At 38.5% G+C, this 288,358-nt stretch overlaps 3 protein-coding genes and 2 non-coding genes across 7 annotated transcripts; 3 read left to right on the plus strand and 2 right to left on the minus strand.

The window, feature by feature from the left end:
• Positions 1-10,211: 10,211 nt before the first annotated feature.
• ERO1A (endoplasmic reticulum oxidoreductase 1 alpha) lies at positions 10,212-64,737 on the plus strand. Its single transcript, XM_069597603.1, has 15 exons — positions 10,212-10,725; positions 19,256-19,375; positions 20,184-20,267; positions 27,589-27,627; positions 33,095-33,171; positions 33,260-33,333; positions 43,383-43,503; positions 45,611-45,657; positions 53,960-53,986; positions 54,105-54,197; positions 55,025-55,271; positions 55,764-55,833; positions 60,162-60,248; positions 60,332-60,465; positions 61,644-64,737. The coding sequence occupies exons 1-15, from the start codon at positions 10,612-10,614 to the stop codon at positions 61,702-61,704; spliced, it is 1,395 nt and encodes a 464-aa protein (XP_069453704.1). The 5' UTR covers positions 10,212-10,611; the 3' UTR covers positions 61,705-64,737.
• A 3,599-nt stretch (positions 64,738-68,336) lies between these two features.
• GPR137C (G protein-coupled receptor 137C) lies at positions 68,337-124,232 on the minus strand. The gene is made up of 7 exons (XM_069597604.1): positions 123,515-124,232; positions 90,981-91,024; positions 89,232-89,460; positions 71,531-71,680; positions 70,172-70,297; positions 69,885-70,003; positions 68,337-68,984 (listed from the first exon to the last, which is right to left on the minus strand). The coding sequence occupies exons 1-7, from the start codon at positions 123,932-123,934 to the stop codon at positions 68,807-68,809; spliced, it is 1,266 nt and encodes a 421-aa protein (XP_069453705.1). The 5' UTR covers positions 123,935-124,232; the 3' UTR covers positions 68,337-68,806.
• Positions 124,233-124,502: 270 nt separating this feature from the next.
• On the plus strand, positions 124,503-219,254 carry TXNDC16 (thioredoxin domain containing 16). 3 transcript variants are annotated; one of them, XM_069597607.1, is made up of 22 exons: positions 124,545-124,766; positions 130,535-130,652; positions 131,670-131,967; positions 133,142-133,224; positions 139,806-139,879; positions 140,685-140,759; positions 156,613-156,734; positions 164,248-164,338; positions 169,081-169,231; positions 174,659-174,825; positions 175,189-175,249; positions 179,523-179,640; positions 185,398-185,541; positions 186,288-186,347; positions 191,303-191,471; positions 191,859-191,995; positions 200,578-200,662; positions 202,258-202,396; positions 210,520-210,680; positions 213,739-213,929; positions 215,976-216,136; positions 218,416-218,532. In XM_069597607.1, the coding sequence occupies exons 3-21, from the start codon at positions 131,808-131,810 to the stop codon at positions 216,116-216,118; spliced, it is 2,331 nt and encodes a 776-aa protein (XP_069453708.1). In that variant the 5' UTR covers positions 124,545-124,766; positions 130,535-130,652; positions 131,670-131,807; the 3' UTR covers positions 216,119-216,136; positions 218,416-218,532. The 3 variants fall into 3 exon arrangements, with proteins under 3 accessions (XP_069453707.1, XP_069453708.1, XP_069453706.1); XM_069597606.1 differs by lacking the exon at positions 215,976-216,136 and having other exon boundaries at positions 124,503-124,634; positions 218,416-219,254; XM_069597605.1 differs by lacking the exon at positions 215,976-216,136 and having other exon boundaries at positions 218,416-219,254.
• On the plus strand, positions 142,563-142,634 carry TRNAW-CCA (transfer RNA tryptophan (anticodon CCA)). Its single transcript has one exon. It is a non-coding gene; the product is annotated as a tRNA-Trp (tRNA).
• Positions 157,183-157,289, minus strand: LOC138444433 (U6 spliceosomal RNA). The gene has a single exon (XR_011258464.1). It is a non-coding gene; the product is annotated as a U6 spliceosomal RNA (small nuclear RNA).
• Positions 219,255-288,358: the final 69,104 nt, after the last annotated feature.

Consider the following 288,358-nt stretch of genomic DNA (forward strand, 5'->3'; position numbering starts at 1 on the left):
TTGTTTCAACAGAATCAGTCACATTCCCGACTCCATTTGCTGTCATCTCATCCCCCGGCTCTGATGTTTGAATTTAAATAGGTATAGCCTATGTATGCATATAAAGTTCAAATTTAAGTAAATTTAACTACCAAAAATTTTGTTAGGAAATTAAGCTATTAGAAAACATAAAAGATGTCTTTGAATTTACTGGGAAAAAATCTTATGGGCATTGTGTAAATATTCTATTCTGTTTTTTTCCAAATATAACTGGAAATTTCAATTAGACAATAAACAAGGAAGGTGGATTGATCAGGGTTAGTCCCTTCTCCCACTCAGGTACAATTATTCTGGTCAAACTAGTCTATCCATACCAGAATATTTCACCTCTGACATCAAGAAGTAAAGAAGAGAAGAAGAGGCAAAGAAGAAAAAAGTCACCTCAGTTTGATTCAATTCAACAAATATTTATATATACTGGTCTGTTAGTTCAACACACACCAACATTTTAAACTCTTTTGACTCTTGTTCATCCATCTGGCAAAATTCCACTTCAGCCGAACTTCCTATCTATTTTCTCTATGCCTACAACAGAACAGTCCTGTTCCTTTTTTATACACACCTCTAAGACTGTATCCCTGTCCATCAGAAAATGCAACTTAGTTGGTAAGTGTATATTCATAAGTGTGCTCAAATGTTTAAATGCAATTAAATGTGTCTTTTCTCCCAGTAGACTATAAACTTGAAGAGAACAAGAACTATGACTGTTTCTTCTTCATTATTGTATCCTCAGAAGATGGTTTTACACACACACACACACACACACACGTGTATATGGACTGTATATCCTTTGTCTTCCACTATCTCCCAGAGTTTGCTCAGATTGATATCTATTGAGTTGATGATGCTATCTAACCATCTCATCCTCTACCACACCCTTCTCCTTTTGCCTTCAATCTTTCCCAACATCAGGGTCTTTTCCAATGAGTCAGGTCTTCACATCTGGCGGCCAAAGAATTGGAGCCTCAACTTTAGCATAAGTCCTTCCAATGGATATTCAGGGTTGATTTCCTTTAGGATTGGCTGGTTTGATCTCCTTGCAGTCTCAAGAGTCTTTTCTAGCACCACAATTTGAAAGCATCTATACACACACACACATATATATATATACTATTGAATAAATTTGTGAATATTTTAAACACTGTGATAGATATACAGGGATACAAAAAGACTAAGAAATGTCATCAGTTCTCAAGGCACTTAAAATATTGCAGAGCAGAGAAGAAGTGAGGTGAGAAGTTAGGCCATATCTTAGTTACTGAGGAAAGGATCATTATAAGTGATTTCATAATGAACAGTGATGAGATGTATTTAGATCCTCAATAAATCATTTACAGATAGTCTCCTAACCTAATGTAGCATTGATAGGTGTTGTGGTTTTAAAATATGTACACAAATGCTTTGATACTTCCCACTTCAAGAAGTGGAGCCTAATTTCCTTCCCCTGGGTCTAGAATAAAGTGAAAGTGACAGTCCACAGCCATTGAGACGAGGCCATAAAAGGCATTCGGGCTTCCTCCTTACTCTGACTTGAATCACTCCCTCTGGGGGAAGCCATCTGTCACGCTAAGAAGACACATCAGCAGATCTGTGGAGAGACTCACATGGAAAGGAGCAGCCATCAGAGAACTGACACCTTCTGCCAATAGCCATGTGAGTGAGCCGTCTTGGAAGCAGAGCCTCCAGGCCTGGGCAAGCCTTCAGATGACTGAAGCTCTAGGCTTAATTGAAACATCACGAGAGATTAAGTCATGCACCCCAGTTCAGCTGTTCCTGAGCTGCTGACCCAAAAAACTAAAGATAATGTGTTTGTTGTTTAAGCCACCAAGTTTTGTGATCATTTGTTACATGGTGATGGATCACTAACACGATAGAAACTAGTATTTTTCTAGACAGAAATTGGGAAACAGTACCAGATGGGCAAGCAACAGTGCCTAAAAAACTGAAGATAATAAATGCTTGTTGTTTTAAGCCACTAAGTTTTGTGATCTTTTGTTACACGGTGAAGGATAACTAATACAATAAGAACGAATATTTTTCTAGAGAGAAACCGGGAAACCGTACCAGATAGGCAGGTGCAACTACTTTTTCTTGTTACACATCAGCTACAACACTAGAATTTTTAGAAATTTGCCATCTCAAGTATCTACCCTGAAATACTTATCAGAATGCACTTAATTGAATGCCTCTATGGTTGAGCAGTAATATGTTGAGGTAGAACAAGAAGTTGGAATTCCTAGACTTGTGGGAAATACCCTTTTTTGATCAAGGTAATACATAAAAATTTTTTAAGTACTATGAGGCTTAGATTGAAAAAGAGTCCATTGCCCCATTCTATTCTACCTCTGAGATCCATTCTTTAATTCCTTAACATTTGTTGGGGGGGGATTTACAACCACATTTTTAAGTAATATGCTTATGCTGTTATTTCTTGTTAGATCAATTTTAGGATTTATCTTTTGACTTCCTAATAAGATAAAGACTCAGCACCTTTTCATTATTCCAGATTCCCACTTTCCCTACCTCCGCCTCCCATATACAATATACACAAGTTTTGGTTAAATTGCTGTCCAGTATTTATTTTATTGTGAGGCCACCCAAGTCAAACAATATGCTATAGTTACATTAGGTTTATTGTAAAACTGTTTTGAACATCCTGTGATTCAAAGCTGCCTCATTTTAGAAAGTATTTAGTTAGCGGTGTTTTTTTAAAATCACTTTTTCTCTAAATAGTGTTCTTTAGAAAGTCACATTAGGTATCCCTCCTGTCCTGATTTTCCTGGAGAAACCCTGCCCACCCCCCACCCCCCCACCCCCCCCCCCCCGGAGGCCACTGTCCTCTTGCTCTAATCTGGGCTCTGTAGGGATGCTGCGTAACTCTCTTCTAGAACCTTCCTAACCCCTGTCTTGTGTGCTATCTTCTCTTTTCCGATAGTCGGGTCTCCTCATTTTGGGCTTATTCTCTTTTTTAGTTGCATCATATCTTCTCAGTGATTTTATGAGAAAGGAGTAAAAATGTACATTATCCTTCATCTCTAACAATATCTTAATTCTGCTCTGCTACTTAATTAGCAGTTTAACTGGCTATAAAATTCTCAGAATGTTGAAGGCCTTGCTCCGTTGTCCTGAAGCTTCCAGGCTTCTGCAGTGCCTTGCTGAGTCTCAATCTTTTGTCAGAAACTAGGGTTTCTTTTTTCTTTCTGGACTTTTTGTCTCTGTTAGGAGAATTTTCTATCCACTGACTGGGTATTCAGTGTGCCCTGTGAATCTAGATAACCGTTCTTCCATTTTGGTTATTTTACTGAATTACTTCTAAGACTATCTCCTCTGTTTATATGTTCTCCCTTCATGGTACTCTTATTAGTCACACTGTCTCCTTGAATTAATTCTCTATTTTTTCCCCATCTCTTCTTATTTATTTCTACATCTTTGTCTTTCTATTTCACTATCTAGAAGATGTCATCAATATTTCTTCTAGTGTTTCTGTTGAAACTTCTTATTTTAGCTACCGTATATTTAGTTTCCAAGAACTCTTCCTTGTTCCCTGCTTGTTCTTTGTAATGTAATCCCGTTCTTATGACTTTGATGATTCTGGTATAGCTTTTTGATTGTCTTCCTTTCTTCCCTCTCTGTTTCTTCAGAGTTCCTTTTTTCCTATTTATTTTGGTCTATTTTACTCTGGAGGCTTTCCTTAATCTGGCGAGCTTTAATTTTCTGATCATAGAATGAGTGAGGTACTAAAGGTAAAAACAAACAAACAAACAAACAGTAGTGTGAGTGGGGGGGACCAGCTGTTTTGTTGTTTTTGATGCCATTGTTTATTCCTAGAAAATTCTCCAATCCCCTTTTATTTTTCTTGTTTTAGGCTGTTCTGGGTCTTCACTGGGGTACACAAGCTGTTTGTCTCAGCCTGCTAGTTACCCTACTAGGGATCAAACCTGCATCTCACGCTTTGGAAGACAGATTCTTAATCACTGGACCAGCAGGGACTCCAATCACCTTTCAGAATGGAAGAGAAAAAGATCAGGAGTGATGGGGTGAGTGGAAAGAAGTGTATAAGGTCTGCAGTTTTGAAACTGAGCATTACAGGTGGTCTGCTGAAGGTGGGGGAGGAGTTTTAACATTCAGCATGGAGGGATTTCACTTAATCTACACTTCTTCATTTTAGAGTTTCCTCTGTCTTTGGAATCATGCTGAGTCTAGAGTCCCTGGGTTTGTAGCCACCCTTGTTTCTTGACTGGAGAGTCCTAATCTTAAAATGAATTTTAGATAACTTTCTTTTCTTTTTTCTAATGAATCAATTAGTAGTTGAGACTCTTTTGTCATCAGTTTTCCCACATCCACACCTTTTGTTAATTTTCTATTGTCAATTTCAATTCTGCTCTGTCCTCTCCCTGATCCAAAATTACTTCTGCCCAAAATGATCGCTTTGTTTCTAAGTTTATAGTGGTTGTTTGAATTGTAATCATACACTGCCCTGTGACATCTCATGCTGTCATCTTTTCACGTTCGTTAGTTAATTTGTTTGTAAGTTGACTAACTCACTCCGAGGTCATCTTGTGAAGCACAAACATAATGCTGAGTGCTGGGAAAACTGAGGCAAATTCCCTACTTGCCTGTTGAATGTGGAAAACCTATACGTAAGTTATATTTAATTCCACGTGGTAAGCATAATTATACGCTCTTATGAGACCAAAGAAGAGGAATCTATACAGCCACAGAGGAAGGGATGGGGGAATTTCCTGGAGGTAGCAATTGCCTGAGCTGAATCTTAAAGCAGTTGAAAGTGAAAGTGAAAGTTGCTCAGTGGTGTCCGACTGTATAGTCCATGGAATTCTCCAGGACAGAACACCGGAGTGGGTAGCCTTTCCCTTCTCCAGGGACTCTTCCCAACCCAGGGATCAAACCCAGGTCTCCCACATTCCAGGCAGATTCTTTACCAGCTGAGCCACAAGGGAAGCCCCTTAAAGGAGTTAGCCAGGTGTATTAAATTGATGGGTGTGGGACAGCGGAGAAAACATTTCAGGGGTGGAAATAGGGGGAGCAAAGATGTGGCATCTGGAAACAAGGTCTCCGTGCATGCGTGCTAAGTCTCTTCAGTTATGTCTGACTCTTTGCAACCCTGTGGACTGTAACCTGCCAGTCTCCTCTGTCTATTCTCCAGGCAGGAATATTGGAGTGGGTAGCCACTTCCTCCTCTAGGAGATCTTCCCAGCCCAGGGCTCGAACCCAACGCCTCTCAAGTCTCCTGCATTGGCAGGCAGATTCTTTACCACCAGCACCACCTGGGAAGCCCAGCAAGGTCTCTATAGGGATAATAGCAGTTCACTAGCTATAAGGCAGAGAGGTGTTGGAGATGAAGCTGGAGAAATAGTGGGGACCTTAAATGTTGTGCTGCGAATCTTGAATTTAATTCTTCAGAAGCACCAGATCAAGAGCATGCAGATTTAAGAGATGTAATTTACATTTTTGAGAAATCAGGTTAGCTGGGAAGACTGTTTTTTGAGGAGTACAAGCCTAGAAGCTGGGTGATCAGTTAAGGAAATATTGTAATAAATCAGGTGAGCAACAATCAGGGCTGAAACTAGTCCTAGGTCATAAGAATGGTGAGGAGGGAATAAACTGATGACAGAACTGGTGGGATTTGACTCATCAGTAGATCATGGTAGGTGAAAGAGAGGGGGAAACTGAGACTGACTTTCTGATTTCTTGCTGTCTACATATGTATGTGGTAATGTAATCAAATGTGAGAAAACCAGATGGCTGTGTCCCATAGAAGCTTAAGGGAGAGATCTGAACTGGAAAAACAGATTTGGGAATTATTAGCATAAAGGAAATATTTAAAACCATGAGATTGGGCAAGTTTCTCCAAGGTAGAGAATAGATAAAGAAAAGCGCTGAAGAAAGGATAGAATCCTGGGGAAGACTCACATCTTAAAGGAGGGCTCAGGGACAGCCCATGAAGGAGGAAGTTACATAATATCAGACGACTATAAGGAGGATCTGGCGTGTTTGCCACATAGAAAATTGAATCTAAGGAAGAAGGAATCAGCTTTGTCAAAGCAATGAAGATGTTATGATTTCAATGAAAAATGGTGACTGGATTTGGTGATAAGGTCAGGTAAAGAGGAGTAGGAAGGTGGAGTTGGCAACCAGCCCGCACAATGGGCTAAGGTGTGAACAGGAAATTAAGAAGTGAAGCCAGTTACTATATATAGTTTGCTCTCTCAGAAACCCGAGGTAGAGAAGATGATGACAGAACTTAGGTGGCAGCTCGCCCCAACTTGGGCTTCCCTGGTGGCTCAGTGGTAAAGAATCTGCCTGCCAATGTGAGAGATGCAGGTTTGATCCCTCGGTCAGGAAGATCCTCTGAAGAAGGAAATGGCAAGCCACTCCAGTATTCTTGCCTGAGAAGTCCCATGAACAGAGGAGCCTGGCAGGCCACAGTCCATGGGGTCACAAAGAGATGTGACTTAGCGGCTGAGCAAAACAACTCTCCAATTCAGATGATCTCAAGCAGCTCAACAGAAAGTCTACTGATAAGGCGTGTGCACACACATTCAGTAAATATTCACTCGCTACATAAATAGATCTAACCAAATATCAGCACAGACATTTTAGGTTTTTACTTAGCCTTTCTTCCTCTTGTGTGTCATAAGAATCTTTTTCCTTGACCACATTTTTTTTCCTTAATCATTTCCTTCTGTCAGAAATTGTTTTATGTAGCGAGAAGCTTCTCACAAAAATCTCCATGTCCCATTTTGAGAAACTGGCCTCAAGCCATTTCCTGCTTTGGTCATTAAAAAAAATAATAATAGCTGTTATTTGCAGAGTAATCAGAATTCCAACAAGAAATGCTGTGTACATTAAATCTAAGTCCTGTTATTGTTATGATTGCTAGTATTAGAATAACAAGGTAGTAACCTTGTTCATCTCTAAAACATTTGATATTGTTTAGTGAAGTTATAATAGATGAGAGGCTGGACTTTCAGAGAGCCAAGGTTGAACTACGTACCCTGTGGATGCTCCTTAAATAGTTATTTGATGACTAATCAGTTATTTCATGGGCCTTAACATAGACAAGATGATGCCAGAGCAGGCAGAGTTGAAGAAGTGAGCTCACACAAAGGACCAACCCAAAGAATTCTCAGGGAAATGTCAGTAATCTTTGTAATATGTATAAAACATTCAAATATGTAAAAACATTTATACAATCTAAAATCCCTTACAAATGTGAAAAGAATAATTATAATTATCAAGACAATAAAGTAAGATCCAGCAATCTCACTTCTGGCTTTATACCTGGATATCTATACTTCCTTTTGTTTGTTTTTGACACCACACAGCATGTAGGATCTTACTTTCCCAATCAGGAATCGAACCCGTACCCCCTGCATTGGAAGCATAGTGTCTTAACCACTGGGCAAATAGGGGATTCCCGAGATATCTGTACTTCCCCATTCACTCAGCATTATTCACAATTGCCAAAGTACAGAAACAACCTAGTGTCTGCCAATGGATAAATGAATAAAGAAGATGTGGTATACATATACAGCAGACTATTATTTAGCATGAGAAAGGAAATCCTGCCATTTGCTACAACATGCATGGGCCTTGAGAGTTCTGTGTTAAGTGAAATAACTAGACAAAGGCAAGTACCGCATGGCATCACTCATATATAGAATAATAATAGGTCAGACTCATAGAAACAGAGAGTAAAAAAGTGGTTGGCAGGAGCAAGGGGGTGGGGAAAGCAGGAAGAGGTTGGTAAAAGGGTTCATTCTTTTAGCTATAAGATGAATAAAGTCAGGGGATCTACTGTGTAACACAGTAGCCATAGTTGATAACACTCTAATGTATCACTGATATTCTCTGAGAGTTGAACTTAAATGCTCTCACCAAGGGAGGGAAGAAGGATAAATATGTAAGATGATAAATGTGTTAACTCGATGGCGGAAATCCTTTCACAATGTCAAATGTCGCTGTATGTCAAATCACCAAGATATACACTTTAATTATCTTATAATTTTATTTGTCAATTATACTTCAATAAGGCGGGAGGGGGGAGGGGGAGACAATAAAGTAAAAAAGATTATCTTAAATGGTGATTGTTTCTGATATGTTTGCTAGAAATCTGTTCTGGGCAAGAGTTTTAAGTCATGGAATAGAGCCTTTTTCATGGGAATATTGATGTTTTTAAACTCTTCCAAATTTCAGGCTATTACATCACCATGAAATTCAGAGCTGATTAATGTTGAGATTGCTTCTTTCTGCAATTTTAGCCTTTATTCATTTAGTTTCCTCTTTTTCATATGGTGTCTCTCATTTTGATAGCTTAATCTTCAGACATTAATGCTCTGAAAATGAAAGTCGCTCAATTGCGTGTAATTCCTTGCGACCCCATGGACTGTAAACTGCCAGGCTCCTCTGTCCATGGAATTCTCTAGGCAAGAATACTGGAGTGGGTTGCCATTCCCTTCTCCAGAGGATCTTCCTGACCCAGAGATCAAACCAGGGTGTCCTGCATTGCAGGCAGATTCTTTACCAGCTGAGCCACCATGGAAGCCTGTTAATACTCTAGCCATATGAAATATATTCATTTATTTTTACAAATGCATGCAAATATTTTTGGGAGCCACAGGCATAATCCCTGTTTAGGGAGTTAAAAGAGATCACAACTCAGTAATAGAGACATAAAGTAAAGCTGTCATAAAGATGACATACTAACGTCCATGGGGTGTCCATCCATGTGCAGGGACTGGGTTTCATACATCTTTGTATCTCTGATGTCAGGCTCATTCTGGCAGAGTGTAAGTTTATTGAATTGAAATTAATTTAGACATTGGAACCAGGTGAAGAGGAAACCAGGAAGACCCATGATGAGGGATCGAATAAGTTAGGTCTGTCCCTAGAGGGATATGAGAGCCCATACACAGTATAATGAAAAGACAACTTTCCAGGTAAAAAGAGAGTGATTGTATTAACTTGTAGAGGAGAAGGCAATGGCACCCTACTCCAGTACTCTTGCCTGGAAAATCCCACGGACGGAGGAGCCTGGTAGGCTGCAGTCCATGGGGTCGCTAAGAGTCGGACAAGACTGAATGACTTCACTTTCACTTTTCACTTTCATGCATTGGAGAAGGAAATGGCAACCCACTCCAGTGTTCTTGCCTGGAGAATCCCAGGGACCGGGGAGCCTGGTGGGCTGCCGTCTATGGGGTCGCACAGAGTCGGACACGACTGAAGAGACTTACAGCAGCAGCAGCAGCATGTTGTAGATACTAAGATTAGAGCTACTTCAGCCCACTAGGATAACAGATGACTAGTGACTTTTTAATTACATGTTCACTGGCATTGATGTACAGAGCAGAGGGTATTAGTCTCACCTCTACGACACTGATTTTTAATAATGTATATAAATTCTATGCCTATTTTTCTCAGTTAGAAAAATAGGAGTATAAAATCTATTTTAGGTCTACCATATCCTAGAGTTAAGTCAATAAGTGATGACTTTCTAAGAAAAAACAAAAAACGGTTTACAAAAAAAAGATTGACATATTTTAACTTTTAATGCAATGTGTAAGACACTGGAGAGCTTTCCAGTTTCACCTTGAAAAATGTATTCTTTAAGAAACAAACAAACAAACAAAGCTGAGGGACCAGCCCCGGGGCTGGTCTCAGAGGACCTGGCTCTCTCACACCAGCTCCCAGGCCTAGGTCATATCCCCTCACCTCTCTGGGCCTGTTTCCTCCTATAAAATTGAGTGATCTCCCACCTCGGTCCACACTTGACTATGAAATGTGGCTAGTTCGTATAAAATATATGACAGATTTCAAAGTTAAAAATGTGAAGTATATTATGAATCGTTGAATACTGAGTATATTTTGAAATATTTTTCATATATTGGTTCAATCAATTATTAAAATTAATTTCACCTGCTTGTTTTTGCTCTTTTGATGTGACTACTAGAAAATCAACATATACAGCTCTGGTATTGATGATCACAAGTATCCTTTTCAGCTTTATGACTCAGCCAGGGCCACCGTGGACACGTAATTCACGGTTTGATTTCCTCGCATTGAGATAGGGAAGGATTGGCCGGAATGAGGAGGCTGGGGCGGGGCCCTGCCGGGAGAGACAGACCCCCTCCAGCTTTGGCTCGGGCTCTCGGGCTCTCGGAGCTGGGAGGACCCCGACTCCCGCGCGGGGCTGGTGGCGGCAGCCTGGTCGAGTACCCAAGCCCGGGGCGTTCAGGGGACTCGGGGCGGGGGCGGGCGCGGCTCTCCGGGCTAGGCGGAGTCTGGAAGAGGGTTGGTGCGTCAGCCACACGCGCGGGGAGGAAGCGGGCCTCAGGTCCCAGGCGGCCCGCGCGGGCGCCCCGGCACGTCCGCAGGCTGCAACGAGAGGTGGCGGCTTCTGAGAGGAAGGAGAGACGAGGGCGGGCCTGGGAGGCGGCCGGGGGGTGGGGCGCGGCCGGGGGCTGGCCCGCGCGGGCTTCATCTGCGGACGCACGGCCTGCTCCCGAGCGCTGGGGAGTCCGAGGCGCGGCACGACAAGCGGCTGGAGCGGCTATGGGCCGCCGCTGGGGCTTCCTGATCGGCTTCTTGGTCGCCGCGGGGTTGCTGGGCTCGGGCCACGGCGAGCAGCAGCCCCCAGAGACGGCGGCGCAGAGGTGCTTCTGCCAGGTAAGGGGTATGCGCGGCGGGGCTGCGGGTCCCGGGACCCCTGCCTGCGCCTCGCACTGCGTGCCGCGCGCCCGGGCAGGTGGGGCGCTGGAGGTGTGTCTTTTTTTCTCCACCCTTCCGGAAGAAGCCCCCTGTGCTCTTGCTCCCTGGCCGGGGCTCGGTCCTCTGCGGCTCGCCTGGGTTGGTGTGAGCAGGTCCCCCACCCGAAGACCCTGAACCGATGTCAGGGCGCCCTCCCGCGCTTCTGATCAGGCTTGGGGCGAGAGGCATGGGTACACCGCTGTCTGTTTCTACCTAGTTGGTTTGTTATTTTCACAGAATACACACACACACACACAGAGGCACACACACACACACACACACTTTGTTATTTTCACAGAACCTGGGTCTTTCAAACTTCCAGTTTGGCTTGGAACAGCGTGGGATGTGCCTCTGCTGGGTCCCTTCTCCGCCCTTTCTGGTCAGGACAGACTTTTGAAGGGGGCTGCCCTCAGATCTTCCTGTCAGGCAGGAGAATGGCTTCGTGTGGCTTTTCAGTGTCTTAAGCTCAACTGCCTGGTGTCTTTGGGGCCGCGGTCGCCCTGTGTCCTTTCTTTTTCCTGAGTGTAGTGGAACTCTTTAACCGCGGCATCCGTATTGCTGGTCCCAATTGGGAGACCGGTCCTCAGTGTAGAAGTTTGATTACAAGCTTATAATTATTTCCTTCGGTTAGTAAGAAATGTGGATTCCTTGAGCAAAAATATTCAAAGAAACGTACAGGTTTTTGGTATCCACGAGATGTGATATTTTAATGTCATTATTATTAAAAGTCACGTTTTGGTTGATTTCTGTTATAAAAACGACGTTCTATACAACATTGAGGGATGGGTATCCAAATTGTTCTTTTAAGTAGATTTTACTGTTAACTTATTTAGTTCCATTATGGTCAGTAATGGAAGGGATGGGGGTGAGAAGAGGAGGAAGAGGATGGTAACAAATAAACATGAAGAGAAAAATGGAGACAAACATATCGACATGTATGTATCAACCAAATCAGAAGGAGAAATAAAATTTTAAAAATGGAGAAAGAAAAGGGAAGGGGCAAATGATCCATTCAGCAAACACTTATAAACACTATGTAAATTGATCTGAGAATTTGTAATACAGAAATACAGTGGCATAATTCCTGCCCTGAAGAGCTCACAGTTTAGTAAATCATGTTCTTTGGGGCTTGAGGAGAGGCGGGGATCCTCGGTGTTTTTTTTTTTTTTTTTTTTTAGTTAATAAATATTGCTGCTGCTGCTAAGTCGCTTCAGTCACGTCCGACTCTGTGCGACCCCATAGATGGCAGCCCACCAGGCTCCTCTGTCCATGCTGGAAACTAAAAAAGCGAATTTTCACCTAAGCTTTGGCAATAAAAGTTCAGATCTTCTCTGGTTCTATTAGCATCGGCCACAAAGTCCTTTTGATTCTCTTTTGGTTGCCAGTTGTAGCCCTATCTTCCTTCCTGTTGCCTGTCCTTACCACTTCTGCCTTGAGTTACCACACATCACTCCTCACCGCTGCTGCATGGGCGCCTGGCTTGTTGTACATGAGGGTTCTGATTTGAACCAGGGCAGCATGTATTTAGGGCTTCCGTGGTGGTTCAGGGGTGAAAGAATCCTCCTGTAATGCAGGAGGCACAGGTTCTATCCCTGGGTTGGGAAAAGCCCCTGAAGGAGGGCATGGCTACCCACTCTGGTATTCTTACCTGGAGAATCCTGTGGATGAAGGAGCCTGGCAGGTTACAATCATAGGGCTGCAAAGAATCAGACACACTAAAGCAACTTAGCTGCAGCATGTAGTTGTTGGACCTCAGAAAGCCACTGAAGTATGTGCAAAGCTCTACAAATAATTGGACTAAATTCAACAGGTATTTATTGAGGCCTAACGTGAACAGACTCTGAGAGATCAGAAAGTAAATTAGAAACTTACAATTTACAGTTCTTGCCACTCCAGAGTACACAGACTGGTACATATTTGGTGCTTATCAAATATGTGAATGCTACACTAGCTGAAGTATATTCTTAATTAAAAATGGGTCGATAGCTCCCAATGCATTTTTTTTCCCCAGTGAATCTGTAAACTTAGTTATTGCATATGCCTGTTAGTTGACATCACATCCTAGTAAAACCATTTTCACTGTATGTTGTAAGTTCTTTTGAGAATAGTGCTTCAGTTTAGTTGCCCACAGTAAGTGACCAGTTGTCTGAGTTATGAGTCTCCCTTGTACATTGCTCATCCCCCTCCTAACTGCCACTCGTATCATTGTTAAAAAATGTTAAAAAAAATCTTACACAGAAAATTGGCTTTTTTTTAAAACCTTTTGGTACACAAGTCAGTGAAGTCTAACACATGAACAGTTTTGTATAAAAATCCTATAAATAAGGACTCACCCTTCCTTTAAATTAAAATAGTATTGTAGCAGATATGGGCTTGAAGTAAGTGAAGATTTTTCAGAGTTTATTTCTTTTCGACAATTATTTTCTCATTATGCACCATTCGAGAGAATAAATATAACTGAACTTTAGTCCCAATTCACAGAATCCCAGGATGCATTTTAAAGAAGTCATCTCAAGAAGAGATATCGAAGCCAAGTATGGAGGCAGTATGGACACCTTTTTCAGTGAAATTAATTAGAAATGCGTTTGTAAACTTTTATATTCAGAATGTTTTGTCACTCAATATAGTTAGTGCTAATAAACACTCAGGTCCACTTCTTTGAATCCAGTAAATCTCCATCAGCCTAATGAAAGGGGAATAGTTTGGATAATCCAAAATGGCTACATCAGAAGTGGATTATTTCTTGCTTGGAATGCATTGTAGATAGACTCTATGTACATGTAGTTTACCTGTCTGGGTGTCTTGTTCAGGTCAATTTAAAAAAGTTTGTGTTAGTCAGAGTGGCAGGACAATGGAAAAGACAGTAATAATATGTTGGGTGGTGGGTGGAAATAAGCCCAGAATTAAAGCTTAGTCAGAGGGATCTTTGAAACAGGTTATATTGGAGAGATGTCATTGGCTCTGAATGCCACCTGCATTCCAGCATTTTCTGAACGAAGCATGTGGACCAAAGTGTGTTTCATGTTGGTCGCTATGCTTTGGGTCATTTAACAATGATTCTAGTTATAGCAAGACCAAGACTTTAAAGCAGAAACTGCTCTTAGTGTTTTACGTCCTTAGAAAGTTGCCTACTACCCAGGATAGAGTCTTTTTGGTGCGTCTATGCTTTCTTTTGACAGAGTTGTTCCAGTCTGTCAACGAATGAATGCCTCATGTGTGTGTGTGTGTGTATTTGTGTGTATGTTTTAATGGTCACAAAACTCAGTAAAATTAAATGCAACTAAAGTTCTTTGCCACTTTAAAAGCTTTCTTTGAGCACTTTAAAAGCTATTTCATTCAAGTATGAGGAGTATACTCTTACAGTGCTTTGCAAAAAAATAATAGTCTACCGTAGGACTGGAAGTTTTTAGGACACAATAAAACTATTTAGAGAAAAAAAAAACTATTTTGATAGTGTTTTTTATTTTGTCTTTTGTTGCAAAGTAAAGGATCAGTCAGTTCAGTTCAGTTGCTCAGTCGTGTCTGACTCTTTGTGACTCCATGAATCGCATCACGCGAGGCCTCCCTGTCCATCACCAACTCCCAGAGTTCACTCAAACCCATGTCCATCGAGTCGGTGATGCCATCCAGCCATCTCATCCTCTGTCGTCCCCTTCTCCTCCAGCCCCCAAACCCCCCCAGCATCAGAGTCTTTTCCAATGAGTCAACCCTTCCCATGAGGTGGCCAAAGTACTGGAGTTCCAGCTTTAGCATCATTCCTTCCAAAGAAATCCCAGGGCTGATCTCCTTCAGAATGGACTGGTTGGATCTCCTTGTAGTCCAAGGGACTCTCAAGATAAGGATACCTGTATCCAAAAACTTGAGAACAAGCAGACCAGTGTTATTTTCTTTTCCCTTGCCTTTTGTATTTTGGAATTGGGTTCAAACCAATCAGAGTCAATGGGGAAAGTAGTGGAGTTAACTGTTGATTGTCAGTTCTGTGTTCCCTTGGAGCTACAGATGTAAGATTTTTGGAGAATTTTAACTGCACACTTGACTTTAAAAAAAAAAATCTTGTTCATTAAAAAAAGAATGTTGTAGAGTGCTTTGGGGGAATAGTTAAGATCCCTGTTACTGTAAATATTTAAGCAGTGGTAGGGTAATAATAATGATCAACAGTTACTGGGCTTTACACTAGGTCATTTTATCCTGATATGAACTCTTTGAGATGAGAGCTACTATTCTGTTGGGTTCGCCAAAAAGTTCATTCAGGTTTTTCCATAATATCTTATGGAAAAATTCCAACAAACTTTTTGACTACCTCGATATTTTTGTATTCAGATGGGAAATTGAAAGTGTTAGTCACTCAGTCGTGTCCAACTCTTTGCTACCCCATGGACTGTAGTTTGCCAGGCTCCTCTATCCATGGGATTGCCCTGGCAAGAAAATTGGAATGGGCTGCCATTTCCTCCTCCAGTGGACCTTCCTGACCCAGGAATCAAACCCTGGTCTCCTGAGTATCCTGCATTGCAGGTGAACTTTTTACTGCTGAGCCATTAGGTTGAAAAGCATGGGGAATGTCAACAACTAAGAAGTATCAGGGATGAGACTCAACCCTAGGAAGTCTAACTCCAGAGCCTGCCTGCTAACCCTGTTGTTACACACTGCCTCCCCTCGAGGGTGGGAGAAGGGGATTGCTGGGTTGCTTGGAAGAAAGCAATATAAGGCCTTCAAAGACTTCCCTACTCTTAAAGAGACCAGAATTGAATAGCGTTAGGCCTACTTCAGTCCATATATCTACCACCCCTCAGCAAGAGCCGTTCCATTGCTTCCTATTTGTTTGGCCTCCTGCCCCGCCAAGGCTGATTATTACCTGAAGCCCAGAGCAGTGAGCTGCACATTTTGGCATTCATCACTCACTTTGTGTATGTGTTGTGGGAGCAGGTAGGGGAGTGCATTTTTTAAAAAATTCAAATTCCTATGGTAGGGCCACAGTTCTGTTTCACTTTGGGAGATAGTATAGTGGTTACTTATGCCCCCATAGCACATTCTGAAGTACAGCATCAAGCCATCCTTCTTATATATCAGCACCTATCTTTTGGTCTTAGTTTAGGTAATAGGACTTTGCTTCATTTCCAAGGTTCTGCCCTGGGTCCATTAACTGGAATTCTACCTTAGACTTTTCCTGAGACTGTTCTGATAACATACATGGTTCTTTAATTTCTAGAACTGGGTCTAGTATCATACCTGCTAGACTTCCTTCCAGGGATCAGGTTCTGCTGCCTGTTGGCAAGCTTTTCTGAACAGTCAGATGGTTTGGATTTCCGAGTATCTTCCTGCCTCTCCTTGGCTGGACTCTTTCCATCCAGTGAAGCTCCTGTCACCCCTGTTCCACCACCTTAGCTGCCCTTTGAGCTGAATTGTAGTTGGTAATACCTCCCACTTAATATCTAAGGTAAGAGGCAGAAGATATTTAAATCTACTGTTGTCCTGCTTTCTCTTCTCGGTGGCCTCTAGGCTATAAGCCACCTCTGCTTTGGAGGTATCATGTATTTCTTTCTGGTTTGGAGCTTCTTATCACTCTCTTTTACTTAGGATGTCGATCAGCAGAATATTGGACCCAGAGATTTGTTTGTCTTTGCTGCTTGCTTTCACTCCCCTGTGAGCGCCTTTCTGCCCTTTGACCTGGCATGGTCTGGGGCACTCACCTCCATTATAGGTGACAGGAAAGTGCCTAGTTACAGTTAGGCAGCGCGGTGCTGGGCTCCAGTGAATTCGAGTGACAGTGGACAGCTTTCATTCACTTATCCACCAATCCAAACCAAAAATAATCATTGAGCATCTACTGTGTGCTTTCTAGAAGTACAGTGCTCAGTCCCAGGAATACAAAAACGAACAAACACGAATTTGCTCTCAGGGTTCTTAAGTTTAGTGAGAGGGAGTGAAATATAGATACATTCAGTACAGTGAGGTCATTCTTGTGTAGGAGTCTGTGGAGTGTGGTGGGAGCTCTTGGGAGAGACAGTTAACCCAGCTGGGGGTGAGTGGTACCTTAGGGGAGCTTCCCAAAAGAGAGGAGGATAGGTTTTTACCTTAAAAATGAATTCCTCAGGGGGAGAAATGGATTGCCTCAAACCCTTCTTCTTCAGTCTTTTTGTGTTTTTTTCTTTTGTGATTTAATGTGACTCTCTGGCCTATATCCCTTTGGCCTTTGCAGCTTTTGTGCCTATTATTCTTTGTGTAATAATTTGTATCCAACGGGAGAAACAGTAGCTTATTCTATGTTCTTAGAAGTTTTGCCTTGAAAGCACAAAAAGAAAGAGGCATGAAAAATCAAATTATCTATGTTAGAAGGACTTTGGACTTCCTTTGTGGTGGTAAAAAATCTGCCTGCAATGCAGGAGACCCAGGTTCAATCCCTGGGTCCGGAAGAGTCTCTGGAGAAGGGAATGGCAACCCACTCCAGTATTCTTGCCTGGAGAATTCCATGGATAGAGGAGCCTGGGAGTCTACAGTCCATGCAGCCGGAAAGAGTTGGACACGACTGAGCAACTTATACACACACGCACAGAAGCACTTTTGTTTTGTTGGTACCAGGAATTAGGACTCTAAGATTATTGTATACTGAGAAAATTTTTAGCAGGAAACAAGAACACATTTGCATATGAAATGAAAATAGTTATTACAGTGACAAAATATGTAACTCAGATTTCTAGAAACTGAATTCTTTAGTCCAAAACAAATAAGACTAGGCAAGCTGGATAAAAAACAAACAAACAAACAAACAAACAAAACTTATCTCTTGAATATTGCTGTCATCATTCCAAGTATTCTTATTTTTTAGGTGAAAAATTTCCATTTCTGTTTTGTGATGTTCTACAATTAAAAGATGGTGTAGGATTTTACATATTCCAAAAGGAGAACACCTAAATTCAGTATTTCACTGAATTATTCTTTATTTGTTTCCTTACCAATAGATTTTTAAGTTATTATTTTATTGGCAATACATCTCCCAAAAGTATAATCCAGAGTAGTTTATAATGCAGATATTCAGGCCAAAGTCTAAGGATCTCTTTTCTGCAGCATGCTGTATATTAAAAAAAGTTAAAAAGTTACTTAAAATCATAATGTGTTTTTTACTTATTTAAGGCAATGCTTAATTAATTCTGTTAGATGTTGGCCTAATCCCAAATAAATATCTCAGAATTTTACCTTCACAATTGATAACATTATCTGATTATAATATGTTTTCCCACTGCATATGATTATAATATGATTTAATAATTTGATTTCTTAAATACAGTTAAGACATTGGTTTTAAGCATTTGAAGATCAGGATTGGCTTTGTGGTTAATTTGCCATCTCAGTGTTGCTGATGATAAGTAATTTTTAGCATCATTTCAAATCTATAAAGTTTATCAAGGCCAATATTTGAGGGTTGTTATATCGTTAAAACAAATTATTGTTTCACTTATAAATTCAGTATCACTTCTTACATTCACCAACCTTGTCTGTGACTTACACATCCTGTTGGAAACTAAAAGGAAAGACAGACAACTGAATTATAGGAATACTGGGTCTCAAAGAATTCAAAGGTGGTAATGCCTTCAGGTGGAGAAGGCACTGGCTACCCAATCCAGTACTCTTGCCTGGAAACTCCCATGGACAGAGGAGCCTGGTAGGCTGCAGTCCATGGGGTCTCGAAGACTCGGACACAACTGAGCGACTTCACTTTCACTTTTCACTTTCATGCATTGGAGAAGGAAATGGCAACCCACTCCAGTGTTCTTGCCTGGAAAATCCCAGGGACAGGGGAGCCTGGCGGGCTGCTGTCTATGGGGTCATACAGAGTCGGACACGACTGAAGCGACTTAGCAGCAGCACCAATGCCTTCAGGGAAGATGGTAGAAGAGGGAGCAGGCAAACTCTAGGGAATTCAGCTAACATATGTTCTCCATCTTCTATTTCTGCTTCTTTGTGTATCTTGTAGAATCTTTCCTCTCTCTGCCAGCTAGCTGGCTTACGTGTTCCTCAGTTCACGTGATGGAATATGATCTGAGTTTACTTCTTTAGTGACAGGGGACGACATTGCTCCTTCTTAGCCTCAATTCCAGAGTCCTGAAGTGGAGTCAATGACTTGTTTTGGATTAGAAGTCCACCCCTGGTCATTCTGGAGGGTGGGATGGGAATACTGAATGGCTGCAGGGAACCAACCAACTCTTTGGGGGTACGTGTATCATTTTGAGCTCAGTACACCCTCCCTACAAATGATGTCCACTGCATTCCTATAGGTAATAGTAAGAGCAATAGCATTACTCAATTACAGCCATCTCCTAGCTCAGAAAATTATATGGAGGCAAGAGGCTAGGGGCTGGTTGAGTAAAGGGCTCTTTTTATCATAACCATGTGAGGAAAAAACTCTGTTGCGTCTATGATATTTTGATATAATATTCCATTTTCTTTGTAACAGGTTAGTGGTTACTTGGATGATTGTACCTGTGATGTTGAAACCATTGATAAATTTAATAACTACAGGCTTTTCCCAAGACTTCAAAAACTCCTGGAAAGTGACTACTTTAGATATTACAAGGTATTTAAAAATTTGTGGGGTGGTATAGGAATACTTAAAGCTTAAATGGATAATTACATTTTCTTAGGGATCACTGAGCTGCAAAATTGTGTTTATTATTTAAAATTGAGTAAGGCTATATTAGGAAAATACAGTTCATAAGAATGAACCATATGGTTCTGAAATGACCCACTGAATACTTTTAATTTCAAAAGTTGAGTTTTGAACTCTAGTGTTGGAATCTAGCTGGTTAAATTGAAGTCTGAACAGAAGCTATTATATTGTTATCGAAGTCATGAGTTGTTCATAACATTCCAAAACATCAGATTTGCTCCAATTAATTAAAAAAAGAAGTATTTTTAAGAAGCATGACTTTATTCTGACCAGTATTATTTTAACAAGTAACTTGTGATGATTTATCTTGAGTTATCTGTTGAAAGAGTATAGAAAACCTGATCATTGTACTATGCAGTACACTCTGTGTTCACAATTGTCTGTTAGCTATTACTTTCATTGAAAGGCTGTGAGTTGGAAGAAAAAAAAAAACATTGTAAGTTGAGCAGTGATGACATGAACTACTTTGGCTTCCAGTTGCTATCTGTTCACGAACTGTTTAGTAGCCTATTTTTGTCTTTATGACCAAGTCTACCGATTTGCTTAGACCAGCTACATGTTTACACCATCCCTGAAACTTGACAATTGGTAAATGGATGAAGTAGAATAATTGCAACTGATAACACGACCAGGTTATAGTATCATAATTCAACATCTGTCTGTTACAATCTTGAGATTCTTATTTTTATAACTTTTCTCTAATTTTATTTTGCAGGTAAACCTGAAAAGGCCATGTCCTTTCTGGAATGATATCAGCCAGTGTGGAAGAAGGGATTGTGCTGTCAAGCCTTGTCACTCAGTAAGAACAGTCTATACATTTAAGAACTGTCACGTTTTTTGGAATAATTGCTATTTTTGAAAGGGTCCAATATAGCTAAAATAATATTTGAATCCTTAGGTTAAATATCAGTTCAGTTCAGTTCAGTCACTCAGTCGTGTCTGACTCTTTGCGACCCCATGAATTGCAGCACACCAGGCCTCCCTGTCCGTCACCAACTCGCAGAGTTCACTCAGACTTATGTCCATTGAGTCAGTGATGCCATCCAGCCATCTCATCCTTTCTTGTCCCCTTCTCCTCCTGCCCCAGCCCCGCCCAGCATCAGAGTCTTTTCCAATGAGTCAACTCTTCACATGAGGTGGCCAAAGTACTGGAGTTTCAGCTTTAGCATCATTCCTTCCAAAGAAATCCCAGGGCTGATCTCCTTCAAAATAGACTGGTTGGATCTCCTTGCAGTCCAAGGGACTCTCAAGAGTCTTCTCCAACACCACAGTTCAAAAGCATCAATTCTTCGGCGCTCAGCTTTCTTCACAGTCCAACTCTCACATCCATACATGACCACAGGAAAAACCATAGCCTTGACTAGACAGACCTTTGTTGGTAAAGTAATGTCTCTGCTTTTGAATATGCTATCTAGGTTGGTCATAACTTTCCTTCCAAGGAGTAAGCATCTTTTAATTTCATGGCTGCAATCACCATATAACGTTGTTTAAAATCAACATATTAAAACTCTAAGCTTATGACTATAAAGCCTATTTTGTATTATTCTGTCTTCATAATAGTAGAATTTAGATTTTGTGGTTAATATAATCTGTTGATTTATTACTGAGAGTAATAAAAGCTATTGTTCTTTTGGCTTGATATTTTTATGTCTTTTTTACTGGCCGTACTGGGCCTTCGTTGCTGTGCGGGCTTTCTCTAGTTGCAGCGGGTGGAGGCTACTTTCACTGTGGCGCACAGGCCTCTCATTGTGGTGGCTTCTCATTGTGGAGAATAGGCTCTCAGTGCACTAACTTCAGTAGTTGCAGCACGCAGGCTCAGTAGTTGAGACTCGTGGGCTCTAGAGCACAAGCTTAGTAGTTGGAGTGCACAGGTTAGCTGCTCCATGCCATGTGGGATCTGCCCAGACCAAGAATCAAACCCCTGTCTCCTGTGTTAGCAGCTAGCTTCTTAACTAGTGGACTACCAGGGAAGTCCCTTTTGGTTTATTATTTGTTTTTCTTATGTCTAAACTAAAGCTATGTATGTAGTATTAAAAAAGTAAAATTTATAAAGGTACAAATGCAGTCTTTCCCCTTTTCTGAGGATGTATTCATTTTCCTCCTTGGCAGGGATTGGAACAAAACCACTGGCCTTGCTTAGGAGTTCTCAGAGCATTAAAATTTGAAATATTCCACCCTGAAAGCAGAGAATTTTACCCTTTTCAATGAAAGCATTTTTTTTTCCTTTAAAAGTACATATTTTTATTTTACTTTCTTTTATTGAGATAAAATATATATAACATAAAATTTGCCATTTTATTTTAGCCATTTCTAAGTGCACAGTTCATTGGCATTAAATACATTCACACTGTTATACAGCCATCACCACCATCCATCTCTAGAACTTTTTCATCTTTCTAAACTGAAACTTCATGCTCATTAAACAATAAATTCCTATTCCTCCCTCCTTTCAGCCATGGGAAGTCACTATTTTACTTTCCTTTTTTATGGATTTGACTTCTCTGGGTACTTCATGTATAAGGGGAATCTTTATAATATTTGTTCTTTTATGTCTGGTTTGTTTCACTTAGCATATTTTCCAGGTTATCTATATTGGAGCATGTACTAGCTTTTTATCTCTTTTAAATACTGAATAATATTCCACTGTATGTGTGTACTACATTTGGTTTATTCATTCACCTGTTGATTGACTTTTGGGTTATTTTCACCTTCTGGCTCTTGTGAATAATACTGCTATGAACACGGATGTACAAATCATATGTTTGAATCTCTACTTTCAGTTCTTTGAGGTATATACCTAGAAACAGAATTGCTGGATCATTAGTAATTCTTAGTTCAATTTTTTGAGCAACACCACACTATCTTCTGAATTTGGCAATAAGGAGTTTGTGATCTGAGCCACAGTCAGTTCCTGGTTTTGTTTTTGTTGACTGTATAGAGCTTCTCCATTTTTCCCTGCAAAGAATATAATCAATCTGATTTTGGTATTGACCCTCTGGTAATGTCCATGTGTAGAGTATTCTCTCGTGTTGTTGGAAGAGGGTGTTTGCTATGACCAGTGCGTTCTCTTGGCAAAATTCTGTTGGCCTTTGCCCTGCTTTATTTTGTACTCCAAGGCCAAATTTGCCTGTTACTCCAGGTACCCGTTGACTTCCTATTTTTGCATTCCAGTCCCCTAGAATAAAAAGGACATCTTTTTTGGGTGTTCGTTCTAGAAGGCCCTATAGGTCTTCATAGAACTATCAACTTCAGCTTCTTCAGCATTACTGGTTGGGGCAGAGACTTGGATTACTGTGATATTGAATGGTTTGCCTTGAAAACGAACAGAGATTATTCTGTCTCTTTTGAGATTGCATCCAAGTACTGCATTTTGAACTCTTGTTGGCTGAGGGCTACTCCATTTCTTCTAAGGGATTCTTGCCCACAGTAGTAGATATAACAAAGGTCCGTCTAGTCAAAGCTATGGTTTTCCTGGTAGTTACATATGGATGTGTGAGTTGGACTGTAAAGAAAGCTGAGTGCTGAAGAATTGATGCTTTTGAACTGTGGTGTTGGAGAAGACTCTTGAGAGTCCTTTGGACTGCAAGGAGATCCAACCAGTCAATCCTAAAGGAAATCAGTGCTGAATATTCATTAGAAGAACTGATGCTGAAGTTGAAACTCCAATACTTTGGCCACCTGATGCAAAGAACTGACTCATTGGAAAAGACCCTGATGCTGGGAAAGATTGAAGGCGGGAGGAGAAGGGGTCGACAGAGGATGAGATGGTTGGATGGCATCACCGATGTGTTGAACATGAGTATGAGTGCGCTCTGGGAGTTGGTGATGGACAGGGAAGCCTGGTGTGCTTTAGTCCAGGGATGGCAAAGAGTCAGACACAACTGAGTGAACTGAACTGATGCTGTCTTCTACAGTGACTGTACCATTTTACTTTCTCACTTGCGGTGTACAAGGGTTCCAGTTTCTCCACATCTTTCCTAATACAGAGGCTTCCCTGATGGCTCAGATATTAAAGAGTCTGCCTGAAGTGCAGGAGACCCAGGGGGGGTCTCTGGGTCGGGAAGATCTCCTGGAGAAGGAAATGGCAGCCCACTCCAGTATTCTTGCCTGGAAAATCCCATGGACAGAAGATCCTGGCAGGCTATAGTCCATAGGGTCACAAAGAGTCAGACATGACTGAGTGACTTCACTAAAATTGCTAACACTTGCTATTATCTGTGTTTTGTTTGTTTGTTTGTTTGTTTGTTTTTGATAGTGAAAGTAAAGTCACTCAGTCGTGTCCGATTCTTTGCGAACCTGTGGACTGTAGCCCATCAGGCTCCTCTGTCCATGGGATTCTCCAGGCAAGAATACTGGAGTGGGTTGCCATTTCCTTCTCCAGGGGATCTTCCCAACCCAGGGGTCGAACCCAGGTCTCCTGCATTGCAGGCAGACGCTTTAACCTCTGAGCCACCTGGGTGTGAGGTGATAGTGTCATTTTAAGCAGCTTATTTGTATACATGTAAATATTGCTACATATATGTGTCTAGTATGAGGAATAAGGCAAATGTAAAGTGTTATTTATGAGTATTTTATCATTAGCTGAACAAAAAGCAAGTTTTTAGTTATTTTAATCCTCATAGACACAGCATTTTGAAAAGTCAAGGGTTAACTTAGGAAATACCTTATGTTGCTATGATTTAAAACATGAGCATATCATTAAAATGATATCAATTTAAATATTCATTTTATTTCATTAATTCTAGTATTTATATTTAGTAATAGGAAAAGTATTTGTGGAAATTCAAATTTACCAAGGACTTTTTTTATATGGCTTTTTAAAATGCTAAAACTATGGTGGATTCCTGTTAAAGACATTTAATTGCACTTGCACATTAAATGGGCTATTATTAACATTAGTCAGAACAAGCAGTTTGGCAATTATTGCAAATTTGAATCTCATCTTGCAACAGCATTATTTGTAATTATTTTAACACAGTGTAGAACTAAGGGTTGCCACCTTCAGAAGAAGATTGGAGAGGGCAGAACAACCTGAGAGACGCATCGCATAAAGTGATAGCTTATTGATCCCCAGGTTGACAGACTGACAGATGAAATCCATTTCACTGTAAATCCTAGAGAAAACAGCCAAGTTTAGCATTGAAGAAGCTAAAACTTAAGATGTTTATTATCTGACTTGAGCCCACAGAAATGCTAAAATAAAATAATTCAGTGAAAGCTAGCAATTTGTACTGAGAAACTGAGAGAACCTACTTATTGCACCTTCTGTAGAACTGGAGTCAAGTGCCTTTCATGCCAATACCCTCCCCCTCTCTTTCTTTTTCTTGAACTGGGTTCTTGATGGAGAGAAGTCTCTTTTGAAAAAAAGATATTTGGGCTTCCTTGGTGGTGCAGTGGTAAAGAGTCTGCCTGCCAATGCAGGAGATGTAGGTTCTATCCCTGGCGTGGGAAGTTCCCCATGAGAAGGAAATGGCAACCCACTCCAGTATTCTTGCCTGGGAAATCCCATGGACAGAAGAGCCTGGCAGGCTACAGTCCATGGGGTAGCAAAAGAGTCGGATATGACTTAGTGACTAAACAACAACAACAGCAGAAGGTATTTATTCACCCCCAAAATATTCTTATATTTTAGTGTAGCAGAGGAGGGCCATAATTAGACCGAAGACTCAGAAAGGTTATTGGTAGCACTGTGGAGAGTAGGGAGCGGAAGATGAGATGGAGTGGAGACTGGTGAAGGACTAGCGATTAGCAATTGAATGTAATTTTATTCAATCGTGAATATTTTTGAGGGTCTGCCATGTACCTGGACCTGGGCATGTAAGATGAGCACTTGTCATGATGAAGTACTGCAAGAGAAACACTAAGTGATCATTTCAGTACAAATGTGATAAGCCAATAATAGATAGGCTGAAGGTGTACACACAAGGAGTAGAGGAAAAGGTGGGCAGAGGAGAGAGACACCAAGAAGCTCCATTGCAAATGACAACATGGGAATGAGCCTTTTTAATTCCTCTTAGGACAAGCCTGGTCTCAGTTCTAGTAGTTCCTGAGTAGCGCAGTCTATCACAACTAGGTGATTAGAAATAATTTCAAATACTTTGAAATACTTGCTTCAGCCTAAATAATCAGCTGTCCCATCTAGCATTTATATTGTACATTACTGAAATCTTGACATCTCACTACTATATTCTTCATTATGTATCTTAAAAAGACATTACAGGAATTCCCTGGCTGTCCAATGGTTAGGACTCCATACTTTCACTGCTAAGGGTCTGGGTTCAATCCCTGGTTGGGTAACTAACATCCCACAGGCCACATGGTGTGACCAAAAGAAGAAAAAAAAATTGACATTGCATCATGAGTACAGTGTGGTTATCACACGTGCAATACACGTACAAGGTTAAACACAATGAACTCACTACTACAGAAGGTCTGCTGATGTTTTGTTAATACCTTTTGAGCTAAATGAGGAACCAAGACCAGTTTCTTTTTGTCAACACTTTGATTTCTTTTTTCAGTTCATGTATATACTTGGTTCAGGTTATACGTTGGGACACAGTGGAGATAGAAAAATGATAAAAAATTAAAATTCTGTTCTTTATACGGGGCTTCAATGGAGAAGGCAATGGCAACCCATTCCAATATTCTTGCCTAAAGAATTCCATGGACAGACCTTGGGGTCGCAAAGAGTTGGACACGACTGAACAACTAACGCAACACAACAATGGGACTTTAAAATACACATCTTTTGATTTGCACCCTTTTCCAGAGAATATTTGAATGAGGCAGATTGTGTGCCCATGGAGGCTGGACTATCTCTGAGAGTTATTTATTACCTTTACAGTTAATCAGAACAATGTTCTTTCACTTCCATTATTAATTGGCCAATGTGAAAAAGAAAAACAATATTCAGCATTAGTCCGGGAGAAAGAAATGAACACTCTGGTGGTTAAGTCTTTTGGAGATTAATTAGAAAGATGTAGCCAATAAAAATAGTACATATCCTTTGACCTAGCAATTCTACAAAGATTTTTACTTATAATTGGACAGATGTCCAAAGATGACCATAAAGCAGTACCAAATATTGTAAAAATGTCAGTTCTGCTGAAATCAACCTATAAATTTGACCTGGTTTATTATATGAAATAATTAGAAACCATCTAAATATCTGGTCATAGGAAAAGACTATACATTGATCTAGTTCAAAGTCTAGACGAGTACACAATAAAGTGTTCATCTCTGTGTGGGTCTTTCCCTTTGGAATCTATTTCAGGACTGCACTGAATATATTTAGCATTAGAATAGGACCCTACAATTTACAGCACTTTCTCACATACATCATTATCTCTACTCACAGCATCACTTTGAGGACAGGCAGATAGATCCTGTGTTATACAGTGGTCAACACAGAACTAAAAACTAGTACCGTTTTCCTCTGAAAAGAACTAGAGTTCCTTAAAAAATGGTTGATTCCTAGACTGGGACAAGAAATATATGAGCCTGGAGTATATTGTCATAACAGAAACAAAAAGTGCTGTTAAAGATTACTGGGGTAGGGACTTCCCCGTGCTCCAGTGGCTGAGATTTCTTGCTCCCAATGCAGGGGACCCGGGTTTGGTTCCCTGGTTGGGGAACTGGATCCTGCATGTGGCAACTAAGGTTCCTGCATGCTGAAACAAAGATCCAGCGTGCCAGCAACGGACACCCGGCACAGCCAAATAAACAGAAATATTTTTTTAAAAAAAGATTACTGGGGAAACATATAATAGACACCAGGGCAGCTAAAGACACAGGCCACATGAAAAAGACACAGGCCAGCACTTAGTCTCCTAGTGGTCAAATGTGGGACAGTTTGAGCATTAAAAAGAATAATGGCTAAGATTCTGTTTTTATATTTCCATTCTCTAATATGTGTAATCAATCCACAGCATAACTTACTGAATTTTTTGTTTATTTTTAAGAAATAATATGAAGACTGCCTAATTGTTCTCAGTTAAATATTAGCCTGTTAACTTCAGTCATTTGTTCTGTGAATTCTTCTTATAAATCATAGAAGTATAAAATATTTTTTCAGAAGATAGAATAACTGTCATCTAAAAGCATTTTAAAATTTTTTTCAGGATGAAGTTCCTGATGGAATTAAGTCTGCAAGCTACAAGGTTTGTATATATACTTATTAATGTGTCTAGTATTGGGCCAAACTAAAAAAACTCACTTCCTCTACCAACTAATACCTCACTTCTCTGCTCCTCTGTACAGTGATACTCCTTGAAAGTTTTTTGTACTCAGCGGCTCTAATTCTCTTCCCTCCATTTTCTTTACCTTTTTTTTTAAAAAAATTAAAGCTTAAAAGAAAAATAAAAGTAGGGGGAACCCCAAATTGTGTACGCATCACCCAGCTTAAGGCATTACCAGTATATGTGGTCAATCTTGTTTCATCTATCCCTTCCACTCCATTCTCCCAATTATTTTAAAGCCAGTCTGAGATAAATCATTTTGTTTACAAATACTTTGTATGCATCTCTAAGACAGATGATACTTTAAAAACCCCACATAACCAAAGTCAGGGTTCCAGTCTCTCTCGTTGTTTTGTAAATGCCTTAATGTATGTGCATGCGTGGTCAGTCGCTTCAGTCCAACTCTTTGCGACCCTAGGGACTGTAGCCTGCTAGGCTCCCCTGTCCATTGGCTTTTCTGGCATGGTTTGCTGTGCCCTCTTCCAGGGGATCTTCCTGACCCAGGGATCAAACCTGCATATCCTGTGTCTCCTGCATTGCAGGCAGATTCTTTACCCACTGAGACACCTGGAAGCTCTTAACAGTCGATTTCAAATAGGATTCCATGCATTTCACTTGGTATGCGTCGTACCTGTTATATGTCCCAAGCTCCTAAGGTGCTATTTGACTGGTCAGTGAAAAACCTGGGAAATTATAGATTAGGTTTATGAGAAATATGTATGAGAAGCAGAGGATGAGTAGTCCTGCATAGAGAGAGTAGTCCTGTTTTATAGTGGCTTTATCCTTCATTGCATGGTGCAAATCAACCACTTATTACTATTTAGTACTTTTAAAATTTTACAGTGAATCCTTTTGGCTGAAAGAACTAAAAGAGGAAAAAGAAAGTACGTGTTTAATGAAAAATGAAGTACTGAATTTCCACTTCTCACAGCAGTTGATGATGATATGTAACTCACACAAGGGTTATTGTTTACCATCCATAAGAACCATGGAAGTATCGCTGGTCATATGAAAATCAAAACACACAGATCTGCTGACAAAGCCTGAGCATCTGCTTTGTAACTTAGTGGTTGTTTTAAGAAGATTGTGTCTAAGACAGCTTTACATGTGCAGCTGCAGACGATACATTTACATATCATTTTGGGATGTGTGATTTTCCATTTAGACTAAATAACTGTTCTAAATTAAAATTTTCTGATATTTTATTATGAAAATTTTCATACATACAGCCTAGTTGAAGGAATTTTCCTGTCAACACTGGATCATACTAATCATACTAATCACCTAGATTCTACTATTAACATTTTCATAAACTCACTTTACTACATGTCTGTCTATCTGTTCATCCTTCCAGCCATCCATTAAACCATTTTATTTTTTGGATATATTTTGAATAAGTTTTAAGCATCAGTATACATTGCCCTCACTATATGTCATTAACTAAATATATATATAACTAGAAGTATATCATTGAGTAGAGTCTAATATTTGCTTACATGTACATTTAATAAAATTGATATACAATGAAGTGCACACATCTTAAGTGTGCATTTGTTAAATGCATGCACCTTTGTAACTTAGACTTCTGTTTCAATACAGAGCATTGCTGTTACCCTAGAAAGTTGTTTCATACCCCATCCTAGTCAATCCATACTCCTTCCCTAGAGGCAATGACTGTTCTGCACTTTTTCCGTGTTAGATTTAAACTAATTTTGATCATTTTTGATTCTGCATTTTTTTTATTCATATACAAAGAATGAAGTCATAGCTATTAATGTGTTGGCTCTAGTGCAGAGCTTTGCATGTAATTAAATGATGCCATCATCAGCTGTTTCAAATAATCATTTTAATTCCAGAATTTTAAAAAAATGATTTATTTTTGGTTGTACTGGGTCTTTGTTGCTTTGCATGGGCTTCTCTATAGAGCGTGGGCTCAGCAGTTGTGGCATACAGGCTTTAGTTGCTCTGAGGCATGTGGGATCTTCCCAGACGAGAGAGTGAACCTGTGTCCTCTGTATTGGCAGGTAGATTCTTATCCAGTGCACCACCAGGGAAGTCCCAGAAATTGTTTGATTTTTTTTCATTCAGTTGATGCTCAAAGTAAAATTTTCAGAAGTTCATTCTGTTGAAGAAAAGCATTTGTCACTGAATGTTAGTATAAATTCACTTAAAGTTCAAAATTGAAGATGAAGTATTTGTTTTTTGGGGATGATACACCTATTCAATTTTGATGAAACAGTGTCCTGCTTCCCTGGTGGTCCAGTGGCTAAGACTCCATGCTCCCAATGCAGGGGGCCTGGGTTCGATCCCTAGTCAGGGAACTAGATCCCACACCCTGCAACTAAGAGTTTGCAAGCCACAACTAAAGATCCCACACGTTGCAACTAAGACCTGGCACATAATAAAATATTAAGGAGAAAGAAACAATGTCCTGGTAAATCGGGAAATGTCCTTACTAAATCAAGAAATCTTAACTAAATCAGAATTGTAATTGGTTGAGGTACATACATAATTCATAATTATATCCTGACATGCTGTGATATGTTACTACTTAAGATAGAAGTTACTACTTCTATCTATTTGACAATTACTATTGTCAGAATATATATATTTGTCAAAATATATAGGAGATGCTGAAGGACAGGGAAGCCTAGTGTTCTGCAGTCCATGGGGTCACAGAGTTGGACATGACTGAGCAGCTGAACAACAAAATAAGATTTTGTATTTATATATATACTAAGTAATGACTATGAAGTTTTGGGGATGATGCTTATGCTGAATAAAATATTACTTTAGCATGGTAGTGGACTTTCTTTGCTCTCCATCATCAATCCAATTTTATAAATGCTTGAGCCTTTGAAGAACTATTTTGTTAAATAGTCTAAGAATCCTTCATTGGTATTGATCATTTTTAAAGAAATGAGCCCTCTAAATGTTGATTGCATTTTCAAAATCAGTAGAGAATCATTATTCAAAGTATCTACTGATGGACTGCTTAAAGAAAAGAACAAAACAAATTTCAGCTTTTGAAGCTTTAGCAAGTTGTACTTATTATAACAAAACTTGTAACAAAGACCTGGCTATTCACTGATATGAAAAGTAGGAAAGAACTTTAGATATTAAGTGAAGAAAGCTTAAATGGTATATTAGATTAAATTCTGAAATTTTACAATTGTGTTTTGGAGACTCTCCCCTTGTGGGAAGAGTCTCCTCTTAATGAACTCTTGCTTTTAACTGGATAAATTTATATTCTGAGCTATGAGGGAATCCCAAATTATGACCTGAAATGGATTTAAATTAAGAACACTTACAATTTCATTTCTATTTGCAAAACATTTAATTAAAAAATGAAGATAATTTATTTAATGATTTTTGTCTTATTTATTAAAGAGATGTCTTATTTATTTTGTCTTATTTATTAAAGAGAGGTACTTAGAGGCAAAGAATAGAACTGTGAAAATATGTGGGCTAAAATATTTTCATATATTTACCTGTAGAAGTAATATTTTTCTCAGTTAAAGTGAAAGTGGCTCAGTTGTGTCCAACTCTTTGCAACCCCATGAACTGTAGCCTGCCAGACTCCTCTGTCCATGGAGATTTTCCAGGCAAGAATACTGGAGTGGGTTGCCATTTCCTTCTCCAGAGGATCTTCTCAGCTTAAGGATGGAACCTGGGTCTCCTGCATTGCAAGCAGACTCCTCACCACCTGAGCCAGGAGGGAAGTCTTCTCAATTAAAAACTGTATCTTTAGAGAAGAGTCAGTTGAAAGTAGGGATGATTTCAAATTAACCTTAAAATTAACTTTGAAGAAGATTGTGGGCAATTTTGTAAAACATTGAAAATAATAAGCATTTTAGAAAAATTATTTTTCTTCAGAAAAAATGCCACTGACATAGTTTTGAGACAGATGTGACTTACAAAGCTAACTAAGTTATTAAATAAGAGCTAGGAATAGTTATTATCTTTAACTTACATTTTAATATTCAGATAATCACAATAATAAACAACTTTTGCTTAAATATAGATCGGTACATTAAAATACATAAGTGTGTGTTATCTTTTGAACAAATTTTGTTTACTTTTTGATAAGTATTTTTAACTTTTTTATTTTGAAATAATTTTTAACTTATTGAAAAGTTGCAAGATTAATATAAAGACATTTTATACACTTTTTATAAACATTCACTAATTTTTAATATTTTGCCTCAACTGTCTTAGCATGCTTAAATACATAGAGTTTTAAAAACCATGTAAGAGTTATACATCATACGCCTTTACCCATTTATACTTAATTATGTATGTGTGAGCACATGCTCAGTTGTGTCGGACTGTTTGCAACACCAAGTACTGCAGCCCTCCAGACTCCTCTGTCCGTGGTATTGCCTGGGCAAGAATACTGGAGTGGGTTGCCATTTCCTTCTCCAGGGGATCTTCCCAACCCAGGGATCGAACCCTGCGTTGCAGGCAAATGCTTTACCACTGAGCCCCCAGAGAAGTCCTAATTATGTATAAAAAATAATTTTCGTTTTGGTAGTAGTTTTTGAGTTGAATTGTCTTTAGGTCGACCAATGTGATGAAACAAATCGTTTCAAATAGTTATGTCATTTCAGTTATTTCAGTGTTCACTTTTATCCTCAAAAGAGTCCTTGTCTGGACACTCATTTGTGCGATCATCCTTACAATGAGGACATAATAGGCACTCAGTTTATATTTGTTGAGTGATTGAATCTGTGGTCTCCTGCTTCCAGTGTCATCTTTTAGCTGTATGGTAGTGATGCCTGGTGTGTTGTGAAGTCTCATGATCCATACTTACTTCCCTTGTACACAGCAAGCAGAATTCATATTGTGGCTTTGACTTTGCAAATAAATACAATTGTTACACAATGTATTTTAAGCACCTAAAGATATTGGAGTACTTTTTATAAGACTTGGTAGCCTCCAGGGCATTTTTAGAATCATAGTATTTAGAGTTGAAATAGATCGTAGACACACATGATCTAGCCCAAACACTGATTTTATGAAAAAGAAAACTGATGCTCACAATTCGGTCATTAGAAGAGTGGAACACTGCCCCATGACTCCTTAACTGATTTCTTTAACCTCAGAGATTTTCTTAGTGGACATTTTGATAGTTTTTGGACTATAAATTATTCTTTATTTTGTAAACATAATAGTAAATTGTGCTCTCCAACAAAACAAAGAGCAAAGCCTTTTACTTATATTTTAGCTTCAGGAGGAATGTGAGGCTTATTATTTTTTTTTTCTTGTAAAGTTTTGAAACCAAGGGGATGATGCTAGTTCTAAAAGAACCTCAAATTCCTTTGACAGTCTTCTTAAAAGTTTTAAAAATACAATTAATTGGATTCTATTTCTTTCCCTTTTGTTGTAGTATTCCGAAGAAGCCAATAGTCTCATTGAAGAATGTGAGCAAGCTGAACGACTTGGGGCTGTGGATGAATCTCTGAGGTTTGGTGTTTTATTTGCAGTAGTATTTTATGCTTTTTCAGGTGAAATGTTAACTTAAAAAGAGTAACTCCATTTTCTTTGTTTAAAGTGAGGAAACGCAGAAGGCTGTTCTTCAGTGGACCAAGCATGATGATTCCTCAGACAACTTCTGTGAAGTTGATGGTATAACATTTTTTATACTATGCATGTTAAGATTGTACCTAAAGAAAAATATTCTTTTGAAATAATTTAAAGAAAAAAAATCCTCAGTTTCTAATCCTCAGTTTCTTTTTGAGGGAGTTCCTCAAAAAGCTAAACACAGAATTACCATGTGACGTAACAGTCAACTCCTCAGCATTTACCCCCAAAGATTGAGAACAGTAAAGCAGATACTTGTACAACGTGTTCACAGCAGCCTTAATCAGAACAGCCAAAAGGTGGAAACAACCCAAGTATCCATCAGCAGATGACTATATAAACACAGTGTAGTATACCCATACAATGGAATGCTGCTGCTGCAGCTAAGTCACTTCAGTCATGTCCGACTCTGGCAACCCCACAGAGGGCAGCCCACCAGACTTCCCCGTCCCTGGGATTCTCCAGGCAAGAACACTGGAGTGGGGTGCCATTGCCTTCTCTACAGTGGAATGAGATTTAGCCATAAAAAGAAAGGAAGTTCTGATTCATGCTGCAATATGGATAACACTGAACACATTAGGCTAAATGAAATAAGCAAGGTGCAAAAGGCAAGTGTCCTATGACCCCACTCACATGATGTATCTAGAATAGGCAGACGGATACAGGCAGGAAGTGGTCTTAAGTTACCAGGAGTTAGGAGGAAGGAGAGTGGGAGTTACTGCTTAATGGTTGCAGTCTCTGAAATCATAGGAAAGTTTGGAGACAGTGATGATGGTTGCACAACATTGTGAATATAATTAATGCCACTGAATTGTAGTCTTAAACATGGTTAAAATGGCAAATTTCATGTTGCGTATATTTTACCACAATAAAACAATTTAAAAAGAAAACCCAGTTTCTGGAGAAAAAAAATCACCTCCTGAGTTTGCAGTTCTATTCGACTTTTGTAATATATACAGGTACTTTGTGTAACCTGCTTTGTTATACTGACCTTGGATTGTTAAATATTTTCCTTAATGATGATTTGTGTTGTTTTTTGGAAAGAAAATAATGAACCATGAGTTATGTCTGTGACATTTAAATAAAACCAAGCCAGAGCTTTGGTACGATTAAAATCTAGGAGTCCTAGAATGCATTAGAACCGTTTGGTTTATGGATTTTTAAATTAGATTTGTAGATTCTCCCAGTCTTCCATTGTTTTTTTTTAGTATCTTCTTTTTCGTAAGTTTACTTGTTAGCATTTTAATTGGCTAAACAAAATTAAATTGAGTTTTTGTATCCTTCTTTGCTTCTTTTGGAACAGACTAATGATTTTTTTAAAAAAAATCAGTGAAAAGAATGATATAGATCATTTTAATTATAAGCAAAAGATGAATCTGAAACACTCCCCTCCCCAAAAAAGGGGGAAAAAAAAGGGAAAGTACTCATATTTAATCTGTGGCTTTATTTTGGGGAAAAAAAGTACATAAACTTTACTTAATAAAAACCATGACCATATCTTAGCAGATACATATCTGTAATCCATTGTTTCTAATTCCCAAATCTGAAACTTTGAAAAATGACTATTTTCTCCTTAAATTTAGTGCAGATTCACTCAGTATGAATATTCATGTTTTTTTTACTACAGAAATATTTATGTGTTTGTTTAAAGGTTGCTGCCCCAATCTCTGCTGGAATAATATTCAACATATGTTACGTGTACTATATTACTCTTCTAAAATCTGAAAAGTTCTGAATTTCAAATCACATTTGGGCCCAGGGGTGTTGGGTAAAGAACTGTGGACTTATACCTAGTGTTAGGCCAATAAGGAAAGGATGATAAAATGCTCTCCCACCCCACTCCAGTACTCTTGCCTGGAAGGTCCCATGGATGGAGGAGCCTGGTGGGCTTCAGTCCATGGGGTAGCTAGGAGTCGGACACGACTGAGAGACTTCACTTTCACTTTTCATTTTCATGCACTGGAGAAGGAAATGGCAACCCACACCAGTGTTCTTGCCTGGAGAATCCCAGGGACGGGGGAGCCTGGTGGGCTGCCGTCTATAGGGTCGCACAGAGTCGGACACGACTGAAGCGACTTAGCAGCAGCAGCAGCAACCCTAATTTTGCCATCTTTTCTGCAAGGATTCTTTGGCCTAACCATTGCTATGTGAGATAAAATTCACTTTGTAACATGGCAACTTATATTTTTATTAGGCCTGCAGTATTAAAGAAAGAACGGGAATACCTTTACCAAAGTGTCCTTTTAAAGCTACATGCTTACTTTTGTGTCATAAATCAGTAATTCACTCCATATATGATGGAGTTCTGTTATCTTGGCTGAATAACTTGTCCACATATTTTTGTTTCTTCTCTTACAGAAGGATGAATAGTTTTTTCAAAAAGGACAGCTTTATAAGAAATAAATAATGTATGTAATGGTAGGTAGAGGATAGGTATTTTGTAAATCTTTTTTTTTCATATATTATTTTTATTTTTCTTATAACAAGTCTATAAGGTAAGCATTTGTCTTACTTAGGACTTTTTTTGTTTGTTTGTTTATAGCCTTTCAGTATTTTATGTTTAAAAAATTAATTTATTTTAATTGGAGACTAATTACTTTACAATATTGTACTGGTTTTTGCCATACATTGACATGAATCAGCCATGGGTGTACATGTGTTCCCCATCCCGAATCCCCCTCCAACCTCCCTCCCCGTCCCATCCCTCAGGGTCATCCCAATGCACCAGCCTGAGCACCCTGTCTCATGCATTGAACCTGGACTGGCAATCTGTTTCACATATGATAATATACATGTTTCAATGCTAATCTCTCAAATCATCCCACCCTTACCTTCTCCCACAGAGTCCAAAAGACTGTTCTATACATCTGTGTCTCTTTTGCTGTCTTGCATATAGGGTCATTGTTACCATCTTTCTAAATTCCATATATATGCGTTAGTATACTTGTATTGGTGTTTTTCTTTCTGACTTACTTCACTCTGTATAATAGGCTCCAGTTTCATCCACCTCATTAGTACTGATTCAAATGCATTCTTTTTAATGGCTGAGTAATATTCCATTGTGTATATGTACCACAGCTTTTTTATCCATTCTTCTGCTGATGGACATCTAGGTTGCTTCCATGTCCTGGCTATTCTAAGTTCAGTTCAGTTCAGTTCAGTCGCTCAGTCGTGTCCGACTCTTTGCGACCCCATGAATCGCAGCACGCCAGGACTCCCTGTCCATCACCATCTCCCGGTGTTCACTTAGACTCACGTCCATCGAGTCCGTGATGCCATCCAGCCATCTCATCCTCTGTCGTCCCCTTCTCCTCCTGCCCCCAATCCCTCCCAGTTGACTCTTTTCCAATGAGTCAACTCTTCACATGAGGTGGCCAAAGTACCGGAGCTTCAGCTTTAGCATCATTCCTTCCAAAGAAATCCCAGGGTTGATCTCCTTCAGAATGGACTGGTTGGATCTCCTTGCAGTCCAAGGGACTCTCAAGAGTCTTCTCCAACACCACAGTTCAAAAGCATCAATTCTTCGGTGCTCAGCCTTCTTCACAGTCCAACTCTCACATCCATACATGACCACAGGAAAAACTATAGCCTTGACTAGACGGACCTTAGTCGGCAAAGTAATGTCTCTGCTTTTTTTTTTTTTTTTTTTTTGAGCATATTAAGTATACTTTTATTTTTTATTTTTTTTTTTTAATTTTAAAATCTTTAATTCTTACATGCATTCCCAAACATGAACCCCCCTCCCACCTCCCTCCCCATAACATCTTTCTGGGTCATCCCCATGCACCAGCCCCAAGCATGCTGCATCCTGCGTCAGACATAGACTGGCGATTCAATTCACATGATAGTATACATGTTAGAATGTCATTCTCCCAAATCATCCCACCCTCTCCCTCTCCCTCTGAGTCCAAAAGTCCATTATACACATCTGTGTCTCTTTCCCTGTCTTGCATACAGGGTCGTCATTGCCATCTTCCTAAATTCCATATATATGTGTTAGTATACTGTATTGGTGTTTGTCTTTCTGGCTTACTTCACTCTGTATAATCGGCTCCAGTTTCATCCATCTCATCAGAACTGATTCAAATGAATTCTTTTTAACGGCTGAGTAATACTCCATTGTGTATATGTACCACAGCTTTCTTATCCATTCATCTGCTGATGGACATCTAGGTTGTTTCACAGAACTAGAACAAATAATTTCAAGATTTGTCTCTGCTTTTGAATATACTATCTAGGTTGGTCATAACTTTTCTTCCAAGGAGTAAGCATCTTTTAATTTCATGGCTGCAGTCACCATCTGCAGTGATTTTGGAGCCCAAAAAAATAAAGTCTGACACTGTTTCTACTGTTTCGCCATCTATTTCCCATGAAGTGATGGGACCAGATGCCATGATCTTTGTTTTCTGAATGTTGAGCTTTAGGCCAACTTTTTCACTCTCCTCTTTCACTTTCATCAAGAGGCTTTTTAGCTTTTCTTCACTTTCTGCCATAAGGGTGGTGTCATCTGCGTATCTGAGGTTATTGATATTTCTCCCGGCAATCTTGATTCCAGCTTATGTTTCTTCCAGTCCAGCATTTCTCATGATGTACTCTGCATTGAAGTTAAATAAGCAGGGTGACAATATACAGCCTTGACATACTCCTTTTCCTATTTGGAACCAGTCTGTTGTCCCATGTCCAGTTCTAACTGTTGCTTCCTAACCTGCATACAGACTTCTCAATAGGCAGGTTAGGTGGTCTGGTATTCCCATCTCTTTCAGAATTTTCCACAGTTTATTGTGATCCACACAGTCAAAGGCTTTGGCATAGTCAGTAAAGCAGAAATAGATGTTTTTCTGGAACTCTGTTACTTTTTCCATGATCCAGTTGATGTTGGCAATTTGATCTCTGGTTCCTCTGCCTTTTCTAAAAGCAGCTTGAACATCAGGGAGTTCACGGTTCACGTATTGCTGAAGCCTGGCTTGGAGAATTTTGAGCGTTACTTTACTAGCATGTGAGATGAGTGCAATTGTGCGGTAGTTTGAGCATTCTTTTGCATTGCCTTTCTTTGGAATTGGAATGAAAACTGACCCGTAAACAGTGCTGTGATGAACATTGGGATACACATGTCTCTTTTAACTCTGGTTTCCTCAGTGTATATGCCCAGCAGTGGGATTGCTGAATTGTATGGCAGTTCTATTTCCAGTCTTTTAAGGGAATTGCCACACTGTTCTCCATAGTGGCTGTACTAGTTTGCTTTCCCACCAACAGTGTAAGAGGATTCCTTTTCCTCAGCACCCTCTCCCGCATTTATTGTTTGTAGACTTTCTGATAGCAGCCATTCTGAGTGGCATGAGATGGTACCTCATTATGGTTTTGACTTGCATTTCTCTGATAGTGAGTGATGTTGAGCATCTTTTCATGTGTTTGGTAGCCATCTGTATGTCTTCTTTGGAGAAATGTCTGTTTAATTCTTTGGCCCATTTTTTGATTGGGTCACTTATTTTTCTGGAATTGAGCTGTAGGAGCTGCTTGTATATTTTTGAGATTAATTCTTTGTCAGTTGCTTTGTTTGCTGTTATTTTCCCCCATTCTGAAGGCTGTCTTTCCACCTTGCTTATAGTTTTCTTCATTGGGCCAAAGCTTTTAAGTTTAATTAGGTCCCATTTGTTTATTTTTGCCTCTATTTCCATTACTCTGGGAGGTGGGTCATAGATGATCCTGCTGTGATTTATGTCAGAGAATGTTTTGCCTATGTTTTCCTCTAGGAGTTTTATAATTTCTGGTCTTACATTTAGATCTTTAATCCATTTTGAGTTTATTTTTGTGTATGGTGTTAGAAAGTGATCTAGTTTCATTCTTTTACAAGTGGTTGACCAATTTTCCCAGCACCACTTGTTAAAGAGATTGTCTTTTCTCCATTGTATATTCTTTCCTCCTTTGTCAAAGATAAGGTGTCCATAGGTGCATGGATTTATCTCTGGGCTTTCTATTTTGTTCCATCAATCTATATTTCTGTTTGTGCCAGTACCATACTGTCTTGATAGTACTGTCTTTGTAGTATAGTCTGAAGTCATGCAGGTTGATTTCTCCAGTTCCATTCTTCTTTCTGAAGATTGCTTTGGCTAATTTGAGTTTTTTTGTGTGTTTCCATACAAATTGTGAAATTATTTGTTCTAGTTCTCTGAAAAATACCGTTGGTAGCTTGATAGATTTCATTGAATCTATAGATTGCTTTGGGGAGTATACTCATTTTCACTATATTGGTTGATTCTTGATTCATGAATCAAGGTTGATTCTTGATTCTTCCAATTCATGAACATGGTATATTTCTCCACCTATTTGTGTCATCTTTAATTTCTTTCATTAGTGTTTTATATTTTTCTATATATAGGTCTTTTGTTTCTTTAGGTAGATTTATTCCTCAGTATTTTATTCTTTTCATTGCAATGGTGAATGGAATTGTTTCCTTAGTTTCTCTTTCTTGTTTTTCATTGTTAATGTATAGGAATGCAAGGGATTTCTGGGTGTTAATTTTATATCCTGAAACTTTACTATATTCATTGATTAGCTCTACTAATTTTCTGGTGGAATCTTTAGGGTTTTCTATGTAGAGGATCATGTCATCTGCAAACAGTGAGAGTTTTACTTCTTTTCCAGTCTGGATTCCTTTTATTTCTTTTTCTGCTCTGATTGCTATGGCTAGAACTTCCAAAACTATGTTGAATAGTAGTGGTGAGAGTGGGCACCCTTGTCTTGTTCTTGACTCTAGGGGAAATGCTTTCAGTTTTTCACCATTGAGGATAATGTTTGCTATGGGTTCCTCATATATGGCTTTTATTATGTTGAGGTATGTTCCTTCTATTCCTGCTTTCTGGAGGGTTTCTTTTTTTAATCATAAATGGATATTGAATTTTGTCAAAGGCCTTCTCTGCATCTATTGAGATAACCATATGGTTTTTATCTTTCAATTTGTTGACGTGGTGTATCACATTGATTGATCTGCAGATATTAAAGAAACCTTGCATCCCTGGGATGAAGCCCACTTGGTCATGATGTATAATCTTTTAATATGTTGTTGAATTCTGTTTGCTAGAATTTTGTTAAGGATTTTTGCATCTATGTTCGTCAGTGATATTAGCCTGTAGTTTCCTTTTTTTGTGGCATCTTTGTCTGGTTTTGGTATTAGGGTGATGGTGGCCTCATAGAATGAGTTTGGAAGTTTACCTTCCTCTGCAATTTTCTGGAAGAGTTTGAGTAGGATAGCTGTTAGTTCTTCTCTAAATTTTTGGTAGAATTCAGCTGTGAAGCCGTCTGGTCCTGGGCTTTTGTTTGCTGGAATATTTCTGATTATGGTTTAGATTTCCGTGCTTGTGATGGGTCTGTTAAGATTTTCTATTTCTTCCTGGTTCAGTTTTGGAAAGTTGTACTTTTCTAAGAATTTGTCCATTTCTTCCAAGTTGTCCATTTTATTGGCATGTAATTGCTGATAGTAGTCTCTTATGATCCTTTGTATTTCTGTGGCTGTTGTGATTTCTCCATTTTCATTTCTATTTTGTTGATTTGATTCTTCTCCCTTTTTTTCTTGATGAGTCTGGCTAATGGTTTGTCTATTTTATTTATCTTCTCAAAGAACCAGCTTTTAGCTTTGTTGATTTTTGCTGTGGTCTTTTTTGTTTCTTTTTCATGTATTTCTGCCCTAATTTTTATGATTTCTTTCCTTCTACTAACCCTGGGGTTCTTAATGTCTTCTTTTTCTAGTTGCTTTAGGTGTTGTTAGGTTATTTTATTTTTCTCTTGTTTCTTGAGGTAAGCTTGTATTACTATGAACCTTCCCCTTAGCACTGCTTTTACTGAGTCCCATAGGTTTTGGGTTGTTGTGTTTTCATTTGTTTCTTTGCATATTTTGATTTCTTTTTTTATTTCTTCTGTGATTTGTTGCTTATTCAGAAGTGTGTTGTTTAGCCTCCATGTGTTTATATTTTTAATAGTTTTTTTCCTGTAGTTGACATCTAATCTTAATTAGAAATTTGAGCTTTTGTCATCTGGAAAAATATGGTTATATTAACTTTTTAAAATGAAGTTGGAGAGAGATGAAGTTATGTCATAAGTAAAATTATGAGTCAGCTAATGTTTATCTGTAATGAAGCAGAATATTAAAAATTTAATCATTCCTTGGTGGTTTGTTTTCTGTCTTAAAATACTAAATGCTGAGTATTATTTATATATTTTGAAAGTCAGTGTTATTTTTTATAAATTTATTATAATTTGCTATACTGAAGTAATCTCTATAGTACTATTAATAATTGAGATGAACAGAGTTATCTGTTCCTAAACTAGGTGATTCCATGCAGATTTGTTTTTAAAGTTTTTATTTTTATTTCTAGTTATTTTAATTGCTACTTTTACCTTGAACTCTCAGTTATTTCTAGGTGCTATCACTGTGCTGTTTCCAGAAGCAAATTTCCTTCTAATTTATGACTCTAATGAACTGTGAATTGGGTTAAAAATAACCAAGCTTAGTTTATCTTAATTTTTTAAATGAGAAGTAGACACTGTAGAGAGCTTGATGGACTGTCACCTTTCAGCTCAGATTTTTGTTGTCCACTTTGGTTGCTTTGAGGCCATTTTCACTCGCTTCCTCATTCTTTTTTAGTTCATGCTGTTAAAACTTTATAGATAAATTAGGTTATTACTGTATTGTTAACTAATTCCGTAAGGCAACTGGGACTGCTGCTGCTGCTGCTAAGTCACTTCAGTCATGTCCGACTCCGTGCGACCCCATAGATAGCAGCCTACCAGGCTCCCCCATCCCTGGGATTCTCCAGGCAAGAACAATGGAGGGGGTTGCACTAGGGGTCATATATTTTTTTGTTTCATTTTAAAGTTTTAATATATTATACAAATTTATAGAACATATGAGAAACCAATATCCCACCAATTTTGGTGTGGTTTTCATATATATCTATAATTATCTTTTCTATAGTGCTTATCTTTTCATTTTAGTAGGTTGCCTTTGTACTTAATAGTTCTCTTGATTGTAAAGTGGTCTATTATATATCATAATACCAGTGGAAATGGAAATGGAAGTGTTAGTTGTTCAGTTGTGTCCAACTGTTTGTGACCCCATGGACTATAGCCCACCAGGCTCCTCTGTCTATGTAATTCTCCAGGCAAGAATACTGGAGTGGGTTGCCATTTCCTTCTCCAGAGGATCTTCTAATACCACTAGTTAGTATTTATTTTACTCTTATTATTGTTCTAAGCACTCTGCATCTTTAAACTTCTTTAAGTCTCACAGTAACACTATGAGTATTATCCCCATTTTACAAATGAGGACACCGAGGCATAGAGAATTTACATGACTTGCTCAGGGTTTCAAAGTCAATAAGTAGTAGGTTGTTTGTTGTTCTGCCACTCAGTTGTGTCCAGCTCTTTGTGATCCCATGGACTACATCATGCCAAACTTCCCTGTCCCTGGCTCCTAGAGTTTGCCCAAACTCATATCCATTGGGTCGATGATGCCATCCAGTCATCTCATCCAGGTACTCTGGCTCCAGAGCCTGTGCTCTGCTCTGTTGGACATTTAGGATGCTTCTAATTTTCCCTTTTATAAATAATACTGGTACAAATATCTTGTTTATAATGTTTTGCTTATTTAGGATTATGCCTTTGGGACAGCTTTGTAGTGGTCATGTAAAAAGGAAGTATTTGGTAACAAACTGTGTGGCACCAATATGTCTTCATTTACCTCAGTTACTTATGAACTGCTTGTGGTTAATGTGATGGGAAATGTACATATATTCTTTGCCTGGATAGCTTACCTGAATCGAATTATTATGTTCCTTCAATTCTGTAATTCACATATTCCTTTTTTTTTTTAACCTTTTTAAAACCAGGATGCTTTTGCCACTGGTGTGTAATTTAATGTGGATGTTTTTGTTCCTTCTTCTTTTCCCTTGTATTTTTCTCCTTAAAAGGTGTTTTTAAGTCCCAAATGCATTGTTAACATTTGTAGTGCCTTAGAATCAATGGGATACAGTGTGTCATACTAGCTTTTTAAGGTAACTGAAAAAAAAAGAAAGATTATTATAAAACATTTTATTTTACAGATATACAGTCTCCTGATGCTGAGTATGTCGATTTGCTCCTTAATCCCGAGCGCTACACGGGTTACAAGGGACCAGATGCTTGGAAGATATGGAATGTCATCTATGAAGAAAACTGTTTTAAGTATGTGTCATTTTCCTTTCAAAATTCCTGAAAGATGTGCTCATTTCTCTTTATAAGCAAACAGAATCATAATGACTTAAAATTACAAATCAAATTCACTTTATTAAAGGATGTATTTGGACATAGTAACATATTCATTCATTAATCCAGTTTCCCTCTAGGGAAACATGTAGACATGCATGTCAACAAATACTTCTTTCTTTTTTAAAAGACTTAGGATAGTATTGGACGTTTTGGGGAGTGTTGTAGGCATTTCTCAAATGTTCCTTAAGTGGGTTATAGAATCTCAGGTGAGCTAACCTAGAGCCAGAGAGATGATATAGTTAGTGCAGGGAATAAATTAGGGTATATAGCTGCATTTTCTTTTCGGTGCTCTATACTCTTCTCTTTTTGTTGCTGTGGTTATTTTATCTGCTTTCAAATTAAAGTTAAGTTCTTTTCAGAGAAAAATATTACTTATTATAAACAAGTAATATTTGAGCACTCGTGTTGTGCCAGTTGTTGTGTTAAATATGTTATAAACATTTCCTCCTTAGTCCTTGTAACAACTCTGTGTTGTAGTCATCACTGTTTACAGATGGAGAAACTCACACTTGGAAAGGTCCAGTGATTTGTCTAGTGTCAAAGACATAGTAAGTGGAAGAACCCTCTTTGTCCTCCTACTGACTACAATGGAAGCTGTCACTCTGAACAGTGGGGGACTAAGACGTGCTTCAAGTTTACCCACTTGTAAGCCTCTAGGCTGTAAACAGGGTACTTACTGGGTTTTGGAAGGGATGTGTGTGTGCACATGGGTGTGCTGCTATCTCAGAGGTGGGGATAATTCTGGGAAGATTTCTGGAGTTCCCAAGTGTGGCAAAAATACTTTTTACTTTTCGTGTCAAATATAAGCATTTGAGATCAGCAGTTTCTTTTTTTAACTTGCAGAATTTCTGCAATTTAGAAAGTAGAGAGTTTTCATTATTTACTCATTTCTGCCATGTGTTTCGTTTAAATTCTCTTGACTCTTATTAGGAATGTTTGATTTATAGAATTTATTGACTTACTTTAGAGGTTTTTTTCCTAATTTTTTATATAAATGAAAATAGAGCCCAACTAAAGCATTTGTTAGGGTTTGTATTAGTTATTAGTTAGTTATTGTTCCCTAATTGATTTATATCATTGTCTGCATAATATTTCTAAAATATAAACAATGTAGGGGGCATTAAAATTGAGTATGTTAAAATATAGCTTACGTGTTCTGTTCTCAAAGTGTCTCAAGTTGTGCAATTGTAAAATAAATAAAGTACATTAAAATGATCCCTATACTCTATTAGTGATACTAGATTTAATTTGGGATTTAAAAACATCTTAGTGACATTACTCTCTTTTTTCTTATTAAATACTTATTTTAAACTTATTAAAAACCATCTTGATTGAAATTATAACAAACTTGATGGCCACAGAGCAAATTGATAGACTTAAAACTATCAAAGTGGAAAATAATCTAACCACAACTGTTTTTATCCCTTTTTATTTTAGTGCTTGTGTTGAGTATTTGCCTTTTTTTCCTGCTTGTCTTTGAAACGAGTATATTTTATGACATACACATGTATATAACAAATATAAAAATGTGTTAGTAACTAAGAGAAGAGCTTGACTGGTGTTTTTTATCTTGCTTTGTTTGAAGAAATGATTATGAAATGACTTTTTGGCTGCTACAGTGGGAAGAGATCAGAAACTTTATCACTAAAATGGATAACCATCCTCCCTTATAGCAGTTAGAAAAAATAAATATTTTATAAAATCAGTAAAGCCGCTTGATTTTAGATATAGTTATTAACCAATACAGGAGACATAAGAGATGCAGTTCAATCCCTGGGTTGGGAAGATGCCCTGGATGGAGGAGGACATGGCACCCCACTGCAGTATTCTTGCCTGGAGAATCCCATGGGCAGAGGAGCCTGGCCATGGGGTTGCAAAGATTCAGACACGACTGAAGTGACTAAGCATGCATGCATGCACATAATTATTAAAAAACTTTCTGAGGGAATTTCACGTTTACTTAACTAATTATAGCATGATGGATAACATATTTATACTTTATACTTTAATTTTTTGTTTCTAGGCCACAGACAATTAAAAGACCTTTAAATCCTTTGGCTTCTGGTCAAGGTGAGTTATTTATTTGCACTGTTATTTATCAGCTAGTCAACTTTGGTTAGAAGGAAGGAGGAGGCAAGATAAGGATTGGCAAGAGCATTTGAGATCATATATTCCTGTTTTCATAAAAGTTATGCCTCATTCTTGCAGAGAAATTGGTGTTGAAAATATTTACACTTTAGTAAGGAATATTTTCATAATGAATTTACACTATCATAGGATGAAGTTTAAATCATACATTTTTAATATATTTTTGCAGAATGTGTGTGTTCAGGCTTTCAGTTGTTTTTACTTATCTTTCAGTTCAATGAATATCCAAAAAAACTTCTGCGTTACATTTTCCTAAAACTTGAAATTATATTGTTTATCTGGGGAGTCTGATTTCAAATTCAGTTGACTTTATATCTCATTAACATTTTTCATTTTCTGCTTGTATTCAGGGTCTGGCTTAAATGCTTCCTTGCCCACTCCATCAATTTCTCTGATCTCCCCTAACTGGCAGTAATCTCTCTCCTCATAAAATGATCTTATGTATTATTTTGTTCCTCTTTCAGCTCTTTCCACTTGCTAGCATTATTTTGCTACTATTTATGTGTCTATTGGCTTCCCAGGTGGTTCAGTGGTAAAGAATCCACCTGCCCAGCAGGAGACTCAGGTTCAGTCCCTGGGTCGAAAGATGCCCTGGAGAAGGAAATGGCTACCCACTCCAGTATTCTTGCCTGGGAAATCCAATGGACAGAGGAGCCTGGTGGGCTATAGTCCATGGGGTCGCACAGAGTCAGGCATGACTGAGTGACTAAACCACCACCACCACCACCATGTAACTATTGATTTCCCCTAGTACTTTGGACATATGAGTAGCATTTCTTGGTTTCATCCCTTAGTAAAGAGCCTGAAACATAATAGATGGTATAGTTAAATGATCAATGAAAATCGCCCTCCTCATTTAATGGTCTTGTCTACAGTAGTGAAAATCACTTGTTCCTTCAACAAATGATTATCCACTATTTACTATGTGTTAGGCACTGGATAGGTGCAGAGGGGATGTAAAATTGAAAGTCACAAACCTTGCCCAGTCTATAACAGGCAGAACAGTTTGTTGAATAAACCATTTTAAGTGTATGATTTCAGGCTTTTTCCCTAGGAAATACATATCCATGTTTTCTGAAGATATGCTTACTGATGAATTCTTTGATGTACTTTTAGAAAATGTGGAATAGTTTTCATTTTTTAAATTTATTTGAAAAACTGCTGATCTTATAAAGTCAACAAACAGAAATTTACTTCTGGAAAGCAGTGAGATTGCATCATTCCATAAAGGCTGGCAGACTAGTCATTCTAAGGTTAGAATGAAAGAATGTCTTTAAACACAGCTTTTGATTTATATGAAGTCACATATGGTACTCAGTGGAAACTGTTCATTTAATATCAGATGAGATGCAAATTCCTAGGCAAGAGATGATCTTCACTCTTATGTGAAGTCAGTCACATTATGATCTGATAAGTTAATTAACCACCTTTGCTTATTTTAAAGATAAATGGGAACAATGTCAGTCTTTATCATCAGGGAACTGGTTAAATGAGTTATGGTATTTTTATATAGTGGAATATAGCCATTCTAAATGTTGCTGAAAATTTTGTATTCATTTATATCAGTGGTGATCAATAGCACATTTAGGCGAAGAAGCAGGTATTAGACAGTATGTATTAATATATTTTTTATAAAAACATAATTAGTATAATATCTCACTATCCTGTGCACAAAGAAAAAAAGACACTTACCAAAATGTAAATGGTATTTATCTTTGGGCACAGGGCGTTATGAATGATATTTTTCATTTTGTCTTTGTCTTATCTTTATAACATATATTTGCAATGAGCATCTGGTACTTTAATAAATGATGGCATTAAATAAAAGTGGCAAAATGAAGACAGTTTTTCAGTACTCAATAAGCAGCTGCATACAAACTGCTGGATTGTGCATATTTGGATCTTACACATAGTCTTTAAAAATATTGCTGAATAAGGTAAATTTTTATAATGAAGTTCTGGGAGTTTTGAAGCAAAAACACAGATCCTTAGCAGATACTGTCTTATAGCTGTAGGATAAATAAATAGGTAAAAAGGCTCTGCCAGCCAAATAACTGTGAGTCCCTGAGATATTTAAGAGTACTCTTAGATGATAGATTACATTTCTCTTTCCTGTCAGCCCACATTAAATCTTGAACAAGCTGAAACTACTCTTTATCCAGGCTCTTGGAAATGAGGCCATTTAGTTAAATTAGGCATAATTCCTTTTATGACCAGAAAGAGTTGCATTCACAAGCATATCACTCTCAGATGCTATCTATGTGGGTGACCTGATGGACTAAAAGTAATGGAAGTATAGCATTTTAAAAGAGGCATCTGGAAGGAGTTTTCAGTAATAGAACTTTTTTTTTTTCTTTTTTCAGGTAAAAGTGAAGGTAAGTAAAATTTCTTTATCATACATGACAGATATGAATTTGCTTATATTCAGAAGTTTGTGGGCAAACTTGTTTTTTCTTCCCACACGTGAGACTTGAGAAGTTACTTTTTATTTGTTTATCTAAGATGCTGACAGGAACAGCATAGGTTAAGGAAAAATGACTCTTTGTGCCTGGCATCAGACAGTAGAGACAGGCTGCCTCAGACTCTGATAATTCACTCATACATTTTATGTGTGTGAAAGTGAGGCATTTCCCGGCCTCTGTCAAGGAAAATTTCTTCTTTATTGACTGAATCTGGGATGCGCTGGGTCACCCATAGGAAGGTTCTAGGCATGATCACTGAGGAAAACAATAGAATGGGGAAGACCAGAGATCTCTTCAAGAAAATTAGAGATACCAAGGGAACATTTCATGCAAAGATGGGCTCAATAAATGACAGAAATGGTATGGACCTAACAGAAGCATAAGATATTAAGAAGTGGCAAGAATACACAAAAGAACTATACAAAAAAGATCTTCATGACCCAGATAATCACGATGGTGTGATCACTCACCTAGAGCCAGACATCCTGGAATGTGAAGTCAAGTGGGCCTTAGGAAACATCACTACGAACAAAGCTAGTGGAGGTGATAGAATTCCAATTGAGCTATTTCAAATCCTAAAAGATGATGCTGTGAAAGTACGGCATGCAATATGCCAGCAAATTTGGAAAACTCAGCAGTGGCCACAGGACTGGAAAAGGTCAGTTTTCATTCCAATCCCAAAGAAAGGCAATGCCAAAGAATGCTCAAACTGCCACACAGCTGTACTCATCTCACACACTAGTAAAATAATGCTCAAAATTCTCCAAGCCAGGCTTCAGCAATACGTGAACCATGAGCTTCCAGGTGTTCAAGTTGGATTTAGAAAAGGCAGAGGAACCAGAGATCAAATTGCCAACATCTGCTGGATCATCAAAAAAGCAAGAGAGTTCCAGAAAAACATCTATTTCTGCTTTATTGACTATGCCAAAGCCTTTGACTGTGTGGATCTCAATAAATTGTGGAAAATTCTGAAAGAGATGGGAATATCAGACCACGTGACCTGCCTCTTGAGAAATCTGTATGCAGGTCAGGAAGCAACAGTTAAAACTGGGCATGGGACAACAGACTGGTTCCAAATAGGAAAAGGAGTCCATCAAGGCTGTATATTGTCACCCTGCTTATTTAACTTATATGCAGAGTACATCATGAGAAACACTGGGCTGGAAGAAACACAAGCTAGAATCAAGATTGCTGGGAGAAATATCCATAACCTCAGATACGCAGATGACACCACCCTTATGGCAGGAAGTGAAGAAGAACTAAAGGGCCTCTTGATGAAAGTGAAAGAGGAGAGTGAAAAAGTTGGCCTGAAGCTCAACATTCAGAAAACAAAGATCATGGCATCTGGTCCCATCACTTCATGGGAAATAGATGGGGAAACAGTGGAAACAGTGGCTGACTTTGTATTTTTGGCCTCCAAAATCACTGCAGATGGTGACTGTAGCCATGAAATTAAAAGACGTTTACTGCTTGGAAGGAAAGTTATGACCAACCTAGACAGCATATTAAAAAGCAGAGACATTACTTTGCCAACAGAAGTCCATCTAGTCAAGGCTATGGTTTTTCCTGTGGTTATGTATGGATGTAAGAATTGGACTATAAAGAAAGCTGAGTGCTGAAGAATTGATGCTTTTGAACTGTGGTGTTGGAGAAGACTCTTGAGAGTCCCTTGGACTGCAAGGAGATCCAACCAGTCCATGCTAAAGGAGAACAGTCCTGAGTGTTCATTGGAAGAACTGATGTTGAAGCTGAAACTCCAATACTTCGGCCACCTGATGCGAAGAGCTGACTCATTTGAAAAGACCCCGATGCTGGGAAAGACTGAAGGCAGGAGGAGAAGTGGACGACAGGATGAGATGGTTGCCTGATATCACCAACTCAATGGACATGAGTTTGGGTAAACTCCGGGAGTTGGTGATGGACAGGGAGGCCTGGTGTGCTGCAGTCCATGGGGTCACAAAGAGTTGGATATGACTGAGCGACTGAATGGAACTGAAGAGGCATGATCAGAGCATTGATCTACTGGCTTCCAAGCCTGTGCTGATTCTTGGGTGTAGATATCATTGCCAGCTCTTTAAGTTATTGTAATGCCCCAAATTTTAACATATTTTAGGTTTACTGTGTCTTTTTGAGAATATTTTTGCTTTATGAATAAGATTGGAATGATTTTTGTTATTCTTAAGGCCATGTGTTTAGCAATATGAGAAGACTCAGCAGTATGTAGCTTTACTCTCGCTAGATGAAATTATTAAAATGTAAAGGATCACTTTTCTCTCACTCTAAATTCACTTCTCTTTTTTAAAATTTATTTATTTATTTATTTTTGGCTGTGCTGGATCTTTGTGCCATGCAGGGTTTTCTCAAGTTGCAGGAAGCAGGGCCTACTCTCTCATTGTGGTGCATGGGCTCATTGCCGTGGCTTCTCTTGTTGCACTTGGGCTCAGTAGTTGTGGCTCCTGAGCTCTAGGACGTGGGCTCAGTAGTTTGGCGTTGCTCTGTGGCATATGGGATCTTTCCCTACCAGGGATCCAACCCATGCCTCCTGCATTGGCGGGTGGGTTCTTTACCATTGAGCCAGGGAAGCCCACCATATTCTCTGTCTTCTGAGCATTATTTTTACGGGTTGCTTTAGATAACAGAATCCGAAAGTCTTGTAACTTTGTTCTTTTATTATTATACTTTATTTTATAGTAATGGTAGCAGCTAAATAAAATACTAAATCATAACTAGACTATTTGGAAGAGAAATTCTTTAGTAGTATGATTATTTTTGCAAAGGTGTCTCATATTTTGTTACTGTTAGTGGTGATCCTATAATTTTCAGTTATGAATAACTTTATTCCACCTTGGGTGTTCCCAGTTCTATGCTATATTCTGGCTACATTAAAAGAAGCTATTTTACCAGTGTGGAGAGCCCTTCCTCCTGGGCCATGGGGCGTGGCCAGAAAGGCGGCCACCCCCTCACCCATCATGCACCACACATTCGTGGGGAACCTGGTGCTGAACCATTGGCAGATGACTTGCTTCTGGGTCAGGGTTTTGTATGTAGCAGAGCAGCTCCCTCACTGCTGTGTACTGAAAAGTCAGCCCTCAACACAAGGGTTTATGAAAAAAATTTAATAAATTTTAAAAGGGAAAAAAGAAGCTATTTCAGTTTTTTTTAATACCATTTCAAGATCTTAACCTGTCTCATTATCAAAGTAAAGATGGTTAACCTGTAGAGGCTATCTTAGAGAAAACATCGTATTTATGAGTGTAATTTTAAGTGTTCATTCTGGTAAAATATGAAAGCTGACATATTAGGCGATTATCTAATTGGATCATATTCACAGACAATCTACTTTAGGACTATAAAACTAAATGAAAATTTCTTTGGAAGACTAGGTCCTAACTTAAAAAAAATAATAAACCCCAAACATAGAGGTTCCCAATAAGGAAACAAATTACTTGTAATCCCACAACCCCAAAATAATTGACATTAATAATGGCTAAGAAGACATGCCAGTACTTTTCAAAATAATTTGCAAATATGAGTTTATTTAATCCTTCCAACAATCCTAGGACATTTTGTTAGGATTTTTATTTCCATTTTTATAGACAGAAAATGAATCCCAGAAAGGTTCAGCAAATCAGCTAAAACCATGTGATTTGTAAGTAGCAGCGTTTGGGATTAAAATCAGGCAGTTTGATTTCAGGGTCTATGCTTTTAACTACTTCATACTGCTTCTCTGCTAACATTTTGATAATTATCAATATTTTCATGTTTATACTAATATGTTTGTAATATATACATTATGATTTTATATATTATTATTACCATGTCAGCTTGCTTCCTCAGCCTGTGTCCTCATCAGCTTAGGCTGCTCTAACAAAATACCATAAACTAGGCGGCTAAAATAAAAGACATTTATTTTCTCAGAGTTCTGGAGGCTGGGAAGTCCATGATCAAGGTGCCAGCAGATTTGGTTCTTGGGGAGGGCCCTCTTCCAGGCTTACAGATAGCTGTAAAGATACTGATTCCATCATGGTGACCCCATCCCCATGACCTCATCTTAGCCTAGTTATCTCCCAAAGACCCACTTCCAAATACAGTCATATGGTGGAGGGAGGAAGGGGGAGTTTAGGGCTTCTACATATGAATTTTAGTGGGGGGACACAAACATTCATCCGAAACAACTTAGATTTCTAGAAATGGATTTACTGGATCAAAGGATAAGGACATTTTAGGCTCTTGATACATACGACCAGATTCTTTTTGTCATTGAAAGGGTGTGCTAATAATTGACACCCCCTCCAGTCATTGTGCCACCTAGTTTTACCTGACTCTTGTCTAAATTAAGTATCATATTTTTTCTTTACTCTTTAAAGTTCTGTCTTTACAGTTTTAATTTGCATTTTAATTAATTTTTTTATCGAGGTATACTTGATGTCTAATATTATATGTTTCAGGTGTACAACATAGTGAGTCAGAATTTTTAAAGGTTGTATTATAGTTATAGTTATTTTAAAATATTTGCTTTGTTTCCTATGGTGTACAAGATATGCTTAATTTGCATTTTTATTATTGATGTGACAGAACCATTTTTATCTGTTATTACCATTTGTGTTTTTCCTTTATGGATTCTCTGTTCATATTATTCACCCTTTTTAATGGGCGCTTTAGCATTTTTATTTGGTGTATGAACTTTTTATACACTTAAGATATTATCCTTTGTTGCGTTTGCAACATACTTTTTACTCTGTTTGCATTTTGCTTATGTTTATAAAGTTTTCTGACACAAATGTTTTAATTTTTTATGTAATCTGTAAATATATAAATGTATGTTTATTCTTTGTCATTTCTTCCATTACTTTTATGCTTGTTTGGTTCATTATTAATATTACTATAAACAACTTTGGTGAAAAGGGCCATATAGTACAATGTTTGTCATCTCTAGTGGATATAGACATAGAATGTTCACATAGGTGTAATATTTCTTATGCCTTTTTACATATTATTTCAAACAAACATTTTCATGCATTGTCTGTGTTCCACACGCTTGTCATTTTAAGTTTTGTATTATTCAGTCATGTTAACTGATACATAGTATTCTGTCATGTTAGCTCAGGCCTTGTGCATTTTAGTTATTTCAGGTTTTAAAAATTATGTAGAACATAATCATCTTTCAACGTATTATCCCCCCACCTCCATTTTGAGTTATTTCTTTAGAGCACAATTCTAAGAGCAATTATCAGGTCTAAGTATATGAACAGTGATTGCTGTAGGTCACAGAATATAAGTGATATTTGGTTTTTGTAACATTTCCTTAAATTGTTCTTTTGAAATATTGCATGGCATAAAATACTATCAGCCATAGACTGATAATATACTTCTAATAATACTATTTTATAGTTTTGATTTCTCTCATTTTAAAAAGTGTGTAATGTGTTCTTAATTTTTATAACATGAATTGTTATTAAGGCTAAGTATTTTTCTATGTATAGATGTACTATTTAATTTGTGTGTTTTGACCTCACATAAAACACTTTATCCAGAAAGTTATAAGGCTAGGGCCACCTAAGGCAATGCTAAGCCTTCTGAAGATTGAGCAACTGAGCGGTGCTTAAAGTGAATCCATACCAGGAACCTTTCTCCTTTGCAAACAAGACTGGGACCTTTAAATTGCTGTTTGGCACAAATTTGCTATAATATTTTAAAACTTTTGAAAAACATATATTTTGGCATTTTTATAATCTTGTGACTTATTTTTCTTTTAATTTCAGAGAATACTTTTTACAGTTGGCTAGAAGGTAATTGGACACTTTTAAACAAATTTAATTCTTTTTCATTTTAAAATACACATGAAATTAATTTTATATCTTACAAGTTTCACATATGAAATTTCTATTTCCAAATTACCTTTTGTAGGTCTCTGCGTAGAGAAAAGAGCATTCTACAGACTTATATCTGGCCTCCATGCAAGCATTAATGTGCATTTGAGTGCACGGTATCTTCTACAAGGTATATAATAGTCACTTTTATTCACTTTACCGCACTTAATTTTGGGTATTCTTAAAATGTTCTTGGTATTTCCTGGATGGGAAAAGATTGGCCCTGTTGAATATTAGGCAGGAAAAATTTATTCCCAAGTGGCAGTAATCAGGAATGTGGGAACTGTGGACATTATCAGGAAAAGTTCAGCCTATTCTTAGCAGTCTTCACTTTCTTTTAAGAAGCTGCTCAAAATCATACACATCACTTTGGAAATTTTCTTTTGTTTTGTTGTGGGAATTGAAATAGCTCCCAAGAGCAAAGTTGTTTTCATTAGGTACTACTATATCTGAATCCTTCTGTTTGGATGTCAGCTTCAGGCCTGCAGTTTAATGGGTAAAAGCTTTTTTTTTTTTGCTGTTGAAAAATGAGACCATGTTGGATTTTCATCAGTAACATGTTTATTCTAGAATTAAAGTATCTCTTACTTCTTAGAAACAAAATCATATTAACTTGAATTAGGACTTCAAACTCATTAGTAATTTCAGATAGTCATCTTTGACTTCTGTATCTTGGTTTTATGAATATATTTATATTCAGAAATTTGATTGGATTAGCCCTGGTTTCTCAGTAAAGCAATTGAGTTTATTTTCCTTTTAAGTATGGGTTCTAGAAGATAAAATATTAATATGAAACTGTTAAAGGCTCAATTATGTAAAGCAGTTTTCATGGTTGTATTGATTATATGTTTTAAAATATAAAATAAAATTAGCTTCTGTAGCATAAATAACCTAATATAAGTACAATGAAACTTAATTTTAAAATTCACTTTTTAATATTTATTTCTTTCTTCTCAGATACGTGGTTGGAAAAAAAATGGGGACACAACATTACAGAATTTCAACAGCGATTTGATGGAATATTAACTGAAGGAGAAGGTCCACGAAGACTTAAGAACTTGTATTTTCTCTACTTAATAGAATTAAGGGCTTTATCTAAAGTGGTTCCATTCTTTGAGCGCCCAGATTTTCAACTCTTCACTGGAAATAAAGATCAGGATGCAGAAAACAAAATGTTACTTCTGGAAATACTTCATGAAATCAAGTAAATTGTGTATTACAACTCATACAACCTATATATTAATAAGAAGAGTGACAAGTGATATCCAAAATTAAATTAAGTAATCAACTTAAAGGAAAATTATCTAAAAAATAATTAAAAGCTAATTTTGCTCATAGGTCTTTTAAAATTGAGTTTTGGTTTTATTTTCATTTGACTTATGTACTAAGAGGTGCATATTTTTAGTTTTAAGAACCATTCTTTTGGTATTTGATACTTTCATTATTTTTATATTTAGTTGAACAGGTTGGGTTTGGACCCTAATTCTACTATGTTATACAGTTAGCTTGTATATTTGAGGATAATAATTTGTTGGGGGCATCAGAATTTTGATTTTTACTATCTGTTCTACTCTGTTGTACTTGTATTATCACTGACCAGCAAAATGTTGTATTAGCAGGACTTTTAATATTTTATAATGCATGAAAATGATTATTTCTTTTGTTTTATTCAGAGAATATGTTTTATTTAATGCAGGTCATTTCCTTTGCATTTTGATGAGAATTCATTTTTTGCTGGGAATAAAAAAGAAGCAAACAAACTAAAGGTAATAATTTTATACTTTAATTTTTAAATGTAAACTCACATGCAGATATGACTATAAGGCCATGTTTTTATTTTTAACAGTAAATCCGAATATACTTCTTGAAATTATAAGAAAAAATCAGAGTCATAATCTTTCTTTTCCTCAAGAAAAAGAGGAAGTCCAAAAGCAGATCCAACTTAAGATTTAGTTTGTGTTGTTTTCAACATAACGGAAATGTGTGTGTGAATGTACTCTTTACAGAAGGGTTTCATTTCACACTGATTCTCTTGTGTAGCAAATAGAGCTTATGAATGAAAGGAAAGGGATCTAGAGCTGGAGAAGCAGAAACTGCCTTCTGCTGGAGAGAATTCTGAAAATAGTTTTGGCTAAATTATGCAATGCTCTTTAGGGGGAGAGGGCATAGTGTTGCTTTGTCATTCATATCATTCCCTGGGAACTAAAGGCATTTAGGGCTTCTTAGGTGGCATAGTGGTAAAGAATCTGCCTGACAGTTCAGGAGACACGGGTTCGATTCCTGGGTTGGGAAGATCCCCTGGAGAAGGAAATGGCGACCCACTCCAGTATTCTTGCCTGGAAAATTCCATGGACAGAGGAGCCTGGTGGGCTACCGTCCATGGAGTCACAACAAGTCAGACTTAAGTGAGTGACTGCACACACAAAGGCATTTAGGTACGTCAGCATGCAGTCTTGGAAAGAACAGAAGACCTGAGATCGCACAGGATGGGTCTGGTCTTTGTCTTGCCTCTTAATGGAGATATGACTCCAGGCAAGACCATCTTTGTATCTATTTACCTCAAAATACAACAAATAAGAAATTTCACTGAAAAAATTTTTTAAACACTCATTGTGTGTAGAGTGTGATTTTTGTCATTAAAGGGAGAGATGGCTTCCATCCTCAAGGGATTTCTAAGTCTTTTTGAAGACTTAGAAGGGCTTCCCCTGTGGCTCAGCTGGTAAAAAATCTGCCTGCAATGTGGGAGACCTGGGTTCGATCCGTGGGTTGGGAAGATCCCCTGGAGAAGGGAAAGGCTACCCACTCCAGTGTTCTGGCCTGGAGTATTCCATGGACTGGGGTCACAAAGAGTTGGACATGACTGAGCAACTTTCACTTTCACTTTGAAGACTTAAGTAAAATTATATTATTGTTCTCAATTATAAAGGTATAGGTAAGTAAAGCAGGTGGTCCTCAGTAGAAGTGGGCTTGATCTGGTTTCATCAGAATATTTATGACAGTATCCCTTTGTTTCTAATTTTTTGTTTCTTTCGATATTGAAAGAACCTTATTTTTCATAGCTTGCAAACAAAATACTTTTTGCACTCTTGCTTTCTTTGCTGTTAGATAATAGTTATTTTTGACTGCCCATCTACCTCCTACTTAAAGCATTCTTGCTAGAAATACATACCTCAGTGCTTATATAACCTCCCAAACAACTTCCAGGGACTTAGAAGTGAGGGGGAAGATGCTGTGATGACTTTTTTCCCCCTACTATTTTTGATATCTGTCTTATTTTTAGTACACTTGCGGGTTTATGGAGAGAATGTTTTGACATCTACTTGTTTTATATTGTGCAGATTAGAAATATTTCTCACATTGTTTTAATTTTATCGAAACTCCGAAATACTCAGCTTTGATATCCTATGAAATTTAACACATAATTTTTCTGAGTCCTTTTACAAGAAGAGAATAAAACACCAAGGAAACTTGTTGATATTGGTATTCACTTTTTTTGAAATTGTAGTTTATAGTGAACATCACGGATTTGAACAGTCACATAAGCTTATTTTAATATCTCTTCTTGTCTCCTTTATACTCTATCAGTGTATGGTTATAAGTAGAGGACTTGTATGAAAGAGAAGTGTTCAGTGTTCACTTCAACACAGAATAGGATCTCACTTGAAGGCTTATAAAACATCTGAGAATTGGGTGAGAATTGTGTTTTAGCCAATTGGTTTCTTTGAATATAGATCACAGTGTTTAACCACAGAATGTTTGATCATTCTCCTCACTGACTGTAATTTTTAGTATTGATCTTAAAACTATGTGTATGAAGAAGGAGAATTTGTAAGTGACTTAGGGTCTGTTTATTTTAAGGATAATGCATTTTTCTAATCTGAGTTAATTTTAGAATATACTCAGGTTATTGGACATTGATTGTTATTTGTGGAAGTCATAACGATTTTCTCTTTGTTCTGGTCTAGTAAATTTCTAGCTTATTAATTTGGTTCCTTTATATTACATTCATTTAAACATATGTGCTTGGTTTTAATTTTACAATGTTAGTTTGACTCTTGTTAGGCAACCACATTTATTCTCCATATATGTCATACAAAGACTCAAGAGCTGCCACATTCAAGTATTTGAATTAGTGAACATAGATTCAGATACTGAGTTTAGACACTGTACAAAAGCATTATCATTGTTTAGAGGCTTCCAAGCTTTAAAAGTATAAGTCTAAGTCAAGAGCTTTCATGCCTTTCCACATGATAATAGTGTTTTATTAGTGAAAATATAACTGCCAAAATCCACCATGCATTTATTGACACTTGTAAAGTAAAAGCTGTGTTTTATTGACCATAACATTTATATCCATTTGAAAATTTATAGTGTGTACATGTGAGCTATTTGTTCTGTCTATGTACAAATACTTGTCTACTCAGGGATTTTATAGACTTTTACATCAACTATAAATCCTCCAGAGGTCAGCACCTCATAGGATGGGAACATCAACTGCAGAGTAATTTTAGCGCTGTTTCTGTTATTCTTGTTAAAAGTGTGAGTTTTCTTTAATTTGAGGTTGAAATACAAGTTTAAAGGAAACCTCAAATCACCAAAAATCTACTTAGAGTAATATTGCTGGGTAAATATTTTTTAAAAGTAAGTTGAAAATTAGAATTACTTCTTACTTATTCTAAAGGGTATAGAAACACATGATATAGAATATTGCTAACATATGGTAACATTTAATATTAATAATTTGGGTTTTGTAGTAAGTTAATAAGATATAAGACCTGGGACCTTATTATAAATCTTCTACATGGTACAGCTGTTGACTGTTTCAAAGTCTCAGGCTGAATGATGCATCTGGGGAAAGACTTGTCTCCAGAGTGAACTGAGGTCTGCTTTGAATAGTCGGTTCCAGTCTTTGCTGATTTATTCCCATTTTTAGATCTTTGCTTATGTTCTCTTCTGATTGAGCTCAGTGTGTAGTTTAGCACAATAAAAACAAGCAAACAAAATATTATACACTTACCAAATTATAGGCCATTTGATATAATGAATGTTTCATCTGAAATGTATGTCAGATTTCCTGCTGCGAGTACTGTAAGCCTGGGATTCCACTATAAATTCAGGACAAGGGAGTCATTGGAGAATTAATTAGTACTTTCCACTGGTGTGAAAGAAGGATATGTTCTTGGCTTCCTTTCTTTCCTCCTTACCCCTGAAAGACATACTGCTTTTGGATGAGTTTAATGAGTTTCTCTCTGAAACTTGGTGGAGGGTACATGGATTTCACCATATTCTGTAGAGTTTTGTATGATAATAAAGTATGTATGCTAATAATAAATGGTAAAAGATCTGGTTGTTTTTCCTAATACCAGAGAGAAGGGCTTTCATTTAACTATTATGAAACCAAAGGTTTTTACTTGTTGCTCCTTCCATTATTTATTCCTTTCTCCCTTCCTTTTTTTCTTTTTTGGTAAATGATGTCATACAACTTCTGCCCCCTCTCCTGATATTGACATGTGGTTAATAATCACATACAATAGAACATCTCATTTACTTTCTGTATATTTACAGATAGTCTAGTTTTGGAGGCAGACAGTCCTGGGGTTTAGATTTGCTATTTACTAGATATGGGAATTTGGGCAAGTTACCTAGCTGCTCTGGACCTTATGTTTTTAATTCATTAGGTGTAGATTGTAATAATACCTTGGGCTTCCCTGGTGGCTTAGCTGTTAAAGAATCTGCCTGCAATGTGAGAGACCTGGGTTCGATCCCTGGGTTGGAAGGATCCCCTGGAGAAGGGAAAGGCTACCCATTCCAGTATTCTGGCCTGGAGAATTCCATGCACTGTATAGTCAATGGAGTTGCAAAGAGTGGGACACAACTGAGTGACTTTCATTTTTGCATTTGTGGTGAAGGTGAAATACAATTACATATGTAAAGATTCTGGTGTGCAGGAGGTGTTCCGTGTACACTGATTTCAGTTTTCTTCCCTTTGGTGCTCTCCAGCGTTTTGCACACAGTGAGGCACATAGAAGGCACTCAGAGATACTTAGTATTTGACCATATACTACATCTTAATAGCATTTTAAATTATTTTTAGGAGGATTTTCGACTGCATTTTAGAAATATTTCAAGAATCATGGATTGTGTTGGTTGTCTGAAGTGTCGACTGTGGGGAAAGCTTCAGGTAAGCATATCAAGCTCAATCCTGTTTTCTTTCTTTGCACAAGGAATTTTCTGATTTTTCTTTTTTTCTTATTTCTATTATAGACTCAGGGTTTGGGCACTGCTCTGAAGATCTTGTTTTCTGAGAAGCTGATTGCAAATATGCCAGAAAGTGGACCCAGTTATGAATTCCATCTAACCAGACAAGAAATAGTATCATTATTTAATGCATTTGGAAGGTTAGTTTGCACCAAAATTTTTTTTGCAAGCCAAGTAAGTCTAATGTAACACATATACTATCAGGTAAAACTGGGTAAGAAATATCCTGTTTAGTGAAATTATCTCCCTACAGAATTCTGTGATCTTATGAAATACTTTAACTTTGTAGATACATGCAATCATTATATCACCTCTTGACTCTTGTAATCATTATTAATTCACTGAGTGCTTCAGTATTCATCTTACGGAATTTGTAAACTTTTTCTAATCTATGTGCTATCCGAATGTTTTTTTGAAGGTCCTAGAAAAAATCATGTTGTGTAATGTAGGTGTACATCTAAAATTTGTGAATTTGCCATTGTGTAAAAAGGCTAATCATGCTTTTAAAAATAATTTTCATCAAAATGATTAGAAAATAAGCTTAACATTAGGAACTTACATTATAAAATTTAAGCACAGATGCATTTCCTCCTGGCCTATCAAATCTAAAGAATGCAGAGATTTATATTTAAAAAGACTAACATATTTTTAAGGGCTATATTTCTTCACTTAAAAAATTGATTTAATAAATTATTCTTTAGTACACAGAAGCTTGACAGTTATATTTGAGTATTTTGCTACTTTTTTTCATGGTGGAGAACAGAGCTAAAGTATACTTAAAATAACAAACTTTTTATAAGTTAGTGAAAACAATTTGGTCACATGTTTACTGTTCTCACTCTTTGTAGTCCAAAAGCTTTGATTCTTTGTATATTTAATAAATATGGTAAATTGATTAAGTGTTCATATACTTATGCATATTTTAAATACATATTTTAATGCTATGTACTTTATAAAGTATATACCTATACTTTATATCTAGGTATAAAGTATATACTTATATACTGTAAATAATAAGCATATGAATATACTTATGAATACTTAAAAATCTAATATGCACTCTATAATTTTGTACTTAGAAACTTTAATACTTAGTTGTGACTAATTAAAAATAACTGATTTCTGGGGAATGTTATCTTAGTTTTAATATGTCAAATTAAGAACAAAAATGCATCAAAATAGATTAAATGTTTTATGCACCTTTATGTTTGCTGAAATAAATTAACATTTTTTTCTGTGTTCTGAAAATGCAAAGTGAATAACTTGTAGAGAAAAGTTATCTAAAATAGTTTCTGAGTGAAATTTATTTTGTTTACAGAATTTCAACAAGTGTGAAAGAATTAGAAAACTTCAGGAACTTGTTACAAAATATTCATTAAAGAAAGCAAGTTGAAAAGTGCCTGTTTCTGGACAGTGGAGGCCAAAGAGTGGAATTTCATTCAAAGGCATAAATAGCAATGACAGTCTTAAGTCAAATGTTTTATATAAAGCTGCTTTTGTAAAAGGGAATTATGTTGTTTTAAATAACAATTTTTTAAATTGTGTTAAATCTATGTGTAATATTATTGTGAGTAAAAGTAAACCTTTGATAATGTGGTACATCTTTAATGTTTAATATTAAGTAAAATCATCAGGATTATCAAATTCACATATGGTAAATCTAAGTAAATGATGTTTTAAGTCTCTCAAACTAGAATTTTGTGTAAGAAGACATAATATAAATTAAACTATGGCCAATGTGAAAAGTGTTTATAAGAGAATGTTATGTTCCATTATTAACAGCCTAAATTACTACCAGCCTAAATGTTCAACATTTAGGGTGAACAGATTTATCAAATAAAAATACAGAATGCCTAGTTAAATTTGAATTTCAGATAAACAACAGTTTTTTAATATAAGTATGTTGCATGTAATATGGGACAAACTTATACCAAAAACTTATTCCTCCTTTAAAATTCAGATTTACCTGGGAGTCCTGTGTTTTATTTGGCAACCCTACAATACACTGGTATGAAACAAATCACTTTTAGAGTTATTTTCCTATTTTGATTGGCTTATTTTGGTGTGTAGAAAGATACAATGATAATTCAAGGGTGTAAGGGATTTCTAAACAGTGTGAAAAGTTGAATAGATTTATATATTTATTCTCATAGTACTTTCCCTGATTCTGAATAAAAATTTGGGGAAACTTTTTATTTTTATATAATTTCAAATTTATAGAAATGTTTCCAGGATAGGATCAATACAAAGAATTCTTTTACCAGATTCCTTAATTGTTCATCTTTGCTTTCTCGCTCATGCTATCTCTGTATATATACATGCATATACTATTTTTTTCTCTTGAAGAGTCAGTTATAGGCATCATGTCCTTTGAACCATGTGTAATATGAATAATGTTTCAATGACTTTTTTTTCAGGAAAAATATCTGCAACTATATACTACTATAAGCCTCAGAATAAGGAATCATTTTGAGTTCCAATCTAAAATTCTTTTTTTGAATTTTGTTACCCTTTTAATGCTGTATAGTCATAGGCATAAAATTTTGGGGTTTTGCACGTGATATTCATTTCTTTCTTTTCCCCATAACTAAACTATAATTTTTAGAAGTCTTCATTAAGGGAAGATCTTCAATGATAAAAATATTTGAAGGGGTTTAGGAATTTATAGCACACAGTAATTGTAGGAAAAAAGGAAGTGTATACCTCAAAGTTATGGGCTCTTTCTGTATGTCTTAGCAGGTATATCAGGTTGAGATGTAACATTATTAATAAAGCAGGGTTTATTTATATAATGGCTTAGAAATGCTACTTAACACTACTGTATACTTTTTCTTCTTTATGTCCCTATGGCCTGATACAGTGTCAAGCACATAGTAGGTGTCCAACAAATATTTTTTGAGTGAATGTATGAAAATGTATTCAATATATTTAAATTAATTATCACAGAACTAAGTTCAATAATATATGTTCTATTTCTTTTCCCCCCTAATTTGAATAGGGCAGGAAAAGAAAGATATTAGCCTACTATGAAGTCAGTATTCTTAGAGACTCAAAAGACTATGAAGTGAGCACCAAATATAGGAGTGCAAGGACATGTGTGGTACTCTGAAAATTTGGTAGATGGGTTTAAATGGTTATTTTGCCTGTGTAACTAACTCTCATCTTATGCCCCTACTTTCTCTCTTTTTTTAACAGCTAAACTTTTTGAAAGAATATTCCTGTCTTCACTTTGTCCCCCTCCACTTGCTCCTTTAACTGAAATTTGGCTTTTTTTTCTTAGTAGCTAACAATCTTGTCTTTTGAAGTCTAAATCCCAATTCTAAATCTATGGTTTGGTTCACAAGCCGTTTCTTTTTTTCCTGCATTTGACACTGTTGACAGCCCCTTCTTTAAATATCTGTTTTCCACTAGGTTTCTTGTATTTCCCTCACTCTGAGTACCTCTTTTCATGTATTCTTTAAGTTATTCCTTAGGCTTTTACTCCTGCTGTCTTCAGCACCACTTCTCACTCTTGAGTCCTTCCAGTTCAGTGATCTCTTAAATCCTTATCTTTAGCCCAGACTTCTCAGACCATCTTCCTTCTACGCATCTTCACTTGGTTGTCCCACAGACACCTGTGTGCATCTTAAAAAGTTCATCTGCCCCAAACCTACTCTTATGCCTATGCTCCTTCCTTTGGTTAATTTTAGAACCGTCATCATCTAAATTCTCTCGGCTAACCCTTCCACTCCCCTGTCCAGACAGTGTCTAATCTCTTTGGATTTTATTTCCATATCTCTGATATATCACTGTCTTTGCATTTTCATTGCTCTTCCCCAAAGTACAAACCTTTTCCTTGCACCCAACCTGTCTCCTCTCTTTTGCTTCACAATGTTACCAAAGTGGGCTTTCTAGAAGCACTCTCACAATGTTACTCCCTGCTTAACACACAGTGAATTCATGAACCTTTAGGAGGAAACCAGACCTCTTTCCTTGGTGAACCAAGTACTCTGATAGGGGTCTTTCTGTTTCCCCCAACCTCATGTTCTGCTAAAACAGACTTACAGTTCTTCAGATGCAGCATCGTCAGGCCTCCACACCTTGGTGCCTGCTCTTCTCTATCAAGTGCTCTAGCCATCCTTCCCCACCTGGGAAATTTCTATGTATCCTTGCAGGTCCAGCTTAGCAATCACTTCTGTGAATTCGCCCTTGCTCCATCCAAGGAGGATCATCTAAGTTCTTCTTTTGTGTCACCACTGTAATTACAACCTACCTCTACTGTGTCACTTATTGTACTGTATTGTTTTTTTTTTTAAGTCTCCTTTACTAGAATGTGAGCTCCTTAGGAGCAGGAAAAGGAACTTTATCCATGTTTGCATCTCCACAGCGTAGTTTTTGGCATATGAACACTTAATAAATGTTTGTTGAATAAACTGCTTTTAAAATGACAACTTTATTATTGCTAGTGATCATATCTTCACTCCACATATTCTTCACAGTAAGTCAGTAGGCGCCCAAGGATTTCTGGACTTTAGGTGATCAATAAAGCTTCTGAAACTATATTAGAAATTTGGTGTGGTTTTGGCAAGTTATGAAAAGGGCCTATTATGGAAAAAATGGTAAGAACTCTTTTTTCAGGGGAAAACATTACTGAAGAATTTATTGAATAATCAAAGAAAAGCTGCCCAGGAATATGAGCTAGATAAATTTCTACCTGTTTAAGAATCTAAGGAGAAGGAGAGAGGTGTTGTAAATTCTTTCACACAAGGATTTTTCTTAGCTTAATGTTTCAATAAACATGTAATATCTAATATAGGCTTCCCAGGTGGTACTTCCCAGGTGGCGCTAGTGGTAAAGAACCCACTTGCCAATGCAGGTAGACATAAGAGACGCAGGTTCGATCCCTGGCTCAGGAAGATCCCCTAGAGGAGGGCATAGCAACCTACTCCAGTATTCTTGCCTGGAGAATCCCATGGACAGAGGAGACTGGCAGGCTGTAGTCCATAGGGTCGCAGAGTCAGACATAACTGAAGCAACTTACCACGTATGCACATACTATCTAATAACTGGTATTTTAAAGTATGGCATTTCATATCAAATTAGTGTGTAATACTAATTAGTGTACAGCTAATGTACATAGTTATCTCAACGTTCAGTACATACAGTTATCCATGTATACAATAGTTCGACTTTAGATTTTTCACCTTGACAACAGTGCAAAAGCGGAACACATTTGATAGAAACTGTACTTCCACTTTTGAATTTTGGTCTCTTCCCCCCAGGCTAGTGATATGCAGTGCAGACCTCTCTCATGATCTGGGGCAGTGGCAGCACCACAGCACCCGCTCAGCCACGCAGTCACAAGGGTAAACAACGCATACACAACCATTCTGTACTGAAAACATCCATTTTGTTTTTCACTTTCAGTACAGTATTCAATAAATTCTACATGATATTCAACACTCTGTTACAAAACAGGTTTTGTGTTAGATGGTTTTGCCCAACTGTAGTTTAATACAAGTGTTTTGAGCAGGAAATGGCAACCCACTCCAATTTTCTTGCCTGGATAATCCCATGGACAGAGGAGCCTGGTGGGCTACAGCCCACCTGGTCACAAAGAGCCAGACACGACTGAGTGACTTCACTTGCACTTTCAGTCTAAGCTGTAATGTTCTAGGCCAGCTGTATTCGATGCATTTTTGCTTAGGACAAGCCGAGGAATATCTGTAATGACAATCTCACTGAAAGTAAACTGTCATTTGGAACTCTAGGTATTCTTTTCTTTCCTATGGTAGGCGTCTTATCCTTACATGACAGAAACTCAATGGGTGTAGTCTGTTAAAAGAGATTAAGAAAACCAGACCTCCAAATAAAAGCACAAACACTTTTATTTTTAACAGTAGTGTTTTGTTACAATTTAGTGAAACAAATAAATACATTCATTGGCCACAGCTATACTTTTATAACCAGTTTGACACTGATTTTATAGCTGAGAAACACTGTTAAACAATAAAAAAGGCAGCTATGCTTTAAAAAAGCCACTTTAGCTATAAATTACATCTTTCATAAAACTACTACCAGCTATAATGAGTGGCAAGAGTTTCAAAATTAATGACCATCCAAATGAAACAATAAAAACAAGTACTGCTAATCACTGTAGAATTACACACTTAAGCAATGAAATTCTTTTCTAGTTAGTGAACCAAAAAGAAGGTTTGAAATTGTCATCATGTGCTTCAGTGCAGGATGAACAGGGGATCGATAGCCCTTTGATTTGATAAACAAATCCTTCTTTCAAGACCAGACTTAAAGTGCTCTTAGTGCTTTGAAATTTTTAAGCAAAAAATGGGCCAGAAGTTTATCTTTCTTTGTCTTTGGTGATTTATTGTGGGAGATGTCTTTAAGGAGACAAATGCAAGAATTTAGGTTCCCTGGTCAGGGATAAGAAATTTACAAATCTCAGATTTGGAAAAATCAGCTAATGCAACTGAAAAAACCAGGTTATTTTATCTGAAATATTTTTCAAAAGTAATCCTCACTTATCTGGTCAAATAGGAGCATTATGTAGGGAAGTCTGGGGAAGCTTTCCTAGAAAAAATGTATCACTTTGAACCCCAAGGATTAACAAAGGCAACACATCTTCTTAGACAGCTCTAGATAATTAAACACCTAACATTATTAAGACAATAAATAGTCGGCATTCTGAAAAGAAACCCAGTAACTGAAGTTGCAGTAAAAATATGCTCAGGTAAGTGCATGGTATGTTGTCCTATTATGACCTATAAATTCTATACTATAAATTTTATAAATCCAAAGTGACATGTATAAGTTTATGCTTTGGACTGAATTCAGAATTATTTTGTACGATAAAAAGATGAAATTTCTTTGTCTGTGTACCAGCTTCCCAAGAGATCAAAAGCATTAAAAATTTTATTTTTTTCTTAGGGTTTCACTTACTGTTATACTTCTGTGAAGTTACTGAATCAATCAAAAAGTTAAAAGATGTTTTATGTAAGAGCAGAAAAAGAACATAACTTTCTAATCAAAGTAAAGACAGAAAAGGACAGTTGTACTAGTTCCAGTTCTGAAGAAACAGATTACCAAATAACCGTATATAGTCATCTTTAAGCATGTTGTGACAACTTCCAATGTTGCCTGTTACCTTGGGCTCTTGAGGTATTTAGCATCTACTTTTTTCCATATAGACACTGGTAGAAAGTGCATTTTAAAATTCTCTATCACTTTAGCCTACCATATATATATATATATATTTTAGATCTAAGATAGGACGTTCAAGACAGTTTTAATGTAATTCTAAAAGTACTCCAATATTGTTAACCACTGGTTTTTATACTTACCTAGTTAGTACCTTCACATAAGTTGTTCATTTAGTCTAGTGCTGGAATTAATTTGGATTAAATTTAATTTGGCTTTGCCCATATGCAAGATATAAAAATGAAAACTAAAGGAAGAATTATATGTATTACAAAGTATTGCACTTGCGTTCACTGCAATAACACATCATGATTTAATTTACCTGAGGATAATCCTGATTCATAGGAATAATAGGTAAGATTTGCTCTATTTTATTTCAGCTAATTGAATGCCTTTGAAAATGTATTCATGTTTTAACTTAGAATTGTATATTTTCTGAATAATTCTTAAGTGCATCTGTAAACTTTAGTCCTAAGAAGTTTCTATCAATATCTCCCTACACAAAAATTGCTGTTGTTTTCTTGAAGAATCATGCTTAAACTACTGCATTATCTTAACCATACAGAATAATCACTTGACCAATTCTCAAAGTAGCAACATAATTTTGATTAGTATTCTTTGCTCTTGAAGAAATGACTGTGGCTTTCCAAAGAACACTGCTGGTCCTCCCTGTAAAGGATTACTAGTATAATTTCTTTAAAATGATTGTTTGAATAATTTCAGTTAGTACTGTACAATCATGCTTAAAAGAACTATCTTCAATGATTACATCTTTTCAATAGATCTTTCAAAAGAATGATACATTTTTATGCCTTCATTCTGTGCACTGTTCACACTATAACCTTTATTGGGTAAGAATTCCACATGGAGTACACTGCTGAATATACAGGCTTTGATTTTTGTAGGGAAACTGCCTCCTGATTTGATGTACAACATAACATCCCAGTGTGAACACTGGGTATGACTTTGGGGACTGCAGTGTACTCTTTCAGAACAAAGATAAAAGTGCAAATATGCGTTTGATATTCCACAGTCAGGATGTTTGGAGGCCATCAAGTCCCTTAAGATCTAATCCTTCTTTTCTCTGGCTCCAAATTTTCCACTGTACTTCATTTTACCAGGACGAGGTCAAAAGTAACAGCTGTGTCCTCCACTGGACTCAGCCACATTTCCAGGCTTTGTTTTCAGTTGTAACGGATAATGGAATGTTTATGCAGATGGACTTTAAACACACTGAATATACACATTCATGAAAAATGATTGAAGAATCACAACTTGGTAATGCCATCAGTTTTGTGGTGTTACGTATAAGCTATGGTGACTGTTCATATCTAAGTTACCACAAGTAAAGAGCAAAGGGGCAGTGTCTGTCAGAGGCCCATTCAGGTGGGGAGAGACTGTGTAACTGCTGCTGCCACAGCCAGTCATGGTGCCGTACCAGCCCAAACCTTGTGAATTTGATAAGCTGAAAAAAAAGGGGCAAAAAAGGAATGTGATCAGGATATAATAACTCATGTTGGCACTTCTAGTTTTGAATGAATTATGTTCTTCACCAAATAATGGCTTTCTACAAAATTCAATAACATATCTAATATCCTTGATTCTGTATCACATATTAGAAAAGAATGAATAAATACCATTCAAAATTAGTAGAACTTAATTATCAGATAATAATAGTAACATAGTGCTTATTATGTCCTGGGCTTTATTCTAGGACATACATATGTATGTTTACACACATATGCACTCAGCCTTCACAGCAACCTATCAGAGAGGTTCTATTATTATCCCTATTTTACAGATGAAAAACAGACAAAAAATTGAGGTTAAGTAACTTGTCCAGATGAAGTGAGGATTATAGAAAATGCTGTATCAAACTCAAAGCATTATTTAGTGTGCATTAAGGCTTTCTCTGCACTGATACCAAAGCTAATGGGATGGACTTGTAATGATTTTGGAACAAGGAGGGCACTGAAGATTTCTTTTGGAAGCTAGCCTTCCCAGGTTTTATTTAGGGCTTCCCTGTGCATTTTGAACAGCACAGTAGATATGGAAACACATATAATAGTATTTCTTCTCTGCTCACCAACCCCCATCAGCTTTGAACTAACAAGGGATCCTGAAATGAAAGGGTGCCGTTTTACCCCCAAAGGCATTTCTCAAATAAAGGTAATATATGGACTTAGGAGCAGATGATAATTCTTTATAATACAGGTCTCATCATGGGTTTAACATCTACTGTTCTATGTGCCAATGTTAAATGATCTTATTTATTGATATATATCAGCAAATCACCCTTTTCATACTTGGGTTAAAGCTTTTTTTTTTTTTTTAATCTATGTTGGTACTAATTCAGTGCAACTACCTTCCTTCTCTTGAACTTCCCAGTCTTGGCAAGTCATCATCACTATCATATCGTCTCGGATTGTCGAAGAAGTATGCTCTGGAACTATAACTGTGACTGTTTATCATGCCAGCAGGTGCCTGTGAACAGAGTAGTAGATAGAATATGAAGATTTACTTTTCAACTAAGAAAGGAGGCTGAGTCCATAATCCTTTTTAGTCTTTGCCAAAAATAGAAAATCAATATAAATGTTCTGTTATTTTTTAAAATAAGGAGAACAGGCATTAGGTAATGTTATGATATCATACCAAATTCTGGTTTAATCTCTGTGCCCGGAAAAACAGTACCACTGACCACGCTGGCACATGTTCCCACAGAAAGAGGACCATTCCAAATACAATATACTCTTCTCCACTTATGTCTTTTACATGAGCCTGTGAATAGAATATGGTCGAGCAGTTTTAAAATCAGTCTTACACGTAAGGAATCACCCTCCACAAACAACTTGCTTCAGGTAGGGTAAGTTAAAAGATCTACTTAAAGCACATAGAACTCTTAAATTAATTTTCCATATTTTATGGCTTCTCATGTAATGATATTTATCCTTTAAAGATCATAAAATGCTTTGATGTTAAGTAGAATAAAGAGGTATTAACTTTATCAACACATCAATTTATGAAAATATTTTTAATACATGGGTAGTGGTATGGGTGGTTTAGGTCCCATAGTCTGAGGAGGGTTATAAATGAGACTACAGGTTCCAGCTGCTCCAAAGGCAAAATAATCGCACTTACCCTGAGTTACACCTGTAGAGAAATGTAACATGCAAGTCGCTCAGCTCTGTTACTATTTAAAAACATGCTTTTGGGCTTAAATTCCATGTTGAATTTGTTTCTATTCTAATAGATGTGGGGAAAGAGAAATGGGAAAAGGAGTGAAGGGAATCTGCCACACGGAACCAAATGTGAAAATTCCTTCTTTGAAAGATAATTAGAATCCTGATAAAATAGCATTCCAGGATGCTTCAATTCAGTACAAAGTTAAACTAATATAAATAAAGATATGACATGCACCTAGGTCAGACCACTTCTAGCAGAAGGATGGAGAATGCTGGGAGGTCAAATATGCATAGCAAGGGCCCCAGGAGTCACTACAGAAAACACCTAGATACCCAAGGAACTACGAATGCGCACCGACTTTCAAGACTGATAATGCCAAACTTTCATAAAAGTCATACATCTAAAACTGAACCAGATATTTAGGTTATATGTAGTTCTTGGGTAAGAGAGAATTCATTTCATCGTAGCAAATTAAAGACATAACCACATTTACTAGCTAATGACAGAATATCAACTTATGAAGAGATACTTAAACACTATCCTTTACAAATTAGTAAAATAGATTTATGACCAATAGATTTAATATACTGTTGATATTATTCACAAAAAGAAAAGAAAATACTACTTTGGGAGAAATTCTCTCTGAAGAATGATTTCAATTGCTACATATGAATGAGAATTTTTAAACATAGAACTTTGAAGTATGATTACTGATAGTGGCTAGAGATTCCATAAAAGTGTTTGTAAGTCAAACACTTAAAACATTCTCCTAGTCAGGCTAACTTCATTATCATACACTTAGATTCGCAATACATGCTAGGTTCTTACCTTATCTGAAAGATTATCCCAGCCATAATTAAATGGACTTTCTAATGTATCCTGAGAAATGATGATCACCACCAAATTATAACATGCTCTTGAAGAGTACAGAAGAATGACCACAGAGCCTACGACAACAGTCTGGCATAGAGACATACCCTAAAAGAAATAAAAGTCATCATCACAACAGCCTGCACATTTATCATGGTATATATTGTCCATATACAATATAGTCACCTCTTGCAATGCACCCCTAGAAAACACTGAGTGAGTGCCAGTTGAAATCAACTCTTGATTATCATGCTTTACAATTCCTATTTTTAGAACCACTTGTGTTTCAACTACCCTGTTAATACATATAAGTTCTTTGTCAACTTGCCCAGCAGCAGCTGGAGGAAGATTTTGTTTGGCCAAGGTTACCTTACTCCCTTAAGTAATATATGAATAAAGAAGTTGGCCAATGATCGATGTTAATCAGAGAGGTAGTTTAGGCCCAATGAGAAAAGAATGGGAAATAGAAACATTAGTCCATCTGATACACTTAATTTCCAATAAGAAGCAAAATTAGAATAGAAATACAATTTCTGTACTATTTGCTTTGTTCTATTAGAGTTGATGTTAATCCTGTTGATATTGTTATGTTGATGACAAAATGATGCAGGCACCCAAATGCACTTTCAAATCCAAAATATTTTAACGCTAAAGCTTTCACCATTTCCTGAAATATAGAAAGAAAGCCTTATATAACAATGGTTATAACATTGGTTTTAATAGTGGTTGTCAACTGGAGTGTGTATATTGGAGAAGGGTGTGGTGTCCACTTTTGCAGAGATTCTTAACCTAAAATATTTGAATACAGTTGGTTTCCTTTGTAATCCTATTTACTTTAAAGACATTATTCTGAAAAGTGACACAATTGCCAAACATATGTTGTGAAAAACACCTAATACGGTGTTTTAGAAGTTTGTGTTTTAATGTCACAATGATTAAGTGGAAATGATGGCATTCACCACACAAGGTCCAGGGCTGCTGGAAGACTGACAATTTACGGGAGAGTTCTCCACATACGAGAATTATCTGACCTTCATAACTTCCCCATGTCCTCTTGGACATTTATGAAGATGAAAAACTTATCCATAATGATCTGAGCCAGAACCTACATCTGTTTTAAATATAAACAAAGTTTATGCTTGTATAGTTTTAAATAGAGGCCAACATATCCAGAAACACACATAACATGTAAATTGAGGGAAATTTATCCTTTGTTTTTTTGTTCAGACCTTTATCAAGAACAGTCAAATATTTCAGAAAGGTATGAAAGTGACAGCAATACTGCTTGTGGTGTACAGTGCAGAAGCAGCACACCTGTAACAGTCTGCATTTACAGCCTCATTCACAATTTCTGTGTGTAGATACGAGCATCCGACCACTGTAGCATACCCTCAGATCTACACATTCAAATATTCATTAATTACTTTCCTTTTATTTTCTCATTACATTATAATTAGGGCAATTGCACTGAATTTTTGAAGTTATGTGTGTATGTATGTTAAACAATCTATTAATTTCAGCATAGAAATAGATTAAAATTTATGAGACGGTTTCAATGAGTTTTGTAGGGTTGAGAAATATTATTATAACTGATATCCTCATAAGAACAACACATTTTTAGAAAGCAAATTTAAAGGTGAAATATATCTTGAAAGAGTTTGGGATAGCAACAGCATATCTTCTCTGAGCTAACCCACTATTACAGCAAAAAGTATGTGTGAAAATAAAATCCTAGCAAGATTAAATTTTTTAATCAAGACTAAGCTTTTGTACAATGTGCATTTTTACTGTGTATATTTATTATGAATCATAAAAATGTTGCTAATAAAAAGCTAATCTGAAAGCAATCCAGTTTCCATTTTAAAAGTACTATATTATTACAGAAAAGTTAAGTAACAAGAAAAGTTGGAATGCTGTAAGCATTATCATCCTTTAATATAACCATAAGTAAATTTATAGTCGCTGCTTTAAGAAATACTATGACTGCTAAAAGTAATAGCATCTTATAATATGGAGTTTCTCTACTTACACTTGTAAATATTACCAAAAACTGCAACGAAGTATGAGCAAAGAATAGTATCAGAGCAATTAACAAAGCAAAATTGCAGGCAAATTACACACATATAATAGAGAAAGAAGTCCACCAATTTAGAAAACAAATTAAGATTCTTCCTACAAAATATAGGGTCATAAAATAAAAGATAAGGATTCAGCCATATGGAAAGTGCTGTTGGAAAGCTACAGAAAATTTTTCTAAATTGAATAGTCATGACAAACAATTCCACTCAGGCGCAATCCTCAAAGAATGATTCTCCCTTCCTCTACCTCAGACACCTACATACCACTGTTTTAGAAATTCCACACTTGACAAGTAGAGAAGAGTTAGACCTCACTCCAGTATACTTACCATTAACTAGAGTTCAGTATTTGTTTATAGGTACTTTCAGGACACAGATATGTAGAAACCTGAACTTACCATTCATTGAGTTTTGACAACTGGTGTATACAAATAAAGAACATTACCATCACTCTCGAATGTTCTCTGACATCCGTTCCCCACCAGCCAGCCCCTCAGAAACAAATATTCCCCTGCTTTTGTTTTTACCACAACTTAGTTCTGCTTACTCCAGAACTTCACATAAATGGAATTAAAGAATATGAACTCTTGTGTAGGTATCACTCACTCAGCATAATGTTGTGAGATTCATCCATGTTGTTGGATGTATCAGTAGTTAGGTCTTTGCACTGCTGAGGTGAACAATTAGGGTGACCAACTCCTGGTTTGCTCAAAAGTTTCCTAATTAAAAAAACTTTCCTAGTTTTAGCACTGAAAGTCTGTATTCCAGAAATCCTTTCAGTCCCTGGCAAACCAGGACAGTTAACCCCACTAATTCCACTGTATAATTACATGAATTTGTTTTATGAGAATTTGTTTATTCACTTTTCCTGTTGATAGACTGTTTCTGTGAATGTTCTTACTCAGATCTTTTTGTGGACATATTCTTTCGCTTTTCTTGGGTAAATACCTCAGAATGGAATTGCTGGGTCATGTGATAGGTTTAAGTTCAGCTGTATAAGAAACTGCGAGATCTTTCCCCAAAATGGATGTACAATTTTATATTTCCAACAAAATATGAGTTCCAGTTATTCCAATTCCTAGATAACATTTGGAGTTGTCAATCTCTTTAATTTTAACCACGCTGTGGATATTTTGGTTTTAATTTGCATTTCCTCAGATGACTAATGATACTTTGTTGGCCATTTGTACATCTTCTTTGTGAAAAGTCTGTTCATATCTTTGACCATTTTAAAATTTGTCTGTCTTTTTAAAAATTATTGAGTTGTAGACAATCCCTCCATCTACTGGAAATGATTCCTTGTCAGATGTATACATTGCAAATATTTTCTTAAAAGTCTGTGGTTTGCCTTAGCATTTTCTTAGTCTTGCCTTTTGATGGGAAAATGTAATTTTAATTAAGTCTAATTTATTATTATTATTTTGTGATTACTTTCAATGACCTGCTTAAGAGATCTTCTAAAGGAAATTAGTCCTGAATATTCATTGGAAGGACTGATGCTGAAGCTGAAACTCCAATACTTTGGCCACCCGATGCGAAAACTGACTCATTGGAAAAGACCCTGATACTGGGAAAGATTGAAGGCAGGAGGAGAAGGGGATGATAGGGAATGAGATGGTTGGATAGTATCACTGACTCAATGGACACGAGTTTGAGCAAGCTCCAGGGGTTGGTGATGGACAGGATAGCCCAGCGTGCTGCAGTCCATGGGGTCGCAGAGAGTCAGACATGACTGAATGACTGAACTGAACTGAAGAGATCTTTGCCTGTATCCAAACTGTAAAGATAATCACTTATGTTTAGTTCTAAAGCTTTAGACTTTTTTGAATTATATTTAAATTTGTGACCCATTTTGAATTTTTTGTGTACATGAGATGCAGCTAGAGGTTCATTTTATTTCATGTGGATATCCAGTTGTTCCAGCACCACTAGCTTTCCCTTTGAATTGTTTTAGCACCTTTGTCAAAAATCCAGACTATTTAAGTGTGGATTGTTTCCAGGCTCTCTATTATGTTTGTCTTTGTCTTAATTACTATGGTTTTACACTAAGTTTCAAAGTCATGTGGTCTAACTCTTCTTTTTCAGAACTACCTTCTGCATTGTTCACTACAATAACCATTTTATTGATAGATCTTTTATGCAGAAATGTCATCTTAAAAACTGTTTCTTCTAGTCCATAAATAATGGTCTTCAATGATTTAGATCTTTAATTTCTCTCAGCAATATGTAGTCGTTTTCAGTATAGAGGTACTGCTTGCTTTTTGCAAAATTGATTCCTAAGTATTTTGGGTTTTTTTATGCTATAGAATTGCTTTTTGAATTTAATTTTCAAACTGATTATACCTTGTATATATGAAAATCATGTGATTTTGCATTTTGACTTTGTATCCTGAGCACTTGCTATATTCATGATTCCTTGGGATGCTCTACTTAAACAACCATGTTATCTGCAATTAGAGACAGTTGTGGTTTTTTGTTTTCTTTTTTTGATGGGCTAGGTGGTTTTTTAAAAAATATTAATTTATTTTAATTGGAGTATAATTAGTTTACAATATTGTGATGGTGTTTGCCATACATCAACATGAATCGGCCACAGGTATACTTGTGTCCTCCCATCCTGAATCCCCTTCCCGCCTCCCTCTCCACCCTATCCCTCTGGGTTGTCCTATTATACAGAGTGAATTAAGTCAGAAAGAGAAAGTTAAATACTGCATATTAATGCATGCATATATATGGAATTTAGAAAGATGGAACCGAAGATCCTATATGCAGGGCAGCAAAGGAGTCATAGACGTAAAAAACAGTTTTACTTCTTAATTTCTAATTTTATACTTTGTTTTTGTTTTATTGGACTGTTGAAGAGAAATGGTGAGAACAGACTTCCTTGCTTTGTTACGAACCTTAAGGGTAAAACATTCAATACTCCCAGTGTGACACAGATTGTTTTTTAGAGATGTCTTTTATCAGATTGAGGAACATTCCTTCTATTACCTATTGGCTTAAAGTTTCATTGTGGTTATTTTTAAATCATGATGGGTGCTGAATTTTACCAGATGGTTTTGCTACATCTATTCAAATGATTATTTATCTTTTCTCCTTTGTTCTCTCAATGTAGTGAATTACACTGACTGACTGATTTTCAAATGTTAAACCAATGTTGCTAGATTCTGTATCTCTAAGTATAAGAGATTACGTGTGTGTGCTCAGTCACTTCAGTCGTGTCCAACTCTGTTACCCTATGGACTGTAGCCTGCCATGCTCCTCTATCCATGGGGTTTTCCTGGCATGAATATTGCAGTGGGTTGCCTTGCCCTCTTCCAGGGGATCTTCCTAACCCAGGGATTGAACCTATATCTCCTGAAGCTCATTAATTGGGACTGAGCATAGGGCGCTAAAAGCTCCAACTATGATTGTGGGGACTTTTATCCTTTTGTTTCTTACTACCTGGTAAGTTCCTCCTCTTTATTCCTACTATTTGGCTTTATATACACATCTATTATTTTTATGTGTTTGATGAACTGTACCTCTTTATATCTGGTAATATTCTTTGCTTAACTTTTATATCTGGTAATACCCTTTGTCTTGACAATTCTTTTGCTTAATATTAAAGTGCCTTCTTACACTTATTGAATGAATAGTATATTAGCTTTCTTGTTCAACTTATGTCTATCTTTATATTTAAAGTGCCTTCTGGAAGTCAGAGTATAGATGGGTCTTGTTATTTTTTTAATTCATTTTGACAGTCTCTACCTTTTAACAGGAGTGTTTAGTCCATTAACATTTAATACAATTAGTGACATGTTTAAATTTATGTCTTACATTTTACTACTTGCATATTTATTTGCTGTTCCTCTATCCATTATTTTCTGCATCTTTTGGTTAATCCATTTTATCTATTGAACTTTTAACTATACTTTTCTATTCCTTATTGTTTTCTTTTTGCCTTAAGTGGTTGCTCTAGGGCAGCAGTCCTTAAAGTGTGGTCCCGGGATTTTAAAAATCAAAATCAAGATGATTAAAAACAAGAGTACTAAGATGTTATTTGCCTAATATATTTTCACTCTCTTTTGTATATACAGCAGAGTTTTCCAGAGGCTTTATGATATGCGATGGTGTCAACACTGTATATGCATGTGTCTTCTTGTGTTTCCTATTAATAGATTCCTGATATAATAGATTTAGGGTATAAATACATTCATTTTCAGAGACTAAGTCAGCTTGTTCTCTGTATCTTTATTGGGTTCTTGTTAATTTTCTTTAGTTATACCTGATATATCTGCTAGAACCTCACTATTGTCAAAGGTTTATATTCTTTTTTGGCAATGCCCATAACATGGCATGTGGGTTCCTAGTTACCAACCAGGGATCAAGCCCATACCCCCTGCAGTGGAAGCATGGAGTTTTAACCACCAGACCATCAGGGAAATCTCCAAACAAGTAGTTATTCTGAAATCCTAGAAGAAAAGAAGAGAAAGGGGGACTTCCCTGGTAATCCAGTGGTTAGGACTTGATGTTTTCACTGCTGTGGCCTGGGTTCAATCTCAGGTAGGGGAACTAAGATCCAGCAAGCCACAGGGTGTAGCCAAAAGAAAAAAAAATGGAATGAAATCCTAAATATTTCCTTGTATCTACATGGCAGCACAACAAGAATAGGTACAATTAATATGTTTGTTTCATAATATTTAAGCATTTAAAGAAAAGCTTTAAACTCATTTTAGAAATTAATCACACTTTACTCTAAAATGAAAAATTATAATTCTTTTCATATTTAAAAATGGATTATTAGCTTAGGAATGGGGACTTATCTTTTTATTGGTACAAAGTTTCAGTATGGGGTGATAAAGATGATCTGGAGATGGACAGTGGTGATGGTTACACAACAATGTAAATGTACTTTATGTCCCCGAACTGTACATTTAAAAATGGTTAAAATGGTAAATTTTATGTTATGTGTATTCATTAGAATCACAAATATTTTTCTCTACACACAGCTCCTCTGTTTACTTCTAAGATACTGAGAAAGTTGAAAGTGTTAGAATTCTATGACTCAGTGAAGAAAGAAATCTATATAAAGTAACTGGGTGAAACTGATTTCCTGTTTTATCAAATGAAATGCAATGAAAACTACCTTTCAATAAGTTTTATAAATGTTAATAATTTACCTTATTGTCTTTTGTGACAGAACATTATGTCCAAGTTAAGCTGCAGCATCATTTTGAGATCAATCATTCAGAGATTAAAGCAAAACAATTGTAATTGTAAATGCAGGTGTGGTGAGCATTTAAATACCACAAACTGTTTTTATAGCTTTGCAAACTAGAAATTAAAAAACCATTTAGGCATTTTATAGGCTAAGCTGTTATACTGCATTGGGTGGCAAACCAATCACAATAGCTGAGAGACTAGTAAAGCCTTGAAAAGTTAACATTGCTGAATGCCTCCTGGATGAAACATGCATTACCATTTTCCAAGATAGAAATTCACTGATTCAAAGATTTAACAAAAAACACAGTGATTTAATGTCTTATCAATAGATGTGTTACTATTTTTGCCTTAAAAATAAATAAATCTGATATAGCAGGACTAATTTTGTTTGTATTCATCTGGTGTCAGCACCAACATATCATACAAGAAGATACTCTTATGTCAATGCCTGAGAAGTAGTATTGAAACATTCACAGTGTTGAAAATTCTTCTGACTATTTATCCTGGGCCAATTGCACTGATAATCTCACTAATGGTACAGAAACAGTGGAGGGTAAAACTGTGGGCTGTAGCACAAATCAATGCAGTGGTACCAAACAGTATTGTGTTCGTTACTACTATGCACTCCCAGTTAAAAAAGAAAGTTCATTTAAGAATATCCCTAATGAAATAGTGAAAATATTTATTAAGTTCACAGTACCTATCTATTTAATATTCTGCGTGATGAGATAAGATATGCACTGAAGTAATTCTGCTGTATACTGAAGCACAGTAGTTGTCTTGAGGAGAAGCGCTTATGTGGTGGTTGTTTGACTTGTGAGCTGAACTTGTGAGCTGAACTTGTGAGCTGAACTTGTGAGCTGAACTTGTGAGCCACTTTTTTCAGGCAACCCCATTTTCTACTTAACAGACAGCTATGGCAGACAAACAATGGTCGTTTAGACAGTTAATAAGCATACTTCTTTTTTCAAAAATAAATGAAACGAGCCTGTCATGTCAAAGAAAATATCTAATAATATTTATTTCCAATGATGAAATATGATCTTTCAAGTGAAAATTAGAATTTTTGAAAACTTGTAAGTACCTGTATCCACTGTAAGACTGGCAGTTTCCCAAACTTAAATACTTTCTTTGATGAGATTGGTGGTGGTATTAACAAAAGTGATTCTGGATATTATCTAATGAAATGTATCAACATTTTGAAGATCTGTGACCATTTTTCCTATGATCAATGCATGATGTTATAACTCATTCAAAGTGTAAGACAGACCAATGGAGAGTACAAAAAGTTCACTAATATGGCTTTAGATTCTATATGGCAACTAACCTTTAAGAAACCTCCACTTCAGAGTTTTGGTGTAGTATTAAAGAAGAATATCCACAATTATCTGAAAAGGCTATTTAAATTCTCCTCCATTTTCCAACTACATATATGTGTGAGGATGGATTTTCTTCATATACTTCAACCTAAACAACATATCACAACAGATTGAATGCAGAAGCAGACATGAAAATCCAGATGTCTTCTATTAAGTCAGACATTAAAGAGATTTGCAAAATGTATAACAATGTCAATCTTTTCACTAAGTTACTTTTGTTTTGGAAAATATAATTATTTAGCATAAAAAATTTTATTCATGTTAACATAGAATAGATTATTGGTATTTTAATGAATTAATAAATGAATATTTTAAATTTCTCATTTTTTCTAAAATGTATATATAGGTAGATATAAGTTATATAAACAAAATCTCTTTGGGGTCCTCAGTAATTCTTAGTATTGTAATGGGATCTTGACACCAAAACGTTTGAGAATCACTGCTCTAGGGATTATAAAATATACCCTTAACTTTTCATAGTCTAAATAATTGTTACTATTTTACCACTTGATGTAAAATATAAGAACTGCAACAATATAAGCCCTGTCCTTTATGCCACAGTGCTATAGTTGTTCTATATATTATACCGAGAATTATGCATTATATCTATACACCTAAGCCTCACATTATCATTTTTGCTTTGCACAGTCATATTTATTTTAAAGAAATTAAGAAATTATATTTACCCACACATTTTTTATTTCTTGTGTTCTTCATTCCTTCCTGAAGAGCTAAAATTCAAGCCAATTTTATTCCTCTTCAGTCTGTAAAATTTTCTTAGCATTTCTTATAGTGTAGGTCTGTTGGTAGTGAATCTTTTTCGTTTTCTTTTTCTTTTATCTGAAGATGTTTTTACTTCTTCATGATTCTCTAAGAATATTTTTGCATGATATAGATTTCAGAATTGACAATATTTTTCTTTCAGCATTTCAAAGATACTGTTTCCATGTCTTCAGGCTCTATTACATCTGATGAGAAGTGACTGATCCTTTGAATCAATGTTCCTTTATGTATGTGTCATTCTTCTCCATTTGAAAAATTTTCTTTTTTTAGGTTTTAAGCACTTCAGAGCTTCCCGATGGCTCAGTGGGTAAAGAATTCGCCTGCAATGCAGGAGACACAGGAGACGTGGGTTCGATTCCTGGCTCAGGAAGATTCCCTGGAGGAGAAAATAGTAACCCACTCCAGTATTCTTGCCTGGGAAATCCCATGGACAGAGGATCCTGGCAGGCTACAGTCCATGGGGCCACAAAGAATTGGACATGACTGAGCAAATAACACTTTCACTCTCACTTTAAGCACCTTGACTGAAATGAACCTAGGTGAGATTTTCTTTATAGTTATCCTGATTGGGATTGCTGAGCTTCATGAAATTGCAAATTTACGTCTGTCATCAAAATTGGAAAATTTAGGTCATATGTCTTCACACGTTTTTTTCCCAATCTCATTTTCTTCCTCTTTTCCTTTGGGAATTCCAATTATATGTAATTTGACCCTGAGACTCTGTTCATTTCATTGTCGTCTCCCCTCCCTGTCCCCCATCATCCTCTGGTCTTCAGATTGGATAATTTCTGATTGATTTAAGTTCACTGACTCTTCTTTCATCTCCAATCTGCTGCTAAGCCCAAGTAGTGACTATTTAATTTTAAATACTGTATTTTGAAATTCTAAACTTTCTGGTAGTTAAAAAAAATAGTTTCTATTTCTCTTAAGATTTCTTATTTATTCATTCATTCAAGTATTAATGTATATTTACTTCACATCCTTCAGCATATTATAAATCATTAATAAATTCAACATCTGGGTCAACATCTGGGACTGCCACCAATGATTACTTTTTGAGTTTTTCTTTTTGTTCTTGAGTATGAGTTATAGTTTTCCTGTTTCTTCATATATCTAGTGACCTTGGATTCTGTCCTAGACATTCTGAGTGCCATGTTTTAGAGTTTGGATGCTGTTATAGTTTTCTAAAATGTATTTTTTTTCTTTTCCCTTAAAATTTTTTTTATTTTTAGCAAATGATTAAGCTGGCTAGACTCAAATCTCAAACTGTCTCTCATGCATGAATAGCAGCTGAAATCTCAGTTCAATCTCTTTAACCTTCACTGTGCTGCTGCTTAGAGTATGTCCTGAACACGTCTAGTTCAGGTATCAGATAAAAATTTGGCAGAGTTTAAAATCAGAATTTGGACCTTCCTCAACTTGGCTGTCTTCTTCCTGAGATTTTCCACTGACTTTCCATCTGGAATAGTTTCTTGAATTTTGCCCTATGATTCTTCAAGCAAGTAAAACAGCAGGTTTCTCTTCAAGTTTTGGCTGCCCCATGGACAGGACTTTTCCTCAGGCTAGAAGCTGTAAAAAACAGGAAACTCACGCAGTGTCAGTTCCTTCTTCTAAGAGGCTGCTCTCCAGTGTTGTCAGTGCTTTTTATATTTTTTCCAGGATTTATCTTTGTTTTCTGCAGAAGGTTGAGTCCAATAGAAGCTACTTGGCCAATAGCAGAAGTAGAACCCTGTACATGTTTCTGAATCCATCTCATAAATGCTATTTCCATTTTGAAATTAGAATGCCAAACTAAGCATCAAAAATAAGAAAACAAAGTAATCTCAATTAGTAAGTTTAAAATGTATTTTGATAACTATAAGGCCTAAACAGTTTAAAAATAGTTTCATGGTGCTAAGACATTATGGAATTAGATCTCTGGCTTTAATGACTCTACTGTTACAGATAAGATGGCTTTAAGGTGATGGTCTTTATGTCCATGGAAAAATAAAAAAAATTCTGAAAATGCTGGCTGGTCTAGTAGAAGAATTTAGAAGTATAAAGGAAAGGTACTTGAGCTTAGGAAGAGATAAAAGATTAAAGACCCAGTGTTATAAGCAGGGATTTTTCAAATGGGACAAGTGTGTGGTGTAATGGAATAGGAAATAAGACTTGCAGTTTAAGAACTGGAATAATGAAGGCAGTAAATTAAAGAAGCACCACAGCTCAAGATGAATGAAAAAAATTCCAGTGACTCAAGACAGAAATCAGAATACTGGGAAGGTAGCAATCATATCTATTACAGAGGATGATGCAGCCTCTGGTTTTTGTTTTTTTGTTTTTTTTAAACCATCATCTTCAACAAATTCTGGTGAAGTCATATTTCAGGTGGTGGATAACCACCATTAATGGTATTTTAGCCTGTTACTTTAATGTGGCCTAAGTAACCATAAACTACTTCTTTAGTCTTATAGGATCAGCTGGTCTCCATGAATGATCAAAAATATAGTTTAGTTGAATGTTACTGTGTCTCTGCAAGATGCTGATGATGACTTCCGTCCCAATATAGTAATTAATATGGATCAAGAGTGGAGTGAACATGGGACAGAAAGGTTTGCATCGTAATTAAAACTGTTAGACATTCAGGAGAGAGAGACAGAAAATGCATTATTTGCAAACAGCTAACTAGGCAGGGAGACAAGCTAACCTTGAGTCAGACAATGATTTGTTTTACACTCTTATCCAGATATAAAACTGTACATGCCCTTGATTAGAGATGTAAGGCTAAAAGCTCAACTTCTGTACTCACCCTAACTTTGAGTGGTCTTTCATACAGGTAATCCCAACTTGCCATTATTTTGGCTCCTATAACGGCAGGTTGGGATTATCTGTATGAAAGACCACTCAAAGATGAGGTGAGTCCAAAAGTTGAGCTTTTAAATTAAATTAACTAATTTGAAATCTTTTTTGTGCCACTATTTTATCCATTAAAAATAACATGTCTCTTATATTCTTATAAATATGCTGATTTTTCCTAAAATGGAAATTAATATTAGAATAAAAATTATTTTATTGTATGTATTTTAATGTTAAAAGTTATATTATAATTCTGATTAAAAGTAAATAAATTCAAATATACCACAGAAAACAAACAAAGAAAGGCAAAGCAAAGAGCAATTCAAAAAACTTAATTGGAGAAAAGGACTAATACTGACAAATGATCATATTAATAAATATAAAGTATTTGTTTACCCTATAAAGAGTTTGTCAAAAAGAAACATTTTATCTAAAGTTAATGAGACACACTTGAAATGTCAACAATATACAAAAAGTTTAAAAATAATATTAGGAAAATAATTAAAAAGCAAATAAAAAAGGTCATTATATACTCCCAACAATACAAGTTCCAAAAATTTCTAAGAAAAATGACTCATTTATTAGATAAAATGTTGGAGACTTCAACCCTTACAAAATCTGTGCAGAAAGGAATATAAAGAGTCAAAATTAAAATATTTAAAAGAGAAATCCTATTCTCCAGTAATTCTTATTTTTTTCAGTTCCTTTGGAGAATTTGATTATATATAGAGGACCTGTCTCCAGACACATTTCGCCAACAATTTTAGGTATTCAAGAACTTTTTGAAGCTACATTACCATCCTTGTGTATACATTAGGATCATAATAGCTAACATTTATAAGGCTGTCCTAAGTGCTAGGAATTATACTAAACACTTTATATGCATTTTAATTTAATTTTTATAACAACATTATAAGGTAGGTACTACTCTTATCCTCAAATGAGGATCAACATTATCATTATTTTCATTCTACAGACCAGGAGAGTGACCAATAGAGGTGCTGTTACTGAAACAGGAAGGAAGGTGGCAGGGAACAACTTTTAAAAGAATGATATAGCCATGCTGCTGCTGCTAAGTTGCTTCAGTTGTGTCTGACTCTGTGCGACCCTCGAGACAGCAGCCCACTAGGCTCCCCCATCCCTGGGAGTCTCCAGGCAAGAACACTGGAGCGGGTTGCCATTTCCTTCTCCAATGCATGAAGGTGAAAAGTGAAAGTGAAGTTGCTCAGTCGTGTCCAACTCCTAGTGACCCCATGGACTGCAGCCTACCAGGCTCCTCTGTCCATGGGATTTTCCAGGCAAGAGTACTGGAGTGGGGTGCCACTGCCTTCTCCTGATATAGCCACAGGACATGACAAACACTAGTTAGAACCAACTAGGTCCAATGTGGCAGAAGATCTGACTTCCAGTAGACCTCGTTATATGCCCATCATAACACATTAGCAAAAGCTAAGAGACACACCCACCAGTGCCATGACAATTTCAAGCTGGACTGTCAAAAACCAAAAGGTTGACAATAGTCCAATTCCTGGAAATCTCTGTCCCTTCCTCAAAATATTTGGAATAATCCTTCCACTCATTAGCCTATGAAACTATCCAATACATAGTGAAAGTGAAGTCGCTCAGTCGTGTCCAACTCTTTGCGACCCCATGGACTGTAGCCTACCAGGCTCCTCTGTCCATGGGATTTTCCAGGCAATAGTACTGGAGTGGATTGCCATTTCCTTCTCCAACATAAAAACTAACCACCCTATATTTCAGGGCCTCTTGCCTTCTGAGATGGCCCACACTCCATCTGTAGAATGTGTTTCTCTCTAAATAAATCCACTTCTTACCTATCACTTTGTCTCTCACTGAATTCTTTCTTCGATGAGACATCAAGAATCTGTGCTTCATTAAGGGCTGAGACCAGGTGTGTGATAGCAAGACCATGGGTTCAAATCCCAATCTGAACAATCTGCACGGTTTCATTACTTGTCCAATTGCTCAATTGGTCATACAGCCAATGAACAAGAGAGATAGGATTTATTTATATCCTTATCTCTCTGATCCCAGGGTCTTTTTCTTTTTTTTTTTAGCTCTTAATCATTATGATACACTGTCTCTCATTAAGGTCATTCCAAATTAATTAAAAAATGAATATATATGAAAAAGAGATATAAACATATCTCAAAGTATATCCAACCACATTTTTAAATTTATGTCATCCTCACTGCAGAAGAGAATTTGAAGTAGTTACAGAGATACATACAGAATAAAAAACAAATATAGGAATGTGTGGGGATGGGGTAAGATGCAGGGATGGGGTAAGAATGTGAAATGAAATGAGAGGTAGACCCGGAACACAACTGGGTATCATGAGATCACCTGTGATTGATATAAAGATGAGCCACAGATTTGCCTCTGCACAACACAGGAGCCAGGGAAAAGAACTTTAATATTTTTCTTGGTACTGAACTGGAGAAAAAGATCTTTTCTAGGGAACAACAACATAATACGATAAGACTTTAAGACAAATGTTTCTCACAATAAATTTCTTACACATTTCCTGATGTAGACCAAAGCATGATGTGCCAGTATATGTCAGGAAAGACAATTCTATCCAGGGTATAATGCAGTCTCAGAATATAACTCTATAATGAACTGAATCGGGCAGAGGATAGATATGGAACAGATGAGGAAACGGATAGACTGTATATCCTTCAGGTAATGTTTCTGGAAATTAAGCTTTTGAGTTTAACAACTAATATTTTCTCCAACAAGAATCTGGAGTACAGAAATTCTACATTGTTCAGGAGGCCAGAGTCATATGCACAGACAATCACGCAGAGTGTAAAACTGATAACTTCCTGTGGAAGTTAGGGGGCCCAAAGAGAACATATATCTGAATTTTAGACTTTTCACCAAAGTGAAAGTAGAATAGTATCTATCTATATGTAGAGATAATATTTAATTCACACCAATTTGTAAATATGTAGTATTTAAGACATGGCTGAAATCCAAAAGATGTTGCTATAATATACAGTAATGATATTATGGAAAGTTGCCAAGGCAGTACTGAGAAAACATATTGCTCTAAATACCTTTATTAGTTTAATTTAAAATAATAAATTAAGTATCTATATAAGAACATAGATATGGAACAAAGTAACAACCTTACATATGTAAGAAAATCAGAAACTGAAAGAGAAGAAATAAACTATTCAAAGTCATAATAACAAATATTTAAAAAGCAAGTCAGAGTTGCTACTTTGAAAAAGAACCAAGTCACAGCACTGATATGGTAGCTAAAGAATAAAATTAAGAGAATTCAAACAGAAAGTTATTTCTAAATTTTATTTTGGAGATGAAGAAGAAGGGACAAAATTAAGGTCATAAAAAGGAGAAACATTAAAGTTACGCCTTAAAGTTGGGTAAGATAAGGACAAACCACGGAATAGAGCACTGGGAGTGGAAAGACATTTCAGGAAGATGAAACAGCCTAAAGGTATGGAGACAGGGAAGCATACCTGTACTACTTAGAAATAAGGTTGGTAAGACTGAGACAAATCATGGAGGATCTCATTATCCTGAATATGTAGAAGAAGGAAGGAAGAATAAAGAGAAAAACAGAAGATCAAAGTCTGAACTTTAAGGAAAACCCTCTTAGGGATAGCAAGAAACAAGGTCAGTTTGAAAGTGGAGGAGACAGATGCTCAACAAACATTTGCTGACTGAATAAAAGAAATGGCCATTACTATATGTTGTTATAGAAGTCAAAAAACAAAAATGAGTCTAGAGATTTTACAAAGAAAATGTGGAAGCAAGATGATGTACTATTTGAACAAACCTAATTAGGAAAACCAAGAACTACAGAACAGTATAATACAAATAATTTACTATCTCATATTATATTTACCTTTACAGGTATGTATTTGAACATGTTTCTTTGTAGTGTTCCAAGAGAATTCTGAATCCGTGCACTTTTTAAATTTAAGTGAATATCTTTCATATGATAGTAATGGAAAGGTATTTAAAATAATTCTGGAGGAATTATCAGATTAACTTCCCTCCTCACATTGGTAACTTAACTACATTCAGAGAATTCTGTATATCACAATGAGCAAAACCAAACTTAAAAAGTTTCTAAGTATTCAGAAAACAAGCCTTCAAATTCAGCCTCATTTATTTATGTTTCATCACTAGACCAAAGGGGTAAGGAATATATCCTGGTGTTGTCCCACTATGAAAAGATGCTGTTGCTACATCTAAAGATTATGCACCACAACAACGGTGATTGTATTCTTCTTAACACTTATATGGAAGCCAGAATTAACTAAAATATTTGACTTTTAGGAAGTAAACTGTTAGAAGTTGAATTTAAAAATTTCCAGGCAAGATTAATGGATTTGAAAGTAAGTCTATGTCTCTCTCTCTCTTTCTCTCCTCTATTTCTATTCTTGTTTCTATATTTATATTTCTATTGATGTAAGTTTAAAAAATAAAATTAAAATATTCACCTAAACTTAGGGGACAAGTTGATTTCCATGCTTTAGTAGGATTATATTAAGGGTAATAATAATATAGAAATCTAAAAAATATTTCAGAGAACTGTTTAAGAAACTATCTTGCTTATTGTCAGTGAATAGGCAGTGATGCCAAATTAAAGCAAGCTCATATGTACATATAAACCCCCACCCCAAAATCCATACACATATACCCCACACCCAATGCCACATATACACTGTGATACCGATTCACCACTCAACCACACTGTCAATCAGCAACAGCAGAAACATTCATGGGTCTCTGTTAACAGGTTTACATTGGCTTTTGTTTCCTGACCCAAAAGTATACGGAAAGGGAGAAGCAAGGCATTTATAAATTCAGTTACATTACTAGCTGTTTCAAATACAATAGGGACTTCACATTATGGAGTAAAGTAACATTTTCTAAAACTTTATACAAATAAACAACACTAGACCAGTATGACATCTTGACATTGCGAACCCAAATATATATAGACATAAAGTGGTACATCTGTTAAATGGCAATACTGCCACCTTTACTGATGAAACCTAAGTTGTTAGTATGGCCTTGAATATTAGACTATTTGTAATACATTTGTATACATTCTGGCTTATGTAGTTAAATTATAGCCTCCAATGCAGAGGATATGTCATAGAAAATACAGTATGTTCAAGATAAGTGTCTTTGTTTAAAAAACCATTGTTTAGTGAGCACCAAGTTTTGAATACTTTTTAATTTCTTGTGACCATTCTTTCATGCTCAGAAATGTAGCTGACATTCAGAATGCTTTTTAAAGAAATATAAAATTTGGTTCATAAGATGAGGATTTGAAGTTAGACTGTCAAGTATAAATTTAAGAAACACACTTACCTTTGATTCGAGGTAGACATTTGCTGATGACATTTTTGTAATTTTGCATATGTAACTAACTAAAGAGATGGCACAAAGAATAAACAGGCTATCATTAATTAATGCTCGAACAAACACAGTCCATTTCAACTGATTTTCTGGGACATCTCCATGGACTAACATTGCGCAAGTCAAGTTCACCACTAAAAAGAGAAGGCTTGCCAATATAAAGCCCAAATGCAACAGAATTCTGAAAGAAAAAATGAATTTATTAGATTTTTATAAAACTAATGAGAAACTAAATTAATATTGAGTGTGTTACTTTAAGTACAATAATTCCTTCAGTTTAAACTGTTTGTAATTTCATAAAATACAAATTTAATAATTACACAGAGTTACTTAGGATATTTTTGCAATTATGGTATTAGTAACTAAGCCATTTAAAAATGGCATCAGATTTTAAACCGTGAGTTTAAAAATAATCTCATGTGGACTTGAATTCAGTTGCCTCTATCAGAAAGAGTAATATAGGATTATCTTAACTAATTAAAGTAATCCTGAATTTTTCATTTTGTAACTGCTGAGCATATTTTCATTGACCTTTCCATTCTAAGAATTAGCAGGGTTCTAAAATTTGCTTGGAAAATTAATATACCATATATAAATTTAAATTGATCACTAATATAAACTTTAGAAGGGAAATGTATTTTAAACAATTCTCCCCTTTATGAACATCTGATTATAGCAAACATTTATTTCAAACAAGACTAAAGAGGAACATAGGGACAATATATATGGAGTTTCATATACCCATCAGTATCCCATCTTTTTATAAAGTGGCTTATTTATTATGCATACAGAACTACTCCCAAAGTAGAATGCATAACTACTTCCCCTTAAGAAAAATTAGACTACGTCATAAAAACTCTTCAGGTAAGGTGTGGCTCTCTGTATCAAGTAGCTGGAATAGCTATCTATATGAAAGTAACTCAATTCAAATACATTTATACTCCAAATTAACACAATCCAGAAATTTACTTGCCATTCTAGTAGCCTTTACTTTGGGTCACTTTCAAAAGTGGAAATCATAAAATGTTGTTTGCCTTTGTAAGTAATTTACACAAGGAAAATGGAAGGCAATGTGTAATCTGTAACAATCAATCTTTATACATGCCAAATACAAGGGTTCTAGTTTGAGAACTTTAGATCTTAATATTCTCTCAGGTTAAATAATAAAAATAATAATTATATAGCTTGAAACCTAAAATGAACCTTGAAATTATCCATACATCCAGGGAATTATAGTAGTTTAAGAAAAAAAGCATCAGGACGTTAGATGAGGAGCATTGCTGGCAAGTTTATAGAAGAATTGGTCTGAAACCCAAGGCTCCTGACTCCCCAGTTTAGCAATCTCATTTTTGAGGTGAATCAGTAGAGAAACATTATTTATTTCATGGAATGACACTATACATTCTCACTCCAAACAGCATAATCTGTTTGATTATGAGAGTATAATCGATCTTGAGAATTTGAAGAACCCTATGAAGCTACATCTGACATCTGAAGTGGGACAGCGGCAGAGCACCAAAAAAGGTATGCGGCCACAATACTGCTGAAGGGAGAAGACCAGATTATTCCGTTCACTTTCTATGAACTAATCTAAATGCATGATCTTCCGCAAAACTGCTAAAGCACCCTCAACTACCAAGCCCTTCTACCTTGAGAAGAATACTGTAAACAAATTTTACATATGCTACTCATGAAACTTACTTGTGTTTGTCAAGTTCAGTTGCACATCTGACTTTACATATAACCTATAAAAAGAGTATAGAAAAAAGGTTTTGAAAACATGTGTAATACAGTATTCTTAAATTTGCTTTGAATATGCGTTTCAAAGTGATACAACAAGTAATAATAGCAAGTAAACCTCAAATGTTAGCAGTTGAACCACTGAAGCAAAAATAGGCAGGTTTTCAAAGGCTTAATATAATAAATTAATAACTTTCTTTGGTATAATTTTAAACTTAAATAAATTTTAAAATTAAAATTTTTAAACTGAAATAATTCAGTTTCAATATGTAATATTTTAAACTGAAATAAATATACATTTATTGAACTTTTATTTTGAGCCAAACATTGTGCTGGATGGCTTGTAACCTATTTTCAACTTATCTTAAGATGGAACAACTTACTTAAATATGAATATGGCTGAGTGTTCTCCAAATATTATTTCCCCTTAAGATGAAATCATTAAAGGAAACAAAGGACCAAAAAATGAACACAAAGATGAAAAACATATATTTAGTAAACTTACTTCTTTCATAAAGTCTTGCAAAAGGCAGGTCCTCAAATACTTGATGAATCAAGATAAGTGTAGATAAGGTAAATTTGAAATAAAGATGGTACTTCTGAGAACATGGGTGGAAGGTCTAAATTCCTGACTGGTGAATTTGGACTTTACTTTTTATATAGTGGGAAGATAATGAGGGTTTTCATGTAAGCACTCCAAAATACTTCATTAATCTGGCATCAATGTACAGGCAGCCACAGAAAAACTAGGCTAAAAGTAGAAAGACTAGGGACATCCCTGGCAGTCCAGCAGTTAAGACTCTGCACATCAACTGCAGGGGGCGCATGTTTAATCCCTGCTTGGGGAACTAAGATCACATATGTCCATATGAGGCTCAGCCAAAATAAATAAATAAACATAGAAAGACTAGTTACAAGACTGTTGAAATAGATAAGAACTTTGAGTGGGGGTGGGAGTGGGAGTGGGGTGGGGGAATCTAGAAAGAGGCAAGTACAGAAGGTTATAAAGAAACCTAGTGTAAGTCTTTTAATAACTTACTGATTTCAAACAATTACTGAGAACACACTATGAAAGGTACCATGGATTCATAAACCTAGTAACTGTTTCTGCCCTTAAGGAGCTCAGTGTATGAAAGAAAGAGATAAACCAACTATTCTGAAACATGGTGATATCAATGCAAAAGATACTGTCACAACATCTAAGAATCGAGAAAGACTAATTCAGCCCAGGAATGCATTGGAGAAGGAAATGGCAACCCACTCCAGTGTTCTTGCCTGGAGAATCCCAGGGACGGCAGAGCCTGGTGGGTTGCCGTCTATGGGGTCGCACAGAGTCGGACACGACTGAAGCGACTTAGCAGCAGCAGCAAGATGAAAGAGGAGAGATTGTGTGGAGTCAGTGAAGGTGAAAGTCACTGTGTCGAGTCCAACTCTTTGAGACCCTATGGACTATGTAGTCCATGGAATTCTCCAGGCCAGAATAGTGGATTGGGTAGCCTTTCCTTTCTCCAGGGGATCTTCCCAACCCAGGGATCGAACACCAGGTCTCCTGTGTTGCAGGCGGATTCTTTACCAGCTGAGCCACAAGGGAAGCCCAAGAATATTGAAGTGGGTAGCCTATCCCTTCTCCAGCAGATCTTCCCAACCCAGGAATCGAACCCAGGTCTCCTGCATTGCAGGTGGATTCTTTACCAACTGAGCTATCAGGAAAGCCTGTAAAGAGTCAGGGAGGGCTTTGGAAGCTACATTTGAGTCAAGTTATGATGGAGAAATGAATATTAGGTAAATGTTCAGGCAAAGATAGTGGCTTGTGAGTTTACTTATATCTATTACATTTTGGTTAACAGTGCCACCATCTACCAGAAGCTAGATGTGATAAAGGATTCTCAAATATCACCTTATTAATCTCTAAATTGTACCACTAAATCATTCTCAGATGTATCTATTTTGTCACTAAGACTATACTGAATTATTACTACAGCCTTTTAATTGGTCTCTCTGCTTCCATTCTTAACTCCATCTGTATCTTTAGAACATAACTGGGCATTTTGCCATTTTCCCTTTATTCTCACCTCTCTACATGTTTTATTTTTATTCAAAATTGTACTAAAATATATATAACATAAAACTACAACTTAACTATTTTCAAATGTACAGTTCAGTTGCATTGAGTACCTTCACACTGTTAGGCAACCATCACCATCATCATCCACCTCCGGGATTTCTTCATCCTCCTGAATTGAAACTCTGGATCCATCTAACAATATTTCCCTTTTCCTCTCCCCTCTAGACTTTGGCAATCACCATTCTAATCTCTGTCTCTATGAATTTGGCTATTCCAGGTACCTCATATAAAATAAATTATACAATATTTGTCTTCTTGTGATTGGCTTGTTTTACTCAGCACAATGTCGTCAAGGTTTATCCATGTACATCACACATGAGCATGTGTCAGAATTATCTTCCATTTTAAGCCTGAATAATATTCCATTTATGTATATACTATATTTTGTTTTTATATTCACCCACTGATGGACACCTGAGTAGCTTCTGCCTCTTGGATGCCGTGAATAATGCTGCTGTGGGTACTGTGGATAATACTGCTTGGATACTGTGAATAATTCTATACACGAGTATGTTTTGTTGTTGCTCAGTCGCTAAGTCGTGTTCAAACTTTTGTGACCCCATGGGCTGTAGCTCACCAGGCTTCCCTGTCCTTCACTCTCTCTCAGAGTTTGTTCAAACTCAAGTCCATTGATTCAGTGATGCCATCTAATCATCTCATTCTCTGTCGCCTCCTTCTCCTCCTGCCCTCAATCTTTCCCAGCATCAGGGGCTTTTCCAATGAGTTGTTTCTTTGCACCAGATGACCGACGTATTGGAGCTTCAGCTTTAGCATCAGTCCTTCCAATGAATATTCAGGATTTGATTTCCTTTAGAATTGACTGGTTTGATCTTCTTGCTGTCCAAGGGAATCTCAAGAGTCTTCTCTAGCACCACAATTCCAAAGTATCAATTCTTCAGTGCTCAGCCTTCTTCATGGTCCAACTCTCACATCCATACTATATATGACTTAAATCATTTAAGAGTAAGTTACATATGCAATGCCCCTTTACCTTTAAATATTTCAGTGTATATAATACTTCCTTTATAAAGGAAATTCTCTTATATAACCTGTACAATTATAAAAATAATAAAATTGATAAAGTATCATTATCTAGTCTGCAGACCTTATTCAGATTTTGCCATTTGCTCCCCAAAGTGCCATTCACAGGGTGGGGGAGGGAATCCAAGATTATACATTGCACATAGGTTTATTGTATACTTAGTTCCTTGTTATTTTTTCCCTTTGTCTTTTATGATACTCAGTTTTAAAGAGTTCAGACCAGTGATTCTGTAGAATGCTTCTCACTGGGTTTATTAGATAGTTCCTCATGATTAGATTCAGAATATTTTCAGAATATTCCTATTTTGATAGGAAAACCACAGAAATGATCACACTGCATTCTTCTAGTGCATTATATTATGAAGCTCAAGATGTTGATTCGCCCCATTACTGTGATGTTAACTTGGATCATTGGTTTGATCAGATGGTATCCACCAGGTTTCTCCAGGTTTAAGTCACTATTTTCCCCACTGTAATGAATATCATGTGGAGAGCTATTTAGATTCTTTTTTTTATTATTATGTTTATTTTTAATTGAAGGAAAATTGCTTTACTACGTTGTGTTGGTTTCTGTAGTACAACAACGGGAATCAGTCATAATTATATATACATTTGCCCCCTGTTGAGTCTCTCTTCTCTTCCCCTCACCCTGCCACTCTAGGTTGTCACAGAGTACTAGGCTGGACTCCCTATCTTATACAGCAGCTTCCTGAGATATTCAACTTCTAGTAAATATCTTTTATTCTTCAAACTTTCATACACTAGTTTTAGCATCTATCAATCATTCTTGCCAGAATGAATTATTACTATTTGGAATACTTTATTTAAAAAATGAATCTGATCATACCATTCCAGGAAAAAGCCCACACGCCTTTGACACAGCAAAGGCCTTTTACCACCTAGCTCCACGTTCCCATCATTGTATCCTTTTATCCCTGTCTTCAGTCTTACGGTCTGCTTATTCTGAGTTACAACTTCCCTGGTGGCTTAGATGGTAAAGCGTCTGTCTACAATGCGGGAGACCTGGGTTCGATCCCTGAGTCGGGAAGATCCCCTGGAGAAGGAAATGGCAATCCACTCTGGTACTATTGCTTGGAAAATCCCATAGACAGAGGAGCCTGGTAGGCTACAGTCCATGGGGCCGCAGAGTTGGACACGACTGAGCGACTTCACTTTCACTTTCCCATAAGGGGTTTCATTTCACATCTCTATGCCTTTGTACATGTTTTTACTTTACCTGAAATATGATTTCATGGTTATATAACAAATTCTAATTTATCCTTCAACACCTTATTCGAGTGTCATTCTTTGTTCACCATAAGTGCCTCAGGAAGAAGGAAACCACCCTGTATCCTTGCATTACAAACCACACTCTATGGCACTTATCCACATTTTAATCCCCCTCTTAAGAGAGACTGTAACTTACTCATATTTATAGTCCCAGTGCCCAGCATAATGCCTGGTTCATAGTAGGTTCAGAAACTGTTTGAATAAGTGAATTTAGGTCAAAGCAAGTGCTTTGGTATGTTGTTGTGGTGTGAGTGAATATAAGAAATATGGCACAAGTAGAAACTGAAGGGAAAAGCAGTTGTCCAATAATGGAAGACTTGTATAAAAATGTAAAAGGATTAGACCTTAATTCTCACAACTGTACAATAGTTTTTATGCTTGAGTAATTTATTAGGTGTCAGTATAGACAATGGATCAGAATGCCAAAAAGAATTTCAGTTAAGGCTGTTGCATTTGAGCAAATTGACAGTGTTAGTAACTCAGTCCAGGCTCCTCTGTCCATGGGATTCTCCAGGCAAGAATACTGGAGTGGGATGACATTCCCTTCTCCAGGGGATCTTCTTAACCCAGGGATCGAACCTGAATCTCCTGCACTGCAGCCAGATTCTTAACAGTATGAGCCACCAGTGAGGGAGTCTACTTTTCCTCATTCTCAAGTTTTGAATCTAAAGAACTATTAGAATCAAAGTCCTACTGACAAAATTTTTAAAGGCAGGTCATGTAATTGATTTTTAGTTTTTTTTTTTTCCATTGTATAATGATTTTATTTTTTTTTATGATTTTATATTGAAGTTTCTTTTTTTTCTCTTATCTTTATTTATTTTTTTATTTTAGTTTTTTATTTTTTAAATTTAAAAATCTTTAATTCTTACATGCATTCCCAAACATGAACCCCCCTCCCACCACCCTCCCCATAACATCTTTCTGGGTCATACCCATGCACCAGCCCCAAGCATGCTGCATCCTGCGTCAGACATAGACTGGCGATTCAATTCACATGATAGTATACATGTTAGAATGTCATTCTCCCAAATCATCCCACCCTCTCCCTCTCCCTCTGAGTCCAAAAGTCCGTTATACACATCTGTGTCTCTTTCCCTGTCTTGCATACAGGGTCGTCATTGCCATCTTCCTAAATTCCATATATATGTGTTAGTATACTGTATTGGTGTTTTTCTTTCTGGCTTACTTCACTCTGTATAATCGGCTCCAGTTTCATCCATCTTATCAGAACTGATTCAAATGAATTCTTTTTAACTGCTGAGTAATACTCCATTGTGTATATGTACCACAGCTTTCTTATCCATTCATCTGCTGATGGACATCTAGGTTGTTTCCATGTCCTGGCTATTATAAACAGTGCTGCGATGAACATTGGGGTACATGTGTCTCTTTCAATTCTGGTTTCCTCGGTGTGTATGCCCAGCAGTGGGATTGCTGGGTCATAAGGTAGTTCTATTTGCAATTTTTTAAGGAATCTCCACACTGTTCTCCATAGTGGCTGTACTAGTTTGCATTCCCACCAACAGTGTAGGAGGGTTCCCTTTTCTCCACACCCCCTCCAGCATTTATTGCTTGCAGATTTTTGGATCGCAGCCATTCTGACTGGTGTGAAGTGGTACCTCATTGTGGTTTTGATTTGCATTTCTCTAATAATGAGTGATGTTGAGCATCTTTTCATGTGTTTGTTAGCCATCCGTATGTCTTCTTTGGAGAAATGTCTATTTAGTTCTTTGGCCCATTTTTTGATTGGGTCGTTTATTTTTCTGGAATTGAGCTGCATAAGTTGCTTGTATATTTTTGAGATTAGTTGTTTGTCAGTTGCTTCATTTGCTAGATGCAGAGAAGGCCTTTGACAAAATTCAACATCCATTTATGATAAAAACCCTCAAGAAAGCAGGAATAGAAGGAACATACCTCAACATAATAAAAGCTATCTATGACAAACCCACAGCAAACATTATCCTCAATGGTGAAAAATTGAAAGCATTTCCCCTAAAGTCAGGAACAAGACAAGGGTGTCCACCTTCACCGCTACTATTCAACATAGTTCTGGAAGTTTTGGCCACAGCAATCAGAGCAGAAAAAGAAATAAAAGGAATCCAAATTGGAAAAGAAGAAGTAAAACTCTCACTGTTTGCAGATGACATGATCCTCTACATGGAAAACCCTAAAGACTCCACCAGAAAATTACTAGAGCTAATCAATGAATATAGTAAAGTTGCAGGATATAAAATCAACACACAGAAATCCCTTGCATTCCTATACACGAATAATGAGAAAGTAGAAAAAGAAATTAAGGAAACAATTCCATTCACCATTGCAACAAAAAGAATAAAATACTTAGGAATATATCTACCTAAAGAAACTAAAGACCTATATATAGAAAACTATAAAACACTGATGAAAGAAATCAAAGAGGACACTAATAGATGGAGAAATATACCATGTTCATGGATTGGAAGAATCAATATAGTGAAAATGAGTATACTACCCAAAGCAATTTACAAATTCAATGCAATCCCTATCAAGCTACCAGCCACATTTTTCACAGAACTAGAACAAATAATTTCAAGATTTGTATGGAAATACAAAAAACCTCGAATAGCCAAAGCAATCTTGAGAAAGAAGAATGGAACTGGAGGAATCAACTTGCCTGACTTCAGGCTCTATTACAAAGCCACAGTCATCAAGACAGTATGGTACTGGCACAAAGACAGACATATAGATCAATGGAACAAAATAGAAAGCCCAGAGATAAATCCACACACATATGGACACCTTATCTTTGACAAAGGAGGCAAGAATATACAATGGAGTAAAGACAACCTCTTTAACAAGTGGTGCTGGGAAAACTGGTCAACCACTTGTAAAAGAATGAAACTAGATCACTTTCTAACACCGTACACAAAAATAAACTCAAAATGGATTAAAGATCTAAATGTAAGATCAGAAACTATAAAACTTCTAGAGGAGAACATAGGCAAAACACTCTCAGACATAAATCACAGCAGGATCCTCTATGATCCACCTCCCAGAATTCTGGAAATAAAAGCAAAAATAAACAAATGGGATCTAATTAAAATTAAAAGCTTCTGCACAACAAAGGAAAATATAAGCAAGGTGATTTTTAGTTTTAAAATTTATTACATATAGGCAGAGATAGTTCTTGCCTGGAGAATCCCAGGGACGGGGGAGCCTGGTGGGCTGCCGTCTATGGGGTTGCACAGAGTCGGACATGACTGAAGCGACTTAGCAGGAGCAGCAGCAGAGATAGAGATAACAGGTGAGTTTTGGAATATAAGAAATAAATCATAACCACCCAGAGAGGTGATAGCTGCAACTCAAAGTAGAAGATACTTGGGAAAACAAATGTAGAATGAGAAATCAACCTGTGATATGTTCACATTTTACAGTAAAAGTGAAAAAGCCCGAAAAGTGAAGAAAAGAGAGATGAGCAAGGGAGAGAGCCTTAAGAATCAGACTAGTCATAGAAAGCAGTGGAGTAGTTTAGAGGTAAAAGGAAGAAAGTATAGCCTTTGTTCAATTCTGCAAAAAGTCAAGAATAATTAAGAATGAACATTTGACTGGGATAACTTGAAGAGAATAGTTTTCAGTGGAACTGCAGAAGAAAAAGCATGGAAGTAAGACAACAAACGCAGGGAGCACGGACTATATGAGATATTTCTTAAGATAGGAGATAAGAGAAACCGGAGTATTTGTTTGACTGGAAGTCATGTATTGGAACATTGCATGTTTCTGCACGGTCCAGGGTTTCCGCTATGCAAGGGATTTACACAGCGAACTTCCTTGAAAACTAGAAATGGTGTCTATCCCAGTGGCAGAGGGAAGATCTGTCTCTTGATTGGTATAACAGAGAGAACATCTCTCTCCCTGAAGACATTCCAGGGGAGTAAAGTTTTCATCTCCCTCCTTGGTGAAGATTTGCTTACATTTCAGAATAAAGACAAGGTCTGCCTGTCTTCTTTATCTGGGGTTATCTCTCCTGTAACATACCTTGCTGCACACACAGTTAACATCTGGCCCTCACTGGTTGCCTTATGGGAACTGGGCTTGGGGAATTGGTTCAAAAAACTGCTTTGGTTGCTTCTTGTTTTTTCTCATGAGCAATAAATGGCCTTTTTCTCTGACCTATGGGTTTTCTGCTTTCTTTTGGTATATGTCTATAAAACTGTGGGAGGCTAACCTATCAACTTCCGAATAGAATAAAATCTCAGACAGTCACAATTTCTGGTTTAATGATCTGTTGATCAGAAATGAACTAGAGAGGGTGAAATGGTAAATGGAGGAGAGTGGGAGAAAGGAAAGGAGAGCTCAATTGTTAAAGAAAGCTCTAGGTGAGGCAGGTCAGCTCTGAAAAGGAAAACACATACTTTTGAGATAAGAGAGAGGAAAAGATAGCTGAGAAAAGAAAACTTGGAGATCTGTACAGAAAATGTAAAATAATCTACAAACCACTTTGTTAAAATAAGAAATTTGGATGTAGCAATTTTGACATAGAGAAAATGGATGAGGGAATTTGGCAGATGGTTTTGTTTTTTTTTTTTAAGTAAAGCAGGAGGCAAGGTCATATCCTGAGAAGGGATGTTAGACTTAAGCACTTGAATATGGGAAACATTTGGAACACATGGATAGAGGGCTATAAAAGATTATTTTCAGAAACAGAGAGGTCCAGTTAAAGTCAGGCAGTTGACAGTGGATGTGGCCAGAAAGGGTCCTAATTTTAAAGTTGAAACAACCTAACAGGAAAAAAAAATGAATGCCATTAAAAAGTTAGGATAACTACATTGTACTTTTCAAGTAATAATTTAGAACTGTGACATGTGGAACTACTGTAGAGAAAGAAAGAGTGAGTGAACCACAAGGGCACAACATAGTCAAGAGAAGAGAAATACTAGACAGGCCAGGTACTAAATGCAAATCACATCAGACAGAAGCTAATGGAGTGGGGAAAACAAAAAGGGTAAAGTGAGTAAAGGTTAGGATGAGGGTAAAAAATAAATAAAGGGATAAATTCAAGATGTATAAGGGGAAGAGAAGAAACTGGTTGAAAAGAATTGCTTAATTTTCAAGAACTTATCCAAGGCATGATCATGCTACTGAGCAGCTCAAATAGAAATGGAAGGTTTTAGAGCTTTGAGAAACCACTGAAGTGAGAGAATTGGATGGGTTATCAATATGGGCTTTGAAAAAGATCTATATAACAAGAGACCAGACTAGGAGAAGGAAAGTAATGATTCATCCATGGAAGTGGAAGTTATTATGATAGCCAATGATGATCTAATCAGATGGCATGTGTTTAAGAGCGATGGTGATGGTATAACATTAGTAAACAGTATTGGGAAACATAAAATAGCCGATTATTCTTCCCACAAGTCTGCAAAAAGCTAGATTTCAGTGAAGGCATCTAAAAGGTTCAAATGAAGAAGAGAATAGGGACAGAGTAGAAAGTGTAATTCAAAAGGTCATGGAATGGGATAAATAATGGGTATGAGAGGGAGTGGAGCTGAATAAGGAAAAAAATTAAAGGTCAGCAGTCCTCCCAGATTTGCAATATGTTACAATGCATCATATAAACACAACCAGTTGCTTTGATCACATTTAGATTATAATAATATTAAAAAAGATGACCTGATATTAGTAGATTCCAAGTATTTTATAGAATACAGCTAACAGGACATGATGCTAGGTAAAAAATTAATATTATAAAATGTCAAGCAATTATGATTTACTAAGATGTTAAGACAGTGAAGGAGAGTTCAGGAAACACATTTACTTTATGTAGATTTCCAGAAGTTTATAATGGTAAATAACATATAGTTACATGATTTGCCAATGGCAATTTATAGTCAGAGGGGCCATATCTTTTCAGGTCTTTCTTAATATCAGAAAAAATGAATAAATGGGCCATTTTATTTTTTAATCAAACATTAGGAAATTGAAGTATAGTTGATTTATAATCAGTTGTGTCTGACTCTTTGCGACCCCATGGACTATAGTCCAGACTCCTCTGTCCATGGAATTCTCCAGGCAAGAATATTGGAGTGGGTTGTCATTTCCTCCTCCAGGGGATCTTCCTGACCCAGGGATCAAAGCCAGTTTCCTGCGTCTCCTGCATTGGCAGGCAGATTCTTTACCTGCCACCTGGGAAGCCCTGATTTATAATATTATAATATCAGTTTTAGGTATACAACATAGAAATTTAAATTTTTTTGTAAATTATACTCCATTTAAAGCTATTATAAAGTATTTGCTATAGTCCTTGTGTTATACAGTATATCCCTCTAATTTACATACTGTATATATAGTTTGTACTTCTTAACCTCTATCCCTATCTTGCCCCTCTCATCTTCTCTTTCTCCCTGGTAACTGCTAGCTTGTTCTCTATATCTGTGAGTCTGTTTTTGTTTTGTTATAGTCATTCATTTATTTTTCAGATTCCATATATAAGTGATAATACACAGTACTTGTCTTTGACTTATTTTACTGTGTGTAATACCCTCCAAGCAGGGTGACAATATACAGCCTTGACGTACTCCTTTTCCTATTTGGAACCAGTCTGTTTTTCCATGTCCAGTTCTAACTGTTGCTTCCTGACCTGCATACAGATTTCTCAAGAGGCAGGTCAGGTGGTCTGGTATTCCCCTCTCTTTCAGAATTTTCCAGTTTATTGTGATCCACACAGTCAAAGGCTTTGGCATAGTCAATAAAGCAGAAGTAGATGTTTTTCTGGAACTCTCTTCCTTTTTCCATGATCCAAAAGATGTTGGCCATTTGATCTCTGGTTCCTCTGCCTTTTCTAAAAGCAGCTTGAACATCTGGAAGCTCATGGTTCACGCATTGCTGAAGCCTGGCTTGGAGAATTTTGAGCATTATTTTACTAGCGTGTCAGATGAGTGCAATTGTGCGGTAGTTTGAGCATTCTTTGGCATCGCCTTTCTTTGGGATTGGAATGAAAACTGACCTTTTCCAGTCCTGTGGCCACTGCTGAGTTTTCCAAATTTGCTGGCATATTGAGTGCAGCACTTTCACACAAGCTGGAATCAAGATTGCCAGGAGAAATATCAATAACCTCAGATATGCAGATGACACCACCCTTATGGCAGAAAGTGAAGAGGAACTAAAAAGCCTCTTGATGAAAGTGAAAGAGGAGAGTGAAAAAGTTGGCTTAAAGCTCAACATTCAGAAAATGAAGATCATGGCATCTGGTCCCATCACTTCATGGGAAATAGATGGGGAAACAGTGGAAACAGTGTCAGACTTTATTTTGGGGGGCTCCAAAAGCACTGCAGATGGTGACTGCAGCCATGAAATTAAAAGACGCTTACTCCTTGGAAGGAAAGTTATGATCAACCTAGATATCATATTCAAAAGCAGGGACATTATTTTGCCAACAAAGGTCCATCTATGGTTTTTCCAGTGGTCATATATGGATGTGAGAGTTGGACTGTGAAGAAAGCTGAGTGCCGAAGAATTGATGCTTTTGAACTGTGGTGTTGGAGAAGACTCTTGAGAGTCTCTGGAGGAGATCCAACCAGTCCATTCTAAAGGAGATCAGTCCTAGGTGTTCATTGGAAAGACTGATGCTAAAGCTGAAACTCTAATACTTTGGCCACTTCATGCAAAGAGTTGCCTCACTGGAAAAGACTTTGATGCTGGGAGGGATTGGGGGCAGGAGGAGAAGGGGACAACAGAGGATGAGATGGCTGGATGGTATCACCGACTCGATGGACGTGAGTTTGAGTGAACTCTGGGAGTTGGTGATGGACAGGGAGGCCTGGCATGCTGTGATTCATGGGGTTGCAGAGAGTCAGACACAACTGAGCGACTGAACTGAACTGAGTACCCTCCAAGTCCATCCATGTTGCTGTAAATGGAAAAAGTTCATTTTTCATGGCTGAATAGTATTCCATTTGTATGTATACATCTTCATTTATCTGTTTGTGGACATTTAAGTTATTTCCATATTTTGGCTATTATAAATGATGTTGCTATGAACACTGAGGTGCCTGTATCTCTTTGAATTAGTCTGTTCTCTTTCTTCAGATATATTCCCAGAAGTGGAATTGCTGCATCATAGGTATAGCTCTACCTTTTGGTTTTTGAGAAACCTCCATTCTGTTTTCTACAGCAGTTGTATCAATTTACATCCCCACAAACACTATACAAGAGCTCTCTTTTCTCCACATCCTCACCAACAGGTTAGTTGTGCCCGTTTTGATTGATGATAGCCATGCTGACAAGTGTGAGGTAATATTCAATGTGGTTTTGGTTTTGTATTTCTCTGATTAGTGATGGTGAGTATATTTTCATGTGCCTGTTAGCCATCTATATATTTCTCTCGGAAAAAAATATCTACTCAGGTCTCCAGCTCACTTTAAAAATCAAGTTGTTTGTTTTTTTGATACTGAGTTGAATAAGCTGTTTATATGTTCTGGATATTAACTCCTTATTAGTCGTATCTGCAAACATCTTCTGTCATTCAATACATTGTCTTTTTGTTTTGTTGATGTTTTCCTTTGCTATGCAAAAGCTTTTATGTTTGATTGGGTTCCATCTGTTTGTTGTGGCTTTTGCTTCCTTTGCCTTAGGAGACAGACCCAAAAAAATATTACTATGATACATCTCAAAGAGTGTTCTGCCTATGTTTTCCTCTAGGAGATTATGGCTTCTCATCTTTGAGTTTATTTTTGTATACATTCTAATTTCATTCTTCTACATGTAGCCCCTCAGTTTCCCACACCACTTTTTGAAGAGTCTTTTTCCCATTGTATATTCTTGTCTCTTTTGTCCTAGATTAATCAACCATAACAGTGTGGGTTTATTTCTGGGCTCTCTATGCTTTTCCATTGATCTATGAGCCTGTTTTTATGCCAGTACTACACTGTTTTTATGACTGTAGCTTTGTAGTATAGTCTGAAGTCAGGGAGCATTAATGAGTTTACTTAATACAGGTATCTCAATATTTGAGGAAGAGTTACAGTGGAAATGTGTATCATTTACTGTCTCCCAGGGCATGCAGAACAATGGTGCTTAGAAATAGTAGATACTGAAATACCTATAGAATGTGTGCTTTTCTATAGAATTTATTTTTGTCAATTTTCCTTCATTTGTTGATTTGAAATAGAAACTTTATTAGAGGACATACCTATATAAACTTTGAAATTGATGCAAAAATAAATTGTGGTGAATAAAATCTCTTTGCCATGGTAAATAGAAACTGAAACTGAAAGTTGCTCAGTCGTGTCCGACTCCTTCTGACCCCATGGACTATACAGTCCATGGACTTCTCCAGGCCAGAAGACTGGAGTGGGTAGCCTTTCCCTTCTCCAGGGGATCTTCCCAACCCAGGGATTGAACCCAGGTCTCCCTCATTGCAGGTGGATTCTTTACCCGCTAAGCCACAAGGGAAGCCCATGGTAAACAGAAAGGCATGTATTTCCAACTAGGTAGCTTTCTTTCATAGAAACACTTTCCTTAGTTTCCATCTCAGTTTAAGTTCCTGTGGAACACAGTGCACCATTCCCAAGTTTGCCATTGCTACTGTTGCAGATTTTAAAACTTAGACTTTTAGTTACCTTAGCTATAAATTGAGTAGTCAGACTTTTCTCACATATTCTCTTTCAGTGCCTATTTCATGTTTTAAAAACTCCTTCTAATCTTCTAAATATTTTTAAAATAAACATTAAATAAGTTTCTAGGATACATAGAATATAATATCTTTCTGTCAGTTTCTTAGGATACTAGCACCTTTTTAGATTTCTTTGCTTAGCCTGATATTTTTCAAGTTGCTTAAAAATGGTTTTATGCAATTAAACTGAGGTGTTTTGATTTATAATTCAATAAGTTCCAGATTAATACTGAAGATACATATCTAATTTTGTTCTAAGCTGAAACTCCACTAAGACAATACTAAAGGGATTTTCTTAAAATAGATAAACCTATAAATGTGAGTAATATGGGAAATGATAAATAAAGTGTTAGAAGCTAGAAAGCAGATGGATATTGCGTGCAGAAAAGAGTTAACATAGTATTCCTGAGACTGTTATCCTTACCCACTTGTAAGGCTGGTAATTGGCTGGCATTGGGAACTTGGGATTTGGGGGAAGATTTTCACCATTCCCTAAATGAGAAAGGTATTTCATTGTGCCCAGGCTATTTGTACAAACAATACAGTTTGTACTCAACACTTGCTTTCCCTATGGGAGTCTGGAATTTGGGGGTTGGGCAAAGGGTGTTTATATAACTAAGCTCCAATAAAAAACACTTTGGCACTGAGTTTCTCACAAGCTTCCCTGGTAAATAACATTTCACATGCGTTGTCACAACTCATCAAGGAAGGAATTAAGCATATCCTCTGACACTCCTCAGAATTCTCGGAAGCTTGTGCTTGGTTTCCTCTGGACCTTATGCCATATATATTGAAACCCTTACTGATTTTGCCCTATCCTTGCAACAAAATGTAACCATGGTACATAAGTCCTATTAGCAAATCACTGAGGCTGAGGGTGGTCTTAGGGATCATCAACACAATGTGATGAATCCCAAGCTAGTAGTGACGAGGAGTGAGAACCAACTTGATAAATATTTCAGAATCTTCAAAAGTTTCAGGAACCAAGAGAACCAAGTACCACTGGAACTGAGAAGTGGAAGTGACTGCAACAGAGGTGGATAAAAGCTGTTTATGAGCAGCTAAGTCCCTAAGTGCAAAGAAAGAACTAAAGAGCCTCTTGATAAAAGAGGAGAGTGAAAAAGTTGGCTTAAAACTCAACATTCAGAAAACTAAGATCATGGCATCTGGTCCCATCACTTCATGGCAAATAGATGAGGAAACAGTGGAAACAGTGACAGACTTCATTTTGGGGGGCTCCAGAATCACTGCAGATGGTGCATGCAGCCATGAAATTAAAAGACGCTTGCTTCTTGGAAGAAAAGTTATGACCAACCTAGATAGCACATTAAAAAGCAGAGACATTACTTTGCCAATAAAGGTCTGTCTAGTCAACGCTGTGGTTTTTCCAGTAGTCATGTATGGATGTAGAAGTTGAACTATAAAGAAAGCTGAGCAGTGAAGAATTGATACTTTTGAACTTCGGTGTTGGACAAAACTCTTGAGAGTCCCTCGGACTGCAAGGAGATCAAACCAGTCCATCCTAAAGGAAATCAGTCCTGAGTGTTCATGGGAAGGACTGAAGCTGAAGGTGAAACTCTAGTACTTCAGCCACCTGATGTGGAGAACTGACTCATTGGAAAAGACCCTGATGCTGGGAAAGATTGAAGGCAGGAGGAGAAGGGGATGACAGAGCATGAGATGGTTGATGGAAAATTATCTCCAACTTAGAATTCTATAGCTGGTTAAACTAACAATAAAATATAACAGTAGAACAAAAATATTTGACATAAAAAGCTCCCCCAAATTGCTTATCAAGCATATTTTTTCAAGAAGGTTCTAGAGAATTACTCCACTGAAAGGTATGCAATAAGGGATTAACTCAGCAGGCCATAATTGTATAAACTCTACACATTCCACAGAAAGATCTGGTTCTTGCCTAGCACTTGGGAGGTATTTCTGAATCCTTGGAGTATCCTGCCTGATAAGAACACCTTTGTTTACCTGGGGACTTGGGCCATACCAAATAATTTATGCTAACAATGTGATTTATGGTAGCCATGTGACCACCATAATAATTTATGCTAATATATGATTTATATGACCTAGACCACTTAATATGTTTGACCTTTGAAGAGGTGGGAGACTGAGTAATTAAAATCCGCCAGGGAGACCATGCCTATTTGACCGATTCCCAACAAAAAAACCCTGGACACCATGTCTTAGGTGAGTTCTCCTGGCTGGCAATACTTTATAGGTGTTGTCACATGTTGTTGCTAAGAGAATAAGCACTGTCTATAAGACTACTGGGAAAGGACAACTGGAAATCTATCCTGGTTTCTCCTGGACAAAAAGAAACCTTAGAAATTTAATTCAGTAACCTAATTTTATAAATAAAGCTATGCTTTAGAGATGAAGTGGACTAAGAACACACGAGAAATTAAAAGGATTAAAACCTCGGTGTCCTGACTCCTAATTCAAGGCTCATAGGGATCCTGGTTTTCTCTGATACACCTATACATTTAGATCTTTGATGGTACAGAGTTCAATTCCTTAATTACCAAGGAGGCAAACACTGCTTTATTAATAATAGTCATACATATGTCACTGCAACTACTTGTTCATTGTGCAAGATCTGCAGAATTAATATGCCCAAGAAACCAAATAATCTGTTTAGTAAAATATAATGACCTAGAAGCAGTTTAACATCTTTATTTTGTGCTCTTTTGCAGACTATAAAGTACCTTTACTATACCCTTTACTTAACTAGAAGTAGATTTTTAAAAAAGCATAAATAACTATTTCAGGAATGAAGTATTAATTTTTCAAGGAGGAAAATTTGTAAGCTGTCATTATTGAAAATCATCCCAAAATAAAACAGGTTACTATGGGCTACTCGGAGAAGGCGATGGCACCCCACTCCAGTACTCTTGCCTGGAAAATCCCATGGACAGAGGAGCCTGGTAGGCTGTGGCCCATGGGGTCGCGAAGAGTCGGACATGACTGAGCGACTTCCCTTTCACTTTTCACTTTCATGCATTGGAGAAGGACATGGCAACCCACTCCAGTGTTCTTGCCTGGAGAATCCCAGGGACGGGGGAGCCTGGTGGGCTGCTCTCTATGGGGTCACACAGAGTTGGACATGACTGAAATGACTTAGCAGCAGCAGTAGCAGCATGGGCTACACATTAGTTTATCATGCATAGCTTTCTTATTGAAAATTTAATATACCTTATATTAAGGAGTAAACATAATTTATTTCTGAACTAAGAATTTCATACATTATAGATTTAAACTTCTTTGGAAACTAAACTGAATTTGTGATGAAACTGTGGTACCCTTTAAAAAGTTTTTCCATATAAAATTCCTCATTGTATATTACTGATTTTTCATAAAACCTTTCATGCTTTTCAAATTAGGAAGATAGCAGAATTGCTTTTTGGAAATAAAGAGACAGAGAGCCAAATTCATTGGACAATATCATTCTAACTGATAATAGTGGTCATAAAAAGAGGCAGAATGTATCAGAAGTAATAGAATAACCCAGGGGAGAAAGAAGCAGAAAGAACACTGATTATTTTCTTTCCATCTAGATATCTTAAGGACAGTAACAGTTTGACCATCATCAGTGATGGTGATCATTCACATTAGCTTAAAACCTGCTAACTCCATGGTATGACAGAAAAGTTCTAGAGTACACAGTATCACCTCCAACCAGCCCAGGTGGCTTGATTAGCAACTGAGCAAAGTTCTAAATGATAGCTGTGGAAAGAACACACAAGTTTAAGAAAATACTACTTAAGCATTTTTATGTGTGTGTGTGTGCACCCTCAGTTGTGTTCGACTATTTGTGACCCCATGAACTGTGGCCCACCAAGCTCCTCTGTCCATTTCCAGGCAAGAATACTAGAGTGGGTTGCCATTTCCCATTTCAGGGGATCTTCCCCACCCAGGACTTGAATCTGCACACCTTGAGTCTCCTGCGTTGGCAGGTGGATTCTTTACCACTGTGCCCCTTGGGAAGCCCTAAGCATTTTTTTGAAAAATTCATTTTTAATTGGAGGATAATTGCTTTACAATATTGTGTTGGCTTCTGCCATATATCAATATGAATCAGCCGTAGGTATGTCCCCTCCCTCTTGAACCTGCCTCCCACTTTCTAGCCCTCTAGGTTGTCACCGAGCACCAGATTTAAGCTCACTGCATCATACAGCAAATTTCCACTGGCTAAGTTGACATATGGTAATGTATATGTTTTAGTGCTACTCTCTCAATTTGTCCCCCCACAATCATTTTTATACTGAGAGACTAAAGCTGAAAAAAATTGTAGCACATGATCAATACGCTAATGGAAAATAGCAGCTGTAATAATTGAATTTTTGTTAAAAGTTAGAATATATATATTCGAAATACAGTTATATCTTATCACATAAAGCAGATGATTCTAAATATTTAAATATTTACATCCTAAACAAACTAAACTTTGATTGATTTTAACAGACACTGTGAATTTTAAGTTAAATCTAATCTAATACAGACAGTGTGTTTTAATCTAATACAGACAGTGTGTTTTAATCTAATACAGACACTGTATTAGATTTCAGAACTAGGTCACACAGTAAGAGTTTTTTTTTTTAAGAAACCCTCAAATTCTAGATGCTTTATCACTGTCAGATAATGACAACTACACGTCTTAGATATCAGTGAGACTAACCACTTTACAAATTAAACAACTGGCTCAGAAAACTAGTGATTTGGAAAATATCAATTAGCCAGGTAAAACGGAATTTGGAGTAGAACTCAGACTTTTAGAATTGATGAAATTATACTACTTTAAATAGATCCCTTAAAGTTATAACAAAAAGATAACAAGGGTACTTAATTCATAAAAGTTTGTCTTTATTTAAAACAAATTAGATGCAAAGTTCAACTTTGCTAAACCTAGAGATTCTCTGCAGATGAAAAGAATTTCTTTTAAATTCCTTTACCTTACCATGAATTTGCCCTACCATCCAATTCATTAAGCACTTATCTACATATGTAACAGTGCTAGGTGCTGAAGAGCATGCAAAACTTCCTTCAAAACAAATATATAACAGTGACCAACCTAAAGCAATGGACAGTATAGCAGAGCGAGGCAGACACTGATGGTGTATCATGGGATGTATGGTACTTTCTTTATACTTGTTCAAACTTAGAACAAAATCAACTTCCCATAAGTTAAGGTGTAAATTATTTAGAGTTCATTTTAACTAATGTTGTTGTTCAGTCGCTAAGTCGTGTCTGAGTCTTTGTGACCCAAGGATTGCATGTCAGCCTTCTCTGTACTTCACTATCTTCTGGAGTTTGCTCACATTCATGTACATTAGGTCAGTGATGCTATCTAACCATATCATTCTCTGCCATCCCCTTCTCCTCCTGCCCTCAATCTTTCCCAGCATCAAGGTCTTTCCCAATGAGTCAGCTCTTCACATCAGGTGACAAAGTATTGGAGCTTCAGCTTCAGCATCAGTCCTTCCAATGAATACTCAGGATTTGATTTCCTTTAGGATAGACTAGTTTGATATCCTTGCTGTCCAAGGGACTCTCAAGAGTCTTTGCCAGCACTTTAATTCAAAATCATCAGTTCTTCAGCACTCAGCCTTTCTTATGGTCCAACTCTCACCTCCATATAGGACTACTGGAAAAACCATATCTTTGACAATAAGGACTTTTGTTGGACACTTTAGGTCTTACTCTCATTAAATTTCAAACAAAACTCTGCACCTTTTTCAGGAAGGATACATTTCATTGAGGTATAATATATGTATGCAGGTGTACAATTTGATGAATTTTGTCATACTTTAACAACCTAAGAACCCACTATTTCTGTCAAAAACATAATATTTCCACACCCTCTAAATTTCATCCTGCTTCTTTGTTGTATATCCTTCCCTTCTGGCTCAGGTCCTAAGCAATTGGTGATCTATTTTCTGTGTCTGGGTTTTCTAAAATTTAAAATAAATGTAGTGGTATAGTATGAGCTGAGCTCATTTTTTTGTTCATCTGACCTACTTTAGATTCATCCTTGTTGTGCTTATCACTAGCACGTTCCTATCTTACTGCCAAATATACTCCTTTGTATACTTTATATCATATTTTGTTTATCCCTTTGCATTTTATGGATATCTGGGTCAGTTTCAGTTTTGGCCATTGTGAATAAATCTACTTTGAACATTCACACTCAAGTTTTTGCAGAGACATATGCTTTCCTTTCTGTTGGGCATCTAGAACTTCAGTAGCTGTTTTATGATGTGTTTCACTTTTTAAAACCTGTCCAACTGTTTTTCAAAGTGGTTATAAAATTTTACATTCCTAACATCAGGGTATACTTTCTTATTAATTCACATCTTTGCCAATACTTGGTATGATCTTTTAAATTTCAGTCTTTCCAGTCAATATTTAATGGTATCTCATTGTTGCAATTTTCGTTTTCCTGATGAGTAATCTTGAGCGTCTTTTTATGTGTTTTTTGGTCATGAATATGTATTCTTTTATCAAGTGTCTTTCAAAATATTTGCCCATATACTTTGGATTTTCCTATTGTTAAGGAAAATTAGAAAGAAAAAGGGAAATTAGAAAATATCTCAAGACATAAAATGATGTAGCTTTTTTTGTTACACTGAAGTAATTTTTTTCCTATTCTTAAGTTTGTTGAGGTTTTATCATAAAATGGTGTTCAGTTCATTTCAGTTGCTCAGTCATGTCCGACTCTTTACAACCACATGGACTGCAGCATGCCAGTCTTCCCTGCCCATCACCAACTCCCAGGGCTTGCTCAAACTCATGGCCATTGAGTTGGTGATGCCATCCAACCATCTCACCCTCTGTCATCCCCTTCTCCTCCTACCTTCAATCTTTCCCAGCATCAGGGTCTTTTCCAGTGAGTCAGTTCTTTGCAACAGGTGGCCAAAGTATGGGAGTTTCAGCTTCAAGCTGAAAGTTCATAGTCCAAGCTTTCTTTATAGTCCAGCTCTCACTTCCCCACACGACTACTGGAAAAACCATAGCTTTGACTGGATGGACCTTTGTTGGCAAAGTAATGTCCCTGCTTTTTAATATGCTATCTAGGTTGGTCATAGCTTTTCTTCCAGGGAGCAAGCACCTTTTAATTTCATGACTGCAGTCACCATGGGCAGTGATTTTGGAGCTCCCCAAAATAAAGTCTCTCACGGTTTTGTTTCCTCATCTATTTGCCATGAAGTGATGGGACCGGATGCCATGATCTTAGTTTTCTCAATGTTGAGTTTTTTAAGCCCACTTTTTCACTCTCCTCTTTCACTTTCATCAAGAGGCTCTTTAGTTCCTCTTTGCTTTCCGCCATAAGGGTGGTGTCATCTGCGTATCTGAGGTTAAATTTTGTCAAATACCTTTTCTGCGATCTATTGAAAACGTGCAATCTTTTATTCTGTTAATATGGTGTATCACATCGATTGATTTTCCTATTCTGAACCATCCTTACATCTCAGGGGTGATTCCCACTTGGTCATGGTGTGCTGTTGGATATTTTTAATGTGCTGCTGGATTCAGTTTGCTAATATTTTGTTGAGGACTTTTGAATCTATGTTCATTAGGAATACTGACCTGTAGTTTTCTTTTCAGGTGATATCCTTGACTTTAGTACCAAGGTGATGATTGTCTCACTGAACTTGTTAGGAAGTGTTCTCTCCTCTTCAATTTTTTTGAAATATTTGAGAACTGACATTAATTCTTTAAATATTTGGTTGAATGGTCCAATGAAGCCATGTGTCTGGAGTTTTCTTTATTGGGAAGTTTTTGATTATTGATTCACTCTCCATGTTAGTTATAGGTCTGTTCATACTTTCTTCATGATTCAGTCTTGGTGTGTCTCTGGGAGTTTACCCATTTCTTCTAGGTTACTCAAGTTTTGGTACATAAATGTTTGTAGTAGTCTCTTATGATCCTGTTTATTTCTGTGGCATCAGTTGTAATGTCTCATCTTTCATTTCTACTTTTACTTACTTTGTCTTTCTTATTAATTGGCTAGCTAAGAATCTGTCAATTGTTCAGCTTTTCAAAAAACTTAAGTTTCATCAATTTTTCTATTATTTTTAAATTCTATTTCATTTCTGCTCTAGTCTTTCTTATCTCCTTCCATCTGCTAATTTTGGACATAGTTGGTTCTTTTGTCCCCCAGCTCCTAGACATATAAAATTAGGCTGTTCATCTGAGATCTTTCTTCTTTTTAAATACAGATGCTTATTGGTTTAGAAATCTCTCTTAATACTGCTTTTTCCACAACCCATTTGTAGTATGCTGTGTTTTCTTTTGTCATAACTTATTTTCTAATTTCCTTTTTGATTTCTTCTTTGACCCAGTGGTTGTTCACGAGTATATGAATTTCCATATAGTTGTAAATTTTCTAGTTTTACTTCTGCTACTGAGTTCTAGTTTCATTCCAGTGTGGTCAGAAAAGACCCTCTGCATGATTTTAATCTTCTTAAATATGCTAAGACTTGAGAAGAATATATATTTTGCTGCTGTTGTGTGAAATGTTCTATATATGTCTGCTAGTGCCATTTGGTCCATAGTATGGTTCAAATGCTCGCTTTCTTTATTGATCTTCTGTCTGCATGCTTTATCCATTATAGAATGTAGGGCATTGAAGTTTCTTACAGTTATGATATTAGTGTCTTATTTCTCCTTTCAATTTTATCAATGTTTGTTTTATACATTTAGGTACTCTGGTGTTGGATGCATTCTCATTCATACTTGTTACATTTTCCTGGTGGATTCACCCTTTTAGCATAATATAATGTCCTTCTTTGTCTCTTATGACAGTTTTTGACTTGAAGCCTATTTTGTCTAAAGTAATACCTACATTCTTTGGTCATTATTTTTATAGTATCTTTTTTCATCCTTTTACTTTTACTCTATGTGTGTCCTTGAGTTGAAAGTGAGTTTCTTATATATAGCTTATTGTTGGGTCTTTCATTTTTTTAGTTTATTCAGCAACTCTTATGTCCTTTGACTTCAGAGTTTAATCAATTTACATTTAAAGTACTTAAAGTACTTTACATTTAAAGTAATTAAAAAGAAATTATTTATATTGCCATTTTGTTGATGTTTTCCTATTAGTCTTATAGTTCTTTGGTCTGTTATTTCTCTCTTGCTGTCTTCCTGTTTTGTTAATTTTTGGTATTAATACGTTGTTTTCTTTTCCCTTTTACTTTTGTGTAACTTCCATAGAATATGTGTGCGTGTTTATCTTAAGGCTTACAAAAATATCCTACATAACAGTCTATTTAAAGCTGATAACTTAAATTCAATTGCATACAAACTCTATATTTAAACTTCTGCCCACACTCAAACCTTTTAGTGTCATCATTTATATCTATTTATCTTGTGTATCTTTTAATATCTTTAATAGTCTTTATATTTTTCTTACCTTTTATACCAGATTTACCCACCACCATTATAGTAATATAATTTCTGTATCTGTCTGTATACTTGTCTTTATCAATGAGTTTCATACTTATGCTATTGTGTTACTTTTTAGCATCATTTTCAACCTGAAGAGATCGCTTTAGCATTTCCTATAAGACAAGTCTAGTAGTGAACTCTTCTAGCTTTTGTTTATCTGGGGAAATCATTCTCTCTCCATTTTTTTGAAGGATAATTTTGCAGAGTATGTTATTCTTGCTTGGCAGTCCCACGCCCACCCCCTCCCCCTTATCCCTTTAATTAGATTATCTGACCTGTGAAATTTCTGCTGAAAAATCTCTCATAGCCTTATAGGGGTTCCCTTTTATGTGACAAGTTTTTTCCTTCTCTGCTTTCAAAATTCAAAGGTCTTTGACTTCTGATAATTTGATTATAACATGTCTTGGAGTGTGTACATTTCTTTATATTCTTTTGACTTCTTGAATCTGGATGTCTATTTTCTACTCCACTTTTGGGAAGTTTTCAGTCATCATTACTACTGAATAACCTTTCTGGTATTTTCTTTTCTGTCTGGGATTCAATGTGTATATTGGTTTGATGGTGTACCAGTAAGTCCCTTTAGCCTTGTTTATTCCTTTTTCTTTTTCTGACTGAATTATTTCCAGTGATTTGTCTTCAGATTCATTGATCCTTTCTCTTGTTTTATTATCCAGTCTGTTGACAAACCACTGAATTTTTCACTTTAGTTTTCATTTTCTTCAGCTCCATGATTTTGTATTTATATATATATACACACACATTTTTGTTCACACTGCGTGGATTGTGGAATTATAGTTCCCTGACCAGTGATTGAACTTATGCCCCTTGTAGTGGAAGTGTGAAGTCCTATAACTGGATGATGAGAAACTGCCTTAATATTTTCTATCTCTTTTGAAGTTCTGCTTTGTTGAAACTGTTCATGCTTTGGTCTGTTGCCTGTGGTTAGCATCCTTATAACAGTCATTTTGAATTTTCTGTCAGGCAAATTATATAGCTCTGCTTCATTGCGGTTTCTGGATATTTATTTTGTTTTGTTTGAAACATCTTTGATTCATTTTCCTCAGTCTCAACTCTCTGCATTAGTTATACATTATACAAAATAGGTATTATACATTATAATACATTATACAAAAAATAGGTATTATACAAAATAGGTATCTCCCCCAATCTTCACGGACTGGCATGAACAGCAGAATACTGTCATCAACCAACTTTTCCAGAGACTCTGGGGCCCTCGATCAACTCTTTCCCTCCTCAGGGAGTAGCAGGAAGTTGTAGCCCAGGTTTCTTCACTCTCTGCTGAGGAAGTAGGGGAGCTATATTGTTTGCCAGTCGAAGGTGCTATCCCCATTCTCCTCCAGGTAGCTAAACTGTATTGGACACCTCAGACTTCCAAGACTGGTAAGATAGAAGGGTGCTCACCTCTGGGGAGCACCCTACGAAACACTGGGGTGCTGGACATATGAACTAACCCCTTCCTTTGGGAGCAGCTCAGAGCTAGGTCTCGTCCCAATTGTATGGCACTGCGCTGGGGTCAGGGACTCTAATGTGAGTCTGTCCCAAACCTCCTCACTGGTTTTGATGATTTTGTTTTGTGTTCACCTGCTATACAGGAGACTATTAATTTCTGGATTTCTCACACAGGGAATTTGTGAATTGTTGCTGAATTGGTATGTTTGTAGGGGGATGGAGGGTCCATCACTATCTTGCTGATGTCACCCCAACATGGCTTCTATTTTCCCCTGTTGTTGACAGTGTTACTGTGAGCAAAATTTTAGGTTGCTGGTTATTTTCTCTCAGCATTTTTAAAATGTTTCACCATCTTCTGGATTGCTTAGTTGTTAATGAAATGCCAAAATAAACTAATTTTCATTCCTTTTTTTGTAATATCTGTATCGAGTTGTTTTAAACACAGTTTATCTTTGGCATTTTAAGATATTACTCTTTGTTCATTTACCTTTAACCTGTCTTGGATTTTTTTTGCTCTCTGAATTTTAAATTTAGCATCTTTCATAAATCTGGGCAAATTCTAAGTCATTATTTTTTAAAGTAATTTCTGTAAAATTCCAATACATTATATACTAATTCTTTAATCTCTGTTCTTATTTTCCATCTTTTACTTCTCTGAGATATATTTTGGGTGATTTCTTCCTCATATCTTTCAGCTTAATGATTTATTTTTAGCTATTTAATTTGTTCAGTTCATTTCAGTTTGTAATTTAAATTGTTTTTTCATTAAAAAATTATTTCTTTCCAAATGTGCCTAATTTACATTATTTATCATGTATCAATAGTGTTACCTTATTAAATCAAATAAATAGACATGTTATACTATATGTTTGATAATTCTGACATCTTCGATCTTTGAAAGGAAGAGTCCTCAGAGTGATTTTTCATTTTGAGCTCATGTTCCTTTGAATTTTGTCAGAATTCTGGGTTTATAGTATACTTCTCAACAGATTATTTGGATTTGCTCCCTCCAGGTGCTTGAGGTTACCACCAAGTCAGGGTAACATTAAACTACATTTTTCCAGTTGAGCTTTTTCCTCCTCTAAAATCAAAGAAGTGTGATATCAGGCTTCAAACCTGTGTGAGAATAAGCTTGCTATGCATTTTCAGAGAAGACCTTTTCCCTCAATTTGTGTCTCCTTCACCCAGAGCCATGGCAGAGACAAGCACAAATTCCACCACCAACCTCTGAAAACCTTTCATTCTCCCTAATTCATGTACTTAAGATGTGTATTTCAAGAATTCTAGCCTTTAACTGGAGGGGAGGAGTTCTCGGATTAGACCTCACCACAAGGTATTGCCTCCAATGTCACCTCTTCATACCAATGTGTTGTCACTCCAAGACACTGAAATTCAGGATTTAGGTTAGCAGGAAGCAGCAAGCAACCACCCCCAAAACCCAAGACAAACATCTGTGTGGTACTTTACAATTTCACATTCACTTCTTTTTTTATGGCTTCTTGTCTCTGAAGAACTTCCTCACTTACAAACTCAATCATTCACTGAAAGGGATTAAATGCTCTCTGCAGCATTTTAAGACATTTCTCTGAGTCTTTGTTCTTCCAGATGGCCCTGGTTTCTACTTCTATAAACTAGGAGGTGAGGGTCATAAGCTGAGTAAGAAGGAGGAAGAAAGTTTGCTGAAGAGTGGAAAAGGTTTGAAATGGTGGGAAATGGGAAAGCAAGATAAACAGCGAACACTGAATAATAAGCAGTATAAATGGTATTCATAAAAGTTCATAGGCAGGAGACCACTTGACAAGACTTTATAGCTCATGGGCTATACAGTAGTCTCATTTCTGATACATATTAGACATAAAACCTTGGATAAATCACACTGTTCATACCTACCTATTTCATAGGGATTGTGAAGACATGTGTTGTGAAGTGCTTTGAAAATACTAAATCACATAGAATGTAAGACATTGTAATCATGTCTTTGCCATAGAAATGTATCTCAAACTCTTGCTTTACAGATGCTCTCAAGAAAAATAGAATCTAGTTAATGGATAGAACAGTTTAGTAGATTTGGATAAAAACAGTTTGTAATCACAGTTATGGATAAAAATCTAACACTGAGAAAAGTATAGTTTCCAGTAGATAGTAACTGACTCATGAGGTGAGACTTAATTTGTTTTGCAGGCTTTTCTGTTTAATAGAATTTGTTAAAACCAAATTAGCAAAGCCCTAATTATTATGGGCCATTTGCCATGATATAAAAATAGTTTTGCTAAGTAAAACTCTAATATATTAAAGCAACTTTATCAGTAAGATTTTACCTGTAGTAATCAGAAGTAACTAATTGAACCAAGAAAATCTAAGAGAATCTTAGCATTCATATCACAGGCAATGTTTTAGGCACAAAATATAAAGATCTCAGGAAGTACACAAATAATTTACCTCATATATTCATCAAAATTAACTCTCAAATTTTAGATGGTTAAATATTTTCAAGATTTTGGTCTTTTCAAGATTGTCATCCAAAAATATATTCATTACTGTTCTATGAGTTTAAAATATGATAAAATAATTTCTTATCCTTAGGGAGTTTCTATTTTAGGTGATAAAAGTACTTTTGTGAGAAATCAGACCATTATAACAAAATGAAAGTACCTGTTAAGTTGAACTCCATCATGTTCTCTGACATTCCATCAATATTTGGAAGAATACATCAAATGTCAGGGACAATGACAGCAGCCATGTATGTGAGAGTTAAGATTCTGAATTTAATTTTCCTAGCTGTACCGGCATTGTGATTTAGTAACTGCATTTTATTGTGATTAAGCAACTGGCACTCATGTTATAAAACTGCAAGGAAAACATGTCAATATGGGTCGTGGAGGTGAACTCATTGATTTTGGCATGCATCAACAACACTGCAAAGATACTATCAACTCTCATTTTAAGTCCTTTTACTTGTTCCAATGGTAGGCAGCATGTTTAATCAGATAATTTGTTTTAAAGATTGAACCCTTCTCTGGTACAAGTACAGGAGTGCGAACTTTTCTTTGGTAAAGTACATGTTCTATTAATCATGCTGGAAAAAGTTCAATAGGTGTTTTAAACTTAGTTTATTATTTTTTCCCAACTATTTGTTCCAGGAGGTAAGTATGTAAATCTAATTATTTCAGAAAGGGCTACCTCCCTTTACCTGAATTCCATTCAAGTATGGTCAAGAAAAGAAAGAGTGGTTTAGGCAATCTTAACTTTTTGAAAACCTATTTTTAGAATAATTACCACAATGTATTCGAAGTAGTAATGGTTGTTTTACAAACCTTATTTTTATACTGCTCTATGGTTCTTTGTAACTAAGTCTTTAAATTACAATTTAATTTTAAACTACTACTGCTGCTGCTGCTGCTGCTAAGTCGCTTCAGTTGTGTCCGACTCTGTGCGACCCCATAGACGGCAGCCCATCAGGCTCCCCCATTCCTGGGATTCTCCAGGCAAGAACACTGGAGTGGGTTGCTATATGTTTTTAATCAGTGAGAAGTGGATACAACAAATACTTTAAAGAAGTCAAAAGTAAAATGAAACTGGCATTTAATACAACAGATTGGGTAATCAAGAAACACAACTATTTAAAACAGGTATGAGTCTTTTGGTTTAAAAAAAAGTCAAATGTTAAGTTTTATATTTGTCACCATGTAGACATTCCACCATTTCCCTACCACTCTGCTGTAATACAAAGAACTCATTGGGAAAGCCTTATTCGTTCAGAGTGATCAATAGTTCTTCCAGTTACTTGGAATTGATATAAAATTGAACTCAAAAACTGGACATGGAACAACAGACTGATTCCAAATTGGGAAAGGAATATTCCGGTGCGGTATACTGTCACCTTGCTTATTGAACTTATATGCAGAGTACATCATGCGAAATGCTGGGCTGGAGAAGCACAAGCTGGAATCCAGATTGCAGGGAGAAATGTCAATAACCTCAGATATGTAGATGACACCACCCTTATGGCAGAAAGTGAAGAACTAAAGAGCCTCTTGGTAAAAATGAAAGTGAAAGAGGAGAGTGAAAAAGTTGGCTTAAAACTCAACATTCAAAAAACGAAGATCATGGCATCTGGTCCGATCATTTCATGGCAAATAGATGAGGAAATGAAACCGTGAGAGACTTTATTTTGGGGAGCTCCAAAATCTCTTCTCCAAAATCACTGCAGATGGTGACTGCAGCCATGAAATTCAAAGACACTTGCTCCTTGGAAGAAAAGCTATGACAAACCTAGACAGCATATTAAAAAGCAGAGACATTACTTTACCAACAAACATTGTCTAGTCAAAACTATGGTTTTTCCAGTAGCCATGTATGGATATGAGAGCTGTACTATAAAGAAAGCTGAGCATCGAAGAATTGATGCTTTTGAACTGTGGTGTTGGAGAAGACTCTTGAGAGTCCCTTGGACTGCAAGGAGATCAAAACCATCAATTCTAAAGGAAATCAGTCCTGAATATTCACTGGAAGGACTAAAGCTGAAGCTCTAATACTTTGGCCACCTGATGCGAAGAGCTGACTCATTGGAAAAGACCCTGATGCTGGGAAAGATTGAAGGAGGAGGAGACGGGGACAACAGAAGATGAGATGGTTGGATGGCATCGCTGACTCGATGGACATGAGTCTGAGTAAGCTCTGGGAGTTGGTGATGGACAGGGAAGCCTGGTGTGCTGCAGTCCACGGGGTCTCAAAGAGTCAGACACAACTGAGTGACTGAACTGAACTGTTTTAAATACAGATTCCTTTGTATTTTTTCTATTGAATATGGAAATGATTTCTGGTTAAAAATGTCTCTTTTTAAATAGGTAAAAATATGTTCTTTTAAGTGTAGTTATGTGTCTTAAAATCGTTTTATAAAAAGACAAGGATAGACAAACAACTTACACTCTTTCTAGGAGACATTCCAAAAGGAAAAAAAAACTAGCCCAGCTTCTTTCCAAATTATGTTTTCTAGGATAATAGAACCTTATTGTTTTCTAAAAAGTACATGACACAAACAAGATATCCATTTAATAGGAAGACTTTTAGACATTTAAATATCTTCCTCACTAGCATGGAATAACAGCAATCAAAAGTCTGAAAATCCAATCTGGATATTCTGTAGTTTACGCTGTAGAAGTATACTTTCAGAATTTCAAGCTTAAATATAGATGCTTTTTCCCTATTGTGATAATGTTTAGTCAATTTGTATTTACCTTAGGGTGAGAGGTATGACTGGGAGAAGGCACAAGGGGACCTCCTGCTGCTGCTGCTAAGTTGCTTCAGTCGTGTCCAACTCTGTGTGACCCCATAGACGGCAGCCCACCAGGCTCCCCTGTCCCTGGGATTCTCCAGGCAAGAACACTGGAGTGGGTTGCCATTTCCTTCTCCAATGCATGAAAGTGAAAAGCGAAAGTGAAGTCACTCAGTCGTGCCCGACTCTTAGTGACCCCATGGACTGCAGCCCACCAGGCTCCTTCGTCCATGGGATTTTCCAGCCAAGAGTAATGGAGTGGGGTGCCATTGCCTTCTCCAAGGGGACCTCCGGGGCACTGAAAATGATGCATATCTTAATCTGGGTGGTGGTAACAAGAGTGTATGCATATATAAAATTTCACCTACCTGTATATGTAAGCTTTATGTACTTTATGGTATATGTTATATTTCAAGAAAAAGTAAAAGGGTGTTTAGCTACTTATGAAATGCCCAACTGTTTTACAATGCCTCATTAATATGACTTTGTTAGTCAAAATGGTATAGGAAAAAACAAATTATCTGATATGCATGGCTTAAGGACTGCTAATCATGCTCAGGCAAACTATATCTGAAGCTAGAGCAAAGTTTTAGTGATGAGATGTGCTGGTAGTGTATCAGAAATTGCCAGGGAGAATACAGTGTATCAGCTTAACTATAAAGGACTGAAGTACTGTAACAGTTTAAGCAACAACCAGAAGATCAGAACACCTGCAAATAAATGATGTGACTATGGCATGTTTATTTGACTTATTTACCCATGCTTTTTATTTCTGCTTACTGTTTGGGTTTTTGTCACTGTATTGCTTGGACTTCCAAATGATTGGGAATTCTGTTACATATTCTTAACTGTTGTTTTTAGTGTGGTAAAAAGCTGAATTTATGATTGTGCTTTTAAAATTATGCATTCAACTTCATAGCTATTACTGGAGAAGAGTTGGTTTACGCAGGAAATACAAATACACAATCTGCCTCAAATGTTTTTTACTTTTGCTCAGAACCATGTTAATTCTCATCACCTCCAAAAGCCTTTGAGAGGATTAGCTGCATAGACCAATATTGTTCTATATTAGTCAGTATTAAGCATATGATGTCACCTTGTTTCCTCCCCTCCTTAAGCTTTTTTTTTTTTTTGCAGGGTGGGGGGGGGAGGGGAGTGGGGTGGTTTTTTGTTGGTGGTGGGTTTTTTTTTTTTTTTGGTAATTCTCAAAATTCCGTGGCTTAAATACCACTAGCTGGCACACATGATTGATAAATTTACACTCTCAAACCTGTTTGAAATGGGTCAAATACCTAAGCGCTGCAGAACAATGCAAACCAACCAGCAATTCCTCATAAAAGAGAAAGGGGGTGTGATTAGGTGCCAGCTATTAAGCAAGTTATTGCAAAAACAGTTTGGTGGTTTGTTTCTGCAATAGGCGCAGGTTAAACTAGTATTTTCTCTTAATTAGCTGGAAAAAATAAAAACGACTAGGCTTTAGGAGGTAGAATAAATAGTCGAGGCATGAAGCCACTGGGGCAAACACACTCGGGGCTTTACGGAGGTCTTTATACTGACCCTCGGGATTGGTTACTGATTATTAACCCTGCCGGGGAACTATCGAACGGAATCTGTGTGAGGCTTATCGAGCCCCGGGTAAGGAGATGCAGGAGGGAATATAAGCTTCTAATAAAAGAAACGCAGTAACAATAGCAGAGGAACAGCTCTGCCTGGTGACGTAATGGCTGGCAGCAGTCCAGCTTCAGCAGAGCTGCTGCTACCTCAGCATCCAACCTCTCTCAACAGAGTCCAGCTTAGGCAGAGCTACCCCGGCTGCTACTTCTTGCGATGCCACTTTGTCGGTGACACCGACACCTTCGCTTACAAGGGCCAGAACGCCAGACAAAGGCTGGTCCTGCTGTTTCAAGTTGTCTGAACACACACTCTCACTCACCACCCGCCCCCCCCCCCCACCCCCAACTCCCCAAACCCCTCAGTAGTCGAATCAATCGGCTGCTTAAGTTTAGGGCCAGAAACCTGGCGCACACTCCAGGCGTGCCTCAGTTTCCCTGGACTGCTCTCGGATCCGCTTCTCCCGGTCCGCACCCCACCCCCTCAACCCGCCACTGATCCTCTGCCCGAGTGAAACGCGGCGGCCCCACTCTCCCGCCCGGCCCCGCGTGCCGGTCCTCCCGCCTTACCTCCGCCAGGTAGAGGTTGAGGAGACAGAGCGTGGAGAACTGGAGACAGGAGGGGAAGCAGTAGAGCAGCCAGTGGGGGAAGAAGTGCAGGTGAGCGGGCGGCCGGAGCAGGGGCAAGGAGCCGCTGAGCGAGAAGGCGGCGGAGAAGAGGGTGGTCCTGAGCGCTGCCCACAGGAGACAGAGGAAGAGACAGAGGCTCTGGTAACTCAGCCGCCGCTCGCGGTACAGGAGCAGCCGCCACAGCTGCAGGTAGGCAAAGGCGAAGAGCGCGGCGTAGAGCAGGGCGTGCAGGATGCTCAGCGCCAACTGCACCGAGCCAGGCACCGCGGCGCCTGAGGCGGCAGCGACCGCGTCTCCGCCGCCCCCGCCGGGCGTCGAGGGCTCGCGGCCGGCCGCCGGACCCGGCACGGACACCCTCATGAGGGGGCTGGGGGGCGGGCGAAAGAGCGCGGGAAGGAAGGGGCCGGACTCGGAGCCGCCGTCGAGGGGGAGAAGGATGTCCCTCTGACCCCCCACCCACCCCAACCTCCAACCCCAGGAAGCGCCGTGACAGGACCCAGAGCCCCGCGGAGAGCAGCCGCGGCTCCTCGGACCCCGCCTCCTCTCCCCGGCCCCCCACCCCCGAGGGTCTCGGCTCCTCCTGCTCCGGCTCGGCTCGGTAGATGCAAAAAACAACTCTCCGCTGGAGACAATCAGCTGAGAAACCCGAGCATTTGAGGCGCTCGCTCCGCACCTTGGGCTCCAGCCGATTGGCCCAGGAGGGCACGCCCCCTGGGCGCCGCGCTCGGAAGACCACAGGCCATAGGACCCGTCGCTCAGGGACCCCACGATCTCATTGGGCATTCGCTTTCCCCGCCTGCTCCCTCCCCTTCATTCCCCAACACGCTGCCGATTGGCCCATCTACTGCACGGCCTACTCGCGCTGGCGGGCGGACTAGACGTCGCCTGTCACCGGGGTGGCTCTTGCCCGCCCCCTGCGCTTCCCATTGGCTGGAGAGGCCGCACAGAAGGCCCACGAGGACAGGGAGGAGCCTCGTGGGTTGTTTTTTCGCTCAGGCGTCCGACTCAGATGAGCGGTGCAGGCAGCTGCTGCGGAGGCGGGAGGACAGTGAGCTCTCAGGTAGGGGGAGCGGTTCGCGGTTACTGGGCAGGCAGAGCACGGCCCCGGCTTCTGGCTCTCATCCTTCACGTGGAGGGAACTGTCGGTCCGCAGTCCAGATCCCAGCCGGCAAGTCTTGTCCTCAGGTCTCGGGTACGTAGGTGGCAGCGCGGGTCCTGGAGACGAGGGCTATGGTATCTGCAAGCAGGGATGCTTGCCGGCATTCGGACCTGGTGGGTCTACCTACCTCAGCAATGACCGCACCACCCGGCTGTGGAGTTTGGCTTAAATAGGGCCTCACCTGGATGCTTCTGTTTTGTTTTCTTCTTTTTCCCTAGCGTGAGCGCCTATAAAAAGTGAGCCCTTTGTGGGGAGGAATGAGGCGAAGGCTGAACGGAAGGTCTAAGTAAGAGACCTTTCCCTCCCTCAGGACATGTTCCAGAAGAGAGTGGAATGGGATATGGGAAGGGAGTGGAAAGAGAATGGGATGGGTATGGAAGCTGTCTCTGAGTAGGGAGAAAGTGGGCGTTTAAAACTTAGAATTTGGAAAGATACTGTGAGCGTTAAGTTAGGCAAAACGAGACAATCAGAATTTTAAGTATATGATGGATGTCTGGAGAGGAAAAGGGTAATAGTCTGTGCTTTTAAAATTCCAGATGTATTCCTTCAAAGACCGGACCTGTGTGTGGGTGGATGGTTGAGCTGTATCTAGGGCTCAGAGATAAGGAAACAAATGCTGTATTATATTACTTAATGCTGTAAATAAGTGAGGAGTAAATAGATCTTCCCACATACAGTGGACTGACATATTTGTTGACTTGGTGGGGAGGAGAGTTGTTTGGTAACAAAATGAGCAAAGTAGTGCAAAATGATGAGAGAATCATTTGTGTTCCCCTTAGAATGGGTTATTTAAGTATCCCTGTGAAAGACACTGCTACATTTATTTGTGTAGCTAAGAGTCAGCCTTTCCTAACTCACCATCCTAAGAAGTGTGTTGCTGCCTTCTTTCCTAGCTAAGAGATTCACAGGGAAAGTAAAAGTCTCCAGATTGTGGGACAGCAGTTCAGCCAGGCACCACATGTTGGTGTGTTCTGAGTTCTGTATAGGGTGTGCCGACAAACTGATGGATGTTGAGGTCTGGTACTGTTCTGTGAAGATCCCTCAGATGAAACACTCAGCTGAGCAGGTTGTGCCGTGCAGCCAGCCTACAGGAGGGCAAACTTGGAGTGAGAAGTTCACAGGCCTAATCCAACATCAGTGCTCTACAGAAGGATCTTTGTTTGTTTGTTTGCAGCGTAAGGCATTTGCCTCATGTATTCATAGAGAATGTGGTTAGGCCAGTACACTGATTTGAAAGGGTTCAGAGAGCTCCTCGCCCCAGTGACTTAATTGATTGCAGTTATGTGCTTTTGGAGAAGGAAATGGCAACCCACTCCAGTGTTCTTGCCTGGAGAATCCCAGGGATGGCGGAGCCTGGTGGGCTGCCGTCTATGGGGTCGCACACGACTGAGGTGACTTAGCAGCAGCAGCAGCAGCAATGTGCTTAAGCACATCAATTAAGCATGGATTCAGAGTTATGTGCTTTTAGGCACTTGCCAAAATCAGGAAAGCCACTTATTTTCTGGCATATTTTATTTTTGTATGTTTTATAATCAATGAATCAGGTCATGAATAGATTTTCTCCATGAAGGGGTTTTTCTTTTTTCCCGAAATTCTCTACTCAAAGTGAGAGTAAACCACACATGGGCTTTCCAGGGGGCTCAGTGGTAGAGAGTCCGCCTGCCAATGCTATAGAAACAGGAGACACAGGTTCGATCCCTGAGTCAGGAAGATCCCCTGGAGAAGGGAATGGCAACCCACTCCAGTATTCTTGCCTGGAGAATTCCTTGGATAGAGCAGCCTGGCAGGCTGCAGTCCATGGGGTTGCAAAGAGTTGGACACAACTGAGCACACACACACACACATACTCGTTTCACATCTTTGCTTGTGAGTTGTTGTTGTGTATTTTTTTTTTTTTAATTTCAGTATCATAGGAAATCAGGATAGTCACCTTTTTCTCCTTCCTTTTTGGGGCCATGTATATGGGGAGGTGTAGATAGAAGATTTGCCTCACTCCCTCGGGGAAGCTCTTTAAGTGGAGATGTGTTGATCCTTTTATTGCCTCCTTTGGGTCATTAATGATAAACTGTGAAATTTATCATTTATGAGATCTATTCAGCATTTTATTGGAGGCTGGTTCAGTGAACAGGTTCTGTTCTCCAATAGCAGTGTTAAACTGTAAGTAAGCTAATTTTTGACAGGATGTTCTTACAGGAACTTTGCAAGTATTATATGCCCCATTTGTTGCAGAATATGAAGTGTGGCTTTTCCCAGAGAATGATGCCTGCAGATCTTTGTTTAATGTTTAAAGTTGCTGATTTCCTCTTTCTCAAAAGGGGAAACTGTTAGTTTTATGTTTAACGATAAGGGGAATTTAGGCCTTTACAGAAGAAACTAACCAAGGGTCTTCTAGAAAAGCTTGTGCCTGGAAAACCTAAAATTTGAAATGTGTCCCTGATGAACAATGGTTGAATATTGTTGTTTCGGGAGAGGAGATTAACACAGTGGTCTTTGTAAGGAGAACTGTTTGCCAAGTGTTATATATGGGACCCAGTTCCCAGATGAGATTGCTTCAACTGAAAAGGGCCATCAGCTGCTCCATCTGCACAGAAGGGCAAATCCTGTCTACACCTCTCACTAGCAGGAGGATCAGTGTTTTTTGCTCCTGAGGTACTTCCTCCTCCTTTCTCAGAATTCTGGTGCTGAGCAAAACAGACTTCTCTTGTCATTAACATTTTATTTACAAGCTTTAGCCCTTTTTGTACTTAAACTTCATGCATCCTTTCTTACAGTGTTTGTCATCCTCTTGTATTTGTCCTTGGTTAAATGTCACATACTTTTTCCCAACTTTTAAATGACCGTGCATGCATACTTGTTTATAGTTTAGGGATGAGGCAGAAGTTACATCTTACATACTAACTGATTATTCAGCCAAGAGCATCATATTGAAGAACTGAGGGCTCTTTCCAGATCCAAAGGCTAAGAGTCTGCACTTAGTGGGGAGGTGTCTGTGTGTAGTATTGGCAAATATTTGCGCATGAGTTCATTTTCTTTTCATATTGGCACTGGTTGTGGTAACAGTCAGTTGCATTTTAGAGTCATCTTCCCTTTTAAAATCTTCCTAACTTGAAATTGGGTCAACTTCTTGTGAATTCTTTGAAATATATTCCTTTAAGATCTAGGATATGTTTTTATGTTCAAGTCACTCTCTTCTTAGCTGTTACTAAAACAAATAGGGCTAGGTTGGGTTACAGTGTAATAACAACCCTAAATCTTTAAAAGTTTAAAGCAAGATGTTTAACACTAGTAGGCTGGGAGCCTTGTCCCATGTTGCCCTCTTCCTGAGACTTGGTTTAACAGTTTGAGTATTTTCAATCATTGTGACAGAGACAAAGTGTATCATGACACATACACACTGACTTTTAAAAGCTTTTGGAAGTTACATATGATAGTTTGCACATCTCATTGGCCAAATCAAGTCATGGCCATATGTTAACTCGAGGAAGTGGAGAAGTAGAATTTTAACACATGTAGAGACCTAGAAACATTTGGACACTCTACCATTTCTGTGAGTAGACATTCTCCTTCCTATATGTACTTCAGAGAATCCACCTGCCAATACAGGAGACGTGGGTTCAATCCCTGGGTCAGGAAGATTCCCTGGAGAAGGAAATGGCAACCTAGTCCAGTCTTCTTTCCTAGGAAGTCCCATGGATAGAGGAGCCTGGCAGGCTACAGTCTGTTGGGTCCCAAAGAGTCAGGCACGACTTAGTGACTAAACAACAACTATATTCTTCTTCCTGTATGTACTTCATCCTTGGCTCTTCCCTGTGGAGATAACCCCTAACTCCCATTCAGTCACTGTGTCATGCTCAAAGTCTGGGATCTCTGAGTAATGCTTAGTAGCCATGATCTCTGGACTTCATAAGTTATCTGTTTCCCTTACACTGTTAAATTCATAGAGTAGTTGTAGGGACATATAACTACAATACGTGTTCTTATTAATAATATTTGAAGAGGAGAAGAATGGAAGACATAAACCAGACACTGAACTGTAGCCTATTTGGAACCTTGCTGGACAGATGTTGCTAGGGCTCAAAGTATAAGAAAAATGAAATAAAAAAGCATATCAAATGACTAGTTAATGTTTGACTAGCCCACAGATTTACTTTGTGAAATTGCTATAAAAGCTGCTAAACATTTATAGTCAATTTCTGTGTTTTTCTCATTATTGTAGACCAGTGCTGCTGCCGCCGCCGCTAAGTTGCTTCAGTCGTGTCCGACTCTGTGCGACCCCATAGACGGCAGCCCACCAGGCTCCCCCGTCCCTGGGATTCTCCAGGCAAGAACACTGGAGTGGGTTACCATTTCCTTCTCCAGTGCATGAAAGTGAAAAGTGAAAGTGAAGTCGCTCAGTCGTGTCTGACTCTTAGCGACCCCATGGATTGCAGCCTACCAGGCTCCTATGTCCATGGGATTCTCTAGGCAAGAGTACTGGAGTGGGGTGCCATTGTCTTCTCCTGTAGACCAGTGACAGTTAATATTCTAGCACATGCCCAAGAGCATAGTTCTTTATGGTCCTTGGCTTTGGCTTGCAAGAGATCCTTTGATTTTTATCATCTTTGGCCACATCTGAAGTTGGACTTTGGAGAATATGGCTTTCTTTCTGTGGCTGAGCAGTTTTGTCAGTGTGTTTCCTGACCCTGCAAAGGTGGGGACTTAGGAATTGTTTTAAGTTTTGAACAGCTAGACTTTTAGATGGTGGTGCTTCTTTGAGTACCTTTCTTTTATTTCCTCGTTAAACGTAATCAACAGCAACTATCACATACTACTCATCTTCTGTCTTCCACCCTCTTCTCTTAGGGCCATAAATAAGTTCTTTAGCCACATGAACCTAACTACATGCTCATAAATTCATTAGGTACTTCTCACTTCCAAATTATTGTAGCGACAGTTATATCAAATGTTTTGTTATTCCTTAACACGAATCATTTGTTGAGGTCATGTCTCTGTGTTTCCTCGAAGAGAAAGAATTTCCATGAGTAGTCTCAGAACAGTTTCCTGCTGCTTGGCCCCTGAGCCTATCTATGTGTGGGGTTCTTGTTAAGGCAGCACCTCACTTGTAATTTATATACTGGTGAAGATAAACTAGATTATGCTGCAGTAATCCACCCCCTCCTGCCACACCAATCTCAGTGGTTTAAGACGACAAACCTATGTTATTTCTTCCTCTGTCATGTATTCATTGCATACCACCTGGGGGTTCTCTGGGCTGCACCCCATCTGGGACCTATGCTGACAAACAGCCACCATCTGAGTGTTTTCAGTGACCGTGGCAGAAGAAAAAAGAGCCAGGCACATTGCACAGTAGCTGTTAAACTGTTGCGTGCGACAACCTTATGTGCTTATAGTGTTGAAAAAGCAAGGTATATGGGGTTTTAGTTTATCAGCTTTATTGTAAATTGAGAACTAAATTGTTTCTCATTACCCCTGAAATGTTAAATTGAAGAGTAAATGGTCTTCATGACCACTGAAATGATAAATGTCTAATTTAGTATGATTTTTTTTCCCTAAATTTTTCATTCTTTAATCTCTTCATTCTTTACTGAAAAGTTCCACTCCTATCCTTATGAGTAATTCTTGCTACTTTTTTTTTCCTGTCTCCTGTTTTGACATAGTGATCTTTTGCTTAAAAGATAAGGAATCTATTAGAAATTAAAATTAAAATTCTCACCTATACCTGTTGGTGTATCTTAACTTTCTAAAAGTATGATGTTTAATATAAAAACTAATTTCCCCAAACTATGTTCTTTTAAATGTAGATAAAATATATCAGCAGTAGAAAAGCTTCCCGAAAGAAGAAATTGTTCAAAAGAAATTTGAAAGTAGCAAAAGTATAAGAAAAGAGAACTGACAGTGGACACAAAGAACAGCATGGGAGTAAGTACAGCATGAAAGAAAATAAGAAGATGATATATAGACTAAATCTGTGTTCAGAAGATAGAACTGAATTAAAATATGAGTTGAAGGACCTACTTGCTTTTCTAAACTGTTTAAATCCATCAAAAGTTACTAAATGTATATTTGGAAGGAATGTTCTTAAATAGTTTCAGTAGATATCCTCTAGGGTAGGTGACCCCAACCTTTTTGGTGCCAGGGACCAGTTTCGTGGAAAACAAGTTTTCCATGTTATGGGGGTGGGGGGCAGGAAGGGTGGTTTCAAGATGATTCAAATGTATTACATTTATTATGCACTTTATTTCTATAATCATTATATCAGCTCCACCTCAGATCATCAGGCATTAGATCCCAGAGATTGTGGACCCCTATTCTAGAGGATTTAAAGTAAAAAGAATGTAGACATATATTTTGGATCTCATTTTCATGTCAGTGGTTTTAATTGGTATTTGAGTATTAATTGTAAATCCACTCTAGGTAGAGAATGATTAAATGCCCTGTTTAAAAAAAATGGATTGAGTAATGTTTGAGAATTAATTTTAGAATCCTTAGAAATGACGGCTTAACACACACCAGTAAGTGGGGCTTCCCTGATGGTTCAGTGGTAAAAATCCACCTGCAATGCAGGAGATGCAGGAGGCTCAGATTTGATCCCTGAAGTTGGGAAGATCCCCTGGAGGAGGAAATGGCACCCCACTCCAGTATTCTTGCCTGAAAAATCCCATGGATAGAGGAGCCTAGTAGACTGTACAGTTCAAAGGTTCACAAAGAGTCAGACACAACTGAGCGCACACACACACCAGTAAATAGCTATGAAACATAATATACTTAGTATTGTGTTTTCCAGACATCTTTGATATCTTTTGTATCAAAAATTAATAGTATTATCAAATCAATGTCATTATATATCATCCCCTGTCATATTTGTACTAGGAGGAAATAGTAAAGTATTAGCAAAATCAAACCTGAGATGAATTTCTTATATTATTCTTTTTACAGATTTTACTTCATTCATTCATTTAACAAATTCCTGGGGCACAACTTTGCCGAATACCTACGCTTACCAGGTATTGTCCTGGGCAACAGAACACAGCAGTGGAAAAAATAGATTCTCCTGTCTGTATACAGCCTCAGCTGATGACGTCTTCCAGGTTCAGTGTGTTTAGAGCTGGCATCTCTTTTGTCATGATGTGCATTTTTTATACATCAGCAGTAGACTCTCCAGAGCTGAGTCCTCAGACATTCTTCAGTACATTGCAACCAGGAAAAGCCACCTTAGTTTATTTTTGTCAAGCTGGTAAGTATTTTTTATATTTTAATATGATTTTTGTGATGTTTCTATTGGTGGTTAATCGTTATGCTCAGAGAGAACTTATTGTCAGGATTAATAAAATGTGCTTTAAAGCTGCTAGTGTGATATGCCTACCTAGGTTTGAATCCTGACTTTGCTTCTTCGCCTGTTGTGTGACCTGGGTCAAGTCACTTAATCTCTCTGTGTGTCTTTTTTGTCATCCATAATGAGGAAGTTGTGTGTGTTTTATAAATTTGTCATGACGATTAAGTGACTTAGTTCATGTCCCTAATCCATAGCAAATACTAGGTGAGAATTAGCTATGAGTAATATCATTTCATTGTCATTTCTAAAAGTAAACATTTTGATATTTTTAGCATGTAAATATTTTTAAAGTGTTTTAAAACTTTAAATAGAGTAATACTGATGCTTAATACTCTGCTTTAACCGTACTGTTAATTATACTGAATTAATTAATACAGCTATTGAACATAACTGATCATTGTCACGGTTCTATTAAAATTTCTCGTGCCTTAAAAAATACTATTCTTGGAATTAGTAAGTGAATTCACATATTTGTTGGCTCCCTTATAGGGCTTCTCTAGTGGCTTAGAAGGTAAAGAGTTTGCCTCCAATGCAGGAGACCTGGGTTCAAAACCCTGGGTTGGGAAGATCTCTTGGCAACCCACGCCAGTATTCTTACCTAGAGAATTCCATGGACAGAGGAGCCTGGAGGGCTACAGTCCATAGGGTCACAAAGAGTCAGGCACGACTGAGTGACTAACACTTTATTATACTTAGGGTTTGGAAATGGTATGTTAAAATCATTTTGAAATTTTTGTACATGTGTGTTGTGTATAGTATTAAACTTGGAAAAATAATGACAACTGTTCCATTTAAATTAAACATTTATTTGTCCAGTTTATGTTTAGAAAGCTTTTAAGGTCACAAAATGAAAATATTTCATGATAAAAATATTAGAAATAAGAATAATGAGGCAATAGGAAATAGGGTACAAAACTATGTAATTGGGTTTGTTTAGTTACTTATTTGTTGTTGCATATAATTGAGCAAACTAATATATTTCTTTTGCAGTTTGCAGCTTTTGGCTTTAATTTTAAAAATTCATTTTTCCTAAGGGGCAAGTCATAAAACATTCATAAAACATTTCTTATTTTAGAGTCTCCAAGAACTTCTATGTTTCTTGAAGAACTGAATGAGGCTGCTAAACCTCTCCAGGACTATGGAATTTCAGTAGCAAAGGTAAAAACATATTTATGTTAATAAATTATTAGTGACAAACATTTTACAGCTGTGTGACCTAAGAGTGAGTATCTAAAAATAATATGTTGTTTCACATTTTTTTCAAACTGGAAAAATATTTTTTCTATCTTTGTTTCATAAGAATAAGCAGAAGTATAGATGGTTCCAAATTATTGTACAAATTAGTGCAAATACAGAGGGAAAAGCTATTTAAAATTCTTAGAGCTTTATTTTGTAAAGCATTCTATTGGAGCTATAGTGTCATTTTTTCAGTCTTGTATATAGGCTCTTTTTATTTTGCCTAAGAAATATATCATAATAGATATTCATAACTATTAAAACATTTGTATTAGCACAAACTGAGGTATCAAAATTGAAGTAATTGAAGTGTGTGTTTTTGTTTTTTGTTTCATATTGTATCTTTATAATTGCTTCTGTTGTGGTTGTCATATTTATTTTTAGAAAAATGTTAAGACAACCTAATTTGAAATTACATATTTAATTTCTCAGAAAGTGTTCAAACTTGCTGTGGAGTATTATGGAAAATTTCCAGATGCTTCATGGTTTAAACGGCTTCATGAGCCTTTCATTTAGTTTAAACTTAGGATTTGTACCTCAGAAAGTGGAATGATTAATTACCCAATGATTATTAAATTCCTTCAGATCAGTGTCTCCCTGACTTTCTGTGTACGTTTATTCTTTACTAGTTCATTAACCTTCCTTCTTTGAGAGATGGCTACTGTCTCTCTTGATCCCTGCAGCTTGAGTTCCCAGGGCAGGAAACACAGAAAAGTTAACTGACTGTGACTTTTAAAGGGAAACTCTTCACTCTCACCGCAGAACACTTCTGACACCAAATGTGTCTGTTTTCCACACCAAGCAGGTCTGACACCAACAACCCAGCGTTAGCACAGACCCCTCAGGGGAAGGGTACAGTCCTGTGAGATGGCTCTCACTTCATTTGCCAGTCACAGGGAGTGAAAGATCCCCAGGTTTCCTACGACTTCTGTAGAACTTGGCTACAGATGGGGGTTCTCACAACCCCATCCTCAGGGTCCATAATTGGCTACAGTGACTCACAGAACTTGGGGAAAGACTTTCCTTAACTGTTACTGGCTTCTTATAAAGGAAATCTCGGGAACGGCCAGGAAGAAATACATGGGCAAGATCTGGAAGAGTCTCAAGTGCAGGAGCTGGGAAGCGGGGCTGAAAGTTACCACTCTCTAACCTTGCCTTTTGCTGGCAACCAGCACCCTTCCTGAAGCTATCTAGGGGCCCCAACTGCCAGTCATTTCATTTGCATACAGACAGACACTCTTATCACTACCAGAGATTCCAGGGGTTTTAGAAACTCTTATATTTGGGGTTAAAGGACCAAATATTAGAACAAAAGATACTCCTACCACTCCATCATTCAGGAAATTACAGGGTTTTAGGTGCTTCCCTAGAGGCTCAGTCAGTAAAGAATATGCCTACAATGTGGGAGACCCCTGCAATGCGGGAGACCGCTGCAGTGCAGGAGGGTTTGATCCCTGGGTCAAGAACATCCCCTGGAGGAGGAAACAGCAGTCCACACCAGTATTTTTGCCTGGAAATCCCATGGACAGAGGAGCCTGGTGGGATACAGTCTCTGGGGTTGCAAGCGTCAGACATGACTTAGCAACTGAACCACCATAACCACCGCCAGGAGCTCTGTGTCAGGAACGAGGGGTAGAGACCAAATATATATTTCTTATTATATCATAGTTATATTCCTTGGAGAAGGAAATGGCAACCCACTGCAGTATTCTTGCCTGAAAAATCCTGTGGACAGAGGAGCCCGATGGGCTATAGTCCAAAGATCACAAAGAATTGGACACAACTAAGCGACAAAGCATGCATGTATATACCTTAAAAAAAAAACTTTTTTTTTTTTTTTTAAATGTCAGTTTTCTTTGTATACAGGTCTCAGGGTCTCGATTAACTGTGAACCAGTTTATTCTCTAGAATGGTAATGGCACTCAAGCTTTGAACAAAAATTGAGATTTAGAAACAAAATACTGGGTATGACACTCCAAAGGGATAATCATACTGTTTATCTAGCAGTCAGTAAACTAATGACTAGTTATGTGTCTGCTAACTGGAGTAGAATATGAAGGTTCATGCCTAAAGATCACCTTTATGAACTAACAGTTCATAAAGCTTTTATAGTTGAGGACTTCAAGTTGTGTGGAAAGGAAACTGTGGTGAAAGAGATAGACCTAGACCTCGAGCACCTAGCTCAGTCCCTGGTACATAGTAGATACTCAGTATTGTTTATGAGATTGAAATGAGCTCACTATTATTTAGTCTCTTATTGGATTGTAGACTTAAAAAATATTCACAACCTAAAAGTTGAGAGTTATGTTTTCTTAGGAGGGACTTTTTAGGACTTAAAACCCAGGAGCCAGCATCTCAAGTAACCCTGAGAGAAGAGCTCTGAGGAGTTGACAGGGACAACCAGATTTTGTAGGAGTTTTGTCAAAAAGGGCAGGTAGTTTGAATGTCAAAATTGATTGCTGTTAATTAAAGGAAAGTCAGATATCTCAAGTTAAGGAATTTAGCGCTTTTGTGTGTATGAGAATATGCAACAGTCTGAGCTCACTGAAATCATTCCTTTGATATGTACCTCAGCTATCTGGTGCCAGTATCCTATATTTTCACATCCTGAGTTTTCTCAGGGCCCACCTTCGGTGGTGGCTGCCATCACTGATGACCGTGACATCCTTTGTTTACTGATACAGCAGGAAATATTCCATTTCTCAAGATAGGAAAATGACTGAGATCTTTTTCTTTGGAGAGTAGATATCCAAAACACATTCACAGACTTTTTTTTCTTTTCTTTTCTGGCTACATTGCACACCTTTGGGAATCATAGCTCCCTGACCAAGGATTGAATCTGGGCCCTTGGCAGTGAAAGCTTGGAGTCCTAACCACTGTACTGCCAGATAATTCCTGCAGACCATTTTAATAACTGGCAGAACTTGGTCACTATAAGAGGTACAAATAAAATGCTGTAGAGGTTTAAAAGAAAGAAGTCTTACATGATTATCGAAGTGGACGTCATATTATGGTATTGGGAAAGACGTCACAAAAAGTAGCATTTTGAGATTGTCTTCAAAAGTTAAGATTTCTTTAGGCAGATGTAGATGAAGAAAACACTAAATTACAAATGGATAAATGTTCCAGTTAAGAAAACGATTGTCAGGCTGGGAACAATAACCAAACCCAATTGTAAGATATTTAGAAATGCATCTTCAAGGCTTTAGAAACTCTCAAAGTAAATAAAGGACAAAAACTATATCATGCAAATAATAACCAAAAGAAAGCTGGTGTGACTATATTACTTTATCAATGTAGATTTAAAAGCAAAAAACCTTTAGGTCATCTTTTTTCTATCATAACCAATCCATTAATAAGTTCTTCAGGTTCTACTTCCCTGGAAGCTCAACTGGTAAAGAATCCGCCTCCAATGAAGGAGACCCCGGTTCAATTCCTGGTTCAGGAAGATCTGCTGGACAAGGGCTAGGATATCCACTCCCATATTCTTAGGCTTCCCTTGTGGCTCAGCTGGTAAAGAATCTGCCTGCAATACGAGAGACCTGGGTTCAATCCCTGGGTTGGGAAGATCCCCTGGAGAAGGGAAAGGCTGCCCACTCCAGTATTCTGACCGGGAGAATTCCATGGACTGTACAGTCATAGGGTTGCAAACAGTCGGACACGACTGAGCGACCTTCATTTTCACTCAGGTTCTACTATCAAAACCATGCAAACTTGACCACTTCCGGTATCTTCATTTCCAGTATCTTGTCCAAACATCCTCACTTCTCCTCTGGGAAACCACAACAGCTGCCTATTTGGCCTTTCTCCTTTCACTTTTGTCTCACCAAACCCTTCTCCACATGTAAGCAAAAGTATCAGATCTCAGAAAGTCTTCCCATTACAGTTGTGTTAAAATCGAAACTCCTCTTTGGATACTAACTTCCTTTTATCTCACTTTCTGTTCCTCCCCCTTCCTCAGTTTATTCCTGACACTTGCTAGTTGTCTTTTTGTTACTTGAACCTGCTAGATGTGTATTTCCATAAGGCCTTTGCAGTTATTTCCCCCTCATCTCTTCCACATATTTATATATTTGCATCCATCACTCCATTACTTCACTTCTTTGTTCACATGTTACATCCTCAGAGAATCCTTCTTTGATGAAGGTAAGCCTTCTTTAGGTCATACACTATCCCCATAGTAAGTTTTTTTTTTTCCTTCATAGTACTTAACATTACATATTATTTAGTTTTTAAATGGTCTATCTGTGCTTTTAGAATATGAGTTCTAAAGAGAAAGATTTTAATTTGGAACGTAACTGTGCTCCCAATGAAGAGAATAGTGACTAACATATGATAGGGGTTCAAATGTGTTTTGAGTGAATGAAGGCACAAATCTGTTATCATAACATCAACCATCCGCTATGCTCTGACTTAAAAAAAATTTGTTTTTAATTACAGTAAAGTTCTTGGCTTTTGGATATGACTATACTCTGACTTTTAATTCTGGTTCTCTATTCCTCATATCTTTTCTGGGTATCAGTTCTCTTTTAGTAGCTGTTTGAAAAATAAAACAAATGTAGCTTTTCCACTTGTCACTGTGCTTCCTCAAACTCCATTAAAGTTAACCTGAAAACAAAACCAAAAACAACCAAAGAACCCAGTAAAAAAAAAAATGCAAATTTAACAGAATCCGAAACAAAATACTAACTGTTCCTCCAACCTTAGTTTTGGTAAGTTATGTTGCGGGCAACCCACTTGCCCTGTCTGACAGCCTCTTCATTCTCTCTCTTTCCTTCCCCTCTGTGTCCCATGGTGCATATTATATGCTCAGTCTTCTTAGTTTTACTTTCTGTATTTGTGAAAAGTCTCTTGAATCTCTTCTGTCCTTTTCTGCTTTACTTCAGGACCCCATCATCCTTGACCTGTGAAAGTGAAAGTGTTAGTCACTCAGTGGTGTCCCACTCCTTGCAACCCTATGGACTATAGCCCGCCAGGCTCCTCTGTCCATGGGATTCTCCAGACATGAATACTGGAGTGGGTTGCCATGCCTCCTCTAGGGGATCTTCCTGACCCAGGGATCCAACCTAGTCTCCCACATTGCAGGTGAATTCTTTACGCTCTGAGTCACCAGGGAAGCCCTTCTTGACCTGTGGTGGTAGTGGTGGTTTAGTCACTAAGTCGTATCTGACTCTTGCAACCCCATGGGCTGTAGCCTGCTAGGCTCCTCTGTGGAATTCTCCAGGCAAGAATACTGGATGGGTTGCCATTTCCTTCTCCAGAGGATCTTCCTGACCCAGGAATGGAACCCAGGTCTCCTGCATTGCAGGCAGATTCTTTACCGACTGAGCTACGAGGGAAGCTTTGACCTGTACCGATGTGATATTCTGTCAGCTGGCTTCCTTGCCTTTGTGCTCTCATGCCTTCCATTTCATCTGCATGTTGCTGCCAGGATCGTCCTCTTGCTTTTCACATAGAGTCTTCACTGTAAACTATCAAGAGTGTTGCGGCTGCTCTAAAATCATCAGGGACTCATTCTGTTGCACCATCCTTAGCAAGGGTTTCTCCTTTAAGGATGCTTTATGGCCCGTGATGACCGCTGGTGCCTACCTGTCTTGTTAGGTTTTTTTCTTTGTCAGCAAGGAGTGGGAAGAGCATGAGTGTCAGTCAACCTCCTTTAAGACCCTTCTGCTAAGTTGCTTCAGTCGTGTCTGACTCTGTGCAGCCCCATAGACGGCAGCCCACCAGGCTCCACCATCCCTGGGATTCTCCAGGCAAGAATACTGGGGTGGGTTGCCATTTCCTTCTCCAATGCATGAAAGAGAAAAGTGAAAGTGAAGTTGCTCAGTCGTGTCTGACTCTTAGCGACCCCATGGACTGCAGCCTACCAGGCTCCTCCGTCCATGGATTTTCCAGGCAAGAGTACTGGAGTGGGGTACCATTGCCTTCTCCGAAGACCCTCCTGGGAATGCCAAACCTGTGACTTCTCCTAACATTATATAGCTATCCTTAGCTTTTGGGGGAGTCTGGAAAAGTCTTTTAATGGGGGCACTTGCTATTAGTGACATTCTGTTAGTGAAGCAAAAAGAGTGAGATGGATTTGTGGTGGGGAACCAGCAGTATCTGTCATACGTGTGTTCCAGCTACTGAGATGCTTCTGTGGTTCCAACTTACCATTCACTTCTCTGTTTCCTGGCTTTTGCCCATGATTTTTTTGTCTTGCCTTTATTGTTTCCTTCCTTTTGTAAGTCATTGCCTCCCACTTCCTTCATAAGATTGAATTGAATTGTGTATGATTAAATATAACTCTTTGGTATAGAAACTTTTCTCCGGGTTTCTTTCTCTGGGTTCCCTCAAGCGGTTGAATAAGTGAGCAGTTACAGCATATAAGCCAGAAAAAAAGTAAAATAAGAAATGTGATCTGGAGATACACTGCACTATTATTTAACTTTCCTTTGTGTTTCCCTAACCAAGAAACTGCCATTTGCTCTACACTCTTAAGCGTTAAATATAATCTTTTAAAGGTTAATTGTGTCACAGAAGAAACATCGAAATACTGTGGAAGTGAAAAGGATTTGATGAAAGCATATTTATTCAGGTAAACTAGTTTTTTTTTCCACTGGAATGGATAAATATAAAGCTATACCTCTAAAATATTCAAGTATACAAAATGTCACGAAGCCAAAAGGAAGCTCTGTGTAGTGGGGATCATATGAAGCTTAGCAAAAAAGTCTAAGTAATAAATTTGTTACTTCCACGTTGGCTTCCTAATCTATAGATTGAGGAGAATGATACTTAACTGTCAGGGGTGTTTTGGATATTATATGAGAATCTTATGTAAGCTTTGACTGCAAATGCCTGGTAAGCAAGCACTTAGGATATGTAATGTTCTATGTAGATATGTCAGGTTAGGTGTGAAATAAATGCCTTACTACTTTATTTTTGAGGGGTCTACAGATTTCCAGGTTATAGATTTCTCCACACTGGGGTCTGCTAATCTGAGTCAGCAAACTCTTGGGATTTGGCCTAGGAAGTAGGGACAGGTCCTTTCTCCTCCAGGACCTGCTGCTAAGGACCCTTCTTTGTCTCTTCTGCTTGTCTCCTTCCCAGCCCATTTGGGGACATCTGTGTATGCTGTGAGACAGGGAGGCTGGGAGGAAGCCTTGTTGGGACTCAGGTTTTTTCCCAGTCTTTTTGCCAACCACAGAGCCTAAGCTTTTCAAAGTGAGCCTGTCTATGAGGTGTGTATAGTAAGTATTTGAGTGTGTGTTATGACCAGTGCTCTGGTAGGTGCATCGGATAGTGGATAAGACACAGGTTCTAACATCAAAGAACTTCCAGTCCATGTGTTAGAGCCACAAGTGAATTGCATGCTAAGGAAATCTTTCTGTAATGCTTTACAGGGGCAACATACCACTGAGAGAATTCCCAACGGATACCTTGTTTGACGTGGATGCTATCGTTGCTCATGTTCTCTTGTAAGTTCAGGGGGCACTTGTTCACTTACTCATTTGTTATTTATCTATTGATTTCATTTTAGACAATTGCAATCCATTGTAATACTTTAGGGCCTTAACATTATATTTGTAAGCATCAGTTTTATACATATTGCTTGTCTGTTTTCCCACGTAGTGAAGTGAAAGTTGCTCAGTCTTGTCTGACTCTTTGCGACCCCATGGACTAAATAGTCCATGGAATTCTCCAGGCAAGGATACTGGAGTCGGTAGCCTTTCCCTTCTCCAGGGGATCTTCCCAACCGGGGATCAAGCCCAGGACTCCCACATTGCAGGCAGATTCTTTACCAGCTAAGCCACAAGGGAAGCCTGTTTTCCCATGTAGGGTATTTATAATTTCTTGAATGGCAAAGCATACAGAAACATGGAAATATTCTGCATAAAAGTAGGAAATGGTACAACCTGGCCACCTGGGTCATACTATTGCTCTTGCCTTTGATTCTGTCTGTGGAGTGAGGATTTTACCAGGTCAGAAGCTCATCTTTGCTATTCCTACTAGGGTTTTTGAAGTGTCTAGCCTCCTTTTCACCCCTGCCTGATTTTTTTCTGGAGTCTGTAGCTCTGTGCCTGCTCAGCAAGTACAGAAACATTTCAGATATCCTCAGCACATATTGAATGTTTATTGAGTGAGTGAATCTAATTTAACTCTCCTAGCATGGAATCATTAGGCCTGGGATTCAGACTCACCTGGAGTCCATTCCTCCTCAAATGAAGCAATATCTTTGGTGACAGAGCTAACAGCTACGACTTTTCAGGACATGACTTTGCATGGACTTTTTCAATTTAACGTTTACTGTGGTTCTTTTGCCACTGAGACCTTTTCTGACATTGAGTATCTTGTTTTCTGCGTGGCTCCCATCTTCCTTCTCTTCTACCTGATTCTCACAAAAATGAGACTTTGGGTGAAATTTCGTGTTAGTCACTCAGTCATGTCTGACTTTTTGTGACCCTATGGACTGTAGCCCACCAAACTCTGCTGTCCATGGGATTTTCCAGGCAAGAATACTGGAGTGGGTTGCCATTGCCTTCTCCAGGGGATCTTCCCAACCCAGGAATCAAATTCACATCTCCTGTGTCTCCTGCACTGCAAGCAGATTCTTTACCCGCTGACCCATGAGGGAAACCCTGGGTGAAAGTTAAGTTACAGGACATTCTCAACTTCAAAGGTGAAAAGGTGCGGTTATCACATGTTCCAGTACTAATATTAGTGAATAGTCTTTAGAAATCTCTGCTAACTGTGAACCCTGAGGCCTGTGGCCTGAACAGCTAGTTGTAAGTGATAAGAGATGGTCTTTTGAAGAAGGAATTCCAGAGAGCTCCTGGGCTGTCCCAGGATAAAGAAGGGATGGCTATCTTGATAGTGGGGGTGATAAAAAGCTTAGCAAAAAATTCAAGTCATAGATGTATTAGTTCTCAAGAAGGTTACTCATTTATGCTCTTTTTACAGTGGACACCCAATGACTATCTTTGACCCAGAAATAAGGGTGAAGAATCAGAGAAAGGTTCTTTAAGGGATGGGGGAGGGGATACTAAGCTTGTCTTTGACAAGTTTGACAGCAAATTCTGGAGCAGCAGGTTCACGCTAGCTCCATGACAAAGGTGGTTTTGAAACTATTGGGGAGTAGAGGTGGAGAGGCTGCCCGAGCTGGAGACCCTGTTACCTGAACTGGGTAGCCTGTGGGGCTTATGTCATTCAATCTTGCTGTGGTGTCCTGTTCCTTTGCTGTACAAAAGCTGATTTATAGGACACTAATACCACAAATGGCTTCCCTGGTGGCTCAGAGGTTAAAGCGTCTGCCTCCAATGCTGGAGACCCAGGTTCGATCCCTGGGTCGGGAAGATCCCCTGGAGAAGGAAATGGTAACCCACTCCAGTACTCTTGCCTGGAGAATCCCATGGACAGAGGAGCCTGGTAGGCTACAGTCCACCGGGTCCCAAAGAGTTGGACACGACTGAGCGACTTCACTTTCACTTTCAGTACCACAAATAGAGTATTCCCAGGGTCCTGCTATGTACCAGATACTTGTTAAGGCATTGGAGATGCAAAACAGAATAAGATACAGTTCTGTCCTCTAAGAATTTAGCATTTTGTTGCAAAGACAGATATATAAACAGAAAATATTATATAGTAAGTGAAACAGAGCTTCATAAGGGCTTAAACGTCAACAGGATAGAGAATATTTCCTTGGGTCTAGAATGATTTGGTAAGAAGCCTTCCTGAAGGAAACATTTGGGGTGGGTCTTAAAGGAAAAACAGGGGTTTGCTCAGTGAAGAAATGAAAGGTGGAAGAAGCAGAGGGAACTATGAGCCCAGGCAGGGAGGTCAAGATAGTTTGCAGAGGGTAGTTTTTACTGCGTTTCAAATGTATGTAAAGCAGGAGGTGAGAGCAGAGAAGTTGGCATGGTTGAGGAGGCCAACTCTGGGCCACAGTCCTTGTAGGATCTTCCAGGCCCAACCACACAGGCAGCTGCAGGCTTTGTCCAGCAGGCCTCATAGAGGAAAGGTGCCCACTCACATCAGAGATAGGAGCCAGCTCTTTGGGGCTCCTTGAATGAGATGACTCCTGTGCCCAGTGGCTTTGGCCTGGAGCTGTTCTGTGGTTTGGGAAGGGAATGGAGCTTGTGGAGTTAGTGTCTCTCCTCCCCTTTTGCCTCTAGCACTGTCCCAGTGATGGGACCGTATGCCATGATCTTCGTTTTCTGAATGTTGAGCTTTAAGCCAACTTTTTCACTCTCCTCTTTCACTTTCATCAAGAGGCTTTTTAGTTCCTCTTCACTTTCTGCCATAAGGGTGGTGTCATCTGCATATCTGAGGTTATTGATATTTCTCCTGGCAATCTTGATTCCAGTTTGTGTTTCTTCCAGTCCAGCGTTTCCCATGATGTACTCTGCATAGAAGTTAAATAAGCAGGGTGACAATATACAGCCTTGACTACTTTTCCTATTTGGAACCAGTCTGTTGTTCCATGTCCAGTTCTAGCTGTTGCTTCCTGACCTGCATACAGATTTCTCAAGAGGCAGGTCAGGTGGTCTGGTATTCCCATCTCTCTCAGAATTTTCCGCAGTTTATTGTGATCCACACAGTCAAAGGCTTTGGCATAGTCAACAAAGCAGAAATAGATGTTTTTCTGGAACTCTCTTGCTTTTTCCATGATCCAGCAGATGTTGGCAATTTGATCTTTGGTTCCTCTGCCTTTTCTAAAACCAGCTTGAACATCAGGAAGTTCACGGTTCACATATTGTTAAAGCCTAGCTTGGAGAATTTTGAGCATTACTTCACTAGCGTGTGAGATGAGTGCAATTGTTCAGTAGTTTGAGCATTCTTTGGCATTGCCTTTCTTTGGGATTGGAATGAAAACTGACCTTTTCCAGTCCTGTGGCCACTGCTGAGTTTTCCAAATTTGTTGGCATATTGAGTGCAGCACTTTCACAGCATCATCTTTCAGGATTTGAAATAGCTCTACTGGAATTCCATCACCTCCACTAGCTTTGTTCATAGTGATGCTTTCTAAGGCCCACTTGACTTCACATTCCAGTATGTCTGGCTCTAGATGAGTGATCACACCATCGTGATTATCCGGGTCATGAAGATCTTTTTTGTACAGTTCTTCTGTGTATTCTTGCCACCTCTCCTTAATATCTTCTGCTTCTATTAGGTCCATACCATTTCTGTCCTTTATCGAGCCCATCTTTGCATGAAATGTTCCCTTGGTGTCTCTAATTTTCTTGAAGAGATCTCTAGTCTTTCCCATTCTGTTGTTTTCCTCTATTTCTTTGCATTGATCGCTGAGGAAGGCTTTCTTACCTCTTCTTGCTATTCTTTGGAACTCTGCATTCAGATGCTTATATCTTTCCTTTTCTCCTTTGCTTTTCACTTCTCTTCTTTTCACTTCATGCGAAGAGTTGACTCATTGGAAAAGACTCTGATGATGGGAGGGATTGGGGGCAGGAGGAGAAGGGGACAACAGAGAATGAGATGGCTGGATGGCATCATGGACTCAATGGACATGAGTCTGAGTGAACTCTGGGAGTTGGTGATGGATGAGGAGGCCTGGCGTGCTGCAATTCATGGGGTCACAGAGAGTCGGACACGACTGAGTGACTGAACTGAACTGAACTGTCCCAGTGAGTAAATAAAGGCTTGGTTGTGGCTTTTACTCTTTGTCCTAATTACCTGATTGTTCAGCAGAAGGTTGTAGGCAGTAAGAGATGTGATCAGATTAGCACTTAAGAGCTCTTTCTGGTGGGTGAGAGACAAGTCCATGGGATCCACATACATGTAGACACCATTGTGTGGCCATTGTAGAATCTAGGGAAATAAAGACAGCAAAGAGGAGGTTTCTTTTTAATGGTGAGGAGGTGAAATTTTTAAGAAATACTTATTTGTTTGGTTGTGTTGGGTCTTAGTTGCGGCCAAGGGGTCTTTGTTGTGTCCTGTGGGATCTTTTGTTGTGGTGCACAGACTTTCTAGTTGTGGAACAGAGTCTCCAGAGTATGCGGGCTCAGTAATTGAGGCCATGAGCTTAGTTGCCCCGCAGCCTATGGGACTCTTGGTTCCCCAGTCAGGGATCAAATCCGCGTCCCCTGCATTGCGAGGCAAATTCTTAACCACCAGGCCACCAGGAAAACCCTCTGCTGCTGCTGCTGCTGCTGCTAAGTCGCTTCAGTCATGTCTGACTCTCTGCGACTCCATAGACGGCAGCCCACCAGGCTCCCCCAATCCCTGGGATTCTCCAGGCAAGAACACTGGAGTGGGGTGCCATTTCCTTCTCCAATGCAGGAAAGTGAAAAGTGAAGGTGAAGTTGCTCAGTCGTGTCTGACTCTTTGTGACCCCATGGACTGTAGCCTACCAGGCTCCTCCGTCCATGGGATTTTCCAGGCAAGAGGACTAGAGTCGGTTGCCATTGCCTTCTCAGAAAAGCCCTCTGAGAGGAGAAATTAACTGAATTTGGTAGCGATTAATTTGAATAATCCCTGATCTCTTCTTTTCCTTCCTTCCCTCCTCACTCTACCCCAAATCTAATCTGATCACCATCTGATATAGGCAAAGGAAGAAGGGCAAGGTTACAGGAAAAAATGAGTCTAGTTTAATAAGTCAGATGGTCATCTTATCTGAGTCTCAAGTAGGCAGTTGAAGGAATTTCCATTCCTGAGGAGTGTTGTCAACATGTAGGTCATCTAGGGAGCATTCTAGGACAGTACAAACATATAGAGGAAGAAGAAACTGGGCAGAAAAAAAGAAATATCAGGAAAGTAGAATGCCAAAGAGGCAATGTCCTCATTTTTGTTTAAAGTAGAAGAAAAATGACTTGTGGAATACAGTACTTTACAAAAATTTTCGGTAATGATGTTTAGAATCTTGAAGAACGGTGCTGAATAAATAGAATGCCATATCAGAGCTGTACTTTTTTTTTTTCCTCCACGAGAAAAGAGAATGCCTCTTAAGCCATCATTCTACTTCTTTGTGCTAAGAGCATCAGTTTGAAATACCCAGTTCCTGGCAAGCAGTTCCTCTCTTGTACTCTTTTCAGTTGCATACCGTTCATAGAAATGAAACTGAACTTGTTGCTGAACTTTTTGCCCATTTTTCTATCACATTTTGAACTTTAATTCTTATTAATTTCAAAGTGCTTTCTGTATATAAGGGAGATAGAAACTGTACATTTTCCTGTTTGTCATTTATCTTTTGAATTTCCCTATTTTTTAAAAAATATATTATCAGGTCAAATTTATCTTTTCTCTTTTGACTTCTGGATTTTAAGTTGTACCAAGGTCTCCCTTTTGCTTTTGTTACAAAGGAATTCACTTAAAAACTTAGCAGATTAGTTTTTAGAGCAGTTTTGGGATTACAGAAAATTGAACAGACAATACAGAGAATTCTTCATTTCTTCTCTGTACTCAGTGTCCTCTGTTACCATATTACATTGGTGTGGTACCTTTGTTACAGTTGATGAATTGATATTGACACATTATTATTAACCAAAGTGCATACTTTTTATTAGGATTTACTCTTTGTTGTGTAGTTGTGTGTATACAAATGTATAATGACATGTATCCATCATTATTTATCAAAGGATAAGTTTCACAGCCCTAAAAATCCCCTGCACTCCTCTTAGTTATCTTTCTCTGCCACTCCCCAACCTCTGATCTTTTTACTGTATAGTTTTGCCTTTTTGAGGGTCATGTAGATAGAACTGTAACCCAGAAAAAGGGCTCATGTGTCAGATTTTCACAGAAAGCCAAGCTCTGACAGTGACTGCAGCAAAGTAAGGATTTATTGCAGGCTGCTGAGCAAGTGAGTGAGAGACAAACCTCAAGTCCACTCCAATTTGGTCTCTGAGTTAGGAGCTGGGGGAGAAGAACAGAGAAGCTGGGGTTATTCATTGTCTAGTGACATTTCTGTGACATTTCTTAGTTGTAGTTTCAGAAGTCAGGATACCTACAGTTTACTAACATCTGGTTGGGTGGATCATGACCCCGGAAGGGTGGGGAGTCGGGGAGGTCTGATAGCTCATCCTGCCCTGGAGAAAGAAACCTGAGTCTATACCTTAATGATAAGTTATCCATGACAGCAGTTTTAGTATGTTAACAATGTTATAGACAGCAGCAACTTTAGTCATCTGACTCTGTTGATTACTGTTCGGTTAGCACAGGGTTGAGGTCAGAGGGGGCAAGAAAGGAATACAGTTTTGGATATAGAAGTTAATCATAAAGTTGTCAGGGGGACTTGATTTTAGAGGGGGCTCGGTTTCAGAATCATACAGCATGTACCCTTTTCAAATTGGCTGCTGCATATAATTAGCAGTATGTTTTAAGATTCCTGCATGTCTTTTCATGGCTTGGTAGCTCATGTCTTTTTTTATTGCTGAGTAATATTCCATTGTATGGATATATCACTGTTTAGCTCTTCACCTGTTGAAGGACATCTTGCTTGCTTCCAAGTTTTGGCAGTTATCATTAAAGTTGCTATAAAGCTCATGTGTAGGTTTTCTCTATTGATGTGGTTTTTCAACTCATTTGGGTTAAATCTTTGGGGTGTGATTTCTCAATCATATTTTAAGACTGATTCGGTTTGTAAAAACCTGCCAAACCGTCTCCAAACTGTATCATTTTGCATTACCACCTACGTTGAATGAGTTTCTGTTGCTACACATCCCCACCAACATTTGGTATTGCTAATTTTCTTCTTTCTCTTTTTAACTGTAGCTATTCTATTGGGTGTGTAGTGGTATTTCCTTTTAATTTGCAGTTTCCTAAGGACATATGATATTGAGTATCTTTTAATATGCTTATTTGACATATGTATATTTTCTTTGGTGGGGTATCTGCTCAGATCTTTTGCTCATATTGTAAATGCTTTTTTTTTTTTCTCATTGTTGAGTTTAAGAGTTCTTTTATATGTTTTGGATACAAGCCCTTTATCAGATATATATGTTTTGCAAATGTTTTCTCCCAGTCTGTGGCTTGTTCTTCATCCTCTTAATAGTGTCTTTTGTAGAGCGGAAATTTTTAATAATAGTGAAATCCAACACTACAATTTTTTTTTCATGGATCATGCTTTAGGTTGTATCTAAAAATTCATTGCCAAATCCAAGGTCACCAAGATTTTCTTCTGTGTCTTACATTTAGGTCTCTTGTTATTTTTTGTGAAAGGTGTATAGTCAGTGTCTAGGTGCACTTATTGGCATGTGGATGTCCAGTTGCTTTAGCACCCTTTTTTGAAAAGTCTAGCCTTTCTCCACTAAATTGCTTTTGCTCCTTTGTCAAAGATCAGATTCTATTTATATGGGTGTATTTCTCCTCTTAATGTCTTAGTGGTTCATTTTTACGTTTAAATCTTTGCTTTGTTTGGAATTTAACTTGGTGAATGGTATGAGCAATGAATTTAGCTATATAGTAATCAGGTGGTTAAATAGTTATCCCAACAGAACTGAGATTAATCTAAAGAGATGCCGTTTTTTATACTAAATGCTCATATATATTTGGGCCTACTTTGGACTTTCTGTTTCATTAATCTGTCTTGTGTTTTTTTTTTTTTCTTTTTTTTTTTTTACTGTTACCTTAATTACTGAGGCTTTATAATATACTGCCTGAAAGATCCTGGACACGACTGAGCGACTAAGCACAGCACAACACAGCACATGCGAAAGATCCAGGTCCCTTCATATTTCTTTTTCTAGAATTACATTTTTATTCTATTTACATGTGACATTTAAAATTGGGTTGTCCAATTTCTTCTTCTCCCTGACTAAATCCTACTGGCATTAAATTTATAAGTTATTTTAGGGATACTTGGCATCTTTGAATGAATCGTCCCATCCCATAACCAGATGTCTTTCCATTTATTCAAGTTTTTTATCCTCTAGTAGTGTTTTAATTTTTTCTTTGTAGAAGTTTGGACAGTAAAATTTATTACTAGGCATTTTATGTCTTCTATTCCTATTGTAAATGGGTTCTTTTCTTCCATTATCTTCTAATACACACATACGGATAAATTTGTATGTGATTAGTAATCTACAGTTATTTATACTTGAAACAGAAAAGATTAAGGTCTTAGACAATTTCTTAGTCTCAGAAAATAGAGGAAGGATTGAGTTAGTAAAATCTTAGAATAACAAGTGTAAACTAGGGTTGCTGCTGCTAAGTCGCTTCAGTCCTGTCCGACTCTGTGCGACCCCAGAGACGGCAGCCCACCAGGCTCCCCCATCCCTGGGATTCTCCAGGCAAGAACACTGGAGTGGGTTGCCATTTCCTTCTCCAATGCGTGAAAGTGAAAAGTGAAAGTGAAGTCGCTCAGTCGTGTCCGATTCTTAGCGACCCCATGGACTGCAACCTACCAGGCTCCTCCATCCATGGGATTTTCCAGGCAAGAGTACTGAAGTGGGGTGCCATTGCCTTCTCCAGTAAACTAGGGTAATCCCACAATAAATAGTTATAGAACTGCATATTTTCGAACCATGCTGCTACTGCTGCTGCTATGTCACTTCAGTCGTGTCCAACTCTGTGTGACCCAATAGACGGTAGCCTACCAGGCTCCCTTGTCTCTGGGATTCTCCAGGCAAGAACACTGGAGTGGGTTGCCGTTTCCTTCTCCAGTGCATGAAAGTGAAAGGGAAGTCGCTCAGTCGGGTCCGACTCTTAGCGACCCCATGGACTGCAACCTACCAAGGCTGCTCCATCCATGGGATTTTCCAGGCAAGAATACTGGAGTGGGGTGCCATTGCCTTCTCCAGTAAACTAGGGTAATCCTACAATAAATAGTTATAGAACTGCATATTTTTGAACCATAATGGCCAATTAAATTGTGATTTTTTTTTTTTGGTGGGACATTTAAAATATTCCTAAAACATCAGTGATTAAAAGTATGTTGACTTAATGGTCTATTAAGATTTTTCACACATTGATTTTTCAGGATATATTAATGCAATAAACCAAGTGTTTAGAGTATTACAGAATTCTGTGTGTATAAGAAAGGAAGTGAAGGGTCTTTGATGTTACTGTCCTTACATATATACCTGTGGAAATGCCAAGTCTTGGAATTGGCAATCACACACAGCAATAACAGCGGTCAGAGTAATAGCACTGGATTGGTTTATCCAGTTCTCCACGGAGCTGCAAGGTGAAAGCTGTATTCTTAACATCTGTATTTACAGCAAGGTTTGGAGAAGAGCTTAAATTATGAATCTCTTAGTTTATATAGGAGCTGGCATATCTACTTTTTCCTTCTAGAGATAGAGTGCTTATCTTTTTCTCTGGAATTTAACTAAATTCCCTGGAGTGGGAGATAAAGGTTTCTGTCCCTAAATATAAGAGTGTAGCTCCAGGGAAGATAAGAAAGATTTTATTACCTTTGAATGGAAGCAGATGGCTTCAGAAAAAAAAAAAAAACAAGATTAAGAGGAGACATTTTCCATCTTTGTGTCCAATCAGTTTTCATATTCAGGAGAGCTGGACTGCACAGAAACATTGAGACATCTAGGAGAAATAGTCATCTAACAAAGGCATATATAATATATATTTATCGCATGTATGCATTTCAGTTCAGTTCAGTTGCTCAGTTGTGTCTGACTCTTTGAGACCCCATGGACTACAGTGTGCCAGGCTTCCCTGTCCATCACCCACTTCCGGAACTTGCTCAAACTCATACCCATTGAGTCAGTGATGCCATCTAGCCGTCTCATCCTCTGTTGTCCCCTTCTCCTCCTGCCTTCAGTCTTTCCCAGCATTAGGGTCTTTTCCACTGAGTCAGTTCTTTGTATCAGGTGGCCATAGTATTGGAGTTTCATCTTCAGCATCAGTCCTTCCAAAGAATATTCAGGACTGATTTCCTTTAGAATTGACTGGTTGGATCTCCTTGCAGTCCAAGGGACTCGCAAGAGTCTTCGGCATTACAGTTCATAAACATCAATTCTTTGGAACTCAACTTTCTTTATAGTCCATCTCTCACATCCATACATGACTACTGGAAAAACCATAGCTTTGACTAGATGGACCTTTGTTGGCAAGGTAATGTCTCTGCTTTTTAATATGCTGTCTAAGTTGGTCATAGCTTTTCTTCCAAGGAGCCAGTGTCTTTTGATTTCATGGCTGCAGTCACCATCTGCAGTGATTTTGGAGCCCAAGAAAATAAAGTCTCTCATTGTTTCCATTGTTTCCCCATCTATTTGCCATGAAGTAGTGGGACCAGATGCCATGATCTTCATTTTTTGAATGTTGAATTTTAAGCCAGCTTTTTCACTCTCTTCTTTCACTTTCATCAAGAGACTCTTCAGTTCTTGTATGCATTTAGTATAAATATTTCATAGTTTCACAAGAAACTGATGATTGATTTATGGAAACAGAATGGGAAAGCTAGGATGAGGAGAAAGAATTGGAGGTAGACTTTTCACTCTTCAACTTTTCAGATACTTTTTGAGTCCTACAAAAGTGTTAAAATGTGCAAAATAAATAAAATTTAAAATAGAGGTAAGATTATAGATCTAGAGTCTAAAAATTCTTAGCTCTATTTTCTAAAATAGATATAGCCAAAAAGTTTGGAAACTGTAAGGAAAATGTCACTTCCCAGCTTTAAGATGGCATTAAGAAAGGGAACATTTAGAAAAAGATAATATTTAGTCTTACTTCACTAAGTATCAATTAATCTTTATTTGTTGATTGAGGAAACCTTATGTAACACTCCTGAGGCAAGTCAGATAGAGATATAGGAGACTGAGGCACTGTAATCTCAAAGGTGGGCTTCCCTGGTGGCTCAGATAGTAAAGAGTCTAAATGCTAATAAAGGCCATTTCCCCCACTAGTCATTGTTGACGTCTAGAAATCATCAAATGATCCAAAAAGGAAAGATTGTCTAGGGCTGTAAAGAAACACATAAATCTCATTAACTCTTTATTAAGGTGTGCTAATTGATATTCTTGTGGCAATATTTGGTCAAATGGAAAGTTTCTTTCCTCTTAAGGTTAATATACTCCTGACAATAATATGAACTACAAATATTATGGGAATTATTTTCAACTATCATAATTTCTGCTAACATTTATTTTTAACACATTACTGCGGAGCCTGGGTAGCGCGACTTTAGGTGATGTTGCTATAGAGCCTCTGGGGAAAGATCCTACTGGAGGTGTCTTCCTCTAAAACTCCTGAGCTGTGCCCAGGCTGGTCCCTTCCTGATAGGTTTTGAGCTATTGTTAAATCCTTTATCTCTATCAGATTTGTTCCTACCCAGTATTGTCACCTGGGTTCCTGTTTGATAGTGATATACTGGGAGAAACTGTAATAAAGTAATTACTTACCTTAGGTTTGAATTCCTCACAGCTCTTTGTTAATTTGGTAGTAACTAATATTCTAAACACATCCACCTCTATCACCACAAGCATCCTATTTTGGTAGTAATGGTTGTACCCCCAGAGTGTGCCCTCTTAGACACAGTCCTTCTGCTAGAGCATGGCATCGTGCGTGACACGTGTTATGTGTTCAGAAAATACCGGGTTGGTGGAAGAATGAATTGGGAAGCTTCACGTTTTGGTTGTTAAAAATTTTGGAGGAACAGAAATCTTATGTTATAAGCCCATAAGATTATTTCTGGTGATAAGAATTTTTTAAGTGGTAAAGGGCTTCCCTGGTGGCTCAGAGGTAAAAGTACCTGCCTCCAATGCGGGAGACCCAGGTTCGATCCCTGGGTCAGGAAGATCCCCTGGAGAAGGAAGTGGTAACCCACTCCAGTATTCTTGCCTGGAAAATCCCATGGAAGGAGAAGCCTGGTAGGCTACAGTCCATGGGGTCGCAAACAGTCGGACACGACTGAGCGACTTCACTTTCACTTTCACTTTAAGCTAGTAGGAGAATGTATATGCTCTGGAGAAAGATCCTACTGGAAATATCTTCCTCTCAAACTCCTGAACCAGGCTGGTCCCTTCCTGATGTTTTTGAACTTTGTTTACTTGTTTTCTCAATTCACGTTTCACTGGCTTCAGTTTGTTTTTTTAATTGTATTATTTAGAAAAGGCTTTTTGAAGTATTTGGGATATTTCATTTTATACATGGCTCTGCCTTGCGTAATATACAGTCATCCCTCAGTACTTGAGGGGGACTGGTTTCAGCACCCCCTAAACCCCCGCCCTTTCTGACCCCTTCTCCCCTATACCAGCATCCTCAGATACTCAAGTCCCTTACATATTAGCATATAACCTATGCACACCTTCCTGTAAACTTTAAATCATCTCTAGATTACTTAGCCTAATACAGTGTGAATGCTGTGTAAACGGGTGTCATTATATGGCAGATTCAGGTTTTGCTTTTTAGAACTTTCTGGAATTATTTTTTTGGAATACTTTCCATTCACAGTTGGCTGAATCTGTGAATGCAGAGCCCACTGGCCAACTGTAATGAATTTAGATAAAGTAACTTGTCTGTCTGTCTCCCCATGCTGTTGCCCTTTTCCCCTCCTCTCTGTCATTTTGCCCTAGGGGTTTTGGTAAGGCAAAATAGAAGGTAACAGTTCCTTTTTATTGGATTTTTTAGAATTTGAATAGTAACAGAACATAATAAAAAGTGGGTGGTTTTTTTTTTTTTTTTCTGAAAAAAAGGCTGAGCAACCTGCTGCTCTAAAAGCAGGGTAGAGTAGATTCCTGAGTTCCCCCCTCCTATTTTTTCTGACACCCACTGAATTCCTGACCATATATTTTATGTGCCTAGTGGTTGTATTAGGAGAGTCTCAGGAAGAGTATGCCAAGGGAAAGGAAGGCCTTTCTAGGGCAGGAAGAGCCCCCAGGTCAGAGCAGGCTCATGGTGTTTTATCGCATCTTTGGAGCAGGAAAATCCTAAGACAGATTTTTCCTTTAACCCATTTCTTCTCCTTGGAACTGGAATAAAAGAGCACCGGCTCGTGGAATGGATCCTAGAGATCCCTAAGTGTCCCTATATTCTGGAAATTAACATTTAAAAATACATTAAAGTTAGGAAGCCATTGGGAATAACCCCAGAGATCATGAGATTATAAACGTCATTAGTTTTGGTTATTATAACCTCGTGGATCACTCGCTTGCTCAGTCACTCATTCGTGTCTGACTCTTTGTGACCTGGGTTTGAAAATCTCTACCAGTGACTACTGGTATGTCTTGGAGCATGTTACTTAACCCCTGAGATTCTTTCCTCTGTGTGTCTGTATATGTGTTCCTGTGTGTGTGTGTGTGTGTGTGTGTGTGTATCAAGAAATTTCCCAAGAATATCACTGAGGATTTAAATGTGCTAATTCGCTTCAGTCGTGTCTGACTCTTTGTGACCCTGTGGACCATAGCCCGCCAGGCTCCTCTGGCCATGGGATTTTCCAAGCAAGAATATTAGAGTGGGTTGTCATGCCCTCCTCCAGGGGATCTTCCCTATTCAGGGATCAAACCTGCATTTCTTACATCTTCTGCATTGGCAGGTGGGTTCTTTACCACTAGTGCCACCTGAAGATTTAAATGAAAACATGTGAAAATATCTAGGAAACAGTACTGCTCAGTAAATATTTCTTTTAAAAATAAAACAAGAGCCCTGGGAATTACAGAAATTTAAGTTTCACGTTTCTTTTAAAAAGTGGAAGAAATCTGTAATGTGTAGGTAAATATTTAAGCAGTGTAACTTAGGGCAGCCATTTCAGGGTGCCCCTGAAGTTATGATATTTTTATAATAATATTGAGATATTTGCCTTTTTCACTTTCATTTTTTCATGAATGCACTTTGTAAAGACCGCATGGTGTGTCTGTGGTGTCACAACAGAGTGAACAAAGAAGCAAATATGAGAATCTACCTGTCTTCTATTTAGTTCAATGTTATAGAGATTTACAAAAGTGTAAAGTAATGTCACTCTTTTTATTAGACTTTTCTTTCATTTTGAAATTTTTATTTTTAATAAAAAGTGTTAAGGTGCAATGGTGTTTATTTTTATTTTTTAAAGAATTAACATTTTAAATTGCTGTTTTAATTTCTGTTTTGGCAACTATTGATAGATGAAACCTACATAAATGCAAACCCATTGAAGAGCTCAGTAATTTTTAAGGGTATAAAGAGATTCTGAGACCAGAAAATTTGAGAATTGCTATATTAATGGAAAGTGCTATGTTTTTCAATAAGAGGAAACTGATTGACTAATTTATTGGAATGAACCTTGGGCTTCCTTGGTAGCTCAGACAGTAAAGAATCCACCTGCAATGAGATTCAATCCCTCATCGGGAAGCTCCCCTGAAGAAGGGAGTGGCTACCCATTCCAATATTCTTGCCTGGAGAATTGCATGGACACAGCAACCTGGCAGGCTGTAGTCCATGGGGTCACAAAGAGTTGGACACGACTGAGTGACTAACATTTTTGCTTATTTAAGTATGTGGACTTGGAACAACTTTCAAAATTCATAAAGTCTAGCTTAACAAAAATACACACACAGATAGAGATATGCATGTAGAGATTAAGTGGAATTTGTTGTTAGTTACAGAGAATTTATATAGAAGTAGAATTTTTAAAAGCAGATTCTTTTCAATGAACTAATGTGATCAGTTATTCTGATCTATACATTTAATGTACCAGGTTCTATTCTAAGTTATTATGGATATACTGACAAAATGGACAAAGTCCCTGCCTCAAAAAGGTAACGGTTTAATGAGAGAGGCAGGGATAAACAAGTAAAAAATATAGATGAATAATTATAAATTGTGATAAGAACTGCAAAGGATCAAATATTATGAAATTCAAGAGGAAAATGATGCAGGCCTACTTATACAGGAGAGGCTTCTCTAAGTCAATGATTTTTAAGCTGAGACAGTGTGTATGAGAAGGAGCAGAGGGAATAGCTTTCTGCAATGAAAACGGTGTGTGCAAAGACCCTGAGGTATTGCCTAAAATAGGGTAGACATGAGGAATGGTGGAACAAAATGATGTTGGAGAAGTAGGCAAGATCCAGGCCATGCAGGGCCTTATAAGCAATGGAAAGAAGGCTTTAGTTTAGACATGGGAAGGGGCTCAAATGTGTCTATGGCTGAGAGGTTTGTAAGGGATTATTTGGCCAGAAGAGAATGTTAGTAAATATAGTTTATATTGAGGTTGTTGTGATAGAGGATAAGAAGTTATTTCTCATAACTGTCCCTGGTTGATGTTCTCAGTGACAGAATAATGATTTAGAGAGTGATTTTAATTCAGTATTGAAATTCTTAGGTTCTTACTACTGAGAGTTTATTTAGAAAATTAATTTCTTTTTTGATTAGGTTCTTTAACTTACTCAAAATATGTATTAAATAACTAAGTGCCTATCAGATGTTTCTACCAGTAATATCTGTTTGTTTCAGTGCTCTTCTTTTTAATGAAGTAAAATATATTACCACCCTGGGAGACCTTCAGAACATAGAAAATGCTCTAAAAGGGAAAAGAAACATTGCATTCTCATATGTCAGAGCCATTGGAACACCAGGTATTCATCAACTTTTGCTTTAATCTTTGCTGTGCGTCTATGTTGAAGGACTTAACACAATGAATTGTAACTACCATCTTAATATTTTAAAATAAATTTAAAGGATCTTTTACCATTACATTTTCTTTCTTCAAGTAGGCAGCGTAGTATAGTGATTGAACAAGAACTCTGGAGCCAGACACCTAGGTTAGACTCCCTGTTCCACCACCTACTTACAGTATGACCTTGGCATGCTCAGTTGCTTCAATCATGTCCAACTCTTTGTGACCCCTTGGACTGTAGCCTGCCAGGCTCCTCTGTCCATGGAATTCTCCAGGCAAGAATATTGGAGTGGGTTGCCATTTTCTCCATCAGGGGGTCTTACCAACCCAGGGATCGAACCCACGTCTTCCATGTCTCTTGCACTGGCAGGTGGGTTCCTTACCATTAGCACCACCTGGGAAGCCCCCAAAATACAGAATGCTTCACGAATTTGTGTGTCATCCTTGTGCAGGGACCATGCTAATCTTCTCTGTGTCAGTCTAATTTTAGTATCTGAGCTGCCGAAGCAAGCACATGATCTTGGACAACTGATTTATTTAACCTGTTTCCTGGTCACTAAGATGGTGAAAATAATTGTGCCAACCTCTTAGTGTTATTGTGAGGACCAAGTGAATTTGAAAAAATAAAAAGGTTCCTGGCATATAGTAGGTGCTCTGTGTCTGCTGTTACTGTTTTCATTTCCTAACAGTGCTCATGGTACCTGATTTAGTATTCAGTAGTTTATAGTATTTGGTAAATGTTGACTGACTTAGCTTCCATTTTTATTTTGGTGTTTGCTGTTTATGACATATTTCTCTTGACTTTTAAAAAATTTTGACATCACCTTAGCCTTAATAGGTAATTTTGTCATAAATTTGTAAATGTTTTATGAACAAATAATAATTATGCTTTCATGATTTTTATTTGTTAATGGTTATAGACAAGTTAATATAAAATGTTGTTAACAACATTTAAAATTGTATATGCTCTATGAAATAAAACTATTTATTGGAAAATTCTGTTTTTACAGACATAAAGCTTGATGGCTATATAGTACTTAGTGTACATGTAAAATAATAGCCCACAATCAGCCTATTAATTGTTTGCTTTTCAGGACCCCTCAGGTTAGTGTATTTTGTCCATAGTCTGTAATTAAAGTCAGTAAGAGGGATGAACTATACAGGGACTCACACTGCCATAGTGGAGCCAGAAATCCATGATTTATATTTTAACAGGACCAGTCTGACTTCTGGGGTTGGAATAGAGTAGAAGGAGCAATAGTAGAATAAGGGAGAAAATCGGGAAGTTAGCACAATAATGCAGGCAGGAGATGGTGGTGGGTGGCTTGGACCAGGGTATCAGCAGCAATGCAATGGAAATACATTCGAATTTTAGCAGTAGTTTGGATTGTAAGAGGTACTGAATTTTCTGACATACTGGATTATAGATTGAGAGAGATAGCAGAGACAAGGATGGCTCTAGGATTTTGGCCCGAGTTCCCTCCCTGAATGGTGAAATTGCTAATAACTAAGGTGGGGCAGACTACCTTAGTGGAGAAGAAAGCTCTGCAATCGACTTTTGGACACCATACTTGTGAAATCCCCATTAGACAGGCAAGTAGAGATGTCAACAAGGTAGTTGTAGTTGGATATTACTAGTCTGCATTTGATGGTGGAATACAGGCTAGGGATATACATTTATGACATAAAGTTGCGAGACCAGAGGAGACCACTAAGGGAGTGAGGCTAGATGGAAAAGAGACTGAACTCATTAGATACGTCATCATTCACGGGTCAGTGGAGGAGGTGGAAGGAATGACGTGTGGGTAATAAAGTGAAGATAGGGTTTTAGTGAAGAGATAGTAGCAGTTGTATCAAAGGATGCTGAAAGATTGATTAGGCTAAGAACTACCAGTTGGCCATTATGCTTAGCAATATGAAGTTACCCATGCCCTTGATACACATGATTTTTGTAGAGTGGTAGGGATCAGTGCCTGACTAGGGTGTAAGAGAATAGGCAGAGAGCAACTGGAGGCTGTGACTATAGAGTCTCATATAAGATTTTGCTATTAAGGGAAGGAGGATAGGAGGCAGTGGCTGGAGGAGTATGTGGGGTTGAGTGATGAATTTTTTAAGAAGCGTATTTGTATGTTGACATGAAAGATCTTGTAGAAAAAGGAGAATACATTATGGAGAAAAAGGAAGGAACAGTTATTGGAACAACATCTTTGAGTAGACTAGGGTAGATGGAATCTAGTGAATGGGGGAAGGGGTGGCTCTTTGCTGGGAGCGTGGAAAATTCGCCTATGGTATTAGGAGAGAAGACAGAGAATATTGGCGTCCATTTAGTTAAGGGGGCAGATACATACGGTGCTGGGAACTTTTTTGGTTTTACTTAATTGATTCATTTTCTTAATGAAATAGAAATAAGTGATCAGATAGTATGAGGAAACAAGAGATGAACTAGTTGTTTTAGAAGGCCTGAAAACAAAGAATGGCTGTTACGCAGCAGTGATAGTTGATACCAGTCATTAGACCGTGGGCACGGTTATGCTAGCAGGCTCTTGCTTTCTTCCCCCAGTCGTATTCACTTTCATGGGTGTAAGTGCAGAATAGGCAGATTGTTTGATTTTACTTGGATTGTGTTTTGGCTAGACAGGCGGGTGAGTGATTATAAAGACTGACCATGGAATTTAAGCTGGACTAGGAGGGATGAGAGGACCTGAGGTAGGTGAAGGACAGTGAAAACGGTAAGACTGTAAATGCAGGAAGGTTAAAGTTATGTACTAGACAAGTGACCCAGAGATGGAAGGGTGTGTGAATGTGTTTATTTTTTGGGGGGGAGTGCTAGACATTGAGAATTTGGAGGATTTGCAGATTGGTGATTACAAGCGTGAAGTAGGACAGTGGCCATGAATGGTTAAGGTAGGGCTGAAGAGAAATCACTGGCATTTCCAGACAAGACCAAGGACTGAAAGGCTAGGATTTTGCAAGGATCATCTATGGGGATAGGAAAATCGGAGAGCGTGACAGTGTGACAGAAGCTAAATTTTTCGTGAGATGAGGGGGATTAACCCTGGCTGGGGTAGTAGATGACTCCAACAAGGCAGAGTGCTGAGTGGAGTAATCTGATGAAATGTGATTCAAGTGATAGAAGGTTAGGTCAGGGAGGGGAAGGTAACTACCTGGAAACGGCAGTGAGAAAAAAAAAGGGAAAATAAGATATGGAAATGAAGAAGTTGTCAAAGGAATGCTTTAAGAAAACTTCCCAGAACTGAGGGATTTGAGCCTCCAAATTGCAAGGGTTCACTGAATCCCAGCAGTGTTTAAATGTAGAGCCATGCCAGAGGATCTCATTTTGAATTTTCAGAATATTGGAAACACTATTCTAAAATTTTCCAGAAAGAAAAAAGTATGCAGTTTAAGGATCAAGAATCAGGGTGACTTTGGATTTGGGAGCCAATGAAAATGGAGGAATGCTTTCAAAACTGTTAGAGGGAATGACTTGAACCTCGAATTCAATATACAGATAACTACAGTTAGTAAGAAAGTAGAATAAAGCCAGTTTGAGAAGGGTAAGGTTGCAAAAAATGTTTATTCCATATATCCTCTCCCAGAAAGGAGCTAGAAAATGGGAGCGAGGGAACAAATTAGCCGAGAAGATGAGGGTAACAGGCCAAGGCCCCAACACAAGAGTGAGAATCAGAGAATCCCCAGGACAATAATGAAAGTGAGTTCCTAGGATGCAAGTTGGGGCAGGTTGAGTAGCAGAGTCCACATTTGAGCAAATCAGAAGACTCTGCAGAAATGTCTGCAAAGAGAGGGAATAGATAGTAAAACATACATTTGAAGTATTGGGGGCCTTAGTTGCAGAATTTAGGAATAAATTAGCAAGGAATCTAAATGAAAATTTTAAAAAATATAGTTATAACTAGTGAAAAAAATTCTCAAAAGGAAATTATGAAACCATGAACTTCCAGATGTTCAAGCTGGATTTAGAAAAGGCAGAGTAACCAGAGATCAAATTGCCAACATCTGTTGGATCATCGAAAAAGCAAGAGAATACCAGAAAAACATCTACTTCAGCTCTGTTTATTACACCAAAGCCTTTGACTGTGTAGATCACAACAAACTGGAAAATTCTTCGAGAGATGGGAATACCAGAAAGTGAAAGAGGAGAGCAAAAAAGTTGGCTTAAAGCTCAATATTCAGAAAACGAAGATCGTGGCATCCGGTCACATCACTTCATGGCAAATAGGTGGGGAAACAGTGGAAACAGTGTCAGACTTTATTTTTTGGGGCTCCAAAATCACTGCAGATGGTGACTGCAGCCATGAAATTAAAAGATGCTTACTCTTGGAAGAAAAGTTATGACCAACCTAGATAGCATATTCAAAAGCAGAGACATTACTTTGCCAACAAAGGTCCGTCTAGTCAAGGCTATGGTTTTTCCTGTGGTCATGTATGGATGTGAGAGTTGGACTGTGAAGAAGGCTGAGCACCAAAGAATTGATGCTTTTGAACTGTGGTGTTGGAGAAGATTCTTGAGAGTCCCTTGGACTTCAAGGAGATCCAACCAGTCCATCCTGAAGGAGATCAACCCTGGGATTTCTTTGGAAGGAATGATGCTAAAGCTGAAGCTCCAGTACTTTGGCCACTTCATGCGAAGAGTTGACTCATTGGAAAAGACTCTGATGCTGGGAGGGATTGGGAGCAGGAGGAGAAGGGGACGACCAAGGATGAGATGGCTGGATGGCATCATGGACTCGATGGACGTGAGTTTGAGTGAACTCCGGGAGATGGTGATGGACAGGGAGGCCTGGCGTGCTGCGATTCATGGGGTCACAAAGAGTCAGACATGACTAAGCAACTGAACTGAACTGAACTGAACTTACCTGCCTCCTGAGAAATCTGTATGCAGGTCAAGAAGCAACAGTTAGAACTGGACATGGAACAATAGACTGGTTCAAAATTGGGAAAGGAGTACGTCAAGGTTGTTTATTGTCACCCTGCTTATTTAACTTATATACAAAATGCCAGGCTGGATGAAGCCCAAGCTAGAATTAAGATTGCCAGGAGAAATATCAGTAACCTCAGATAACACAGATGGCACCACCCTTATGGCAGAAAGTGAGGAAGAACTAAAGGGCCTCTTGTTGAAAGTGAAAGAGGAAAGTGAAAAAGCTGGCTTAAAACTCAACATTTGAAAAATGAAGATCGTGGCATCTGGTCCCACCACTTCATGGCAAATAGATGGGGAAACAGTGGAAACAGTGAGAGACTTTATTTTTGGGGGCTCCAAAATTACTGCAGATGGTGACTGCAGCCATGAAATTCAAAGATGCTTGCTCCTTGAAAGAAAAGATATGACCAACCTAGATAGCATATTGGAAAGCAGAGACATTACTTTGCCAACAAATGTCCATCTAGTCAAAGCTATAGTTTTTTTTTCAGTAGTCATGTATGGATGTGAGTTGGACTATAAAGAAAGCTGAGTGCCAAAGAATTGATAGTTTTGAATTGTGGTGTTGGAGAAGACTCTTGCAAGTTCCTTGGACTGCAAGATCAAACCAGTCAATCCTAAAGAAAATCAGTCCTGAATATTCATTGGAAGGACTGATGCTGAAGCTGAAACTCCAATACTTTGGCCACTTGATGTGAAGAACTAACTCATTGGAAAAGACCCTGCTGCTGGGAAAGATTGAAAGCGGGAGGAGAAGGGGACGACAGAGGACAACATGGTTCGATGGCATCACTGACTCGATGAACATGAGTTTGAGCACGCTCCAGGAGTTGGTGATGGACAGGGAAGCCTGGTGTATTGCAGTCCATGGAGTCACAAAGAGTCGGACACGACTGAGCGACTGAACTGAACTGAACAATGTGAAAACTGATTGTTGATCTAATAAAAACTAGGACTATATTGGGCAAATTGAGGGGATAGAATTGTGTACATTTGTGGAATGAGGTTTCAGAAAAGAGAGCTGTTAATCATCTTTCATAGTGGGAAGTCAATAGACAATACTAGCACACACAAATAATCAGGAAATAAAGAGTGTAAGAGTGTCATTTAGGGATTTGGAGGTAAATACCTAAAGAAGGAGTGAGAAAGTTGGAAGTAGTTGTCCCTTGGAAATTGGAAATGGGGTCAAGAGTAGAGGAACTGTTCATTTAAAAAATATACCTTATAGAACTGTCTCTTTTTAGATAAGAATAAATTTGATTAAAAAAATTAGCCATAAATAGCATACAGACATATTCATATATAAAATATAACATATGAAAGTTGTGTGGTGAATTCATATTCTCTTCCCTACTACTGGGAAAAAACTATCACAGGTTTGTCATATATCTTCAAGTATAACTCATTTTTAACTCCCTCTTTGTTCTGCTCTTACCTTGACCTGACTAGAACAGACTTTTTATAACTCCTTTTTTTTAAAAAATTTATTTATTTATTTATTTATTTTTAATTTTAAAATCTTTAATTCGTACATGCGTCCCCAAACATGAACCCCCCTCCCACCTCCCTCCCCATAACATCTCTCTGGGTCATCCCCATGCACCAGCCCCAAGCCAGCTGTATCCTGCGTCAGACATAGACTGGCAATTCGATTCTTACATGATAGTATACATGTTAGAATGCCATTCTCCCAAATCATCCCACCCTCTCCCTCTCCCTCTGAGTCCAAAAGTCTGTTATATACATCTGTGTCTTTTTTGCTGTCTTGCATACAGGGTCGTCATTGCCATCTTTCTAAATTCCATATATATGTGTTAGTATACTGTATTGGTGTTTTTCTTTCTGGCTTACTTCACTCTGTATAATCGGCTCCAGTTTCATCCATCTCATCAGAACGGATTCAAATGAATTCTTTTTAATGGCTGAGTAATACTCCATTGTGTATATGTACCACAGCTTTCTTATCCATTCATCTGCTGATGGACATCTAGGTTGTTTCCATGTCCTGGCTATTATAAACAGTGCTGCAATGAACATTGGGGTGCATGTGTCTCTTTCAATTCTGGTTTCCTCGGTGTGTATGCCCAGCAGTGGGATTGCTGGGTCATAAGGTAGTTCTATTTGCAATTTTTTAAGGAATCTCCACACTGCTCTCCATAGTGGCTGTACTAGTTTGCATTCCCACCAACAGTGTAGGAGGGTTCCCTTTTCTCCACACCCTCTCCAGCATTTATTGCTTGCAGATTTTTGGATTGCAGACATTCTGACTGGTGTGAAGTGGTACCTCATTGTGGTTTTGATTTGCATTTCTCTAATAATGAGTGATGTTGAGCATCTTTTCATGTGTTTGTTAGCCATCCGTATGTCTTCTTTGGAGAAATGTCTTTAACTGCCTGCATTTTCCCAACTGGGATCCCTGCAAAGGATTTTTCTTTAAACATAGTAGAGCATAAAAGGGTATAGGAAAGTATTCAAAATAGAATCACACAAACTAACCTCTCCTCCCTCTCCCCTCCCCTCTCTTTTTTAGAGCACAGAGCTGTCATGGAAGCCGCTTTTGTGTATGGGACCACATACCAATTTGTCTTAACTACGGAAATTGCCCTTCTGCAAAGTATTGGGTATGTATAAGAAACATAAGTAAACTATTTTAAGTTTCACTTATTTCACATTACTTTTTTCAGCCTTTCTGTCATACTCTCACAGCATGGACTAATCTGACAGGAATCGTAAGCAGATGTGAATATATGAATGAAACCTGAAATCCTCTTCATTACTATCATGTGAAAGTGAAAGTTTCTCAATTGTGTCCAACACTTTGCGACCCCACGGACTATACAGTCCAGGGACTTCTCCAGGCCAGAATACTGAAGTGGGTAGCCTTTCCCTTCTCCAGGGGATCTTCCCAACCCAGGGATTGAACCCAGGTCTCCCACATTGCAGGCGGTTTCTTTACCAGCTGAGCCACAAGGGCTGTACTAAAATGAGCTTAAAGATACAAAAGTGATGTTAAACTAAGGTGAACCAAGGCAATATGGATAAGCCACAGATGTGATCCCTTGAGTGGTCATGTGTATTTTAGAAATATATCTACCCCAGTAATCAGATAGGGGATCAAATAACAGGTTTTATGACTAAGCTCTAGAGATTCTTTGAGGGTTCCATCAGTTACTATACCAGAAAAATCTTAAATATATTTGAGTACAATTTTGAACAGATGTTTTCTAAATGTTTAATTTTCTTGTCTAGTTTCTAGCTTATAGTTGTAGGTGGAGACCTTCTTTGGACTCTTGCTGGCTGGACAACCCAGGGATAAAGTTTTTCTTCCATTTAGTATATAGGGATACAAGAGACATAGGAACACCAGTGCATTTGAAAGACTTTTAAGTTTGGTTTCAAAATATTATTCAGGAAAATTAAGCCAAAGCAAGGCAAAAGGGTGATTGTGTGACTCTTTTAAAACCATGCAACAGTTTTAATGAGTCCTCTTTATCGCTCAGAAAATAGTGACTGTTTGTTAAACCGCACACAATTAAATCCCAGATATTTTACAGTTTGGTAAATTTGGTTGTTAGTGCATAGAAAACTGATAAAGTGAAATGATGTGGGGGGGGGTGGGTTGTTGGGAGTGCATAGGCAAAGAATGAAGTACTTGCAAAGAAAATTTATTGCTCTGTACAATATTAACCAACATTCCTTTTTCCTTCTTCTTCTTATTGAACTGCCGTTCTGCTAGTTCCCTCATTGAGTTAAAGAGAACTTTGATGCATGTTTACTATTTGTATAAGAATTAATATTCTTAACAATTTGAGAAACATGCTGATAGTATCATGAAGCTCTATGATATGTAGTCACTGCATCTCAAGATACAATGAGCAGTAGTTTAGACAGCCAGTGTAGACTGCTAAATTCCCATCTTGGGATGGGGGAACCCACCTGTTCTCAGTCCCATGGTGATTCTGGGGTAGCCCCACAGTTTCTCTGAGGATTGTTTGTACTTTCTCTTCTGTTATCATCTTTATCTTTCTGCTAATGAATAATTGCTAATAACAGTGACCTGCTTCAAATACGGGGGCTTCCCTTGTAGCTCAATTGGTAAGGGAGGGTTGGATATTTACTGGCAAGGTATGGATCCTCTCATTTGTCTTACAGATCTGTTCAGCAAGACCAGACTATACAATGATCAATGACTAAACATGGTAATATTCTGGAAAGATTTTTGCTTGTCTCCATTTTTTAAATGAGAATTAAAAACGTAACAGTTATTCTGTTTTTCCTAAATTTGTTAGTATATGGCACATTGGAGAGGTTTATTCATGGCTAACAAAGTGGTGAGGAATCATACTTGCCCCCAATGTGGTAGGGAAGGACTGTGGATTCAGAATATGTAGTCAGTGGCTCAGATGGTAAAGAATTTGCCTGCAATGCGGGAGACCTTGGTTCGATTCCTGGGTTGGGAAGATCCTCTGGAGGAGAGCATGGCAACGCACTCCAGTATTCTTGCCTGAAGAATCCTCATGAACAAAGGAGCTTGGTGGGCTACAGTCCATGGGTTCACAGAGTCGGACATGGCTGAGCAACTAAGCACATGACATCACTTCTAGGTGAAGTAGTTAACAATGGCTTTGAGTTGTCACCTAATGGAGGAGAAGTGTTAGTTGCTAAGTCATTTCCAAATCTTTGTGACCCCATGGACTGTAGCCTGCCGGCTCCTCTGCCCGTGGTTTTTCCCAGGCAAGAATACTGGAGTAGGTTACCATTCCTTTCTCCAGGAATCTTCCCAACCAGTGATCGAACCTAGGTCTCTTGCATTGCAGGCGGATTCTTTTCCATCCGAGCCACCAGGGAAGCCCCACCACTTAATGGAGGAGAGATGAATGTATTTTTTCTTTTTTTTAAATATAAATTTATTTATTTTAATTGGAGGTTAATTACTTTACAGTATTAATTTTCTTCCATCTGTTTTTTAAAATTTTTTCTTTCCTTTGTTCATTCTCTCATTCAACAATTATCTATTGAATGCTGTCTGTGTTCTAGGTACTGTTCTTCTTGCAGGGTGATAACTTTGGATAATCTTGTATAGTAATAGTTATGTTGGACCTGAGTATGTTTGAAATGGTTAAGAAGGGTATATGCTCTGTAATGACCTACGTGGGAAAAGAAGAGGATATATGTTTATGTCTAACTGATTCACTTTGCTGTACACCTGAAACTAACACAACATTGTAAATCAACAAAACTCCAATAACAATTTTTTTTTAATGATAAGAAAAGAAAAGGGTATATATGATGGGTAGTAAAAGAGGTAGCATGCTGTAGAGACACATGTACTTTCTGCTCAGTTCAGTTCAGTCACTCAGTCGTGTCCGACTCTTTGAGACCCCATGAATTGCAGCACGCCAGGCCTCCCTGTTCATCACCATCTCCCGGAGTTGACTCAGACTCATGTCCATCGAGTCCGTGATGCCATCCAGCCATCTCATCCTCGGTCGTCCCCTTCTCCGACTGCCCCCAATCCCTCCCAGCATGAGTCTTTTCCAATGAGTCAACTGTTCGCATGAGGTGGCCAAAGTACTGGAGTTTCAGCTTCAGCATCATTCCTTTCAAAGAAATCCCAGGGCTGATCTCCTTCAGAATGGACTGGTTGGATCTCCTTGCAGTACTTTCTGCTACCTCCCCATATTCCCTTCTTAAAGTATCTGTGTATAGGCCAAGAAGGGTGTTACCCCTTTCATAGTTATCACAGTCTGTTAAGTCAGAGGTGGCCACCTGACCTAGAGTCAACCAGTCCATGGGCTTACCTGAGCAAATGAGATGTCTTCTTCCAGGAACTTGGAATTGCACATGGGAGAAACTGGATTATACAGCACTTTTAACTGTCTTGCTTACTGAATGTTTTGCCTATGTAGAAGTAAGGCAGAAAGAGTGGGGAGCTAAAAAGTGTTCATGGCAAAATGAAGGACCCTGAACTCTTGCTGTTCCGATCTGTACATTTGTTCTCTGATGCACTTAATTGAATTTTTCTTGTATTCTGTGAGATACCCTTCAAAACTAGTAAGTTCCCCCTACCCCGACTTTTTTGGTTTCTGTTACCTACAAACCAGCTGATCTCTGATTAGATAATTTTCTAACATAATTTTATTATTTCATAAATTATGGTATGTGGTCCAGCCTAGCTGGGTCATCTTGCTCTCAACACTTCCCATTCAGTAATATGTGACTGTTTATGGTTTCCCTCAAAAAAGTTATGTACTTTGACTGGGGCCTTGGCTCTATTGCTCCTGTTGTCTGAAATACTCCTTGGTCTTATCTTCTTGGAGAAGTCATTCTCTTACTGGTTTTAATCTCTGTGATGATCCTCCTTTCCCCTTCCTTCCTCCTCTTCCCTGACTTTAGCAGAATGAAATGTTTCTTTGTTTCTCATAGCACCCTGTGTATTATAGTCCTTATGAACCATGTTTTTGTTTTTTGGTTTTTGTTTTTTTTTTTTTACTAAATATATGTCCTTTAGCCCATGTCCCTCAAGGATGTGAAATATCTTATTCATCTTAGTCTTTTATATTTAGCACAGGGCCTAACATAGTCAGCATTAAGTAATCTTTGAGTGATCATTTCTTTAATCATTGAATCTATTAGATATTGCTTTGTAATGAAAAGTAGTGAATCTTGGTGCTCAGTTGAAGCATGTGTCAATAATTAAAATAACATTATAAAAATAAAATTTTGTAGTATTTTGCCAGACTGTACTAATGCCATATGAAGATTTATAAAATATTATTTTAATTTTGGCAAAGCTTACTTACTATAAGTTTATCTTTGAATTTTCATTTTGAATGGAATGCCAAAACTCAAATTATAAGCCACATTTGCTGGGTTTTCTAATATTTCAGATACAGACTCACTAACTCTCACAAAGTATCACATGGTGTCTATCTTAAGGCATGTTTTGGCTGAAGTTTATTCAAAACAGATTTGGGTTTAAATTAAACCTAGAAGATTTGTGTTACAAAGCTTTATTTAGCATAGCTGTAGAAAAGCAACTATATTTTAAGGTAATCTCATTGTCCTCAAGGTGACAGTCTATTATTTAAAAATAATTGTGTAGATCTGTCTCTAACCTAATTTAAAAGTTACCATATAAAACAGTTCAGGAAAAAAAATTGCTTATACATCTCAAAAATTCCTTTTATTCTCTTTTTTTGCTTTGGGCCACTTAATTTTGTTACACTGTTTTAGGCTTTTACCAAAACCGTAATTCAAAAGCACGAGGCTTAGGGCAAAGAGATTTATTATGTCTTTCTGCATAGTAGAAGAATCGCACATTGAACTTCAAGTTGGTCTGTCCCTCATTTTTAATTTGCAGCCCTGAGGATATAGAATATCCACATCTCTACTTTTTTCACTGTAAACCAGTCTTGGACTTGACCCAGCCATGTAGGAGAATACTAATGAAAGAGTCACTGACTACACTGAACATTCATCGATTTATTAAGACAATGGAAGCACCTCTGCTGGTACGTGTCTTGTTTAAATATGTTAGATAATTTGTATGTAAAATTTATTGTTTTGATTCATAGATATGCATTTAACTTAGATGAGCTATATCTTTTCCCCTTGAACATATTTATTTCATTTAGGCAGATTTAGGAGTAGTACCTTATTACAGGTAGATTAGAGGATAAACTGTGTACTCATAAAATGATATTTTAATGCCTGGAAGTGTTGTTGTTTTGAACAACCCAATATAGCATTATGTAATTATAATGGTAGTTATGATGAACTGTGGAACTATTCTGTGGTGGTTATAATGAACTGTGACCATTCTAAGATCACAAAGATTACATCATAGGCTAAGAAAAGACCTCTTGTGAATGTTTTGATTCCTGTTTTAAAAGTTTATAAATATTTGCATTATAGAATTTTTGGTGTCTCACTTTCCTTAGTGTCAGACTGGAAAAATCTTAGACTCAGTAGGTGATCAACTGACTTCTCTCTGGATGTTTAAAGGGTTGTCCTGAGCATATGTAAAACCTTCAATAGGCCTTCTCACTCATCATATCCTTTTTACATAAAAATTGTGCATATGTGCTATAAATAATTCAAACAGTGCGGCAAAGTATAAAGAATGAAAAATTTTAAATCCACCAGTTCCCATCATTCAGAAATGAACTGTTAGGTTCAACCAGTCATCTCTGCATTCATATGGATACATATAAATAGAGGGATGAATGGATCCATGGACATATATTGCATGAGCTACTTTATAGTAAAAAGCATTGTATTTAATCTTATTTGAATTTACTAGAAGAAAAAGAAACTGATAAGAAACTAGAGGATTTATGGAACTTTTGAGAAATTGTTTCATCATTAGAGGGCTGTTTAGGAAATACTGTCTTAAGTGTTGAAATGATTATGGAAAACACTGAGAAGTGAAAATTGTTATTTTAAGAAAACTGTATATTTTCGTTTTGGATAATATTGATTTGCTCCTTGGTGTAAAAGATGAGAATATTTCCATCTCAGTTCCCCTTTGCCCTCCAGATTTTTGTTTTGTGTTATTTTACATTGTAAAGGTTATAGTATTTATATTGTGTTCTATAATCATAATTCCCATTTAAAAGAAAAAAGCCCTGCTTTCGTATTTAAACAGATTCAGAGCTCATCAGTCCCAGTTCTACTGGCTTCATTCTTGAGTTCTTTATTTTGGTCAGTTTTTATTTGGTTGGATTTTGACTTCAAGCAACTAAGAAAAAACAAAACAGTATATGAGTCTTTTTCCTTTCTGTTCACATGGGAGAGGGAAATATTTATCTTATGTCCTTTGGGAGAAGATCCTCTGATTTTGGTTTGATCTTCCACTTCCCCACAAAGCCCTCATGAGTTCATTGTACAGTTCTTCATTATTTCTCTCCATCCTCGTTTCCTTTTCTGCCAATGTTGAGATATTAAGAATTCTCAGGATTTTGTCTACTCACCAGTCAACATTATCTATAAACATTAATAAAAATGGAAGCTGGGATTCAGGCTTTTTGATAAACTTTGAATGCATGATCACTGCAGTTACATGCATTGTTTCACTTCTAAACATATGAAAATAGATGCAGGTTGGAGAATCTCTGTGTTTGTGTGTTAAGCAGATAGGGTTCCTGGACATTTAATTGTTGTAGATACGTAGCACAGCTGCATCTTATTATCATGATAGGCTCATTCTCGAAATCCGGCAACTTTGCTGTGAAATTGAGCCTGAGGAGAAGTCATGTGAAAAGAAATTGAGGCCCCTAGCCCACAGCTCCGGAGAAGGCGATGGCTTCCCACTCCAGTACTCTTGCCTGGAAGACCCCATGGACGGAGGAGCCTGGTAGGCTAGGGTCCATGGGGTCTCTAAGAGTCAGACACGACTGATCGACTTCATTTTCAGTTTTCACTTTCATGCATTGGAAAAGGAAATGGCAGTCCACTCCAGTGTTCTTGCCTGGAGAATCCCAGGGACAGGAGAGCCTGGTGGGCTGCCATCTATGGGGTTGCACAGAGTCAGACATGACTGACGCGACTTAGGAGCAGCAGCAGCAGCAGCCCACAGCTCTGACTGAGCTCATACTAGTCATCAATAGCTTGCTAACTAGTAAATGAGCCATTTTTAAAGTGGAACCTTCACCCTCCAGTCAAAATGCCCCACAAATGTAACGTGGGCCAGAGATGAGTTTGTAGACATACGGACAACAGAAATGATTCTTTTATTTTAAGCCATTAGGTTTTGGGGTGCTTTGCTACATACACAATGATAGGGGCTCAGAACACACCCTCAGTCTGTTTCTATGGCATTAACTACTCTTGATTTTTAAATCTGAATTTTCAGGTCAGATTTTTCTTTGAAGTTCCTGTCCTGTATATTTTGGTGAAGGCAATGGCACCCCACTCTAGTACTCTTGCCTGGAAAATCCCTTGGACGGAGGAGCCTGGTAGGCTGCAATCCATGGGGTCACTAAGAGTCGGACATGACTGAGCGACTTCACTTTAACTTTTCACTTTCATGCATTGGAGAAGGAAATGGCAACCCACTCCAGTATTCTTGCCTAGAGAATCCCAGGGATGGGGGAGCCCAGTGGGCTGCCATCTCTGGGGTCGCACAGAGTCAGACACGACTCAAGCGACTTAGCAGCAGTCCCATATATTTAACTACTAATTAGATGTCTTTCTCCTAAACTCTACGTGTCTGACATTGTCTTTTACCATCTGTTCTTGCTCCATTATCTTGGTTGATTTACTGTCCAGTCACTCATGGCAGAAGCCTAGAACATCATTCTCAATTCCTGTATCTCTCTGCATCTGATTTTAGATCTGTTCTTCATTCTAACAGCCAGTGCTTTAATCCAGGTTCAAACAATCCAGGTTTGAATGTTGAGTCTCTTGAACTAGTCCCTCAATTTTATTATCTTCTTCTCTCTTGTGTACTACTTTAGTAATAGGAATTGATCTGGTCTATATTCCTATATTTCCCTCTCTTTAAGTTCATACTCCCTGTTGCTTGCATAGTAATATATTTTAAACACACATATATGATCTTGTTCTGGTAATTTTTGCAGTTCCTGAATGGCTTCAATTATTTACAGAATGAAGGCCTACTTTCTTAGGATATACATGGTTTTTAATGATCTGGTCCTTTGCACGGAGAAGGCAATGGCACCCCACTCCAGTACTCCTGCCTGGGAAATCCCATGGGCAGAGGAGCCTGGTAGGCTGTAGTCCATGGGGTCGCTAAGAGTCAGACACAACTGAGCGACTTTTCTTTCACTTTTCACTTTCATGCATTGGAGAAGGAAATGGCAACCCACTCCAGTGTTCTTGCCTGGAGAATCCCAGGGATGGGGGAGCCTGGTGGGCTACCGTCTATGGGTTCCACAGAGTTGGGCACGACTGAAGTGACTTAGCAGCAGGTCCTTTGCAAATTCTCCAGCCTTACTTATCTATTCCTGTTTTCACTTTTTAATATTGAATTGCTTATGGTTCTCCAAATACTCAAAGAAGAAACCAGGCTTTTCAGTTCCTTCAGGCTGTTATACCCATTCAGGTCTAGACAATTCAGTTCTGTGTGGTTGTGAGACTGAGGTTTCTACCTTCTCGCTAGCTTATGGCTGGTGTTGTTCTTAGCTCCTATGGTCTGTTCTCAGATTCTGGCCATGTGGCCCTCTCAAAAAAGAATTGGAAGTTTCTCCTTCAAAGCCAGCAGATAATCTTGCTCTATTGTGCTGTGACCGTCTTACATGGTATAATCTAAAATGAGCACACCAGAAATTTTGGGAGTCCTCTTAGAATTATGTCTACCATAGCTAAATACAGATTTCTCTCTGGAAACTTTAAGGATTAGAAAAATGATTTTCTATTATTAGAAAATTTGCAAGAAAGCATCTTTGTGCATATCTGCTTTTATCCCCATGCTTGTTTTACTCAGTGGGCTCTTTCAATCTGGCAGCTCGTGCTCCTTTAGTTGTGGGAAATTTCTGTGTTAATTTCAGTCGTGATTTCTTCCCTTCTGTTTTCTCCCTTCTCTCTTTCTGGGACTCCTGTTTGAATGTTGAGTCTCTTGAACTAGTCCCTCAATTTTATTATCTTTTCTATTTTCCAGCTGTCTTTTGCTGTACTTTATGGCAGATTTATTCAACTTTAGTTTTCATATTTTGTGGATTCAGTATCTTCTCATCTTTTCGAGCTTATCCGTGGTGGTTTTCTGAACCTTTCTTCTTCCTGAATAATCTGTTTTCTCCATGTTACTTGTTTTTCTGTTTGTTCTGGTCTTTCATGTTAGAGGCTTTCCTCAGATGCTTATTGCTCCTCGTTCATGATTTAGAATATGAAACTAAAGAAGTTGGCTGGAAATTCTGAGACTGTGGATCAGCCTTGTTAACTTTGAGCTCCATAGGGTGGTTGGACCTGGGCAGCTTTTTGGTGAGCCACAGTGTCAGTAGCTTTAGGCTTTAACTTGTGGTTGTTCAGGATCCCCCAGAGAAGGATCTTTCAGTTTTCTGCTGGAATACAGAAGTCTAGCTGCTAGCTACCAGAAACTGAGCAGGGAGGGGATAGAATGAGTCTCAGCATCTGGTTGCTTTGAGCATGGTATTCACACTCAGCTGTTCCTGCAGTCCCCCCAGATTTCTTCTGGTATGATGCAGGGGTAGTCACCTAAGCTCATGGAGTTAGGGAAGACGATCTAGAGATCTCACTGCTTCTCCAAAGGTTTTGTCTGTTCTTTCTTACTCTCGCGCCTTCCTGCCATCATTCCCCTTCTACTCCTTCTTTCCCTCTTCCAGAGGCTCCAGGCACTGACAGTTCCTGAGCAGGTTTAGGATTCTGCAGTTAAAGTGAAACTGTTTCCTATCCTTTCCTCTCATGGCTTAGGATTTTGTTGTTCTCTAGCTTCTAAGATGTTGCTGCCTTTACTCTTTTCCCTTCATGTATGTATGTTCATCTGTTTTGAAAAATCCTACTGCTGAAGTTGTCCTGGGATTTCTGAAAGGAGTGAAGTAAGATGTGTGTTCAAGCTGCTGTCAGCTCAGATGTTCCTCATTGTTCTGTAATATGTCATTATATATGTTAAATTCTTACATGGAAGGATTCGTTATGTGTTTTGTTTTCATTTCAAATCTCTCTTTATTCAGCAACACCACAGTTTTATTTATTGCTTTTTTTGGTTTCTCTATGATATCCTTATTCTTTATGGTTGTAAATATCTGTATAACTACTTGTAAAATTTGTTAGTTTCATGTTAGTTTAAATTATATAGGTACATGGGAGCATGAAACTTAGAAAACCATGAGACCATTTTTGTTAATTGTGGATTTATTTCACAGACTTGTTTTTTCACTTATTATTAGCAGGGTTTAAATCCAAATGTTGGAACATTATTATCACATAGTGAAGACATTTTGTTCTTTTTCTAAATGAAGACCGAAGTTGCTGGAGATCCTAGACAAGTTTCAACTGTTCATCTACAACTAGGATTACCACTGGTTTTTATTGTTGGTCAACAAGCTACTTATGAAGCTGATAGAACAACTGCAGAATGGGTTGCTTGGCGTCTTCTGGGAAAAGCTGGAGTTCTACTTTTGTTAAGGTATTTTAAACATGGAATGGTATATTCTCTATTTAGCAAGACACTAATATTTTTCTTGGTAATGTGTTCACTGGTAAATAAATTCAAATCTCTAATAGATTCTAATATAGTTAAGAGCCAGTTGCTGAGTTTAAGTCATTAATTATCAGCTTGATTAATATTTAGACCTTTAAACTTTACTAAATTGAAGGTGTAGATTAAGATAGAGTATAGAAAACCTGGTCTGTATTTACATGAAAAATTTCTCAGACTCACTAAATTGTAATCTTTTTTCATAAACATTTTTAGTATAAAATTTTCAGTTCAATTTTAGATTGACCTCCTGGATGGCAACATATAACATTTATTTCCATTTTGATAAAGGGACTCTTCGGAAGTGGACATTCCTCAGGATACTAATGTTATCGTCAGAAGACCAGAAGAGGTTGGTCATTTCCTATATTGTTCTACAACGTGTGCTTATTTAAAAGAGGTTAATACACATGGTCCTAAAGTAACGTATGCTTATTACAGGAAAATTCTATGAATTGCCACTATTCAGAGATAACTGTTGTTAATATTTTCAACTGTTGTGTGTTATTTTCATTTGTTAATCTTTTTCCATGTATGTTTGTATATTTATATAAATATATGTATATCTGCTGCTGCTGCTACCAAGTCACTTCAGTCATGTCCGACTCTGTGCGACTCTCAGAGACGGCAGCCCACCAGGCACCCCTGTCCCTGGGATTCTCCAGGCAAGAACACTGGAGTGGGTTGCCATTTCCTTCTCCAATGCATGAAAGTAAAAAGTGAAAGTGAAGTCACTCAGTTGTGTCTGACTCTTAGCGACCCCATGGACTGCAGCCCACCAGACTCCTCCATCCACGGGATTTTCCAGGCAAGAGTACTGGAGTGAGGTGCCATTGCCTTCTCCGATATGTATATCTACATATACATCTTTTTAAAGAAATTTAGGTTCATGCTATATACATTCTACCTTTCACATACAGTTATATTTCATTACTTGGTATTGTGCTGTGATGCCTGCCTTTAAACACTGTTTTGGGCATCACTGATTTATTTCCCTTTGCTAAATTTCTAGAAGTAAATTTTGTTAAATGAGATTTTTCTTTTTCAGAGCTCGGGCCTTTAACCACTTTAATTAATCTTTTTTGTGATTTAAAAATTTTATAGATTATACTTCATTTAAACTTATTATAAACTACTGGCTGTATTCCTTATGCTGTACAATATATCCTTGTGACTTATTTATTTTATTCATGGTAGTTTGTACCTCTTAATCCCCTCCCCCATTCCCTCTTTCTACTGGTAACCATTAGTTTGTACTCTATATCTGTGAGTCTGTTTCTGCTTTGTTATATTCATTAATTTGTTTTATGTTTTAACTTCCACATATAAGTGATAATGTACAGCATTTGTCTTTTTCTGCCTGACTTATTTCATCGAGCACAATATCCTCCAGGTCCATCTGTGTTATTGGAAATGACAAAATTTCACTCTTTTTTTATGGCAGAGTGATATTTCATCGCATGTGTATGCCACATCTTTACCCACTTGTCTGTTCATAGACGCTTGGGTTGCTTCCATATCTTGGCTATTGCAAATAATGCTACTGTGAAGACTGGAGTGCATATATCTTTTCAGATTAGTGTTTTTGTTTTCTTTGGATTCTACTGTTTTACTTTTCATGTGTGAAGTTAATTGACTTTCATATTTTTTTTTTCCTGAATGTGATTTTTCTTTCTTTTCTTCCATGGGAAGGCATTTTATTTTAAACATAGCAGTGTGTACATGTCAATGGGAATTTTAAAGATTTTTAAAATACACAGTCAAATTTCCTTCCAGAAATATTATTTTACCAGAAGGATTTAGAATTCCTTGTTCTTCATACATCTTTGCCAGTACTGAGTAGTAATGTTTAAAAAAAATTATTTCTATACACAAAAAAGTTTCCATATTAATTTGCATGTCTTTGATAACTTTGACTAGTGAGATCACCTGTATTTCCTTTGTAAATTTCTTAAATGTTTGAATTTCTTAAATTCTTAAAAATTTCCTTAAATTTTTCTTAATTAAGAACTCTTCAGAATATCTTCTAAATATTTTAAACATATGCTAAAAAATTGTTGATATGTTTACAAATGGTCAGATAGTTTAAACTTAAATTCTCTTGCATAAGTCTATAGTATGAGTACTGGATTCAGATATCAAGGTTGCTGGGAGAAATATCCATAACCTCAGATATGCAGATGACACCACTCTTATGCTAGAAAGTGAAGAGGAACTAAAAAAGAGCCTCTTGATGAAAGTGAAAGAGGAGAGTAAAAAAGCTGGCTTAAAACTCAACATTCAAAAAACTAAGATGATGGCCTCTGGTCCCATCACTCCATGGCAAATAGATGGGGAAACAATGGAAACAGTGAGAGACTTTATTGGGGGGCTCCAAAATCACTGCAGATGGTGACTGCAGCCATGAAATTAAAAGACGCTTGCCCCTTGGAAGAAAAGCCATGACCAACCTAGACAGCATATTAGAAAGCAGAGACATTACTTTGCTGACAGAGGTCCATCTGGTCAAAGCTATGGTTTTTCCAATAGTCATGTATGGATGTGAGAGTTGGACTGTGAAGAAGGCTGAGCACCGAAGAATTGATGCTTTTGAACTGTGGTGTTGGAGAAGACTCTTGAGTCCCTTGAACTGCAAGGAGATCAAACCAGTCAATCCTAAAGGAAATCAGTCCTGAATATTCATTGAAAGGACTGATGCTGAGCTGAAACTCCAATATTTTGACCACCTGATGCAAAGAACTGACTCATTGGAAAAGACCCTGATGCTGGGAAAGATTGAAGGCAGGAGGAGAAGGGGACAACAGAAGATGAGATGGTTGGATGGCATCACCGACTCGATGGACATGAGTTTGAATAAACTCTGGGAGTTGGTGTTTGACAAGGAAGCCTGGCATGCTGCAGTCCATGGGGTCGCAAAGAGTCGGACACGACTGAACAACTGAACTGAACTGACTGATGAGTACTGAGTTAAAGAGTCAGAAGACTTGACTCCGTTCCTACTTGTTCTGGGCCCAGATAACTGAATTAACTTCTTCCAGCTCAGTTTTCTCATTTGTGAAATAGTTATAAAACCTCTCCTTCTAACTTATATTTTATAAGACCAAATAGTTAAATACTTTGAGAACTGTAATAGTGTTCAAATATGTGTACTGTGAGGTCATTATGCTTTGCTTTTAGACCAGGTAATCAAAAGAATACTTACTGAAGCTGTTTTTTTTTTATTTTTACTATTAGATAAAGGATTCCAAAATAGGACTTACTTTGTTATTGGGGAAAGGTTTTATAGAAGAATTAAAGTTCATGCTGTTTTCCCAGTACATATGAAAGTTATGTTTATACTATACTGTAGTCTGTTAAATGTGCAATAGCGTTATGTCTAAAAAAATTAATGTATGTACCTTTAGTTAAAAAATAGTTACTGCTAAAAAATGCTAATTGTCATCTGAGCTTCTAGTGAGTTGTAATCTTTTTGCTCATGGAGGACCCTGCCTTGATGTTGATGGCTGCTGAATGATCAAGACAGTAGTTGCTGAAGGTTGAGGTAGCTGTGACAATTCTTAAAATAAGACAAAAATGAAGTTTGCCACATTGATTGACTGTTCCTTTCACAAATGATTTCTCTGTAGTATGCAATGCTACTTGGTAGAATTTTACCCACAGTAGAACTTCTTTCAAAATTGGAATCAATCCCCTCAGACTCTGCTGCTGCTCTATCAACTAAGTTTTTGTAAGATTCTCAATCTTTTGTTCTCATAGCAACGATCTTTAGAGCTGCTTCACAGAAGTAGATTCCATCTCCAGAAACCACTTTCTTTGCTCATCCATAAGAAACAACTCCTCATCCGTGCAAGTTTGATTGTGAGATTGCAGCAGGGTTAATTACTAAAATAATCTAGTGGCCTAAAATTTCATGTTTTAAAAAAGTTTTGGTTGAGCCTTAGTGTAAGAAATTTTAATGGAATAATTCCAATGGAATATAATTTGGTATTCTTAAAATACCTGGGGCCAGGTATTATTTTTATGTTTATGGCTAAACAGTCAATTGAACTTTGTAGTGGAATTATTTATTTATTTTTATTAAATTACTTTTTTCCCCCTTCTTTTTGGCCATGCCACACAACTTGTGGGATCTAAATTCCCCAACCAGGCATTGAACCCAGGCCAGGGCAGTGAAAGCCCCAATCCTAACTGCTAGGCCACCAGGGGCCTCTCTAGTGGAATTATTTAGGATTAAGTATTATTTTGAGTGGTGGTGGTGATTTGGTCACTAAGTCATGTAAAATATCAAAAGAATTTTGGTGCTATTTGCAATAAAATTGCATATATTTGTATCTTGTATTGAGGTAGGACTTACTGTTAAAATACTTCAGATTTCAGCAGAATGTAACTGTGACAAGAAGCAAATGAGACTTTCAGTTCCGTGTTTTGCCTTTTCTAGTAGCATGCACTATCTTTCTATAATGTTTAGATACTTTTAATATTGTGGAGTTAATTTCCCATTTTTATTTTTAAATATTAAAATTGAAATTCACAAGTTTAATTTCTTTTTAGTGTCAAACAAGTAAAATATATTAAAATGGTTCATTATATTCTAGTCATATCTTTTAAAATTAATGTATTTCTAGGACATGCAAGTGGAATTTTTGTCATTAAGTCATATTGATTTAATAGTATTCCATCTGGAAAGTACCATGAACATTGAGGAAATGGTCAAACATGAAGACATGGAAGAGCTAAATATAGGTAATGTGTTTTTCTGATGCTCATGTTCCCCTCCCATTTCTGCCCAGCATCCTTAAGGTCAATGAAATTTCAGTGAATTAACTTTCACAGTCAAGAATAGGAAGAGACCTGAAGAAATTAATTCTGAATCACATTTTAGCAAGTTGATTAGGCGAAAAGATACAAGGATGCTCTATTTCGCTTAGTGTGATACCTTTCATTGTTATATATCAGGCTTCTCTCTTTCTGCCTGTGCCTTTATCCTCCAGTCCTTTCAGTGCTACTGGTCTATTCCATGTTTAAAAAGGACCCAGGAGCCACAATATAATATTTATTTTTGTTATTCCTATTAGGGTATGAAATTCTGATGAAAATAGTTATATATTTGTAGTTGTAAATGAATCCACTTGTTAACAGTAAAAGGAGTAAACTTTGATAACATTTTTATACTTATTTTTAATGTTATTTTTAATACATTAAAAATAATAATTGTTTTAACATTTAAATATTTAAAATTAATATTTTAACGTTAAATTAATTTTAACATAATGTCAAAATAATTTTAACGTTAGTTTTAACAGAATTTTGCCAATTCTGTTTTTCTTTTTATTGTTTTATTGCTTACCTTTTGAAGTATTCTACAGTTTTCAAGGCTATTTCCCACACATTATTTACTTTGATTGTTATCCTCTGAGTTAGCTGAGGTCACCTTCATTGTAGATGAAGAAGCTGTGTTTTGGCAGAGTTAAATGATCTGCACAAAGTCACAAATGGCATGTGGAGCATTCTGACTTGAAATTTCATTTATGACCATTATCATTCCTGACACTTCTTTATAACATATCCTATTCTGAAATTGCTCATTTGTTTTTCTCCCTTCTGTACTAGTCTATTAGAAACTTCTAAGGCAGGGATTATGTCTTGTGCATTTACTAAATGTATCCTGTTTAGTAAATTATTGAATTTTTATCATGAGTCCTGTTGAGTAAATACTTTTTATGTAGTCCTGTTGTTATGAGTCCCAGGAAGGAAGGAATTTGCATATTCTTTTCATGAGATCTGTTAATTATGAATAGGAAGGCCTCTGAGCTTTAACTGATATATGACCAGCTTCATGGTTTGAGCACTGCTCTAGTTTTCTGGTATACAGAGGTTAGAACTGCTAATGGTTTAAGCCGGAGTTCTCCATAACATCATCATTATTCAGGCAGGTCTGTGTTCTGGTCTTGTGCTCCTTGCTTTGTTCCTATCACCTTTCATATATTCAAACTTTCAAAGTCACAGGAATCATCCAGGTGTCAGTTTAACAGGATTCCTGTCCTCAGTGGAAGTTGCCTTTTTCAAAATTTTGTTGCCATGTCTCATTTTACTTAGTGACTCTCTGGCTTCAGCTTGCCCTCTGGTGCTGCCTTCTCATTTTTTCTCTCTCTTGTCTTTGCTCCTCAGCCCAGTTCTTGTGTTTTGGGGGTGGGGGGTGTTTGGTCTTAATTTCCTATGTTTGTAATCCATATTGACTCATAATATAGTATGATGTTGTGCCCAAATACACAATTGCCCTCTTATTTTCATTCCTTCTCATTAATTAGGAAAGATAGATGAGGCTTGGAAGGAGTTTGTTATCATGTAAAAGTGGAATATACAGAAAAATGCTCTTCAAAGGGAATGAACACAACAATGAGTCAGAATTAAATGAACTGGGTTCTACAAAAAGAGTATGAAAAAAACTTAGGTGACTAAAAAGAATATATATACATGTTGATAAGTAGGTGAAATGTAGAGCTGAGTAGTGAATATATTTAAAAACTAAAATGGCTTATTAAGAGAATGGGAAAGCAGAAAGGTGTTAGAACAAGGTAAGAGAAGAAAGGATGGATTAGGAAATAAGAGTGGACTGGCAGGAAAGTGAAAATATGTGAATAGTAAGAAAATACTGTAAAGGAGAAAATTGGCCTTTATTAATTTTGATATTGAGGGCATAACTTTTAGTGTCATAGAATGTGATATTTGAAAGTATCTTAAAATTAATAGTGTAAGTCTTATGGTTCACAGCTTTGAACACTGAAACTCCTAGAGTTATGTAATTGACTAGAGTCACACAGCTAAAAATTGCTGATATGCTACTAATCTAGATCTAGTCTTTTATGGTATTGGAAATCATATGGAAAATAATAGTTTAGTTTTCTGAATGCATTGTCTTTCTCACTTCCTTACTTTTTAATATGTTATTACAGAGAATTATAAATGTATCATAAAATAGGATAATGGAACAAACCTCCAGATAACCATTTCCTGGCCTCACCCAACTACCATCAGTCAGTGGCTAATCCTGTTACAATCATAGCCCTTTACTTATTATTTTTCACCTAATTCCAAGCATATAAATTCATCCATAAATATTTCCCTGTATTTCAGACATGTAAGGATTCTTTTAAAATTAGCATAATGCTATTACTACATCTAAATGGTTCAGTTCAGTTCAGTCGCTCAGTCGCATCTGACTCTTTGTGACCCCATGAATTGCAACACGCCAGGCCTCCCTGTCCATCACCAACTTCCAGAGTTCACCCACACCCACGTCCATAGAGTCGGTGATGCCATCCAGCCATCTCATTCTCTGTCGTCCCCTTTTTCTCCTGCCCCCAATCCCTCCCAACATCAGAGTCTTTTCCAGTGAGTCAACTCTTCGCATGAAGTGGCCAAAGTACTGGAGTTTCAGCTTTAACATCATTCCTTCCAAAGAATACCCAGGACTGATCTCCTTTAGAATGGACTGCTTGGATCTCCTCAAGGGACCCTCAGGAGTCTTCTGCAACACCACAGTTCAAACACATCAATTCTTCGGCACTCAGCTTTCTTCACAGTCCAGCTCTCACATCCATACATGACTACTGGAGAAACCATAGCCTTGACTAGACGGACCTTTGTTGGCAAAGTAATGTCTCTGCTTTTGAATATACTACCTAGGTTGGTCATAACTTTTCTTCCAAGGAGTAAGCGTCTTTTAATTTCATGGATGCAGTCACCATCTGCAGTGATTTTGGATAAGAATTGTTACTATCAGATGCTTGGTCGACATTCAGAGTTCCAGTTTCATCATGCTTTTTCATGCCACTGTTGCTTTGTACATGCTGTTCATGTTACTCTTATTCCTCTGCTTCCTCCTTAAGTTTCATTTTTCTTTTAATAATGTTCAGCTAGTGTCAGCTTCTAGGAAGCTTTAATTGTCTCTAATCAAGTTAGATGTTCCTCCAGTGTTACCATATGATCTGTACAAACTTCCAACAGGACATTTGTGAATTCAGAATATGTGTGTGTATGTGTGTTTACTACATATTTTAATGGATAGATGAATGAATGGGTGGGTGGGTCTGTCTGTCTTAATGAAGTTTTTTTTTTAGGTTTAATTGATATGTAACATTATATTAGTTTTAGTTGTATAGCATAATGATTCAATATTTCTACATATTGTGGTTAATGAAATGATTTTTACATATTCAGAATCTACCCATAACTCAATATACATAGAATAAAATCAAAATTTCTTGGTTTATATGGCCTCTTATGGCTTTCCATGTGGTACTAGTGGTAAAGAACCTGCTAGCCAATGCAGGAGAAGGAGACATAAGAGATGCGGGTTCAATCCCGGATCGGGAAGATCCCCTGGAGGAGGAAAGGGCAACCCACTCCTATATTCTTGCCTGGGGAATCCCATAGACAGAGGAGCCTGGCAGGCTACATACAGTCCGTGGGGTCACAAAGAATTGAACACAACTGAGTGACTGCTGCTGCTGCTAAGTCGCTTCAGTCGTGTCCGACTCTGTGTGACCCCATAGATGGCAGCCCATCAGGCCCCACCATTCCTGGGATTCTCCAGGCAAGAACACTGGAGTGGGTTGCCATTTCCTTCTCCAATGCATGAAAGTGGAAAGTGAAAGTGAAGTCGCTCAGTCATGTCTGACTCTTAGAAACCCCATGGACTGCAACCTACCAGGCTCCTCCATCCATGGGATTTTCCAGGCAAGAGTACTGGAGTGGGGTGCCATTGCCTTCTCCGAACTGAGTGACTAACTGGTTCCAAATAGGAAAAGGAGTACGTCAAGGCTGTATATTGTCACCCTGCTTATTTAACTTATATGCAGAGTACATCATGGGAAACGCTGGGCTGGAGGAAGCACAAGCTGGAATCAAGATTTGGCCAGGAGAGAGATCAATAACCTCAGATACGCAGATGACACTACCCTTATGGCAGAAAGTGAAGAGCAACTAAAGAGCCTCTTGATGAAAGTGAAAGAGGAGAGTGAAAAAGTTGGCTTAAAGCTCAACATTCAGAAAACGAAGATCATGGCATCTGGTCCTATCACTTCATGGCAAATAGATGGGGAAACAGTGTCAGACTTGATTTTGAGGGGCTCCAAAATCACTGCAGATGGTGACTGCAGCCATGAAATTAAAAGACGCTTACTCCTTGGAAGAAAAGTTATGACCAACCTAGATAGTATATTCAAAAGCAGAGACATTACTTTGCCAACAAAGGTCCATCTAGTCAAGGTATGGTTTTTCCTGTCGTCATGTATGGATGTGAAAGTTGGACTGTGAAGAAAGCTGAGTGCCGAAGAATTGATGCTTTTGAACTGTGGTGTTGGAGAAGACACTTGAGAGTCCCTTGGGCTGCAAGGAGATCCAACCAGTGCATTCTGAAAGAGATCAGTCCTGGGATTTCTTTGGAAGGAATGATGCTAAAGCTGAAACTCCAGTACTTTGGCCACCTCATGCGAAGCATTGACTCATTGGCAAAGACTCTGATGCTGGGAGGGATTGGGGGCAGGAGGAAAAGGGGACGACAGAGGATGAGATGGCTGGATGGCATCACCGACTCGATGGACATAAGTCTGAGTGAACTCCGGGAGTTGGTGATAGACAGGGAGGCCTGGCATGCTGCGATTCGTGGGGTCGCAAAGAGTCGGACACGACTGAGTGACTGAACTGAACTGAGTGACTAATACACACATGATCTAGAAACCCTAGAGTTTTCTCACGTCATTCCTTCAGTCTATTTCGTTTTAGTCAAATGTGCCTTCCCTTGGTGCCTAGGGGATGCTGAGCTCTTTTATGTCCCCGAGTCTTTGCATATGTTGTTTTCTTTATCTAAAACATTCTTTTCTTGATTGTCTGGTAGGCTTTGGATTGCCCAATTTAAATCTCCCTCTTAAAATCTCTCACTGTATCTTTTGCCTTTCTTCTTAAACTGATCACATTTATAGTTATATATTTATTTAGTGATGAGTTTATTGACTGATTTTTCCATAGATAGAAACTGTATGGTCAGGACTGTGTCTGCTTTGCTTACCACTTTCCTTAGTGTCCATCACAGTGTTTGCTGTGTAGTAGAAGCTAAAGAAATACGGTCAAACATGTGTGGTAGGACTTGTTTTAGGTTATAAATTAATATATTGATTAGAAGCAAATGTTATTTGTTGACAAGTATATTCTTTTTATATTTATATTTATTATATTATTTCTTGACAAGTGTAAGTAATTCCTTTTGGAATTAACTAAAACTTGATCATTTCTAGGTCAGGAAGCATCTGAGAGTCATTTAAGATAGGAAGCCAGACAACTAGAAAGTTTTCTAAATATCATGCATTTTAAATATTAAGATAGTATGAATTCATGAGTTTCTGTGAAGTGCCAAATTTTCATATGCTTGCCTGGGAGAAGAGCTTAAATGTTTTAAATTATACATTTATATTTACATTAATTTCTCTTCAAACATTTCAGAAATTCAAGATGATGAAGTGGAAGAAACTGTTTACAGAGACAGGAAGAGACAGTTACCTTTGGAACTCACTGTGGAATTAACAGAAGAGACATTTCATGCGACAGTAACGGCTTCTGACAGCATAGTGCTTTTCTATGCTGGCTGTGAGTATTGTGAACCTTTAGAGGTGACTACTGTACTGCATATTAGGACAGTTAAAGTAGGCAGATTTTACTTTTTCATTCTGTTATTACACATTGTAAAATGACATAGCTTTCATATGTCCCACACTTTTAAACAACTTACTTTGGAGCTGTTTCTAGGGTTGTAAAACTGATTATATATATTCAGTCAAAGTGTTAGTCGCTCAGTCATATCTGACTCTTTGCAATCCGATAGACTCTAGCCTGCCAGGCACTTCTGCCTACGGGATTCTCCAGGCAAGAATACTGGAGTGGGTTGCCATTCCCTTCTCCAGGGGATCTGAGCCTCCTGCATTGCAGGCAGATTCTTTACCATGTGAGCCACCAGAGAAGCCCTGATTATATATATCTGACTTATAAATTGAAGATTATGATTAAACTAGATGTTAAGCTTACTAATTTGGAAAATTGTTGTTATTCAAGCTAATGATTTCAATAGATTAACAGTTATTGTAGGTTTATAGGCATTATATTGCTTTTAACAATAGCCATTCAACTATACTCCTTGCCATATGAATGTAGAAAATTAGTTGTATGTGGAACTCTCTTGAATGTGTGGACAATACTGAGTGCTTCATATTAGAATATTTCTTAGTATAAAATAATTCTGAGATACCCCATTAATCTATATGTTTGTTATATATAAGTATGGATGCTTTAGAAATATGTATGTTGTAATATCTATCTAATTTTTTATTTTAATGTAGGGCAAGCAGTATCCATGGCATTTCTGCAGTCCTATATCGATGTGGCAGTTAAACTGAAAGGTATTACACTGCTGTAGGCATGTTTATTTTCCTGGTTCTGAGCTATAGCTGTTTGTAAAATTGTGTCACGCTAAAGATGTAGAAAACCACATAAAATTTCAGATTATTATGTTTGTGTCTCCACAACAAACATAATAAGTTAATACTGAACATTAGACTGTTCCACTTGAAACATGATTAAGTATTGAAACCATTTTACAGCAAAGAAAATTAAAAAGTGATAACTTCAGTATAAGTTAATACTTCATGGTTAATAAGTTAAGGAACCATGAGTTTCAAAACTGTTAGGACCATTCCCTTTGATTGTCTTCATTAAACTGTCTTATAGCTTTATACTTAATCCAATAAACTTTTTGGCTGAATTCAGTCATTCAGCAAACATTTACTGAGTGCTTACTATGTGCCAGTTACTGTTAAATATTATTAAACATATACTAAATATTAACTATAGTCTCACAGTCTAATGAAGGCTCTAAGATCCCAGTGTTCTTGAAGCTACACAGTTAGCTTTTCATAGGTAGGGAATTTCTTAATAGCCAGAACCTTTTTATTATAGCTATTCTATGAAACCTGATTCAGCGGTAGATAAACAGTAATCCAAGCAATGAACTCAAAATGTCTATGCCACTGTCCCAGCAAAGACAAAAGGAGGAGTAGGGAGGCCTGTTAGTGTTAATAAGAGAGAGAGAGTAATAGATTAGGTAAGTATAATATTTTGTAATCATTCGAATAAGATAGTCCATATCATGCTTTGTATCTTTAATATGATTTCTTCTTACTCTGTTTTTCTTGTTAATAAAAGCTGTTATGGCTAAATGGGCTTTTTCTTGGCTACTCCAGAAATGCATCCACCATTTAGTTTTTTGGGACATTAGCTTACAGCCTCTTTTATTATTTAGTAAGTTCCTTATGGAAAGAAAGTATGCCTTATACTCAGTTCATTGGACTTGGTGCATTGTCTTACATTACAGAATATCTCGTGTTTAATAATTGTTGAGTAAATAAATTAGCAAATATAGTAGAGTTTCATAAATTTTGTTTTATTTTGTGGAAAAGGTGTACTGGTATGCAACTTGTGTGTGTGTGTGTGTGTGTGTGTGTGTGTGTAAAGGGATAATTAAGTCTGTAGATAATATGATACCTAATTTTTTTTTTAAAGCGAATCTTGTCACTCTCTAGTTCTCCTTTATGGTTGCAATCTACAGACTGATTTAAGTTTGTTCTCTTAGGTTTTCCAGCCTTACTGGTAAATGATTAGAAGAAAGAAAAAGTAGGAAAATGTAACCATAATAAAATAGTAGTTAGATAATGTCCCTGAATACTAGAATTATCCCCTATCCCCAGCCCATTTGGCTAGATACCAAATGAAAATGAAAAGAGGTTCTCTTACTTTCTTCTCTGTTAATGACCAAATAAAGACCTGACCCCTCAATGCAAGGACTCTGAGTTGTATGTGTTTGTAGAATAAAAAAGCAGATTAACCAACCTAAAGACTTGATTTCTTTTTTCAATTAGTATGTTCTTTATGAATAACAATTCTTTTAGTAATTAGATATCAGATAGGTGGATTATTTTGGACGTTCATGGGGCTTCATATAGAAATGCATACTATAGGTAACAATAATGTTTTGTGTCTATTTGATGAAGCCTATACTATAATTTTATAAACTAGGACAATATTGTAATACTTTGGGTGTTTAGTTGTATAATCTTTCATGTTGTTTTGGGGAAAAGCCACTTTTTATTTCTTAGTCTAAGAGGATGAAGAATATTTTATACTCAGTCACAAGGTGGCAGCAAATGTCTGTTTTTTTCTTCCTTATTTGAAATTGCTGTGTTGTTAAAATATGTGGAGTGTAATACTACAGCAATCTTAGAACATTAGACTACTCCACTTGAAACATGATTAAGTATTGAAACCATTTTACAGCAAAGAAAATTAAAATGTGATAACTTCAGTATAAGTAGCCTTATCACTTTTTAAATAATATATATCAATATTCTTTTTTTCAGTTTTAAAGATAACATCAAAGTTTTCAGCTTGGACTGCTGGGACATTTTAAGCGGTGGTAGGCCCATTGAGGATGCTTTATTGAAGGGAAAGAACTACATTTTTTATGACACCATGTCCCGTCCTTTGGTGGCAATACATAGTATGATGCTCCATCTGAGCAAGCACCAGTACATGCAGATATTTATTGACTAAATGACTAGAATAAAGGAGAAGAGAACTTTATAGAGTAGATCTAAGCCTAGAAGGAATAAAGATTTGTCTTTGTAGCTCATATAATATTCAGGTATTAACATACTTTAATGTAAACACTGAAAATTTGTTCATGAAGAAATAAATCAGGGTACATTTCACAAATTTTTATTGGATACATAATATGCAATAGACATTGTTTAGGTAGCAGGTTTGTAAGACAGACTAGACCCTATGAGATAGAATCTAGGATCGTAATGTAAGGATGGATTTTGAGTATTAAAACTTTTGATGATAAAATATTAAAATATTGTGTTTCACAATTTTAGTCATATGGGTAGGTTATATCCTAATTTAGAATTTGGGATTAAATTGATATACAAAGATTCCTTCTTTGACCTAATACTATATTAAAATTTCCTTTTATTAGATTTTCTTCCTTTCTTTCATTAGCTGAGTTGTATGGTACTTTGTTATTTGGTTTTTGATATCTCTGCACCCAACTATATATTTTGGAGAACTGGAGGACTTTGCTTATACAGTTGACTTAGACAACGCAGGGATTAGGGGTGTTGACTTTCCATGCAGGAGAAAATCCAAGTATAACAGGTTTGGCCCTCCATGTACACATTTGCTGGAGAAGGCAATGGCACCCCACTTCAGTCCTCTTGCCTGGAAAATCCCATGGACAGAGGAGCCTGGTAGGCTGCAGTCCATGAGGTCGCTAAGAGTTGGACACGACTGAGTGACTTCACTTTCACTTTTCACTTTCATGCATTGGAGAAGGAAATGGCAACCCACTCCAGTGTTCTTGCCTGGAGAATCCCAGGGACGGGGGAGTCTCATGGGCTGCCGTCTATGGGGTCGCACAGAGTCGGACACGACTGGAGCGACTTAGCAGCAGCAGCATACACATCTGCTCTGTATCCAAGTTTCCACATCCATGGATTCATCCAACCTTGGGTCATATGGCACTGTAGCACTTACTATTGAAACAGATCCGTAAGTGGGCCTGCACAGTGCTTTCCAAGGGTCAACTGTATTAGTATAGAACAAGTAGGAATTTCTCTTTGAGGTTCTGCTGTATGTTTTCTCAGGCTGAAAAGAAATTATTTAGTTTAAATAAATATGTATGAAATTATACTGTTGAGACAGGTTGTAAGTGAAAGTAAAAAGTGAAAGTCGCTCAGTTGTGTCCAGTTCTTTGTGACCCCATGGACTATACAGTCTGTGGAATTCTTCAGGCCGGAATACTGGAGTGGGTAGCCTTTCCCTTCTCCAGAGGATCTTCCCAACCCAGGGATTGAACCCAGGTCTCCCACATTGCAGGCGGGTTCTTTACCAGCTGAGCCACAAGAGAAACCCAAGAATACTGGAGTGGGTAGCCTATCCCTTCTCCAGGGGATCTTCCCAACCCAAGAATCAAACTGGGGTCTCCTGCATTGCAGGCACATTCTTTACCAACTGAGCTATCAGAGAAGTGAAGTGAAGTTGCTCAGTCGTGTCTGACTCCTTGCAACCCTGTGGACTGTAGCCTACCAGGCTCCTCTGTCCATGGGATTTTCCAAGCAAGAGTACTAGAGTGGGTTGCCATTTCCTTCTCCAGGGGATCTTACCTATCCAGGGATTGAATCCAGGTCTCCCACTTTGCAGGCAGACACTTTACTGTCTGAGCCATTAGAGAAGTCTGAGCTATCAGAGAAGCCCTAGGTGAATATCATGGAGGCCCTAGATAGTATATTCACACACATATTTAAGGTATTCATGTACGAGGACTGCTCTAGATTCTGGAAAACCAGTGATGAGGAAACCAGACACAGTCCCTGCTCTCAGGAAGCTCAAATCATACAACACAAATGAGCACATAACTCCATGATGAGGTAGGGAAAAGAGCATGGTCCTTTAGGAGTATAAGAATCAGATGTAGATCAAGGTGTCAATGGAGGCTTCTCTGAAATGGTCACACATGCAGAGATCTGAAGGGTGGAAAGACCTGACTGGTAAAATTGGTAGAGGTGAGCTGATATCAAAATAGATTTGAGTTTTGAAAAGATATCGCTAGCTTCAGTGTAGAGACATGTTAAATTCTGGGAGATGAATTAGGAGAAGTGATGACTAGAGTGGTGGCAGTAAAGAGAAAGGGACAGATATAAGAGGTACTCAAAATTTAGGTGGTAAAATTGGAAGGCATGCAGGTTGATGATGTAAGACCTGCGGAGTTTAGGAACAAAGAGGTGTGAAAGGTGATACTTTGCTTTCAGAGTTGCACAGGATGGCAACGTTCACTACTGTTCAGAGGAAAGAAATCATGTTTGGTTTTAGACATCTTGAGTTTGAGGATGTTTCTGTTCAAAGGGACCTAGAGAAGGCAGTATGGATACATGGATCTGGAACTTTGAGGCTCCTGGGCCAAAGCTATAAATTTAGGATTTATTAGGTTGTTGTTGATTATTGAGATTGTCTAAAAGAGAGTGAAGAACAAGAAGAGAAAGCAACTTAAATTGAGCCTTGAGGGCACTCCCGACTCCACTGGCGGAAGAGCCTGCAAAATGGAACAAAAGGAGGCAGCTGGGGAGAGGCTGCAGCCAATGGGAGGAGGTGCTGCAAAGAACCAAGGGAAGAGAGTGCACCGGGAGTGTGTCATGCTGCCGAGAAGTTGAAATAAGAACGGGATACAAAGACATTAACAGTTCTCAACAACTGAGTTTTCTACATTAACATTTATAAAAATGTGCATTTTCTTTTTATTTAGGCACATCCACTATGCTGCTTGCTAGAGTAAACTGTGCAGATTGGCCTCATGTGTGTACCAAGCAAAATGTTACTGAATTCCCTGTTGTAAAGATGTACAAGGAAGGCCAGAACCCGGTATCTTACACTGGTATGCTGGGAACTGAAGACCTCTTAAGATTTATTCAACTGTAAGTATTCAGCTTCCTAAGATTTTTTTAAGTTTCAGATCTATTCAACTCCTAATTCCCTTACTTATTTGACACACCTTGGATAGGTTAAGGAAGTATGAACACTGATGAGAAGAGCCTATTACTTTTTAGCACTTTTGGGGAGATAGAAATTTTATTTAATGAGACTGATTTTTTTGTTTGTTTATTTAGAATAGTGTCTTTATTTTGTATTTGTATTTATTTTAGACAATCTCAATAATCAACAACAAAATAAAGACAAAATGAAGATGTTTATCCTATGAAATATACTAAATTCAGTGTGTGTATATATGTGTATATATATATATATATAACAAGCTGAGAAGTATTTTTAAAAATTAATTTTGACTATAAATATTCATCCAGCAACAGGATTTCATGCCCAGTGAACATTACGTCTGTCCAAGAAGCAGAAGAATATTTAAATGGGGAATTATATAAAGACCTAGTCTCCTATTCTAGCATGTCAGTACTGGGACTGTTTAGCCCAACCATGACAAGAGGTAAGTGGAGCTGAACATTTAAATTACATAATGTATAGTTGAAGGCTTGTTTACGTGTTTTCTTTTTAAAGAATTAGTATCTTTTTAAATTAAACAGAACTCAATTGTAGAGAATTTTGAAAATACAAAGTTTGAAGAAAAATAAAAATCTTTAGAGTTGTTAAATTTTAATATAATTTCTTCCCTCTTTTTTTGTGAACTTATGTGTTGAATATTAATATACATTTTAATGTAATTGGGCTAGTACTGTGTATTTAGGTTAGTATCTGCTGTTTTTATTTTTAACATTAAGTGGGTGCATTTTTCCATGTGATTAATATTCTTCAAAAACATCATGGCTGTATAATATTTGATTGGATGAATATACCATAATTTATTTAACTGTTTACCAACAAAAAATTTCTTTTATTTCCTTTTTGCTATGTATTGTAAAGAGTATTTTTATTTATGAGTCTTTGTGTAGGTTTTAGACTATTTAATAGCTATGGATTCCCAGTAGGTGAATAACTTTGTCTTCTGTAAACTGTATATATGTTATTCATTTTTTTTAAAAAAAAGGTTTTAGCATTTGTCTAAGGAATTACTATGAGATTATTATATACTAAAGATATTAAGCTTTTGTCATTTTATTAATATTCCAATTATTTCACCCAGCTTGTTGTTTGCTTTTTAGCTTTGCCTAGTAATTTTATATGTAATAGTTAAAATTTTTTTCAAATTTATTGATTTTGAGATTTCTTCCATTGCTTTAGCTATAGAAAATCCTTATCATTCTGATCAGTTAATAGCTACCTGTCTCTTGTTTTATAATATTTTCTTATGCTATATTGTCTTCTTGTTTTGAATATTCTTTTTTAAACTTTGTGAGTGATAAGACACAGATAACATGAAACCTAGCCTCTTAATCATTTATAAGTGTATAGTTAACTAGTGTTAACTGTATTTCTATTGTGTGCAAATTCTGATTTCTAGAACTTTTTCATCTTACAAAACTGAAACTCTTTACATGTTAAAGAGTGACTCCCTATCCCTGTTTCCCTAGCGCTTGGCAAACACCATTTTCCTGTCCATTTCTATGAATTTGACTACTCTAGTACCCCATGAAAGCCAGATCATGTAGTATTTGTCTTTTTCTGAATAGCTAATATATACACATATCTTTTAAAATGTTTTCTATTTTATTCACTTTACCTGTTGATACTTAGTCTATTTATTTTATAAAGCATGTTGACTATGATTGGGTCGTCTCTTTTTCTTTTTGACAATTTATCTTTTTTGCCTATTAACTCTTCTAAGTGAACTTCAGCCATTTACACATATTGTCTAAACTTATTCAAATTTTTGTTGCTTGTTTTATGCTTCATTGGTATTTCTTTAAAAAAAATTTGTTACATATTTTTTTAATTTACTGAAGGATAGTTGATTTATAATGTATTAATTTCAACTGTACCTCCGAGTGACTCAGTTATACACATATATTTTTTTATATTCTTTTCCATTATGGTTTATCATAGGATACTGTAATAGTTCCCTGTGCTATACAGTAGAACCTTCTTGTGTATTCATCCTGTATATAAAAATTTGTATATGTTAATCCCAAACTCCCAGTTCTTCCCTCCCTCACACTTCCCTCCTTGTCAACCACTAGTCTGTTCTGGTTTGTGAGGCTGCTTCTGTTTCACAGATATTTCATTTATGTTGTATTTTAGATTCCACATACAAGTGATACCATATGGTATTTGTCTTTCTCTTTCTGACTTCCTTCACTGTCTGATCATCTCTACGTCCATCCATGCTGCTGCAGATGGCATTAGTTCATTCTTTTTCGTGGCTGAGTAGTATTCCATTATATATGTATGTACCTCATCTTCTTTATCTGTTCATCTGTTGATGGACATTTAAGTTGTGTCTTGGCTATTGTGAATAGTGCTTCTGTGAACACAGGGGTGCTTATAACCCTTCAAATTTTAGTTTTGTCTGGTTTTATGCCTACGAGTGGAATTACAGAATCATATGGCAACTCTATTTTTGTTTTTTTGAGCAACTTTCATATACTGTTTTCCTATAGTGGCTGCACCATTTTTTATTCCCACCAACAGTATAACAGAGTACCTTTTTCTTCACACATTTATTATTTGTAGACTTTTTAATGATGGCCATTCTGACTGGTGTGAGGTGGTACCTCATTATAGTTTTGATTTGCATTTCTTTAATAATGATGATGAGCATCTTTTCATGTGTCTGTTGGCCCCTATATGTCTTCTTTGGAGAAATGTCTGTTTAGACCTTCTGCCCATTTTTTCAGTTGGGTTGTTTGTTTTTTTGTTATTGAATTGTCTGAGCTGTTTGTGTAGTTTGGACATTAAGCCTTTATTGGTTGCATCCTTTGCAGATATTTTTTTCCCAGTTCATAGGTTGTTTTTTTTGGTTTATTTTTTGTTTCCTTTTCTATACAGAAGCTTGTAAGCTTCATTAGGTCTCATATTTATTTTTGCTTTTATTTCTATTTCCTTGGGAGACTAACCTAAGAAAACTAATTCATCTTATTTTTGATGCATTTCAAATTAATGCTTTTGCCTTCAGCTTTGATACAATGCTTATACTAATAAGTTTAATTTGTTTGTTTTACATAGTATCATTGGTTTTCCATAGTATCATAAGCCCACCAGTGGGCTTCCCTGATGGCTGAGATGGTAATCTGCCTGCAAGGCAGGAGCCCCGGGTTCTATCCCAGGGTTGGGAAGATTCCCTGGAGTGTGGAATACCCACTCTAGTATTCTTACCAGGAGAATTCATGGACAGAGGAGCTTGGCGGGTCGCATGGAGTTGCAAAGAGTCGGACACAACTGAGCAGTTAGAACTCTCTCTACATGGTTGGCTATAGTGTTCTTCTAACATTACAACTTCTCTATACTTAAACTGCCTCTCTTTACTTTTTCTGTCCTTCAAAGGACTGTGTCTTTCAATAAGTTTTAAAGAGAGAGTCACAGGGCATTTATTCTAACCAGTGGTATTGCTTAGAATGTTATTCTCTTGGCTTTGGAGATGGATGACCTCTTGAATGGGTAGCAAAAAGTGTTTTCTTCATCATGTCAACTGAAAAAAAAAAAGCACAATGTGAGAGTTGTGAGTTAAGTTTTATTTGGAGGCAAAATGATTATAGCCTGGAGCCAACCTCTCCAGTAGTTTTGGGGATCTGCTCTGAAGAGCTGAGCGGGGAGGCAGTATATATGTAATTGTGGTGAAGAGGATTACATGCAGTCAGGCACACGTTTTGACTGAAGACTGCTGCTAGTCACAAGGAGCAGATGTCTCTGTTAATGATTTTAGTGCTGCTTTTCTAGACATGAAAAGATACAAGAAATTGGGTCCATAAAATCTTCTGAAGATATCTATCTGAAGGCTTGTTCTGCCAATTTTTCCCAGAGTGCAGAGTGCCTCATTCCTGATTTCCACCCCAAACTCCTTTCAGGGTGTGTTCAACTAAACACAACTAAAATGGTTGGTTACCTCATCCTTATAGAGGCAGATGGCAAGTAACAATATTTAGTTGGCATTCTCATGCTGTTTCCATTTATGTAGCAAACTTCCTCTTTCATTTTTCTTTTATTTAAGATGAATTTCAAAATCTGAATGAAATATTTTAAGAATGTTTGTATGGGAAGAAGATCCCCAGTGTCCAGCATTATAATTGTATATAGTTGATACTATTAACTATTGATTCTTATTAAATTTTGCTTTCTAAAAATTGCTGTCTAGTATTTTTTCTTTCTACTTTGTCTTCAAAATTTAAAAAAAAAAAAAGAACTCACTAGAAAGAAGAATAAGACTGTTAATATGTGCCATGTGGCTTACCATCTTGGAAGGCAAAATCCAGAGGGCATAACTTTTTAATTTCTATTCTATGAAAAATCATAAAGTAAATGAGTCTATGTTTTACTCCTTTTTCCCTTTCTCATGTGTTTTCAGCCACATTGACTGTTTTCTTCCTACCTCAGGTACGTGGTGTCCTGAAGTTCTTGTTTATTATTTACACTGGGCCTCCTTCAGAACAGAATTAGTCTTTAGATAATAAAAAGCACAAATACAATAAAATCATTAAAACAAGGATAAGAGTCAAGCAATGAAAGTAGGAGATAATTAGGTAGAATACCTAGAAACAATGCAGTGATCCTAAAACTCAACCCTGAGCTATCTGGTAGCAAATAGAAACAAAGATGAAATTTTTGCCAACTTATCATCATTATATAATAAATGGCAAAATGCAAGTTAGGGTGCTGAGTCACCCGTAGAGAAAATATTTCTCTGATTGTACTTGCTGAGAGGAATTTTTCATATATGTGTGTATATACATATGTATTTTATTTAGAGATCGACATAAGGAGCAGTGTGTTGTTGTTTAGTCGCCAAGTTGTATCCAGCTCTTCTGTGAGTCCATAAACCGTAGCCTGCCAGCCTCCTCTGTCCATGGGATTTCCCAGGCAAGAATACGGGAGTGGGTTGCCATTTCCTTCTCCAGGGGATCTTCCTGACCCAGGGATCAAACCCACATCTCTGCATTGGCAGGCAGATTCTTTTCCACTTAGGCACTTGCATGACCCCCAGAAACACTGTACTTGACCATATTTCTATACAAACGATGATAAAATTTACATATGATTACCTCTCAACAAACTTCAAAAGCATGATGCTGAAGTATTGATACATAAAGGTGGTGTAGTCTGGATATGATGCTTTTTTTACTGGGTTGGTTGCTTCTAAGACTTTTAAGTCAGGTTATTAGTTCCTCTTTTTTGTTTGTTTGTTTTTGTTTGCAAAAACTGTCCTGCAATAGTTGTTGGATTTTCAGCATCTACTGAGAAAACATAAAACAATAAAGGGCTCTTATGAATCCATAAAATTTTTATGTTCATTTTGATTATATTCACAAATGCTAACTAGCAGCATTTGCTGAGCAGTTTTTGTATGAGATACTAATTGTTGTTCATGTAGATTCTAATGGTTTGAAGACTAATGTGAGTCCCATGAAAGCTGAAATGTCTCTTTTATCTGCTGGTGTATTTTTCAGGACCCTCCACTAGAAAGTTACTACTTTTCCCCTTATAGTTAATAAATACCTTGTGGGAATAGAATTTAAAACTCTGTAAATGTCCTGTTTCTCATCTTTTGCATACCGGTTTTAGAATCCACTCACTGCCTGAAAGAGGTATTACTGTGATAGTTGCCAAGTGGGCAATTTCCAATTCCATTATTCCTTCTACCTTTATTAGTTGGCACACTACTCATTTGTTTATCAGTATGGTTACCTGAGTTCTTATTTTATTCAGTGGATTACAATCAGTCGCTATCATTAATTTGCTCAGGTTGTCCTAAGATCCCTTTCATTCTATTATACATTTTTTCCCCCTCATCCCTGGTACCTGTGACCTTTTGATATGTCTCCATTGTTTTTTGAATGTCCTTTTGCCACAAAATGTTCCCAGCCCCATTCCTAGAATCAGCCAGTTCTCCAGGGAATCCAGTTTCTTTTAGTGAGACATTGAATCTAAAAGCTGAGATCTAGGGGTTAGGAATGCTTTTAGTTACTGGGGTGTTCTTGCCTCTTGCTAACAGAGCTAAAATACAGATGAATCTACATATGTGTGTGTATAAATATAACTATGTAATAAAATGTAACAGGGGAAAGAAGCAGTATTGCTAAATTAATGTATTTATTTTATGCAATTGAATATGCTTAAAGTTAAAACAACCATAAGTCACTATTAATATTACATCTCAAGTATATTTATAGCGGTTAAAAAACTTTTTGTTTAGATAACTGATCATTTCCTTATTTTGGGGTTGCCATATATTCTGACATACATGGCAGTTTTCACCAAAGAGGAGAATGTGCCTGGTTTCAAACATTCAAAGGGGAATTTACACTTTGATTTAGTGGAAACGGATATAGATCTGAGGTCTACAGTCTTAAATACTCCCATTCCCCAAGGAACTCTTAGGATTTATGAACAAGTAGACTCATGAAGTGGAGAAGGTGATGGCACCCCACTCCAGTACTCTTGCCTGGAAAATCCCGTGGACAGAGGAGCCTGGTAGGCTGCGGTCCATGGGGTCGCAAAGAGTCAGACACGACTGAGCGACTTCCTTTCACTTTTCACTTTCATGCATTGGAGAAGGAAATGGCAACCCACTCCAGTGTTCTTGCCTGGAGAATCCCAGGGACGGGGGAGCCTGGTGGGCTGCCATCTATGGGGTCACACAGAGTCGGACACGACTGAAGTGACTTAGCAGCAGACTCATGAAGAGCCTTCCAAGAAACATATTCATGAGTTTAGAATCTTATGAAGAGCAAATTATATGGAATGTTAGCATCTTTCCCTGCTGTTTTTTATTTTAAAAAGAAGGCACTAAAACAGGTTCCATTATGTCACTGCTTTAGGTAACAGGCATCAATTACTGATCAGAATTTAGAGAAATTTCTCTTCGAAACGAGAATGTAGGCACTCAGTTCCTTCTCATTGCCTTGTTTCCTTACGTATCTCTTCTAGTTTGGTATAGCACAGGCTAAAGAAAATGTTTTCATGGATTACTCATCTCTCATTAAATTTATGATTATAAATGAGTTCTCAGTGCTGCCTCCAGGTGGATCTTGCCATCCTAGTAAGTGGCTTTACTACAGTGTTTCTCAGTCTTGTGGAAAGCATGCATCATTTTTAGACAATCTGGTGATTACCCAGTGTTAACAGTGTTGGTGCTCACATCATGAATATAGTACTGACTGCTAAGGGACAGATCTTCTGGGTTCAGCATACCCAGACCTCTAGGTGCTTTATGATTCAGTTCTCCCATCATTGTTTTTCTATTTGAACTGCTATGAACATTTCATGCAGCCAGCCGAGGTATCATCTGACGTTCAGTTGGCAAGAATACATCATTTACAAAAGTCCATCTCTGCTCTTTTCTCATTAGTCTATAGCTGTTTAATTCAGACTTGCTTCTGGGTTGTAAGATCCAGAATATGCTATTATTTATGAAAAGATACTCACAAAACCTACAGAGATAATAGTTCTTATTTTGAATATGCATATCATAACAAATGGGACAAGACTAATACACAAATTAATCAAAATTCAAAAGTAATAAAAACACCTTACAGAAAAATACAGGAAATAAAAAAAGAAGATGGAAATCCCTCATAATTGTAGAACCCTAACACAGACACTGTCAGAGGACTAGAATTTCCAGTCTTCTGTCTTTTTCTATGCATATAGGTCCTTCTAGGTTTTGTGGTATAAGGCGTGCATCATTTCACATACCTGCTTGTCTTTCCAGGCTCCATGTAGCACAGTTGTCTCCATTTACCTTGCCTTAGGAGTAGATTATGGAGAAGGCAATGGCACCCCACTCCAGTACTCTTCCCTGGAAAATCCCATGGACTGAGGAGCCTGGTGGTCTGCAGTCCATGGGGTCACTAAGAGTCGGACACGACTGAGCGACTTCACTTTCACTTTTCACTTTCATGCATTGGAGAAGGAAATGGCAACCCACTCCAGTGTTATAGCTTGGAGAATCCCAGGGACGGTGGAGCATGGTGGGCTGCCGTCTATGGGGTCACACAGAGTCGGACACGACTGACGTGACTTAGCAGCAGCAGCAGCAGTAGATTAAAAGGCAACAAATATTTATGTAACAAATCTATGATCAGAACCCTATAAATCTTATAAATTACAGTTGACCCTTGAAGACGAGGGGGTTTGGGTTGCTGACCCCCTGTGCAGTGAAAAATCTCCATGCTGCTGTCTCTGCCTTAAAAACAATGGGTTTGATAAATGATCTACCCAAGGACAGGAAGCTCAGTCAGTTTGGGTAGAATTAGGACTCAAACCCTCCTTCTTTTGGTTCCCCATATTTGTCATCTCTGATTGAGATCTCCCCATCTCCCCATTGTGATCTCCCCATCTCTGAGTTTATGGGGAACATAAACCTTTCCCCACACCTAGTTTAAATGTCTATAAAATGAAAATACAGGTACTCTATTTATTGAAAAAAATTCATGTTTAAGTGGACTTGGGAATTCAAACTCAATGTTGTTCAAGGGTCAACTGTACCTTTAGAGTATATTTATTTTCAGAACATTACATTATGTACATTGTATATGTTGCATTATATTAACATACATTTTAATAATAATCAAATGTCATGATAACACAGGTTTATTTTAGAACCAACAGGGTATGTAAAGTCTGCACTTGTTTAGTCACTCAGTCATGTCCAGCTCTTTGTGACCCCATGGACTGTAGCCCGCCAGGCTTCTCTGTCCATGGACTTCTCCAGGCAAGACTACTGGCATGGGTTGCTATTTCCTTCTCCAGGGAACCTTCCTTCCCCAGGAACTGAACCCACTTCTCCTGCTTTGGCAGGTGGATTCTTTACCACTGAACCACCAGGGAAGCTACAAGGTCTACACTGAAATATATTTATAATTAATAATAAAGCAGCAGCATCTATAAATCTGTTCATCAGTTGAATAGCACATATAACTTTAAAGGTTTCAGATTTTTATCTTGTTTGTATATTTATAGCGAAAGAAGAGTTCACTGAAGCAGGAAGCTACCTAAAAGGATATGTTACCACAGGAATTTATTCCCAAGAAGATGTTTTGAGACTGTAAGTGTATTATAATTTTAGGGAGGAGGAAGTTTGCAAAATAATGTATTACCTGTCTTCACATGATTTTTTTTTTTTAAGGAAAATAGGGCAGCAACATAGCTAAATTTTTAATTTCATCCTGGGAAAATCTGTAAAGCACTATCTGGCTATTTAGAATTTTTACATACTCAAAATTCTTCTTTAGGCTAGAGCCCCCCATGAGGCAACATTGGATTCATAGCACTTCATCTTCCTATAAAATCTTTCCTCTTTGGATTCTGTTACCTGCAGTTTAAATTCTTTGTAGTTATAGTTTTAAGGAATTTTACATCTTGAGTGTCTGGGTTTTGATTTGCCATCAAGGTATGCATAAAAATCAGAGTTTTTACATATTTCTCCCAGAGTTTTAGGTGATGAACTGATAGTTCTACTTACTTTTGTTATTGTAGACATACACTTAAGCAGTGCTTTTTCTAGCCACTTAAGTTGCTTTATTTGTAGAATTTGGGGCTCCTGTAAACTATCAAATATTTCAATTGCTGCAGAATGAATGAACTGAAAATTTAGACGTCACATTCTACACTAATGACTCATCTTCAGATGCACATGGAGTTGTTTGTGTTTCTTACCCTCTGACTATATTATTTCCAATTGTGATTTCTGAGCTTAATTAAATCTTTCATCCTGAACACTGGTGACGCATTTGATAACTGAGCTCCTGTTCTATCCAAGAAATCAGTGACTTCTGAAAAGTGAATACCGAACTCTAGACTTTTAGGGAATATGAGACCTATTCAACTGACACATGGATAATCACCCACTGTCTTCTAGACCAGTAGTTTTCAGAGTATGTTTTGTTTATAACTGACTCATCCACTAAGAGCACCTTCCAGGTAATCTGAAGACTGGGCAGTAGAAAGCTCAGTCTTCAGATTTATACTTTGTTTTAGCATGAATTAAGTTTTTACATAATGTAAATGTTACCATATCACTGGTAATTTCACACAGGCATTTTTTCCTGTTTCGTGATTTTCTTTTAGGTTTAGTTAGCAAAAGTAGTGGTAGGAGAAAGCAGAGTTCAGGTTCTCTTTCAGTGGAGAGAGCTCAGACTCTGTATCTGGAATACCTCAGTGTGAATTCTGTCTCTGCTATTTATCACTCTTTCATCATCTGTAAAATGAGGATTATAGGGCCATTCGGAGGGTTAAATAAAAACATAACTAGGAGCACCTGGTATAGTGCCTGGCAAATATAGGCCTATTCTCATAAATGCCTATCTCCTTGCTCAGCAGTTTGGTGAGCAGTCCAAAAAGTTAAGAACCATTCATTGTGTTCCTAGTCCTGTTTAGACATTTTCTTGATGAGTGAATTGTCTAGAAAAAGAAAAATCTGGCTAGATTAGTATCTGGTGTTTTCTTCTAATCTAGGTTGTCAAGGCTCTTGAATTTGCTCAGATAGCCTCACATAAGAGCTAAGTTCGCCTGGAAATTTTTTTTTTTCTTAGTAGGGCTTCCCATTTGCTGCCTCCATTGTGACTTCTTTGCCTGACTGTTCATGTTTTTGATGACTTGCTGTATTTCGGTTGGGAATTTTAATACTCTGTTTCTCCACAGGTCAAGTAAATATACTGTAACTCTTCCAGCCCTGCTGCTTGCCAGACACAAAGAAGGCAAAATAGAGAGCATTCCATTAGTTAACGTCCATGTGCAAGACATAGTTCAAATAATAACAAATGCATCACTGGAAACATTTGTGAGTATATAATAAGGATGTTTGAAATAAAATCTAGAGCAGTTAAAACTGTGTGTGTTTTAATGCATGGTTTTCCATCTTTTGTTGGCACAGAGCATGATGTTTGGTGAGCTCTAGATTCAGTGGGTTGCTCTGTTTTATTATTCACCCATCATGCATACAGCTTCTTTAATCCACTGCCAAAAGTTTACATGTCTTTGAATTATTTTTCTTGCTGAGATGCTTGTGGCTAATGGCCGGTTGAAGTACTCCATCTGGACTGAAACTTGGCATGAAGCAAGTTTGGATTCCAGAGGGCGGCATGCTAGGCTTCCAGTCCTCGCTTGCCTCCTTGCTGGCTGTATGTAAGCGTCTCTCCACATGCGTAAAATGGTTATTGTAAGGGCTGAACGAGAATGGGTGTTCAGTGCTCTGTGTACAGTGTTTGCTGCTGCTGCTGCTAAGTCGCTTCAGTCGTGTCCGACTCTGTGGGACCCCATAAACGGCAGCCCCTGGTAAACACTCAGCAAATGTTAGCTAGTATTGCTTACACTGTTGTAGAGAAAAATATGTTTTATCAAAGTCCTTTTCTGATGCCTGCCTTGTATAATAGTGGATTTAAAGGCACAACAGATGTAACCTGCATTTCTTGATTTTGATTGTTTTACATTAATATTAAACACAGCTAGAATATTATAAATTGATGCTTTTCTACATTTCTAAAGTGACATGGGAGCAGTATTATCAACTATAAATACTGAATGAATATCCTCTTGTTGTTGTCTTTTGTTCTAAACAATATTACATTTTAGGCTAAAGAATGTGTTCTTTAAGTCATTTTGTGGCCTCAGTACCACTAATTCCCCTTCCCTAATTAAAGTTACAGTTTATAATTAATCAAGTCATTAAAATTTTTAGGATGCGGTTTTCTAAATTATTTATTAAAGTAACATTTTTGTCTTTAATGACTTTATTAAATGACTGTCTCTGTAGCACATCTATAGTGTAATGTTTTTGAAATCTTTATGTTAGCTTTTTTCCCCAGATAATACAGAAAACTATAAAGAGGAAAATTAGAATAAATCATAACTTCTTAACCAAGCTTAAATTTAGGGATATATTTTCCCAAAATATGCTATTGGAGATCAGTGGAGAAATAACTCCAGAAATAATGAAGGGATGGAGTCAAAGCAAAAACAATACCCAGTTGTGCATGTGACTGGTGATAGAAGCAAGATCCAATGCTGTAAAGAGCAATATTGCATAGGAACCTGGAATGTCAGGTCCATGAATTAAGGCAAATTGGAAGTGATCAAACGAGATGGCAAGGATGAACATTGACGTTCTAGGAATCAGCGAACTAAAATGGACTGGAATGGGTGAATTTAACTCAGATGGCCATTATATCTACTATTGCGGGCAGGAATCCCTCAGAAGAAATGGAGTTGCATCATGGTCAACAAGAGAGTCTGAAATGCAGCACTTGGATGCAATCTCAAAAACGACAGAGTGATCTCTGTTTGTCTCCAAGGCAAACCATTCAATATCACAGTTATCCAAGTCTATGCCCCAACCAGTAATGCTGAAGAAACTGAAGTTGAACAGTTTTATGAAGACCTATAAGACCTTTTAGAACTAACACCCAAAAAAGATGTCCTTTTCATTATAGGGGACTGGAATGCAAAAGTAGGAAGTCAAGAAACACCTGGAGTAACAGGCAAATTTGGCCTTGGAATGCGGAATGAAGCAGGGCAAAGACTAATAGAGTTTTGCCAAGAAAATGCACTGGTCAGAGCAAACACCCTCTTCCAACAACACAAGAGAAGACTCTACACATGGACACCACCAGATGGTCAACACTGAAATCAGATTGATTATATTCTCTGCAGCAAAAGATGGAAAAGCTCTATACAGTCAACAAAAAAAAGACCAGGAGCTGACTGTGGCTCAGATCAAGAACTCCTTATTACCAAATTCAGACTCAAATTGAAGAAAGTAGGGAAAACCGCTAGACCATTCAGGTATGACCTAAATCAAATCCCTTATGATTATACAGTGGAAGTGAGAAATAGATTTAAGGGCCTAGATCTGATAGATAGAGTGCCTGATGAACTATGGAATGAGGTTCGTGACATTGTACAGAAGACAGGGATCAAGACCATCCCCAAGAAAAAGAAATGCAAAAAAGCAAAATGGCTGTCTGGGGAGGCCTTACAAATAGCTGTGAAAAGAAGAGAAGCGAAAAGCAAAGGAGAAAAGGAAAGATATAAGCATCTGAATGCAGAGTTCCAGAGAATAGCAAGAAGAGATGAGAAAGCCTTCTTCAACGATCAGTGCAAAGAAATAGAGGAAAAGAACAGAATGGGAAAGACTAGAGATCTCTTCAAGAAAATTAGAGATACCAAGGGAACATTTCATGCAAAGATGAGCTCGATAAAAGACAGAAATGGTCTGGACCTAACAGAAGCAGAAGATATTAAGAAGAGGTGGCAAGAATACACGGAAGAACTGTACAAAAAAGATCTTCACGACCCAGTTAATCATGATGATGTGATCACTAATCTAGAGCCAGACATCCTGGAATGTGAAGTCAAGTGGGCCTTAGAAAGCATCACTATGAACAAAGCTAGTGGAGGTGATGGAATTCCAGTTGAGCTGTTTCAAATCCTGAAAGATGATGCTGTGAAAGTGCTGCATTCAATATGCCAGCAAATTTGGAAAACTCAGCAGTGGCCACAGGACTGGAAAAGGTCAGTTTTCATTCCAATTCCAAAGAAAGGCAATCCAAAAGAATGCTCAAACTACCGCACAATTGCACTCATCTCACATGCTAGTAATGTTCAAAATTCTCCAAGCCAGGCTTCAGCAATATGTGAACCGTGAACTCCCTGATGTTCAAGCTGGTTTTAGAAAAGGCAGAGGAGCCAGAGATCAAATTGCCAAGATCCGCTGGATCATGGAAAAAGCAAAAGAGTTCCAGAAAAGCATCTATTTCTGTTTTATTGACTATGCCAAAGCCTTTGACTGTGTGCATCACAATAAACTGTGGAAAATTCTGAGAGAGATGGGAATACCAGACCACCTAACCTACCTTTGAGAAATCTGTATGCAGGTCAGGAAGCAACAGTTAGAACTGGACATGGAACAACAGACTGGTTCCAAATAGGAAAAGGAGTACGTCAAGGCTGTATATTGTCACCCTGCTTATTTAACTTCTATGCAGAGTACATCATGAGAAACACTGGACTGGAAGAAACACAAACTGGAATCAAGATTGCCGGGAGAAATATCAGTAACCTCAGATATGCAGATGACACCACCCTTATGGCAGAAAGTGAAGAGGAGCTATAAAGCCTCTTGATGAAAGTGAAAGAGGAGAGTGAAAAGTTGGCTTAAAGCTCAACATTCAGAAAACGAAGATCATGGCATCTGGTCCCATCACTTCATGGGAAATAGATGGGGAAACAGTGGAAACAGTGTCAGACTTTATTTTGGGGGGCTCCAAAATCACTGCAGATGGCGACTGCAGCCATGAAATTAAAAGACGCTTACTCCTTGGAGGAAAAGTTATGACCAACCTAGATAGCATATTCAAAAGCAGAGACATTACTTTGCCGACTAAGGTCCATCTAGTCAAGGCTATAGTTTTTCCTGTGGTCATGTATGGATGTGAGAGTTGGACTGTGAAGAAAGCTGAGCGCCGAAGAATTGATGCTTTTGAACTGTGGTGTTGGAGAAGACTCTTGAGAGTCCCCTGGGCTGCAAGGAGATCCAACCAGTGCATTCTGAAGGAGATCAGCCCTGGGATTTCTTTGGAAGGACTGATGCTAAAGCTGAAGCTCCAGTACTTTGGCCACCTCATGCGAAGAGTTGACTCATTGGCAAAGACTCTGATGCTGGGAGGGATTGGGGGCAGGAGGAGAAGGGGACGACTGAGGATGAGATGGCTGGATGGCATCACCAACTTGATGGACGTGAGTCTGAGTGAACTCCGGGAGTTGGTGATGGACAGGGAGGCCTGGCGTACTGCGATTCATGAGCTTGCAAAGAGTCGGACACGACTGAGTGACTGAACTGAACTGAAACGTAAAAAAATTCCATGAGAGCTGTTGTTAAATTTCCTAATACTGCTTTGTGTTAGAGCTTTTAAGTCAAGAGCTGTATACAGCTGTACTGTATCCAGTATACTGTATACTGTATACATACTTTACTGTATACAGTAGCTAGCTAGGAGTAAGCTATCTTCTGGCCTGCCCTTAGGTACTAGAAAGACTCCCTCTGGATAGAAAAGAGCATAGGATGGCCAGATGATAAACATTTTTTATATAACATCAAACTTTAGTTTAATGAACCTGATGACAAATTAGTCCAGGTAAATAATGCTTATAGTTAGTTAAATGTTAGTTGCTCAGCCATGTCCAACTCTTTATGACCTCATGGATTGTATGTAGCCCACCAGGTTCCTCTGTCCATGGGATTTTGCAGGCAAGAATACTGGACTGGGTTGCCATGCCCTCCTCCAGGGGATCTTCCCAACCCAGGGATTGAACCTACATCTCTTATGTCTCCTGATAAGCAGGCAGGTTCTTTACCACTAGCGCCACCTGGGAAGCCCAGAGAATGACATGTATACCATCTATGTAATGGCTCACAAATTCATATGGCCAACACAGACCTTGGGCCTGCCCTCCAGGCTCCTGTATACACTTGTCTACTTGACAGTGTGTCTTGAATATCTTTGAAAGTGAAAGTGGTAGTCACTCAGTTGTGTCTGACTCTTCATAACCCCGCCCCATCCGCCCCCCCCCCCCCCCCCCCCCGCCCCACCAGGCTCCTCTGTAGTTTTTCAGGCTAGAATATTGGAACTCTCCAGGCAAGAACACTGGAGTGGGTAACCATTCCATTCTCCAGGGGATCTTCTCAACCCAGGGATTGAACCTGGGTTTCCTGCATTGAAGGCAGATTCTTTACCATCAGAGTCATCAGGGAAGCCCCAGATCATAGCTAATTACATGCTAATTAACTATGTAGGTATTACAATTAAGCAATAGTATATTTAAGGCTGTCACACATAGAACTATTTGTTGGGTAATATGTTTAGCACTTTTCTCAAATACATTGAGTTCATTTTTGTGCTTTTATTATAAATAAGAATATGGGAACACACATAATTATAGTCTCTTATATACTCAAATAGCCAACAGTCATCTTCCAGTAACCACATCTGATGACCTTTTCTTTTTCTCTGAGTAGCCTCTTGAGTAGCCATCAAAACCCTTGATTGTGCCATTCCTTTTTAAGATTCTCTCTTCTTTTGGCTTTTGCAGTTCCGTCCTCTCCAGGTATACCTTCAGCCGTCTTGCCGCTCTAGAATTACATCTTCAACCAATTTTCCCTCTTTTGCTACATTCATTCTTTGGGAGACTTAGTATCTATACCCATAACTTATATGGGTCATTATACCAGCTGATGAGTCCTAACTTTTGAGTTTCTAACCTTAACTAAACTCGCATAACTCTTAGTCTTTCTTTCTGACGGGAGAGAGCAGTGCCTGCCACTACTGGCCCATCTCTCCACAAATTCATACTCTAGTCAGTCATCTAAAACAGGCCTGACCATGTGACTTGTTTGGTACAAAATCTTCTCAGTATTCCTGGGGGCTAGAAAACCTCTCTAGTCATTTTCCCACATGGTCTTACAGCCATATTTGCTTCTGGCCTGCCTGAGTCTGGGACACTTCACTATCACTGTTCCCCAGATACTCTGTATGCCTAACACCTGTCTGTACTCTCATTCGCCTCTCCGCTCCCTGTATCTGGAATCCACACTCTAGCACACACTTCAGTCTGTCAAGCTCTTTTTCCTTATCCAAGGCCCAGGTCAAATATCACTTCCTAAAATCACCCATGAGCTCCCCTACCTTGTTTTTTAGTTTTAATTTAGAGGCAGTAGGCTTCCTTATTTATGCTCAGTCACTTCAGTCATGTTGGACTCTTCACAACCCTACGGACTGTAGCCCACCAGGCTCCTCTATCCTTGGGATTATCTAGGCAAGAATACTGGAGTGGGTTGCCATGCCCTCCTTCAGGGGAACTTCCCAACCCAGGGATCACTGAGCCACTGGGGTCTTCTTACTGTCATACATTAAAATTTTTTCTTGGATCACAGCAGTTTGCACACTTGTCTCCTCCTCTAAACTATGAACCCTTGAGGGCAGAGTAAGCATCTTACTTCTTTTTGATTCAGTACCCAGCATAAGGGGCTTCCCAGGTGGTGCACTGGTAAAGAATCTGCCTGCCGATGCAGGAGACACGGGTTTGATCCTTGTGTCAGGAAGATCCCCCCTGGCAGTCTGCTCCAGTATTCTTGCCTGGAAAATCCCATGGACAGAGGAGCCTGACAGGCTATGGTCCATGGGATCACAAAGAGTCGGACACAAGCAAGCGACTGAACTCACACACATGCACCCACCCAGCATAAGATCTTAAAATTCTCAATAAATTTTTGAATTGAGCTGTGATGGCTCCATCACACCATATCCATCAAATCTGTTCTGCTGGTTTGATAAGATCTGTCAGTTTTAGGAAGGGCACATAACTCAAGTAGAAGAGAAATGACGATAGTTAACATAAGACAACATGGGGGAGTTTGGAGAAAAGGGGACCTAAGATTTAAATCATGAAAGAGGAAGGTGTGAGAAGAGGATTTTGAGTGGTCAAAGAGAAAGAATTCAAAGGAAAATGAAAACTGGCAGAGGAAAGTGGCTTTGAGAACTAAGTAGGAAGAAGTATGTGCCAGAGTTTGGTGTTTGAGGGTGAATTGGAGGTGGTTGGCACCATAAAAAAATTGTTCGTTTGGATTTCTGGTGTGATCCAGTGAAATGGCATACTGGTAAACAAAATCCCTGGGTGCTGCTGCTGCTAAGTCGCTTCAGTCGTGTCTGACTCTGTGAGACCCCAGAGACGGCAGCCCACCAGGCGCCCCCCGTTCCTGGGATTCTCCAGGCAAGAACACTGGAGTGGGTTGCCATTTCCTTCTCCAGTGCATGAAAGTGAAACGGGAAAGTGAAGTCGCTCAGTCGCGTCTGACTCTTAGCGACCCCATGGACTGCAGCCTACCAGGTTTCTCTGTCCATGGGATTTGCCAAGCAAGAGTACTGGAGTGGAGTGCCATTGCCTTCTCCAATAAAAAAAAAATTGTTCATTTGGATTTCTGGTGTGACCCAGTGAGATGGCTTACTGGTAAACAAAATCCCTGGGTGCTAGTTTCATTTAACTCTTCCTCCTGCTTAGCTGTGTGACTTCAGCAAGTCAACTTCGCATCCTTGGTTTCCTCATCTGTCAGCTGGGGATTTGTTTTCTGATGTAGGAAGATTTAATCCAGCTCACAAGTGTATCCAGAAGATGAATTAATAGATGTGATACTAAAAATGGAAAATGGTAGAAGCCTTTAATACTCTTAAGTCACTGCTGTTTTTAATCCTAAGTATTTTAACTTTATTTCTTACTCTTTTCAATTCTTGTTAATAACAGCCTAAACTGTCTTCTACAAATATATTTTTTTAATGTTCTCTTTTAATAAAAAGAGTAAGATTTATTTCTTACTACTTTTTCTTTATTTTTACCCTCTCCAAAATAAGAGCCCTTAAAATTTGTTTTAGCATATTATTGGATTACTTTAATTATGCTAAAAACTCAATTTTGAAACAAACTAAGATTTATTAATTTTTAAGTAATCACAGATGTTAAAAGATTATATCTTTAAAGCTTAGCTTATATATTTTTTAAAAACTTTTATGCTAGAGGAAAAATACTTGTCATATGTGTGTTGACTAGTTTGATCTAGATTTTAACATAAGAAATTACTAGAAATGCTACATGCTTAAAAACAAGGAGCTCCTTTACTTCCAAATTCTATTAGTAGCTTTATTTTGAAAATAACTAATTCATTATTAAAACAAGATGAGTTTAAATAAAAAACACTCCTGAGATTCATACTTGTTAATCAATATAGTAAAATCTCCACTTAAATGAAAATTTGTTTGAAATACATTTTACAAACTAACATGCAAGAGTGATTTGAACATTTTCTATTTTATGTATTATAATTTCCATTTTTTCTTGATTTGTTTTGTTTTTAAACAGCCAGAGATCACTGTGGAAAATCTTCCCACGTATTTACGACTTCAGAAACCATTACTTATCTTATTTAGTGATGGTGGCATAGATCTTCAGCATGAAAAAACAATACTGAGGCTGGCAAAAAAGAAATACTTGGATTCAGTTACTCCTTGTTGGTTAAATCTGTAGGTATAGTTTTTATTTTTTAATATGTAAAAAGTAAAGAAAGTAATAAATATTATTAAGTTTTCATTAGGGAATGAAACTACCTTTGGAGTTAATGTTATGAAACCACTATATAAGTCGTCATGATATTTTAGTAACTAAACTGCCTCAGATGGTCTGAGATAATCTTGTTTTAGATTGAATTCTCCTTTACAATAATTCTCTTTTTTTTGCTGTTTTTTTCAGCTTTATTCAAGCATAATTGACAAATTTGTGAGATATTTAAAATGTACATTGAGATAATTTTAACAGATGTATGTATGCATTGTGAAAAAACTCTTTCATCTAGTTAACACATCCGTCACCTCATATATTTGTTTTATAAATGTAAATTTGGGGATGGGGTGGAGTGAGAACATTTGAGTTCTGCTCATGTAGCAAATTTCAGTGGTACAGCACAGTATTATCTACTATAGTGACTGTGTTATACATTAAATCCTTAGATCTTATTCATCTTGCAACTGAGAAGTCTGTTTCCTTTCACCAGTCTCACCTTATTTACCCCACCCTGCAGTCCCTGGCAACTTTTCTACTGTTTTTGAGTCTGACTTTTTTTTTTTTTTTTTTAGGATTCCACGTATTAGTGTTACCCTGTGTAGCATTTATTTTTCTCTGTCTATCTCTTTAAGTATCTTCTTATTTTATAGTTTGTAGCCATTTATAGTTTGTAGAGTGCCTGATGAACTATGGACAGAGGTTCGTGACATTGTACAGGAGACAGGGATCAAGACCATCCCCATGGAAAAGAAATGCCAACAAGCAAAATGGCTGTCTGGGGAGGCCTTACAAAGAGCTGTGAAAAGAAGAGAAGCGAAAAGCAAAGGAGAAAAGAAAAGATATAAGCCTCTGAATGCAGAGTTCCAAAGAATCGCAAGGAGAGATAAGAAAGCCTTCCTCAGCGAACAGTGCAAAGAAATAGAGGGAAACAACAGAATGGGAAAGACTAGAGATCTCAAGAAAATTAGAGATACCAAGGGAACATTTCATGCAAAGATGGGCTCGATAAAGGACAGAAATGGTATGGACCTAACAGAAGCAGAAGATATTAAGAAGAGGTGGCAAGAATACACAGAAGAACTATATAAAAAACATCTTCACGACCCAGATAATCACGATGGTGTGATAACTCACCTAGAGCCAGACATCCTGGAATGTGAAGTCAAGTGGGCCTTAGAAAGCATCACTATGAATAAAGCTAGAGGAGGTAATGGAATTCCAGTTGGGCTATTTCAAATCCTGAAAGATGATGCTGTGAAAGTGCTGCACTCAATATGCCAGCAAATTTGGAAAACTCAGCAGTGGCCACAGGACTGGAAAAGGTCAGTTTTCATTCTAATCCCAAAAAAAGGCAATGCCAAAGAATGCTCAAACTACCGCACAATTGCACTCATCTCACATGCTAGTAAAGTAATGCTCAAAATTCTCCAAGCCAGGCTTCAGCAATACGTGAACCGTGAACTTCCTGATGTTCAAGCTGGTTTTAGAAAAGGCAGAGGAACCAGAGATCAAATTGCCAACATCTGCTGGATCATGGAAAAAGCAAGAGAGTTCCAGAAAAACATCTACTTCTGCTTTATTGACTATGCCAAAGCCTTTGACTGTGTGGATCACAATAAACTGTGGAAAATTCTGAAAGAGATGGGAATACCAGACCACCTGACCTGCCTCTTGAGAAACCTGTATGCAGGTCAGGAAGCAACAGAACTGGACATGGAACAACAGACTGGTTCCAAGTAGGAAAAGGAGTATGTCAAGGCTGTATATTGTCACCCTGCTTATTTAACTTCTATGCAGAGTACATCATGAGAAACACTGGACTGGAAGAAGCACAAGCTGGAATCAAGATTGCCGGGAGAAATATCAATAACCTCAGATATGCAGATGACACCACCTTTATGGCAGAAAATGAAGAGGAACTAAAAAGCCTCTTGATGAAAGTGAAAGAGGAGAGTGAAAAGTTGGCTTAAAGCTCAACATTCAGAAAATGAAGATCACAGCATCCGGTCCCATCACTTCATGGGAAGTAGATGGGGAAACAGTAGAAACAGTGTCAGACTTTATTTTGGGGGGCTCCAAAATCACTGCAGATGGCGACTGCAGCCATGAAATTAAAAGACGCTTACTCCTTGGAGGAAAAGTTATGACCAACCTAGATAGCATATTCAAAAGCAGAGACATTACTTTGCCGACTAAGGTCCATCTAGTCAAGGCTATAGTTTTTCCTGTGGTCATGTATGGATGTGAGAATTGGACTGTGTAGAAAGCTGAGTGCCGAAGAATTGATGCTTTTGAACTGTGGTGTTGGAGAAGACTCTTGAGAGTCCCTTGGACTGCAAGGAGATCCAACCAGTCCATTCTGAAGGAGATCAACCCTGGGATTTCTTTGGAAGGACTGATGCTAAAGCTGAAGCTCTAGTCCTTTGGCCACCTCATGCAAAGAGTTGACTCATTGGCAAAGACTCTGATGCTGGGAGGGATTGGGGGCAGGAGGAGAAGGGGACAACAGAGGATGAGATGGCTGGATGGCATCACCAACTCGATGGACGTGAGTCTGAGTGAACTCCGGGAGTTGGTGATGGACAGGGAGTCCTGGCATGCTGCAATTCGTGGGGTCGCAAAGAGTCGGACACAACTGAGCGACTGAACTGACTGGGCCATTTAATTTTGAGCTGACATGATCAGATACTTGACTATACTCTGAAAGGAATATATATTGATTATAGCAGAACAAAATTGATGAGCTTGTGGACTATGTCTGTTTATTTTATTAAAACTCTCATGCTGCCTTTTTTCTCCTAAGAGATACACAGTACATACCTCATGTTAAAAGAAACGTTTTACGACTCTGATTACTAGTAATGTAGTTATAGACCTCTTGATTTTTAGGACTTATTTCCATAAAATAAACTTCCTGGTATGGTGCTGTATTTAAAGGTTAATGTTTTACAAACAGTTGTTCTTGTTATTTTGCTATAGAAAGAAATATTCATTAACATGTTCAGTTGCTCTCTTTTCTAGGAAGACGACGCCAGTGGGGAGAGGAGTCTTACAGGCATATTTTGGTACCCTGCCTCCCCTTCCTCTTCTTGTTGTGGTGAATCTGCATTCAGGTGGCCACGTGTTTGCATTTCCTTCAGACCAGGCTGTCACTAAACAGAACCTTTTATTGTGGCTGAAGAAATTAGAAGCAGGACTAGAAAGTCCTATCAGTAAGTTTCCTGTTTTAATGTGTACAATTTTACATTTTGTTTCATGGATTTTTAAACTTGAATTATAGCTGATGAATGCCAGAATGAATTGAATTGTAATGTTTGTAAATATTCTAAATATTAATATGCTGACAGCATTGTCCATACAGTCTGCTCTATGGTAGATTTTCTTACCCACAGAAAATGAGTGCTGTTATATTAAATTTAATAATAGCTAAACATTTATTGAATGCTCTGTAGGTAACATACACAAAGTTACATGCTTCACATGTATTATCTCCTGTATTCTCACAGGAGTCATAGGACATACCTGTAGAGGAGCTAAATAGCTAGTTCACAGTCATATAATTAACCAGTAAATGAGGAAACTTGGATTTCAACATGGCTCTGTTGTACTCCAGAGCCAGAATTTTGGACCACAAGAAAATAGATCTTGGCCCAGAATTCACAGTGCTGGTTTTGTGACATGCCATGAAAGTGAAAGTGTAGTCGTTCAGTGGTATCCAACTCTTTGCAACCCCATGGACTGTAGCCCACCAGGCTCCTCTGTCTGTGGGATTCTCTAGGCAAGAATACTGGAGTGGATTGCCATTCTCTTCTCCAGGGGATCTTCCCGACCCAGGGATCAAACCTGGGTCTCTTGCATTGCAGGCAGATGCTTCACCGTCTGAGCCACAAGGGAAGCCCAAGACATGGCATGCCATAGTTGCTATTTTTGTAAAACCTCTGTGGGTTTGTACTTGTGGCATAGATGTGTTTGTTAGTTTATGTACAGTTGTGGCAACAATCCTGTTGCTGTAATATAGTTAACATGTAATAACCTAGATCATCAGTCTGTTGAGGAAATAGTGATGTTATGAAGTTTCCTAAGGCCCTTATAAGGGTTTTGTTATTGGAAACCAAATGAACTATTTTGTAACAACATTTTGATGCTGTTTATGACTGAGTTCTGAAATGAGTTTGTGTATGTGTGTATGTGAACACGTGTGAATACATGTGTATATGCACACACACAATTCTGGTATATAAACTCCAATTCAGTGTTATGCTGTCTCTCAGCTTGCATTTTGTGAATCTATCACTATGTATGTTTATGTATATTTAATCATATTCTTGAATTTATTTGTCAATCGTTGCAACATACTTGTTCTTCCCAGGAGGTCTATCCATTTCATTTTTGTTACATTAGGCAGTTTTAACTAAATTCTTATGTCTAAATAGTCTATAGATATTTGGATATTGAAATACAATTCACATACCATAAAGTACACTCTTTTAAAGTGTACAATGCAATGTGTTTTGGGTTTTTTTGTTGTTGTTGTTACATTCGCAAGATTGTACCATTCACAACCATTACCACTACTGAATTTTAGAACATTTTCATCACCCCCAAAAGAAACCCTGTAGCCATTCACAGTCACTCTCCATTCTCCCCTCTTTTCATTCCCTAACCACTGGTTTATCTTCTGTCTTTCTGGATTTGTCTAGTCTAGACCGTTCATATAAAAGGAGCCATACAACATGTGGCCTTTCGTGTCTGGCTTCTTTCACTCAGTGTAGGCTTTTAAGGATCATCAGTGTTGTAGCATGAATCAGTGGTTCATTCCTTTTTGTGGATGAATAATATTCCATTGGATGGCTATATCCCATTTTGTTTTTCCATTCATCAGTTGATGTACATTTATACTGTCTCCATTTCTTGCTATTATAAATAATGCTGCTATGAACATTCATGCACATGTTTTTCTATCAACTGTACAGATGTCTTATGCCAGTTACCCCACTGTCTTGAATACAATATCTTAGAAATAGGTTTTCAAATTGGTAAATTTGATTCCTCCAACCTTGTTCTTTGTATGCAAGATTATTTTGGCTATTCTGGGTCCTCTTGGACGGTATTTTTAAGTCTTAGTTTTCTGAGACGGTGTCTTAGTTTTAGCATTTACAAATGTAAAAAAGTAACTAAATTTGACTATTTGGTTTGTCATAATCTGAAAGAAGCCTTTCTGTGGTTGTTATCACTCATTGATGGCCTCTTCATTCTAGCCACACAGCAGAGGGGACCTTTCAGGTGCAGCTCTTGGACTCTTCAGATAAGCTGCATTCTCTGTCTGCATTGCTGTTTTATAGAAGCTTCTGAGTGCTGTCATTGTGCAGTTGCTGTGACACAGAGGCCTCATGGACTCTGACTACATCAGATAGGATATGTAAGTCAGGCCAGAGTACCTCTCCACTGAATAGCTTTTAAAAAGGTCATGTGATATTCAGAGACAAACCTGAACTTCTGACCCAGCCTCCTTGACTACTGTGTGGTTTTTTTCCCCTTGTTTCCTCCCGATAGTCCCTACTCTATGTTACAGTTATTTCAAAAATTAAAATGAAGTATGCAGAGACATACGTTTAAAGTGTGAAACCTACAGTATTTACTATTCTTCGTATAGAGATCCTTTCCTACAAGGGGCCTCCTTAGGGGCTTTGATTTCTCAACTCAAACCATTACCAAGGATCAGAATTATTCTTCTTAGTTTCCTGAGAGACTAGTATTTCTTCCATTGCAATGATGGTGGTGCCTCTGGTTTCCATCATTTCTTTGTATCACTGCTCCTGATCTTAAGTTATTCCTGCAGCCTCTGCAGCAGGGAAGAAGCCAAGGTCCACACAGGAGCTTTCTGTCTGGCGGCCCATCTTCCGTGCTGCCAGGACCTGCTCTCACTACATCCTGGGAGGCAGGTCTGAGACACGAATGTTGCAGCTACCCTTAGGAGAGCCCACGTCTGTAACACCGTGCCACTGGTCTCCACCTCACCTTGCTTGCTGCACATCTTCATTTCTGTGAAATTGTGACCACTGGCTGTTCTTATTTGACATTTGCCCTTAATTTTGGTCAAGTTCTCTGACCTTTCTAGGACTTGGTTTTCTCATATATAAAGTTGGGATAATAATTTTACTTACCTCATGAGGCTGTAAGGATTAAATACATAATTCCTGATATATAGTAAAGCCTCAATCAATGTTAGTCATTATTATTATTATCAGCATTAATTTGATAAGTGTCTTTCTTGCCCATATGTGAGGAGAGTACAGTTTTATTTAAGATCTTCGTAGAGTTCCTGAGGAAATAATGAGCAGAATTAGAATGTGCAGTTTCAGGCATTTTGTCATTGTCTCAGACCACTCGGCTGCAGAGCTTACCATGAAAATAAATATTGCTGAATCTTTGCTGTGCTTTAAATTGGACTTCTCTTAAAGATACTCCATCTGCATATTGCAAAGGACAGTTATGTTTCTTCTTACCCATTCATTATATTCAAGAAGCTATTCTATCCGTTTGTCACTATTGACACTGACAGTAGACTATATCTGAGTCTGTTATCTGGGCAACACTGTAATTTGAAACATCAATTATAGGGGTAACTTAAATGTAATACCTTGCTGATGTACCACGGATTTCATATACTTGAGCCTGAGTGAAGAAATCATATCAATGAGTATAGATATACATATGTACTGATGCAGGTTTTTGTTTGTGTTTTAATCCTAAATTAGAGTTTGTATGAATGTCCTAAGCTTTTATTTGATTAATGAGAGATGCTTGGGTTTTTACTTTATGAGCTTTACTTTCTTTTCATATAAAAGTATATAGATTCTTTCATTGGAATTTAATTTTTAAATGTTTCGTTTGCACCTTTCCTTATGTAATTTCTCAAGTAGTATTTTGAATAGGCATCTAAACTCTGAAATTGTGTGAAATCTGTTTACTAAATGGAGTAAAGCTAGTCTATTTATCCCATATATATGTTATCAGCTTAAATCCTTTTTCTTCTTTTAATGACCAATATTTTAAAATAATGTTAAGACTCACTGCCATGAAGCCCTCCTAAGTGCTTCTAATCACTGCCTGTTTATAGTACAGTTGATTCCATAGCAATCTTCCAAAACAGAAAGTGCTTTAAAATATAAGAAATATTTTGCTAAATTTTATATATATATATATGTGGTCCAAAACTGTTCTAAATGTAAATGTACATATAAATTTACATGTATTAAAATATATGGTCCAAAATTTTTATCTGGAATGATCGATAGTTACAGTACTTTGGGGATAAAGACAGAGGTAGGGAGGGAAGCAAGAGACTTCTTCATTTTAACTTGTCCCTGGCTGTAGGTAATCTCATTACACATATTGCTATTTTTTAACCCTCAGTATGGGTTAACAGGCAGCGAGATTATGGACCTTTATGTTTTTTACCTATTAATACCTATCTTTATAGCACAGCCTATAAATGAAAATGTCTAGTACTGACAAATGTATCAAGTTTCTTGGACAATGATGATAATAAAATGCAGCTTTCCCATAGATAAAGAAAACTGATAAGGCCTTCACTCCTATAAATATATTTTTCAAAATAAAACATTTTCTAGTATATTCATGTGATGAGGTTTTATATCTGCTCCTCTTTAACCCTTGATCCTACCTTCCTTGCAGAAGTTTTACCTGCTGAGGAATGGAAGCCTCCTCTGCCTGCTTATGATTTTCTGAGTATGATGGATGCGGCAGCATCTGAGCATCTTGCTCAGAAAGTTCCCGAGTGTATAAAAGAAACTGACGTGCATGAAAGTGATAAAGAACAGCCTGACGATAAATCTGCCACCACAGAGGAATCAATTGGAACATTGAAAATGAAGCATTCGAGCAGAAGTATTTGGTTTGAAGAAACCAAAAAACCGCTCAGGCATGATAATCAAGAATTATGATTCTCAAAAGTGAGCTAATTTTATAGGGCTGTGAAAAGCTTCCCAAAGTCTTTTTGGCTTATCTGATAGACTTGAGAATTTATTTCACTAAAAATACTGAGTCATTTCAAGTTTCTAGATCAGGGCTGTTCAATGAAATATGTGCAATATATGTAATTTAGAATTTTCTGTAGCCACATTAATATAAAACCGAGCAGGTGAAATTAATTTTATTTCACCCAATTTAAGCATACCACCCCAAAATAGTTAACATAAAAATTGTGAGTTATTTTACATTCTTTTTTTGTATCAAGTCTTCAAAATCCAGTGCATAGTTTACGCTTACTACACATCTCACTTCAGAGTAGCTACATTTCAAGTGCTCAGCAGCCACGTATGGCTGGTGACACCGCTGAAGCCATACATATTCATGTACCCATTCTCCCCCAAACTGATTCCCATCCAGTCTGCCACACAGTTTTGAGCAGAGTTCCCCGTGCTGTACAGTTGGTCTTTCTTGGTTATTTATTTTAAATATAGCAGTGTGTACGTGTCCATCCTAAACTCCCTAACAACCGTAAGTTCATTCTCTAAGTCTGAGTCTCTTTCTATAAAACCAGTGTTTCTTAATCAGGGGAGAGTTTTGCCCCCAGGGGGACATTTGGTAATGTCAAGAGGCATTTTAGATCATCATTACTAGGGGCATTACTGGCATATAGTGGGGCTAAGTAGAAGCCAGGGATGCTGATAAGCATCTTAAAATGCATTGGATAGCTCCTCCCGCCCCAAAGAAAGAATTATCCTGCCCAAATGTCAATAAGCCCAAGTTGGAGTTAAACTAATCTGTGGCAAACTGTTAGATTCCCTTATATTTTTAAAGTAATGAAATAACCCTAAAAAGAATGCAGAGTAAGATATATATAATATATATTATATATGTTATATAATGATTCTCATATATAATAATATATATTACATACAATATATATATAAAATTCTCATATATATACAGTTGCCCCTTAGACCAACCCAGATTTGAACTGTGCCGTTCTATTTACATGTAGATTTCTTTCACTGAATACTTTCTACAGTACTATCGCATCCGTGGTTGATTGACTCTGCAGATGTGGAACCATGGATATGGAGGGCTAACTGTAAAAAAGCTGTTTGTTCAGGGGTTGGCTCCCCTAAACCCCACATTATTCAAGGGTCAACTGTATATTTCATTGTAACATAGATCATTTGTTCCTCCCAGCACCCTTCGTAGATGTTTTTCTTATGACATGTAATCTGTATTATTTCAGTTCATTCTCATTTGTTTTTTATTTCTTACATGGGAGATATGAGAGTGAACTCCAAATATAGCTTGTATTAGCAAAATGTCACCAGCCTAATCATTAACTGCAAGCACATAAAAACTTGAAGTCAATTAGTCGTTGTGCCATAGCCAGAAATTTTGACAGTTATTAATATGTGTTTTTAATAATTTTAAATAAAGTATCTGGATTTCAGGCTACCTTTGAAAGTTTCCTGTGGCCTCTATCATGCTGTCTGTTGGACCACTTTCCCTGTATCAGTTGGATTTCTTTGGTTGCAAGCAACAGAAATTTAGCTTTGATTAACTTAAGCAAAGTAAGAATATTGGTAATTCATAGAGTTAAGCTATGCTTTGAAAAAATACAAACAAAAGCTGTTTGGGGATCTGTATAGCAGGAACTAACCAGCTGAGTAAGTTTTCTGTCTCTCTCTCCAGCTGTTTTCCTGTCTTTCATGTCTCAGGGACTCCTGGGAATGTTGGTTAGGGGAAGACTAACTGGCAGCCCTAACCAGATTTCCACAGTACAGAAGAGGTGAGCCTTACAGAAGAAATCTAGATTCTGTTTGCTAAGAAAAGGGATCGTGAGTGTGGAGAGGGAAAAAAGCAGCAAAGAGAAAATCTATGAATCCTCAAAACACCACTTGCTGTGCTTCCACCTAGCCTTTTATCCTTTTCAGGTGTTTCTGTCACTTCCTCCTGTTGATATGTGAGAGTTTCAGACCTTCAAGTGTTGGAATTTTCCTATGTATCTCCCTGAATCTCTGTAAGAGTTGGTCAGTGCATATGTACTTTCTGAGTAACATTTCATTCCTCATAAATCAAATTATTTTACCCTCTCCTGACTCATCTATGCTGGAAGAAACATCCTTGGTCCAGCCCTTATGATGAAATATTTCATTCATTTCACATTTCCTGGAGTTCATTACCCAAACTTATGCTTCTCTTAAAAACTAACTAAACATGCATAAGCAGAACATTATATTCAAAAATCTGTACGTGTCTATCATTGGTAATAGAAAATAATCAACTAGGTATACCTTGGGAGTTGTGCTTCCATTTAAGATGTCGAAAGCTGCAAGAGAATGTTCCTCCCATCTTAATAAGAAAACAAAAATCAAAACTTTTCTATTACACATCAGAGAAGGCAGCCAAAGGGACTGAATTCCAGAATGACAGGCCTCTTAAAGTACAGAATAGAAGAACTGTTTCGCCTTTGGCAGAGAATAGGAGGCTGCCAGTAAAGACACTTGGAAAGGTCTAAGATGTGTCCCTGCCTGGAAATTATAAGTTAGCTTGCCACAGTTTCTTGTATCAGAGACAAGGGACTTCATTACTTAACCTAATAGTATCAATCAGTGTCAGTATCTGTGCTGTTTCCCTGATCCCCAGTCCCACAGGGCAATGAGAAAAGGGCCAGGTGACACCTATACATGCTGTGGGTTGCATTTCAGGGAGGTACTCTGAGCTCCAGGAACCTAAATATTTTATAATGAGTATTAAGCATGCTTGTCCTTTGCTCTGGAAGGAGACATCTTCATTACAGTAGACAGTAATCAAGTGTGTCTCACTCCAAAGGAAGATACTATCTCTTTTTACCCAAGCTGAGAAGGTGGTTGAGACAGAACAGAGGCAGTCAGTGCCTCTCCATAGATCATGCACAAACATGAGAGACCCATGAAAAAGTATCTCCCAATGAAAATAAGCTAAACTTTTGAAGAATTTAGGGGGCAAGTATGGACTGAATATTAGCTTAGAGTAAGTGGGAGCTTATCTCTCCTTGCTATTCTTAGGAACTCTGCATTCAGATGCTTATATCTTTCCTTTTCTCCTTTGCTTTCCGCTTCTCTTCTGTTCACAGCTATTTGTAAGGCCTCCTCAGACAGCCATTTTGCTTTTTTGCATTTCTTTTTCTTGGGGATAAGAAAGCCTTCCTCAGTGATCATGCAAAGAAATAAAGGAAAACAATAGAATGGGAAAGACTAGCGATCTCTTCAAGAAAAGTAGAGATACCAAGGGAACATCATGCAAAGATGGGCTCAATAAAGGACAGACATGGTACGGACCTAACAGAAGTAGAAGATATTAAGAGGTAGCAAGAATACACAGAAGAAGTGCGCAAAAAAGATCTTCATGATGCAGATAGTCAAGGTCTGATCACTCACCTAGAGCCAGACATCCTGGAATGTGAAGTCAAGTGGGCCTTAGGAAGCATCACTACAAACAAAGCTAGTGAAGGTGATGGAATTCCGGTTGAGCTATTTCTAATCCTGAAAGATGATGCTCTGAAAGTGCTGCACTCAATATGCCAGCAAACTGGAAAACTCAGCAGTGGCCACAGGACTGGAAAAGGCCAGTTTTCATTCCAGTCCCAAAGAAAGGCAATGCCAAAGAATGTTCAAACTACCGCACAATTGTACTCATCTCACACACTAGTAAAGTAATGCTCAAAATTCTCCAAGCCAGGCTTCAGCAATAAATACGTGAACCATGAACTTCCAGATGTTCAAGCTGGTTTTAGAAAAGGTAGAGGAACCAGAGATCAAATTGCCAACATCTGCTGGATCATCAAAAAAGCAAGAGTTCCAGAAAAACATCTATTTCTGCTTTATTGACTCTCTCTCTATATATAGACTATATATTTATATATATATATAGACTATTTATTTATTATATGCCAAAGCCTTTGTGTGGATCACAATGAACTGTGGAAAATTCTGAAAGAGATGGGAATACCAGACCACCTGACCTGCCTCTTGAGAAACCTGTATGCAGGTCAGGAAGCAATAGTTAGAACTGGACATGGAACAACAGACTGGTTCCAAATAGGAAAAGAAGTACATCAAGGCTATATCCTCTCACCCTGCTTACTTAGCTTATATGCAGAGTACATCATGAGAAATGCTGGGCTGGAGGAAGCACAAGCTGGAATCAAGATTGCTGGGAGAAATGTGAATAACCTCAGATATGCAGATGACATCACCCTTATGGCAAAAAGTGAAGAAGAACTAAAGAGCTTCTTGATGAAAGTGAAAGAGGAAAGTGAAAAAGTTGGCTTAAAGCTCAACATTCAGAAAACTAAGATCATGGGCATCCCGTCCCATCACGTCATGGCAATTGTATAGGGAAACAATGGAAACAGTGACAGACTTTCATTTTGGGGGGCTCCAAAATTACTGCAGCTTGTGACTGCAGCCATGAAATTAAGAGACGCTTACTCCCTGGAAGGAAAGTTATGACCAACATAGAGACATATTAAAAAGCGGAGACATTACTTTGCCAACAAATGTCTTTCTAGTCAAGGCTATGGTTTTTCCAGCAGTCATGTATGGATGTGAGAGTTGGACTATAAAGAGAGCTGAGCATTGAAGAACTGATGCTTTTGAACTGTGGTGTTGGAGAAGACTCTTGCAAGTCCCTTGGACTGCAAGGAGATCCAACCAGTCCATCCTAAAGGAGGTCAGTCCTGAGTGTTTATTGGAAGAACTGATGTTGAGGCTGAAACTCCAATACTTTGGCCATCTGATGTGAAGAAGAGCTGACTCGTTTGAAAAGACCCTGATGCTGGGAAGGATTGAGGGCAGGAGGAGAAGGGGACAACAGAAGATGAGAAGGTTGGATGGCATCACCGACTCAATGGAGATGAGCTTGAGCAAGCCCTGGGAGTTGGTGATAGACAGGGAGGCCTGGCGTGCTGAGGTCCATGGGGTCGTGAAGAGTCGGACACGACTGAACTGAACTGAACTGAACTGAAGTGGGAGTTTTGACATGACGGTAGTTCACATTCTCCTGGGAGCTCCTTTCCACCAGCTTCTGCTGGGTGCTGTGAGAACTACTGGGGCAGGAGTCTGGTGAGAAGATATCCCTCTAAGACACAGGCATGCAGGCAGTGGTTGATCTGATGTTCTTGGGTGACAGAGGTGAAACACTGACCACTTCCTCAGACTTTCTCTTTTTTGAGTAAAAAACATTAACCACTGCTGGAGAGAGCATACCTTCCTGCCTCCAGGGCCCAGGCACAGACCCACTGCCGCTGGGGAAGGAGTAAAGGCAGAACCTTTGGCCCCTGGGGAGAGGTAGAAAACCTCTTCGGCCCAGGATACTGCACCCACACCAAGCGGAGATCTGCTATCAATGGGAGAAGTGCAGTTCACCACTGGGGGAGCTTGAGACTGTGGGGTGACGCAGGTAAGCAGGACTGGCTCAAAGCTGAGGGTGGAGAAGAACAGATCCTCCGGCACCCAGGTCTGACCCAAGTGCAAGATGACTTCAGCCCATCCCTGAAGGTACACGGGCTGTATTACACCAAAGGTAAAAATAATAAAAGCCAAGCCCATTTTCACTGACTTGACTCACTCAGTCCCTCACACTAGTGGCCATGTATAAATATTATTTATCTTTCTCAACTGTTCTGCACAAGATGTGTGGCATTCAGACTTTAAAAAAATAAAATTCATGGTCAAGAGATGAAACAAATGACACAACTAAACTCAGAAATGACCCAGGTTTTGGAAATTGTGAGGCAGAGACTTTTAACTATGATGAATGTGTTAAAGGATTTACTGGAACAGCAAAAGCCAAGCTTGAACATATCTATAGAAAACAGGCAACAATAAAGTCACCAGAGTGGACCTGAACCAACAGAGAACTTTTAGAAATAAAAATACAATAGCTAAGATTAAAAATTTAAATTAGACACAGCTGAAAAGAAAGCGATATCTAGGAGATAGATGATGAAAGTTATCCAAAATATACCACAGAGAGATACAAAGATGAAACACAGAAAAGAGATTAAAAGTCCAGGATGATGGAGATAGATGATGAAAGTTATCCAAAATATACCACAGAGAGATAAAAAGATGAAACATACAGAAAAGAGATTAAAAGTCCAGGATGATGGAGATAGATGATGAAAGTTATCCAAAATATACCACAGAGAGATAAAAAGATGAAACATACAGAAAAGAGATTAAAAGTCCAGGATGATGGAGATAGATGATGAAAGTTACCCAAAATATACCACAGAGTGATAAAAAGATGAAACATACAGAAAAGAGATTAAAAGTCCAGGATGATGGAGATAGATGATGAAAGTTATCCAAAATATACCACAGAGAGATAAAAAGATGAAACATACAGAAAAGAGATTAAAAGTCCAGGATGATGGAGATAGATGATGAAAGTTACCCAAAATATACCACAGAGTGATAAAAAGATGAAACATACAGAAAAGAGATTAAAAGTCCAGGATGATGGAGATAGATGATGAAAGTTATCCAAAATGTACCACAGAGAGATAAAAAGATGAAACATACCGAAAAGAGATTAAAAGTCCAGGATGATGGAGATAGATGATGAAAGTTATCCAAAATATACCACAGAGAGATAAAAAGATGAATCATACAGAAAAGAGATTAAAAGCCCAGGATGATGGAGAGAGAAAGATTAACATCTGTTAATAGGTGTTCCACAAGGAGAAGAGGGAGAATGGGGGCAGAGATACCAAATATGGAGGTAATTACTGAGGATTTTCCAGAATGATGAAAGATACCAATTCACAAATTCAGAAGTTTATGAATTTCTAAGTGGATTAAATAAAAAGAAATCCACACTAGAGACACAGTGAAACTACAGAACATCAAGGCAAAGAGAATCTTAAAAGATGTCAAAGAAAAAGACTAATTACATCCACACTATTGGAAGCTGGACAACAGCTGAATCAAAGGCTGTGGCATGATATTTTCAAAAGGCTGCAAGAAAAATATTTGCTAACCCAGAATGTATATCCAGTGAAATTTTTTTTTGAAAGAAGGAAAAGATAAACACAGTTCAGAACTGAGTGGCCATCAAGAAAAATAAGGAGATTCTGGATATTTATTTCATGTGGAAGGAAAGAGATCCCAGATGGGAGGGCAGAGAAGACAAAAGATATAAAGGAGCAAAGTGGTAAACACATGGGTGAATCTGAATGAGAGCATGAAACACTCATAAATGCAAAATTTTAAAGAAAACATGATGGAATTAACATATTAACAACAACAATGTATAAGTAGGGAGAGGAGTCAATAGAGAGAATGTACTCTTAAGTTCCCTGGGAAATGGAGATGGTTATTGATTAATCTTAGCTTATGACAGGCAGTAAGTATGCATTTTGTAATTTTTAGGGTATCACCTAAAAGGATAGAAAACTTTCACACGGTGAGAGGGAAAAAATGTAGGTAACAAAAATAACAGCAAGAAAGGAAAATAAATGAAAATAGAACAGGTGGGATAAATAGCACAAAATAAGAGCAATTTAAACAAATGCTAGTAAACAAGTGTGAACGGGTCAAATATTTCAATTAAAAGCATCAGGTGGGATCAAAAAGTCAACTACACAAAGTTTATAAAAGACACAAGTTAAATATACAGAAAGGTTAAAGGTAAAAGGACAGAAAAAGATATGCCATTTGATTTCTAGGTAAGAAAAAGTTGGTCAGATTAGACAGCCTTAATATCAGATAAGAAAGACATTAAGGCAAAAAGCATTATTGAAGATAAAAGATCACTTCATAATAATAAAATGTTCAATTTGTAACACTTGTAAATTCGTGGTCACCTAATAAGAGTTTTCATACTGTTCATGGGGTTCTCAAGGCAAGAATACTGAAGGAGTCTGCCAGTGCCTTCTCCAGTGGACCACGTTTTTTCAGAACTCTCCAATGTGAGCCATCCATCTTGCCCCTACAGGGCATGGCTCACAGTTTCATTTAGTTAGACAAAGCTGTGGTCCATGTGATCAGTTTGATTAGTTTTCTGTGATTATGGTTTTCATTCTGTCTGCCCAATGACTAATAAGGATAAGAGGCTTATAGAAGCTTCCAGATAGGAGAGACTGACTGTGAGGGAAACTGGGTCTTGTTCTTATAGGCGGGGCCATGCTCAATAAATCTTTAATCCAATTTTCTACTGATGGGCAGGCCTGTGTTCTCTCCCTCTTGTTTGACCTGAGACCAAACTATGGTTGAGGTAATGAAGATAGTGGTGACCTCCTTCAAAAGATGCCAGGTACCCATTGCTTCAATCAGTGCCCCCGACTCTGTAGCAGGCCGCTGCCGACCTATGCCTCCACCAGAGACTCCTGGACACTCACAGGCAAGTCTGAGTCAGTCTCTTGTGGGGTCACTGCTTCTTTCTCTTCGGTCCTGGTGTGCGCAAGGTTTTGTTTGTGCCCTCCAAAACTGTGTTTCCCCAGTCCTGTGTAACTTCTGTAATCAATTCCCACTGGCCTCCAAAGTCAAATTCCCTGGGGGTTCTCAGTCCCTTTGCCAGATTACCAGGTTTACTGACTATGCCAAAGCCTTTGACTATGTGGATCACAACAAACTCTGGAAAACTCTGAAAGAGAGGGGAATACCAGACCACCTGACCTGCCTCCTGAGAAATCTGTATGCAGGTCAAGAAACAAGTTAGAACTGAACATGGAACAACAGACTAGTTCCAAATCAGGAAAGGAGTATGTCAAGGCTGTATATTGTTACCCTGCCCATTTAACTTATATGCAGAGTACATCATGTGAAATGCCAGGCTGGATGAAGCACAGCTGGAATCAAGATTGCCGGGAGAAATATCAATAACCTCAGATATGCGGATGACACCACCTTTATGGCAGAAAGCAAAGAAGAACTAAAGAGTCTCTTGATGAAAGTGAAAGATGAGAGTGAAAAAGTTGGCTTAAAACTCAACATTCAGAAAACTAAGATCATGGCATCTGGTCCCATCACTTCATGGCAAATGGATGAGGAAACAATGGAAACAGTGAGAGACTTTTTTATCTTGGGCTCCAAAATCACTGCAGATGGTGATTGGAGCCATGAAATTAAAAGACTTGCTCCTTGGAAGAAAACCTATGACCAACCTAGACAGCATATTAAAAAGCAGAGACATTACTTTGCCAACAAAGTCCATGTAGTCAAAGCTATGGTTTTCCCAGTAGTCATGTATGGATGTGAGAGCTGGACCATAAAGAAAGCTGAACACTGAAGAATTGATGCTTTTGAACTGTGGTGTTGGAGAAGACTCGAGAGTCCCTTGGATGGCAAGGGGATCATATCAGTGAATCCTACAGGAAACAAGTCTTGAATCTTCATTGGAAAGACTGAGGGTGAACCTGAAACTCCAATACTTTGGCCACCTAATGTGAAGAACCGACTCATTGGAAAAGACCCTGATGCTGGGAAAGATTGAAGACAGGAGGAGATGGGGATGACAGAGGATGAGATAGTTGGATGGTGTCACCGACTCAATGGACATGGGTTTGAGCAAGCTTCAGGAGTTGGTGATGGACAGGGAAGCCTGGTGTGCTGCAGTCCCTGGGGTCGCAAAGAGTCAGACACAACTGAGTGACTGAACTGAACTGAATAGCAGTTTTAAACTATATGACACAAGGTTAATCATTCACAAGTTATCAAGTATCATTTAATAAACTTAATCTTACTTTGCTTGACCACAGAATATTCATTCTTTTTGAGCAAACATGGAACATTTAAAAAAACTGACATGTGCTGAGCCATAAAGCAAGTCTCAATAATTGTTAAAGGACTAAAATCATACAGAACATGCCCTCTGATGACAATGCAGTTAATCTAGGGGGGAAAGAAAGACTAAATGGTAACTAGGTTATATAGAGCTGAGGGGATGAGTATGCAAGTCTAAGCTTTAGATGAAAATCTGGGAGTCATACAGTTTATTAATGGCAAGGCTTGGAGTTAAACCTGAGTCTTTTTTCATGTTCATTTAGTGGCATGATACCTTATACAGGCTTTTCTGTCTCTTTTTTTTTTTTTTTTTTTGCACTGAAAAAATACTGCAATACTTCTTTTTGCACTGAAAAGTCAATACATGTAATACATAAAAATAATACTAAAATGGCCTATTGCTGGATTGTTGAATAAGCAGAGAATTCAAACATCTCTCCCACTTAGAGTTGTTTCATGTTCTCACACTTTATGGTTGTAGGTTGTAATTTCATAGTCTTTTTAAATATGCCCCCCTTTTTTTTAAAACTAAGATCATCCAAGACTTAGTTTGGATAACCCAGGGTCAAGTTCTTATATAGGCCTCAAGAGCTATTAAAAAACAGATGCAGAATCTGGAGTCTTGTGAAATATTCCAGACAGCCGTTCTGACTAGTAGTAGGTGAAATTTCATGTCAGCCTTTAAATCAAATAAAGTACTCATTTCCTCTGACCTTAGGTGCAGTCCTAATTTTCTGTTTCTTACGTAGATAGTTTATAATAGTTACGAAGTCTGTTTCTGAAAAACTAATTTTCCGCACATTTAAACATATTTCCTGGCTAGAGAAACAACATAACCTGCTACCAGTTCTTTGTGCCATGAAACTCCTCCTGAGTACATAGTTTCTTATTCTAAGAATAACCAATGCATTTAAATCCCTCTCCCAAAGTTACCAGAGTGGAACTCTAAGTATGCATCAGCTTTAGATGGTCTTGACAAGTGTGAATAGTAGTTCCTAATGAGACAGTAAAACAAGGTAGGATCATTCTTGTTTCTAAAGATAATTATATTCTGGGGAAGGAGAGAGGGGAGGAAGTTATTGGAAGACAGTTTCCTTAAAAAGAGTCAGTTGTTATTACTAACAATTTGTTTTGTGTTTGACCTAAATATTTCACTTCTTATTTTTAGTTTTTGAGATGCCTATGTTATAATATGTTTCTTATTCAGGCTTGGCAAAAAGAGCTAAGAATATCTACATATCCAAAAACATCTAGGAGAGGCAGTATTGCCCTGTACTTAGAGTATGGGCTGATTTGGACTGAAGAGTCTTCAAGTCCTTATTCTTTCAATAGCTAGCTGTATGGTGTTGTGAAGTTACTTAAAGTTTTTACATCTTAGTTTCTTTATTGAACATACTGCTCATCTCATAGTGTTGTGGATTAAATGGGAGAATGCATAGAGAACATTTGATAAAAACCTTCTTAGCGGTGGTTTTATTTATCAGAAACTTTTTCCTGTTAGCAAAGTAATACATTCTTGTAACAAAAATTCAAAGAATACAGAAATCTAAAAAAGCACAATAGTTGTCTCACTTCCCTCTGACTCTAATTACAGAGCCAAGTGTTAACCACTGCTAATAATTTGGTTTGTATTTGACCTAAATATTTCAGTTCTCATTTTTAGACTTTGAGATGCCTATGTTAGAACAGGCTTCTCATTCAATTTACTTTTCATTTCCATATATAACATTACAAAAATGTTTCTTTCACTCTCTGGTTAAATCCATATTTAGTGTTCACACAGAGGTCTGGAAATAGAGGTTGTAGAAGAATCATTTGATCATAAATATACTCCATATTTGCCTTAGAATTGGAGTTTGCTCTTCCAACCTGAACTTTAAAAATTAGCATAATTATACCTACAGTGTCTCCCCAGGCATCCCAGAGTTCCATGCCTAAGAGCATCATTCTGTACTGAGAAGCATACATCCAGATGTCCTGTTAAGGGCAGCATCCCCCGTATGTCTAGGTATTGCTTGTGCTAGTGTCTGATGAATTCTACTGGGGGTGTGAGTGTGGTATCAACTAAGAATGCTTTAACTGCACATAACAGATAACTTGACAGTAGCTTAAATATGTAGGGTTTTGTTTTACCTGATGAGAAGTCTGCAGATAAAGCAGTTCCATGGTAGCACTAGGTTCTGTTTTCCGCTTTGTTGTCCATATTGAAATGGTTTGTTTCCCCTTCTCTGCAAGGCGCTTGCTGAGGCTCAAGTGTCCAGCAATGTATTTAAGGCAGGAAAAAAGGAGGGAGGGTGGTACCAGATAGGTCTTTCCCCATTTTGTATGGAAAACCAAAGGCATAATCAGAAGTCCTGGGAGACTTCTGTTTGTGTATCATGCTTGGACCAGAGCTGGACCACACAGCTACTCCTAACTACAAAACAGCTGGGAAGTAAGTCATGTATTCACAGTTTCCCAATCTCTATATTGGGAAACAGCAATGGAAAATAGTGCAACCAATTCATAGTCTCTGGCACAAGGAGGGAAAGTGGGAGATGAGGGGGTGGATTATAACTGGCCTGCTGCTTTTTTTCTTCTTGTTAGTGCTGGTCTGAAGACACACCCGAGTCATAGCAGTGAAGATGACCCACAAGCTCTCCAGTGAGAAGCTCCATACCAAGGGAAGGCCTGCTGCTGCTGCTACTGCTAAGTCACTTCAGTCGTGTCTGACTCTGTGTGACCCCATAGACAGCAGCCTACTAGGCTCCCCCATCCCTGGGATTCTCCAGGCAAGAACACTGGAGTGGGTTGCCATTTCCTTCTCCAATGCATGAAAGTGAAAAGTAAAAACGAAGTCGCTCAGTCATGTCTGACTCTTCACAACCCCATGGACTGCAGCCTACCAGGCTCCTACGTCCATAAATCGCCTTCTCCAAAAGAAAGGCCTCAGTTCAGTTGCTCAGTCATGTCCGACTCTTTGCGACCCCATGAATCGCAGCACACCAGGCCTCCCTGTCCATCACCATCTCCAGGAGTTCCCTCAAACTCACGTCCATTGAGTCGGTGATGCCATCCAGCCATCTCATCCTCTGTTGTCCCCTTTTCCTCCTGCCCCCAGTCACTCCCAACATCAGAGTCTTTGCCAATGAGTCAACTCTTCACATGAGGTGGCCAAAGTACTGGAGTTTCAGCTTTAGCATCATTCCTTCCAAAGAACACCCAGGGCTGATCTCCTTCAGAATGGACTGGTTGGATCTCCTTGAAGTCCAAGGGACTCTCAAGAGTCTTCTCCAACACCACAGTTCAAAAGCATCAATTCTTCGGCACTCAGCTTTCTTCAGTCCAACTCTCGCATCCATACATGACCACTGGAAAAACCATAGCCTTGACTAGACGGACCTTTTTTGGCAAAGTAATGTCTCTGCTTTTCAATATGCTATCTAGGTTGGTCATAACTTTTCTTCCAAGGAGTAAGCGTCTTTTAATTTCATGGCTGCAGTCATCATCTGCAGTGATTTTGGAGCCCCAAAAGATAAAGTCCGACACTGTTTCCACTGTTTCCCCATCTATTTCCCAGCCTGGATTCCCGCAATTGTTACATCTCCTAATGACCAGCTCCCTTGGTTCGTACATAGCTATTTGCCCAGGGTGCCAGTGCCCCGAGTCAGGGTTGAGGCAGTTCTGACAGCTGCCGTTTCTTGAGACTCAGGCTGTCTGTTGCCGTTCTCTATCAGCTCAGTCATGCATTCAGCCAAAAATTATCATAACTCTCTACCCTCAAAGTTTGTTCTGGGGACTCTTCCTTCCCGTCTTCCCTGCTCCTGAGCATGGTTGAGGGTCACTCTGGCCCACTGGGAAGACCTCTCAGAGTCTTATTTGCATAAGATATCCTTATGCAAATAAGTCCACCCTTTCTTGAATTTTGTCTACCCAGGGGGAGTGGACTTCATGTGCTCTTTTCTGTAGCCAGAGGATCCAGGCTTACAGTTGCTTAACAAGTAAGAAGCATTCAAATGACATTCTGAATCATCCAAGGTGACTGGATTGCCTACTTGCTTATCAGAGAAGTGGACTTCACCTCCTCCCACCTAAAAAAAGCAAAAGCTGGCTACACAAAAAATTAGAAAATATGCATAATTGCAATACTTGCACATGGCACAATTGATTCTGAAGTTTCATGCAACATATCTTTAGATTACATTATTCATTCATTCAACCAGCTGTGGTGCCCATAGTGCCAGACCCTAAGCCAAATACTATGGATATAAAGTGAAATCAGGCATTGTCCTTTACCTGAAAGACCTTAGCATCCAGTGTGTGTGGGAGATATGGAAACCATTTTCACCTGTTGCCTTATGAGTGCTAGGGCCGAGGGGTGCCTGGAATGATAGGGAATCCCAGGGGATCCAGGGCAGCTAAACAAGCTAAGGGCCAGACAGCTTTCTAGGGCAGATGATACTTGAGCTGAATTTTGAGTATAAGTAGAGATTGCTAAGGGAATTTCCAAGGAGATGAAAGAGCATGTGATGACAGGATGTCCATGGTATTTTTTTGGCTGCACACGCCAGGTCATTTCAGCATAAGCCAGCTCATTATACAACTGGTGCATGAAACAAGAGAAGGAGTTCCATACAGAGAGAAGGGTATTTGGTGAAACGGTGTCTAGGAGGCCAGAGAGGAACAGGAGCCAGATACTACAAATTGATGTTGAACTAATGGAGCTTGAACTCTGGATCATAGGTTGTAGATTTAAGTTACAAGCTTATTAGGTGATTTTCCCCTCTTAAGAGTGAAAAAGATGTTATGGGGAGGGAGGTGGGAGGGGGGTTCATGTTTGGGAATGCATGTAAGAATTAAAGATTTTAAAATTTAAAAAATAAAAAACTAAAATTTAATAAAAAAAAAAAGAGTGAAAAAGTAAACTTTAAATATTTCTATTTTAATGAAAGGGAAAAGTTAAAACATCAGTGATGGGTTGAGTGCAAAGCCCCATGGTCTTCCTGAAAAGATAGTTACAATTATTTTAGAGTAATTGTTCCTTTCTGCCAGTCTGTTTGCTTGCATTAGCCTAAGAAGATTAAACCCTCTGAGGATTTAAAAGTTGTAGGTGAATGTTTTATCCTGGAAATCATAATGAATTAGAAACTCTCTAGGGCCAAAGTCATTTCCTACAGTAATTTTTCCAGGCTATTAGAGTACAATTTACTCCCTTGCAATAAAAAATGCACAAAATGGAGAGTGAGTTAGTAAACCTCTCTTGGCATCTCAGTTATTACAATTCCAGGAAATGACGAAAGTATGGGGAGAACAGAGACCAATATTTGCGCATCAAGTTTCTTTCTTTATTTTGGCTTCAAGGTGTTCCGGTATTTCTCTAGTTTCTTAGAAGACCAGGACTTTGGGAAGCAAATTCTCATAATGAAATCAATATAATTCAAGTCAGAAAGAATGAATTTTATTTTTAGATTTTTTTTTTTACTTTAAATTGCAGTAAAAGCATTCATTTACTGGTTTTAAAACCCCTTTATGTGTATACATACCACAGTGCTGCGATGAACAATGGGGTATATGTGTCTTTTTCAATTATGGTTTCCTCACGGTGTATCAGAGAAGGTGATGGCACCCCACTCCAATACTCTTGCCTGGAAAATCCCATGGATAGAGGAGCCTGGTAGGCTACAGTCCATGGGGTCGCAAAGAGTCAGACACGACTGAGCGACTTCACTTTCATTTTTCATTTTCATGCATTGGAGAAGGAAATGGCAACCCACCCCAGTGTTCTTGCCTGGAGAATCCCAGGGACGGGGGAGCCTCTTGGGCTGCCGTCTATGGGGTCACACAGAGTCGGACACGTCTGAAGTGACTTAGCAGCAGCTGCAGGGTATGTGCCCAGTAGTGGAATTGTTGGGTCATATGATAACTTTATTCCTAGTTTTTAAAGAATCTTCATGCTCTTCTCCATAGTGGCTGTATCAATTTGTATTCCCACCAACAGTGCAAAGGGGTTCCCTTTTCTCAATGGAACATTACTCAGCCATAAAAAGGAGCACATTTGACTCAGTTCTAATAAAGTGGATGAACCTAGAGCCTACTATACAGAGTTAAGTAAGTCAGAAAAGCAAATACCATGTATTAACACATAGATATGGAATCTGGAAAGATGGCACTGGTGAACCTGTCTGTAGTGCAGCAGTGGAGATACAGAGGCTTGTGGCCCTGGCAGGTGTGGGGAAGATACACTGAGAGGAGAAGGTATGGTGAATTGAGATAGTAACACTGAAACATTTACATAACCAAATGTAAAATTAGATAGCCAGTGGAAATCTGCTCTATGACACAGGGCGCTCAAATTCAGCACTCTGTGACAACCTAGAGGGGTAAAATGGGGTGGGAAGGGGAAGGGAGGTTCAAGAGGGAGGAGATATACATTTACTTATGGCTGATTCATATTGATATATGGTGAAATCATACACAATATTGTAAATCAATTATCCTCCCACTAAACATAAATAAATTTAGAAAAGAAACCCTCTTTATGCATTTTTAAAGTAGTATTCTGGTCCACCCTGAGATTTTATACTGTGAGAATGTCAGAAGATCATCAGTACTGATCTTTTCTAATGTTCTGTGTATGATGCTTGCTGCCAAAGTGATTAATAATGAACTTATTCCTCTCTAAACCCCACAAAATATTGACTCATAATTATATTCAGTTTTCTAATTTATAACACTCTTTCCCATATATTGCCTGTTTAACCTTCATAATATCACCATAAAATAAGACTTGGCATTATATAAGCTAGGAAAATAATTGAGAGGTTCTGGCAAATAAATCTCAAACTTTAGTCTTCATTTGCATCACCTACAGGAGCTTTTCATAAAATAGACTCCTGTGTTTACTCTCCCACTCAGCCTCCAAGACTCTGATTTAACAGTTAAAAAGCTGCCTGAACGATGCTGATAGTGAACCCAGTTGGGAACTCCTGCTTAAGAGGGCTTTTCTAGAGCCCTTGAAGGATGGAACCAGAACTCAAGCTAGAAATGCTCACTGTAGGTCAACAGATTTCCCCATAGATCACAAGTCAGGTGGAAGAAGTAGGTAAGCAGCAGGGATTATGGGAATGCATGTAGATGGGTATGGATCAATGGTAAAAAGATACATCTTAGAGCAATTTTCCTTCAAAGAATTTTCAACAGTGAAGATGGAGTGACAGTCAGTGGAGACAGAAATCCAGATTGGTAATATTTTATAGGATGGTGGGGGAAGAGGACAGACAGGTTAGTTAGTATGTATGTCATATTTGTTTCTATGAATAAAGAAATAAGAAATATGGAGAAATGAGACAAAAGAAATAGTAAGATGTTTCCTTGTATCTTTTCAAAAGCCACAGTGGAAAAAAATCCATGGTAAGTTGGAAAATTGAAAACAAATAATTGAAAAAATAGTTGCCTTCAAACCGAAGTAATTCCTAGGTATTTATATGGGGAAAAGATACTGCATGTTTTAGGAGATGAATTATAGTGAAGCACTAGGAAGGAAGACCTGAGTGGTAGGTATTTCCAGTTTTGTATTACAAATGATGAGACTATGGTTCAAGGAAGTAAAGGATATTATTAAGATGCATAGTGAGTGTGTGGGAGAAGGAATTGGAACCTGTGAATTAAAGTTTTCTATCAAACACTGTCTATAATAAATATCAGCACCAAGAAGAACCCACAAGAGAAGGAGAATAGATTCTAGGAGAAGAAAAGAAGGCCTAGGAAATGCAACCTTCACTCCATTCTGTGATGCGGATGGAATGTAACGTTGCCTTCCTGTGTTTTTGTCGTCAAAGAAAACCACAGAGCTGTGACCATGAAATTTCTTCTTGGAGAGCTGACACTGGGACTTTCCAAATTTTTATTATTCAGAAGACAAAATTGCAGCCTGAGGCAAGATTTAAAAATGGATTTTGTAGAGAATAAAATTGAGAAAATTTCCTTAGTCGCTACTTATCACCTGTTGGTTGAGAATTTTTGTTTCAGATAATGCCATCTTTTAAGTATACCGCAAGCACTTTCTGCTTGCAAGTGATTGTAGTCATAACGTATTTCATCAAATGTATTTTTTTCACAACTATAAAGGAATTCTAGAAGTTTATTTTATTATTTTTAATCATTGATAATCTATGCACTGGATTGTTGCATTCCCTCCAATAAAGCCCCCTTTCATAGAGAAAGAAAGAAAGAGAAAGTCGTTCAGTCTTGTCTGATTCTTTGGGACCCCATGGACTATACAGTCCATTGAATTCTCCAGGCCAGAATACTAGAGTGGGTAGCCTTTCCTTTCTCCAGTAGTCCTTCCCAACCCAGGGACTGAACCCAGGTCTCCTGCGTTGCAGGCAGATTCTTTACCAGCTAAGCCACAAGGGAAGCCCAAGAATACTGGAGTGGGTAGCCTATCCCTTCTCCAGGGGATCTTCCCAACCCAGAAGTTGAACCAGGCTCTCCTGCATTGCAGGCAGATTCTTTACCAACTGAGCTATCAGGGAAGCCCCAGCATAGAGGTTGTCACATCCAGTCATTATTTCATAGTTATCCAGGTTTCCTCAGAGGCTATGTCTTCTTTCCATTTCTTTTCCAGAGGCCTTTTCATGTGCCAAGACTCAAGTTAGGCCTCTCATGCCTCTTATGTCTTAGATAAATCTAAGCTTGGCTTCAGGAAAACATTAAAGACACAACTAGTCCCTAAAATGTCTTCAGACTAAATGTTTTGATACATCCTAAATCACTTCCCACAGTCCATGAAAGGAATTTGATTGAGCTCTGCTTCAAAAACCGTCTGATCATAATTTGTTTTTCATAAGACAAAGTAATCTTGTGTATCATGAACAGGAACCCAAGAATTCACAGCAGTCATTTTCTTATAAGAATGCAGATTATTTGCCTTTCTAAAGGTAAATGCAAAACCCATAAACTTCATGATTGTTCTTTTAAGTCTCTAGAAATCACCTCAAATGCAATTATTATAAACATTTAAGATACAGTATTTAACTTTGAGAACATTAAAAATTCTTTTATAATTTATTTTTATAATTGTATTTATTTCTGTCTCTGCTAGCTCTTCTTTGCTGTGTGGACTTTTCTCTAGTTACAGCCAGCTGGGGCTACGCTAGCTGCAGTGCACAGCTCCCTGTGGTAGAAGAGGTAGCATCCTCTTCTTGCTAAGCATGGGTCTCTAGGGCACATGGGCTTCAGAAGTTGCAGCTCATGGGCTCAGTAGTTGTGGTTCCCAGGCTCTGGAGCACAGGCTCAATAGTTGTGGTGCATGGACTTAGTTGCCCCGTGGCATGTGGGATCTTCCCAGATCAGGGATTGAGTCGATGTCTCCTGCAATGGCAGGCAGACTCTACCACTGAGCCACCAGGGAAGCCCAATTACATAAAATTTAAAAAGTATATATATTTGTTCATAGTGGAACCAGAAACAAAGCAATACTTATCATATAGGAACTTGTTTCTTTTGTTTGTTTCACTCTTCCTTCTCATAGTTATTAACAGACAGATGCTGTAAAAAGAATTTAAATTCAGTATTGGTGGGAAAGAATTTCAGAGTTATTTCTAGTAATTCCCTTGCTCCCTTAATGGTATCAGAATTTGTAAAAAATATGTAGCTGAAATTATTTTGTTATCACTTGCTCTAATCTTAACTTCATCAAATGGCTATTTTTCATCCCCACTAACAGAACTGGAAATCTGATAGTTCAAGGTCTTTGAATGGTTGTTGTTCCCCTTGAGAATGGTCTTTAGCTTTTTGCCTACTAGAGAAAATAATGATTTTTATAGTTTTTAAGAGTCTTTTTTTTTAAATAGAGGTTTCTATTATTTTGATGATAATTTCAACTCACTATTTATATTTTCTGAATGGATAATCATTTCATATATACATATGGTAGGCAGTTGAATAAAAAAATTTCAGTTAAATAAACCATTTTGTAACTTAAAAAATGAAGAATTGCATTCTAAATGAAAATTCATACACTCTGGATATGTTTATGCAATTTCAGAGCTTGACTATGTATGATTGTATATGTATCTGCGTGTGTGTGTATGTGTGTGTGTATGCCTGTGTGTTTCTGATAGAAACTGATTTAAGAAACTATTTTAAGAGAAAAAAATGCCCATAATTAGCTCATTCATGCTTTACTTGTATTATATGAAATTTAGCACACTGAGTAGTTTGTTCTGTTTCTGGTTTTATCTTGTTTTGCTTGTCATTTCTGTTTTCTAATGGTTACCAAAAATAATATTTGTAAGTATTTGTCACACCAGGTATCTTGTTTCATCTTTAGTCTAATGGTCTAAAATTCTTTGATCTTGAATACAAATAGAAATCCCTGGGCCTTTCAGAGGGCTGAAGGGAAAATACTGAGAAGTAATCTGAACTCAGGACCACATGCAACATATACATAAATGTGGTATGCTACAAACTGCTGAGCTGTGGCAGCGGTGGCTGTGGTAGAGAGTGCGTACTTGCTCCTGTGGACCTCCTTTCTATAAATACTGTGTAGCAAACAACGTTCTTTACTTCAGGTCTATGATACATGTAGGCACAAGGGAGTGTACAGGTGGACATAGGCGTTTTTCTGAGGGATAGATTGATAATCCTTCTTTAGACTGTCAAAGGATTTCATAATGTAAAAATGGCAAAATTTAATGAACTGAAATCTTAGAAGATGACTGTATACAATTAGCTATACATTTCAGATTTTCTAAGCATCACTTATGTATCAGGATTCTCCAGAGACACAGAATCAATAGGATCGATCAATCTATCTACTGAAGACTAGATTTGCTATAGGAATTGTTTAAGCAGTTGTGGAAGCCCAGAAGTCCCTTGATCTGCAATCTATGGGCTGGAGAATCAGGACAGTTGTCCACATGCAAAGGTCTAAGAATAGGGGAGCTGATGGGATAAATCTCAACCCGAGTCCAAAAGCCTTAGAAACAGGAATACTGATGTATGAGGCCAGGAGAAGATGAAAGTCTTCACTCAGGAAGAGAGAGTGTTCTTCCTCCACCTTTTTTTTATCTATTCAGACTCTCAACAAATTGGATGGTGCCCACCCACACTGGGGAGGACCACTTGCTTTACTCAGTTCACCAATTCAGCTGCTAACCTCTTCTGGAGACACTCTTACAGACACATCCAGATCAAATGTTTTACCAGCTATCTGGGCATCCCCGTTAGCCTAGTCAAGTTGGGACATAAAATTAACCATCACAACTTAACAGCCCGAAACTTAAATTCATGACTTTGTTTTGTGCCTCTTAGGATTCGGATGCCAGTCAGAAACTAAAGAAACTTAATTGATATGAATGGTACAGGCGTATGACTAGAGCAGAGAAAGCACAATTTTACTTTATGAGTAATGTGTTCCTGGAGACTTGGCAGAATTCAAAACTTGCATATTTCATATCCAGTTGCTCCCATAGGACTGACAAACAATGTTTACTAGTGAACGTGGCCAAGGCATATGTCAGTGACATAAACACATTTGGTAATTTATTCATCCCTCCTCCAACTTAAATTATAACTCTTCAAGATTAAAAAATAGATTTACTTTATTTCTAATTTTGTGCTGAAAGCAAAACTTTATTGATATTTTAAGTTCAGCCTTTTCAAGTCAATTCTAATTTGCATATATTTGCATTATGCATGTTATACTCTGTGTGGTAACTGAGCCTTCTCAAAATTAGAAAGAATGAATTTTTAAAATTTTTAACTCAGTAATTTTATCTCTTGTAAGATACCATTCACAAATAATTTTGCACAACCAATAGTGCCAGTAACACTACTGTGGGTAAAATTACTGTAATTAATGGCCCAATTAATCTATAAATGGGAATAAATTTCTGTCCATTTTCCAGTAGTTGTCTATGTTTTGTTTCTTTTATATCCTATTAGCAGTCTGACAACTAAGGAAGTCCAACTAGAACAAAGAGGTTGAGCCAAAGAAAATGTCAATTAAAAACAGGTTTGAAAATATATATCTAATTCTTATTTTCATAAAGTGCATGTATGTGTTTAATTTTCATTTTGATTCAGTGTTCTGTGGATGACTTTAACACTTAAAAAATAGTTTGAACAAATTAAGCCATTCATTTTGATTCTTGGACTTTATGGTTTCCAATCCCTAATTAGAAAGGAGGTTATAAATACCCTTGATTTGACTGTATACTTCAGTCAAATAGTGTAAGTAAAATCTTTCAGGATTTATAATAAAAGTTAAATGAATTATGTCTTTTTTTTTTGCATTTGAGAAATTTGAATTTTAAGGACACTATGATTTATCATGAACCAAACCTCTGGCTTTTAGGTGTTTTGGCCTCAACTTGCAAAGCTTTATACAAGTTAACCAAAAGTGGCATGTTTGGTCTTCAGGTTACAAGTCATACTGACTCTCTTGATTATCTCAAATAAGAGAGTCTTACTTTAAATACACAGGGGGAAAAGAGTAAGGAAAAGAGGCATCTAGGGCCTCATGGGGACCAAGTAAGAGCAACAGAACCAGAAGTCATGTAAAGACAGCCAACAACACATGTCTGGGCTCCGTGGCGATCACATCGTAATTTGAGAACTAGAATATTTCTATTCCTCAAGATCCAGTTCTATCTTTGGGGACCCATGTCACCCCTGAATAGTGCAAGTCCAAGGAGCCCTCCAGAAAGCCATCCTTAGTCACCTCAGTGTCCCTTCTCTGTGTTCCCATAGTGTAACGTGATGTTACACTCTGGGTGTACCTTGCGATGCCATTGTTTCTCATGTGGTGCTGTATTTCTCTTTTACTTGTCAAACACCTCTACTAGATTGTGAAATGGTGTTCTGTGCCTTGGTCATCTCTGTATTCCTATCCTCTGGCTTGTCTCCGTGATTTTCAGTCTTTGCTCCCCTTACCAGCTGCTTTTAATTGACTTTCTTTTTAGGATTCAGTACTTTGTCAAAGGGAAAATTAGATTTGTCATTTAGTCACCATCTTCTCTGTGGGCCAGAGATTTTGTGCCATATTACCTCCCAGGTTGTAGATATAAAAATGGCTGCCCTGATCCAACAGCTCTGGCTAATTGATGAGATTATATTACCAGCATAATAATTTCTGTAGTCCAGGTTGGCAATGGGTTTGGTGGGGTGGGAGGTGGGGGGATAGGGTGAGGTGATGGGTAGGTTGCATTTTGAGACCTGAACTGTGAAGTGCAAGAGATTACAGCTTTCTTTGATCCAAAATCGTGTTGAGTGATTAAATACATGAACAATCTATATTGGTTATCATTCAGCCTCTCCTTTCTGAACTATTTTCTTTTAGATTGAAGAACTAATACTCCTCTGGGGAAGAAGTATGATCTCAGTTTTCAACAGGCAAAAATTTCATTTCCTTCATTAACATCCCTGGTAACAAGAACCAGTTGCTGAGAAACAGGTCACAGTCATGCATGAAACGCCAGACTGCGGGTGTAATGACCTCAAATGTCAGGACATCTTTAATGAAAAGTTTTCAGTTTTTTGCAGCATTTTAGTGGCTAATTTCTACTCTATCATTTGTATTTGTACAAATATGAATTTGTACAGCAAATTCATCAAAATTAGGCCTGCCTTTCCCTGCTTTTCCCAATACAGTCCTTGCTAGACCTCTATTTACATTATTCATTTCAAAGAACCATTTTTGGCCATATTTGCACTTCAAGATGTTTGTTTTTCATCTCTGGTCACCCAGCTCTTTCTTACTGCTGTAGCATCTAGGAAAATCAGATGCTACACTCTGTTTCAGCTCCGGTGATGGTTAATGTATTTGCCAAATTAACTAGATTGTGGTGCCAGTTGTTTGGTCAAACACCAGACTGTGACGGTATTGCTGTGAAGGTATTAATATTTAAATCAGTAGACTAAAGCAGTCTGCTCTCCATCACGTGAATGGGCTTCACACAACCAGTTGAAGGCCTTACAAGCAAAGACTGAAGTCCCTGGAGAAAGAAGGAAGAAGTCCTTCCTCCAGACTGCATTCAGACTCCAGACTGCAGACTGGAACTTCCAGCCTGCTGGCCTAATCTGCAGATTTCAGGGACTGAATTTCAGTGATTGCCACTCGCAATCACATGAGCAAATTCCTTTAAAGAAATCTCTCCCCCCTTTCTTTCTCCCTCTGTATGCATTGTACATTACACACACACACACACACACACACACACACACACAGACTAAGTGAATTAGAATACAGACACATACACATCCTGTTGGCCCTATTTCTCTGGAGAATTCTGGCTAATATAGCTACTCTCACCCTTAATAATGAAGTGGGACTATTCATGCCTGCTGAGAATAAGTTAGATCAATGGTTCTGAATCAGGGGGCCCATGGAGGCATCTCAGAGACCAGCAAAGGGAACGAGTAAAGCGCTGAGAGGAGACATGCTGTTCCTCCCTTTCTGAGCTTCAACCAGAATGGTTCCACTTTTATCTTATATGTTGGAAGACAGTGTAAATGTGCTTAGAAAATATTCCACTGCTAAAAATAGAGCTTGAAAATTACATGGTTACAGTTAGGATGAACCAGTTTCTCAAAAGTTTACATGTATCTGGTATCTGAAATGTTTTACTAAATATTTCAGTGTAATTTTTGACTGATGACAGGGGAATATCCCAAAATGTGCCAAATGTGTATTTTTGTAGGCTGTGAAGATATTATCTTTATGATAAAGATTTTTCAGGACATATCCTTTCCCAGTAGTTATATTCTATCTAGCTCCATAGTTTTATTTATTTATTTTTTTTTGTAGTGAGAGGTATATAGTTATAATTTTTTTTCTTTTTTTTAAATTTTACTTTACAATACTGTATTGGTTTTGCCATACATCAACATGAATCCACCACAGGTATACACGTGTTCCCAATCCTGAACCCCCCTCCCACCTCCCTCCCCATACCGTCTCTCTGGGTCATCCCAGTGCACCAGCCCCAAGCATCCTGTATCCTGCATCAAACCTAGACTGGCGATTTGTTTCTTATATGATATTATACATGTTTCAATGCCATTCTCCCAAATCATCCCACCCTCTCCCTCTCCCACAGAGTCCAAAAGACTGTTCTATACATCTGTGTCTCTTTTGCTGTCTCACATACAGGGTTATGATTACCATCTTTCTAAATTCCATATATATGTGTTAGTATACTGTATTGGTGTTTTTCTTTCTGGCTTACTTCACTCTGTATAAAAGGCTCCAGTTTCATCCACCTCATTAGCACTGATTCAAAGGAATTCTTTTTAATTGCTGGGTAATACTCCATTGTGTATATGTACCACAGCTTTCTTACCCATTCATCTGCTGATGGACATCTAGGTTGCTTCCATGTCCTGGCTATTATAAACAGTGCTGCAATGAACATTGGGGTACACGTGTCTCTTTCAATTCTGGTTTCCTCAGTGTGTATGCCCAGCAGTGGGATTGCTGGGTCATAAGGCAGTTCTATTTCCATTTTTTTAAGGAATCTCCACACTGTTCTCCATAGTGGCTGTACTAGTCTGCATTCCCACCAACAGTGTAAGAGGGTTCCCTTTTCTCCACACCCTCTCCAGCATTTATTGCTTGTAGACTTTTGGATCGCAGCCATTCTGACTGGTGTGAAATGGTACCTCATTGTGGTTTTGATTTGTATTTCTCTGATAATGGGTGATGTTGAGCATCTTTTGATGTGTTTGTTAGCCATCTGTATGTCTTCTTTGGAGAAATGTCTATTTAGTTCTTTGGTCCATTTTTTGATTGGGTTGTTTATTTTTCTGGAATTGAGCTACATATTTTTGAGATACGTTGTTTGTCAGTTGCTTCATTTGCTATTATTTTCTCCCATTCCAAAGACTGTCTTTTCACCGTGCTTATAGTTTCCTTTGCTTTGCAGAAGCATTTACTGTTAATTAGATCCCATTTGTTTATTTTTGCTTTTATTTCCAGTATTCTGGGAGGTGGTTCATTGAGGATCCTGCTGTGATTTATGTCGGAGAGTGTTTTGCCTATGTTCTCCTCTAGGAGTTTTATAGTTTCTGGTCTTACATTTAGATCTTTAATCCATTTTGAGTTTATTTTTGTGTATGGTGTTAGAAAGTGTTCTAGTTTCGTTCTTTTACAAGTGGTTGACCAGTTTTCCCAGCACCACTTGTTAAAGAGATTTTTAATCCATTGTATATTCTTGCCTCCTTTGTTGAAGATAAGGTGTCCATAGGTGTGTGGATTTATCTCTGGGCTTTCTATTTTGTTCCACTGATCTACATTTCTGTCTTTGTGCCAGTACCATACTGTCTTGATGACTGTGGCTTTGTAGTAGAGCCTGAAGTCAGGCAGGTTGATTCCTCCAGTTCCATTCTTCTTTCTCAAGATTGCTTTGGCTATTCGAGGTTTTTTGTATTTCCATACAAATTGTGAAATTATTTGTTCTAGCTCTGTGAAAAATACCCTTGGTATATCCAGCTCCATAGTTTTATAAACATCTGGCTTCCCAGGTGGTACTAGTGATAAAGAACCTGCCTATCAATGCAGGAGACCTAAGAGACGTGGGTTTGATCCCTGGGTCAGGAAGACCCCCTGGAGGAGGGCATGGCAACCCGCTCTAGTATTTTTGCCTGGAGAATACTATGGACAGAAGAGCCTAGTGGGCTACAATCCATGGGGTTGCAAAGAGTCAGATATGACTGAAGCGACTTAGCACACACAAAAGATATAATTAACTTTGCTTTTCACATGCAAGTCCATCTTCTTGAGAGGCTGTTCTTTAGAGCAACAATCTCTAAAAATCATGAAACATAAGGATTTGTGTTTTACAGGATCAGTGGAAAGACTAAATCAAGATGTGGCCACAGGACCAGGGAAGGGCTGGATTCTGAGTTATTGTGTGCAGGAACTTGGGAAGGAAAGAAGGAAAAGCTGGACTGATGTTCACCAAGTTCTGAAGCATCAGTGGAAAGTGTGAGGAGGAGTAAAAGCCTGTGAAGTGGTGGGCTGATGTGTTGACAGCATTGTGGTTGCCGAACTCAGTGGTAGGCCTGAAGGAATTTGATCTTTAACCAGAACTAGCTAGAAGTGATGTCAGAATCCTCTGTATTTACTCACATTGTTTGGGTAGGATTAATAGGAGAAGATGCACCTTGTAATGGAAATGGGCTTCCAGAAACATCTGATGGGTGGGCTGGGGTCCTGCTATCCAATACTGCCTGGGCCAGCAAACCATGAAGTCTTCCAGATTTCTCTGAGCTAGAAGGTCATCATGGTGGTTTTGCTATTGACGGGGGTGGGGATTTTGTGGGGAAGTAGCAACCTGAGCAGAGTCTTAAAATGCATCTGTGTAATCAGAACAGTATTGTACTCACACAAAAATAAAAACACAGATCAATGGAACAGGATAGAAAGCCGAGAAACAAACCACACACCTGTGGTCAATTAATCTGCAAAAGAGGAGGCAAGAACATACAATGGAGAAAAGATAGTCTCTTCAATAAGTGGAGCTGGGAAACCTGGACAGCTACATATAAAAGAATAAAATAAGAACATTCTTTAACACCATGCACAAAAATAAACTCAAAATGGATTAAAGATCGAAATGTAAGTCCAGGTGCTATAAAATTCTTAAAGGAAAACATAGGCAGAATACTCTCTGACACAAATCACAGCATTGTCTTTTTGGATCCACCTCCTAGAGTGATGAAATAAAAACAAAAATCAACAAATGGGACCTAAACTTAAAAGCCTTTGCACAGCAAAGGAAACCATAAACCATGCACAGAATGGGAGGAAATATATGCAAAAAATATGACTGACAAGGAAACAATCTCCAAAATATACAAAGAGCTTATGTAACTTAGTATATATATATGTGTGTGTGTGTGTGTGTGTGTATATATATAAACCAATCAAAAAATGGGTTGTTAGAGAAATGCAAAATGAAACTACACTGAGATATCACCTCACATCTATCAGAATGGCCATCATAAAAAGGCTACAAACAATAAATGGTGGAGAGGGTGTGGAGAAAAGGGAACACCCTATGCTGTTGGTGGCCATGTAGACTGGTACAGCTATTACAGAGAACAGTATGGAGGTTGCTTAGAAAACTAAGTATAGAACTAGCATATGATCCAGCAATCCCACTCCTGGGCATATATCCAGAGAAAACCATAATTTGAAAAGATACCTACACTCCAAAGTTCATTTCTTATAATAGCCAAGACATGCAAGCAACCTAAATGTTCATCAACAGATAAAGAAGATGTGGTACACACTGGAATATTACTTAGCCATAAAAAGGATTAAATAATGCCATTTGTAGTAATATGGATTGACCTAGAGGTACTAAGTAAATTAAGTCAAACAGAAAAAGACAAATATCATGATACAGCTTATATGAGGAATCAAAAAAATGATACAAATGAATTTATTTACAAAACAGAAACAAACTCACAGAATTAGAAAACAAATTTATGGTTACCAAGGGGGAAAGGTGGGGGGAAGGGATAAATTTGGAGTTTGGGATTAACAAAAACACACTACTGTATTTAAAACAGATAACCAACAAGGACCTACTGTATAGCACAAGGGACTCTACTCAATATTCTAGAATAACCTAAGTGGAAAAAGAATTTGAAGAATAGCTATATGTGTGAATAACTGAATCACTTTGCTGTACTGAAAGTAACAACATTTAAAATCAACTATGTGGAGAAGGCAATGGCACCCCGCTCCAGTACTCTTGCCTGGAAAATCCCATGGATGGAGGAGCCTGGTAGGCTACAGTCCATGGGGTCGCTAAGAGTCGGACACACCTGAGGGACTTCACTTTCACTTTTCACTCTCATGCATTGGAGAAGGAAATGGCAACCCACTCCAGTGTTCTTGCCTGGAGAATCCCAGGGACCGGGGAGCCTGGTGGGCTGCCGTCTATGGGGTCGCACAAAGTCAGACACGACTGAAGCAACTTAGTAGTAGCAGTAGTATGTGTACTAAGTCACTTTAGTCACGTCTGCCTCCTTGCGACCCTATGGACTGTAGCCCACCAAGCTTCTCTGGCCATGGGATTCTCCAGGCTAGAATACTTGGGATGCCATTTCCTCCTTCAAAGTATCTTCCTGATCCAGGATTGAAGCCATGTCTCTTACATCTCCCGCATTGGCAGGTGGGTTCTTTACCACTCGTGCCACTTTAAAAATGTATCAGTGCATCTCACTCTTCTAAAGTTCCCTTCCTATTATAGGATAAAGTCTAGGTGAGTGTTTTTCAAACTATAGAGTACATCAGAATAACCTGTAGAAACATCAATTGCTGGACCCACCTCCAGAGTTTCTAATTCAGACAGCAATGAGATCAAACCAGTCAATTCTAAAGGAAATCAACCCTGAATATTCATTAGGACTGATGCTGAAGCTCCAATACTTTGGCCACCTGATGCGAAGAGCTGACTCACTGGAAAAGACCCTGATGCTGGGAAAGATTGAGGGCAGGAGGGGAAGGGGGCAACAGAGGATGAGATGGGTGGATGGCATCACCAACTCAGTAGACGTGAGTTTGAGCAAACTGAGAGATGGTGAAAGACAAAGAAGTCTGGCATGCTGCAGTCCATGGGGTCACAAAGAGTTGGACATGCCTTAGTGATTGAACAACAAAAGGTCCGTTTAGTCAAGGCTATGGTTTTTCCAGTGGTCATGTATGGATGCGAAAGTTGGACCGTAAAGGAAGCTGAGCACCGAAGAATTGATGCTTTTGAACTGTGGTGTTGGAGAATACTCCTGAGAGTCCCTTGGACTGCAAGGAGATCCAACCAGTCCATTGTAAAGGAGATCAGTCCTGGGTGTTCTTTGGAAGGAAAGATGCTAAAGCTGAAACTCCAGTACTTTGGCCACCTCATGCAAAGAGTTGACTCATTGGAAAAGACCCTGATGCTGGGAGGGATTGGGGGCAGGAGGAGAAGGGGATGACAGAGGATGAGATGGCTGGATGGCATCACCGACTCGATGGACATGAGTTTGAGTGAACTCCGGGAGGTGGTGATGGACAGGGAGGCCTGGCTTGCTGCAATTCATGGGGTTACAAAGAGTCGGACACGACTGAGCGACTGAAATGAACTGAACTGAATAAGGTCCAGGATAGGACCTGAGAATTTACATGTTAATAAATTTCCAGGTGATGTTGATACTGCAGGACCATGGACCACACTGAGAACCACTAGTCTAGGCTAATTAGCCTCCCATAAATGGACTTTCTTAGTTCAGTCCTTACCAATCCATTTTGTCTATCTTCCCCCCTCTTGCCTTGCACTTTGTGATTCAGCAGTTTGGAACTAATTATGGTGAATTTGGCAGTCACTGTGGTCTTTCCTGGAGAAGGCAATGGCACCCCACTCCAGTACTCTTACCTGGAAAATCCCATGGATGGAAGAGCCTGGTGGGCTGCAGTCCATGGGGTCGCTAAAAGTCGGACACGACTGAGCCACTTCACTTTCACTTTTCACTTTCATGCATTGGAGAAGGAAATGGCAACCTACTCCAGTGTTCTGGCCTGGAGAATCCCAGGGACGAGGGAGCCTGGTGGGCTGCCGTCTATGGGGTCACACAGAGTCGGACACGACTGAAGCGACAGCAGCAGCAGCAGTGCTCTTTCCTGCTGCCTAGGTTCATGTTCTTCACTCTGCTTGGGGTGCCCATTCCTCCTTATCCAATTTATTTATCTGGTTAATTTGTATTTAGCTTTTATGAGTCTGTATCCACCATCCTTCAATTATCTTCTTTATCATTTATGTTGCCTCCCACCTCTCCAGCTCGCCTTCTAGCCAGACAGTCCTCCTCTAATGCTTCCATAGTCTGAACACCTTTCTGCACTGCACATATCCCCTTAGACTAGAATTGTCAATTTATGTGTCTGTTTCTTCCGTGATGCTGTCAATTCCTGGAAACCTGCACTGCATCTTTTTCTTTGAATGCACAGTGTACTCAAAATAGAGGTTCTAGATAAATTTCAGGGAGGGAGTAGAAGGAAGGGGGAAAGTGAAACATGTGCCCTTGGTTCCTGGGGCCTCTAATACACAGAGAGCATGTGGCCTGGCTTAGAGTCAAGCTTCTGGTGGTTATCAGGCAGTAAAAGGATTCTTTCAATTACATCTGTTCTTGATCCTGTAATCTATAAACACTTTGGTGCAAATCAAACAACACATTGGGGTTATATAGCAGGCAATCTTCTATTCAGCTAGGCTGTGACCCCTGTCCATAGCATGGAGGCTTATGATGAGGAGCTCTATGTGATTAGTATGGCAAAGTCTGGCTGGTGTCACCTTTAACTTCTCCTCAGTTGAATGAGGTACACCCTTATTAAAATGTAGGACAATTTCAGTAATTTAGAATACATAGTTATTATCACCTTGCTTTACATAGTACACGAGGACCATTCATTGCATAGTGAAGCATGCACAGGACGTACTCTGGTTCACAGACTCCCTTAAATAGTCAGTGTTTAGGCTTTTGATTTTTCCATTCCTCCTATCTGTCTTCATGATTTATTATTCTGTTCCATCCAGGGCCCCACTGAGGATGAAAGACTTTAGTCCATTTTACCCAGGAAAGAGCATAAAGAGAATTCCATGTAACCCTCTCATTTTCTTGATGCTGAGCACAAGGGATCTGTCCAGTCCCAGAGCTGGCCCCAGTGGAGGACTGGAATCAGGCCCCTGCTCTCAGCACTGCACCATGCTGCCCTGTATCATCTGTTTAGGAAGGCCCACTTTACATTTTCAAATTCCACTGTTCCCAAAGCATCATAGTTCCAAAAACAGATTGAATTAGAAAGCCCCTATAATAGGATAGAGCAAATTTAAAGGTGAAATCCAAGAGATGGACTGCGCAGGAAGGTATGGTTTATTATGCCAATTGTATAATCACAAGTGATGTGTACTGAGGGTTTTCTCTGTTGTGGGCTCCACACTAAGTGCTTTAAGTGTATTAAAGCACTGTTTATGTGTGGATCCTCGCAGCCACACTATGAGCAGGTCCATTGTCATTCCCAGTTTACAGATTGGAATCTGAGGCTTAAAGGCCAAGAAATACCCGTCAAAATCTATACTAGTAATGCCAAAATTCAAGTGCAGGTGGCTTGTCTCCAGAACTCATGCCCTTCACTGCTACACAGATAGAGTAAAACCAGATAGAAATTCCAGTCTGGTTGCAATAGTGACCGAAGCAAAACAATTGCTACCAAAGGTAAATAGCAAGACAACAAGGTACCCATGGGCACCTCCTGCTTCAGCTTGTGTTTGTGAAAATACGGACATTGTAATGGGCTGGTATCCTTATGATTTAAGTTCTTGTCTTAATAATTTGTAGATGAATTCTATAAACTTAGGTTTGGAAGACAACACAGAATTCACCTAGTTCAGCATGACCAGATCAACATGGCCCACCTTCTGCAGGATACCTGGGGAAAAGTGGGAAGTCTTTGCTGAAGACCAGCCTGTGATGGAAGGTTCACCTCGGGAGAGTCTGCTCAGTCAATTAGTACAGTCATGCCTCCCTGTCTGTGGGGGATCAGTTCCAGGACCTCTACAGACACCAAAATCCAAGGATGCTCAAATCTTTTATGTAAAGGATCTGTACTACAGGTGGGCCCCATGGCTGACCATGGTTTTGGTGTTGTTCAGTCACTTAGTCGTGTTCAACTCTTTGCGACCCCATGGACTGTAGACCACCAGGCTCCTCTGTCCCTGGGGTTTTTCAGGCAAGAGTGCTGGAGTGGGGTGTCCTTTTCTTCTCTAGGGGATCTTCCCAGACCAGAGATTGAACTTGCACCTCCTGCATTGGCAGGTGGATTTTCTACTGCTGAGCCACCTGGGAAGTTGATGACTGACCGTCCTGTCTTGTAAAACCTCAAGTCCTCCTGTGTTGTTGACTCTTTGCATATTTTGCCTTATTTTTCCAACCGGATTGTAACCTATATAAAATCAGGTTTGGGGATTCATTCATCTTGTTATTTTCCAAAGCACCTAGCATTCTGTAGCCTTAAAATAAAAGTTTACTGATTGAACATGAATCCCTCAAACTTACAGATCGCACAACTCTGTCCTTTTGGGGAGATTGGATATACGTTGCTTTAATGAAGGGTGGTGGAAGAATGGAAGTGTTTCTTATGCTACAGATATTTTTCAAAGGAGTGGGCTACTAACCATGAATTCAGTATACTCTTATCTGAGATTAAACATATTAGTATTAGGACTTCCCTGGTGGCTTAGTGGGTAAAGCGTCTGCCTGCAATGCGGGAGACCCGGGTTCAATCCCTGGGTCAGGAAGATCCCCTGGAGAAGGAAATGGCAACCCACTCCAGTACTCTTGTCTGGAAAATCCCATGGATGGAGGATCCTGGTAGGCTGCAGTCCATGGGGTTGTAAAGAGTCGGACACGACTGAGCAGCTTCACTTAGCTTAATATATTATTTCATTTGCCTGATACTACATTTTAGCTCGTCTCCAAATACCTATTTGAGAAGAATTAGTCATTTGCTATACGTAATCTGAATCTCTTTTATATCCTATTTTTATTTCTTACTGGGGATTTCCTACAAATCATATATGGCCCATGAATTTCTCTTTAGCACTCCAACTTTGGGGAAAAAAATGTGATCCTGTGTGCTGGTTTGGTCTGTTCTAAATACACATTTCCTTTTTCCAAATACACATCTATACCATGTGGGTTTACCGCAAATGAAGAATAAAGGTCAAAAGAAGTTAATTGGTACAAAAGGTCATTAGGTTAACAAAATGTTGTTTGTCATAACATGACATTTTTAAATGCATATTTGATTTAATATATAAATAAGCACAATCAATGGAATATAAAAAAGGATATTGCAAATGTAAATTCAACTGGCTATGATCTTTTATTGACTTGAATTCAAATTCACTGGGGCTTCCCTGGTAGCTCAGTGGTAAAGAATCTGCCTGTCAGTGCAGGAGACATGAGCTTGATCCCTGATCCGGGAAGATCCCATATGCCTCAGAGCAACTAAGCTCTTGCACCGAAACTATTGAGTCTGTGCTCTAGAGCCCAGGAACTACACCTGCTGAGCCCATGTGCCGCAATTACTGATGCCGACCCACCCTAGAGTCTGTGCTCTGCCAAAACAGAAGCTCTTGCTCACAACAACTAGAGAAAGCCCACGCAGCAATGAAGACCCAGCACAGCCAAAAATAAAAAAGATACATAAAATAATTTAAAAAATTATTTTCGCTGTGCTAGAAAAAAATTAAAACTCACTACTTAGGTAGTTGTAACACCCTTGGATAGTGATATGGGGACTATCAGTGCCATTTTGAACATTACCGTGTACTTACAGTATTTATTCAACATTCAACAGATATTTATTCAGCCCCTATGTGTCAGGCATAGTGTTCTGAGGTTACACTAGTAACAAAGATAGACAGTTTCTGCCCTTTTGCAACTTACACTCTAGAAAGCCTCCCTCCCCAAATAAAGAAACTCCAGTGCAGGCCCAAATCTGTCTGTGGTTTGGGGTTGCTACCTGCCTCATAAAGCAAAGTAGAGGGTTTGTCTTCTGAAAAGACAAAAACCTCTTATACAGTTGGAGGGGGAAAAAAAAGAAAATCCAAACAAGTAACCAGAATGACAAATAACTGCAAGCTATAATAAGTCCTGAAAGGAGGCTGGGATAGAGAATCAGTTTGAAGAGAGGTTGGGGGCAGAGTTAAAATGCTTTAGAAAGCATGGTTTACTGTTGGCCTTTCTGAGGAGGAAACAGGCTGAAAATTGAAGCATGAGTAATAGATGAGAGATGCGCGTGTGTGCGTGTGTGTTTGTGGACACATGCACCCCACCAATGGGAAGCCACAGTTATAAAGACTGTGAGGCAGGAAAGAACTTCAGGGACTGAGCAGCTCAGAGAAGCCCCTTTTGAATGGTAAAACGTAAATGATAGAAAGGGAGCAGTAGCAGAAGAAGGGAGAAGGCGATGGCACCCCACTCCAGTACTCTTGCCTGGAAAGTCCCATGGATGGAGGAGCCTGGTGGGCTGCAGTCCATGGGGTCGCTAAGAGTCAGACAAGATTGAGCAACTTCACTTTCACTTTTCACTTTCCTGCATTGGAGAAGGAAATGGCAACCCCCTCCAGTGTTCTTGCCTGGAGAATCCCAGGGACGGAGGAGCCTGGTGGGCTGCCGTCTATAGGGTCGCACAGAGTCAGACACGACTGAAGCGACTTAGTAGCAGCAGAAGAGGTGGGCAGGAGCTGGTTTGGGCAGAGCCTCACCTGTCATCGCAAAGAAGTTAGGATCTAAGTCCAATGGAAGCCATTTAAGGGTGTTACGAAGGGATATGACAAGATCTGATTTGTGCCCTAAGAAGGACACTTTCATTGTGGTGAGGAAAATAGATCCATGGAGGGACAAGGATAGAAGCAGAGGCTGAAGGGGAGCAACAATGGTTTTGGGGTGAAAAATGATGGTAACTTGGACTAGGAAGGCAGTAGTGAAGGAAGGCTGAAGTGGATGGATTGCTGATGGGATGAACACGGAGGTTAGGGAAAGAAAAATGAAGCTTGACTCTTCTTTTTGACTTAAGCCAAACATAATTGAATGTGGGGGTGGGGAACTGCTTTTGCGGGTGGTATTGATTCTATTTTGAACATGTTAGGTTTGAAATGTTTGTATGCTATCCTAGCTCAACAAATGATGTCGAGTTGAGAGATGACAAGCTTAAATAGTGTGGAGCTATACGAGGGGTCTCAACTAGGAATATCACTTAGGGAGTAATTCACTATAAAAATAAATATTTGAAGAAGTTCAAATATTCTCGGACAGAATGAGAAAGGATGGGAATGGGAATGGATGAGATCACCTAAGAAAAAGAATTCAAAGGAGAGAGTATTGAGGAGAAATTCCTAAGAAACACTGCCAAAAGGAATTGCTCTTGCAAAGGGCCCAAGGAAAAGGTGGTCAGCGGGGTAGAAGGAAAACCAGGAAGCTGCCAAGAAAGAATAATGTTAAGTAGTCAAAACTTGGACAAACTACCAAAATTGGGACAAATCAATATGCTTCTGTTTCCTCATTGCTAAAATAGATTTCTACATTTTCATTAAATAAAAAATGTATAGTAGCATATTAGTTTTATATTGCTTCTGTAACACAGTGCCATAAATTTTGTGGCTTAAAGCAACAAAAATGCAAAGCAACTTACTTTTCTGGAAGTCAGAAGTCCAAAATAGGCCTTTTACACCAGCCTAGTATCAGTATGTCAGTGGGCCTGCTTCTTCTCGGAGGTACTAAGGGCAAATCCATTCCTTTGCCTTTGCTAGCCTCTTGAGGCTGCTCACATTCCTTGGCTTACAGCCCCCTTTCTTCTTCAAAGTTAGCAGTGGCAGGGGGAGATCTGACATCTCTCCCAGCAAGCTTCTGACATCTCTCCAAGCGAGCTTCCAACATCTTACCTCCTTCTGGCTCTGCCACCTCCACTGCCTCCCACTCTCTTCAACTGAACTGAAAGGCCCTGTAATTACACTGAGCTCACCTGGGGAGTCAGGCTACTCTCCCTATCTCATTGTCAGTTGATTAGCAACCTTAGTTCTAACTGCAGCTTAATTCTCCTTTATCATATGACATATTTGTTGAGTGACTACATGGCACAATGCTTAAGAATGTTTAGTGATGATATGGGGTGGGAAGTGGGAGGGGGGGTTCATGGTTGGGAACTCATGTACACCTGTGGTGGATTCATGTCAATGTATGGCAAAACCAATACAGTATTGTAAAGTAAAATAAAGTAAAAATTAAAATTAAAAGAAAGAATGTTTAGTGAATAAATGAGTGCAGATGGTATATTTCAGATAGAGCTACAGATGCACTGTACTAACCTCATTTGATTTTACCTTTGCCAGAAACTTGTGGGATGGACTGGCAATTGCTCCAAGCCAGTTTGCTTTCTTGACGTCTCCATTTAAGTTCACAGACCCACCACTTACTCATGTGTGAAAACTCAAAGTTCTTTTATTGTATACTTTGAATTATTTATATCAAGTCTACTTTCTCTTCCATCTTTTGCTCTTTTTGACACTTTCCCCACTTCATTCATTCAACAAACATGACATCAAAGTCTATTACATGGGACTTTCCTGGTGGTCCAGTGTCTAAGACTCTACACTGCCAGTACAAGGGGTGAGGGTTCAATCCCTGGTCAGGGAAGATCCCATATGCCATGTGGCCAAAAAAAAAAAAAGTCTATGTACATGAACTGAGAACTTCCAGATGTTCAAGCTGGATTTAGAAAAGGCAGAGGAACCAAAGATCAAACTGCTAACATCCGTTGGGTAATAGAAAAAGCAAGAGAATTCCAAAAAAAACACATCTACTTCTGCTTCATTGACTACGCCAAAGCCTTTGACTGTGTGGATCACAACAAACTGTGGAAAATTCTGAAAGTGATGGGAATAACAGACCACCTTTCCTGCCTCCTGAGAAATCTGTATGCAGATCAAGAAGCAACAGTTAGAACCGGACATGGAACAAAGGACCAGTTCCAAATTGGGAAAGGAGTACTTCAAGGCTATATATTGTCACCCTGCTTATTTAACTTATATGCAGAGTACATCATGCAAAAATGTTGGATGAAGCACAAGCTGGAATCAAAATTGCCAGGAGCAATATTAATAACCTCAGATATGCAGGTGACACCACTCTTATGGCAGAAAGTGAAGAGCAACTAAAGAGCCTCTTGATGAAAGTGAAAGAGTGAAAAAGCTGGCTTAAAACTCAACATTCAAAACACTAAGATCATGGCATCTGGTCCCATCACTTCATGACAAATAGATGGGGAAACAATGGAAACAGTGAGAGACTTTATTTTCTTGGGCTCTAAAATCACTGCAGATGGTGATTGCAGCCATGAAATTAAAAGACTTGCTCCTTGGAAGAAAAGTTACGACCAACCTAGACAACATATTAAAAAGCAGAGCTGTTACTTTTCCAACAAAGGTCTGTCTAATCAAAGCTATGGTTTTTCTAGTAGCCATGTATGAATGTGAGAGTTGGACCATAAAGAAAGCTTAGTGCCAAAGAATTGATGCTTTTGAACTGTGGTGTTGGAGAAGACTCTTGAGAGTCCCTTGGATGGCAAGGAGATCAAATCAGTCAACCCTAAAAGAAATCAGTCCTGAATATTCATTGGAAGGACGGATGTTGAAGCTGAAACTCCAATATTTTGGCCATCTAATGCTCATCTAACTGACTCATTGGAAATGACCCTGATGCTGGGAAAGATTGAAGGTGGGAGGAGAAGGGGATGACAGAGTGTGAGATGGTTGGATGTTATCACCAACTTGATGGACATAAGTTTGAGCAAGCTCTGGGAGTTGGTGATGGACAGGGAAGCCTGGCATGCTGCAGTACATGGGGTCCAGAGTCAGACACGGCTGAGTGACTGAACTGAACTGAACTGAACTGAACTATCAGCTGGTTAGGACCCTCACTACCTCTCTTGGCTTCTGTGGAGTCAGTCTCCATGGCCTCTGCAACATTTCTTTCTAAAGCACAGTAGGACTGTTCTCCAAATGTGGCTAATATTTGCCTTCATCTCTTGTTCACTTTGTTTCTTCCACCTGGAATGTCTTTACTCTTTCTGCCAAGCAGTATCACATGCCTTCCCTTTTTCCGCCCCAGTTCCCACCCTACTCTTCTCAGGAGCCTCTTTGACCCTGACAACCATGTCTTTTCTCTCCCTGAACATTCTTGTCCTCTTGATTTCCTGCACAGTCACCTGAGTTGTAAGCGTGATTGCACGCACTCAGTTTCTCCCCATCTTGTTCAGGGCAGTCACTGCATTTCCGTGTAGCCACATAGGTTCTATATTTCAGGTTTGAATCCTGGCTCTGCCACATTCAATCTCTGTAGCTTTGGGCAGGTTATTAACCTTTCTCTACGCTTCAGATTCCTTGTCTGCTCAATGGCATTAATGATATTCCTGAGTCAAGAGCGTTACTATGGAACTGATTAACACAGGGACTAACAAAACACATGGTAAGCACTCAATAAACATGGGTTGATCTTCCGCGTATCTAGACGACTGAGAATTTGATATTACCACTTATTTGAGGGAGAACAAACATTTTAAGAGTTAAATCAGTTCAGTTGCTCAGTTGTGTCCAACTCTTTGCAAGCCCAAGGGCTGCAGCACGCCAGGCTTCCCTGTCTATCACCAACTCCTGAAGCCTACTCAAACTCACGTCCATCAAGTCGGTGATGCCATCCATCCATCTCATCCTCTGTCGTCCCCTTCTCCCACCTTCAATCTTTCCCAGCATCAAGGTCTTTTCCAATGAGTCAGTTCTTCACATCAGGTGGCCAAAGTATTGGAGTTTCAGCTTCAGCATCAGTCCTTCCAATTCAGGACTGATACCTTTAGGATTGACTGGTTGTATCTCCTTGCAGTCCAAGGGACTCTCAAGAGTCTTCTCAACACCACAGTTCAATTCTTCGGATTCTCCCCAAATTAGGAAAGAATTAGGTTTAGAAGTTGCATCACTTCAACTCCACTTCCCAAATACCTCCTACTTCTGAGCTGGAAGGAATAGATTTATTTTATTTAAGAGTGTTTTTTGTTTTTTTTTTAATAGAAGGCTGGAGTCAAGCAACCTGATTTTATGTACTCTGGTTTTAACATATGGGAGATGATCTGGGCAAACTTCTCAGCCTGTAAAAATGTTCACATTCTTATGGCTGAGTCCTTTCGCTGTTCGTCCGAAATTATCACAACATTGTTAATCGGCTATATCCAAATACAAAGTAAAAAGGTTTTTTAAAAAATTCACATTCTACAGTTTATCTGGCCAAGCCCCAAATCTTCATTGTAAACTTCTTGACCCTAAACCCGTGAAATACTTGGAAGCAGGCTAACAGTTCCTATCCATTACATGAAATTCCCATTGTACTGGAGGACCTCAGTGGTTCCAGGAGGGTACATGACACTGTTCCTAGTTCTTGTTTTTTCACTTCAGGTTTTGCTGGGGGCCGGGGGAAGCACTGGAATATAAATCTTCAAAGTGCCTTAGATGATACAGATAACTGTTTTAAAATTTAGGGGGAAAATAAAATTACTCCAGGGCTGTCGCTGGCTGGGAGTTTTCAGAATGGACACTGGGGCTTCAAGGTTTCATTCAGCTGTCAGCCTCTTGGGGCAGACCTTGAACTGTCCGTGTTTTGAGGACCCTTCTCTGCTTCAGGAAAACCACAAGTTGCAAATGCAAATCCTGTGGTAGCACCACTTGCAGAAGTAGGGCAGAAAAACTCCAGCAGCTCGTGAAGGGGTGAGACACTTGCATACCCCATTTGCATTCTGTACTGGTCTGTTTTAAAACAGGTCTGTTTAAAAACAATCACATCATTCTCTGGTTCAAACAATTTAAATTGCTATTTACTGTCGACAAGATTAATCTAGACTCTCTGGCCTAGCGCGTAAGATCTGCCATCACTCAGCCTTAATTTACCTAGGACTGACTTTCCCAGGCCTGGGAGCAGCCACATTCCTTTTTCTAATCATTCTCTAAATAAGTACACGTGTGCTCTAGTCTTGCTAAGGCAATGTTATAATATAATTTCAGAGGGGGAAATAGTAATATCCCGCTTCTAATCTCACAGGGTGCATGATAATATTAATAAAAATTACTACATAACAAGCATTGTACAAAAAAAAAAAAAAAAAAACACTTCAAACACATTAACCCATCTCACTCTTTGTAACCTAAACACCATTACATTTTTACCCATAAGGAAACTCAGGGGTTAAGAAAATTGCCCAGAGTCCTATAGTGAGAAAATGGTGAAACCAGGATTCCAACTGACAGTCTGGCTTCTTAACCACTATGACCTTCCAGAAGGGTTATTCTCCAGGGAGAGATTGTCCTGTTGACATCTGAACCTTCAGGAACTTTTACTGTCTCTGCTGGCTTCTGCCGACTTGGCTGGTTAAATCGGAGCCTTACAAAGGGGAAAATAGACCAAATCTCCCTTAAAGCCCATGTACATCGAAGAGCCACAGAATGCAGTATAATTTGATAAGCGTCTGTTTTTTTCTGAAAAGGACCAAACAAAACTAGATTCTCTGCATCATCTCCCTTGCTGAGAAGTCCTATTGAATTACAAGTTCATAAGAGAAATGTTTACATGACTTGTATAATGTAACTGAGCTTTCCACGAGAATGCCCAAGTTAATGGCTAACAGCTGTGGGGAGCATAAAAACAACTTGTTCATACCTGGAGTGCCTTCAGACTTGGAGAAGCTGGCCTGCAGTGGCCCTCCATCTGCACTGCACGTTATAATCACAAGAGAAACAGAGCTTTTGAGAAACACCTGGTCACTGGGCCCCTCCCAGACCAATTAAATTGCATTCTGGTGCATTGGTAAGTGCATGTGTTGGGGGTGGGCGGTGGTGAGGAGTGGGTGGGCAGAGGCACTGGGAGTTTTTGAAAGCACTCCAGGTGATATTAACATACAGCTGTAGGGACTAGAACTTCTGGGCTTCCCTGGTGGAGCTAGTGGCAAAGAACCACTGCCAATGCCGGAGACATAAGAGATGCAGGTTCTGTCCCTGGGTTGGGAAGATCCCCTGGAGGAGGGCATGGCAACCCACTCCAGTATACTTGTCCAGAGAATCCCATGGACCGGGAAGCCTGGTGGGCCATAGTACCATCCAGGGTTGCAAAGAGTCAGACACAACTGAAGTGACTTAGCACGCACACACAGGGGCTAGAACTACTGAGCTAGAGAAAAAAGATGTGTACTTGTTTTTAGTGATCTGCAATCCTTCACAGTGATTCCAATCCCTAATTCAGTTAAGACTTGGACAATATGGGCCTTTTTCAGCTGTCCAAAATGTATTTTTTAAAATGAGAACAAATGGCAGTATTCTGAATGCGTGCACGAGTTAATGAAACTAAACGATTTCAGATCTGGGTTGTTCTTTGTAGCCTTGATACTCCAAGTGTGGTTTGAGGGTGGGCACCATCAGCCAGACCTGGGATCTGGTTAGAGGCTGAATGTTAGGCCCTCCTGGAGATCCCCACACTTTTCAAAACCCATATATTACAGTGTGAGAAGCACTGCCCTGGACATCATCTTTTCCAGCCTCACTTTACAAATGGGGGAAAAGGGAGCAGGGTACGAATGAGTTGATGGAACTCCCATCTAGAGACTGGACTCCCATCCCGGGAGCCGAGAGGCCAAGTCAACGGCTTTCCTGGACTTGTTACTTTCCACTACGTTATGCTGATACACCTAAAAAATCAATTCTGAGTTTCTTTCCCTGAGTGGATCCAGATTCTTATCTTCCCTTTCTATCAAGGAGACTTCCAGGATGAGGCCTTTAATGATCAACTCATATTTGAAAAGGGGAGAAAAATACCTATGATAAAACGTACGCATGAAAAGTAGAATTTATCTATAAAATCTAATTTTTTACCTTGGCTTCAAAGAGAAAACCATAGTAGAACTACTGTAAAATCTTTTTTCTTAAGAGAGGAGAAAATCCCTTAAATAGGACACCATAAGTTGGAATTATTTAAAGTTTGATGGATAAAAACAAATCTTAAATAACAAAAGTTAGGTGTCACTCCAATAAATGTTTTCATTTCAGCTCTGCTTGAAGTTATTTGTTGGTATAAATTTTTACTAGGGTAAAAATTTTTCATGTGAGGAAATATAATTTCCTATGTCTCTCCATACTGAAATGACTTTGCTCCATAGGACTCAATTCTGCCAATGGTTGCAAGATTTAATATTATCAATTCAGGGTCCCTTAATCAAGCAATCTCTTTGGATTAAATGCTGAGGCAGAAATATGAGTCTTCCCTGTCACATGAAGGGTGAGGTTGGGGGCAAGGGTGCTTCTGGAACATTTGGCACTGGGGCAGGGTGCAGGCGCCACATGGCACCGCTTGTCGAACTGAAGGGCATCGCCTGGTCTGGTCCCATCAACATACCTGGTGTCTGTTGCCTATCTCTGCAGCTTTGCCGGCTGCCCTCAGCACCTTGTTACCTACTGCCCTTGGGGCCAGGTCACCTGCATCTGCTTTGTCTCAGCAGTCCTTTCTGCTCCAGGATCTCCCAAGCTTACCTGTAGTTTCTCCTGTTCTCCCGCCCTCTTTCTGGCTGGGTCCAGAGAAGCAGAGGGCAAGGCACTGGCATTTCTCAAAGACCCAGTGCAGCTGAGCCTGACTCTCGGAGTCCAGGGATCTCTCTTGCCTTCCTGGGTGTGTAATGCCTCTCTTTTTGGTGGGAAGGGCTCTTACATAATTACACATTTTTTTCTGTTACATGGTTCATGATATAAATCCCATGCTCTAATTTGACCAGCTTGTGGCTCCTGATATTTAAAAGGAAATTTTGTGTGTGTGTGTGTAAAATTTCAAAAAATCCTTTACCCTCAATGCCAGCCTTCCAGCTAGGTGCGTGTCTCCCTGGATGCTCAAAAGCCAGGTGCTGGAAAGGGTCTTTCTCTTTTCAGCCGTGTTACCCACACCCTGAGAGCAGTGCACAAAGAAAACTCTCATTATAGCAGGCTGGGGATGGAGAGAACAAGAACAAAGCGCTGGACAATACATTTTTAAACCAAAACACGATCCTGCCAAACTCCTGTAAACCAAGCCATATTTTAAGTCCAATATGCCACCTTTATTCTTAAGGTATCTGTTTATGAGAGACAGAGAATTCAGTTGTATGAACTTTCTTTGAGTCCTTTGTGCAGGACATGTCATAAGGTCCCACACGGTGTATATTATGCTTGTCCTCAGGTGTCTATTAGGTACCTCTTACTGTTGTAAAGGACTACCACAAACACAGAAACTTAGATCAACACAATTGTATTATCTTAACAGTTCTGGAAGTCAGAAGTTCAAACCTGGTTTCACTGGGCTAAAATCAAGGCGGGCTTCCCTGGTGGCTCAGACAGTAAAGAATCTGCCTGCAATGCGGGAGACCTGGGTTTGACCCCTGAGTTGGGAAGATTCCCCAGAGGAAGGCATGGCAACCTACTCCAGTATTCTTGCCTAGAGAATCCCCAAGGACAGAGGAGCCTGGTGGGCTATAGTCTATAAGGTTGCAAAGTGTCGGACACGAAAGTGACTAAGAACACACGCACAAAATCAAGGTGTTGGCAAGCCCGTGTCCTTCTGGAGAGTCTAAAAGAGGACCCATTTCATTGTCTTTTGCACATTCTCAAGGCTGCCTATATTCCTTGGCTCATGGTCTCCTCCTCCATATTCAAAACCAGCAGTGGTGCCTCTCTCCTCTCTGGCCTCTGCTTCCATCCTACGTCTTCACTCTCTGATTGTGACCCTGTTTGTTGTTGTTGTCTAATTGCTAAGCTGTGTCTGACTCTTCACGATCCCATGGATTGCAGCATGCCAGGCTCCCCTGTCTTCACTATCTCCTGGAGTTTGCTCAGCTTCCTGTTCTTTGAGTCAGTGATGCAATCCAACCATCTCATCCTCTGTCGTCCCCTTCTCCTCCTGACTTCAATCTTTCCCAGCATCAGGGTCTTTTCCAATGAGTCAGCTCTTCGCATCAGGTGGCCAAAGTATTGGAGCTTCAGCTTCAGCATCAGTCCTTCCAATGAATATTCAGGGTTGATTTCCTTAAGGATTGACTGGTTTGATCTCCTTGTGGTCCAAGGGACTCTCAAGAGTCTTCTCCAGCACCACAATTTGAAAGCATCAATTCTTCAGTGTTCAGCCTTCTTTATGGTTCAACTTTCACATCTATACATGACTACTGGAAAAATCATAACTTTAACTATATGCACCTTTGTTGGCAAAGTGATGTCTCTGCTTTTTAACATGCTGTCAGTTTTGTTATGACAGAGAGGAGAGAGGCACCACTGCTGGTTTTGAATATGGAGGAGGAGACCATGAGCCAAAGAGCAAGCATCTTTTAATTTCATGGCTGCAGTCACCGTCCACAGTGACTTTGGAGTCTCCTGCCTCCCTCTTATTAAGACTCTTGTGTTTGAGCCCCTTGGGCTCCCTCAGAATATCCAGGATAATCTCCTCATCTCATGATCCTTCATTTAGTCACATCAGCAAAGGCCTTTTTAGGGTATAAAGTACCATATTCACAGGTCCAGGGATTAGGATGTGGATACCTTTGGGTAGAGCCGGGCATCAGTCACACCAAGGGGTGCCCGAAGGAGCGGACAAGGTTGAGAAATTTCCTGTGATACAAATGATTTTTTTTTGTTGAATTTTAAAATTATTATTTTATATTGGAGCATAGTTGATTAACAATGTTGTGTTAGTATCGGGTGTACAGCAGTCATTCAGTTATACCTGTACCTATTCTTTCTCACAGTCTTTACACATTTAGGTTATTACATTAGGTTACTACAGAATATTAAGCTGAAGCCCCTGTGCTCTACAGTAGGCCCTTGTTGGTTATCTATTTTAAATATAGTAGTGTGTACATCGGAGAAGGCAATGGTAACCCACTCCAGTACTCTTGCCTGGAAAATCCCATGGACGGAGGAGCCTGGTGGGCTGCAGTCCATGGGGTCGCTAGGAGTCAGACACGACTGAGCGACTTCACTTTCACTTTTCACTTTCATTCACTGGAGAAGGAAATGGCAACCCACCCCAGTATTCTTGCCTGGAGAATCCCAGGGACGGGGGAGCCTGCTGGGCTGCCGTCTATGGGGTCTCGCAGAGTCGGACACAACTGACGTGACTTAGCAGCAGCAGCAGTGTGTACATGCCAAGTTGATGCTTTTCTTCCTGTACTTTTTTCTTTATCTTCCTTCATTTAAGTAGAGAGCCAGGTTCTGACTCTGCCTTAGAGTAGGGAGGAAGCAGAAACTACTGGCAGGATACTTCCCTTTCTGATTTTTGATTTTTAAAAGCCTAGTTGCAATGAGAAAATTGCTCTGGGAAACCCAAGGAGAGGTGGGAGGGAAGCAGGAGGTGAGAGGGGTTTCCCCAGCCTTGGAGGTGAGTGGGATGAGGAATGGGGTGCGGAGCCCTTGCTCCATGGAGGTGGTGAGACCTCAGAAAAAGGACTGCGTATCTCTTCATCTTGAATAGGACACTAGTGCCCCCAGGCATCACCCAGAATCAGCACAGCGGCTAACTGTGTGGGTGTCTGGTGTCCTGGTGACTGACATCCAGAGGAAACTCCCCAGGGTCTTGCTCCTGCAGGGGGCCTAACAGTGTGTGAAACTAAAATACACCCCAGCATGGCAGGATGGAGGCTTAGAATCAAAATAAATAGGGTGGAAGAAAACAAGGAAATTCAGTATTTCTTGCCCAATTGTCTAAATCATAAATATAAGATGAAATAGGATCATCTTATGTGCTTAATAGACACATAGTGAAGAAAGCTGAGTTTCTTCGTTCCCCCCAGCTCCCTTTATGTCTAAGGTGTTGTGAAGTCAGATCATAGGGGATTGCTCTAGAGTGCGCTTGGTGTAATGGAGAGGGAACAGCACAGTGCAGAGGCGCACCCAGTTCTAGCTCCGGGGTCAGGAAAGACTTTCGGGAGAATTGGCATCTAAGCTGACTGGGAGATGCCAGGTCGACTGAAGGAAACAGTGACAGTGAAAGGAAAGACGGGAGGAAGAATGTCAGCCCAGGGGTTGAAATTCAGCAGGTGTTTTGCAAGCCAAGCTAAGCGCCCTGGCCTGCACACCCTCCTCCCTGTTCCTCTGGAGCAAGGGGAAGGCGTTTTTCCTGTTTCTCTTCACTTTCCTCGTCCACCCTCCCCGCACCCTCAACTCTAGGGAGCTCCTTATTACCATTCCCAAAGGTGTCTGGGAAACCTTCTGGATGTCCTGGTATGAGACATGTCCAAGGCCTTGGACAGTGTGTGTCTGGTGCTCAGACAAGTTGCACCGGAAGTTAGGATTTGACCACATGTGTAGTGGTGTGACCCTAAGCTGTGAAACTCGATGGGCTAAATAAGGTAGAGAAAGTAGAGATGCAAGAGAGGAAAATGGTGAAGAGAACCGTGAGTTTGATTGTAGGTTGGTGGAGTTTAAAATGCCTCTCACCAATATATATATATATATATTTTAATCAAGTGTTGATCTAGTTTTCCTGGCCAGTCTTCACATCATGATGTAAGAAGGCCAAACTATAATATTCAAAGCAGTAGAGAAATCCCTCCTGATTACATTTCTACTTGTTCCAGTTTCCAACCAGGGAGTCCAGGAACTCTTATTTCCTTGCCTTTCACTCCCAGCCTCTTAGTTACACGGGCCTGACTTCCACATATGCCCTAATGACAGTGATGAGAGAGGGGTGGGGGGCTTCCTCCTGGCATGGGCTGCAGGGGGAGGGAAGGAAGCGTCTGTGGAGATGGTGAGGGGGATAAGAGAGCAGGAGTAGTGAGGCAGAGGCCTCTGCTTGCTGGGTGTGCAGGGGAGGAGCTCACACAGCTGTGGTTCTTAAGAAGCTGGTTTCTGGGGTGCTAGGCAGCGCACCTCTGCTTTTCCTACGAGGATTACAAAAAGTAATCTATAGTGTTAATCCTTTTATTTTTCACTCAATTTCATTTCTGTCTCCGTCCACCTGTTTACTGGTAAATAAAAAGCATAGCATCAGGTCCTCTTGGGTTTCTCATCTCCTCATCTCTTCTTTAATTCAGCGTCTATGGTTTGAGGTCTTCAAAAGGGCATTGGAGGTAGGAAGGAGCATGTGGCCCTGGTCTACCCTGGCATCTGTGGAAAGAGATGCCCGCAGCTCCTAAGGCTTGGCCAATGCTTGGACCACAGGAATTTTGTGAGGCTGCATCTTTTCCTTCCATCAGTTCAGCCTTGTGTGGCCTGTAGGTTGAATTTAACCAAACAAATATACTGCAGTGGACTGAACATTTATGTCCCCTCCTCTCTCCAATTCATACATTAGAATCCTAACCCACAAGGTAACAGTATTTGGGGGTGGGGCCTTTAGAGGGTCATTAGGTCATGAGGGCAGAGCCCTCAGGAAAGGGACTAGTGCCTTTGAAAAAGAGGACCCAGAGAGCCCCCTCGCCCCTTCCACTATGTGAGGACATAGTAAGAAGGTGGCTGTGAACCAAGGAGCAGGCTGAATTGTCTGGTTCCAGAATCTCAGACTTCTCGGCTTCTAGAATTTTGAGACATAAGTTTCTGTTGTTTATAAGCCCTTTGGTCTATGGTATTTTGTTACAGCAGCCCAAATGGACTAAAACATATAGTTAGTTTGACCTGTACAACTGAGCCAATTAAAAATTAAGTTAGTCTTAAACTTTACATTGAAAAATCAGAAGGCAATGATGGGCCCACCCTCCTGTTAGGCAGCTATCAGCAGACCGTGGGTTCACCGCCCACCATCCTACGTGAGCCATTCCGCTCCAGGACACCACAGCCCACAGCTCCTTGCTGACTTTTTACAACCATCTCTGCCTCCTTCACTGATGTCAACTATTCAGCCCCTGTAGGCCTCTGAGTTGTAACTCCTAGCCTAGATACAGACATTTGTTTTCTGGAATCTTACCCTTCTTACCCCTGTCTCCTGCCCCACCTGCCAGCTACTGAGAACAGTGAACAGCGTACAAGTTATTTCTGTTCTAGAAACTGGAAAGATCTCTTTCTCCCTCTGAGGGCTTCTCACATTCTCTCCCTCAGCTTCTCTATCAAGTGGCCTCTTTCTGTTTCTGCAAGACTCTGCCTTCCCCTCGCTGTTCAATAAGACAGTTTGCTTAGGCACATAATAAATTCCCTTTCCCTAAGGGTTTGTGCTTTTGGAACATAACAGCCAGGATGACTGGAAAGGCTATTTTTAATTTTTGTTACCTTCCTGGAGGAAATGAAAAACAGAGCCTGCTTGAATAAAAGGGAGGGAAGAGGAAAGACAACTCCACTGTAAATTAATCTATAAAAATATCACACAGTCATGATTACTTATTTAAAAAAGTTAGACTTGCTTACTGTGACAGGTCAAGCATTACCCAGATGATCTATCAGGAAAAGGAGGTTTCTAGATATCCCACCACCCAGAGATGACTGCTATTCACGTATTCTTTCAGAATTGCTATTAGGGTTTTCTTCAGAAATGGGTTTGCACGATTATATTGCTCTATACCTTGAATTTTTTCACCTTTCCATGTCAGTCCACACTGATTTACCTCATTGTTTTTATTGGTACTGAGTATCCCTGTACATGATTGAACCCTTGTTAAGTTCTCAGATCCAACATTGCTGGCCCTTTTGGTTGTTTTAGATTTTTATTATAACAGAAGCAGTGAACATTCTTCTACACAATTCTCTTCACAACTTGTGTAAGTAGGTCCCAGAAGAGGATCAGCTGGGGAAGGCAACATGGACATTTAAAATGTTGGTAGAATACTAATGCATATGTATGGAATTTAGAAAGATGGTAACGATAACCCTGTATGCCAGACAGCAAAAGAGACACAGATGTAGAGCGTGGGAGGGGGAGAGGGTGGGATGATTTGGGAGAATGGCATTGAAACATGTATAATATCATATAAGAAATGAATTGCCAGTCTAGGTTTGATGCAGGATACAGGATGCTTAGGGCTGGTGCACTGGCATGACCCAGAGGGATGGTATGGGGAGGGAGGTGGGAGGGGGGTTCAGGACTGGGAACACGTGTACACCCGTGGTGGATTCATGTTGATGTATGGCAAAACCAATACAATATTGTAAAGTTAAAAAAACAATAATAATAAAAAATAAAGTTGCAAAATGAAAGAAAAATAAATAAAATAAAATGTTGGTAGATACTGCCAATGAATCCCCCAAAACCCTACAGTGTCAATAACATTGATTTAGAATTTCTTTTTCCACACTCTTGTCAATATTCAGTTCAGTTCAGTTCAGTCACTCAGTCGTGTCCGACTCTTTGCGACCCCATGAATCACAGCGCACCAGGCCTCCCTGTGCATCACCATCTCCCGGAGTTCACTCAGACTCACGTCCATCGAGTCCGTGATGCCATCCAGCCATCTCATCCTCTGTCATCCCCTTCTCCTCCTGCCCCAAGTCCCTCCCAGCCTCAGAGTCTTTTCCAATGAGTCAACTCTTCGCATGAGGTGACCAAAGTACTGGAGTTTCAGCTTTAGCATCATTCCTTCCAAAGAAATCCCAGGGCTGATCTCCTTCAGAATGGACTGGTTGGATCTCCTTGCAGTCCAAGGGACTCTCAAGAGTCTTCTCCAACACCACAGTTCAAAAGCATCAATTCTTCGGCGCTCAGCTTTCTTCACAGTCCAACCCTCACATCCATACATGACCACTGGAAAAACCATAGCTTTATCAAATAAAGCTGATTTGAGTCATTCTTTGCATATTAAAATACAAATAAAATATACTTTTCTGCCTTAGAAGAATATAGTAAGTATATTGGCAACAATGGAAATTTTCTTTAATGAGCAAGCATTTTGATGCATTCCACTAAGGAGAGGCTTAATGGAAAATGATCAGCAAGAAGAAACAGACATGCAAGGGTCTACAGAGACCAAGTCCAAGCAAGGGTGTGGAGATGAGGCCAGCCTCAAACCAGCTGATGGGGACCAAGTAGGTGTGCAATTTGAGGAAGAGAAAAATAAAATTATTTTTTAGTGCAAATGGCCCTCTAACTAAAACAGGAAAAATATTTATGAGCAAAATTTATGAATAAAGGATCATCATAGCTATTAAATACAGAATACCAAAAAAACACCTTCAACCTCTGATGGAAAAGCCATTTAAGCTTTTGTTGACTTGATCATGAATCAGTTAAAATTTTTGAATTATGGGTTTCAGAGCACTGGAAATAGAAGTAGGAGGTACAAAGGAATGTTAAAAATGGTTTATTTACTTACAGTTTGAAATCTAATTGGAAGACAAAACTTAAATACAGGGAAGTTGAATAACTTTCCTAGATTAGAATATGAGGATTTATCATCATTTAGAAAAGAAAACTCTTTGATGAGGTTTTCAAAGACATTGGCAAGATGAGGCAGTCACTGGCATGTACAGAATTCTGGCTGAGTCCTGGGATGATTCTGACCTGAGAAATGAGAAATTCTATTTTTCTGCTACTGCTCCCACTGTAAGCCCAAATAGTCAGACTGAAGGTAGGCCAGATTATTACCCACTTACAACTGAAAATTGTTTGATTTGCTTGGGCTTACGCATATGGCAAACATTTGGAAATTCTGGACTTGCTGCCTGCAGAACATTTTAACTAAAAGCAGTAAAATGAACACAGATTTTGGACTTTTAGCCAGATCATTTTTTCTGTATACATTGTCATTTCTGCTTCATACTGAGAGATTTAGCTGGCAACCTTAGGGAGTTTGCATGAGAGAAGAGTTGACTCCAAAAGAAACACAGAGAATGAGAATCTCATTCAAAATTCAGCCAAAGTAAAGAAGTAGTTTCACGTCAGCATGAGTTGCCAATAATAATGCTATAAAAAATGTTTTCCGGAAGCCAACAATCTTTTTTTTTTTTTTTTTTTTGGTCTTCATGAAATAACTGAAACCATACTTAGTAAACAGAAGTTCTGGACACAGTTTAAAACAATGGATCTCCATTGTGTGACACATACAAATAGAAAGTTAAAGATGGAGAACTTATTCATGCAAAGGTCACTAAGAAGGTTTCCCACAATAACTGGATCTGAGTAAGCAACTACTCATTGAATGCCTTTTATGCGGCCAGCACTATGAAGGGATTGTGGAGGAGGGGAAGGGGACTAATGAAACACCGTACAAAGCCCCTGATTTGAGGAGCCTTCACCGAAATGGAGGGATAAGAAAGAAACACAGGAAACCGCGACGTAACCATATAAAGCAGTGTGAGGTGATATACTTGTGTGAGTAGCGAAATTCAGTAAGTGTGATGAGTGGTTGCAGAAAGTGAAGATGTTAGAGACTGAAGGAGGTTTTCATGGACTACAGAGTGTGTAGCGGGTAACCCCAGACAAGCACATTCCAGGATGGGAGTAGCAGGAAGCCAGGGGGCATGTAAGGGTGGGAGGAGTGGACTGGTCTGGAAGAATGATCGGGTCAGAGTGACCCAGTCACTTTCTAGCAGGTAGGAGTCTTGGCTGCCTGCCCACCCCTGCTTACTGGATTCGTCCCTTTTGTTTTACACCCAACTCTATCTCTTAGCACTGCTGGAACCATTTGTCTCTTCTGAATACTATGTTCCTCTCTCCCTACTTAGGCTGTTTAAATACTGTATCAGGAGTTAGACTGCTTGGGTTGAATCCAGGCTCCTCCACTCACCAGTTGCGCAAATTATTCAATTTCTTTTTGCCTTCATTTTCCCATCTTTAAAGAGGAGTCATAATGATTAAATTCATTAATGCATATAAAGTTTTTATAACCATGACTAGTACATAGTCAGCAATCAGTGAATGTTAACTATAATATTAGCTATTCCTTGATTGGGGGTGAGGATTCATTTTAAAAAATTATACTGGTAATATATGGGGACCATCTTTGGAGCACTAACAATAATCCAGAGTCCAGGTAAGACAGGCTGAGTGAGGGTGAACACCTGGATACAGTGGTTTAGTTGAGGTGCCAACCTTGATGCCCTCCCAATAGCCTCACAAGTACCAGTGTCATTTCCTGGCACTGGCCCTGTCTGATATCCCCCACCCTCAGGAAACCCTTCTACAGGTAGTGATCGTCAAGAGTAGATAGATGAGGACGTTGATTTTGTTTATGGACAAAGAGGAGTCACTGAACAGAGACAGGATAAGATTCAAATAGCTTCTAAGAATAGTTTAAGGAATTGATTCTATAGATAGAGGATGTGAAACTTGGAATTAGGAAACCATGTCCATGAATGTGAAATTTAAGGAAAGGGAAGAGAAAGAGGAGTCAAAGAACAGCGATCAAAGAGAAATGGGACAAACCAGAGAAGATGACCTTGTGGAAGCAGGGGGAAGAGTTTCAAGCAGATGAGATTTTTATTTGTGACCCAAATGAATGTCGCATTCTTTTATCAGGACTTAGGTTTCCTTTGCCTATGGTTTATCAAACATTTCTCACAAACCCTAACATTTGGTGACCCTGTCAACACTTTTCAGTGGTTCTTGGCTCATTATTGGCAAATTCTTCTGCACACTCTTCAAAACTAAAGAGTTGACCCTTAAACTCAAAAGGACCTAGTTCATGGGGTGCCCATCACTACCCTTTCTTTCTGCCACTAGTCTGGTTTCTTTTTACCTTAAGCAGAAAGGCCAAAATATATTTGTGATGATTTTGAAATTATAGCCATGTATCAAGCCAGTCAATCTTAAAGGAAATCAACCTGAGTATTCATTGGCAGGGCTGAGGCTGAGGCTGAAGCTCCAATCCTTTGGCCACCTGATGCAAAGAGCCGACTCATTAGAGAAGACCCTGATGCTGGGGAAAGATTGAGGGCAGGAAGAAAAGAGGGCAACAGAGGATGAGACGGTTGGATGGCATTATGGACTCAACGGACATGAGTTTGAGCAAACTCCAGGAGATAGTGGAGGACAGGGAAGCCTGGCGTGCTGCAGTCCATGGGGTGGCGAAGAGTGGGACACAACATGGCAACTGAACAATGTATTTTAAACTCTTTGCATTTCTAAATGATGTAGTCCTTGTATGTAATTTCCATTTTCTTTCCTATCTCAGCTTTTCACATGTGGTGGACTGACATGTAGCTGCTGATTTATGATATTTCCCTGAGCAAGTCCTTTCCTCCTCTGTCTCAAGCTTCTCATTCAGGAAGTTACCAATTAATGTTTAGTAATCTCGGAATGATCCAATAAAACAAACCTATTCCAAGGACTTCTAAATTTATTCAAGGTTCTCCATCTTTCTCTCTGATGCCATCTATCATATTTCTGCTTTCCTTGAAGCTCCCTAAATGTAGCCACAGCCCAGGGCTCACGTGTTAGCCCTCTGTTCTCTCTCAAGGTGTTAATCTACCCTAAGGTAGATTATGTATCCTCCTCTATACTGGTGTCTTCAAATCTGTATCTCTGCTCGTCTCACCTAAACGCTAGCTCTACAGTCTTCATTGCCCCTGGTTGGATGTGCCACCATCAGTCCAAACTGAGAAAGACCAGGCTCAGCATGGCACCAGCTGCCAGTCACTGGGACTCTCGTCTGACTTTTCACTTTCCTCTGCCCTCGTACAAGTTCAGTGGATGAGCCCAAGAAGTTTCGTCCACTTATAACAGGAAGCATCCTATTCTGCCCTCTAAAACAGTCTCTGTTAAACTATAATTCCTGTTTGGTTTTAAACTTTTTGAGGATAAGGATTATACCTTGTTTACCTTTAAATTCCTATAATCCTTTATCTTTGAAAATAGACATGCAAAAAATATATGTTTGAATTTAGTAGTTGAGTTGCAAAGAGAGTGTTCCATGCTGAAATATGTTTATAAAGCCCAGAGTTGAAGTTAATTAGGATTCCTTATTACATTGCTAGTGGTTATTATTATTAATTCCTAAAATAAGCATTATAGTACACAAGTGGGTCAAAACTTCATTGATCTTAGGATCCATTTTCCCAGCACCAACTACACCTCTCTGAACAAAAGTCCCCAGAACAAAGTTTGTCAAATGTGCTAGCATGACTGATTAACAATCCATATACAAAATTACAAAATATAAAAATTAAACCCACATGGATCAAAAGGTTATTTATAGAATATATACACATATACATACATTTAAAACAACTAAAGAACTTTAAGAAAATATATGTGAATATGTCTCAATCTTGTTGTGGGAAAGAATTTTCTAAGCATAACACACATAGCAAGAACCACAAATATTGACATATGTAACTATATATTTAAAATTTTTTAAATATTTCAATGCATTTAAAAAATTGTGAGATTAATTCTAACGCCAGAAGATAGAACATTGTGAATAAAACATTTGCAATGTATGTGACAGATAAAGAATGGAAATCCTTACCATATAGAAAACTCTTAAAAAATAAGAAAAAGATGTACATCTCCAAAAGAATAATGGGGAAAATACACACATAACCCATTCACAAAAGAAGGGATATCTACAGGTGGCCAAAAACAGATGTTCAACATCACTAATAACTAGAGAAATGCAAATCAAAACTACAAAGAAGGATCACCTCACAGGTCAGAACAGCCATCATAAAAAAATCTACAAACAATAAGTGATGAAGAGGATGTGGAGAAAAGGGAATCCTCTTACACTGTTGGTGGGAATGTAAATTGGTACAGTCATTATGGAAACCGTTATGGCTGCCCTGGTGGCTCAACCGTAAAGAATCCGCCTGCAATGCAGAAGATCTGGGTTCAATCCCTGGGTTGGGAAGACCCCCTGGAGAAGGAAATGGCAACCCACTCCAGTATTTTTGCCTGGAGGATCCCATGGACAGAGGAACCTGGCTATAGTCCATAGGGTCGCAGAGTCAGACCCAACTAAGCAACTAAACTTTCACTTTTCTTTTCATTATGGAGAACAGTGTGAAGGTTGCTTAAAAAGCTAAATATATAACAACAATATGATCCAGCAATCCCACTTCTCGGCTAATAGCTGGGGAAAAAATGTAATTCAAACAGATACATGCACCCCAATGTTCACTGCACCGTTATTTGCAATAGCAGAAGGAGAAGGGGACGACAGAGGATGAGATGGCTGGATGGCATCACTGACTCGATGGACGTGAGTCTGAGTGAACTCCAGGAGTTGGTGATAGACAGGGAGGCCTGGTGTGCTGCGATTCATGGGGTCGCAAAGAGTCGGACACAACTGAGCTACTAAACTGAACTGAAGACATGGAAGCAATTTAAATGTCCATGGACAGATGAATGTATAAAGAAAATGTGGTACATTTACACAACAGAATATTACTGAGTCATTAATGAAATAATGCCATTTGCAGCAGCACAGATGGGCATAGACATTGTCACACTAAGTGAAGTGAGTCAGAGACAAATCATATGATGTCACTTATGTGTGGAATCTAATTTAAAAAGTGATACAAATTAACTTATTTACAAAACAAAGACAGACTCATAGATCTCAAAACCAAATTTATGATTACCCAAGGGGAAAGGTGGGGAGAAGGGACAAATTAGGAGAATGGAATTAACATATACACACTTCTGTACATAAAATAAATAAATATACATATCTGATTCATTTTGCTGTACTCTTAAAACTAAACACTACATTATAAGTCTACTCCAACAAGTATTTTTTTTTAAAGAAAAGAAACAAAAAAATTTAAAAGCTAAAACCGATAAAAAGAAGAAACACCAATGGTCAATAATGTTTGGGAAAAAAATTCAACCAAGCTATGTATTTAATTAAATACAAGTTAATATAGAAGATTTGACAAGAATATGAGGGGAAATGGGTGTTCTATTACAATGATGGTGGAAGAGCAAATTTGTATAATGATATGAAGAGTATGTCAGTATTTACCAAAAGCTTTTGAAAGTTGCCTCTCTTTTTACCCAGCACATCTATTTACATGAATTTATGTTAGGAAATTATTAAAACAAGTATTCAAAATGAATTTATAATAGTATTTGTCAGAATGTTATTAATAATATTAAAGAATTGGAAAAAAAACTGGAAAAATCCTAATAGTTCAATTGCAGATGGAATTTTATATACCAACATTTAACAGCTGAATTGGGGTTAGAAGTAAACTGGTTTTCTTTGCACTGTGTATGTGTATGTATTTCTACACTTTCTAGTTTCAGCATGCAATTTTTTTATTTCTAGAAATAAGTGACTTTCAGTTATTTTTAAAAGCAGGTTATTCACGCATAGTGCAATATTCTAGTTTCTGAATTTGGAATTTACTAATTCAAATATCATTGTTTTCATATAGTTCCCTTTTTAATTTTCATTCCTAATTCTTTCCCTTCTCCTAATAAAACACACTCAGAGGAAGCCAAAAGAGTCTTCTGGATGTGGTACTCCGATTCCCCTACCATAAGTCTCCCCGTTCCCTAAATAATCCAACCCTCCGATCTGCCTGTGTGTGAACTTCCTCTCTTTGAATGTCAAGTTTCTTGGCTCCTTTACTCCAGCTCCACCTCCACTCCTGAATAGACTCCGGAAGGAAGCCTCAAGGCAGTCCAGACCCTGCCTATGGGGTCAAGGCCTTCCCTCTCCCAGAAACCTGAGAGGTTTTTAGTCTAACCCATGTGACAAGTGCCTGTTTAAACTAGAGAGCCAAATCTTGCTTAACTGGTAGCACTGTTTGCTTGCAGATCTCTCCTCAGCCTCAGATCTGCCCCTGGCGGTTGGGTAAGGATGAAAGATGTGTTTTTAATTTGCCACAAGATGATTGTTTCTCTGAAACCAGGTTAATCATCACCAAAGATTTGGTTGATCATTCTTGGCATCTCTTGCAAGCACATTTTCTCTTTCATTCTCTGACCTTCCCAGACTCTGCTCTGATTCCCATCACTACCAGATCCTAAGTGCGCTTCCGAAGGTCCTGACTTCAGCCCCTCCCAAACGCTCTCAGGCCAGGCTGTCACATCTTCAGCGCCCACCTGCCAGCTAACACTACCCGAAGAAGCTTTGCTCCAGCGACACGGCTTTCCTAGCTCCAACCCCACGTGCCCAATCTACTTCTGGAAAGCTACTCCAGGCTGCCCTCCTGGTGCCTCAGACTCAATACATTAGGTCTGTAATCAGCTAACTATGCCTTCCCCAAATCCCCCGACCTTCCTATTTCTGAAGTAAAACTGCCTTTTTCCTTTTTACTAAGCCCCAAACCTTAGTCGCTTTTGACCACTTTCTCTTTTCCTTCCTTTCTGAAGCTCTCTCTACCCCCCATCCTCAGGTTCCACTTAATCCTTTCTTCATGCCCTCTCTTCCATCCGTCTTTTTTTCCCTCTAGTGCTACCATCTTCTCCTGAGCCCAGCTCTATCACTCAAACACAAAGGCTGCTGTGATCTCTTGACTCATCCCTGTCACCCCAACTCTAATGATTCCCCAACTTACCACCAAGCGAATCTTCCTAAGGCACCGCTTGGATCTTGTCATTCCTCCCTTCAGACACTGAGAAGGCTCCTGTTCAGTTCAGTCCTGCAAGCCTGGCATTCAAGGCCTTCTGTCGTCTTTTCCCAATGGCAATCATCAACTCCTATATCTTACTGCTTTGTAGCACAAGTTTGAGGCTTCCCCAGCAGCTCAGTGGTAAAGAGTCCGCCTGCCAATGAAGGAGACTCCGGTTTGATCCCTGGGTCAGAAGATTCCCTGGAGTAGGAATTGGCAATCCACTCCAGTATTCTTGCCTGGGAAATCCCATGAACAGAAGAGCCTAGTGGGCTAAAGTCCATGCGATCACAAAGAGTAGGACACAACTTAGTGACTAGACATCAATAACAATAACAAATACAAACTTAGTATCCAGTTCACCAGATATTTTGACCACTGTAATTCCACCTAGCCCTTGTCTTCATACTTTGGCAAAACTTCTTCTCTCATATTTCTTTCCCTTCTACATAAGCACCACCTCCTTAAATTATCACTGCTAGGTTCCTAGAGAGGACTTTGTTTCAAATGGCATATAACCTATTCTCTATTGCATTACTGTCTATGTTCATGTCTAATCTCCCCTACAGGATTAAAGTCTTTATCTTTCACATCTGTGTATATTCACATCTCCTGGCACATATTAAGTACTAACTATTAAGTACTTGTTTAATGAGGAAATGAGTGAACACTTATAACAAGTTGGCAGCTTATGTTTCAGCCTTTCTGCCTTTTAGTAGGAATCACCTAGGGATGGCCAACTGGCTATATCATTAAAGTCAGCCTATTTTGGCAAAGATGCCCACATACAGCTTCCATTTTGTAGTGTGACTTCTTTCTCTATAAAACAAAACACACATTGTTGTGATGTGTTAGTGGAGAAGACACCAGAAAAAAAAAAAATTGCCATGTGAGCAGGAGTGGGGCCAAGTGCTTTTGTTCCTGTCTCTGTGGAAACCCTGCCACCTTCTTTCTGGTAATGGACCCCGCATACTTTCTTGGCCCCATTACCACCAGCCCCAAGACCAGGAATGTGACAGGTAAGATGCAGTCTTAGGAGACTATTTGCACGTGGACTCTGAGCTCAGATCACACCAGTTAGATACTTCACAGAGACTTTCTTTTGGAGCTGGAAAGGAAGTGGAGATAGAGTGTTGCTTCCCCGGTAGCTTAGTCTATAAAGAATCAGCCTCCAGTGCAGGAGCCCCAGGTTCAAGCCCTGGGTCAGGAAGATCCCCTGGAGGAGGAAGTGGCAACCCGCTCCGGTACTCTTGCCTGGAGAATCCCATGGACAGAGGAGCCTGGCAAGGCCCACTCCATGGGGTCGTAAAGGGTCAGACATGACTGAAGTGACCACGCACATACCATGGAGCGCATCTCCAACTAGAAAACAGTATAGTTCTCTTAAATTTTATATATCCTAGATGGAGTTCTTTATCACGCTAATGTATTTTTCTCCGTCTTTTCACATCACAAGAAATGGCACCAGGATCCACCTGATTACCCTATCTCAACAAATTCTATGGATTTTCAGCCCAAATGGTCCAAATCTGGCCCTTTCTTTGTCTTCTCTAGTGCAGAACAAACTCTCTGCTGGCCTCCTGGCAGCTGTTTGTCCAGCCTCATTTCATACCAGTCCTCTGCCTGTTCAGTGGGCTCCAGCCACACTGGTCTCCTTTCTGCCCCTCTCGTGTCCCTTTCTAATGACTTCACACTTTTGTATTTGTTGTTCTATCTGCCTAGAACATTCTTTCCACAGCTCTGGAAGAGCTAACCATTTGCGGGTCTCATTTCAAATGTCACTTCTTCAAGATCTCTCATCTGGCAGACTCTAAAGCCCGCTCCCAACGTCTCACTTCTTCATCCTGTTTCTTTATGACACTTACGACAATGAATAATTATCATGTTTAATTTGTTTACCTTTGCTTCTTTTTACTGGAATGCAAGCTCTCTGAAGGTAGATTCTTTTCTGCTCTGGCACATAATGAATGTTTATGGAATTATTATAACAGTAATTATCTGCAATATTTCCACTCTTTCTTTCTTAACATTTCTCCTCCTTCAATATCTGAGACATGAAATTCTGTTTTCTGTCTTGCTTTTCTTCCTCTTCCATCTTCTAAGAGTATATATTCTCTAAAATTCTACCTTTTTTTTTCCTTCTCTTTGGTCTACATTCTAGAAAATAAATTCCATGAAGGCAAGACCTCTGTTACTCTTGTGTCCCTAAGATCTCAGATAGAGATCCTGTGTTTGGTACAGAATAAGGGCTCAGTAAAAATTAATTGAGTGAATGAATGATTTATTTCCCATGGTACTTACATGACTTCAGTTCTTCCTGCATGGGACACACTCTGACTGATCTGATAATCTGTCCCACACTTTCAGTTCCTACTCGGTGTTTGCTCCTGAATTGTTTGTGAACACATACATGTTGGTATATCCATAACTGAATTCATCATTTCTCTTTAAGCCCTCTTCCTTCTCAGTTCCTTTCTGAGTTCCATTATCATTTCTGATGCCAACACCATCATTTTTATAATCAACAATCAAGAGTGAAAAATCTTAAGAGTCAGTCTTACTTATGGCCCACATTTATTTGCCAACTCTTGTTAATTTCACTTCCCATCCATCCCCTTTCCCTTAGTCTCTCTATCCCTGCCCCGACTCAGTTCTCTACCGCGTGGCTGGAGTTCTCAGCCTTCATAGATTCCAGCTTCCTGAATGTTCTTGCTCACTCAAGGTGACCCATTTTCAATTCTCACTGCAGACCACTTCCAGACTTCTTTATTGAAAGCACTCTCCTGCTTGAAAATATCAATTGTTCTCTGGAATGAATACAGTCGAATCTAGGCTGGAAATTTAAAGTTCTTCTTTAACCATCTCAAACTTCCATTCTGACTGCATCACCTCCTACCTCCTTTCAAATTTTCTCCTGTCTGGCAGCCCAGAATTAATCAACATTCTGAAATCTATCTTGTACTTTTCTTCTCTGATATCTGTGCTCATGCTATTCACTCTGTGTCTAATCACTATGAAAGTGAAAGTGTTAGTCACTCAGTCATGTGCAAATCTTTGTGACCCCATGGACTGCAGCCCACCAGGCTCCTCTGTCCATGGAATTCTCCAGGAAAGAATACTGAGTGGATTGCCATTCCCTTCTCCAGGGGATTTTCCTGACCCAGGGATCGAACCCAGGTCTGTTGTATTGCAGGCAGATTCGTTACTGATTGAGCCACCAGGGAAGTGATGTTTTAAATTCCTATTGCAATTAATTCTCCTTTTGTATTTTACCTATTTGATTGGCTCCTGTTTATCCTGTTAAATCATAAACTCCTTGAGCACAGGAACCATGTCTAATCCTGTGTTTAACCTCTAGAGGTCCGATATGGTGCCCAGGACATTATCTGTCAAATGCTGAGAGGCACCGTAATAGAGTATTTAAGGGTATGGAGGACTTGGGTCCAAAATCCAGCAAACTTGAGCAAGTAAACTTAAACAAGAGTTAGTTTCCTGAGTTGGAAAATTGGAAGAATGTTGCCTACTTTGTGCAGTTGTTGTGAGAATTAAATAGAACATTTAGAGCACCTGGAGCCTGATAAGTACTATTATAAAATGAAAGGGACCTCTCTCTCTCCTTGATCATGAGGAGGTATAAAATTTAAAGAACCCACTATGCAGTTACAGCCATTTCTTTGGGGGAATTAAGGCAATCCCATGGGAAAAGTTCAATATAAATTATGTAATTCTACATAATGGATCATTTCCACTTTCATAACAGGTTACAGTATATTCATAGAATTTCAGAATTTAAAAGAAGCTTAACGGTTTTCTCCTTCATCTCTCTCTTTTAATATGAGGAGACTAAAGGCAGAGAAACAAAGAAATCTGGCCAATGTCATATAGTTAGCCCCCTTTGCATTGTGAATATTTTACTTGTTATAATAACAGTTTTAGGTTATTACCATAATAATCTAATGAGAAGTTTCATGTAATTCTTATGAAAATTACAACTTAAAAACAAAATGACACTAACCCAAAAAAAAAAGTCATTAACCTTCTTCAAGATTTTTATGGATAACACCTAACAAGTATAATACAATCCAGTAACCCCACTTCTGTATACATCCGAAGGAATTAAAATCAAAATTTTGAAAAGATATCTGCACTCCCATGTTCATTGTAGCACTATTCACAATAGCCAAGATGTGGAATCAACCTAAGGGTCTAGCGACAGATTCATGGAGAAAGAAAATGTAATATAAATATACAGTGGAATATTATTCAGTATTCAAAAAGAAACAAATCCTGCCATTTGTGACACTATGGATGGACCCAGAGGATATTATGCCAAGTGAAATAAAGCAGACAAAGCAGGACAAATGCTACAAGATACTATTTACATGAGGAATCTAAGATAGTCAAATCCATCAGAACAGAGAGCGAATGGTGGTTAACAGGAGCTGGGGGGAACAGGATAATGGGGAGGTATTAGTCAGAGAGTACTAACTTTCAATTATGCAGGATGGATAAGCCCTAGAGATCTACTGCGCAGTGCAGTGGCTAAAGGCGGCCACGCTGTCTCGTTCTCTTAAAAACTTGCTAAGCGGGTAGAACTTATGTTAAGCATTCTTATCATAGACAGGCAAATAATAATAATGAAGGTAGAAAAGTTTTGGAGGTGATGGAGATGTTTATGGCATAGATTGTGGTGAGAGCTTCACAGATGTGTACTTACTTCCAAACTCATCAGAACTGTACACATTAAGCATGCGCAGCTGTTTGTATGTCAACTGTACCTCAATTGCCCTAGCAACTGAAAAAGACCATGATGATAGGGATATTATATAACCACTTCACTAGCCTATGTATTGTTCTGCTTCAGTAAATGAAAATTCGTATCTATTGACACTTTTTAAATGTTCTGAGATCCTCAGTTGGGTGGAGCGGTGGTGGTGGTTTAATCACTAAATCGTGTCCAACTCTTGCGACCCCATGGACTGTAGCCTTCCAGGCTCCTCTGTCCATGGGATTTCCCGGCAAGAATACTGTTGCCATTTTCTTCTCCAGGAGATCTTTCTGACCCAGGGATTGAACCTGGGTCTCCTGCACAGCAGGGAGTTCTTTACCCACTGAGCTACCGGGGAAGCCGTGGAGCAGTAGATACTTGTAAAGTGGTCACTTCCTGGCTTGGTGTTCTTTGATAAGCTGAGAACTAGATGTCATGTTTGGCCATAGAGGAATTTAACTTTGTATTAATTGTGCGACTTGACTGAACAGCAATTCATCTGTGGCTTGCCTTGAAATTTCTAGGTTTCTCATACCCCTAAGAAACACTGAATAATCTACTGTGGGAACAAACTTAATTCATTTTAGTCCCACTTTGGAGCAAAGGTCATAAGGACAGCGTGTCTCTGGTCTATTATTACACAGTTGCTCCTGTCCATAATGGATGTTTATGACTCATTGCTTATTGAGGAACCACTTCTATGGAAAATTGCCAAATACCTTCCAAAAATCCAAAACAAAATGTCTTGGCTCCCAGGGTTTGGGGATCTGAATGGCTCATTTTCAAGTTGTTCAGGGCCATACCTCAAGCTATTGGCAGAAAAGATCAAGGAAGCTTAGGAACCTAAGCCTAGGCCTGGGGGTGTGGAGTGCCAGCCTTGCTGAAGTTCTTAGGGGAGGAGGACTTCCTGAGGCCAAGCTTGGAGGCGAGGTGATGCGGGCGTGGTAACAGTTCTTGTACACTGTTTTCAAGGCATGGCAGACCAGAGAGGATCTATCTATATCTCCCCAAGCCAGGCTTAAGGGGCCACTGGCCTACCTTATTCTTGGAGCACTGGTCACAAACGATGCTCTGTGGAAATGTTAAGAAGAACAACTTTGGGAAATAAAATAAAATTAAACAAATTTTTTACTGCAAGATTTTTATGAGTCTTCAATATAGATTCATATTCATTGTGTTTCACTGTGAATCTTCTGTAGATGCTATTTTTTTTTGTCAAATCTATTTGACCAGGAGATTTCCCCTCACGTTTTAGTAGTACAACTATTAGCATTTGAAGAATTGTTAATGGGGTTAATGAAATTTCAATCTTGAGAAAAACACAGGAAGCTCCAAACCAACTTTGTTTTGAAGAGTTTCCAGGACTTTCTGATGGTTGCCTCAAAATGAATGGCAGTTCTAACTCTTAGGTTTTTGATTTTTGGTTTTTCCTTCAGATTTTGAGTCTAGGCAGTGGGTCTCAAAAGCTAGAATGGCTCCAGAAGCGATCTAGTCTCCCTGAGGGCTTTGTACTTGACTGGCCCTACTGGAACTGTGAAAAAATACAGTGTGGTTTAGTGCTTGAGAGCACTAGCTCTGGAACTGTGAAACATGGATACGTTACTTAATCTGTCTCAAATTCCTCATCTGTAAAATGGAGATAATAATAGCATCTAACCCATGTGCTTATATGAGAATGCTGCGAATTAATACATTTTGGTGGTGGTGGTTTTGTTGTTAGGTTGTGTCCAGCTCTTGTAATCGCATGACTATGCACACCAGGCTCCTCTGCCCATGGGATTCTCCAGGCAAGAATACTGGAGTGGGTTGCCATTTCCTTCTCCAGAGGACCTTCCTGACCCAGGAATCGAACCTGGGTCTCCTGCATTGCAGGCAGATGATTTACCAACTGAGCTATGAGGGAAGCCCTACATTTTAAAAGCACATAAAACAGTGCCTGGCACAAAGTAAATACTAAAGAAAAAAAAAAATTAGCTATTGTTGGGCCTGGACTTCAGTCTCTGAGGCTGCCCTATACATGGGAGATGGTGGGAAGGGAAGCCTTTTGTCTCTGCAGTTGCTCAAGTTAGAGGCTCTCAACTGTGGATCCAGCCTAGGTACAAATTAGCAACAACATTTTCTCACAAATGCAATCTTGCCTCTCAAAACTGACCACACATAAATAGCACCGATAGGGAATGCCTAGAAACACAGGCTTTCTTCTTAGAAAAATTAAGCATTTGTTTCCATCTGAATGAAATATGATACCCGGCTTACATGATTATAATTTATGGCGCTGTACCTTTGTGTTTATGAAATGTTCAGGAAGTACAGATCCTCTGCATAAGAAGTAAAAGTATCCATAAGGCTGAATAAATTTTCCTTATCTCACCTCGATATGACCTTTAGAACTTGCTTATTCAATTTAAAAGTTACTGGTGCTGATATACAAATTGTAGGCTGCTTCCTTCTGATTCAGCGTCAGCAGTACAACTTTGAATGGGAGAGAATCTAAGGTTTCTGGCCCATTCTGGAATGACATCAGGTCATCGAAAGTTTAGAGAATATCTATGAAGACAGGGATGAACAGCACATTCTACTTATTCCCACTGCATTCCACTGGAGTTAAACTTATATATATTTTTTGCCAGATAATATCATCTAATGGTGGTCTAAGTTGAGACAACCTGATTTATTTTAACTAACTGAATTAGATGAACTCAAACCAACAATTTAATCAGTTTAACTAAAGCTGCAAAGCAGCTCTCACATTTCCCCCAAGCAAATATGAATGAAAGAGTCATCTCATTATCATTTGTGGATGGAAAACAGGACAGTGACAAAAAGGAGAAAATATTTAACTATGAACAGTCATTAGAGACCTCTTCATCAATTCATGTACTGTGCTGCGCTTAGTCGCTCAGTCATGTCAGACTCTTTGCGACCCCATGGACTGTAGACCACCAGGCTCCTCCATGGGATTTCCCAGGCAAGAATACAGGGTTGCCATTTTACTCTCCAGGAGATCTTCCCGACCCAGGAATCGAACTTGGGTCTTCCTGCATTGCAGACAGATTCTTTACCAACTGAGATACAAAGGAATCCAACAATTTATAATTCGCACTGATTATTGATTTACTTTGCTCTTAATGTTGGATTATTTTATTTTCTCTCATATCTTTCTAGGTAATATATGATTTGTACATATAAATGGTTGTGATGAAATGCTTTAATGGTAATTATTTACATTGCTGTTTAATGTATTAATAATTAAAATCATGCTTGGCTTCCCCAGTGGCTCAGCAGTAAAGGAATCCACCTGCTATACAGGAGATACCCAGGAGACCTGGGTTCAATCCTTGGATTGGGGAAATCCCCTGGAGAAGGGCATGGCAGCCCGCTCTAGTATTCTTGCCTGGAAAGTCCCATGAACAGAAGAGTTTGGCAGGCTACAATCCATGGGGTTGCAAAACAGTTAGACACACTTAGTGACTAAACAACAATAACACAAATCATGCTTAGTAATTCAGAAGTTTAGGTTATCTCAGCTGGGTTCTAGATGTTATTTAAGTGGGTTTCCTTGAAGAAATCACAGAATAGATATAAATATTGAGATTTCTTGGTTTACAGCTAAAGTTAACACAGTATCATAATATCAATTACCTTTTAGAGATCCAATGCTTGGATTGAGCAGTCCTTATTAATATAAAATAAGAAAACCAGTAAATTTATTTGCAGTTTGATAGAAAAATAGTCCTTGGGACCATGGAGAAGGAAATGGCAACCCACTCCAGTATTTTTGTCTGGAAAATCCCATGGATGGAGGAGCCTGGTGAGCTACAATCCATGGGGTCACAAATAGTCTGACACGACTGAGTAACGATTTTTTTTTTTTAATGAAAGATAAGAAGGCAATGTGCTTCTGAGATTTCCCCAGGGGAACTAAGATTTGTTTAATTAAATAACCTGGGATGAAGGGAGTATATATACAAACAAAATTGAAAGTTATTTATGGTAGGTAAATTATAATATGTAAATAATTATATAATCCTTAACTAATTAAGAAAATTGTAATTAATAAAGCAAGTGAGCAAGGAAGCAATGTCCTAATGTCTCATAAATAAATATTAATTATCCCACAAGATGATATAATCCACCAACCATCCTTGATTCTGCTGAATATCTCGGTCACCCCCAAGGTCAAAGCAGTCTGAAGATAGATTCTGCACCTAAGGATGCTAGAGTAATATTTAGATTAAAAGTTGGAAGCAGAAATTCCACTTGTTGGAGTAAATCTTAGAGAAACTCTTGTACGTGTACACTTAAAGTAATGCACAGGAGGTTCACTGCAGCAGTATAACCTGTAATATTTGAAAGTTTACAATTTTAAAATTCCTGCTAGCAGGTGAAATGGATGAACAAATTATAGTGTGTCCTCATAATGGAATACAACCAATAGTTAAACTGAATAGACGATCTATATTATGAATCTTGAAAAAACAATATTAAGTGACCAAAACATGTTGCAGGCTAAAACTTTACAGTGTGATAGGACTTGGATAATTTATTGTAGAAATTGTTTAAGATGAGCAAAACTATACTGTATGTTATTTGTGGATGTTATATTTTCATACATGTATATTCATATACATTTCACATATGTATGATTTTCATATCTGTAAAGTCACCTTTCCATCTATATATAGTAAATTCAGGAAAGTAGTTGCCTCCAGGAGGGAAGGAGCCTAGCTTCAGGGAAGGATATGAAAGGGACTTCAACTATATGTGTACAGTTTTATTCTTAAATAACAAATACATTGAAAGTGAAGCTGCTCAGTCGTGTCCGAATCTATGTGACCCCATGGACTGTAGCCTATCAGGCTCCTCCGTCCATGGGATTTTCCAGGCAAGAGTGCTGGAGTGGATTGCCAATTCTTTCTCCAGGGGATCTTCCCGACCCAGGAATCGAACCCGGGTCTCCCTCATTGCAGGCAGACACTTTAATGTCTGAACCACCAGGGAAGCAAATACATTAATCATCCGTTAAATGTTTAATATCTAAGTGGCACATATCATTGTATATTACTCTGCACTTCACATGTTCTTCACGTATTTCATAACTTAAAAAAGGAGGGGACTTCCCTTGTGGTCCAGTGGTTAAGAATCCACCTTGTAACTCTGTATGTACCACAACTACTAAAGCCCACACATCAGAACTAGAGAGTGCTTGCCCCACAACAAAAGATCCCACATGGATCCCACATGCAACTCAACTAAGACCCAATGCAGAAAAAGAAAGAAAGAAAGAATTTTTTTAAAAAAAAAGGATTAAGCCATAGGTACAGGCTCTTTTAGACTCACCACAGTTGTTCCACCTTTAAAGGATAAGGAAACAGACAGGTTTGTTCCAAGGAGGATGTTATTTGCCTAGCCAAAGCCAAGAGACAATCCAATTGCTTCTTTTGGACAGAAGAAACAAGATGTTTTACTATTGCTCTGGGACAAGATTGCAGTCTGGAAGGACTTCTAGCTAATAGTTAATACTCCCCTAGGAGTATTACTTTGGGGAATTCAAGTAATGCACTGTTGTTTGTAAATAAGCTGGAGTCTGACCTTTCATCCAAGTTTATATGTGTTTGGGAGAGCCTGGCTCGATTTCCCTGGCCCTGTCTCTCCCAGCTTTTCCCAGCTGGCCCTTCAGCTCTCTCCATCAGCAAATGGAGCACTGTTGACTTCAATCAGGAAATGCCTAACCAGCTTCTCTCCCTGCCTTACTGCCTCTGTCTGGTCAGGCTTGGTAAGGAGCACATTTTCCTGACAGATTAACGTATGACAAGGCCTCTGTGTGGGTCCCTAGAGATTCTGTCTATACCTGACTGGCCCCTGGGCCCATCTGAAGCTGGCTCCAGCCCCAAACCTTCAAGTCCTCTCTTGCTACCAAGTATTCAGCTGCTTCTTTTCATGAGCTCCCAGGGTTCTATTGCATTTGGGAAAAATACATTTCTCCTGCATTTGGCTTGGCCATCACTTCCCCAGCCAAGGCCAGATCTCCTGCTGTTAGATGCTCTCCTCACAGCTCAGATTTCTCTTCGAGGTCTCATCACAGCTGCAGTTAAGTAATTAATTTCACAATTAGGCTAATGTTTGCTTCCTTGTCTCCAGTGTAGGCTCCCATCAGGACCTAGACTACATTCCCAGTGTGAGGAGCGGCACCAGTCATAGAACATATATACTGGTTAATGAATGACTGAGCAAAAGCAAACTTCCTCTATACAAAGAAAATCTTACATGTATATTTAAGAATACAAGTAGAATGTCCTCAAATTTTGGTTTTTACAAGTTGTCCCTTTTAAATTTTTTCAAAAAATTTCAGAAAAGAGATTATAATGAACTCTTTCTGCAAACACTTCTCTGTGAGTATAGTGATCAATATTTTGCCATATTTCATGTCTTTCTAAATCTATCCTTTTCTTTGCTGAAATATTTAAAGCAAATCCTAGATGAAATGACATTTCAACCCTAAATCCTTCCATACAGAATACTCAATACAGCTCCACACAAAAAGCTAATTGCACATAACAAAATTGACAACAATCCCTATAACATTCAGTTGGTTTTCAGTTTTTCTGATTGCCTTCCTACAATTGTAAAAAAAATTCTTTCCACAGTTACTGAGATTCAGGATTGCTTGTTTTTTTAACCATTAAAAAAATTAAGTATAGTTAATTGAGAATATTGTGTTAGCTGCTGGTGTACAGCAAAGTGATTCAATTATTCAATTATTATATATATATATATATTCTTTCTCAGATTTTTTCCATTATAAGCCATTACATTGAATATAGTTCCCTGTGCTATACAGTAGGCCCTTGTTTTTTATCTGTTTAATACATAGTAGTATGCATACCTTAATCCCAAATTCCTAATTTATCTCCCTCTCCTCACCACCCCCCACCATATCCTTTGCTAACTATTTGAATTTGTTTTCTGTATCTGTATATCTATTTCTGTTCTTGTAAATAAATTCATTTATATCATTTTTTGAGTTCCACATATAAGTGATATCA

Source organism: Ovis canadensis, chromosome 7, assembly GCF_042477335.2.
Source record: "Ovis canadensis isolate MfBH-ARS-UI-01 breed Bighorn chromosome 7, ARS-UI_OviCan_v2, whole genome shotgun sequence".
In the NCBI taxonomy this organism is placed as follows: Eukaryota; Metazoa; Chordata; class Mammalia; order Artiodactyla; family Bovidae; genus Ovis; species Ovis canadensis.

Excerpts from the sequence above, each read along its gene's own strand:
- TXNDC16 (XM_069597606.1), top strand. The coding sequence starts at position 131,808 with ATGACGTCTTCCAGGTTCAGTGTGTTTAGAGCTGGCATCTCTTTTGTC. Across the intron at positions 169,232-174,658 it reads CAATGGAAGCACCTCTGCTG|ACCGAAGTTGCTGGAGATCC; the intron begins GTACGTGTCTTG and ends TTCTAAATGAAG. Across the intron at positions 191,996-200,577 it reads TAGCCCAACCATGACAAGAG|CGAAAGAAGAGTTCACTGAA; the intron begins GTAAGTGGAGCT and ends GTATATTTATAG.
- ERO1A (XM_069597603.1), top strand. The coding sequence starts at position 10,612 with ATGGGCCGCCGCTGGGGCTTCCTGATCGGCTTCTTGGTCGCCGCGGGG. Across the intron at positions 20,268-27,588 it reads CTGTCAAGCCTTGTCACTCA|GATGAAGTTCCTGATGGAAT; the intron begins GTAAGAACAGTC and ends AATTTTTTTCAG. Across the intron at positions 55,834-60,161 it reads AAGAAGCAAACAAACTAAAG|GAGGATTTTCGACTGCATTT; the intron begins GTAATAATTTTA and ends AATTATTTTTAG.
- GPR137C (XM_069597604.1), bottom strand. The coding sequence starts at position 123,934 with ATGAGGGTGTCCGTGCCGGGTCCGGCGGCCGGCCGCGAGCCCTCGACG. Across the intron at positions 71,681-89,231 it reads ATGTCTACCTCGAATCAAAG|GGTATGTCTCTATGCCAGAC; the intron begins GTAAGTGTGTTT and ends TATTTCTTTTAG. Across the intron at positions 68,985-69,884 it reads GGAAGTTCAAGAGAAGGAAG|CTTATCAAATTCACAAGGTT; the intron begins GTAGTTGCACTG and ends CTTTTTTTTCAG.